This window comes from Nycticebus coucang, chromosome 17, assembly GCF_027406575.1.
Source record: "Nycticebus coucang isolate mNycCou1 chromosome 17, mNycCou1.pri, whole genome shotgun sequence".
In the NCBI taxonomy this organism is placed as follows: Eukaryota; Metazoa; Chordata; class Mammalia; order Primates; family Lorisidae; genus Nycticebus; species Nycticebus coucang.
Genome location: NC_069796.1, coordinates 83,879,277 through 84,162,244, shown reverse-complemented (window position 1 = coordinate 84,162,244; position 282,968 = coordinate 83,879,277). Strand labels below are relative to the sequence as shown.

The 282,968-nt window shown below is 47.0% G+C and overlaps 9 protein-coding genes, 1 non-coding gene and 2 pseudogenes across 15 annotated transcripts; 8 read left to right on the top strand and 4 right to left on the bottom strand.

Moving 5' to 3' along the window:
- The first annotated feature begins 13,077 nt into the window (after positions 1-13,077).
- LOC128569176 (60S ribosomal protein L15-like) lies at positions 13,078-13,706 on the top strand (annotated as a pseudogene).
- Positions 13,707-20,479: 6,773 nt separating this feature from the next.
- CANX (calnexin) lies at positions 20,480-54,712 on the top strand. Its single transcript, XM_053567302.1, has 15 exons — positions 20,480-20,667; positions 33,988-34,161; positions 34,582-34,655; positions 35,079-35,137; positions 35,976-36,117; positions 36,493-36,574; positions 37,099-37,291; positions 40,020-40,209; positions 41,774-41,887; positions 43,004-43,160; positions 46,174-46,389; positions 47,054-47,173; positions 48,344-48,470; positions 50,069-50,148; positions 52,447-54,712. The coding sequence occupies exons 2-15, from the start codon at positions 33,991-33,993 to the stop codon at positions 52,498-52,500; spliced, it is 1,779 nt and encodes a 592-aa protein (XP_053423277.1). The 5' UTR covers positions 20,480-20,667; positions 33,988-33,990; the 3' UTR covers positions 52,501-54,712.
- LOC128569175 (high mobility group protein B1-like) lies at positions 48,477-50,062 on the top strand. The gene has a single exon (XM_053567304.1). It carries the CDS (start codon positions 48,950-48,952, stop codon positions 49,400-49,402), a length of 453 nt encoding a protein of 150 aa, XP_053423279.1. The 5' UTR covers positions 48,477-48,949; the 3' UTR covers positions 49,403-50,062.
- Positions 54,713-56,682: 1,970 nt separating the features above from the next.
- MAML1 (mastermind like transcriptional coactivator 1) lies at positions 56,683-114,655 on the top strand. The gene is made up of 5 exons (XM_053567301.1): positions 56,683-57,414; positions 99,833-101,242; positions 104,435-104,665; positions 107,264-107,360; positions 111,318-114,655. The coding sequence occupies exons 1-5, from the start codon at positions 57,067-57,069 to the stop codon at positions 112,289-112,291; spliced, it is 3,060 nt and encodes a 1,019-aa protein (XP_053423276.1). The 5' UTR covers positions 56,683-57,066; the 3' UTR covers positions 112,292-114,655.
- Positions 65,652-65,759, top strand: LOC128569485 (U6 spliceosomal RNA). The gene has a single exon (XR_008375419.1). It is a non-coding gene; the product is annotated as a U6 spliceosomal RNA (small nuclear RNA).
- Positions 75,388-76,400, top strand: LOC128569219 (amine oxidase [flavin-containing] B-like; annotated as a pseudogene).
- Positions 114,656-139,371: 24,716 nt separating the features above from the next.
- Positions 139,372-143,568, top strand: LTC4S (leukotriene C4 synthase). The gene is made up of 5 exons (XM_053566996.1): positions 139,372-139,879; positions 141,152-141,251; positions 141,349-141,419; positions 141,501-141,582; positions 141,873-143,568. Exons 1-5 carry the CDS (start codon positions 139,822-139,824, stop codon positions 142,000-142,002), a joined length of 441 nt encoding a protein of 146 aa, XP_053422971.1. The 5' UTR covers positions 139,372-139,821; the 3' UTR covers positions 142,003-143,568.
- A 143-nt stretch (positions 143,569-143,711) lies between these two features.
- Positions 143,712-153,440, bottom strand: MGAT4B (alpha-1,3-mannosyl-glycoprotein 4-beta-N-acetylglucosaminyltransferase B). The gene is made up of 15 exons (XM_053566993.1): positions 153,048-153,440; positions 147,971-148,147; positions 147,749-147,889; positions 147,528-147,661; positions 147,106-147,152; positions 146,683-146,796; positions 146,380-146,455; positions 146,119-146,233; positions 145,658-145,788; positions 145,392-145,499; positions 145,105-145,298; positions 144,648-144,726; positions 144,483-144,570; positions 144,269-144,381; positions 143,712-144,178 (listed from the first exon to the last, which is right to left on the bottom strand). Exons 1-15 carry the CDS (start codon positions 153,142-153,144, stop codon positions 144,155-144,157), a joined length of 1,638 nt encoding a protein of 545 aa, XP_053422968.1. The 5' UTR covers positions 153,145-153,440; the 3' UTR covers positions 143,712-144,154.
- Positions 153,441-153,486: 46 nt separating this feature from the next.
- Positions 153,487-167,025, bottom strand: LOC128568971 (uncharacterized). 2 transcript variants are annotated; one of them, XM_053566994.1, is made up of 3 exons: positions 166,706-167,025; positions 162,101-162,218; positions 153,487-154,196 (listed from the first exon to the last, which is right to left on the bottom strand). In XM_053566994.1, the coding sequence occupies exons 2-3, from the start codon at positions 162,189-162,191 to the stop codon at positions 153,487-153,489; spliced, it is 801 nt and encodes a 266-aa protein (XP_053422969.1). In that variant the 5' UTR covers positions 162,192-162,218; positions 166,706-167,025. The 2 variants fall into 2 exon arrangements, with proteins under 2 accessions (XP_053422969.1, XP_053422970.1); XM_053566995.1 differs by lacking the exons at positions 162,101-162,218; positions 166,706-167,025 and adding an exon at positions 154,335-155,386.
- Positions 167,026-168,395: 1,370 nt separating this feature from the next.
- On the top strand, positions 168,396-184,455 carry SQSTM1 (sequestosome 1). The gene is made up of 8 exons (XM_053566990.1): positions 168,396-168,680; positions 171,440-171,535; positions 171,966-172,195; positions 172,289-172,430; positions 173,411-173,491; positions 181,870-182,084; positions 182,448-182,643; positions 184,223-184,455. The coding sequence occupies exons 1-8, from the start codon at positions 168,476-168,478 to the stop codon at positions 184,378-184,380; spliced, it is 1,323 nt and encodes a 440-aa protein (XP_053422965.1). The 5' UTR covers positions 168,396-168,475; the 3' UTR covers positions 184,381-184,455.
- Positions 184,456-184,768: 313 nt separating this feature from the next.
- On the bottom strand, positions 184,769-214,272 carry MRNIP (MRN complex interacting protein). Of its 2 annotated transcripts, XM_053566991.1 has the most exons (7): positions 213,422-214,272; positions 208,950-209,009; positions 200,819-200,907; positions 188,924-188,987; positions 187,180-187,331; positions 186,430-186,514; positions 184,769-185,761 (listed from the first exon to the last, which is right to left on the bottom strand). In XM_053566991.1, exons 1-7 carry the CDS (start codon positions 213,482-213,484, stop codon positions 185,270-185,272), a joined length of 1,005 nt encoding a protein of 334 aa, XP_053422966.1. In that variant the 5' UTR covers positions 213,485-214,272; the 3' UTR covers positions 184,769-185,269. The 2 variants fall into 2 exon arrangements, with proteins under 2 accessions (XP_053422966.1, XP_053422967.1); XM_053566992.1 differs by lacking the exons at positions 188,924-188,987; positions 200,819-200,907.
- A 13,660-nt stretch (positions 214,273-227,932) lies between these two features.
- Positions 227,933-272,509, bottom strand: TBC1D9B (TBC1 domain family member 9B). 4 transcript variants are annotated; one of them, XM_053566720.1, is made up of 22 exons: positions 272,316-272,509; positions 268,916-269,026; positions 263,423-263,541; positions 259,510-259,738; positions 258,238-258,496; positions 256,500-256,707; positions 253,880-254,092; positions 245,304-245,465; positions 244,743-244,893; positions 243,723-243,937; positions 241,299-241,416; positions 240,149-240,434; positions 238,667-238,796; positions 238,438-238,536; positions 237,573-237,641; positions 235,959-236,199; positions 235,465-235,530; positions 233,624-233,695; positions 233,294-233,344; positions 231,542-231,604; positions 230,895-231,001; positions 227,933-229,262 (listed from the first exon to the last, which is right to left on the bottom strand). In XM_053566720.1, exons 1-22 carry the CDS (start codon positions 272,431-272,433, stop codon positions 228,579-228,581), a joined length of 3,771 nt encoding a protein of 1,256 aa, XP_053422695.1. In that variant the 5' UTR covers positions 272,434-272,509; the 3' UTR covers positions 227,933-228,578. The 4 variants fall into 4 exon arrangements, with proteins under 4 accessions (XP_053422695.1, XP_053422697.1, XP_053422698.1 ...); XM_053566722.1 differs by lacking the exon at positions 233,294-233,344; XM_053566723.1 differs by lacking the exons at positions 263,423-263,541; positions 272,316-272,509.
- Between the last annotated feature and the right edge of the window lie 10,459 nt (positions 272,510-282,968).

The window sequence follows — 282,968 nt, the reverse complement described above, 5'->3', positions numbered from 1 at the left end:
AGCCGGGGTTCAAGCTTGTAAATAAACAACCTCTTGCTTTTGCATCGGACTTGGTCTCTGAGTGATTTATGTGGGGGATCCCGTGACTTGAGCACAACATCTGGGGTCTCGTCCGGGAGAACCCCCCAAAATCACCGAGTACCTGCTCCGGAGGTGAGTGTGTGTGTGCCGGCATTTGTCTTGTCCTGGTCCGTGTTGGTTCCGTTTGTTGAATCTGTAGTCGGGACGTGGAATCCCCGACACAGTAGAAGTGGGGACGTCCCGTGGAATCCTCAGTCCCTGGCCAAGAAGACCATGGAGCGGCGATCCTTCTGGTTGAGAGAAAAGGCCCGTCACAACCGCCAGACGGGGTTACTCTGTTGTCTCATTTTCAGTTTTGCCTGAGAACCCGCAAGGGCAGCCTTCTGTTTTCTGGAGGAATCTTGTGTGTTATTTGTTTTGTCTGTGTTTTATTATATTTGGAGGGCGACATAGGACAGATGCAGATGACCCCGTCCTCCCTAACTTTGACTCATTTCCAGGACTTCAAAGACAAAGCCCGAGAGTATGGCTTTAATGTGTCCAGAGGTAAACTTGTGATTTTTTGCAGGAATGAATGGCCGGCGTACCACCTCGGATGGCCACCAGAGGGCACTTTTCATCTCCCCATTATCTTTCAGGTCAAAGATATAGTCTATCAATCTAGGACAGGGCACCAGGACCAGATCCCATATATAATTGCTTGGCAGGACCTCGTGGAGGAATCGCCATCATGGTTAAAACCCCTCCTTCCTCCATCAGGCAAGGAAGTAGCTAAACTCCAAGCATTGAAGGAGAAAAAGGAGAAGTCCCCTGAACCCACTGTCCCTCCCCAGTCCTCCAAGGAGGAACGGATCCAGAAGTGCTCTTCCTCCCTCCCTATCAACCCTCACCTCGGGGGGCACCTGTTCCTCAGAGCCCGCCAGGCAGCGAGGCCACTCCAGCCCCAGGTCCAGAGGGTAGCCACCGGAGCCCACCTCACACTTACCGTAGAGCCCTGTGCGATCCGACGGAAGAATCCACAGTGCTGCCTCTTCGCACGGCAGGCCCCCCTGATGGAACAGACCCCCCAAATCAGCCGCATCACTACTGGCCCTGCACCACACGTGATCTCCATAACTGGAAAATGCAGAACCCTAAGTTCTCCAAAAAACCTACTGCCTTGATTGACCTCTTAGACTCAATTCTTTTTACCCACCAGCCTACCTGGGACGATTGTCACCAACTGTTACAGGTTCTCTTCACCACTGAGGAACAAAACTGCATCTTGGCTGAGGCCAGGAAGGCTGTCGAGGGCGCAGACGGAAGCCCCACCCTCAACCAGGCTCGCATTGATGCCGCCTTTCCTCTTACTCGCCCCGATTGGGACTTTAATACCGGAACAGGTCAGGTAAGACTCCAGGTCTACCGCCAGACTCTGATGAGGGCTCTCCGTAAAGCGGCTAGAAAGCCGACTAATTTGGCCAAGGTAGGTAATGTACAGCAGGAAAAGACAGAACCCCCAGCAGCTTTCTTAGAAACAATTATAGAGGCATTCCGCATGCACACACCCCTAGACCCTGAAGCTGAGGAGAATAGAGCAGCAGTTGTCATGTTCTTTGTTAATCAGTCAGCTCCAGACATTAAGCGCAAGCTGTAGAGAATAGATAGACTGGGGGAGAAGTCTTTGCTGAAGACTAGAAGTCCTCAAGTCCTTCAAGTCCTTCAAAGTCCTAGAAGTTGCTGAAAGAGTCTACAACAACCATGAGACCCCCGAAGAAAAGCAAATGAGGGCGGCTAAAAGACAGACCCAGGAATTAGCCAGGATCCTCCTGGCCTCCACGGCCGCGACCTCGGATGAAAGCAACAGGCGGCTGCGCCAACAGGCAGCAGGAGGTAAGGAGGGCTCCCCAGGCGGGGAAAGGCTCTGCCTCCAGAAGGACCGGTGCGCCTATTGTAAGGGACATGGACTCTGGGCCCATGAGTGCCCCAAGAAACCATCTCCCAGACCTTCATGCCCCCCCTCAGTGCCAGTCTTGGAACTGAGCGTGCTTGAAGGGTAGGGGGGGTCAGGGCTCGCCACCCCTCCCTGAGCCCCAGGTAACTCTCAGAGTGGAGGGGACCCCAATTAATTTCCTGGTAGATACCAGAGCCCAGCATTCAGTCCTGACACAGGACCACGGCCCTATGGATGCCCGGAAATCATGGGTCCAGGGGGCCACGGGCATCAAACAATATTCATGGACTACCCGAAGAACTGTGGACTTAGGCGTGGGCCAGTATCCCATGTGTTCATGGTCTTCTCAGACTGTCCCTACCCCCTCCTTGGGCGAGACCTCCTAACCAAGGTAGGGGCTCATATCATCTTCAAAGATGAAGGACCCCTTGTCACAGACCAGTATGGGAGTCCCATACAAATACTCACCCTACAACTTGAAGATGAGTACAGACTGCACCAGCAGCAGCCTGAGGGCCATCAGCCGACAGATGTCACTGTATGGCCAAAAACCTACCTACTTGCCTGGGCTGAGACTGGAGGAGTGGGGCTAGCTGCCCACCGACCACCAGTCATCGTAGAGCTCAAGCCGATGGCTGAACTCGTATGAGTACGGCAATATCCCATGTCTCAAGAGGCCCGGCGGGGCATCACACCTCACATCTGGAGGCTTTTTAAGAGTGGGATACTAGTGCCCTGTCAATCTGCATGGAACACTCCCCTGTTGCCTGTAAAAAAGCCACTGATTAATGACTATAGAACAGTCTAGGACCTAAGAGAGGTCAACAAGCGGGTACTAGACATCCACTCCACCGTCCCAAACCCTTATACACTATTAAGTGCTCTTACCCCGATCGAGTATGGTACACTGTTCTTGACTTAAAAGATGCCTTCGTCAGCCTCCCGCTAGCCCCCCAGAGCCAGGCAATGTTCGCCTTTGAGTGGAACGATGAAGAGCAACGGATCCATGGTCAACTTACCTGGACCCAGCTGCCACAAGGGTTTAAGAATTCCCCCCACCATCTTTGATGAAGCCCTACACGAGGACCTGAGTGAGTACCGGCAGCAGCACCCTTACCTGACTCTTTTACAGTATGTAGATGACATTCTGATCGCAGCCGAGACAGAAGCAGAATGCCACTAAGGCACCCAGGACTTGCTGACTGCACTAGGAGCTCTCGGGTACCGGGCCTCTGCCAAGAAGGCTCAGATTTGTCAACAAACTGTGAGTTATCTGGGGTACATCCTTAAGGATGGGCAGCGGTGGCTGTCTCAGGCAAAAAAAGAAACAGTTCTGAAAATCCCACCCACCCCACCCCACCCCCGATCACACAGCGAGGAGTGCAGGAGTTCCTTGGGTCAGCCAGGTTCTGCCGTCTGTGGACTCCAGAGTTCACGGAGATAGCAAAGCCCCTCTATGAAGCCACCCAGGACAGCCTGCCTTTCCAGTGAAGCACAGAACGAGAAAGAGCCTTCCAGGCCCTGAAACGAGCTTTGCTCTCGGCCCCAGCCCTAGGACTCCCAGATATTCCCAAGCCCTTTCATCTGTATGTAGATGAGCACAAAGGCGTAGCAAAAGGGGTGCTTGTTCAATCGCTTGGTCCCTGGACCTGACCGGTCACCTACCTGTCAAAGAAACTAGACCCTGTAGTGGCAGGCTGGCCCCCATGCCTACGCATCATTGCAGCTACTGCATTGCTGGTTAAAGACGCAGATAAATTAACTTAAGGGCAAGAACTGTTGATCATGACCCCTCACGCCATTGAGGGACGACTCGCCCACTACCAGGGCCTTCTGCTGAACCCCCCACAAATCCGGTTCCTACCAAAGACCTCTCTCAATCTGGCAATCCTACTGCCGAATCTGGACCTAGACGTCCCCCTCCATAACTGTGTTGACATACTAGCCCAGGTTCACAGCGTATGCCAGGACCTTACGGACCAGCCCCTCCCTGACGCAGAGGCCACCTGGTACGCAGATGGGAGCAGCTTCATACAAGGTGGCTGCAGGTACGCGGGAGCAGCAGTAGTGTCTGAGACTGAGACTGTTTGGGCAGAGCCCCTCCCGGCTGGGACGTCAGCTCATAGCTCTAACACAAGCCATGACGCTGGGGAAAGGCCTAAGACTTAACATCTATACCCATAGCTGATATGCCTTCGCCACTGCCCACATACACAGGGCAATTTACCAGGAGAGAGGACTCCTTACGGCAGAGGGAAAGACTATCAAAAATAAAAATGAAATACTCGACCTCCTAAAAGCCTTATGGCTTCCCCAGAAACTAGCCATCATTCATTGCCCTAGCCATCAGCGGGGCGACTCCCCTGTGGTCAGAGGCAACCGGCAGGCTGACCAGGTTGCCAGGACTGCAGCCACTTCAGCTATCCAAGAGCTTCCTGTTACTACATTGCCAGACCCTGGATCCCAAACCCTTCCAGCATTCCTGGAGTATACTCCGGAAGACCTAAAATGGATAAAGCAGATCCCACAGGCCCACTCCCCTGAGAAGTACAACGGATGGTACGTAACCTGTGATGGCAAAGCGCTTGTGCCAGCAAAACTGGGACAGGAAATCCTCCATAGGATCCATTCATCCATCCACGTAGGGTCACGCAAAATGAAAGACTTGCTGCACCACGCCAAAATCAAAATACAAAACCAGATTACTAAAATTAATGAAGTCGTAACTTCATGCAAAGTATGTATTGTGACTAACAGTGTATCTAGCTCCCACAATCCAGGGTCCAGAGCGCGTGGGACGAAGCCAGGTACGTACTGGGAAGTGGACTTTACTGAAATTAAGCCAGGTAAATATGGATACAAATATCTCCTTGTTTTCGTAGATACATTCTCAGGATGGGTAGAAGCATTTCCGACCAGAAAGGAGACTGCGCAGGTAGTAGCAAAGAAAATACTAGAAGATATAATGCCTAAATATGAAATTCCTAACTAGATAGGATCAGATAATGGCCCAGCTTTTACTTCTCAGGTAGTGCAGAGTCTAACGGAAGCCTTGGGGACTAATTGGAAATTGCATTGTGCCTATCGGCCCCAAAGTTCAGGGCAGGTAGAGCAGATGAACCGCACCCTAAAACAGACCCTGACTAAATTAATCATGGAGACTGGCGGTGACTGGGTGTCTCTCCTCCCCTTTGCCCTGTACAGGGTGCAAAACTCACCCTACCTTTTAGGAAAAACTCTCTTTATGAAATTCTCTTTGGAAGACAACCCCCCATAGTCCCTAAATTGCATTACAATGCCCTCACTTCAAAGGGCCCAGATTTTAAAGCTTGGAAAGATTATGCAGTAACTTTACATTTCTATCAAAAGACACAACGAGCTGATTGGGAGAAATTTATAGCCCTCTACAGTTCAGGACCTGTCCCTGAACCACACGCTTTCCAGCCTGGAGACTGGGTGTCCGTGAAACATCACCGACGAAAAGTGCTGGAGCCCTAGTTGAAGGGCCCATACACCGTGGTCCTCGTTACTCCCACCGCACTCAAGGTTGACGGCATCACCTCCTGGATACATTACACGCACGTTCGCCTAGCCGACCCGTTCGTCATCAAAGAAGACTCCACCCCCCAGTAGAAACTCCGATGGGACCCTGATAACTCACTGAAGCTCAAACTGCAGAAATGCCAGGATCCCTGATGCCACCGTATGTGTACCACTTACTGACTTACTCTGCCTTGCTGATTATATCCCTCACCGCTAACCCTCATTGCCTTGTTAAGGTAACATGGCTAGTTACAGATGCCAGCACAGGGACGGTGCTCAACTAGACCTCTGGAATTTACCCTAAGGGTACTTGGTTCCTGGAGCTCTTAGTCGACCTATATGATCCAGTAGGGATTAGACCCTGCCCCTCAGGGTGGCAGTCATATTGATCCAGCAATACTCTAACCAGGTACTTTTATGTCTGCCCCGGTCACCTTCCTAATAAGTGTGGGGGAGCAAGTTCATATTTCTCTAACTCATGGAACTGTGTTTCCACCAGGCAATTATGGTGGAACCCCCCAAGACAAGGAGACTTGATCCTAGTAAAGGAAGGGTGTTTGGAGAGGGCACACCTGTGCAGGAGGCCCCAAACATGACATAGTCAGTATCACCTTTACGGAGAAAGGAAAGCAAATGCTAGATTGGGAATTCAGCAAATGGTGGGGTGTGAGACTGTACAACGCACACGGCGCAGACCCAGGTAATGTTTTCCAACTCAAAATCTTATACACCCTTGTTAGTGATAAGCCTGCTGCAGTGGGCCCCAATATAGTGCTTCAGCCTCCCCCTGTAGTCACCCCCAGGCTCCATGGCTCCCCTGATTCCCCGGACCGAGCATTTAGTACCCAAAGTCTAATTCTAAACCCCACACCTATGCCTACCACAGATCCCGATCCACTTTGGAAATTAGTCATTGCTACATGCCAGGTCTTAAATACTTCCAGACCAGACCTTACTGAGTCCTGTTGGTTATGTGTAGAAGCCAGACCCCCATACTATGAGGGAATTGCCCTAATAAGCAAATCTAAGATCAGCTCCCAGGCTAGTGACTGCCGTTGGCAACAGTGTAAGCCCCAAGTCACCCTACAGTCCATTATAGGACAAGGAACCTGTATAGGTCACACACACCCCACCCCCCCCATACCAACATCTATGTAATCAAACTCTCACCTGGGATAGGACTGGATATATAATTCCCACCAACAATTCCTGGTGGGCTTGCTCAACAGGGCTCACCCCGTGTCTACATGGGGCAGTCCTTGATTTAACCTGGGGCTTTTGTGTCTTAGTGCAGCTCATCCCCAAGCTAATCTATCACTCAGAAGAAGACTTATATCAGGCATACGAATCAGCTGCAGACACACTTACAAGAACCAAGAGAACCAGTCACAGCAATAACTCTAGCTCATGGGACTAAGTATAGGAGGAGCAGGCACAGGAATCTCCTTAGTCCTACAAGACAAGAACTACGGAGCTCTGCACGCTGCAATAGACTTAGACATAGAAAGAATAGAAAACTCCATTTCCCACCTTCAAGAATCCCTAACTTCCCTCTCTGAAGTAGTACTCCAAAATAGGCGGGGACTAGACTTACTGTTCCTTTAGCAAGGTGGGTTATGCGCAGCCCTAGGAGAAGAATGCTGTTTTTATACTGACCACTCAGGAGTAGTCAGTCCATGGAGTTAGTGAGAAAAGGTCTCCGCAAAACAAAACTTGAGCGGGAACAGTCTCAGAGCTGGTATGAATCTTTGTTCAGCGAGTCACCCAGGCTCACAACTTTAATTTCAACCATAGTGGGCCGGCCCACTTGTAATCCTATTACTGCTATTAACTTTCGACCCCTGCATAATTAACAAATTACTGGCTTTCATCCGAGCTAGAAGTAATATTGTTCAATTAATGGTCTTACAGGCACAGTATACCCTCCTCAGCACTGAACACACCAGCAATGGCATAAGCTAGGGCTCGTAAAACGCACTGAAGACCCATGATTGGATCTTCTAGGTACAAGAAAAGGGGGGAAAATAAAAACCAAGTTAACAGGTGGTGCCTGTGGCTCAAAGGGGTAGGGCACCCGTCCCATATGCCAGAGGTGGCAGGTTCAAACCCAGCCCTGGCCCAAAACTGCAAAAAAAAGAAGAAAAAAAAACCAAGTTAACTCCATTTTGTTAAAACTAACTTTATCTTGTCCCTCAGCCTTCATTTTGTAGCTGCATACCAAAGGCATTAGGCAACCTGCTCCCTCCCACGACCCCCATCCTTGCCCCATGATCCGCACTCTTACACAATGTCTGCTCCAGCAATAACAGCACTCTCCAGACAGCCAAGGACAAATACTGCTCAGTCCCCCAAATCCCCATCAGCTCGTCTCAGTGGCTCACCTCACACCCCCTCCCTTTTTTTCCTTTCTGTATCCTTAAAACCTCCCTCCTTTTCGAGATCGAGATCGGGGCTTCTCTGCTCTCCTGTTGCACCAGGACCAGGAAGCCTGGGCTTGAGTTTGTAAATAAACAACCTCTTGCTTTTGCATCGGACTTGGTCTCTGGGTGATTTATGTGGGGGATCCCGCGACTCGGGCACAACAAGACCATGCTATACGATGGCATTTATGTGGAATATCTAAAAGGGGGGATCTATAAATGTGTGGGGGAGAAGCATTTCAGTGGTTATCTAGGGATGGCTAGAAGTTGACTGCAAATGGGCACAAAGAACTTTTTGGAGGTAGAGATAGTCTAAATCTGAATTATGGTAATGGTTGCACACCTCTACAAATTTACTAGGAAAATGAATCATTCATTTATAATGGGCAAATTATGGTATGTAAAAGATAATAAAGTTTTTACAAAACAATGTGACCACGTGACAGTAGAATAGACATTTTTAGATGTGTGAGATTTCAAGAAAATTTACTACACAGTTTTTCACAGGAAGTAAAAGGATAGGAAAATTGATCATTTAGGTAGTAAATCAAGAAAAAGGAAGATGTCAGGTTATTAAGAGAAAATTAAAACATATGTCTATTCAAAGAATTGTATACCATATATATAGCAGTTTTATATCATAAAAGCCAAAAACTAGAAACAGCCCAGGTGCCTAGTACCTGAAGAAGGGATAAGTAAACTGTGGTATATTCACACAATAGAATACTCAGCAGCTGAGCAAACTAGTGGTGATACAACATAGATGAGGATCTCAAAATAGGGGGCAGCGCCTGTGGCTCAAAGGAGTAGGGCGCCGGGCCCCATATGCCGGAGGGGGTGGGTTCGGACCTCTGCCCCCGCCAAAAACTGCAAAAAAAAAAAAATAGTACATTGATTGAAAGAAGGTAGTTACAAAACACTGTAAGATTTCACTTACTTTGGAACAAAATGAAGGCACAATAATGCAGACACAAATTATGAAAACCTATGGGATATTGCAAAGGCAGTCCTAAGAGGGAAATTTATAGCAATGGAAGCCATCGAGAAAACAGAAAGAGGCTCAGTGGCTGTAGGACACTGGTTACAGCGCCAGCCACGTACCCCAAGGGTGGCAGGTTCGAACTCCGCCTGGGCCAGCTAAACAACAATGACAACTGCGACAAAAAAAATAGCTGGGCATTGTAGTGGGCACCTGTAGTCCTAGCTACTTGGGAGGGTAAGGCAAGAGAATCGCTTGAGCCCAAGAGTTGGAGTTTGCTTTGAGCTGTGACACCACAGCACTCTACCCAGGGTGACATAGTGAGACTCTGTCTCAAAAAAAAGAAAGAAAGAAAGAAAGAAAGACAACAGAAAGAGAGGAAGCCAACAACTTAATGGATCATCTCAAGCAGCTAGAAAAGGAAGAACATTCCAACCCCAAACTCAGCGGAAGAAAAGAAATAACCAAAATTAGAGCAGAATTAAATGAAATTGAAAACAAAATAATCATTCAGAAGATCAACGAAACAAAAAGTTGGTTTTTTTAAAAGACTAACAAAATTGATAAACCTTTGGCCAACCTAACCAGAAACAGAAAAGTAAAATCTCTAATATCATCTGTCAGAAACGATAAAGAAGAAATAACAACAGAAACCCCAGAAATTATCAAAAAATCCTCAATGATTACTACAAAAATCTTCATTCCCAGAAATATGAAAATCTGAAGGAAATGGACTAATACCTGGAAGCACATCACCTTCCTAGACTCAACCAGAAAGAATTAGAAATCTTGAATAGACCTATATCAATCACCGAAGTAGCATCAACAATACGAAATCTCCCAAAAAAGAAAAGTCCGGAACCATATGGCTTCACATCCAAATTCTATCAAACCTTTCAAGAGGAACTAGTACCTATATTATACAATCTTTTCCAAAGCGTAGAAAAAGAATGAATACTGGGTGGCGCCTGTGGCTCAGTGAGTAGGGCATCAGCCCCATATACCGAGGGTGGCGGGTTCGAACCTGGCCCTGGCCAAACTGCAACAACAACAACAACAAAAATAGCTGGGTGTTGTGGCAGGCGTCTGTAGTCCCAGCTACTTGGGAGACTGAGGCAAGAGAATCGCCTAAGCCCAGAAAGATGCTCGGCAGCTGTAGTACAGGAGGTTGCTGTGAGCTGTGATGCCACGGCACTCTACCATGTGCAACAAAGTGAGACTCCATCTCTAAAAAAAAAAAAAAAAAGAAAGAAAAAGAAAAAGAAGAAATACTTACCAACACATTCTATGAAGCAAATATCACCCTGATCCCCAAACCAGGAAAGGATTCAACAAAGAAAGAAAATTATAGACCAATATCATTAATGAATATTGATGCAAAAATATTCAACAAGATCTTAGCAGGCTTGGCACCTGCAGCACAGTGGTTACAGTGCCAGCCACATACACGGAAGGTAGAGGGTTTGAGCCTGGCCCCGGGGCCAGCTAACCAACAATTACCACGGCAACAAAAAATAGCCGGGCATTGTGGCAGGCACCTATAGTCCCAGCTACTTGGGAGGCTGAGGCAAACTCTTGAGCCCAAGAGTTTGAGGTTGCTGTGAGCTGGGACACCATGGTACTCTACCAAGGGTGACATAGTGAAACTCTATCTCCAAGAAAAAAAAAAAGATCTTAGCAAACAGAATTCAACAATACATCAAAAAAATTATACACCATGATCAAGTTGATTTTATTCCAGGATTAAAGAGTTGGTTCCACATATGCAAATCTATAAATATAATACTTCACATCAATAAAATAAAAAACAAAGACCATATGATTCTCTCAATTGACACAGAAAAAGCCTTTGATAATATCCAGCATCCTTTCATGATCAGAATTCTTAAGAAAATAGGCATGGAAGGGACATTTTAAATTTTTTATTTTTTTTCATTTATGTATTTATTTATTTCAGATTAATTTGAGGGAAGAGACATTTTTTAAACTGACAGAGGTCGTCTATAGCAAACCCACAGCCAATATCATATTGAATGGTGTAAAATTAAAAACATTTCCACTCAGATCAGGAATGAGGTAAGGATGCCCACTGTCTCTGCGGCTATTCAACATAGTTATGGAAGTCTTAGCCATCACAATCAGGCAAGAGAAAGTGATCAAGGGTATCCAAATAGGGTCAGAGGAGATCAAGCTCTCACTCTTTGCTGATGATATGATCCTATACCTGGAAAATCCTAGGGACTCAACTTCAAAACTCTTAGAAATGATCAAGGAATACAGCAGCATCTCAGAATACAAAATTAATACTTATGTATAAGTAGCTTTTATATATGCCAAAAATTGTCAAGCTGAAAATATAGTCAAAGACTCTATTCCTTTTACAGTAGTGACAAAGAAGATGAAATATCTGGGAATTTACCTAACAAAGGACGTGAAAGATCTCTATAAAGAGAAGTATGAAACTCTGAGAAAAGAAATAGCTGAAGATGTTAACAAAAAGCATACCATGCTCATGGCTAGGAAGTATCAACATTGTTAAAATGTCCATACTACCCAAAGCAATCTACAGATTTAATGCAATCCATATTAAAGCATCATTGTCATACTTTAAAGAGCTTGAAAAAATAGTGTTTTGTTTTATATGGAATCAGAAAAAACCTCAAATAGCAAATACATTATTCAGAAATAAGAACAAATCAGGAGGTACCACGTTACCAGACTTCAGGCTATACTATAAATCTATAGTGATCGAAACAGCATTGTACTGGCACAGAAACAGGGAGGTAGATTTATGGAACAGAATAGAGAACCAAGAGTTGAACCCAGCTACATATTGTCATTTGATCTTCGACAAGCCTATTAAAATATTCAGTGGGGGAACGACTCCTTATTTAACAAATGATGCTGGGCGAACTGGCTGGCGACCTACAGAAGACTGAAACTGGACCCCCACCTTTCACCATTAACAAAAATTGATTCTCACTGGATAAAAGATTTAAACTTAAGACATGAAACTATAAAAATAGTAGAAGAGAGTGCAGGGAAAATGCTTGAAGAAATTGGACTGGGAGAATATTTTATGAGGAGAACCCCTTCCCCCCACCCTCCTCCCCACCCCCCGGGGCAATTGAAGCAACACCAAAAATCCTATACTGGGATTTAAAAAGCTTTTGCACAGCCAAGAGCACAGTAAGTAAAGGAAACACAACCTTCAGAATGGGAGAAGATTTTTGCAGGTTATGCTTCTGACAAAGGTCTGATAATTAGAATCTACAGAGAATTCAAACTAATCAATAAGAAAGGAACAAATAACCCCCATTTCTATGTGGGCAAGAGACTTGAACAGAAACTTCTCTGATGAAGACAGGCGCATGGCCTACAAACACATGAAGAAATGCTCATCATCCTTAATCATCAGAGAAATGCAAATCAAAACCACTTTAAGATATCATCTAACTCCAGTAAGATTAGCCCAAATCACAAAATTCCAAAACTACAGATGTTGGTGTGGATGCGGAGAGAAGGGAACACTTCTACACTGCTGGTGGGAATGCAAGCTAATACGACCTTTTTGGAAAGAAGTTTGGAGAACACTCAAGGAACTAAAGTAGATCTACCGTTCAATCCTGCAATTCCTCTACTAGGTATATACCCAGACGATCAAAAATTATTTTACAACAAAGACATTTACACCAGAATGTTTATTGCAGCCCAATTCATAAGAGCCAAGACATGGAAACAGCCCAAGTGCCCATCGACCCATGAACGGATTAACAAATTTGTAGTATGTATACTATGGAATACTATGCAGCCATAAAAAGAACGGAGACTTCACGTCTTTTATGTTTACCTGGATGGAGCTGGAACATACTCTTCTTAGTAAAGTATCTCAAGAATGGAATAAAAGTATCCAATGTACTCAATACTACCATGAAATCAATATATAATAACCTACACATTCATATGAATGGCAAAACTTAAGTATAGTCCAGAAAGTAGAAGGGAAGAGGAAAGAGAGGGGAGGGGAGGGGGGATAAAGGAGGAAGGAGGGCATTTGGGGAACCTCACCTACTGTGCAAGATGCAATGGTACATTTCAAAACTATTAAAAAACAAATGAGTATGATGGCCCAAAAGGGATTGTGGGAGAAAGGCCCGTTCCTTTCCGTCTGGCAGCAGCCATCAGGTGAGCCAAGATGGGTGCATACAAGTACATCCAGGAGCTGTGGAGGAAGAAGCAGTCTGATGTAATGCGCTTTCCTTCTGAGGGTCCGCTGCTGGCAGTACCGGCCCGCTCTCTGCGCTCCACAGGGCTTCCCGCCCCACCCGGCCGGATAAAGCACGCAGATTGGGATACGAGGCTAAGCAAGGTTATGTCATATACAGGATTCGTGTGCGCCTTGGTGGCTGCAAATGCCCAGTTCCTAAGGGTGGTTCCTATGGGAAGCCTGTGCATCATGGTGTTAACTGTCTAAAGTTTGCTGAAGCCTGCAGTCTGTTGCTGAGGAGCGCGCTGGACACCACTGCGGGGCTCTAAGAGTCCTGAATTCTTACTGGGTTGGTGAAGATTCAACCTACAAATTTTTTGAGGTTATCCTCATTGATCCATTCCATAAAGCTATGAGAAGAAATCCTGACACCCAGTGGATCACCAAACCAGTCCACAGCACAGGAAGATGCGTGGGCTAACATCTGCAGGCCGGAAGAGCCGTGGCCTTGGAAAGGGCCTTAAGTTCCACCGGACTATTGGTGGTTCCGGCCATGCAGCTTGGAGAAGACACATTACTCTCCAGCTCCACCGTTACCGCTAATATAAGTAATGTTTGTAAAATTCATAACCTAATAAACAATTTAGGACAAAAAAAGAGAAAGAAATGAGTATGATTGTGATGGATGTATTACCTAGTTCAATGTAAGCATTTCACGTTGTATATCAAAGCAGTACACTATAAATGCATCAATGTACAAATTTACGATTTATTAAAAAAAAGAGCAAGCAACAGTCAAGAGTCAACAGATACTAAAAAAGAAAATTTCATTTATATGAAGCTCTAGAAAAGACAAATCTTATCCTCAGAAAGCAGATACATTTTTGCCTGAGGCTGGTAGTGGGGATTGATCATTTGCTCCCTGTTGCTCGAACAGAGCTCTTAAAATCCTTGTAATTTCCTGAGTGACAAAAGAGTGTCTTGTTACTCATAATGAGCCCCTTTTAACCACACCTGAGTCCATCCCAATGCAGTGACTCTTGGTAAGCCCCTAGACAGCTTCAGGATGAGGACCGGTAGCCGAAGGAACAAACCATATGATCAGAGGGCTGGAATTTTTCATCCTCCATTTCCCACCTCCAGAGATAGGAGAGAGTCTAGAGATTGAGTTCAATCACCAAGGGCCAATGATTTAGTCCTAGCCATGGGGTTTGGAGAGGTGATCAACAATTGAGATGCCGGGAGGGTGGCCTATCAGAGAGGGCATGGATGCTTCCCACACCCTATCCCTTACTTCATGCAACTCTTCCATTTGGCTGTTCCTGAATTATATACTTTATAATAAACGGGTATAAATGTTAAGAAAAGTACTTTCCTGAATTCTGTGTTGAAGTCAAATAAAATATGAGACAAATCTCTATATTTAAAATATATTATTTGGGAATCAAGAATTGCAATTTGGGGTAAGTCTTTTACACTGTTGGTGGGACTGCTAACTCACACAGCCTCTTTGGAAAGAAATACAGAGAATTCTGGCGGTGCCTGTGGCTCAAAGGAGTAGGGCGCCAGCCCCGTATGCCGGAGGTGGTGGGTTCAAGCCCAGCCCCAGCCAAAAACTGTAAAAAACAAACAAACAAAAAATTAAAAAAAGAAATATGGAGAATTCTTTATTTATTTTTATTTTTTTATTATTAAATCATAGCTGTGTACATTAACGCGATCATGGGGCACCATACATTGGTTTTATAGACCGTTTGACACATTTTCATCACACTGGTTAACATAGCCTTCCTGGCATTTTCTTAGTTATTGTGTTAAGACATTTATATTCTACATTTACTAAGTTTCACATGTACCCTTGTAAGATGCACCACAGGTGTAATCCCACAGAAATATGGAGAATTCTGAAATATTTCAAATTTGATCTTCCATTTGACCCCACAATCCCACTACTAGGCATCTACCCAGAAGAAAAAAATCATTTTACCATGAGAACATTTGCACTAGATTGTTTATTGCAGCTCAGTTTACAATCGCCAGGATGTAGAAACAACGTAAATACCCATCAACTCGGGAATGGATTAACAAATTGTGCTACATACACACCGTGGAATACTATTCAGCAATCAAAAAGATGGCTTCACATCTATTGTAATATCCTGGATGGACTTGAAATATGTTCTTCCTAGTAAATTATCACAAGAATGGAAAAGCCAATATCCAATTTACACTAATATGAAGCCAGTAGATGATCCAATGCATGCCCAAATAGGAGAAAAACTCATTTCAATTCAAGTTTGGGGGGGTAACAAGGGAGGGGAAGGGGGTTTGGGTGCTCTTACTAGATGGGCACGGGGGCAGGAGGAGGTTGGTACACTTTCTGTGTGTTGGACGTAACCACAAGAAGAACTCTACCTAACAAAACCAAATATTTTGACCTGCTTGCTTGTACCCTCACATTAACCAGAAATTAAAAAAAAATTTGCAGGGCGGCGCCTGTGGCTCAAGGAGTAGGGCGCCAGTCCCATATGCCAGAGGTGGTGGGTTCAAACCTAGCCCCGGCCAAAAACCACAAAAACAAAACAAAAAAAAAAAAATTTGCAATTTGTGGCATACATACAGACTAGGTGCTCTTTGGTATGTAACCAGATAGTACTATTTTGCAAGAAAGTCCACTGGCCCTGGTAAAGTTTGGGGGAGTTGGCAGGCTCTGATTGGTGAGTGACAGAGCAGGGTAAAACTAGTTTGAATTGCAGCAGGTTGTGTCAGCAGCTATTAGATAAACTGGTTCCAGGTTAAAACAGGCAGTTTCAGCAGCCAGGCTTGCAGACTTACATGCCTGGAGCAATGTTTTGTGCTCTGAGGGCTTCCCCACCTCTAGAATCTAGCAAATTATGAAGCCTCACGGGGGGTTGTGGAACCCCCAAATTTGTAGTTGGCTGGACAGAAATATGGGTAACCTGGGGACCCCATTTGCAGCTGGTATCTAAAGTGAGACAGTCTGGGGGGCTGAACCCCTAAATCTGAGGAGTCTGTGGCTAATTTGGCTAGAGTGTCAGGATTCAGTCAAATTGACAAAAGTGGTATGTTTTAGCTTGTTTTCTGTTGCTATAACAGAATGCTACAGACTGAGTACTTCATAAAGAAAATAAGTTTCTTTTTCGTTTTATTTTCTTTCTTTTTTTTTGAGACAGAGTGTCACTTTGCCACACTCTTTGGAGTGCGGTAGCATCATAGCTCACAGCAACTTTAATCTCTTGGGCTCAACCGATCCTCTTGCCTCAGCCTCCCAAGCAGCTGGGACTACAGGTACCCGCCATCACGCCCAGCTAGTTTTAGAAATGGGATTTCACTCCTGCTCAGGCTGGTCTAGAACTTCTGAGCTCAAGCGATTCACCTGCCTTGGTCTCCCAAAGTGCTAGGGTTATAGGCATGAACCACTGCACCTGGCCTTCGCCCCCACCCCCCTTTTTTAAAAAGAATTCAGGCAGGCCAGGCTCAAACAGTATACATGTTACAGCGAAATCTTTCAGGAAAAGAGTCAATCAATGTAGCAAACCTCAGTGTTGTCTTATTTTAGGAAATTGCCATAGCCACCCCAACCTTCAGCAGCTACACACTGATCAGATAGCAGCCAAAGAATTGCTGGGTCAAAGGACATGTGCATTTTATTAATATAATGTCTATAACTAGTGTATTTTCAAAACCATCTTGCAGATGATATCATAAAATCAGAATACAACTAGGAACTATAAAATTAACATTTCTCTTAATAAAATACTTTAATACAATAAAGTACTTTTTTGGATTATCAGGAAAAGATGTCATTCTTCAAGGTTTTGTTCCCAGTAGCATACTGTCCTTTCAGTAACGTTATACTTTAGTCGAACAATCCCTATCTCCTTGGCTCGGCGCCTGTAGCTCAGTGAGTAGGGCGCCAGTCACATACACCGAGGCTGGCGGGTTCAAGCCTGGCCTGGGCCTGCTAAACAACAGCAAAAATTGCAATCAAAAAATAACCAAGTGTTGTGGTGGGCACCTGTAGTCCTAGTTACTTGGGAGGCTGAGGCAAGAGAATTGCTTAAGCCCAAGAGTTTGAGAGGTTGCTGTGAGCTGCGATACCATGGCTCTCTACTGAGGGCGACATAATCAGACTCTGTCTCAAAAAAAAAAAATCCTTATCTCCAGTCCTGCTTTATTTTGAGCCCAGACCCAGAATCAGCCAAGTCTGCTTTCTTTGGGGTCTCACTTCACCTCCAGTCACCCAAGCTCAAACCTTCAGTGTTGGCTTTGGTTCCTCTTTTACCCTATCCTCCTGCATCCAATGAACCATTCTGCAGCTCAACATTTAATGTTGTTTTTTCTGTTTGTTTGTTTGTTTTGGAGACAGAGTTTCACTATGTCACCCTCAGTAGAGAGCTGTGCGTCACAGCTCACAGCAACATCCAACTCTTGGGCTTAAGTGATTCTCTTGCCTCAGCCTCCCAAGTAGCTGGGACTATGGTTGCTGGGCACAACACCTGGCTATGTTTGCTGTTGTTGTTGTTGTTTTTTGAGACAGAGCCTCACTATGTCAGTAGAGTGCTGTGGTATGTCAGTAGAGTGCTGTCGCATCTCAGCTCACAGCAATCTCAAACTCTTGAGCTCAAGTGATTCTCTTGCCTCAGTCTCTCAAGTAGCTGGGACTACAGGTGCCTGCCTGCCACAAGGCACAGCTAATTTTCGTTGCAGTTGTCATTGTTGTTTTAGCTGGCCCGGGACAGGTTCGAACCCGCCAGCCTTGGTGTATGTGGCTAGCACCCTACCCACTGAGCTACGGGCGTTGCCAACCCAGCTGTTTTTAGAGATGAGGTCTTGCTCTGGCTCAGGCTGGTCTCCAACCTGTGATCCACCCGCCTGGGCCTCCCAGAGTGCTAGGATTACAGCAATGAGCCACCGCGTCCAGCCTAACATTTAACGGTTTTGTTTCTATATGCCCTGCCATTCTCTAATCCTGCCCTTTTAAATTTGTATTTTTTTTTTACAGAAGCCTTTTGTTTTTTACAACTCTTATGCCAGGAATTCAGAGGGGAATAGGTTCTGGCAGCTCAGGCTCCTTTCCATTGGTTCTCACAGAGTGGGCTTCTCTGGGTGGAGCAGGCTGGCACTTTAGTTGAACCCAGGTACCTTTCTCCTTTGGCTTCCTTCTCTGGCTGATCTTTTTCCTTCACATGTTTTAGGAAGCTGCCTTGGCAGTTAGTGCTTAATATTACTACAAACATTAATCCTCTTGGCAAGAATCTTGCCCCTTGATTTCTACTATATCACCTTTCTTATAGATTCGCATGTATGTGGCCAAAGGAACAACTCCTTATTTTCTAAAAGGCCTAGAGAACATGTAACAGGTGCCTCTCCTCTTTCCCTTGTGTTCACTGTTTTGGTGAATTACTGGAAAATGGGATCTCTGGCTGAAAGGAAGAGATCCTGCCCTTTTTATCAAGGGTGGCTTCCTAACTGGCCTCATAGCTACTACACTGTATCAAATCTCTTTGGAATAGTTTTAAAATAATTCTTCCCTAAATTATTACATATATCTAATTATTACATAATTATAATTATTATACATAAATTATGACCCAAATCTAAAATACTTCCCCACAAACTCCCTGGCTGTGGCTTCAAAGCCTCATCCCAACCCAAATCTGGAGCTGACTTCTCGTTACTTTCCTAACACTCTGCTCCAGCCTAAACACCCTTGTACACAGTGTCCCCAGTCCCCAAACATGATGCCTTTTTCCTGCCTTTGTACATGCTGTTTACACATCTAAAGAAGGCTTTTCCCAACTCCCTGCCTACAGAAATTCTTCATATCCTACCAAGCCCAGCTTAAATCTTACCTCTTTCCCCGTCCATTCTAGATAGCAGTTCCTCCCCTCTGGACTCCATTAAATTCTCTTCAGTACCATAATCTTTTTTTTAGACGGTGTCACTTTGTCGCCAGCCCTAGGTAGAGTGCCCTGGTGTCACAGCCCACAGCAACCTCAAACTCTTGCCTTAGCCTCCCAAGTAGCTGGGACTACAGGTGCCAGCCACAACGCCCACCTATTTTTGGAGGTCTCGCTTTGCTCAGGCTGGTCTCCAACTCATTAGCTCAGGCAATCCACCCGCCTCGGTTCTCCCAGAATGCTAGCATTCAGAATGCTAGGATTACGGGAGTAATCCACCACGCCCCCATAGAACCACATTTTAGCACTTAGTTTTGCTGTAGTAGCTCTTTTGCTCACATGGAAGAGTCCCTTAAGTACATTTTAAGCTCATTATTTGGAATGTATGGCACCCAGAATTTTATTCTGCTCTGAGTATCTACTTCCCCAGGTAAACTGGAAAGCAAAATTCTCCTACACTAATTTGGAGGCTGAGAGTTGGAAGATACTAAACTCAAGCAAACACCAAACCCTGCCTCCTTTCCTCTTCTTCCAGGTGGCCGGAGGGAATAAAGCCGGCTTCTCGGGTGATTCTAGCTTCTTCAAGCTAGAATCTATTCTAGCTTGAATCTTCTAGCTATTCAAGTCTTTGGGATCTCTAAACGAATGGGAGGACAGAGATCAGGACTTCTAAAGCTTTAAAAAAACCTTGGGACTCTTCCATTTTCTGAGGTTCTCAGCATATTAGATGTGCTAAGAGTGGGTTACTAACAGGGTGGTGTTACATTAAATCTTTCCATTGCACCACCCTTTTCTAGCAATCCTGTCGCTAGTGTTTATCTGTGCCCTTACATCTGATGTTTCTCAAGAAACAGCACAAATTGAAAGCCCAAAGAACCTCAGGCTGTGTTATTCTAGACCGTGTGTTATGTTATGTTAGGCACTGAAGCGACCGCTGGCTCCGGGGCCCAGGACCATGACGGTGCAGGAACAGTGGTTGCTGCCTACACAGTACGGCGCAGTGGACTCCAGGCCGGGCAAGGCACCCAGGGCCCGCACTCCCTGCAAATAGCCCTTTCTGATGGCCGACCAGACCTCCCACTCTTTCTGCGGGTTGCCACTTGCCCCTTCAGAGACCGGCACGGGATGCGAGACTCGGGTAGGGACCAAAGAGGTTGGTAAAAACGCCGACCAACAAGCCCCTAAAGCACCAGGGCAACAGGCCGCAGGAACGCCCGCCCCGCCCCGAGACGCGCGCGCCCGGGGTTCCTGATCCTCCGCGGGCCTCCCCCTCACCTCCCGCCAACCAACAGCCACTTCCTGCCTCACTCTAGGCCAATCATCATACTCCACGAAGAATAGCCCTAGGGGGCGTATGGGAAGGTGCACAGAGCGATGCTCGCCCCGACCAATTGAACGCTGGAGCTTTCGCGGGGGGGTGGGACTTGGCGTCGGCTGTAGCTACTCAGGAGCGAGGGGCGGACGCTGGGCCGTGCTTGGTGCGCTGGGGCTCGCTCGCGCGGCAGAGGTAGCCGAGGCTTCTTGGTTCTGCGGCACGTGACGGTTGGACGCCCTCCGCTGCGGTCTCCACTGCAGCGCGGAGCCAGTTGTGCGGGCGGGAGAAGGCTTGGCCACCGCTGGCGGTCCCTGGTAGGCTAGAGGTGAGACCGAAGGCCTGCGCGCGTCCTTGGGCCTGTGAGAACCCCGGGCGTCCTGGAGCGCGCTGTCGGGGCCGAGGGGTCGGGCGTGGCCGAGGGCCGAGTGTCGGACTGGCTTTAGATCACCCAGCCCTGGCAGACTTGCCGGCGGTGAGTGACGAGACCCGAACCCCGGCGCCTTCGGTTGGGGAGCCGGGCCCAGGCCGCGCCGCCGGGGTCGGGAGGCGTGGCAGGTGCCCCAGAGTTTTCCTTGACCTCTGGGAATGCTAACTTACTTGTGTAGCTTTGCTTCTAGGACTTTCTTAGACCTCTTGCTGGCTGCCTGGGCAGCCGCATAATGGGCTAATGTAACCAGGCAAAGGTCTGGCGTGGTATCAGGCCTAGTAGGTACCCTTATTAGTAGGGAAAGGTGAAGTTAGAGCAAGGAAATACTAAAGAGGAGTGTTGCAGTTGAGTATTTAAAACTAAAACCGTAAGGCGAAGACTGGATTCTAGCATCCTGAAGAATAAGGGGAATGTACTAGAACGAGAAAGCGCTGTGGTGGAGAAACTTTAGTCTTAATTATAGCACCATTTTCAGGAGAAGGGGAGTAATCCAGTCGGAGAATCATAGGACGTTAAAAGCGACAAAGCACTCGAAAGTTCGCCAAGGCCTAGAGGTATGAAATGACTGGCCCAAGGTCGTGCGATTAGTTTAATGATCACTGGGATTATAGTTGAGGACTGGGCAGTTTTGGTGTAGTAGTTAAAGTTAAGGCCCTGGTTCAAGCCCTTAATCAGCCATTTGTTTCTATGCGAACCTGGGCAGTTCTTACCCTGTGTGCCCCAGTTCTTGCCAGGTAATTGGTATAATACCTTATGGACTTGTGAGGATTAAGTTGTATATAAAATAAGATAGGGAAGTCTGATACATATTAATTGCTGCAGAAATAATTATTGCAATAAATTATTATAATCTGAATGCCTTTGGTCCACTACACTGAAATCCAGGTGTTTGAGTTAAGTCATGTTTCCCAGGACCTGAAGTCACGTTTATGGCAAGGGGGGAAAAACTGACTTTGTGAATTAACTGCTAGTGATTGCTAGTTTAGGGACGTTAAACTGAGCTGAATATTAAAAGCTTGAGAGAACAAAGGTGAACCACAGTTAAGTCTCTTCTAATTTAGGAATTGGAAGATTTCACTTAGTTTTTTAATAACAATAGGGGAATTTTTTGTTGTTTAAGGAAGAGAATTTCATTGATCTTTAAAATTGTTGTATCAGTCTTTTCTCAGCAGGGTTGAGGGTCGTGAATAGAATCAACCATCCCGTTGAGCAAATGTTATACATTATTTCTAGAGCAGAGGTACAGAACTGAATAACACTGTGGGAGTGTTCCTTTCTATAAGCCAGGGTGCACAAACCAAGTCCAAGTAACTGGATCGTGAGAAAGTGCCAAGTAACATATTGTTAGAGTAATTTTCTAACCTGTCTGAAAATGGATGCCAACATTCTCCACCCTCTGTCCCATCCCTCACCTCACTATCTTAACTCTACAGTTTATTTAGCACATTATCTTCCAAGGGCCACAAGGGGTAAATGTTTTGACAGAAGTCATTGCTGCAGTTTTGGCAATCATGCTATTGCATCCGTTTAGTAACAGAGTTCACTTTGACCTGCAAGAAAAGGATGAAGTGGCAGTTGGTAAGCATAAATGTAGGCTTATGAGACTTGAATTCTGGGCTTAGCATGATAACTAACTTATGTGCCACTTTTTTTCCCCATAACTTAAAATATGAACAAGAAGTCTCCTGGATGTCTTTCCTTAAGGGGACATTTGGGAGGGACAAATAAAATGTTGAGCATGAAACCACTTTGAGAAATGTAATGAACTGCACATAGGAGAATTAAAATGGCAGCTCATAATAATTTCTAGGAAATAATAAAAGTGCCTAAACATAGTTGTAACTTGTATAGCTTACTTGTCGGCAAAGTGCTAGTTGCATGCAACAGATGTACTTGTAAATTAAGCTTAACTGTGAGCTGTAAAAATTATTTGAGAATTTTTTTTTTTTTTTTTAGAGTCTCACTTTGTTGCCCTCCATAGAGTGCCGTGGCGTCACACAGCTCACAGCAACCTCCAACTCCTGGGCTTAGGCACCTCCCGAGTAGCTGGGACTACAGGCACCTGCCACAACGCCCAGCTTTTTTTTTTTGTTGCAGTTTGGCCAGGGCTGAGTTTGAACCCGCCACCCTCGGTATATGGGGCCAGTGCCCTACCCACTGAGCCACAGTCGCTGCCCAAGAATTTTGTTTTTTAATGAATTTAGAAGTTGGCTCGGCACCAGTGGCTCAAGCGACTAAGGCGCCAGCCACATACACCTGAGCTGGCAGGTTTGAATCCAGCCTGGCCTGCCAAAACAGTGATGACAGCTACAACCAAAAAATAGCTGGGCGTTGTGGCAGGCCCCTGTAGTCCCAGCTAGTTGGGAGGCGGAGGCAGGAGAATCGCTTGAGCCCAGAAGTTGGAGGTTGCTATGAGCTGTGATGCCATGGCACTCTACCCAGGGCAACAGCTTGAGGTTCTGTCTCAAAAAAAACAAAAATTTTAAAGAATTTAGAAATCTAAATACACTTGAGTATTAACATCTTAAACCTATTTTAAGTTTTATGGGGAAAAAGAAAGTGCTATGAAAAAATCAGTTCTACTGTTCCTGTCAATGAAAAAGGAAATCCAAAAATGTTGAGTAAGGCATTATAGTTTTAAAATAGATTTCATTTACAATAAAGACCACTGGATTTTATGTATTTTTCTCCTTTAAATGCCTTATTTATTGTTACTTTTTCTGAAAGGGGCTAATAAGACCTGGATACATGTTTTTATTTGTTAACTAGATGCATATAGTAGTAAAATCATGAGGTACAAAAAATACAGGTCTCAAGCCTTAACTAAAATGCTTGAGACCAGAAGTGTTTCAGATTTTGGATTTGGGGATATATGTATTATATTTACCAGTTGAGTTGTCCCAGATCAACTGAGCATTGCCTTTGAATGTCATGTCAGGGCTCACAAAGTTTTAGTTTTTGGGTTTGGGATGCTCATCCTATAGTAAAATGGTTTAGCTGAGACTGGAATCAAGTTCCTTTTACATGATTCTTTTCTAGTCTAAGACATACAGTATTTGCCTTAAAAGTGAGTTTTGAAACCACTAATTTTTTTCTTTAATGATTAACATTTAACAAAAGGTCCCTCAATGAATCCCCAACAATAAAAAAATAATAATAAAAAAATTTAACAAAAGGTGTTACTGAGCAACATCTGGTAATCAAAATCACTGCTAATGTTGAGTACATGCTGTAAACCAGGCACTATCATAAGCACTTTATATGCATTTTGTTTATAGAACAGTTCTAAGAGGTAGATAATGTTGTTGATTATAATTTTATTTATTTGTTTATTTTTGAAGACAGAGTCTTTGTCACCCTTAGTAGAGTGCTGTGGTATCATATAGCTCACAGCAACCTCAAACTCTTGGGCTCAAGTGATCCTCTTGCCTCCACCTCCCACATAGGTGGGATGGCAGGCGCCCACCACAATGCCTATTTTTAGAGACCTTGCTCTTGCTCAGGCTGGTCTCGAACTCCTCAGCTGAAGCAGTCCATCTGCCTCAGCCTCCCAGATTGCTAGGATTAGAGGCCTGAGCCACCGTCCTAGCCTGTTAATTATCATTTTAGAAATGAGGTAACCGAGGCCCAGAGGTTAGCAATTCAACAAAATGGCAAGTTATTAAGTAGGCAGCCAGGTTCTGTGGGCTGACTTGAGTTCCTGCTCATGAACACGTCTGTATTCCTATCTTTGACTTTGGACCCATATTAATTTCTTTTAGTTTTAGTTTCCTCACAGGTAGAATGGGGATAATAGATTCTCCTGGAGGTTCTTGTGAACATATTAGACTACCTAAAGTGTCTACAAACCATAAGACTTAACATTTTAGAAGTGTATATTAGATGGCTAGATAGCGTCCATGAAAAATGGCCTTATTTTTTCTTATACACTATTATTTTATTTATTTATTTTTGAGACAAGAGTCTCAGTTGTCACTCTGGGTAGAGTGCTGTGGCATCATAGCTCCCAGCAACCTCCAACACTTGGGCTCAAACAATCCTCTTGCCTCAGTTTTTCTATTTTTAATAAAGATGGGGATCTCGCTTTTTGCTCAGGCTGGTCTCGAACCTGTGAGCTCAAGCAATCCACCCACCTTGGCTTCCCAGAGTGCTAGGATTACAGGTGTGAGCTACACTATTTTATTTTATTTTATTTTATTTTTTTAGAGATAGAGTCTTACTTTGTCACCCTCAGTAGAGTGCTGTGGTGTCCCAGCTCACAGCAACCTCTAGCTCTTGGGCTTAGGCGATTCTCTTGCCTCAGCCTCTCAAGCAGCTGGGACTACAGGCACCTGCCACAACACCCGGCTATTTTTTTGTTGCAGTTTGGCTGGGGCTGGGTTCGAACCCACCACCCTTGGTAAATGGGCCTGCACCCTACTTACTGAGCCACAGGCGCTGCCTGTTTTATTATTATTATTATTATTTTTTTTTTTTTTTTTTTGAGACAGAACCTCAAGCTGTTGCCCTGGGTAGAGTGCCATAGCATCACAGCTTACAGCAACCTCCAACTCCTGGGCTCAAGTGATTCTCCGGCCTCTGCCTCCCAAATAGCTGGGACTACAGGCACCTACCACAATGTCCAGCTATTTTTTTGGTTGCAGCCATTTGGTGGGCCCAGGCTGGACTCGAACGCCAGCTCCTGTATGTGGCTGGCACCTTAGTCGCTTGAGCCACAGGCACTGAGCCATTTTATTATTATTTTTTGAGACAGTCTCACTATGTCATTCTCGGTAGAGTGCTATGGTGTCACAGCTCACAGCAACCTCCAACTCTTGGGCTTAAGCGATTTTCTTGCCTCAGCCTCCCAGGTAGCTGGGACTACAGGCGCCTTCCACAACACCCAGCTATTTTTTGGTTGGAGTTGGCCTGGGCTGGATTCAAACCCACCAGCACTGGTGTATGTGGCTGGCGCCCTAGCCACTGAGCTATAAGCTCTGAGCCAACACTGTCTATTTTAAAAGTCACTTAATATTTTTTAAAAACAACCAAGAAGGGTGGTACCTGTGGCTCAAAGGAGTAGGGCACCAGCCCCATATGCCTCAGCAGGAGCCTGCCACAATGCCAAGCTATTTTTTGGTTGCAGTTGTCATTGTTTAGCTGGCCTGAGCTGAGCTCGAACCTCGGTGTATGTGGCTGGTGCCCTACTCACTGAACTATGGGCTCTGAGCCAACTTTTTTTTTTTTTTTTTTTTTGCAGTTTTTGGCTGGGGCAGGGTTTGAACCCACCACCTCCAGTATATGGTGCCAGTGCCCAACTCCTTGAGCCACAGGCTCAAACTCTGGGGTTTAAGTGATCACCTTACCTCACTCTCTGGAATAGCTGGGATTACAGGTGCCTACTACTGTGCTCAGCCTATTTTTTGAATAGTTACAGATTTGTGGAAAAACCGTAAAGATAGTACAGAGAATTTCTGTGTATTTCACACCTAATTTTCTCTATTATTAATAACTTAGGAGGCTGAGGTGGGAGGATTATTTGATGTCAAGAGTTTGAGGCTTCAGTAAGCTATGTTCTTGCCACTGCACTTCAGCCTGGATGACATAGCAAGGCTATATAGTGTAAAAACAAAAAGGCTGGCTGTAGGTGCTCATGCCTGTAATCCTAGCACTTTGGGAGGCTAAGGCAGGAAGATTGCTTGAGGCCAGGAGTTTAAGGCCAGCCTTAGCAACATAGGGATATCCTGTCTCTGGGTTTGGTAGGCACCTGTAGTCCTTGCTACTTGGGAGGCTGAGGCAAGGAGTATCATTTTAACCTAGGAGTTTGAGGTTGCAGTGAGCTATGATGCCACTGGAGACCCTGTCTCAAAAACAAAGCAAAACAAAAAAAATTAGTATGGTACATTCGTTGTAATTAATAAACAAAAAAATTTTGTTTTGGTTTTTTGAGACAGTTTCACTTGGTCAACCTTTGGTAGAGTGCTGTGGAATCTTAGCTCACAGCAACCTCACACTCTTGAGCTTGAGTGATCCTCTTGCCTTAGCCTCCCAAGTGGCTTAGGACTATAGGCAACTGCCACAATGCCTGGCTATTTTAGAGATGGGGTCTAGCTCTGGCTCAGGCTGGTCTCAAACCTGTGAGCTCAGGCAATCCACCTGCCTCAGCCTCCCAGAGTGCTGGGATTACAGGTTTTAGCTACTGCATCCAGCCCTAAACATTGAGTTTTGATATATTGATACTGATAATATTTATTATCAGCTTCCTACGTCCTTTTAATTATTCTTTCTTTTTTGTTTTGAGACAGAGTCTCAGTCTGTTACCCTAGGCTGGAGTGCTGTAAGGTCATAATTCACAGCACCCTCAAACTCTTGGGCTCGAGATCCTTTTGCCTCACTCTCCCAGGTAGCTAGGACTGTAGGCGTGAGTTACCATACCTGGCTAATTTTTAATTATATTAACTTTGTTTTTAGAGACAGGGTCTTGCTCTATTGCTTGGGCGGGAGCACAGTGGTGGCATCACAGCTCATTGCAGCTTTGAACTCCTAGGTTTAAATGATCCTCGTTGCCTGTGTTGCCCGTTTGCCCAGTTAGACTTGAATTCCTGGGGTCAAGCCATCCTTGCACCTCAGCCTCCCACGCAGCTGGGAATCAGGCACATGCCCCCCCCACCCCTTCTTGCTGTACTTTTCCAGGATACATTATGGTTAGTTTCATGTCCCCTTAGATGATTGTTAGCTGTGATAGTTCTTCAGACTTTCCTTGTTTTTGGATAACCATGCATTTTGGGGGACTACTGATCAGGCATTTTGTAGGATGTCCCTCTACTGCTATTTGTCTGGGGTTACCCCCCCCTTTATGATTAGACTGGGGACATGGGTCTTTAGGAGGAAAACAACAGAGGTTAAATTACCATCTTTGTCACGTTTATAAAAGGTATATACTATTGACATGACCTATCGCTGTTGATGTTGACAATGATCGCCTGACTGAGGTAGTGTTTGCCACATTTTTCTACTGTAAACTTAGTCTGTGATTTCTTCCTCTTTTCACACTGTAGTCTTTGGAAGGATGTCACTATGTGCGGCTCTTGATCAGGAGTGGGGAGTTATGCTCTGTCTCTTTGATGACAGTATTTGCGTGAATTACTTGGAATTCTGCACAGGAAATTTGTCTCTACCCATTTATTTATTCAGTTATATATTTGGACAGGGGTGTTTTATGGGTTATAATCCAGTGCCACTTATTTTGTTGCTTGAACTGTGTCATTTCAGCTATTGAGAACTCTTTCAAGTAGGTTTTTTTCTTTTTTTTTTGAGACAGAGTGTCAACTGTCACCCTGGGTAGAGTACCGTGGCATCACAGCTCACAGCAACCTCAAACTCTTGGGCTTAAGTGATTCTCTTGCCTCAGCTTTCCAAGTAGCTGAGTCTACAGGCGCCTACCACAACACCCAGCTATTTTTTTGTTGCAGTTGTCATTGTTGCTTTAGCTGGCCCAGGCTGGGTTCGAATCTGCCAGCCTTAGCATGTGGCCAACACCCTACCCATTGAGCTATGGATGCTGCCTTAAGTAGGTTCTTGTAACATATCCCCATGTTTGTTTTTTCTTTTTTTCCTCTTTCTTTTTGATCCTCAATTTGAAGGGTTTTTTTGTTTTTTGTTTTTTTTTAGACAGGGTCTTACTTTGTCACTCTTGGTATAGTGCTGTGGCGTCATAGCTCACAGCAACCTCAAACTCTTGGGCTGAAGTGATTCTCTTGCCTCAGCCTCCCAAGTAGGTGGGACTACAGGCTCCTGCCACAGTGCCCGGCTGTTTATAGAGAAGAGTCTCACTCTGGCTTATGCTGGTCTCAAACCTGTGAGCTCAAGCAATCCACCTGCCGTAGCCTCCCAGTTGTTTCTTTGTTTTTTGAGTACTTTACTTTCTGGCAGTACAAGATGCTCCAGGCTTATCTTGTGTATTTCCTGCCTTGGTTCTAGAATTAGTCATTTCTCCTTTTTTGGAGAATGATATTAGACACTAAGATCTTTGTACTAGGTGTGTTCATTACTGCTGGAAGTTTCTTCTAGGCCCTACCAGCTGATAGCAAGGAAATACATATATGTATCCTATTTGGCATACATGCACGTATCTGCAAATACTTCTGTATGTAACCCTCTGAATATTAAGCTGAGCATGAGTTTGTACTGATGTTTCCAGGTCTCTTCCATTACCATAATTCCTCTAGCTCCCTCTCCTTGCTCATCTTTAAATCTCTACTTCAGCAGTGAAAAAGTGTCTCACCAGCCACCACCCATTTACTTCATTTTTCATTTACCATATACAAGTATAGCAGTGTCAGAATTGTTAACCTATATGCCAATGGGAAACAACTTTATTAACCAGAACAGTGCTCTCGTATAGTCTGATTTTTCAGGTTCTTTTTTTTTCTTTTTCTTTTCCTTTTTTTTTAATATAGAGACAGAGGTCTTATTATGTTGCCTAGACTAGTCTCAAACTCATAGGCTTTTCCTCAGCCTCCCAAAGTATTGGGATTACAGACAAGAGCCATCATGCTTGGCTTTCTACTCATTTCCAGAGTTTCTAAATGAACACTTTCACCTACCCTTCAGTAAGAATGTTTCATAGATTTGTAATAAAATTAGATTGTTTTCATACTTTGCATGCTATCTGTGGATCACTTGACCTTCTAGTTTTCTTTTTAATTTTCATTACGATTCACTCTTTGTGATATAAAGTTGTATGGGTTTTGACAAATGCAGTGTCCTGTATCCACAATCATAGTATTGTTACAAGTAGTTTCATTGCCAATAAAAATCTCCCCTGCTTTACCTATTCAACTTGATTCTTTCCCCCAAACAGCTGACAACTGATCTTTTTGCCATCTATTCTTTTGGCTTTTTAGAAGGTCATATAATTGGATGTATCCAGTATTTTTTGCTTTTTCAGCCTTATACTCAGCAACATACATTTAAGATTTATCTGTGTCTTTTTGTGCCTTGCTGGTTCATTTCTTTTTAATTGCTGAATAATATTCTATTGTGTGGATGTATACATATTGCAGTTTGTACATTTGCTTATTGAAGGACATTTTGGTGGCTTCTAGTTTGGGATGATTCTGAATAAAGCTGCCATAAACATTGGTGTGTAGGTTCTCATTTGTCTGTAAGTTCAAGTCAGTTTGGCACCCAGGAGCATGATTGCTAAATCATGTAGTAAGACTATGTTTAGTTTTTTAAGAATCTGTTAACCTTTGCCAAAGTGACTATACTATTTTGTATTTTCTATATATATATATATTTTTTTTTTTTGGTGGTTTTTGGCCGGGGCTGGGTTTGAACCCACCACCTCCGGCATATGGGACAAGCGCCCTACCCCTTTGAGCCACAGGCACCACCCAAACGAAAAACAATATTTTGTATTTTTTTTTTCATTTGCGGCTGAGTTTCTGTTGCCAGGCTAGAGTACAGTGGCATCATAGCCCACAGCAGCCTCAAACTGTTGAGCTCAAGTGATCCTCCTGCCCCAGCCTCCTGAGTAGCTGGGACTATAGGCATTCATCACAATACTCTGCTATTTTTTTCTATTTTTAGTAGAGGTGGGGTCTCACTCTTGCTAAGGCTGGTCTCGAACTCCTGAGCTCAAACAGTCCACCCACCTCAGCCTCCTAGAGTGCTAAGATTACATGCGTGAACCAAATCTCACCCAGCTTAGCCATGCTAGTTGAGTATCCCTCGTCTGAAATGCTTGGGACCAGAAGTGTTCCAAGTTTCAGATTTTGGATTTATTTATTTATTTGGTAATATTTGCATTACACGTAGGTTCAACATCCCTCATCCCAAAATTCAAAATTTTAAATACTCCAGTAAGCATTTTCTTTGAATGTTGTGTCAGTACTCGAAGTTTTCGATTTTGGAGCATTTTGATTTCAGTTACTTGTATTAGGGATATTCGATCTATACCATATTATTTATTTATTTATTTTATTTTATTTTATTTTTTTGAGACAGAGTCTGAAGCTGTCGCCCTGGTAGAATGCCTTGGCGTCACAGCTCACAGCAACCTCAAACTCTTGGGCTTAAGCAATTCTCTTGCCTCAGCCTCCCAAGTAGCTGGGACTACAGGCACCCGCCACAATGCCCAGCTATTTTTTGGTTGTAGTTGTCATTGTTTGGCACGCCTGGGCTGGATTCGAACCTGCCATCTCCAGTGTACGTAGCTGGCGCCCTAGCTCCTGAGCTACAGGTGCCGAGCCTATTTATCTATTTTAGAGACTGAGTTTCACTTTATCTCCCAGGCTGGAGTGTAGTGGCGCAATCACAGCTCAATGCAGCCTCCCAACTCTGAAGCTCAAGCAATCCTTCTGCCTTGGCCTCCCAAGTAGCTGGGTAGCACATGCTCTGCTGCTCTCTTTTTGTGGAAATAGGGTCTTGTTAGGTTACCCAGACTAATCTTGAACTCTTGACCTCAAGCAGTCCTCTTGCTTTGGCCTTTCAAAGTCTTGGGATTATAGATGTGAGCTGCTTTGCCTGGCAACTTTGGTGTTTTAATGATGTTGAACATCTTTTCCTATGCTTCTTTACCATCAGTTTATCTTATTTGGAAAAGTGTCTTTTCAGATCTTTTACTCACCTTCTAAGTAGACTGTGAGGTTTTTTTTTTTTTTTTTTTTTTTTTGTGGAGACAGAGTCTCACTTTATCACCCTCGGTAGAGTGCCATGGGGTCACACAGCTCACAGCAACCTCCAACTCCTGGGCTTAGGTGATTCTCTTGCCTCAGCCTCCCAAGTAGCTGGGACTACAGGTGCCTAGCACAACGCCCAGCTATTTTTTTGTTGCAGTTCTGCCAGGGCTGGGTTTGAACCCACCACCCTCAGTATATGGGGGCAGCGCCCTACCCACTGACCCACAGGCGCCGCCCTTATTTATTTATTTATTTATTTATTTTTTTTTTTTTGAGACAGTCTCACTATGTCACCCTCACTAGAGCACTGTGGCATCACAGCTCACAGCAACCTCAAATATCTCAAACTCTTGGGCTTAAGCGATTCTCTTGCCTCAGCCTCCCAAGTAGCTGGAACTACAGGCGTCCTCCACAATGCCCAGCTAATTTTTGGTTGTAGTTGTCATTGTTGTTTGGCAGGCCCAGGCTGAGTTTGAACCCACCAGCTCTGGTATATGTGGCTGGCATCCTAGCTGCGCTGAGCCTAGACTGTTTTTTGATTCTTGAGTTTGAGTTCTACTTTAGACCAAGTTCTTTATCAGATTAATGTTTCGTAAATATCTTCTCCCAAGTCTGTGACTTGCCTTTTAAGTCATTATAGTTCATGGCAACCTCAAAGTAATGGGCTCAGGTAATCATCCTGCTTCAGCTGCCTGAGTAGCTGGGACTATAAGTGTGTGCCATTGTGCTTGACTAATTTTTTTCTATTTTTAGTAGAGACAGATTCTTGGTGTTGTTCAGGTTGGTCACACTCTTGAACTCAAGTGATCCTCCTACCTGGACTTCCCAGAGTGCTAGGAGTTTATTTATTTTAATTAATTTATTTTTTTTCTCTTTTGAAATTGGATTTTTCTACCTACTTATGTTATTTTTTATTTCAGAATGTTATAGGGGGCGCCAGTGTTTTGATTACATGCATTACTTTTGTATATTTTGAGTGGTGGTTATAATTGTGTCCATCCCTTGGGTAGTTTGCATTGTGCCCCTTAGGTGTAAATTTACTCATTCCCTCCTTCTACCTGCTTGATTGCCATTGTTTTTACTACCATGTATACACACACGTGTTGATCGTTAAGTTCCATTCTTAAAAGTGACCACATGTGATGTTTGTTTTTCCATTCTTACTGGGAGGATGGTCTCTAGTTTCATCCAGGTTATTGCAAAGGGTATAAATTCACCAATTTTTTTTCTTTTTTTTTTTTTTTTTGTAGAGACAGAGTCTCACTTTATGGCCCTTGGAAGAGTGCCGTGGACTCACACAGCTCACAGCAACCTCCAACTCCTGGGCTTAAGCAATTCTCCTGCCTCAGCCTCCCGAGCAGCTGGGACTACAGGCGCCCGCCACAACACCCGGCTATTTTTTGGTTGCAGTTTTGGCCGGGGCCGGGTTTGAACCCACCACCCTCTGTATATGGGGCCGGCGCCCTACCGACTGAGCCACAGGCGCCGCCCCACCAATTTTTTTTTTCTTACAGCCAATACTCTATGGCAATGGTTCTCAGCCTTCCTAATGCTGCGGCCCTTTAATACAGTTCCTCTGGGTCGCAACCCACAGGTTGAGAACCGCTGTTCTGTGGTGTACATATACCATGTTTTATTAATCAACACATGTATTTATCTGTACTTGGGTTGTTTCCATATTTTATTTGAAGAGATGGGGTCTCACTCTTCTGCCCAAGAGTGCAGTGGCTAGTCACAGATATAATTGTAGAACACTGCAGCCTGAAACTCTTGGCCTCAAGTGATGCTCCCACCCCAGCTTCCTAAGTAACTGGGACTACAAGTGCCACCATGCCCAGCTAATTAAAAAAAAAAAAAATCTTTTTAGAGATGGGGTCTTGCTAGGTTGCCCAACATGGTCTTGAACTCTTGGTCTCAAGTGATTTTCCTGCCTCCCATAGTGCTGGGATTGTAGCCCACAGTGCCTGACCAATTTCCTTCCTTTTTAAGTTTGAATAATATTCCATTGTATGTGTGTATAACCTTTTGTTTTCCTTTCATCCATTGATGGACAATTTGGGTTGCTTCCACCTCTTGGTGGAAATTGAATTTCAACTGATTTTAGGAAAACCCCTTAATTTCTCTGGGCTCACTTTCCTTATCCATAATATTATATACTCCTAGTAAAGTTCCTTCTAGCTCTAATTTGAAAGCTTTAACTTGAAATAAGAGAGTGGTGGGCGGCGCCTGTGGCTAAGTGGGTAGGGCGCCGGCCCCATATACCGAGGGTGGCGGGTTCAAACCCGGCCCTGGCCAAACTGCAACCAAAAAATAGCCGGGCGTTGTGGCGGGCGCCTGTAGTCCCAGCTACTCGGGAGGCTGAGGCAAGAGAATCGCTTAAGCCCAGGAATTGGAGGTTGCTGTGAGCTGGGTGAGGCCACGGCACTCCACTGAGGGCCATAACGTGAGACTCTGTCTCTACAAAAAAAAAAAAAAAGAAATAAGAGAGGTTAGTGGTCATTATGAAGTTTAAGATAGGTGTACATTTCACATATTTTACTCTTTTTATATGTAGATCATGGAAGGGAAGTGGTTACTGTGTGTGTTGCTGGCCCTTGGAACTACTGTCCTTCAGGCTCATGATGGACATGATGATAATGTGATTGATATTGAGGATGACCTAGATGATGTCATTGAAGAGGTGGAAGACTCGAAGCCAGATACCAGCGCTCCTCCTCCATCTCCAAAGGTTTGAAGGGTTTGAATCTATTCCTTTTACATCTTGAGATAATAAAATTTTGAAGACTGAAATGCAGTGGGGGATACCTCTAGTCCCAGCTACTTGGGAGGCTAAGGCAAGAGAATTGCTTAAGCCCAGAGAGTTTGAGGTTGCTGTGAGCTGTGACTCCATAGCACTCTACTGAGGGCAACATAGTGAGACTCTGTCTCAAAAAAAAAAATTTAGGTCTTTCTCAAAGAGAAAGTAAAGTTTGCTAAAATGTGTACTGATCTCTCTGGGAGCCTTTGTTATATCTTGCCCAAAGCCAGTTATACAGATCAAATTTGAGGGCCAGCTATGAAAATATTGTGACAGTTGAAAGCAAACCAACAGAATAAATTCCAATAAAAGGCATGCTGCTTTTTAAATTCATTTATGTATTTAACACAGGTTACCTATAAAGCTCCAGTTCCAACAGGGGAAGTGTATTTTGCTGATTCCTTTGACAGAGGAACTCTGTCAGGGTAAGTGTTTCCTAGGAGAAAAAATTCTTAGGATTATGTAAATAAGGTGGAACAGTGGATACTTTTTGGATAGCATCTTACATAGTGATACGTCTAACTTTTATATATGCAGTGTTCACATCCATTTTGAAACTTGTGGTTCTTCCATTCTTTTCACTCTCCCACTCCACCCTATATTTTATTCTTTGAGAAAAACTTTTTTCTCTTGATTTCTTAAAAAAAGGAAATTATCTCATAGGTTGATACTTTTTCCTCATAGGTTTGTAGTTGAATATAGTGAATCATCACTACTTGTATGACATTTAAAAGTAGGCTAAGAAGACCAAAAAGAAGTCCTACTTTTATGAGCATTTACATTATTTTACTTCACAGGTGAACTCTCTTTTGGATTTTAATTTGGGGGTTTGTCTTAATTACATACAGGTGGATTTTATCCAAAGCCAAGAAAGATGACACTGATGAAGAAATTGCCAAATATGATGGTGAGAATTGAATTTTGTTTAGATATAGTAGCAGGTAGACGTTTGACATGTTGTCTCCATGGTGTCTCTTAAGACAAGTTTAAAAGGAGATATAAGCTTAAAGATTTTCCTTTGGAAGTTTTGCCATTTTTGTGTGTTGCTTTTGTATTTAATAGCATTAAACCTTTTTAGTTGGGCGGCGCCTGTGGCTCAAGGAGTAGGGTGCCGGTCCCATATGCCAGAGGTGGCAGGTTCAAACCCAGCCCTGGCCAAAAAAAACACACACACACACACAAAAAAAAAACCTTTTTAGTCATCTACACTGCTGAACGTAGGAAATAGGTCTTTTCTAAGTAGTATAATAAATATGCTGCAAGTAAAAAAACAAATCATAAAATTTGTCAAATATATTTAATATGTGTTTTGGTATTAATAGGCCAACTCCCAAACATAAATGGAATATGTTAAATATTTGTCAGTATGCTTGGCGCTTGTAGCTCAGTGGCTAGGGCACCAGCCAAAATACACTGGAGCTGGCGGGTTCAAACCCAGCCAGGGCCTGCCAAACAGTAATGACAACTACAACCAAAAAAAATAGCTGGACGTTGTGGCGGGTGCCTATAGTCCCAGCTAATTGGGAGGCTGAGGCAAGAAAATCACTTAAGCCCAAGAGTTTGAGGTTGCTGTGAACTATGATGCCACGGCACTCTGAGGGCCACATAGTGAGACTCTGTCTCAAAAAAAGAAAAAATTATCAGTATGATAGACTTATAGACTTATACAACTTGGGAGTTTAGTTTGTTTTGTTACCATTTAAAGAACCTTCAGAGGTGTGGAGCTTTTTTGTATTGTATTATAGGAAAGTGGGAAGTAGATGAGATGAAAGAATCAAAGCTTCCAGGTGATAAAGGACTTGTATTAATGTCTCGGGCCAAGCATCATGCCATCTCTGCTAAACTGAACAAGCCCTTCGTGTTTGATACCAAGCCTCTCATTGTTCAGTAAGTGAAATGCTTGTTTGATAAAAGCTTTCTAGAAAGAGTAATCTCAGAAGACATCTATTACAAGATTTTTACTATGTTTAAAAAATTAGGAGGTTATATGTTACAATAGGGATTTGGGGGCGAATTTAAGCATCTTAGAAATTAATTTTTTTTCCTGCCCAATAAATTATTTTGTAACAATGATTGTCAAAAAGTATTCACCTGGTAAAGTTTTAATGTAATTTATTTTTGTGGGATTAGGTAGCTATTCAAAAACAATAGAAGGTGGACCTGTGATAAAACATATGACCAAAATGGGGGAAAGGGGTAAAAATTAAGAGATTTGATCTTTCAAAATGCCGTATTATTTTCTGCTTTCTTCTCTGAAATTAGGTATGAGGTTAATTTCCAAAATGGAATAGAATGTGGTGGTGCCTATGTGAAACTGCTTTCTAAAACACCAGAACTCAACTTGGTAGGTAATTCCTATTTCTTGATGTAACTGGCCACCTATAATTATAAGTAACTTAAAGAAAAGTAAAGAAAATTTTGTAAGGCCTGTGAAACTAAAGGCTTCCTCCCCTGCTATTTAAATCTTTTAGAAGGTTGTGAATATTGACTTTAACACTAATGTGCTTGTTATTTGAAATATGAATTTCAAAGCTATTGCCAACAATTTGTGTCATATCTCTGGTTTCTGTTCTGTTGAATTTTTGGTTTTAGCAAGGTTATTTCTTTGTTCTATAAAGGAAATTATCTAGGTATATGTGTTACCTTTTTTTATTTTAAGCACTTAAATATGTTCTTATTCTAAATTTCCTGATAGATGGTTATTCCTTTTTACTAAACAAACCTTCAACATAAATAGCTTTTCCACTTTAACAATTACTAATTTATTTGGAATTTTATAAGAGAAAATACTGTATATATTTTTGAAAGGTGTTGCTCTTCAACTCTTTGACTAAAGATACTTGAAATAATTTATTTTTGTTTTTGAAGGATCAGTTCCACGACAAGACCCCTTACACAATTATGTTTGGTCCAGATAAATGTGGAGAAGATTATAAATTGCACTTCATCTTCCGCCACAAAAACCCTAAGACGGGTATTTATGAAGAAAAGCATGCTAAGAGACCAGATGCAGATCTGAAGACCTATTTTACTGACAAGAAAACTCATCTTTACACGTTAAGTAAGAAAAACCATTAGTTTGAGGGTTTTATGGCATTACATATATATCATTCATTTAAAGATTTCTCATACAGCTAGTTACTCAATCCTGTAAATAAGCTTTACTTGTTTTATTATCTTAGTAGGGAAATGAGCTTAATTTGTCAGCATTGAAAGAAACTTCTCTTTCACAGGTTGAACTGAGAAGTGAGGTTTGAGACAATTTCAGGAATAGGCTTTATGTCCCATACAGTTTGTCTGCTGATCTCCCTCATTTCTTCCTTTTTTATATTTTCTTGTTGATAAAATGTTGAATAATAGGATATACAGAAATACATTAGCAAGGCTTCAAAATTATCTTTTAGTTGAACTTTCTTTGAATGTTCCAGTACTACCTGGACAATTGAATTTAATCATTTGGACATTAGAAGGGTTTTTTTTGTTTGTTTCTAATGAAGCCCTTCTTGCTGGACATGCCTCTTCTTCTAAATGTACAGTAGAACTTCCATAGTTGACCACCTCCCTACATTGACCACTTCCTGAAGTTGCCCTAATTTTCATAGGCTGGACATGCACCACATGTATGTATCAGTACAGCAGGCTAGTTTCTTATGTTGACAGTTGTGTTGACCAATTTGTTACAGTCCCTCCCTAAATACAGAGGTTCTACTATGTTTTGAGGTGATAAATATTCCTGATTTGGTCATTACACGTTGTATACATCTATGAAAATATCACATGTACTCCCAAAATATGTACAACTATGATATGTCAATGAAAAAATACACACAAAAGATTAAAGTATCTGAAATATTAACGTAGTGATGTATATTTGTCCATGTATCTAACTTTCTTGACGGCACGAGTGAAAATTTTCCCTCAAAAGAACATATCTTCACTATCATTGATAACAGCAGCATAGTGTCCCATTGTCTGGGTATGCTGTAACTTGGTCAGCTACCTAAATTTAGACATTTTGGTGTAGGATCTAGGCTATAGTAAAAATTACACTTAAGATGATTTTATGGATTTAAAATTATGTTTTCATTTGCTATTGGATTTCAGAAGTACAACCATGAGTGAACAAACATGTGTTTTCATAAATGTTTGGGTAATTAGAAATTTTGGTAAACATACATGCTAGTAATACCAGCTCTATTAAAAATGAAGAAATGGGCATTTTCTACTGGGAGGTTATAATAGACGACTTGCCTGCTGACTGATGCATAACCATTTGTTTCAGACCAACAATTAGGTTAATTTTTGTAATTTTTTTTTTTTTTTTGTAAAGACAGAGTCTCACTTTACTGCCCTTGGTAGAGTGCTGTGGCGTCACATGGCTCACAGCAACCTCCAGCTCTTGGGCTTAAGCGATTCTCTTGCCTCAGCCTCCCGAGCAGCTGGGACTACAGGCACCCGCCACAACGCCCGGCTATTTTTTTGTTGTTGCAGTTTGGCCGGGGCTGGGTTTAAACCCACCACCCTCGGCATATGGGGCCGGCGCCCTACTCACTGAGCCACAGGCGCTGCCCCAATTTTTGTAAGTTTTTTGATGTTATTAGTGTCTATAAATGTGGTCTTTTGGTATTATAAAAATTTTTTTTTTCTAGCAGTTTTGGCTGGGGCTGGGCTCCAGCCCACTACCCCTGGTATATGGGTCCAGCGCCCTACTCCTTGAGCCACAGGTGCTGCCCGGTATTATAAATTTTTAACTGTCTTTTGTTGTAATTTCTAGAAACCTGAGAAGCTAGCACTTAATTTTTTTTTTTTTTTTTGTAAAGACAGAGTTTCACTTTGTTGCCCTTGGTAGAGTGCTGTGGCATCATTGCTCACAACAACCTCCCAACTCCTGGGCTTAGGCAATTCTCTTGCCTCAGCCTTCTGAGTAGCTAGGGCTACAGGCACTGGCTACAACGCCTTTTTTTGGTTGCAGTTTGGCTGGGGCTGAGTTTGAACCCACCACCCTTATTAAATGGGGCCAGCGCCCTACCCCCTGAGCCACAGGCACTGCCCCACTAATACTTAATTTTTCAGATAAGGAAAAGGGGTTCACACTCTACTGAGGGCAACAAAGTGAGACTCTGTCCTAAAAAAAAATAATAATAAAGTAAAGGGGTTCAAAGGTAGTTCTTTTTTTTGCAGTTTTGGCCAGGGCTGGGCCTGAACCCACCACCTCCGGCATATGGGGCCGGCGCCCCACTCCTTTAAGCCACAGGTGCCGCCCCAAAGGTAGTTCTTAAAAAAAAAAAGAAAAAGTAAAGGAGAAGGGGGAAGTTCAGTTGCCCAACACCACTAAAGCCTGGGTTGGTGAGGCTATTGTGACCCCAGTGCTTGTGGTCTGTGTTCTGTGTTTCTAAGTTGCTGCTTCCTATGAGAAGTCATGACCTTTTTTGTTATGGTAAGGAGAAAGTTGGGAGCAAGTGGTTAATTAACTATTTTTATTTTTTTGCATTTTTATTTATTTTATTTTTTTGAAACAGAGTCTCATTACATCGCCCTTGATAGAGTGCTGTGGCATCACAGCTCACAGCAACCTCAAACTCTTGGGCTTAAGCAATTCTCTTGCCTCAGCTTCCTAAGTAGCTGGGACTACAGGTGCCCGACACAATGCCCAGTTTTTTATTGTCGTTTAGCAGGCCCTGGCCAGGTTCTAATGCACCAGCCTCCGTGCATGGGGCCAGCACCCTAACCACAGAACTATGGTGCTAAGCCTAATTAACTATTTTTAATTGCATTTAATTTTTTTTCAGTTTTGAATCCAGATAATAGCTTTGAAATATTAGTTGACCAGTCTGTTGTGAACAGTGGAAATCTGCTGAATGACATGACTCCTGCTGTAAATCCTTCACGTGAAATTGAGGACCCAGAAGACCGGAAGCCTGAGGATTGGGATGAAAGACCAAAAATACCAGATCCGGATGCTGTCAAGCCAGATGACTGGTGAGTCTTGGAGGCCTGTCTTTGGGTATAGGAGGATTTTGTATATTCCACATGGTTTGAGCAACCAACTGTTGGTTGAGTAAGATCTGATAATTTCAGCAATCTATGATGCAGTCTAAACTGTAGGAAAAATGTAGATTGCTATAGCAGGAAAGGAGCATTTTACAAACCACAGAATACTGAAATTGGTTATGCAGCTTGCCTGTCATGAGACAGTTTGTGGCAGAACCTCAGGTCTCATAGTCTGGCCATTCTAGTGCTTCTTTGAATTCACATTTAAAGCTAAAGTCCTGAAATTTTAATTTGAAAAATAACCTTTTTCCTATTTAAAACAATACTCTGAGATCTCTGCTGTGTTAGGCAGTTGAATACAAGGACAGAGGACACTACCATCTGCTTACCCAGAGCTCAGAGTCCAGTTGTGAGGCAGATAAGTAAAATCACCATGTACTATGGTAAGGGTCTACAGGAAGGGCTGCCAGGGGACCAGAGCACCAGGTGTATCTTACCTGGGCATGGTTTCTTGAATCAGAGTACATTAAAGTGAAACTTAAAAGCAAAATGAGATTAATTAAGTGGTGAAGATGGCAGAGGATGTTCCTCCTTGAAGAACATAATATGTAGAAATAGAGGAGCAGGAATGAGCTTGACATGCATGAGGTTGGTTTTTTTTTTTTTTTCTTTTTGAGACAGAGTCTTTTGTCGCCCTGGAAGGAGTGCCATGGCATCATTATATTTCACAGCAACCTCAAACTTCTGGGCTCAAGCGATCCTTTTGCCTCAGCTTCCTTAGTTGCTGGGACTACAGGCATGTCTCACAACGCTTGTCTAGTTTTTTCTTTTTTTTTTTTTTTTTTTTTTTTTTTAGTAGAGCCAGGATCTCCCTCTTGCTCAAGTTGGTCTTGAACTCCTGAGCTCAGAGAATTTACCTGCCTTGGCCTCCCAGAGTGCTAGGGTTATAGGCATGAGCTACCGCACCTGGTCAGTAACATAGGTTTTAAACTAGCCATTAAATCTGCCGGTCATTAAATCTACCTTGTAAAACTCAGCCATGTTGATCTGGATGGATGTGTGGTTCTTGGTACCATTGATATGGTTGCTGGTTGCACATACAGGTCCACAACTTGCTGGCATCATTCTGTATGTCAAGGCCGCATCTGCTGCCACCATGACACACAAAGGCAGAGCATGACCTAAATCTTTTTTGAGACAGCATTCAGTTGTCTCCCAGGCTGGAGTATAGTATCCAGTGAGCTGGATCATAGCTCACTGCTGCCTGGAACTCTGGGGCTCAAGGGATCTTCCTGCCTCAACCTCTTAAGAAGCTAGGAGTATATGCATGTGCCAGGGTTTGTTTTTGGAGAGATGGCATCTCCTATGCTAATATTGCCCAAGCTGATCTCAAACTCCTGGCCTCGGGTGATCTTTCCTCCTGGACCTCCCAGATTGCTGGGATTATAAGGCCTTACATATTTTTAGAATGCTCTGTTTCAGATTCACAGAGTGGAAGTACTCTTTGATTCTCTGGTCAGTGTTATAGCTGGTTTTTTCTTTTGTGTCTAAGGGATGAAGATGCCCCTGCTAAGATTCCAGATGAAGAAGCCACAAAACCTGAAGGCTGGTTAGATGATGAGCCTGAATATATATCTGATCCAGATGCAGAGAAGCCAGACGATTGGTAAGAGCTTTGGATAACTTTTTAACTTACCTTTTTTTTTTGTAGAGACAAAGTCTCACTTTATCATCCTCAATAGAGTGCTGTGGCGTCACACAGCTCACAGCAACCTCCAACTCCTGGGCTTAGGTGATTGCCTTGCCTCAGCCTCCCAAGTAGCTGGGACTGTAGGTGCCCGCCACAACACCTGGCTATTTTTTTTTTTTTTTTTTGTAGAGACAGAGTCTCACTGTACCGCCCTCGGGTAGAGTGCCGTGGCGTCACACGGCTCACAGCAACCTCTAACTCTTGGGCTTACGCGATTCTCTTGCCTCAGCCTCCCGAGCAGCTGGGACTACAGGCACCCGCCACAACGCCCGGCTATTTTTTGGTTGCAGTTTGGCTGGGGCTGGGTTTGAACCCGCCACCCTCGGCATATGGGGCTGGCGCCCTACTCACTGAGCCACAGGCGCCGCCCAACACCTGGCTATTTTTTTGTTGCAGTTTGGCCACAGCCGGGTTTGAACCCACCACCCTCGGTATATGGGGCCCACTGAGCCACAGGCGCCGCCCATTATCTTCTTTTTTAATTGAAGTTAAATTTAATACTTTAATATGGCCAAGTGCCCAAATTTAAGGGAAGAGCTTGAAAAACTTAACTATAATTTCAATTTCTTTTTTTTGAGACAGTTTCATTATGTCGCCCTCGGTAGAGTGCTATGATATCACAGCTAACAGCAACCTCCAACTCCTGGGCTTAAACGATTCTCTTGTCTCAGCCTCCCAAGTAGCTGGGACTACAGGCGCCCACTACAACGCCCAGCTATTTTTTTGTTGCAGTTGTTTAGCTGGCCCGGACTGGGTTCGAACCCGCCAGCCTTGGTGCATGTGGCTGTCACCCTAACCACTGTGCTATGGGTGCCAAGCCTCATTCATTTTTTTTTTTTTTTTTTTTTTCATTTTTTCATTTGTTATGAAAAATTGTTGCAGGCAATACAGAAACAAGACCAGATAGTCATCCATAGTATGATACTGTGAAAACATTTTAACGGGAGCTTAGGTAACTTTTGGGCCAACAAGCTGTTCATAGTACTGTATTATAGAATCCATTTATAATTTGTTGCTTTTATATCTCCAAAGGGATGAAGACATGGATGGAGAATGGGAGGCTCCTCAGATTGCCAACCCGAAATGTGAGTCAGCCCCTGGGTGTGGTGTCTGGCAGCGACCTATGATTGACAACCCCAATTACAAGGGCAAATGGAAGGCTCCCATGATGGACAATCCTAACTACCAGGTTTGTGCCTCTTGATTATTGAGTTGCTTTCATTGATTTATTAGTATTTAGATAGAAGTTTTGTCTCAGTGATGCTGCCTGGATGATCATTGTATTGAAGCTATTGAATGAAAAGCAGAAAGTAAATTTCATAAATTGAGAGAAACCTTAATGAGTTAAGTGTTGGGAAGATAAACCTAGAAACGGAATTGAATAGTTCTCACAATTGCCTTCTAACTAGGTTTAGACTGTCTTGAAAAAAACAAAAATTGCCCTTTAGCTGTTTTCCTGTTAGTGGCCATTTATGTGGATTATCAGTGCTGTGGTAATCATCCTTGTCTGAATGTATGCAGGAAGTATTTGTCTAGGTAGTTAATCTAGACAGGAATTGCTGGATGAAGACCATGTGCATTTTATTTTAACTCACCTCTATTCCCACCAGCAATTTATAAGCATGGAGGCTTTTGGAATGGAAAAGGAAATGGAAAACTTATGATTTGGGCACCCGGCTGTCAGATGGCAGGGCTCTTTCAGCCACCGAATCCAAATCCCAGGCTTGGCAATCTGTGTGACATGATGGATAAGAGGACTGTGATAGGAGCTGGTATTTCCACCATAGCAGATAAGCTCACTTAGCCTCAGTGTCTTCAGATGTAAAAAGATTGAAGCTCAAGTGAGATGGTGAGAATATAGGTAGTGAATTCATAAAGTTTCAGGTCTACTATGGAAATGTAGCCCCTTGGATCCTTTCTCTATTATAAAATTATTTATAACCATTAATTTTCACTTAGTCAAACTTTATAAAGTGTTAAATCTGTATGCATATACTAGGTGTATGTTTTTCTGTTTTTTTTTTTTTTTTTGTAGAGACAGTCTCACTTTATGGCCCTTGGTAGAGTGCTGTGGCCTCACACAGCTCACAGCAACCTCCAACTCCCGGGCCTAAGCGATTCTCTTGCCTCGGCCTCCCAAGTAGCTGGGACTACAGGCGCCCGCCACAATGCCCGGCTATTTTTTGGTTGCAGTTTGGTCGGGGCCGGGTTTGAACCCGCCACCCTCGGTATATGGGGCCGGCGCCTTACCGACTGAGCCACAGGCTCCGCCCTGTTTTTCTGTTCTTTATTTTTGAAACAGAATCTCACTCTGTTGCCCCAGGTTAGGGTACCATGGCAATTGTGCAGTTAAACAATAAGATAAAAATTGCACTTTTAAAAATTGCCCTTTAGGGCAGCGCCTGTGGCTTAGTGAGTAGGGCGCCAGCTTCATATATCAAGGGTAGTGGATTCAAACCCGGCCCTGGCCAAACTGCAACAAAAAAATACCCGGGTGTGTGGCAGGCGCCTGTAGTCCCAGCTGCTCGGGAGGTTGAGGCAAGAGAATCGCGTAAGCCCAAGAGCTGGAGGTTGCTGTGAGCCATGTGATGTCATGGCACTCTACCGAGGGTGGTAAAGTGAGACTCTGTTTCTACCAAAAAAAAAAAAAAAAAAAAAAAAAACCTGCCCTTTAGGCTCAGTTCCCTGTAGCTCAGTGGTTAGGGTGCTGGCCACTTACACCCGGGTTGGTGTGTTTGAACCTGCCCCAGGCCTGCTAAACAACAATGACAGCTGGAACAAAAATTAGCCAGGTGTTGTGGCCGGCACCTTATAGTCTAGCTATTTGGGAGGCTGAGGCAAGAGAATCGCTTAAGCCCAAGAGTTGGAGGCTGTGAGCTGTGATGCTACAGCACTCTACTGAGGGCAACATAATGAGACTGTCTCAAAAAAAAAAAAAAAAAAAATGTGGCTTGGTGCCTGTAGCACAGTGGTTACGGTGCCAGTCATATACACTGAGGGTGGTGGGTTTGAACCCGGCCCAGGCCAGCTAAACAACTGCAACAAAAAAATAGCTGGGTGTTGTGGCAAGCGCCTGTAGTCCAGCTACGTGGGAGGCTGAGGCAAGAGAATCTCTTTAAGCCCAAGAGTTGGAGGTTGCTATGAGCTGTGATGCCGTAGCACTCTACAGAGGGTGACATAATGAGACTGTGCCTCAAACAACAACAACAACAACAAAACTGCTGTTTATGCTGGGCGAGGTGGCTTACGCCTCTGGGAAGCTGCAGTGGGTGGATAGCTTGAGCTTGAGCTCACAGGTTCGAGACCAGCCTGAGCAAAAAGGGAGACCCCCCCCATCTCTACTAAAAATAGAAAAACTGAGGCAAGAGGATCGCTTGACTCCCAAGAGTTGGAGGTTGCTGTGAGCTATGACGCTATGGCACTCTACCTAGGGTGACAGCTTGAGACTCTTGTCTCAAAAAAAAAAACTGCCCTTTAAGGCCAGGCATGGGGTAGCTCACACCTGTAATCCTAAGCACTCTGAGAGGCCAAGATGGGTGGATTGTTTGAGCTGAGCACAGGAGTTTGAGACCATCCTGAGCAAGAGCGAGACCCTGTCTCTAAAAATAGCTGGGCATGGTGGTGGGCGCCTATAGTCCCAGCTACATGGGAGGCTGAGGCAAGAGGATTACTTGAGCCCAAGAGTGTGAGGTTGCTGTGAGCTATGACACCATGCACTCTACGAAGGGCGACAAAGTGAGACTATCTTGAAAAAACAAAAATTGCCCTTTAGCTGTTTTCCTGTTAGTGGCCATTTATGTGGATTATCAGTGCTGTGGTAATCATCCTTGTCTGAATGTATGCAGGAAGTATTTGTCTAGGTAGTTAATCTAGACAGGAATTGCTGGATGAAGACCATGTGCATTTTATTTTAACTCACCTCTATGCCCATCAGCAATTGATAAGAGTAGAGGCTTTGGGAATGGGCCAGACACAGCAGGGTATTGGTTTGGACCACATCATGGATGATGTCAGAAATTGAAATCTTAGAGGTAGAGTGTGTAAAACATCAGTAGCACTTATTATCTTCTTCCTCTTGCTCATTTAAGTTTCACAAGGTCAGCATTTATCTCCATTGATTATGCAGAATTCATTTTAGAGTATGTTCTGCATACATGTTTGTAGATTCATTATTTGAAATAATTTTTAAAAATATTTTCTAGGGAATCTGGAAACCCAGGAAAATACCAAATCCAGATTTCTTTGAAGATCTTGAACCTTTCAAAATGACTCCTTTTACTGCTGTTGGTTTGGAGCTATGGTCTATGACCTCTGATATTTTTTTTGACAACTTTATTATCTCTTGTGATCGAGGAGTAGTTGATGATTGGGCCAATGATGGATGGGGCCTGAAGAAAGCTGCTGACGGGGCTGCTGAGGTTTGTGCTTGCTTGTTTCTTGTGTGTTTACATCTGTTATTGTAGGTAACTGTTACCATTGTTAAAGGTTAAGTTTGTGAGTTTATCTTTTCCCTTAATTGGGAATATTGGCATAAAAAGTATAACTAAATGCCTGCTAAGATAAATATTGGGTTGTTGGGCATGATTTCATTAGTCTAAGATAGTGGCTTTAGATTCATTATTTGTGTTTTGTGCAGAGTTTTTTTATTATTTCTGTCTATGTATGTATCTTAAATAAATCTGCCATATAGGTATATTTTAATGCAAACTTAGCTGTATCTTGACTTGCCCAACATATGGAATTTTCAAAGAACTGGTCCTATGGCCATGCTGGGAATCAGAGAGCCAGAAATAACTGAGATGAAGAAATTCTTCATTCACTGGTTTTTGAAGTTAAGGCATCCTTTGCAGGTGAATAAGATGCTAACTTTGGCACCAATGAAAGTGAAATCACCTTGATGATAAGGAGAGCAGGAAGATGGAAGCTCTAATTTCCATTTTATTTTATATGAACATCTTGGCCTAAATTCTTTGAGAATGGAGGACCTAAGTAGTGTCATGCCATAATTGAACTGTTGAACAAATTGTGCAACCTGTATTTGGTGTCAAAAGCTCGAACTTTCAATCTTGTCTTGTTTTTTAGCCAGGTGTAGTAGGGCAGATGATTGAGGCAGCTGAAGAGCGCCCGTGGCTCTGGGTGGTCTACATTTTGACTGTAGCTCTGCCTGTGTTCCTTGTTATCCTCTTCTGCTGTTCTGGAAAGGTAATTTTTTTGTTGGGGATGGGACATCACTTACAATTCTTACATTGAAAATGGATGACTTGGAGCACATAGTTCAGTGGTTAGGGCGCTGGCCACATACACTGAGACAGGTGGGTTCCAGCCCGGCCCAGACCTGCTAAACAACAATGATAACTACAACAAAAAAATAGCTGGGCATTGTGGCCAGTGGCCAGTGCCTATAGTCCCAGCTACTTGGGAGCCTGAGGCAAGAGAATCGCTTAAGCCCAAGAGTTAGAGGTTGCTGTGAGCTGTGATGCCATGGCACTCTACCAAGGGCGACATAGTGAGACTCTGTCTAAAAATAATAATAAATGAAAATAACTAAGATATGTTGCCTGAAGTTTTCTTTGTAATAGCTCAGTAATGACTGGGTCAGATTTGGTATTGACTTCTAAAACTTTATTCACTACTCCTAAGTGACCATTTATTGTGTCCATATGAGAGTAGAATTTATAGCTCCTCAGTGGCTAGTGTTATTTATCCTGCTTATTTCTGTCTGTAATATTTGTAGTCAGATGTTCTACCAGTGAGTTACACTCCCATCTCTCTGTAATATTTAAGAACAACTTTTTAAAAAAATGTAGATTTAAAAATGTGCCAGCCTCTCTGGCACAAACCAGCTTTTCTCTTGGTATAGATATTTCTATTCTTACACTTTGTAATTTGATCTTTGATTTCTTACTATCCGTTCCTCCCTCTCCAACCCTTCCCTCCCCAAAGAATACATATGGAACCATAGCCTTATTGTTAGTTTTTCTTGCTTAGCCCTTGTTCTGTGATATTTAGTCTCTCTATTCTTAAGTGAGGATTATGCTGTACCTCGCATTCAAGGCACTTTGTACCTGGATCCAAAGTTCTTTTTCCTCCTTTATTCTCCACCACTGTCTATGTGTCTGTGTTTCAAGTCAACTTGACTATTTAGACCTACACTTTTCCTGCCTGACCCTTTTGTTCTTACCGTTCCTTCTACCTTGAATCATCACATGCTCAAGGAAGAGAAAGCTATTCGGGTAGGAATTATCACCTTATTATTTCTGTATATGTACCCCTTTAAAGCCTAGAACAGAACTTAGCCTGTGCCTATAGGCATATAGTATGACAGGATATGACAATGTAAACAAAACTGTTGTACTTTGGGGAATTTTTCAGAAACAACCCAGTGCTATGGAGTACAAGAAGACTGATGCTCCTCAACCAGATGTGAAGGAAGAGGAAGAAGAGAAAGAGGAGGAAAAAGACAAGGGAGATGAGGAGGAAGAAGCAGAAGAGAAACTTGGTAAGAAGTAATCCTCAAAAACCTGCTTTAAGCTGAGACCTTAAGATGTTGTTTTCAGGGCGGCGCCTGTGGCTCAGTTGGTAAGGCACCGGCCCCATATACCGAGGGTGGCGGGTTCAAACCCGGCCCCGGCCAAACTGCAACCAAAAAATAGCCGGGCGTTGTGGCGGGCGCCTGTAGTCCCAGCTACTCGGGAGGCTGAGGCAAGAGAATCGCTTAAGCCCAGGAGTTGGAGGTTGCTGTGAGCTGTGTGACGCCACGGCACTGTACCGAGGGCCATAAGGTGAGACTCTGTCTCTACAAAAAAAAGATGTTGTTTTCAGGCTCATCTGGCTCCTGCTCTCACAGCCATTGCAGTACATTGAGCTCCATAGAGACTGCCAGGGCAAGTGAGAGCCAGACGGGCACTGGGTGACTGCCTCGCTGAGGAAAAATAACTGACCGTGGGCAAAGGAGATCCTAAGAAGCTGAGAGGCATAATGTCATCATACGCATTCTTCATGCAAACTTGTCGGGAGAAGCATAAGAAGCAGCACCCAGGTGCTTCAGTCAACTTCTCAGAGTTTTCTAAGAAGTGCTCAGAGAGGTGGAAGACCATGTCTGCTAAAGAGAAAGGAAAATCTGAAGATACGGCAGAGGCGGACAAGGCCCGTTATGAAGGAGAAATGAAAAGCTATATCCCTCCTAAAGGGGAAACAGAAAAGAAGCTCAAGGATCCCAATGCACCCAAGAGGCCTCCTTCGGCCTTTTTCTTGTTCTGTTCTGAGTATCGCCCCCAAATCAAAAGAAAACATTCCAGCCTATCCATTGGTGATGTTGCAAAGAAGCTGGGAGAGATGTGGGGTAACACTGCTGCGGATGACAAGCAGCCTGATAAAAAGAAGGCTGCAAAGCTGAAGGAAAAATACGAAAAGGATATTGCTGCAGATTGAGCTAAAGGAAAGCCTGATGCAGCGCAAAAGGGAGTTGTCAAGGCTGAAAACAGCAAGAAAAAGAAGGAAGTTGAGGAAGATGAATAAGATGATGATGAATAAGTTGGTTCTAGCACAGTTGTTTTTTTTTCTTGTTTATAAAGCATTTAACCCCCTGTACACAACTCACTCCTTTTAAAGAAAAAAATTGAAATGTAAGGCTATGTAAGATTTGTTTTTAAACTGTACAGTGTCTTTTTTTGTATAGTTAACACATTACCGAATGTGTCTTTAGATAGCCCTGTCCCGGTGGTATTTTCAGTAGCCACTAACCTTGCCTGGTACAGTCGGAGGTTGTAAATTGGCATGGAAATGTAAAGCAGGTTCTTGGTGCACAGCACAAATTAGTTATATGTGGGGATGGTAAGTTTTTTAATCTTCATTTGTCTCTGATGCAGCTTATATGAAATAATTGTTGTTCTGTTAACTGAATACCACTCTAATTGCAAAAAAAAGTTGCAGCTGTTTTGTTGACATTCTGAATGCTTCTAAGTAAATACAGTTTTTTTATTTAAAAAAAGTTTTCAAGTGCTTACAAATTACAGTAAAGATTTTTTTTAGATCTAGAGGTGTATGATCACTAAAAACAAGTGTAAGGTTTGCTCAGTTGTTTACCTTCTGTCTTAGAAGAGAAACAAAAAAGTGATGCTGAAGAAGATGGTGGTGCTGTCAGTCAAGAGGAAGAAGAGAGAAAACCTAAAGCAGAGGTAAAAGAAAGGAGTTCTACATTTTGTATTGCTAAAGCTAATCTGAAACTCAAAATATTTTTGAGGGGTGTGCTGAAAATGATTTTCTGGAATAAGCAGAAGATTATAGGGGATAAATCATAATAAAATGGCTTTCTAGGATGAGAACTTTAAGTTATTTAATAGTTCTGTCTCATCTGCCTCCTCTCACTGTTCCCTGGAAAGTATTTCTTGCACAAATCACTGCATTCTGAACATTTTGTCTCTGTTTTCTACGGATTCATTTCTTCCTGGATGCCCATTTTGTGCTCAGGATTGTCAGCAAATAATACAAAGATATCCTGCCTTTGGTGTGCTTAACTTCTAGTGGGGAGAAACCAGCAGTAAACAGTAGACATTATAAGGATGTAAATGGCACAGTATATTAGGAACTGTAGAACAGGAAAAGGTATTGGAAGTGCTGGCAGCAGAGTGGGTCACACCATGTTAACACCTCATTGAGAGGATAACATATGAGCCAAGACTGGAAAGAGATAAAGGAAATGGACAGCCATTGCAGGCTTTTGGGCCCAGATGTGATAGGTAGGATCTGACTACTGTGGCTGCTGTGTTTTCTGTAGACCATGGAGAATCAGGGAGATCAGTTAGGAGGCTCTTGTAATAATCTAGGCAAGATACATATGGTGGTCCTATGCAGTGTGCTTGGAAGAGGAGGGTATAAAAACCAGTTGGGGTTCTGGACTTAGATTTTGTAGTGGTAAGATACATGGGGTATGAGAAAGAGAGAGAACCTTTGCTTACCAAGGTCCCCTTTTTAGCACTTTCGTGTTGTGTCTAGTCCCTCCTTCAAAGCTCTGGTCAAGTTCCATTTCCAGCTACTACAACTCTGCCTTCCTATTGATAAAGTGAATGCTATTTATATCTTGATTATATTTTCAATGGATGTGTTCTTTCTTTTCTTTTTCTTTTTTTTTGAGACACAGTCTCGCTATGTCACCCTCAGTAGAGTGCTGTGGCATTACAGCTCACAGCAACCTCAAACTCTTGGGTTTAAGTGATTCTCTTCCCTCAGCCTCCCAAGTAGCTGGGACTACAGGCCCCCCGCTACAATGCCCAGCTATTTCGTTGTTCTCACTGTCATTGTTGTTTGGTAGGCCCAAGCTGGGTTCAAACCTGCCAGCTCTGGTGTATGTGGCTGGTGCCTTAGCCACTGAGCTGCAATGGATGTGTTCTGTCTCAACAAGAATGCATTTCTTCAGGATAGGGAATCATGGGCCGGGCACGGGTACCTCACGCCTATAATCTCAGCACTCTGGAGGCTGACGTAGGTGAATGCTTGAGTTCATAAATTCGAGACCAGCCTGACCAAAAGTGAGACTTCGTCTCTAGTAAAAATAGAAAATCTGAGGCAAGAGGATTGCTTGAGCCCGAGTTGGAGGTTGCTGTGAGGAGGATGCCACAGCACTCACAGCCCAGACACCTTGGAATTCTGTCTCAAAAAAAAGTAGGGAATCATGTCTCACATACTTTTTATATCCTCCAGACAGCCTCATATGGCAAGTTGCTGGTTACATTTAAGTAAAGGGAGTATTTTCACAAGGTAATTTACAATCTTAAGCACTGTGGTAGGGTAGAAAGAGAGCACCAGGTTTATAGTCTACTTGGATAGTCTTCAATCTTCATGAATCCTAGATTTCTTATCCTCGTAAGAGGGGTAATGGGCTCGGCGCCCGTAGCACAGTGGTTGTGGAAGCAGCCGCATGCGCGGAGGCAGGCGGGTTTGAGCCTGGCCCAGGCCTGCTAAACAACAATGAAACAGCAACCAAGAAAATAGCCAGGTGTTGTGGCAGGTGCCTGTGGTCCCAGCTACTTGGGAGGCTGAGGCAAGAGAATTGCTTAAGCTCAAGAGTTTGAGGTTGCTATGAGCTATGACGCCATGGCACTCTACCCAGGGCGACATAGTGAGACTCTGTCGCAAAAAAAAAATATATATATATATATAGGGCTAATGTACCTGTGGGCCAGTAGATTGGGATTAAGCAGGATAATGTGAAAGCCTAATGCCTGATCCTTTTTAAAGAAAATGTTTATGAGATAGATTGAGAAAAGTGTATATTATGGAACAAAAAGACTAAACTGAATTAGTCTGCTACTTTTGAGGCTGCCGTTGTTTTAGGTACATTTTCTTATAATAATTTTTCTTCATTTTTTTCCTCAAATGGGTTACTCTTAGCCTAGTTGATCTTGAAAATATGCCAAACTTTTATGTTTTATAAAATGTTCTAATTATAGTGAATTTCTTTTCTTTTCACCCAATAGGAGGATGAAATTTTGAATAGATCACCAAGAAACAGAAAGCCACGAAGAGAGTGAAACAATCTTAAGAACTTGATCTGTGATTTCCTTTCCCTCCCCTTCCCCTCCAAGTGTGGTCCTAGGAAAGGACCTGGCACACCTTAGGTTGAAACTCAGAAAACCTCAAGATGTCACCATCAACAGGTTCCAGTTGAACACTAGTCTGTGTAATTTTAAACATCTAGCAGTAAATAATTGCAGTTGTGACATAAAGGACCCTGTTTTTGTAGAAAGGAAAACATTTAACATAATGGTTGTGAAATGTAACATGAAACAACTAACTTGTATTTTTGTTTTTGTTTTTAAACATTTTTGTTTTTTAAAATAGAATGATAGAACTTTACCAAACTTTAAAATCTTGTCTTAATTTAATATATTAGTCCATGCAGAAATAACACCAACATTTAAAAATTCTAAGGGAATGAGTTGTAGTTTTTATAATAGATTTTTTTAAGTTTGGTATTACAAAATATTCAAATGTTTCTGTCCCTTAAAATTGATAATCATGTTTAAAGTATAGTTGTTTGTGGTTATAATCTTGTTTTGCTTGCTTCCATTTCTTGATTCCTCCTAAGGAAATTTAGGAGAGGGATTGGATGGAGCCCAAATTTATATAGAAATTCTGTTTAAGTTGTATTAAAAATAGACATACATTATGTTGGTTAGACCATGAAGTGTGTGTTCTGTTGTCTTTGGACCTGAGCAGACAGCAGTTAATGGAAGAGGTGGCTTCATGTAGCACTTGGGTAGTGATACTCCACACACAGGGAGCATCAGCTTTGGCCTTCTGGAGCAGGTGGCTTGTTGAGGAACTCACTAGCAGGGCATGGCGTGTGAGTTCTGGAGTAGGTATTTTCATTACTTCTTCCACTGTGTTGACACTGTTTTCCTGACCCATATTCCCAAATTCTGAGCTTTTTCCTCTGCTATGCATTTTCTTCAAAGCGCAGCTTGCAGTTCGTTGCTGAAAATGACTATAAACTCTGCATAGTGTTAAGCTTTATTGTGATTACATGTATGTTTCTTCTTTCTTTGAAGCAGACCCACACCTTTCCAGGGTCAGAGTACAAGATAGAATATATGATCTTTCACTTTTACCCATTTGACTCCCTGTAAAGACTTTAGAGGTCTAATTCAGAGGTGAACCAGTTCAGAATTGACTGTAATTGAACACAGGCTAAAAGTATTTATGGGAGGAGTGACACATAGCATGATTTTTGTAGCTGCTAAAGATTTTAAGCCTTCATTTGCAATTCATGTAATTCATTTGTGTCTTAAATTACACAATAAAGCAGTCCTGTTCAAATTTTTTTTTTAATGTGGCTTGTAGAATTTTTTAAAAAATGATCTTAAGTTTGCTTTTCATGTGGAATGCACATGGGTGCTATCAGAGCCTCTCCCATACCACTACAGTGTAATCATATTACACTGAAAGGTATTCAGAATTATATGTTATTTTAGCTTTATTCTTTCCTCAGAGGTGTTTTACATGTACTGTTCCTTGCACTGAATATATAAACACTCCACAGTGTTTATATTGGGGAGATGTTGGGGAGGAGGTATATTTGTAAAAGATGAAAGCTGTACCCATTTGTTTTACCTTTTTTTTTTTTTTTTAAACTGATCCACTTAAATTCTTTTGAGGGTTGGATGCATTTTTTTGCTCTTCAGTGCTTGTTTCATTTCATTTGTTTGTGGTCACAGTGACTTTAGCTATGTAGCAGACTTTTCCAAACATATTGAGTGCAAATAAACAGTTGTTACTTAGCAAAACCTAAAAATATGTCTGCAGGTTTCTCCGTGAAGCAAACGTAGAGGATCATTGCATTTCCAGAAATCTGCCTTCTAAAATTCTTTGTTGATGTTAAATTTCATGCCTCACTTTCTTCCAGCTGAGCTTAAATCATTAGTGTTCATTGCCTCTCCTTATTTAGTAAGGTTTGTCCAAAATAAAAACAATGGCTTTTCTTGTTTTTTTTTTTTCTCAGTTTTTGTTGAAGGTGCAGCATCCTGATTAAATGTCTGAAACGTTAATGAATGACCAGCAGTTTTCAGCTCTTAAAAAGGCGCTTATGATTTTACATGCTGGTTACCTGTCCCATTGTTGTAAAATGCCCACTGTCCATCAGATGTGTTCCTCAGTTTTTCTTATCTACAAAATACTCAGTTTTTTTTTTTCAAATTGTCACGTTACTAAATGGTGTTACATTAAAGCCCTGTGTTAAGTGTCTGCCTTTGACTGAACTTCTTTCTTCATAGTAACTTTCAATGTGTGTGTTTCATTGTTTCAATAGTGGGTTAATCTTCTTTCAGTTGGCCCCTATAGGAGAGTTTGCTTTTGCTAATAAGAAACTAATACAGATGGTGAAATAACTACTTTGTCTCACCACATGAGTTTGATTAGTATTTTATATTTAACTCTTGCCTCCTCTTGGCTGATTATGGTTCAGTAGTTTCTGTTGTATGCAAGGACAGCAGTTCAGAGAAGAAAGTGATGCTTCAAACCCATAATTTCAGAGACTTGGGAGGTCAAGGCAGGAGGATCACTTGAGGTTAGGAGTTCTAGACCACCCTGGGCAACATTTTGAGACCTTGTTTTAAATAAATGAAAAGACACTAGCTGGGCCCAGTGTCTTGGGCCTGTAGTCAGAGATGCTTGAGAGGCTAAGGCAAAGGAGCAGTGGAGCCCAGAAGGTGGAGGCTGCAGTGAGCTGTGATCATATTCATCTCTAAAAATTATTTTAAAGGAGGGGATGGTACTGGTAAATTTGTAGGTAATATTCTTAAAGACTTAGAGAAACCATTGAATGTTTAAATTTTTATTAGAAAAAAATTTTTTTTTCAGCTCGGCATCTGGCTCAAGCTGCTAAGGCACCAGCCACATACACCTGAGCTGGCGGGTTCGAATCCAGCCTGGGCCCGTCAAACAACAGTGACAGCTGCAACCGAAAATAGCCGAGCATTGTGGCAGGTGCTGTAGTCCCAGCTACTTGGGAGACGGAGGCAGGAGAACCGCTTGAGCCCAGGAGTTGGAGGTTGCTGTGAGCTGTGATGCAACAGCACTCTACCCAGGGCGGCAGCTGGAGGCTCTGTCTCAAAAAAAGAAAAAGAAAATCTTTTTTTCAGAATCAGACTTAATGTTTTGCATATACTTGAATATTTCAGGGATGTTTTTGAAAATTAGACCAAAAGTTTTTATGTACTATGAAGGTTTTAGATTGCTTGCTGAAGTGTATACACAAACGTAGTGGTTACTGTTTTTTTTCTACCGCATTTGTATAAAAGTATTTATCCAAATACTTTAAGGGTCCATTTTTTTCTCCTTATATTAAAATAAAATCATGAGTCCTAATAAAAAGTAAAAAAGAGTGTTTGAACTGCTGCTCATGGTCACAATGTGCAGCCACTGTCTGGCATCTCCTCTAACTTTTTAGCAATTAGGGGGTACAATGCCAGTTCCCAATATCCCTTGGTGCCTCCCCTCATCTAGTTTAGTACTGACATTGCTCCCTTTTTTCCTGTACAGTCCCTCCCACCCCCTCTATCGACTAGTCATAATACTGGAGCATAATTGTGTTTGGCTTTAAGGACTTAAATGTAGATTGCAGTCCAGGTTCCGTTTTTAATTGAAGCATCATCCCTTCCATTTCCAGTCTCCTTCCAGGGAGCTGGACGCCACTTCATGTCCTTTTCCTCACATCTGCCGAGCTTTTCTTTTTAAGTAGTAATTCTGCACTTCGGAAACTTGTTCAGACTTTTGTAGGTAAGTGGAAGTTAACGGCCCCAATGGAACGGTGCGAGAGGAAACTTCTGCCAGCTCACTTGTAGACCATTCTGTCCAATTATAGGGCTGCATGTAAAGAATGGGGTCAAAGGAAAACGGCTGACGTTGAAAGAGCGTGGCTCCTACTTTCAGGTTATCAAAGCCAAATCAAAAGGTTAGAAGAAAATGAATCGTTATGCTGCCAAGCGATGGTGGGTCTGGGCAGTTATGCCTCACGGACTCGTCGGACCCACTCCCTTTTCCTCAAAGGCCCGGAAGCGCTGCCTTCGGGAGGCGTTGTTTGTGAAACCTCATCGCCTCCTGGACGGGCTCCTGTCAGTCACGCTTAGCTCCGCCTCCACGGCCGAGCCCCGCCCAGGGGCTTCCCCCCACCCTTCACTGGAGAGTTCCTTTTAAATACGACTGAGTCCGAACGCGCGTCTTACGTGCTCGTCCCCACGCCCTCGGGCGGTCGGTTCTTCCTTTTCTGATTGGTAGAAATCCCCGTCCATCAGCGCTGATGAGCTAGGTCGCCCGTCGAGGGCCCGCCCTCTTCTGAGAGCCCTGAAAACAATTTTAAGATGGCGGCGGCGGCGGCGCGGAAAACAATGGGGCCGGGGCGGCGGGGACAGGCCGAGGCCTGAAGTGGGCAGCGAGCACCGGCTGGGGCTCGGGCCGAGCGGGGCAGGAGAAAGACCCGCCACCGCTCCACAACCTGCAGGGGCATGGCGCGGCCGTGAGGCGGACTAGGACCGCCGCGGGGAGCGGAGCCCGCAGTGCCAGCCGGCCCCGAGAGGCCCGGCCCGTGAAGCCCACGGCCCATGGTGCTGCCCACCTGCCCCATGGCGGAGTTCGCGCTGCCGCGGCACAGCGCGGTCATGGAGCGCCTCCGCCGGCGCATCGAGCTATGCCGGCGCCACCACAGCACCTGTGAGGCCCGCTATGAGGCCGTATCGCCCGAGCGCCTGGAGCTCGAGCGCCAGCACACCTTCGCCCTGCACCAGCGCTGCATCCAGGCCAAGGCCAAGCGCACCGGCAAGCACCGGCAGCCGCCCGCCGCGGCCCCGAACCCGGCCCCGGCGCCCGCCCCGGCCCCAGCGTCCGCCGCGCCCGCCCCTGCTTCGCGCCTGGACGCCGCCGACGGCTCGGAGCTCGGCCGCCCAGTCGCGGTGAGTAAGGCGCGGAGGCAGCCCCTTCGCCCGAAAACCGTCCCCGTAACGCGTCAGGCCCCTGGGCAACCTGCTTGTGTGCCAGCAACTCCCGGGTCTGGCTCGAGGGAGGGTAACATGGCAGGGAACTGAGGTGTTGTCATCTTCGGGAAATGGCACTGTGGCATTTCTATGGGAAGACATTACCGCGGGGACTTTGCTTGAGTTCCGGCGTGGGAAGGCTGGCGAACGCTAAACGAAAGGTTTTTCTCTCATGCTTGACTTTGAAAGTTTGAGAACTTTAATTCGGAACACACTAGGGTTCGAGTTGCTTCTGCTGCAGGGAGTTTTTGCACTGTAGGCCTGGCTTAATTCTGCAAATGTTTATTGGGTCTTTGTGCTGAACGCTGGGTCAGGGCTTTAATATGGAAGTTAGTCGGCTTTCAGTTGACCAAATGCAACTGTTCTGAATGAAAAAAAATTTTTTTAAGTCTTTGGAAAATTTATAAACGCACAGTACTTCTCAGTGAGCTGCATAAAAGTATTCCTTGTTTAGGCAGCCTGAAATTTGTGAACTTGAGATTGCTGCAATATTGTTGACAGTTCCAGTTGTAATATAAGGCCTGTTTAAAGTCTCTAATATTAGATTGTTGGTAAATTATTATGCCTCTTGGGTTCTCAGATATTTGTGAAGTTTATTGGTTAGGTTTTTCTCCCTAAAACTGCTACTTTAAAAGGGAGACAAGAGTTTTTGTGTGGTTTTCTTGGTAATTTTACTTTAAACAAATGCTACGATCTAATTTGTCGAGTGTATTTGTAATTCTTTCCTTTAGTGTCTGTTGTGACTAAGGAGTCTTTGGGCATTTATTCTCTCTTCTTATCTAACCCCTTCTGTTGCTTTGAAGAGAGAACATCTAACCTAACCCATCTTTTCATGCCACAGATCCTCTGCTCTGGTTGAGTTATTTTCCTCATTCTCTACTATCCTAGCCTGTGCTGTTGTACTAGAAGACAGAATCCTTGGGCTCAAACCCAGGTTTCATTGCTTATTGTATCAATTGGTAAAGTCATCACATCCTCACTTTTCTCACCTGTAAACTGGGAGTATGCTGGGCTTCTTATCCCCCAGGTTTCTTGTAGGATTCAAAAAGAATAAGTATGGATGTAAAAATACAGTCCGTATTCCTGAAAGACTTGCCTACAAGACCCTCCTCCTCAGCACCTTTCAGAATCTTGCCATCCCACCAGTCCCAGCTCATCTCCGCCTTCTTCTTTAAAGCTAGCTTCTGACTGTCCCTAGCCCACAGCAGTCAGAGTCACCTTTGTGAAAACATTTAGGAAACGCTTTGTGCTATTTACTTTTAGCACATAGTCACGTATTACTTTACATCTTTCCAACTAGACCAGTGGTTCTCAACCTTCCTAATGCTGTGGCCCTTTAATACAGTTCCTGTGGGTGGGGACCCACAGTATGAGAACCACTGAACTAGACTAAGCTCTTGGAAGTAGGGAGTACTTGGGCTCAGAGTCCTGCACATACTTACTTGTCTGAAGCCCTCAGTGCATGTTTGTTGAGTGTTTGATAAAAAGTTGGTAGTGGGGCGGCGCCTGTGGCTCAGTGAGTAGGGTGCCGGCCCCATATGCCGAGGGTGGCGGGTTCAAACCCAGCCCCGGCCAAACTGCAACAAAAAAATAGCCGGGCATTGTGGCGGGTGCCGGTAGTCCCAGCTGCTAGGGAGGCTGAGGCAAGAGAATCGCGTAAGTCTAGGAGTTAGAGGTTGCTGTGAGCCGTGTGACGCCATGGCACTCTACCCAAGGGCGGTACAGTGAGACTCTGTCTCTACAAAAAAAAAAATAACTTGGTAGTGCTTTACTCAGTAATCTGTCTTCCTGTACACTAACTTCAAAAAGGTAAATGGCTTAACTTCATCAACAGCCTTTACTAACAACTCCTGTTTTCAGGAAGGACTTCAAAGTAAATAATGAAAGCTCATAAAAGTCATGGTTTTACACACAAATAGCTGCCGTCAACACCCCTTAGAAAGTATTCAATTTCTGTTTAAAGTTATTTTAAGAGTTTAGACCCTACATGATTTTTTAAAAGTCCTGAATCACTAGAGAGAAATTAGGTGTGTTGTGTAAAGAGAAATTAATTCTGAGCGTATTATGAGAACTTGAATGTGGCTTTGTCAGTCATTACTTTGGTGTCCAAGTCTGATCAAATGTACCATGTTACGATGATAGACATCACATTAAACTTTGACCCATCTGTTTCCTGATTTTAAACTTTACAGTGGAAGTGCTCTTCTGTTGTCTGCTAGGAAAAGGAACCCTTTTCACTTCAGGCTTCAAGTGATTTTTAGTCGAGCTCTTTGGTCATAGGAACAGAAAATAAGCATCACTGTAAAAATAGTGGTATTTTCTGTTTTAGTGGCTCCTTCTGTTTTGAGGGGGAGATAGTAAGATTTTGGCTTAAAGCACAGCTTTGCATGCAAGAGGACAAGGTGCCTTGTAGTTCTTATTTTTGGCAACTCTGTATATGTATTTGATCTCTTTAATATTCCTTACATAAAGAATATTATTTTTTTCCAAAGTGTGCAGTTAGGTGCAGTTAGGTGGTCATTTCATAGCCAACATTATTTAATGAGCAAGCCACTTAACACAACTGAAAAGGAGTCAGATTTACTAACAGAGTTTAGCTTAATTTCAGGTTATTGTTCTTTTCTTCTTAGGATATTCCACCACAGCAAAGTCTTCACCATTATCTGTGTAGTCTGTTATAGTTGAATCAGGAACAGTGTTTCAGGCTTTTTTTCTATTCTGGTTTTCAAAGAATGAGCCTATTAGGTTTTCTTTATATTTTCTCTGCTCTTCAAAAGTAAATAGTAGTATTAATTTCTTTTTTTTTTTTGGCCAGGGCTGGGTTTGAACCCACCACCTCTGGCATATGGGACTGGCTCCCTACTCCTTGAGCCACAGGCGCCGCCCATTAGGAATTCTGGGTTAAGGAGAACTATCCACTGACTTTACACAAACATTCCTTCTGTAAGTGAAAATGCTGTAGTCTTTCACAGTAGGTTGAACATTTTCTTCCTGTAATAAAATGGTATAAAGGTTTATTCCCAGTCCTTTAAAAAAAATATGACACAGGTAATGTGGATAGAAAGCAAAAGTAATCTATGCAAGTTTCAAGGTAACAAATTTTATTTAAGAACAAAGAGAAAGTTTAGAGCATTTTCAAAGAGAGTTTGAAGTGGGTCCCTCTCATGGAGGAGAAAAGGTGAGAGACCTATTCCTTTTATCAACTGTGAGGAATTTATTCCTCAGCGGTTGGTTGTGATAGTTGACAAAGAGATTTAACAGACGGGTACAAGCCATTCATATTCATCATGGAGGTTTGTTTTCCTACTTGATTTTAGGTGTGTGAAATTTCTCTCTCTCTCTTTTAAACTTTTATTTGTAAATAACTTAGACTATAGAGGAAAGCTACATAAATAGTACAAAGAACATCTGCATACTCTATCTAGCTCTAACCATTATCACTGTTGTGCCCATTTGTTTTATCTCTGATTAGCACACACAAACTCCTGCCTTTGTTTTCCCTCAGGCTTGTTCTTTGAACCTCCTGAGGATATGTTGCACATTTCACGGCTTTCCATCCATAAACACCCCATGTGTACATTTTAAGAGTTGGGTGTATAGTATTTTAGTCATTTTGTAGACAAAACTCATTTAAGAATTATACAAATGACAGATTATTTCCTGTGAGTAGATACTTCTGCTGAGTGTAAAACAGGTATTGTACTGTAATCATGGGGCAGTTTTGTTGATTCTTTTTTTTTTTTTTGAGATAGAGTCTCACTATGTCACCCTGGGTAGCGGCTGTGTCATCATAGCTCACAGGAACCTCAAACATGAGTTTAAGGGTTTAAGCAATTCTCTTGCCTCAGCCCCCCAAGTAGCTGGGACTATAGGCGCCCACCTATTTTTTTTTTGTAGTTGTCATTTAGGCCCAGGCTGGGTTCGAACCCGCCAGCCTCAGTGTATGTGGCCAGCATCCTAGCCGCTTAGCTACAGGCGCTGAGCCTATTGGTTTGTTTGGGGTTTTTTTTTTTTTCTTTTTTTCTTTGTTTGTTTGTTTGAGACAAGAACTCACACAGTTGCCCTGGGTAGAGTGCTGTGGCATTGTAACTCACAGCAATCTCAAACTCTTGGGTTCAAGCGGTCCTCTGGGCTCAGCCTCCTGAGTAGCTGTGACCATAGGTGGCCCCCACAATGCTGGGCTAGTTTTTCTATTTTTATTAGAGATGGGGTCTTGCTGTTGCTTAGGTTGGTCTGGAACTCCTGAGCTCAGGCCATCCACCACCTTTGGCCTTCCAGAATGCTTGGATTACAGGTGTGAGCCACTGCTCTGGGCTTGGGGTAGTTTTTTTTTTAAAATACAACTGATGTGGCTTTAGGGTCTCAATTCTTCCTCTAACATCTGGCAGTTTATCTAGCATCCTTTTTCCTTTTATATCTTTAGCATCTCCTTTCTCACTGAGTCTTTCCCTTCAGCTTGAAAACATAAGCAAGTAGAGTCCTTTCTTTTGTGTTTTCTCACTCTCAAAATGGTATTCCATAGTCTACCTCCCTTTGCCTTTTCCACTTGAACTTCCCACTTACTATAATATGCCTTCCACCTTTTGTAAAGAGGCACACCAAGGATGGAATGCCAAATCCATTGGTTTCTTTGTCATTCTTCTTGACTTCTTCCTTCATAAGACTCTTCTTGCAGCTTTTCTGTTCTGATTTTCTTTAAATTTTTTAATTTTTTTCCTCAGTCTCCTTTCTAGCTTCCCTTATCTATGCAGCAAATATTTGAGTGGATTCAACCAACTGTGGACTGAAAATATTAGGGAAACAATACAAAATAATAATACAACAATAAAAATAATATAGATTTTAAAGTATATAGGAGGATGTGGATGTCCAAAGTAGACACAAGTACTAGCCATTTTATACAAGGGACTGGAGAATCCATAGATTTTGGTATCCCTGGGGGGAGTCCTAGAACCAATCACCCATGGATAGCAAGGGACAATAGTGTTTTGGGCACTGGGGATATAGCAGTAAACAGGACAAATTAAAACTCTGCTCATGGCTCTGCGCCTGTAGCTCAAGTGGGTAAGGTGCCAGCCACATACCCTAGAGCTGACAGGTTCGAATCCAGCCTGGGCCACCAAACAACAATGACGGCTGCAACCAAAAAGTAGCCAGGTGTTGTGGCGAGTGCCTGTAGTCCCAGCTACTTGGAAGGCGGAGGCAGGAGAATCGCTTGAGCCCAGGAGTTGGAGGTTGCTGTGAGCTGTGATGCCATGGCACTCTACCCAGCGCGACAGCTTGAGGCTCTGTCTCCAAAAAATAAATAAATAAAGCTCTGCTCATGCCTGTAATTCTAGCACTCTGGGAGGCTGAGGCAGGTAAATTGCCCAAGCTCAGGAGTTCGAGACCAGCCTGACCAAAAGTGAGTCCCCAAGGTTTGGCATGGGTCGTGCCTTTAATTCTAGCACTCTGGGAGGCGGAGGTGGGCAGATTGCCTGAGCTCAGGAGTTGGAGACAGTCTGAGCTAGCTATCTCTAAAAATAATTGGGCTGCTGGGCTATTGTAATGCTAGCATTCTGGCAGAGATGGGTAGATGGCCTGAGCTCAGTAGTTCGAGACCAGCCTCAGCAAGAGCAAGACCCTGTCTCTAACAAATAGCTGGGTGTTGTGGTGGGCACCTGTAGTCCGAGCTACTTGGGAGGCTGAGGCAAGAGACGTGTTTGAGCCCAAGAGGTCAAGATTGCTGTGAGCTATGACGCTAGGGCACTCTACTGAGGGTGACAAAGTGAGACTGTCTCAAAAAAATTAAAAAAGCTGGGCATTGTGGCAGGCACCTATATTCCCAGCTACTAGGGAGGCTGAGGCAAGAGGATCCTTTGAGCCTAAGAGTTTTGAGGTTGCCGTGAGCTATGACACCATGGCACTTTACCAAGTGTGACAAAGTGAGACTATCTCAAGAAACAAAAAACTCTGCTCTCATGGGGAAAGTATCTATAATTTTAAACATTAATTTTAAAGTCTGATAAATGTTAAGCAAAAATTAAAAGAAGTGCTACCAAGTGACTGACAGCAACTTAAGATGAGACTTGTCTTGGGCAGCGCCTGTGGCCCAGTGAGTAGGATGCCTGCTGCATATACCAAGGGTGGCGGGTTCAAGCCCCGCCCCGACCAAACTGCAACAAAAAAATAGTCGGGCGTTGTGGCGGGTGCCTGTAGTCCCAGCTACTCGGGAGGCTGAGGCAAGAGAATCGCATAAGCCCAGGAGTTGGAGGTTGCTGTGAGCTGTGTGACACCACGGTACTGTACCCAAGGGCAATAAAGTGAGACTCTGTCTCTACAAAAAAAAAGATTTGTCTTGATTTGGGCCTGAAAGATTGGAGGCTGAAAGTTTCAGGAAAGGACATTCCAGTTAGAGCCACCAGCACAAAGTCTCTGAGGCAGGAACATTCTGAGCCTGCATGAAGAATGGAAAGGTGCATGTATGGAGCAGCCTGGTGGGTAGGTGGCTGGTATGGGTGGTGGGTAAGCAAGGAGCAGATCAACTGCAGTGGGAAGCAGTATCAGGATTTGAAGTAGAAACATCACGATCTAACTTACGTTTTATAAACGTCATTCTGGTGCTAGGCAGAGGAGATTTGGGGTTGGTGTGGTAAGAGTGGATACATTTGAGGCTTTTCTAATTGTCCAGGCTCATTGGAGATGCCAAGGCAGGAACTAGTGGTGATAGTGGAGACAGGGAGGAGGTGGTGGGTTTTGGACAGCTCCTGTAGAAAGAAGTGACAGGACCTCAGGTTGCTGGACTAGATGGCTGGGTTGTGGGAACAGAAGAGAGGGGAGTAGTCAAGGGGAACTGCTAGATTTTGGGCTCGCAGAACTGTACTTCTTAAATACTATGTGTTCATGTTCCTTGCTAGGCACAGTGTCTCATGCCTATAACCCTAGCACTTTGGGAGGAGGGCGGATCAGTCAAGGCCAGGAGCAGTGAAACCTGGTCTCTACAAAAAAAAAAATAATAATAAAATGAAAAATTAACCAGGCGGGGCGGCGCCTGTGGCTCAGTTGGTAAGGCACCGGCCCCATATACCGAGGGTGGCGGGTTCAAACCTGGCCCCGGCTGAACTGCAACCAAAAAATAGCCGGGCGTTGTGGCGGGCGCCTGGGTCCCAGCTACTTGGGAGGCTGAGGCAAGAAGAATTGCTTAAACCCAGGAGTTGGAGGTTGCTGTGAGCTGTGTGATGCCATGGCACTCTACCGAGGGCCATAAGGTGAGACTCTGTCTCTACAAAAAAAAAAAAAGAAAAGAAAAAGAAAAATTAACCAGGCATGGTGTCTTGAACCTATAGCTCCAGCTACTTGGGAGGCTAAGGTAGGATCACTTGGGCCCAGGAATTTAAGGTTGCAGTAAAGTATGATCATGCCATGCATAGTGAGACTGTCTACATAAAATGTTTCCTGGGCAATGTCTACTTTTTTTACTCTTTATTTCCTGGGTAATGTCATCGATTCTTTCATGCCTTCATCTGTCACTTGTATTAGAAGGCATCTCTATCTTCCACATTCAAATCAGTATTTTCAACTGTCTACTGGACATTGCCATTTTGATTTCACATGTATCCAAAGTGAACTCTACCTTTTTCCTACCAAATTTTATGTTCCCTGTGTTTTCCCTAGCCCAGTCATCCAAAGTAGAAACCTGAGAATTAACCATTCCTTCATTTTCAGCTTTCAGTTGATGGATCTTTCAACTTTGAACTGTTGCTGGGAGCTAGGAATTGTGATAGATGCTGGACCTATATGGTATTACAGGGTCTAATAGGGAGCAGACAGTAGATGAGTCATTGAAAAGCCTGTGGGAATTTCAGGGAGGGGATGCCTTTTTGGTGAAGTTTGTAAGGCTTTTAAAAAGTAACTTTTGGGCGGTGCGTGTGACTTGGTGGGTAGGGCACCAGCCCTATATACCAAGGGTAGCGGGTTCAAACCTGGCCCCGGCCAAACTGCAACAAAAAATAGCCAGGCATTGTGGCAGGCACCTGTAGTCCCAGCTACTCAGGAGGCTGAGACAAGAGAATCGTGTAAGCCCAGGAGCTGGAGGTTGCTGTGAGCTATGATGCCACTGCACTCTACCAAGGGTGATTAAAAAAAAAAAAATTGACTTTTAAGAAGAGTCTTAAGTTGTGCTCGCTTTGGCAGCACATATACTAAAAATTGGAACGATACAGAGAAGATTAGCATGGCCCCTGCGCAAGGATGACACGCAAATTCGTGAAGCGTTCCATATTTTAAAAAAGAGTCATAAGTTTTAGTCAGATGCTTTCCCCAGAGAGTGTGTTCCACGAAACCCTAATTTCAAAGAGTTATAGAATGGAACGAATTTGGGAGACAGTGAACTAAACAGGTTTTTTTGGTTCTCTTGAGCATTTGCTCATATAAACCAAACAAATTTAAATAATTTCTTCTATTTAGGACATTTCCAAACCTTTAATATACTAGTATGCATGCCAACTTGAGCTCTTACCTACAGGCATCTAATGGGATGTTGATCCTTTCAGGAAACTAAGCAAAAACACAAAATTATGATAGTAGTTTTTGAATTCGGGGCTTAAAGTGCCAGAGGTCAGGAAGAGCATATTTGAAAATGGGTGTTTGGACTAAATAATTTTGAAACACTGTGAACCCTCACATATTTTTAGGTTGACATCTAAAACTTTTCATCCTGGCTCAGTGCCTGGAGCTCAGTGGCTAGAGCACCACATACACAGGGGCTAGTGGGTTCGAACCCGGCCCAGGCCTGCTGAACAACAATGACAAGTACAACAACAAAAAAATAGCCAGGCATTGTGGTGGGCGCCTGTAGTCCAGTTACTTGGGAGGCTGAGGCAAGAGAATTGCTTAAGCCCAAGAGTTTGAGGTTGCTATGAGGTGTGACACTACGGCACTCTACCGAGAGTGACATAGTGAGACACTATCTCAAAAAATAAATAAATAAAACTTTTCATCATTTTGCCTTATCAAAAATGATAATGGGCGGCGCCTGTGGCTCAGTGAGTAGGGTGCCGGCCCCATATGTCGAGGGTGGCGGGTTCAAACCTAGCCCCGGCCAAACTGCAACAAAAAAATAGCCGGGCATTGTGGCGGGCGCCTGTAGTTCCAGCTGCTTGGGAGGCTGAGGCAAGAGAATCGCGTAAGCCCAAGAGTTAGAGGTTGCTGTGAGCCGTGTGACGCCACGGCACTCTACCCGAGGGCGGTACAGTGAGACTCTTGTCTCTACAAAAAAAAAAAAAAAAAATGATAATGGCCTGGGTGTGATGGCTCATGTCTCTAATCTTAGCACTCTGGGAGGCCAAGGATGGAGAGTTTGAGCTCAGGTGTTTGAGACCAGCCTGAGCAAGAGTGAGACCCTGTCTCTACTAAAACTAGAAAAATTAGCCAGCGTCATGGTGAGTGCCTCTAATCTCAGCTATTGGATGGGGGTGCTGAGGCAGGAGGATCACTTGAGCCCAGGAGTTTGAGGTTGCTATGAGCTGGCTGACACCAAGGCACTTTAGCCTGGAGCAACAGTCAGACTGTCTTGTGGAAAAAAAAAAAAAATCTAGTGTATTTATTGTGTCAACCAATTGTCTACTGAATTACTGTAATTCAGTTTATTAAGTAAAAAATGTAAAATAAGAAATTTATAAATTCTGCATATATTCAATATGAATCAACTATTTTAAAAGAAGAGAACAAAAATTTTATAGTTGCCAGGGGATATAAGTTACAGAGAATTATAAATTTTTTTTAAAAAGATTATATCACTTTTTAAAATGTAGCCAGTAGATTAGAATCTGAATATCTTAGCAATATGCTGTTTTTTATCAACCATTTAAAGAATGCCTAGAATGCCTTTAACAGAGGTGTTGTAAATCATTCTTTTTTACAATTACTTCATATGATATATGTTTTATTTTAACATAATACTTGTTTGAAAATCTTTTTATTTCTCTGCAACAAAAGAAGATATAAAAATTGAAATTAAAATTTTTAAATTTCCTTTGACCATAAAGCTCTGTGCATTTAAGAATGTTATGTAGCATTTATAAGGTTCTGTGTTATGTCTATGTCTTGTTTCAATAAGTTACATTATAGCAATTTAGTATACAACAAATAACAAATGCATTATAATTTTTATTAGTAATAAGTAAAAAAAATAATTTTTTTTTTTTTTTTTTTTTTTGTAGAGACAGAGTCTCACTGTACCACCCACAGGTAGAGTGCCATGGCGTCAAACGGCTCACAGCAACCTCTAACTCTTGGGCTTACGCGATTCTCTTGCCTCAGCCTCCAGAGCAGCTGGGACTACAGGCGCCCGCCACAACGCCCGGCTATTTTTTTGTTGCATTTGTCCCGGGTTGGGTTTGAACCCGCCACCTGAGCCACAGGCGCCGCTCCCAAAATAAAATTTTTATTGGAAATGTCTCCCAGGCTTAATAAGATAGATTAGGCTCCCTTCTCCCCTTTATTTATTCATGTATCCATCAATACATACTACTTGTTGCCAAAGACAGAATTCTCAATTCAGTTCTTATTTTTTGTTCTTGTAAATTTAAGCCCCAGAAATCCTTGTTTACATAAATAACCGTAAGGAAAGGAAAGATGTTTAGTTATAGCAATGTTACTCAATACAGTAGAACCTTTGTAAGTTGACCACTCAAGGGACTGTAATGAGGTTGTCAACATAAGGAACTAGGCCCACTGTACTGATAGGTACATGTGGTGTATGTCCAGTCTGTAAAAATTAGGTCAACTTGAGGTGGTTTCAGTATAGGCGGTTGTTCACTTATGGAGGTTCTACTGTATTTTGAAACCTCAGTTGTATGTCAAAAAATCACATAATGATGTTATCATTAAAAATTAGTTTAAGGCTGGCCATAGTGGCTCACGCTTGTAATCCTAGCACTCTGGGAGGCCGAGGCGGGTGGATTGCTTTGAGCTTACAGGTTCGAGACCAGCCTGAGTGAGAGTGAGACCTTGTCTCTAAAAATAGCTGGGCATTGTGATGGGCGCCTATAGTCCCTGCTACTCGGGAGGCTAAAGCAAGAGAATCACTTGAGCCCAAGAGCTTGAGGTTGTGGTAAGGTATGACATCATAGCACTCTACCCAGGGCAACAAAGTGAGACTGTCTCAAAAAAAAAAAAATCAGTTTACTGAATAACTGACAACTTGGTTATGTAGTCTTTCAGTTTTATGGAAAACAATAAGAAACCATCTCACTTGCAAAAGGATTTATCTAGTCACTAGTCATTTACTTTTTCAGTTACTGAGAAATATAACAAAAAGCCTTTACCAAGTCTTACCAGTTGGTTATTGATTGTACCTATTATTCTTTCACTTACGGGTACTTGTTTAACCTAATATACACAAAATTTACTGGGAAAATAAAAACATTGTTTATTTCAATACATTTTTGCCAATACAGTATTTTTTGATTAAATACTTTGATCTGCTTTAGGTAAATTCCTTTTTTTTTTATTTGAGACAGAGTCTCTCCATGTCACCCTTGGTAGAGTGCCATGGTGTTAACAGCTCACAGCAACCTCTAACTCTTGGGCTCAAGCAATTCTCTTGCCTCAACCTCCCAAGTAGCTGAGACTACAGGCACCCACCACAACGCCCGGCTCTTTTTTGTTGCAGTTGTCATTGTTGGTTAGCTGGCCCAGGCCCAGCTCAAACCCACCAGCTTCAGTGTATGTGGCTGCCACCGAAACCACTGTGCTATGGGTGCTGAGCCTACTTTAGGTAAATTTGTATCAAAACCTTAGAGCTGTAACTGTATTTTGTTTAATATATGAAAAATGTCCACTGTGTAACCTAATGAACAAAACCAGTTCTCATTGTCAAATAGTCACACCATACTCAACTTTTGTCAGAAAGTTTGACTTTGGCTCGGCACCTGTAGCTCAACAGCTAGGGTGCCAACCACATACATTGAGGCTGGCGGGTTTGAACCCAGCCCGGGCCTGCCAAACAACAGTGCAACTACAACAACAAAAAAAAGAAAGTTTGACTTCATCTTTCAAATATAAATAATAATGTACATTCCCATGACTACCATTTTACTTCTGAATTCTAAGAGAGATGATTAAGGAGCATGGAGCCTTGTCATGAGTTTTGTTGCCTGCATCAAATAAGGTGTTTTAACTATATATTGCCCATATTCTCTTTGCTTTCTCCTGGAACTTCTCTGAAGAGCCATACATTGTTCAGTTAGTTGAGGATGGAAGTGTGATGTCTTTAAATAAAAAATAGCACCACTTCTACTGCCTACTTTATGGTATCTATGAATTCAAAGCATTCCCAACCCACAGGCCAATTATTGGCAACTGGAAGGCCCCACTCCCTGACAGAGCCCAGTAGCAGGAGAGACTGCAGCACATAGCTGAGCATTTGGAGCAGTGTTAGTGCTGCCAGGCCCATAGGAACAGCATGCCATGGGTGACATATACCAAGGGAATGAAGCTTTTGTGAGCCTTACCTCAAGATCCCAGAAATACTTTGAAAGTAATTCTTTGAAAATGGCCTAATTTCAGCTCAGCACCTGTAGCTCAAGTGGCTAAGGTGCCAGTCACATACACCAGAGCTGGCGGGTTCAAATCCAGCCTGGGCCTGCCAAACAACAATGACAACTACAACCAAAAAACAGCCGGGCATTGTGGCAGGCGCCTGTAGTCCCAGCTACTTGGGAAGCTGAGGCAAGAGAATCACTTAAGCCCAGAAGTTGGAGGTTGGTTGAGCTGTGATGCCACGGCACTCTACCTAGGGCTTGAGGCTCTGTCTCCAAAAAAAGAAAATGGCCTAATTTCTCTTGGTACCTTCCTGTGTATGCCATTCCCCCAGTCTCATAATATTGGACATGTCACCATTCAGAACTCTGCTCATAATCCATCTCCTCTAGATTACCCTCATAAGTCAGCTCCTCAAGTTGAGATGGCCTTTGTCAGAACATCTGAGTTTTAATTTGTGTGTTTTTGCTGCTCTCCATTAGACTGAACAACTTGAGAGTGAGACCAGAGTGAGACCAAGAGTCTAGCACTATACCTGCCAAATGAATGTTAATGGTATTATGAAAGGTACTCTGAATTGGAAGTCAGAAATTGGATGTCTATACACTAGGACTATTTCAGAAGTAGAGTTAGTAGAGGTTAAGACAGTAGACCCTGATTGTACATCCATGTTTTTTTTTCTTTTTTATTACAACACAGAAGATGTAGGAATACGTCTGTGTTATTATAGCATTGTTCCTACTAAGAGGAAGCAACCTGAATGTCTATCACCAGATGAATGGATAAAGAAAGTGTGGTATATACATACACTGGAATATTATCCTTAAAAAGGAAGGTTAGATTAATAAAAAGCATCTTGCCACATGCTTTAGCATGGATGAACCTTGAAGACATTATGCTAATAGAAATAAGCTGCTCACAGAAAAAACAAAAACTTATGATTTTACTTATATGAGAAATCTGAAATAGTCAAGCTCTTAGAAAGTAGAATGGTGGTTGTCAGTCGCTGGAGAACCGGAAAAGGGAAGTTGTTCAATGGATATAGCAGTTTCAGTTTTGCAAAATGTAAAAGTTCTGTTGATTTGTTGCACAACAATGTGCATTTGTTGCACAACAGTGCACAGTATACTATGCTGTATACTTCAAAAGGTTAAGATGGGCTGAGCATGGTGGCTAAGGCCTATAATCCTAGCACTCTGGAGGCTGAGGCAGGTGGATTGCTTAAGCTTATGAGTTCGAGACCAGCCTGAGCAAGAGCTAGACCCCACCGCTACTAAAAATAGAAAAACTGAGGCAAGAGAATAGCTTTAGCCAGAGTTGGAGGTTGAGCTATGATGACGCCATGGCACTCTACCCAGGACGACAGCTTGAAACTCAATGCCCCCCCCCAAAAAAAAAATAATAAATAAAAGGTTAAGATGGTAAATTCTATGTGTTTGTGACCACAATTTAAAAAAAAAATTAGAAGACAGAAACTATGATTTTATAAACCACATGTCCTGAAAAATTTCTTTTTTTTTTTTTTTTTTTTCTTTTTTTTTTTTATTGTTGGGGATTCATTGAGGGTACAATAAGCCAGTTACACTGATTGCAATTGCTAGGTAAAGTCCCTCTTGCAATCATGTCCTGCCCCCATAAAGTGTGACACACACTAAGGCCCCACCCCACTCCCTCCCTCTCTCTTTCTGCTTCCCCCCCCCATAACCTTAATTGTCATTAATTGTCCTCATATCAAGATTGAGTACATAGGATTCATGCTTCTCCATTCTTGTGATGCTTTACTAAGAATAATGTCTTCCACTTCCATCCAGGTTAATACGAAGGATGTAAAGTCTCCATTTTTTTTTAATGGCTGAATAGTATTCCATGGTATACATATACCACAGCTTGTTAATCCATTCCTGGGTTGGTGGGCATTTAGGCTGTTTCCACATTTTGGCGATTGTAAATTGAGCTGCAATAAACAGTCTAGTACAAGTGTCCTTATGATAAAAGGATTTTTTTCCTTCTGGGTAGATGCCCAGTAATGGGATTGCAGGATCGAATGGGAGGTCTAGGTTGAGTGCTTTGAGGTTTCTCCATACTTCCTTCCAGAAAGGTTGTACTAGTTTGCAGTCCCACCAGCAGTGTAAAAGTGTTCCCTTCTCTCCACATCCACGCCAGCATCTGCAGTTTTGAGATTTTGTGATGTGGGCCATTCTCTCTGGGGTTAGATGATATCTCAGGGATGTTTTGATTTGCATTTCTCTAATATATAGAGATGATGAACATTTTTTCATGTGTTTGTTAGCCATTCGTCTGTCGTCTTTAGAGAAAGTTCTATTCATGTCTCTTGCCCATTGATATAAGGGATTGTTGGCTTTTTTCATGTGGATTAATTTGAGTTCTCTATAGATCCTGGTTATCAAGCTTTTGTCTGATTGAAAATATGCAAATATCCTTTCCCATTGTGTGGGTTGTCTCTTTGCTTTGGTTATCGTCACCTTTCTATTAAGAAGTAAAGGCTTCTGGGTGGCGCCTGTGGCTCAAGGAGTAGGGCGCCAGTCCCACATGCCGGAGGTGGTGGGTTCAAACCCAGCCCCCGCCAAAAAACCACAAAAAAAAAAAAAAAAGAAGTAAAGGCTTCTTAATAAAGGCATATCAATGAAATTAGAGAGACTAGAGTAATTTTTTTTTCTTTGGAGACAGAGCCTCAAGCTGTTGCTCTGGGTAGAGAGCAGTGGCAAGCTCACAGCAACCTCCAACTTCTGGGCTCAAGCGGTTCTCCTGCCTCTGCCTCCCAAGTAGCTGGGACTACCGATGCCCGCCACAATGCCTGGCTATTTTTGGTTGCAGCCATCATTGTTGTGGCAGGCTCAGGCTGGGTTCGAACCCACCAGCTCAGATGTATGTGGCCGGCGCCTTAGCCGCTTGAGCCACAAGCGCTGAGCCAGAGACTAGAGTGATTTTAAAGTCAACAAAAGAAAGATGTCTTAGTGTATAGTTCTTTGCCTAAAATATGCAAGAAGGAAAAAATTGTATATTTTTTTATCTCTTTTGCTATATAGGTCTTTATTACCCATATAGTTAAGAATAAAATCTGTTAATAAAAACGAAAACAAAGCAAGACAGTAGGCTCTGCGTCTCAGGGAAGGATGGTGCAGCTAATGAGCAGAAGGGAGATAATGCATTTGTGTGTAATCACGATAAAATAAATTACAGGGCAGGAGTCCAAAAATCTGAATGCATGACAGTTTTATCCCAAAGCAGTGGTTCTCAACCTTTCTAATGCCATGACCCTTTGATACAGTTCCTCATGTTGTGGTGACCCCCAACCATAAAATTATTTCTGTTGCTACTTCATAACTGTAATTTTGCTACTGTTATGAATTGTAATGTAAATATCTGATCTGCAGGATGTATTTAGGTGACCCCTGTGAAAAGGTCGTTTGACCCCCAAAGGGGTCATGACCCACAGGTTGAGAAGCGCTGTCCTAAAGTAATTGTATGACTTTAGTGTGAAACTTACTCTCTGCTCTAGTTTTCTCATTTTTAAAAGGCACTAAGTAGGGGAGGGGGGAACGTTCTAAGAAACCAGAGATTCAAAACTAAGTGAAAATATTTTATCTTCAAGCAGGGAAACTATTATAGTCTAGGCTCTGAGGGATATGGCTCAGGGAAGGAAAAATAGGATAAGTCTTTTATACACAGAGGACCACAAACTGTCTCTTTCCTTATTGGGAAAGCAAAGTCTCTGAGTGTTGCTTATTGGACAATGAAGTCAAGACTTTTGCATTAAGGAAGACGTGGGTTGGCTGGAGGTCATCTGCTGTGTATAAGGGGCAGCCTTCTTAGAACTTTGACTTCATCTGCCTCTGTTATTTATAGGTGATGTGCTGAGATTATGGCATCTGATTGGGTCTGTGTTGATATAAGTAGGCTAGCTAGTCAGGTCAAAAGAAATAGATATTTTTTTTTTTCTTCAGAAAGAGTCTTTACTCTATTACCCTGGCTAGAGTGCAGTGGCATCATCATAGATCACTGCATCCTCCAACTCCCAGACTCAAGCAGTCCTTCTGAGTAACTCTGACTCCAGGCAAGCACCAATACACCAGGATAATTTTTCTATTTTTGGGTAGAGATGGGGTCTCAGTCTTGTTCACGCTGGTCTCGAACTCCTGACCTCAAGCAGTTCTCTTGCCTCAGCCTGTGAGTGTTAGGGTTGCAGGCATAAGCCATCATGTCCAGCCAAAAGAAAGTTTAGTAAGGACTGGACTCTTTACATATGTTGCCATTTAATCCTCACAGCAGTCTCACGTGGTAGGTATTATGCCCAATTTTGCTTGAAAAGAAATTGAGACTCATCGATTGATGTGCTAAGGTTGCCAACTAAATGTAGAAGCAAAATTCAAACCAAAGTCTGATACTATAGTTCTTTGTCTTTCCGCTGTGCCATTTAGCCCCTGCTGATGAGATGCATATATATGGGAAAGAACTTAATAAAAACTGGAATTTTTTTAAAGAAATAAATCGCTGCTACTGTGTTATTTAGTATAAACCAGTGATTTTTTAATCAAAGACCTTCTCTGTGGCAGAGGGGCATATATATGTGAGAATTAAGCCTAGGTGCAGTGGTTCATGCCTGTAATCCTAGCATTCTGGGAGGCCAAGGCCAGTGGATTGTCCAAGCTCAGGAGTTCAAGATCAGCAAAAGCAAGACCCCCGTCTCTAAAAATTGCCAGGTGTTGTGGCAGGTGCCTGTAGTTCCAGCTACTTGGGAGGCTGTGGCAAGAGAATCACTTGAGCCCAAGAGTTTGAGTTTGCTGTACGCTCTGATGCAGCGGCACTGTATTGAGGGTGACAAAGACTGTCTCCAAAAAAAAAAAAAAAAAAAATTAGCACTTTTTAACTATATATATACACATATATATGTATATATACCTACTGATACCCTTCCACCTCCACCTCTCCCTTAACTTTCATCTTTATTGCTGCTCAAATAAGTTGCTATTATTGGTGGGAATGGCATAGCCTTTAGTTGTGTGAGGGTATATTAAATGGGCTTAGTTCTTCATTCAAGGTCATATTACGTATATTTTACTTTTGTCATGACTTCATAGTGGGCAGAGAACACTTCCCATCCTTTGATTTAGGATCTGACTTGCTCAGCAAATGAGATGTTAATGAGAGAGATAGGAGAATATATTGTATCTATAAAATAAGGACTTTTTAAATTCAGGAAGCAAAACCTGAGGAAAAAACTTAAGTATGAAATATGTGTGAAACATTCATGTGGAAAATGAGTAATTCTTCCAAAAAGTAAAGAAAAAGACAAAACAAACGAAAAACAAAAATCTAGAGGACCAACATAAAAGATTCAACAGTTGAATAATAGAAATTACAGAAAGAGGTGGTGGATTTCTTTCGGGTCAGGAATCTCACCCCACCTGCACTCTAGGCGGAATAAAGGAGAGGAAATTTGTGGGTGGATCTGGTCAAGAGAGCAAGTGGATAATGGACCTTCTTGGGGACAGAGTGAAGCTGGAGAGGCCTGTGATCTGCATTGACCAGACAGGAGAAAATGTCCTTGCAAAGACCCTAAACCATGAGACGTATGAGGCTAAATATGTGATTTGCGCTGTTCCTCCTACTCTGGGAATGAAGATTCACTTCAGACCTCTGCCAATGATGAGGAACCAGCTGATCACTCGTGTGCCTCTGGGTTCTGTTATCAAGTGTATAGTTTGCTACAATGAGCCTTTCTGCAGGAAAGAGGATTACTGTGGGAGAATGGTTATCGAAGGGGAGGAAGCTCCAATTTCCTACACATTGGATGATACCAAATCTGATGGCAGTTATGCTGCAATAATGGGATTTATCCTTGCCGAGAAAGCCAGAAAGCTGGCATGTCTTACCAAAGAAAAAAGGATGAAGAAACTTTGTGAGCTTTATGCAAAAGTTCTAGGATCCCAAGAAGCTCTGAAACCATCACATTATGAAGAAAAGAACTGGTGTGAGGAGCAGTACTCTGGGGGCTGCTACACCACCTAATTTCCCTCTGGGATCATGACTCAGTACGCCAACCAGGGGGCAGAATTTATTTTGCAGGCACTGAGACTGCCACACACTGGAGTGGCTACATGGAGGGGGCTGTGGAGGCTGGGGAGAGAGCAGCCCGAGAGATCCTGCATGTTGTGGGGAAGATTCCAGAGGATGAAATCTGGCAGCCAGAACCAGAATCGGTGGAATGTCCCTGCGCAACCCATCACTACAACCTTCTTGGAGAGACATCTGCCCTCTGTGCCAGGCCTGCTGAAGCTGATTGGACTGACCAGCATCTTTTCAGCAGTGGCTCTGGGCTTCCTGGCACACAAAAAGGGGCTGCTTGTGCGAGCCTAAAGAGAAAGTGTCTTAACTACACCCTCTTCTTACTGTATTTGAGGTGTGGGTTTGGGGAAGAGGTTGTACTAAAGTTCCCTGAAAACATAAAGAATAGAGTGAGGTGGGAGCATGAAGAGAAGTCCGGCTCTGACTGCTTTATTTCTTTTTCCATTGAGGCCCCAGGTTAGGGTCCCTTACCTGGCTTAGCACTGTGTTTCACCAATTTCTAAGGTTATTGTCCTCAGAACCTTTAGAATAGTTAAACAGGCTTGTGTGCTGCCCCACATTACATCTTGTCCATGCACAAACAACTAGTTTTTTCCTCCCTCTGTGGCTTTGTGTTTGTCCTTTCTCTTTACTGTAATATCCTCACCTTCCCTGGTTTTTTGCATTTGTTTTTAGACTCATGTTTTGTTATAATTGGATGACCTTAGAGACCATCGAGTCCTCTCCTTCTGTTTTAGAGTTGAGCAAACTGAAGTTGATAGAGGTGGAGCTCAATTGTCCAAGGGCCACAAGAAGCCACTGGTATCTGGGGAATGAGAACACATGTCCAATTCTTATCCACCTTCCAGGATGTATCCCCTAATTGCTCTCCTTAACTCCCCATCATAGTCGCTGATGGTGTCCCCTTGTGTGGGTTTGCTCTGTTCTGTGCTGTCTTGCACTACTCAAATGCTACCCAGTAAATATCTCTAAGTCTTTAAAAAAAAAAAAAAAAGAAAGAAATTACAGAAAGAAAATAGAGTAAGAAATGACTAATAGCTTGAGAACTAAAGGCATGAGTTACCAGATTAAAAAGGTATGAGTGTGCCCAGCAGTAGGGAAGAAAAGAGACCCTCACCAATCATGAAATTTCTGAACATTTGGTTTAAAGAAAAGATTTATAAGCTTCTGGATAGGAGTGCACCAGGTTATGTATTAAGTATCAGAATATTTTTGGACTTTATGGTAGCAGTGTAGGAAACAAGATAGCTGCAAGAGCACCTTCAAAATTCTGAAGGAAAGTAATTATCAACCTAGAATTCTATACCTGACCAAACGATAAAACAAGATTGAGTGTAGAATAACATCATTTTACCATGTCAAAAGTTTTAACTGTTATCTGCCCCTTCTCAAGAAGGTATTGGAAGATAAGCTCCAATGGCAAATTGAAATACTAAAGTGTAAGACACAAGATTCAGGAAATAGACTCAATTCAGAAAACACAACAAGGGAATTCCAGGGAGGATGGTGAAACCCAATCTCAGGATTACAGCTCTGCACCAGGTCTGGAGGGCAACTGAACTCTACTTCAGCAATGCAACACATAACCAAGACCCTTACTTCTGTCCATCGGGCCATCTTTTTGTTGTTGGTGAGACACAGTCCCACTGTGTAGCTAGTGGCATGATAATAGCTCACTGCAACCTCAAACTCCTGGGTAAAGGTGATCCTCTTGCCTTATTCCAAGTAGCCGGGACTACACGCGTGTGCCACCACACCCAGCTAATTTTTCTTTTTTTTGTAGAGGCAGAGTCTTGGTATGTTGCTCAGGTACACAACTATGCTGAGACTCCCTTGTGACCTTGGTCACCTCCTCCTGGAGCCTCTATTCTGGAAGAAGGGGCAGTGCCACTTTCTCCTTACAGCTAGCGTGTGCTTACCCTCTGCCTTCAAAATTAGGCAGTACACTTGACCTTTTTAACAATGTAAAGGTTAGTGGTGCCAACTCCCCTTTTCCTCTACTCCACATAGTCAAAAATCCAAGTACATGTGGAAATACTTAAGGGAGGAGTCATATATTGATGTACTTACATTACTGGTAATAATGATTTTATAAGTTTAAAAATAATATTCAATTATTAATTGTTAGTAGATTAAAAATATTAGAAATAGGAAACAAAGTCTACACAAAGGGAGACAGTTATGGAGAATCTGTTCAGACCCATTTTCCTGGCTTTGAGCACAAAGTGCAAGATCCTGTCACTTTAATATTTATAAAACCTGGCATATTATATACCCCCCTGCCCTCACAGCTTTGGTGCAGCAGCTGGCTTGATGGAGGCCTTGAAGCTGCTTTCTGCCAGGACAAGGCTATGTGCTCTGAGAGAGTGGTTTTTGAGAGTTAAACATGTACATTCTTTAAACTTTTCTAACTCAGAAAGACGTACTCTGGACCAGATAAAGAGAAAAAAAATCTCTTCTTCTGTCACCTTGATTGGGCCAGAAGAGTCTATCTCAGCAGTTCTCAACCTATGGGTTGAGACCCCTTTGGGGGTCGAACGACCCTTTCACAAGGGTCACCTAAATATATCCTGCATATCAGATATTTACATTACGATTCATAACAGTAGCAAAATTACAGTTATGAAGTAGCAACGAAAATAATTTTATGGTTGGGGGTTACATGAGGAACTGTATGAAAGGGTCACAGCATTAGGAAGGTTGAGACCACTGGTCTATCTGTTTAAACACAAGACTGTCAAAATATTAAAACATCACATCTGTGGTGTATGACTGTAGGTCAACTAAAATTTGATCCTTAAGTCGGCCTCTGATTGACTTCCTTATCAAGAATTTGTTTACATTGGCTTGGCGCCTATAGCTCAGTTGGCTAAGGGCACCAGAGGTAGCAGGTTTGAATCCAGCCCTGGCCTGCCAAACAACAATGACAACTACAACCGAAAAAAAAATAGCTGGGCATTGTGGCAGGGACCTGTAGTCCCAGCTATTTCGGAGGCTGAGGCAGGAGAATCGCTTAAGCCCAGTAGTTGGAGGTTGCTATGAGCTGTGACGCCACGGCACTCTACCCAGGGCGACAGCTTGAGGCTCTGTCTCAAAAAAAAAAAAAAAAAAAAAGACTTTGTTTACATTAAGACCATAATACTTTGAAACACTAAAAAATAACAAGTAAATCCATACAATTAACATAATCAATTGTAGAGTTAATCTAGTTAATAAAAATACAAGTGCAACAATAACCATGATGGGATTATTTGCCTTACTTTCATGAGATTTATTACTATAACACTGGTATATGAAATAAATACAGAACTAGCCTGAAACTTGGGGCGGCATTCTGGAAGCCTCACGAGGGAGTATGTGCCTCCTCCCAAGCCCCACTGCTCTTAAAACTATCTCTTTGTCTGTGTCTATTATTTCTCTATATTAATATTCTATAACTCCTACTAATGATTTTCTGGTCTCTTCACACCACCAGGTCACTAAAAAATAAACCCACTGTGTGTCGAGGCTGGTCCCTGACAAATCCACATGTAACTTTTGACTCCCAAAATCTTAACTCCTAGAGGCCAGGCGTGGTGGCTTATGCTTGTAATCCTAGCACTCTGGGAGGCTGAAGTGGGAGGATCCTTTGAGCTAAGGAGTTTAGGAGTTCAGCAAGAATGGGACTCTCATCTCTGTGAAAAATTGGCTAGGCATTATGGAAGGTGCCAGCTATTTCAGGGGCTGAAGCAGGATTGCTTGAATCCAGGAGTTCAAGGTTGCAGTGAGAAGGCTGACATTACAGCACTCTAGCCTGGGCAACAGAGTGAGACTCTTTTTTTTTTTTGGTAGAGACAGAGTCTCACTTTATTACCCTCGGTAGAGTGCCATGACGTAACAGGACTCACAGCAACCTCCAGCTCTTGGGCTTCCGCAATTCTCCTGCCTCAGCCTCCCAAGTAGCTGGGACTACAGGCGCCCGCCACAACACCCGGCTATTTTTTTGTTGCTGTTTGGCCCGGTCTGGGTTTGAACCCGCCACCCTCGGTATATGGGGCCAGCGCCCTACTCACCGAGTCACAGGCGCCGCCCCAGAGGGAGACTCTTATCTCAAAAAAAAAAAAAAAAAAAAAGCTCTTACAGCCTATTGCTGACTGAAAGTCTTACTGATAAATAGTTGATAAATACTTATTTTTTTTTTCTTTTTTTTTTTATTGTTGGGGATTCATTGAGGGTACAATAAGCCAGTTACACTGATTGCAATTGCTAGGTAAAGTCCCTCTTGCAATCATGTCCTGCCCCCATAAATACTTATTTTGTATGTTATATGTGTTATATACTGTATTCTTACAATAAAGTAAGCTAGAGAAAAAATGTTAAGAAAATCATAAAGAGAAAATACTACTCATTAAGTGGAAGTGGATCATCATAAAGGTCTTCATCCTCATTGTCTTCATTTTGAGGAGACTAGCAGTTGGTCTTGCTGTCTCTGGTGGCAGAGGCAGAAGAAAATTCACATGTAAGTGGACCCATGTTGCTCAAAGGTCACCTGTTTGGGGATAACAGGAGGATGGTAGAACTGTAAAAAAAAATAATTAACATAAAATCAAGATAGATTGTCTCTGGGAAAGGTAAAGAGAGGGAATGCAGGGGCTTTGATATAAAGTCTTGCTCTGCTGCTGGGGCTAGAGTACAGTGACCTGATTGTAGCTCACAGCAACCTCAAACTCCTGGGCCAAGTGATCCTGACTTCAGCCTCCTGTATAGCTGGGACTACAAACATCTGCCACCCAGCTTGTTGGTTTTTCTGTTCTGTTTTGTTTTTAAGGGATGGAGTCTCACTGTTGTTGCTCAGGCTGGTCCTGAACTCCTGGCTCAAATGATCTTCTGCCCCAGCCTCCCAAAATGCTGGGTTTACAGGCGTGAGTCACCATGCCCGACCAGAATACAGGGGCTTCTAAGAAGCTTTTCTCAGACTTCCCTTAGCAACACAGTCTCTAGTCTAGAAGATCTTGTTAAAGCAAATTCTAGGCTGGCTGCAGTGCCTCACTCTTATAATCCCAGCACTTTGGGAGGTCAAAGCAGGAGGATCACTTTGAGGCCAGGAGTTCAAGAGCATCCTGAGCAACATAGTGAGACCCTGTCTTTAAAAAAAAATTGTTTTAATTATCTGTGCACAATAGTAAGTGCCTGTAGTCCCAGCTACTCAGTGGGCTGAGGCAGGTGTATCACTTGAGCTCAGGAATTTGAGATTACGGTGAGTTATGATCACACCATTGGACTCCCAACTGTGGTGATACAATAAGACCTTGTCTCAAAAAACAAAGAAAAGAAAAAATGTGAATTCTGAGACAGAGGTGGGGGAGGCCGAGATTTAGCATTCTTTAACTTTCCAAGTGATGCCAATTCTGCTGGTCCTGGAACCATATTTTGAGTACGGTGTTCTAAAGTTCTGCAGTTGTTGTTTCTCTTCTCTCTCTCTCTTTTTTTTTTTAATGACAGGGTCTCATGCTGTCACCCAGCCTGGAGTTGAGTGGCACAGTCATAGTTCTCAAGCAATCCTCCTGTCTCGGCCTCCTGAATAAGTGAGCCTATATTCTCGTGCCACCACTCCCACCTAATTTTTTTTTTCTTTTCTTTCTTTCTTTCTTTTTTTTTTAGAGACAGAGTCTCACTTTGTCGCCCTTGGTAGAATGCTGTGGCATCACAGTTCACAGCAACCTCCAGCTCTTGGGCTTAGGCGATTCTCTTGCCTCAGCCTCCCAAGTAGCTGGGACAACAGGCGCCTGCCACAATGACCAGCTATTTTTTTTGTTGCAGTTTGGCCAGGGCCGGGTTCAAACCCGCCACCCTCATTATATCGGGTTGGTGCCCTACTCACTGAGCCACAGGTGCCCCCCCTAATTTTTTTTTTTTCTATAGAAACTAGGTCTCACTATATTGCCCTGGTTGGTCTCAAACTCCTAGGCTCAAGTAATGCATCTACCTCAGCCTGGGTTTATAGGCATGAGCCACCATGACTAGGCAGGGATTTCTTTTTCTTTCTTTCTTTCTTTTCTTTTTTTGAGACGGAGTCTTACTTTGTCACTCTTGGTAGAGTGCTATGACATCATAGCTCACAGGGATTTTTTTTTTTAATGTTTATTTTGTTGTTTTTAATCTCCGCTGATCATGTCTGTTAATCAGGTATAAGCTTTTGCCACATGACCTGGCTGACCAGAGTTCCTTTTGGTTTGGCAAACTGGCAAGTCCCAACCAAGAGATAGAATTTGGAGTCTCCTTATTGAACAACAATGATGAGTCAGGTTCCATCATGGACGCTGGAAAGACAGAGATGAATGGGAAAGAACCCCTGTGCTCGGAGCTAGTGGAGACAGATGGAGAGGCTGGCCACTACACCACACTGGAGGGTGACCCAAAAAGTGTCGGGCTCTTAGAAGAGCAGCCACCCTAGAAATTGAGGAAGACTTCAAGGTGGACACAGCATGTCTTTGCCATCAAGTCCTGGGAGTGCCTCCCAAACCCCCTGTGGGATTGCCCACAGAACCAACCCTCGGTGTTCCTGGAAAAACCACTTCTCCACCCACCTCCATCCTTAACCCCACAGCCTTGTCAGGACAACACAGATGAACCTGACTTCCCTGCTGCCACCTCTCCCTGCACTAGTCACACATGAGCCTGCCAGGAGCTTTCTTCTCCAGATATCCTAGGCCAATTCCAAGCCAAGTCATCAGCTCTACTTTTAACACCCAGAGTTTGGCTACTTCTCCCCACCTTGGCCACTGCCACCCTGATCTGAGCCATCATTTATTTTACCTGCATTATTGCCTCCTAATTTGCCTCTCTATTTGTGGTAGCCTCCTGCTGTCTGCTTTTCCCCAAAATGTTCTTGTTCCTCTACTCAGATCTCTCCACCAGTGTTCCATTACCCAAGGGAAAAGCCAACCTTTAGTCACGGCTACATGGTACTGTGCAGTTTGGGGCACCAGTCCCTCATTCCCACCCCCATCACTCTTTGCTGTTCACTTAGTGTCAGCCATGCCGGTCTCCTTACTGATTTGCAAACATCAGGCACCTCTACCACCTCTACCTGTGCACTGCTTATCTCAGCCTGGATCTTCTTTCGTAGGTGTTGGCATGGTTCATTCTCTCATCTGCAGAGTCTTGCTTATACTTCACATGCTATACTATGAGGTCTTCCTGAGCACTTTAGAATGGTAAGCCCCATAAACTCCCTCTCTTTTTTTTTTTTTTTTTTAATTTTTTTCATTTCTTTTTTTTTTTTTTTTTGTAGAGACAGAGTCTCACTGTACTGCCCTCAGTAGAGTGCCGTGGCGTCACACGGCTCACAGCAACCTCTAACTCTTGGGCTTACGCGATTCTCTTGCCTCAGCCTCCCGAGCAGCTGGGACTACAGGCGCCCGCCACAACACCCGGCTATTTTTTTGTTGCCGTTTGGCCGGGGCTGGGTTTGAACCCGCCACCCTCGGCATATGGGGCCGGTGCCCTACTCACTGAGCTACAGGCGCCGCCCTAAACTCCCTCTCTTAATGTGCTTTATTTTCTGGGGAATACTCCCCAACTAGAATGTTGGTTTCTGGAAAACAAGAGGTTTCGTCTGTTTTGTTGTCTGCTGGATCCCCAGGTTCCAGATAGTGGCTGGCTCAGTCAGTTCTCAGTAGATTCTTACTGAATAAATTGAGTGAGATAATGAGGAGTTTGCTAGAAAAAGAAAGGAAGGGCAAAGTTGAATATTTCCACTGGCACAAAGGTGCCTGGTATATTGAGCCCTGTGTGCAGTAGAAAGTCTGCTGCCAAAACCAGGCAGCAAGTTCCCAGGTACTTCCATTTGTCTTCATTGCCTTTGTGGAAATTGACACCCAAGACCAGTCTCTAGAGCCACACTGTTCATTAAGATAGTCATCAGCCCGATAGGGCTCTTAAGCACATGAAATGTGCCCACTCCAAATTAAGTTGTGCTACAAGTGTGAGAATACAGACTGGACTTTGAAAAATAAGTGCCAAAAAAAATCTCAATTTAAGATATTACATGTTAAAATAATAATTTAGGGCGGCGCCTGTGGCTCAAGGGCACTGGCCCCATATGCCAGAGGTGGTGGGTTCAAACCCAGGCCCAGGCTAAAAACTGCAAAATAATAATAATACTAATAACTTAGAGGCCAAGCGAGGTGGCTCACGTCTGTAATCCTAGCACTCCAGGAGGCTGAGGCAGATGGTTTGCCTGAGCTCGCGAGTTCGAGACCAGCCTGAAAATAGCTGGGTGTTGTGGCAGGCACCTGTAGTCTCAGCTACTTGGGAGGCAGAGGCAAGAGAATTACTTGAGCCCAAGTGTTTCCGTTGCTGTGAGCTATGATGCCATGGCACTCTACGAAGGATGACAAAGTGAGACTGTCTCAAAAAAAAAAAAAAAAAAATACAGTAGAACCTGTGTAAGTTGAGCACTCAAGGGACTGTAACAAACTGCTCAACAAACAGAAGTGGTCAACATAAGGAACTAGGCCTATTATACTGATACCTACATGAGGTGCATGTTCAGTTTATTAAACTCAGAGTCCAGTCAACTTAAGGGGGTGCTCAATGTAGGGAGGTGGTCAACTATGTAGTTTCTACTATATATTGAGTTAAATAAGATATAAAAATCAGGTTCCTGGGTTTTTTTGTTTGTTTGTTTTTTGAGTCTCACTCTGTCACCCTTGGTAGAGTGCCGTGGCATCACAGCTGACAGCAACCTCCAATTCTTGGGCTTAAGCGATTCTCTTGCCTCAGCCTCCCGAGTAGCTGGGACTACAGGCACCCCTGCCACAACACCCGGCTGTTTTTTTGGTGGACTGGACTGGACTTTGGCAGGCCTGGGGTCGGGTTCAAACCTACCACCTTTGGTGTGTGTGGCTGGCGCCCTAGCCACTGAGCTACAAGCGCTGAGCCTTGTTTGGTTTTTTTTGAGACAGTCTCAAGTTATTGCCCTTGGTAGAGTGCTGTGGCATCACAGCTCATAGCAACCTCAAACTCCTTGGGCTTAAGCAATTCTCTTGCCTCACCCTCCCAATTAGCTGGGACTAAAGGTGCCCACCACAACGCCTGGCTATTTTATTTTGTTGTTATTGTTGCTGCAGTTGTCATTGTTGTTTTAGCTGGCCCAGGCCGGGTTTAAACCTGGCAGCCTCAGTGTATGTGGCCAGCACCCTACCCACTGAGCCACGGGCGCCGCCCCCTGTTTATTTTCAGTGTGACAACTAAAGCTGAATATTTTGCTCACGTTTGTTGCTGACATTTCTATTGGATAGTGCTGTTCAGTAACAAGCAGACTTTTGCAATATTGAGTTTAACACTTTATTAGACACTTTTTTTTTTTTTTTTTTGTAGAGACAGAGTTTCACTTTATTGCCCTCGGTAGAGTGCTGGGGTGTCACACGACTCACAGCAACTCCTGGGCTTAGGATTCTTCTGCCTCAGCCTCCCGAGTAGCTGGGACTACAGGCACCCGCCACAACGCCCGGCCATTTTTTTGTTGCAGTTTGGCTGGGGCTGGGCTTGAACCCGCCACCCTCGGTGTATGGGGCCGGCGCCCTGCTCACTGAGCCACAGGCGCCGCCCCAAGACACTCTTTAATACCACATTTTATCCATGGAACTCTTTTTTTATTAAATCATAGCTGTGTACATTAATGCAATCATGGGGCACCATACATCATCCATGGAACTCTTATCTCACTGTTGCTTCATGATCACACAAACAGAAAAGACCAATAATAATTGCAAATTTTGGCCAGTCTTGGGTGATTCACACTTGTAATCTTAGCACTCTAGGAGGCCAAGGTGGTAAGATTGCTTGAGCTCAGGAGTTCCAGACCAGCCTGAACAATAATGAGACTCCATTTCTACTCAAAATAGAAAAATTAGCTGGTGTCCTGGTAGCTGCCTGTAGTTTCAGTTATACTGAATGCTAAGACAGTAGGATCACTTACGCCCACAAGTTTGAGGTTGCTGTGAACGAGGCTGATATCATGGCACTTTAGCCTGGGCAATATAGTGAGACTCAAAAAAAAAAAAAAAGAAAGAAGGAAAGAAAGGACTGGCTGGGCGCAGTGGCTCATGCCTGTAATCCCAGCACTCTGGGAGGCCAAAGTGGGAGGATCACCTGAGCTCATGAGTTGGAGACCAGCCTGAGCTAGAACAAGATACTGTCTCTAAAAATAGCCAGGCATTGTGGTAGGTACCTGTAGTCTCAGCTAGTTGCGAGGCTAAGGCAAGAGAATCGCTGAAGCTCAAGAGTTTGAGGTTGTGGTGAGCTATGACGCCTACCTGTCTACCCAGGGCAACAAAGTGAGACTCTGTAAATAAATAAATAAAATAAAAAGAAAGTCCAGGAACAGTGGCTCACATCTGTAATCCTAGACCTCTAGGAGGCAGAAACCAGTGGATTGTTTGAGCTCAGAAGTTCAAGACCAACCTGAGCAATAGTGAGACTCCGTCTCTACTGAAAAAAAAATAGGAGAAACTAGCCAGGTGTCATGGAGGGTGCCCTATAGTCCCAGCTACTTGGGAGGCTGAGGCAAGAGGATAGGATAACTTGAGCCCAAGACTTTGCAGTTACTGTGAGCTGTGACCCCCCACACACACACTCCACCCAGGGCAACAGAGTGAGACTCTGTCTCAAAAAAAGGGCGACACCTGTGGCTCAGTGGGTGGAGTGCTGGCCCCATGTGCCAAGAGTGGCAGGGTGGCGGGTTCAAACCCAGCCCCAGCCAAACTGCAACAACAACAAAAATAGCTGGGCATTGTGGCAGGCGCTTGTAGTCCCAGCTACTCAGTAGCTGAGGCAAGAGAATCGCCTAAGCCCAGGAGTTGGAGGTTGCTGTGAGCTGTATGACACCACGGCACTCTACCAAGGGCGATAAAGTGAGACTCTGTCTCCACAAAAAAAAAAAAAAAAAAAAAATTGCAATTTGCTCACCTAAATCCTACATGCGTTTTTTTTTTTTTTTCCCCCAATTGCTGGGAGTGTGCGTGTGTGTGTGTGTATGTGTGTGTGTTGGGGTGTGGGAGTCCTGACTTCACTCTGTCTGGTCTCTGGCAGTTTTCTGTATTCACTAGTCTATAAAAACCAGTCTATCTTGACATCGTTAATACATTGTTATTTCTATTATACTCCATGCTGCATTAATGTTTGAAATATTTTTCCTTATGGATAGAAGAACTGCTAGACTTCACTCCCAGATTCATTTGGATAAGAATTTAAACCCTCAGAGTTTCAGTTATCTTATTTGTAAAGATGCCCAGCTGATCAGAAGGGTTCAAGGGTTCAAAAGTACTGAGTGATTGATGATTTTAAGAAAGCTACTAGCAAGGAGGGTGAGACCCCAGCAACTGAAATGGGTCATGGGATTGAGCATTTTGCGGTTGTTCTAGAATGTGAAAAGGAACTTAAGTTTTGAAGAGGAAGCCACTGCAGCAGCCGTTCTCAAATTTAATATCCATCGAAACCATCTGGAGGGCTTTTTAAACTGGTTTCGTGGGCCCCACCCCCAAAATTTCTGACTCTTGGGTCTGGGCAGTGCCTGAGAATTTGCACTTCTAATAGATTCTCTGGCAATGCTGATGCTACTGGTGTGGGACCACACATTGATAACCCCTGCTCTAGAACAAAACGGATCAGAGTTTATTTTTGAGGTGAGGAGGGTAAGAAAATGTTGAGCATGAGGCACGGTCCAAAGGAAAGGTGCAGCTGGAGGGAGTTAATGTTTGTAAGGAGTGATGTTTTCATCTCAGAGAAGAGGGAAAGAGTTTTAAGATACTAGGAAGTTACCAGGGGGGTGGCTCACGCCTGTAATCGTAGCACTCTGAGAGGTCGAGGCAGATGGATCCCCTGAGCTCATGAGTTCAAGACCAGCCTGAGCCAGAGCAAGACCTTGTCTCTAAAAATAGCCAGACCTGGACGTTGTGGCGCCACCTGTAGTCCCAGCTACTTGGGAGGCTGAGGCAGGAGAATTGCTTGAGCCCAGGAGTTTGAGGTTGCTGTGACACCGGGGCACTCTACTGAGGGGGACAAAGTGAAACTCTGTCTGGAAAAAAAAAAAAGATACTACTAGGAAGTTTTGAAATAAAGAGAAGCACATTTAGAGGAGTCAAATATATATGAGATTAAATCCTGAAAAAAAAAAGGAGTCACGTAAGTTGGACTTTAAGAAGCAGCTTTAGGGGGCGGCACCTGTGGCTCAGTCGGTAAGGCGCCGGCCCCATATACCGAGGGTGGCGGGTTCAAACCCGGCCCCTGCTGAACTGCAACCAAAAAATAGCTGGGTGTTGTGGCGGGCACCTGTACTCCCAGCTACTCGGGAGGCTGAGGCAAGAGAATCGCTTAAGCCCAGGAGTTGGAGGTTGCTGTAAGCTGTGTGATGCCACGGCACTCTACCGAGGGCCATAAAGTGAGACTCTGTCTCTACAAAAAAAAAAGCAGCTTTAGGGTGGTGCCTGTGGCTCAAGGAGTAGGGCGCCGGTCCCATATGCCGGAGGTGACAGGTTCAAACCTAGCCCCGGCCAAAAACCAAAAAAAAAGAAAAAAGCAGCTTTAAATCAAATAGATCTGTGTTCAAATTCTGGTTCTGCTCTCATGGTCCAAGTTGTTTAACTTCTGTAAGACTTAGTGCCTTTATCTTGAAATTGGGGAATAATAGTACAGTACTGGCCCTGAAGGTTGTTGTAAAGATTAAGGGAGCTGTTTGGGTAGGGAGAGGGAGCCTGTGAGACAGAGCAGCCCTGAAGGGAGCAATAGGAAAGGTGGGAAGGTTAATTTGGTGAACTTTTACTGGACACTCCTAACTTACTGGGCATTGGGCCTGGTCCTGGGGATGAAAAGGGCAAGGCTCTTATCCTCCGGGGGTGCAGGGGAGAACAGTGAACAGTCACAATATGACATGGATTCTTTCCATGAATGTGGAACATAAGTACAAAGTATTGTTAGAGAACTGGGGATAGAATAAGGAATTTGACCAGCTTTGGGATAAATGGTCATGAAAAAAATATTACAGAGTTGATGTTTGAGCTAAATCTGAAAAGATTAGCAGGAAGTCACCAGGCTAGAAGTATGTTTTCAGTCCCCAGAAGGTTCATTTTAAGTTGGGGCCTCAAGGGGATGGCAGGGGATTAAATAGAGAAGTTAATTGGGATCAGTTTAAACAGTCCCTGTGTGCCAGGCTAAGGTGTGAAACTTAGGTGATGGTGAAATAAGAAGGGTTTAAAATGGTACCGATAGTGTTTTTATAGAAATCACACTTACAACATCTTAAAGGGTATGTTAGAAGTCAGCATGAATTTATTTTAGTAATCTAGGTTATAAAACATGAGGAATTGAACTAAGATTGGGTGGTATGAAGATGTCTCACTGGAGAGAGGCTTAGAAGGGAGAATAAGCAACCTCAGTGCCATCTGAAGAAAAGGATTGAGCCATGAGGAGAGCAGGGGGCAGATTTGAGGAAGAGGCAAAGAACCCAGCTTGGAGTTTATCCTGTTTTTCTCTACACGGAGATCGGTCTTTTACAGTTGAGTATGTAAGTCTAGAGCAGAGGATTGCCAAACTCTGTAAAATTACTTAAAGAGATTTATTCTGAGCTGAATGTGTGTGACCATGGTCAGAGAGCCATGCCCAAGAATCCTTGAGCAACTGGTCTTGTCACAGTTGGGTTATAGTTTGGTTTTAGACATTTCAGGGAGATAGGAATTACACTTAAAAGTCATAAATCAATGCATGGGAGGTGTACACTGGCTGGGCCTAAAAAGGCAGGACGTCTCCAAGTGCAGGGTGGATGTTACAGCAAGTTGTAGGTGGGCTTAAGTTTCTTTGATTTGTGATTGGTTAAAGAAATGAAGCTTTGTCTAAAGGCTTGGAATGTTGTTTTTGTTGTTTCTTTGTTTTTTTTTTTTTTTTTGAGACAGAGTCTCACTTTGTCACCCTTGCTAGAGTGCTATAGCATCATAGCTCACAGCAATCTCAAACTCTGGGGCTTAGGTGATCCTCTTGCCTCAGCCTCCCAAGTAGCTGAGACTACAGGCACCAGCCACAATGCCTGGCCAATCTTGGAATTTTTTTTTTTTTTTTTTTGAGACAGCGTCTCACTGTGTTGCTTTTGCTAGACACAGCTCACAACAACCTCAAACTCTTGGGCTTAAGCAATTCTTTTGCCTCCGCCTCCCAAGTAGCTGGGACTATGGGTGCCTGCCATAACACCCTGCTATTTTTTGGTTGTAGTTGGCCCAGGCTGGATTCAAACCCTCCAGCTGCAGTGTATGTGGCTGATGCCCCAGCCGCTGAGCTACAGACACCAAGCCTTGGAATGTTTTAAAGTAAGGAACTCAGTTAATTAGATACAAGCCACCTGACTTATACCCAGACTCAAGTGGTCTGTTGGGTATGGTATGGTTTAAGCTTTGTCTTATACAGCCTTGGTCCTGTTAATGACTTACATGAGTTAGGAAGGAAGGGGGCAGGGTGACAGAAGGCAAAGGGGCATCTTAGGCAAGTCTGAGTTCCCCTATGGTCAGCTGGGAAGTTTAAGATTTTATTTCACTTCATGGGCTAGAGGGTGGGGCAGGAAAGGGGAAGATCAGGAAATGTCAGTGTCTTCTGTGGGTCAGGTTGTCAAGCTGTAGTTGAAACTGACTGTGACCAGGGTTGCCTGGGAAGATGAAATCATGAAAAGGAATGAAGGACCTGCGGGCATGAGAAGGGGCAGGCTGCAAAGCATAGCCTTGGAGACAGAGGAGAAGGGAGGAATGGTCCTCAGTGCCCAGTGCCTCAAAGAGGTCAAAGAGATACGCTGTGAAAGGGAGTTTTGGATTTAAGAATCTGGAGGTCATCTTAGTATGACAAAGTGAAGACAAGATTTTGGAGAAGCTGTGAAAGGAAGGAGGATGATTAGCTTGACAGGAGAAGTGTTACAGGTACTAAGTAAGTAGTAGTGAGAAGTCTCACAGCCCCAGGAAGTTCCAGGACTCTTCTCCTCTCCACCCTCCATCTTTTTATGCTAAGGAACCAGGTCTCTCCCTCACCTTTTCTCCTTCATGAGAGTGACCACTTCCAATTCTTTTTGGAAGTGCTCTAAACTTCCTCTTTGTTCCTCCTAAATAAAATCTCTTGGTTCAGCGCCTGTAGCTCAGTGGCTAGGGTACTGGCCACTGGCTGGTAGGTTTGAACCCAGCCCGGGGTCTGCTGAACAACAATGACAACTACAACAACAACAACTCTGTCTCAAAAACAAACAAACAAACAAAATCTCTTTGTTACCCCGAAACTTGTGTAGATTACTTTTGCTTTCTATCCACCTGCCTGGGCCACTCCAGTTTTAATTTCAGTTTCCATTCACTTTTGCTTTTTTATTTTTGAGACAGAGTCTCACTGTGTCGCCCTTGGTAGAGTGCCTTGGTGTCACAGCTCACAGCAACCTCAAACTCTTGGGCTTGAGCGATTCTCTTCACCAGCCTCCCAAGTAGCTGGGACTACAGGCGCCCACCACAACGCCCAGCTATTTTTTGTTGTTATTGTTGTAATTGTCATTGTTGTTTGTCAGGCCTGGGCTGGGTTCAAACCTGCCAGCCCTGGTGTGCCCTAGCTGCTGCGCTACAGGCGCAGAGCCCACTTTTGCTTTTGATTACTATTATGCCTTGGTTGAACTTTCTAGCTCACATAAATAATTGAACCAGGCCAACTGGGTTCAAGGAACTAGGATCCCCAACCCACAACATCTTTTCTGGTGCTGAAAAACTCAGGAAGAAGTCAGCCTTTTTCCTGGCGCAGAAGTTTCAGGAATAAGATCCCCAGAGGACCCCTGCATTTCCCAGGCTCCAGCAGTTCCATGTTAAGATGATGGTGATGCAGAGATTCCAGCAAATACTGATGAAAGCTTTTGACAAAGTGGCTGGAACCCACCCCTGAAACCTCTTTAGAGTAAGGAACTGAGCAGAGTCCCTGATAGGTAGGCCAGTACCCCTATTTGACAGCAGGAAATAGCTAAGAGTTAGTCCATTTTTCTTTCAGGACCATGGGGGGATGAGAAGAGACACTGAGAAAGGGGCTTCAAGGTGGATGGGAAGTTGGGGGAGGAAAACCTGGCTTGATGAACCAGGAAGAGTATGGAGGGCCCATAAGAATGTGAGTATGAAGTAACCTGGTAACCAATGACCAATAGAAAGATACAATCAGGGCGGCGCCTGTGGCTCAAGGAGTAGGGCACTGGTCCCATATGCCGGAGGTGGTGGGTTCAAACCCAGCCCTGGCCAAAAACCACAAAAGAAAAAAAAAAAGATACAATCAATGACCAGTAGAAAAGGGCAATAATAGAGAAGCCAATGAAAGACTTGTAGCCAATTTCAAATGGATAGAGTATTTATACCCCTGTAGGCCTTTGAGTCTCCATGTCTCTCTCTTTTTCTCTTTCATTAGAGGGACCCACTTCCAACTCTCTTTGGAAGTACTTTGAACTTTCTCTTTGTTCTTCCTAACTAAAACTCTTTGTTACCCTGAAGAAAAAAAAATAAGGAACCAAAGCTTCTTATGATATTAAGTAATTTGCCTGGAAGCACTGAGAGATTAGCATCTTAAAACAATTAAAAGCTGCCCCCTTAACACCATGCAAAATAGTCCATAGAATAGGATCAGGTTAAAATGAGCATTGGTCAGTGATTGGGGGAGAAAAGAACCAGTAAAGAGGAAGACGAATGGAAAACAGAGGAAAGCAGGTGACTAAATGAAGGAAAGCCAGGAAGAGGCTGGCTGGAGATGGCAGAGAGCCCAGCAGGGAATTTGGCTTTGGAAAGGAAGGACATCACTCTTACATGCACAGAGAGCCCCTTACTTAATCATAATTTCCCCATAAATGGGAAGATCTTGCTGTTTATACTTTCAGGAGTTGCCATGATAAATTTTTTTAGTATGAAAGAGCCTGATTCCATTCATAGAATAACAACAGTGTTCTTGAGGATTTTAGAGAGGTCTAGTCTAATCAGCAAGTAATTATCTGCTGTTCTTCAAGTGAGCTCAATTCTGTTACTCCAGAATAACCTTCCTTTGACCTTCTCTGGCTACCAACCAGTCTAACCCCTTTCTCCCCCACATTTTTTTTTTTTTTTTTTTTAATTTTTAAAGAGACAGGGTCTCTCCTCTGTCACCCAGGCTGGAGTACAGTGGTGTGATCATACATAATTCACTGTAACTTCAAACCCCTGGACTCAGGCGATGCTCCTGCCTCAGCCTCACAAAGTGCTGAGATTACAGGTGTAAGCAAAAATGCCCAGCCCCCAACTATTTTTAAAAATTACAACTTTATTGAGATATAAAGTCACTTGCCATACAGTTCACCCATTTGACGTGTACACTTTGATAGTGTATTTACAGAGTCGCGCACCCATCAGTTCCCCCACTGCCCTCCAGTGCTAGGCAACCACTAATCTATTTTTGTCCTTATCTCCCTTTTATTTTATTTTATTTTATTTTATTTGTTTGTTTTTGAGACAGAGTCTCAAGCTGTCGCCCTGGGTAGAGTGCCATGGCGTCATAGCTTACAGCAACCTCAAACTCTTGGGCTTAAGCGGTTCTCTTTCCTCAGCCTCCCAAGGAGCTGGGACTACAGGCACCCACCACAACTATTTTTTGGTTGTGGTTGTCATTGTTGTTTGGCAGACCTGGGCTGGATTCGAACCCACCAACTCCATGGTACATGGCTAGCGCCATACCTGCTGAGCTACAGGCACTGAGCTTTATCTCCCTTTTAAAACAAAACTTAGGGAAGAACGGTTCATACTGTTTCTACTTTTCTCCTAGTTACTTCTCAAGTTAAAGGTTTTTATTCTTTCACCCTTCCGAACTGCTCAGGGTAGCATCATTAGTGACCCTTTTACTGCCAGACCCAAAGGGCGTGTTTGGTGTTGACTTTTCCATACCTTTCTGATGCATTAACCTGTCTCTCTCCCTTCTACTCTGTCTCCTTGTGGGCTCTGCACCTGCCCTTTGGTTGGCTTCTCACTCTTCCTGGATTGGATTTGCTCATGGTTTCAGCTGTATGCCCTGCTGATGACTGTCTTTCCACAGAACTCAGTGTCATTCGCTGCGCCTTGGATATCACCTAGATGTCAATTCTTCATGAATGAAGTGGAACTCAATTCTTCCCGCTAAAGAAAGCCTTGCTTTTCCTTTGTTCTCTTTCTTATCCATGCACACAAATTGGATAGAAACATCTTTCTCCTTTAAACTCCTGTTGTCTGCTGAATTTTCTTCTATCTTTATTCTAAAAATTGTATTTTTCCTTTTTTTGAGACAGTGTCTCACTTTTCCCCTCAGTAGAGTGCTATGGCATCATAGCTCACAGCAACTTCAAACTCTTGGGCTCAAGTGATCTTCTTGCCTCAGCCTCCCAAGTAGCTGGGACTACAGGCACCTACTACAATGCCTGGCTCTGTTTGGAGATGGGGGTCTCACTCTTACTCAGGCTGGTTTTGAACTCCTGAGCTCAGGCCTTGGCCTCCCAGATTGCTAGGATTACAGGCATGAGCCCCCACGCCTGGCCTTAAAAATTGTCTTCTTGGCTCAGAGCCCGTAGCACAGTGGTTACAGCACCAGCCACATACACTGAAGGTGGCTGGTTTGAACCTGGCCTAGTCCAGCTAACCAACGACAGTTACAACAAAAAATAGCTGGACATTGTGGCGGGCGCCTGTAGTCCCAACTACTTGGGAGGCTGAGACAAGAGAATCGCTTAAGCCCAAGAGTTTGAGATTGCTGTGAGCTGTGATGCCATGGCGCTCTACCAATTTTTCTGAAATTCTGTTTCAGAAAAAAAGAAATACTCACTGAATGCAGTTGCTGTCCTAGGTGTTGGGGTCTCATTCAGCTAAGTGCCACAATGGGGGAACCAACGAGGAAGTCCTGTGGGGAGGAGTATATGATCGTAAATGGCTGAGGAGATAAACCACCTGAGTTATGAGATGCATTGTTATCCAAGAAGGATCAGAGCAAAGAAGCATCTGGGTAAAGAGGAGCACAGGAATGAGCAGGCACATCCAAGATCCTCTAAAGGAGGCCAAGACCCAGCATGGGACACAATAGGGAGGGCCATGAAAGGAGCTTGGGCAAGGGCTGTGTGGGGATCAGTGGTTGGTCCTAGGGCAGCTGAGTTTATTCTGAGCATGATATTTAGTCATAGGCATTTGAAGACATAAGAATGGGTGGAAGCAGAATGTTTATTGCAGCCTAATTCATAAGAGCCAAGACATTGAAACAGCTCAAGTGCCCATCAACCCATGAATGGATTAACAAATTGTGGTATATATACATTGTGGACTACTATGCAGCCATAAAAAAGGATGGAAACTTCACATCTTTTATGTTTACCTGGATGGAGCTGGAGCATATTCTTCTTAATAAAGTATCTTTAAAAATGCGGGGGGGAAGTATCCAATATATTCAATACTACTATGAAATCAATATATATACAATCACCTACACATTCATATGAATGGCAAAACAACTATAGTTCAGAAAGTAGAAGGGAAAAGGAGAGAGAGGGGAGGGGAGGGGGGATAAGGGGGGAGGGGGAGGGAATTAGGGGGACTTCGCCTAATGTGCATGATGCAGTGGTACAAACTATTAAGAAATGAGTATAGGGCGGCGCCTGTGGCTCAGTGAGTAGGGCGCCGGCCCCATATACCGAGGGTGGCGGGTTCAAACCCAGCCCCGGCCAAACTGCAACCAAAAAACAGCCGGGCGTTGTGGTGGGCGCCTGTAGTCCCAGCTGCTCGGGAAGCTGAGGCAAGAGAATCGCGTAAGCCCAAGACTTAGAGGTTGCTGTGAGCCGTGTGACGCCACGGCACTCTACCAAGGGCGGTACAGTGAGACTCTGTCTCTACAAAAAAATAAAAAAAATAAAAAAATAAAAAATAAAAAAAGAAATGAGTATAATGGGGGGGGGGAGTAAATCCTAAATATATCACCTGCTGAAAATAAGAAAAAAAAGAATGGATGGAAAATCTCAGGGAGAGTGTGTAGAGTGAAAGGACTTCAATATTTAATTGAGGGGCAGGAGAAGAGGGGACATCTCAAAGGAGACTGAAAAGAAACAACCAGAAAAATGACGAGAAGGCAAGAGAATGTTGTAAAAAAAAAAGAAGTGAGGAAAGAAAACTTTAAAGATGTAAAGAATTATTCGGTGGCAGATGGTGGAGGAAGGGGAGAGTAGGAAAGGGAGGACTGAAAAAACAGCCTGCGTGTGACCTTCAGAGAAGCAGCCCTTCTCAGCTCTTCCCTCCCTCAGATTGGTGTGGGATGTGACCAGCACTGCAGTAGACCAAGGTCCTGGCTCACAGGGTAGGGGTGGGTGGTGCTTGGCTGATAGGAGGATGACAGAAGCAGCCAAGAAGAGGGAGAAGCAAGTTTCCCAGTGAGGAAGGACATGAAGCAGCGGTGGCTATCCCAGGTGGCTACCTGTGCATAAGAAGCACTGATGAGAATGCCACACCTGTCTCTGACAACCACATCTGCTAACTCAAAGTGGAAGAGTTTAAGTGCTGTCATTTTTAGGTGAGTTTGACCACAGAGCACCCTGAGATTGCAGCAGTGGGTGGTTGAAGAAGGAGGAAGTGAAAACTGGGCCAGGGACCGTCCTGTCAGGCTAGTGTATGTGTGTATTTGGGGCGGGAGGGCAGGTAACAGGATGCTGCTTAGTGGTCCACAAGGTGTGGCTAGCTCCAGTTTGATACAGAGCATTGTCGATATCCTAGAACCTCTCCCAGAGTGGAAGATGGATAGGGGTGGCACCTGGAGGCACAGTCCTTCCAGGAGGGGGCTAGAACTGGCCAGTGGGAGTCAGGCCTGCGTGGGCCTTGATGGAAGGCTAATTTAGTGAGCACATGCCGTTCTCCAGCAGACACAAGCATCTGATTCATTCTCTCCCAGGACTGGGTCCTCTGGGAACCCTGTGCACAGACACCATTCTATGGGCAGGAGCCATGTATTGTTTTTGTTTTTTTATTTTTTTTTTGTATTGATATAATGGAAGTCTGCATCTTCTGTGTTTGTTCTTATATAACTTTTAATCTGTTCAGGCTGTTTTCCCACCTCTATTGAAAATTCCTGGAGTTTAGGCTTGAAGGCTTACTCTCATCCTTGCCTTCTTCTGCAGTGTCCTGCACATATCAGGCACTCTGTGAAAGCTCAAGGCCAAAAATTCTGTCAGGACTACCACATTCCACACTGCCCATTCCTGCAGTGAATTCCCATTAAATTTTGTGAATAGTTGAGAAAATGGCCCAGCGTTTCCTTTGGCTGAAATAGCAATTGGTATTGCAAAAGTGAGTCCTTATTTTAGAACTTGTCTGCAGCTGTTTGCATGTGGATATTGAAGGAGGGAATGGTAGCTTTTATAAATGTCAGGGCAAAGAAGGATTCTGTTTCTAATCTGAGATGATGATGAAATACCTTGACCCCTTAGGTTTCTATCTTTCCCCTTAGGAAAATGGAAAACTGAGCTTCCAGGTTTGCAGACAGCTCAGACCTGGCACTGTATGTGGAGCAAAAGGAAATAATAGAAAAAGAATCCAAGAAATTTCAGCAACTCATTTTTATATTCTCTGACTAATTAAATTGGTATGAATTTTCCTTCGCCAAAGGAGAACTTTTTAAACAATAGATTTTATTATATAAAGGTCCCGTTCAGGAGGATGGTTTCTGTCCCCTTCCCCCCTCTAGGTGGCAGTAAGAAGCAGAAAAGCCTACGTGAAAGTAAAACAAGGGTCTTCAGCAGTCTTGATTCTTGTTCTTGAATTGGGTCCTAGTGACTTACCTTTGCCCTATAGTTCCACTTGTCAAGAATTCCTGGGTTGTTTTTTTTTCCCCCAGACCAACTTAGGTACCCATATATGGAATTAAAGAAATACTGACTAGGGCTCGGCACCTGTAGCTCAAGTGGCTAGGGCGCAAGCCACATACACCAGAGCTGGCAGGTTCGAATCCAGCCTGGACCTGCCAAACAACAATGACAACTACAACCAAAAAATAGCCAGGCGTTGAGGCAGGCGCCTCTAGTCCCAGCTACTTCAGAGGCTGAGGCAGGAGAATCGCTTAAGCCCAAGAGTTTGAGGTTGCTGTGAGCTGTGATGCCATAGCTCTCTACCCAGGGCGACAGCTTGAGACTCTGTCTCAAAAAAGAAATACTGACTAGGATTTGTGGAGCACTGCAGTCAGCTTTAATAGTTGAGAACATCTCAATGTGGGGGGAAAAGGGGAAAGGAAGCATAAGAATTAGAACTTAGAGGTTGAGAAAATGGTCCTTCCTGTCGTTCAGTGGGTAGTGTGCTACTGAGAGCTGGTGCCCACAGAGTTACCTTGGGCAGGACACCCAGGTTGGTATATTTTTGCACTTTGCTCCTAGGTTGGGTGTCATGGTCAGGGTGGCCCTTCTCTCCAAAGCCCAGGGAGTCAATACTCTGTGCTGCTCCTCTGAAATCTCTTAAAGGTAATAATTAGAGCTGTTTTTTGGAACATATTTTAATAACATACTGGGCACACTTACTGTAAGTGGGCGGAGGGATGATATTGGGGATGGGAGATGAAATGCAGAATTATAATACAAGTAAACATGGGAAAGGAGCAGCACATGTTTAGAGGCTAAGCAAAAGCACCTCCTCTGGGCAGTAGAAGAGTCAGGTCCTGGCAGCTGAATGTGAGACTGGGAAAATAATGGAAAGATACCATCTTCTCTTCTCCCCCTTCTGCCTCTATTACAAAATCTCTGCCCCAGAACTCTCAGGATAGTCATTAATACACTGTTCTTATTCATGTAGCCATGTTCTGTGTCCTAGAAGTCTGGAAGCCCATGAAGCAGGAACTACCTTATTCGTCTTTATATTCCCCATAACACTTGTCTCTGAGACAAGATAGACTCTTAATAAGGTTAGCTGAAGGAATCTAGTTGAGGAGAAAATGGAAAGCAAATAATAATAGTGCTGGATCAAACATGATTGTGTTCAAATGCATGGTCTCGGTATGAAGTGGCAGGTCTATGAGGGTGGTGGTTAGAAGCAGGGGAGTGAGCTGGTAGGACAGAAGCTGAAAGGCAGATGCCCATATGGCATATGAGGGAGCGGCCCAGCCTAGAGAAAAGAGGTGGCCGAGGAGGGCATGAAGACTGACCTGTACAGCTAGGTGGAGGCATGATGCTATGGTCAGCACTCACCAAGACCTGAGAGAGAAACCTTACTCATCAGGGCTCCTTCAGTTGACAGCAATAGAAATTCGAGTTAAACCGGCTTAACATAAGAAGGAATTTATTGGTTCATATAAGGAGAAAGTCTAGGTGGGTGGCTGGTAGGTCCAGGGCACCACTGACAAAGATGTATGCATATCCTTTGACTCTTTGGTTGACTCCATTTCTTGGACAAATGAGAAGGCTGTGGGCAGTATCAGGGCTAGTATCCTGTGAAAAGAAGACTGCAGAAGTCCAGGGACTGACACATCCCTTTTTCTAAGGCTGAGCTAGACATTGATTCTGATGTGCTGGGTACAGAACTGGTGAGAGGCAGCATTGTCAAGGGAGACAGATGTGTTCCCAGAAGAGGGGAGTGAGACTGGACAAGAGACGTCCAGGAGCATTGCAGGGCACAGGCCCCTAGCTTCAGTTGCTGCTGTAAGAAGGGAGGCCTCATGCTTGGTGATGTGCACCTAAGTCTCTCTTTTTCAATGTTTTCAGCATCTTCATGATACAGTGAAGAGGAATCTTGACAGCGCCTCCTCCCCTCAGAATGGTGATCAACAGAATGGCTATGGAGACCTCTTTCCTGGGCATAAGAAGACCCGCCGGGAAGTCCCTCTGGGTGTAGCCATCTCTTCCAATGGACTGCCTCCAGCCTCCCCACGCGGGAAGCCTGACAAGCCTCCTGGGGGAGATGCCTTGCAGTCCAGTGGGAAGCACTCTTTGGGGCTAGACTCTATTAACAAAAAATGTCTGGCAGACTCAAGTCTCCACCTGAATGGAGGCAGTAACCCGGGTGAGTCATTTCCTCTGAGCCTGAGTAAAGAACTGAAGCAGGAGCCTGTCGATGACCTGCCTTGCATGATTGCTGGGGCTGGAGGCTCCATATCGCAAAGCAACCTCATGCCTGACCTCAACCTGAACGAACAGGAATGGAAGGAGCTCATCGAGGAGCTGAACAGGTCAGTGCCCGATGAAGACATGAAGGACCTGTTTACTGAGGACTTTGAGGAAAAGAAGGACCCAGAATCTTCTGGTTCTACCACACAACCCCCCTTGGCACAGGACATTAATATTAAGACGGAATTTTCTCCAGCAGCCTTTGAGCAAGAACAGTTAGGCTCTCCACAAGTGAGGGCTGGGTCTGCAGGACAGACCTTTCTGGGGCCTTCATCTGCCCCTGTGAGCACAGATTCTCCTAGCCTAGGGGGCTCTCAGACCCTGTTCCACACCTCTGGTCAGCCTGGAGCAGATAATACCAGTCCAAGCCTGATGCCGGCATCAGCCCAAGCCCAGAATACACAAAGAGCCCTCCCAAATGTAGTGTTGCCTACCCAGGGTCCAGGAGGGACCTCAGAGCTGTCCTCTGCCCACCAACTCCAACAGATCGCTGCCAAGCAGAAGCGTGACCAGATGCTCCAAAACCCACAGCAGACTGCTCCACCCCCCAGCCAGATGTCCACATGGCAACAGACGGGGCCCTCCCACAGTCCCTTAGGTGTCCCTTACCCCCTGGAGAAGCCTGCCAGCCCTCCTAGCTATAAGCAAGACTTCACTAACTCCAAACTGCTCATGATGCCTAGTGTAAACAAGAGTTCCCCTCGGCCTGGAGGTCCCTACCTCCAGTCCAGCCGTGTGAACCTATTGAGTCACCAGCCACCAAGTAACTTGAATCAGAACTCTGTGAATAACCCAGGGTCAGTGCTGGACTATGGCAATACAAAACCCCTTTCTCATTTCAAAGCAGACTGTGGGCAAGGCAGCCCTGGGTCTAGCCAGAGTAAGCCAACCCTGATGGCTTATCTTCCCCAGCAGCTGCCTCATATGAGCAATGAGCAAAACCCCTTGTTTCTGATGAAACCAAAACCAGGAAATATGCCCTTCCGATCGCTAGTTCCACCTGGCCGGGTAAGTATTTGGCTTCCTTTTCTGTCGCTGCTATAGATATTTATACTTCAGTGAGGTTACTTGCTAAGTTGGATGTGAATTGGGTCCAAGGTAGTCATGGGAACAAAGGAGAAGCAACTATGTCCTTTGACTCCCTTGGGAGTAAAAAGTTATAAAATAAACCAGAGTTGATTCTGAATTAACTAAAATAGTGTAAAATTACCTAGTATAATTTGATTTTAACTAAACTATAATTTGTTTTTACATAAATATTTAAGAAATTGCTTACATTGGGCGGCACCTGTGGCTCAGTCGGTAAGGCGCCGGCCCCATATATCGAGGGTGGCGGGTTCAAACCTGGCCCCGGCCAAACTGCAACCAAAAAAAAAAAATAGCCGGGCGTTGTGGCAGGCGCCTGTAGTCCCAGCTACTCGGGAGGCTGAGGCAAGAGAATCGCTTGGGCCCAGGAGTTGGAGGTTGCTGTGAGCTGTGTGAGGCCACGGCACTGTACCGAGGGCCATAAAGTGAGACTCTGTCTCTACAAAAAAAAAAAAAAAAAGAAATTGCTTACATTTAGACCAATGTCTGTTTCGTACCATAGTATTTAAATTAAGACATTTGTGGCTGTGCTTTTGCAGGTAAAGATCATATTCAGTGTGCTTCTTAGAGCTTTTGCTTTTTTATACCTATCAGATCTCTATGTTCAAAATCTCTTAGTTTTTTCTAAGTGTGTAACATCATGGCGGCGCCTGTGGCTCAAAGGAGTAGGGCGCCAGCCCCATTTGCCGGAGGTGACGGGTTCAAGCCCAGCCCCGGCCAAAAACTGAAAAAAAAAAAAAAAAACATTTTAGGTGTATGCCTTCCCAGCACACCCAAAGCCTAGCAGAATCAAATGGCTACATAGGGTAGAAATAGCTCTTGACATTGCCTCTGCTTCTCACTACTATAAGCCTGCAGTGAACACCTTTGTGTATTTATAGTACATTCTAAAATTTTAAAAATCAAAAATTTAAAAATCTAAAGCTGGGAATATCTTGAGGAAATTGACATATTTCTGTATTGGTGAGGGTGCATAAATGGCATGCTGCTTTTGGGAAGTAATTGGCATTATGTCTTTTTCATAAGCCATAAAAATGTTCATAAACATGGGCAGCACCTGTGTTCAGTGGGTAAGGCACCAGCCACATACACTGAGGCTGGTGGCTCGAATCCAGCCCAGGCCAGCTAAAACAACAATGACAACTACTACAACAACAACAACAAAAAATTAGCTGGGTATCGTGGCGGACACCTGTAGTCCCAGCTACTTGGGAGGCAAAGGCAAAAGAATTACTTAAGCCCAAGAGTTTGAGGTTGCTGTGAGCAACGATGCCCTACCCAGGGTGAGAGCTTGAGACTCTGTCTCAAAAAAAAAAAAAAAAGTTCATAAACATTGACATATTCTGTACCCTCTTGCTAGTTAGTATCAAGAAATAATCCAGGCTCTGCGCCTGTAGCTCAGCCATTAGGGCGCTGGCCACATAAACCGGGGCTGGCGGGTTCAAACCCAGCCCAAGCATGCTAAACAACAATGACAACTATAAAAAAAAAAAAAAGCCAGGTATTATGGCAGGCGCCTGTAGATTCCCAGCTACTTGGGAGGCTGAGGCAAGAGAATCTCTAAAGCCCAAGAATTTGAGGTTGCTGTGAGCTGTGTTGCCCCGGCACTCTACCGAGGGTGACATAGCAAGACTCTGTCTCAAAAAAAAAGAAAAGAAGAAAGAATCCAGAGTAAAAAAGTTACATACAAGAGATATTCATTGAATCATTATTTCTTTTTTTTTTTTCCTTTATATTTTAAAATGTCAGTCCCTACCCTTCCACTCCTGACTCCTGTTTTTATTGGGGGAGGCAGCTACATGATTATTTCTAATACCCAAAACCCGGAGGCCATTGAAGCATCTCCGAACAGGAGAATCCATGTGTAAATGTTCATACTTGACTTATTTCAGCCATTAAAATGTTACACAGCCATTAAACCACCTTAGAAGAGGCAAAGCAGCACAGTGATGATGTTACCATTTAAGTAGTAGCACTTTGCACCTTACTCTCAGTAAAGCTGATGTCTGGGGTTGAAGAAATCACAGCACAGAATTTAAAGTTAGAATCTTGAGCGGATTAAATATACAAGTGAATAAGAACTGTAAAGGAGCTCAAAAGGTTGAACTTGTTTAAATAATAATTGCTTTTTGCCTTCTTCCTGTGCTTAGTTTTCCCCTTTCTTCTGAATGTAAGTTATGGTGTTAAGATAATACCGTGGTAGCCTTTGCTATGACTCTCACTTCCGGTTTATGTGTTAACAGAAAATATCTATTAAAGTTCTCATTGAGGCTCGGCGCCTGTGACTCAAGCAGCTAAGGCACCAGCCACATACACCAGAGCTGGTGGGTTCGAATCCTGCCAAACAACCATGACAACTACAACCAAAAAATAGCTGGGCATTGTGGCAGGCACCTGTAGTCCCAGCTACTTGGGAGGCTGAGGCAAGAGAATCTCTTGAGTCCAGGAGTTGGAGGTTGCTGTGAGCTGTGATGCCACAGCACTTTACTCAGGGCAACAGCTTGAGGCTCTGTCTTAAAAAAAAAATAAACAATAAAAAATAAACAATAAAAAAATAAACAATAAAGTTCTCATTGAGACTCTGCATTTTTTGAGCGTGGGTATCTGACAAAGCTAAGCACTCTCTTGCCAGTAAAATGCTTGTACGCAAGTAGATAGACATACATTTCCAAGCAGTACAGGAACAGTGCCAAACCCCAGGTTCATGCACATGGGACATTGTGTGTCTGTCAACCAAAGCTCTCCTCAGAATGTTCTATGGGTCCCCTCCGCATTTGGATATTCTGATGATTGAGTGTTTATAAGCCTTGATTGCTTACTGGAACTACTATGTGTAAATATGAGAGCTTAAATGTACTTAATGTAGAACCCCATTTTTGCCATAGTGAATCATAGCAGGCTAACCAGTGGACAGTAGTTGTTCATTCTTAAGTGCCTGCATGCTCAGATGTTGTCACTCTGGGCTGTGCCCCAGCCCTGTGGATGTTGTGGTTATTGGAGTCATCAGGGAAGCAGAGGCTCAGCTTCAAGAGAGTGACCCTTAAATGAGGCTCTCGCTGGGCCTATCTGGTCTGATCAGAGCTTGGAGACTTCACCAGCTCTTTTTGTTGACAGGACCAGAACCCATCCAGCGTCCCTGTGCCAGCCCAGGCCTCCAGTGTTGGGACCCAGCCTCCTACTGTGTCTGTGTCCAGCTCTCACAACAGCTCCCCCTATCTCAGTAGCCAGCAGCAGGCAGCTGTAATGAAGCAGCATCAGTTGCTTTTGGACCAACAGAGGGAGCAGCAGCAAAAGCATTTGCAACAGCAGTTCCTTCAAAGGCAACAGCACCTTCTGGCAGAACAGGTAAAAAGAAAGGTAGAAGAAAATCACCCTGGGCGGCGCCTGTGGCTCAGTGAGTAGGGCGCCGGCCCCATATGCCGAGGGTGGTGGGTTCAGACCCAGCCCTGGCCAAACTGCAACAAAAAAATAGCCGGGCATTGTGGCGGGTGCCTGTAGTCCCAGCTGATCAGGAAGCAGAGGCAAGAAAATCGCGTAAGCCCAAGAGCTGGAGGTTGCTGTGAGTCCTGTGATGTCATGGCACTCTACTGAGGTCGGTAAAGTGAGACTCTGTCTCTACAAAAAAAAAAAAAAAGAAAGAAAGAAAATCACCCTATTCCCTACCTTTGCCTGCTTCCTGAGTCTGCAGTGGTCACAAGCTCCACTTGTTCATGTAGATTTGCACTGATTTTGCAGGCCTGGGTACGATGGCTCACTCCTGTAATCCTAGCACTCTTGGGAGGTAGAGGAGGGAGGATCACTTGAACCCAGGAATTTGAGGTTGCTGTGAGCTAGGCTGATAGCCATTGCACACTAGCCTGGACAACAGAGTGAGACTGTCTCAAAAAAAAAAAAAAAAAAAAAAGTCAGGAATATGGCATTTGTCAGACAGCAATAGTCTGTCAGAGGCTGATTTATGTCACTTAAGAGGGATTTAATAAAGATAGAATCTATAGATAAAAACTGTTCATGTAAGGGACATTTTTCCATATCACTAGTTGGCAGCTTCCAAACCACTGAATTCAATTGTCTGTCCATCAGCTGTAGAGCCTGGGTTTTGCTATAAATCAGCAGTTCTCAACCTGTGGGTCACAACCCCTTTGGGGGTTGAACGACCCTTTCACAGGGGTCACCTAAATACACCCTGTATATCAGATATGTACATTACGATTCATAACAGTAGCAAAATTTACAGTTATGAAGTAGCAACGAAAATAATTTTATGGTTGGGGGTTTCCACAACATGAGAAACTATATTAAAGGGTCCCAGCATTAGGAAGGTTGAGAACACACTGCTATAAACACAGTGTATGACAGGTCAGAGCATAAAGAGTGATGATGTGCTTGAGGTTCTAAAATCAGGACAACACAGTTCACTCACTTGGTCACTAAAGGTTACAAGTGAGAGTTTCCAAGGTTTTAAATTACATCTTCAGACACAAAAACTAGCTCCAGATTGAAGATGATCACTACCTCAATTTTACCATTCAGAAAAATAACAGCGGCACCTGTGGCTCAGTGAGTAGAGCACCCGTCCCCTATACCAAGGGTAGTGGTTCGAATCCGGCCCTGGCCAAACTGCAACAAAAAATAGCTGGGCGTTGTGGTGGGCGCCTGTAGCAAGAGAATCGCCTAAGCCCAAGAACTGGAGGTTGCTATGAGCTGTGACTTCACGGCACTCTACCAAGGGCGACAAAGTGAAACTCTGTCTCTAAAAAAAAAAAAACAAAAAAACAGCCTGTTGGGATATAAGTCACATAACATTTAAAGTGAACAACTCAACAGTTTTTAGTACATTCATTGTGCACCCATCATCATACTCGATTTTAGAATATTTCCATCACAAACAAACTTCATATACCTGTGAGCACCCATTCTCCCACCCCCTAGACTCCCCAGACCTAGGCAACCACCAGCCTACTTTGTGTCTACAGACTTGCCTGCCTACTCTGGACATTCATATGAATGTTTGCAAGATTCAACCACGTACTATGTATCAGTAATTGATTCCTTTTGTAACTGAATAAGATTCCATCGTGTGGATATACTACGTTTTATTCACTCATCTGTTGACAAAGATTTGGGTTGTATCTACTTTTCGGCTGTTATGAATAATGCTGTGAACGTTCATGTATAAGTTTTCATGTGGACATGTTTTAATTTCTCTTGGATATATACCTATGAGTGAAATTGCTAGATCATGTGCTAATTCTTACGTTTAACCTGTGGAGGAACTGGCAGACTGTTTTCCATAATGGCTGTACCATTTTACATTCTCACCAGCATTGCTTGTTAACATCTGATTCTTTGAATCTTGCCATCCTAGTAGGTGTGAAGTGGGATCTTGTCATGGCTTTGATTTGCATTTTCCTAGTCTGTCCTCCAATTTTTTAAATTTTTTTAAAAACCTACCTGTTTTTTATTCTTTGCTCCATAGGTTCGTTTGATATTATTTATCAAAAACCCCCAAATTGAGGTTCGGCGCCTGTGGCTCAAGCAGCTAAGGCACCAGCCACGTACACCTGAGCTGGTGGGTTTGAATTCAGCCCGGGCCAGCTAAACAGCAATGACGGCTGCAACCAAAAAATAGCCGGGTGTTGTAGCGGACGCCTGTAGTCCCAGCTACTTGGGAGGCAGAGGCAAGAGAATCGCTTGAGCCCAGGAATTGGAGGTTGCTATGAGCTGTGATGCCACGGCACTCTACCTAGGGTGACAGCTTGAGGCTCTGTCTCAAAACAAAACAAAAAAAACAAACAAAAAACCCAAATTAAAATCATTAGCACCATTTCAACAGGAGCCCATTTGTGGATAACACACTTGAACGATTTACTTTTCTCTGACCTAACTCAAATTTGTTTTTGTTTTCTGTGGTTTTGTTGTTTCATTGTTCCTGGCATTTTCTAGGAGAAGCAGCAGTTTCAACGCCATCTGACCCGGCCACCACCCCAGTACCAAGACCCAACACAAAGCACCTTCCCACAACAGGTCGGACAGTTCCCAGGTAAGGGGATGTCTAAGGGAATGTAAGCAGAGAGGCAGGCACCAGGTGGAGCGTGCAAATGGGGCATCGCAACTCATACTGGTCACTGTCCAGTGCTGGTTGGTTAAGTTCCTGCATTCTGCCTAGCTTTATACTAAGAACTAAGGCCTTTCCTTCATCATCCAAACCTCAGTCTATCTAAGGAGCCTGGCTTTCTAGTTAACCCAAGCTCCAGGAGAAGAGGGCATAGAGGCAGATCACTGGAAAAACTTTTTCTAAGTCCCTGACCATAGAGGATTTAAGACAAAATCTCACTCTGTTGCCCAGGCTAGAATGCTGTGGTGTCAGCCTAGCTCACAGTAACCTCAGACTCCTAGGAGTAACCTCAGACTCCTGGGTTCAAGTGATCCTCCTGCCTCAGTCTCCTGAGTAGCTAAGACTTACAAGCACCCACTAATTTTTCTATTTTTAGTAGAAACGGGGTCTCTCTCTTGCTCAGGCTGGTCTTGAACGCATGAGCTCAAGCAGTCCAACTACCTGCCTTGACCTCCCAATTTTATTTTTTTTTTTTTGAGAGAGAGAGTCTCACTATGCCACCCTCAGTAGAGTGCCGTGGCGTCACAGCTCACAGAAATCTCAAACTCTTGGGCTTAATCAATTCTCTTGCCTCAGCCTCACAAGTAACTGGGACTACAGGCACCTGCCACAATGCCTGGCTATTTTTTTTATTGCAGTTGGCATCATTGTTTAGCTGGCCCGGGCCAGGTTTGAACCCACCAGCCTTGGTATTTGTGGTGAACACTGTAAGCACTGTACTGTGGGCACTGAGCCAGCTTCTGTAATTCTTAAGAAAGTTCTTTGGAGGCTGGGCAGGGTGGCTCACACCTGTAATCCTAGCACTGGGAGGCTGAGCTGGACTGCCTAAGCTCAAGAGTTCAAAACCAGCCTGAGCCAGAGTGAGACCCCATCTCTAAAAAAATAGCTGGGTGTTCTGACAGGCACCTGTAATCTCAGCTACTTGGGAATCTGAGGCAAGAGAATCACTTGAGCCCAAGAGTTTGAGATTTTTGTGACCTACAACACCACGGCACTCTGCAGAAGGTGACAAAGTGAGACTGTCTCAAAAAAGAAAAAAGAAGGCTCAGTGCCAATAGCTCAGTGAGTAAGGCGCCAGCCACATACACCAAGGCTAGTGGGTTTGAGCCTGGCCCTGGCCTACTAAACAGCGATGAAAACTGCAACCAAAAAATAGCCAGGTGTTGTGGCGGGTGCCTGTAGTCCCAGTTACTTGGGAGGCTGAGGCAAGAGAAATGGTTAAGCCTAAGAGTTTGAGGTTGCTGTGAGCTGTAATGCCAGTGCACTCTACCAAAGGTGACACAGTGGTACTCTGTCTCAAACAGAAAGAAAGTTTTTTGGGCTGGGCACAGTGACTCATGCCTATAATTCCAGCACTCTAGGGGGCCAAGGCGGGTGGATAGTTTGAGCTCACAAGTTCGAGACCAGCCTGAGCAAAAGCAAGACCCCATCTCTACTAAAAATAGAAAAACTGAGGTAAGAGAATCGCTTGAGCCAAGAGTTGGAAGTTGCTATGAGCTATGATGCTACAGCACTCTACCCAGAGCAACAGCTTGAGACTCTGTCTCAAAAAAAGAAAGAAAGAAAGAAAGTGCTTTGCTTCTGCCTTTAAGTGTCTTCAAAAAATGACTGGAAAGGGCGGCGCCTATGGCTCAGTGAGTAGGGCGCTGGCCCCATATACTGAGGGTGGTGGGTTCAAACCCAGCTCTGGCCAAACTGCAACAAAAAAATAGCCGGGCCTTGTGGCAGGCGCCTGGAGTCCCAGCTACTCAGGAGGCTGAGGCAAGAAAATCATCTAAACCCAATGAGTTGGAGGTTGCTGTGAGTTGTGACGTCATAGCACTCTACCGAGGGTGATGAAGTGAGACTCTGTCTCAAAAAAAAAAAAGCTAGAAAATATTTTTCAGGTAAAGGGAGACTTGATACACTCATGTGGCCTTTTGCTTATTTTCTCTCCTCCTGCCTAGTTACTTTGGTGTCATAGATCACAGTGTCAGCAGTGGACGTTTAGCCGGAAAAGGGCAGGAAGCACACTGGTCTCAGTTGTCAACCTCTGGGATGTGCCAGGGGAGCATGCTTAGATTGCCTCTCGAGAAATGCATAAAAATGTCACTGGATAAATATAGTAAGATTTGGCCTGCGCCTGCCTTACTGTCCCTTTTCGGAGTGTCTCAGAAACCTCTCTTCATCCCTTAGTCAGTACCCTCACTATAAAGTGTCCCATAAAGACTGACTACAACCATGTTTCTTGGAGGAGAATAGAGGGGATTATATGTGTGTGCTAACTGGGAACGTGGAGTTAAAATCTGCAAGCATCTCAGAAGCCTGAGCCTGGCCCCTGTCTCCTGCCCTCAGTTCCCTCTAACGTGTTGTGGACTGTTAAATGGGAGTGATACAGAATATTTTATCTCTCCTGTTCTCCTCAACCCAATTTTTGAGTACTAGCAGAGGAAGAAGAAAAACAAAGTACTAAATTAGGGCCAATCCTTGAATAATGACTCTACCCACAAAACCCTGTCTTGGATAACAGGTTGCCATGTGTCAGAAGCGCTGGACGGCAGATTCCCATTGACAGGGGCCTCTCTGTCCTTTTGTGCGCTTACCCCAGCACAGCATCTACCAGAGCAGGTGCTCAGAAATTATCTGGAAATCTCATGCTAGCCTTCTTCCTCCCTTGACCATCTTGTCATTTTGGGATAGACAGTAGGCCCTGGTAAAATGTCTCCACACGTCTCACTCCTCCATCCCCACCTGGCCACGCTGTTCACGCCCTCATTTATGTCAGAGCAGAATGGCCTCTCCCTAGCAGAGTCTAAACCACAGTCCCAGGTCCATGAGTGTGGGCTTTACAACCCTCTACATGACGTCCACAGTTCTTCCCTGTCTTGCCTGGACTAGCTCTTCTGTTTTATCTCTAACCAGCTGGCCCTGTCTTCACACCCCAGCCAGGGCCAGCCTCTTACAGCTCTCTACACAGACTGCCTTATATAATTCTGTCTTGGCACACATTTCTTTTCTCTGCCTAAAATACACTTTTTCTCTAAACTGTTTAATTGCTAAACCTCTATGCTTTTAAAACCCATTGTATCTCCCTGAAGCCCTCTCCAGATGTTTTCCCAGACACAGAGGCTTCAGGCTCCTGTGTTCCCACAGCCTGTTGACCAGGCTGGGACCCTGTCATACCATGTGGTGACGTTGCCTCTTCAGGGCAGAGTTGGATCCATCTTGAAGTCCCAGGTGCCTACACAGAGCAGAAATTTTGTAGGTATTTGAAAATTGAATGAACAGTCCTCTGGCTTTTCCTCCACTGTGCCTTTCTAAACCCTGTCATTGTTCCAGACCTGGTCTCCATTCTACCTTGGGGGAGATTTTCTACCCCTCCACCCCCAGTTTCTCGTCTTTGCAGTGCACCACTGATCATGAGATGTCTGGTGTTAGGATTTTGCCTGTAGGATAGGGGCTGCAACTTGGGTCTCAGAGGTGTCTCCACGGTGGAGGCCAAGAAATGCCAGTTTGGTGGGCATGGTACCTCACCCCTGTAATTTTAGCACTTTGGGAGGCCGAGGTGGGAGGATCACTTAAGGACAGGAGTTTGAGGCCAACCTGGACAACATAGCAAGACCCTATCTCACAAATAAAAATGTTTTTTGGTTTTTGGTTTGGTTTGATTTTTTTTGTAGAGACAGAGTCTCATGTTATTGCCCTCAGTAGAGTGCCGTGGCATCACACAGCTCACAGCAACCTCCAACTCTTAAGAGAATCGCCTAAGCCCAAGAGCTGGAGGTTGCTGTGAGCTGCTACCAAGGGCAAGAAAATGCAACTCTGAAATAAATTTTAAAAAGTAAAATATGTAACAAGAACAACAAAAGCCAGCTTGATTAATAGAATCGTCTTGTCTTCTAGGGTCCTCTGTTTCCATGCCTGGTATGAACAACTTGGCTCCTTCCAACTCCAGCTGTCCTCGAGTATTCCCTCAGACTGGGAATCTGATGCCAGTGGGCCCTGGACACACTTCGGTTTCCTCTCTCCCCTCAAACTCAAGCCAGCAGGACCGGGGTGTGGCTCAGTTCACCAATTCTCAAAGCATGCCTCAGACCAGCCTCTATGGCATGGCCTCTGGCATAACCCAGATAGTTGCCCCTCCACAGGCCACCAATGGACATGCCCACATTCCACGGCAGACCAGCGTGGGCCAGAACACCTCAGTTTCAGTTGCCTATGGGCAGAACTCTCTAGGAAGCTCTGGCCTCTCCCAGCAACACAATAAGGGGATCCTTAACTCTGGTTTAACTAAACCACAGGTCCCAAGAGTGTCAGCAGCCATTGGAGGCCAGAATCCCTCATGGCAACATCAGGGAATGCCAAACCTGAGTGGCCAAGCCCCAGGGAGCAGCAGCGTGAGCCCCTTTACTGCAGCTTCCAGTTTCCACATGCCACAGGCCCATCTGAAAATGTCCAGCCCGCAATTCTCCCAGGCAATGCCCAGCAGGCCCATGGCCCCTATGAGCTCAGCAGCTGTGGCAGGGTCCTTGCTGCCCCCAGTAAGTGCGCAGCAGAGGACCAGTGCTCCTGCCTCAGCACCTCCTCAGGCACCCCCGCAGCAGGGCTTGCCCAGCTTGAGCCCAGCAGGGCCTGAGCTGGGGGCTTTCAGCCAGAGTTCAGCTTCACAGTTGGGCGGCCGAGCCGGGCTGCACTGTGCCCAGGCCTACCCTGTGCGGACCGCGGGCCAGGAACTGTCCTTTGCCTACAGTGGGCAGCCAGGCAGCAGTGGGCTGTCCAGTGTGGCTGGGCACACCGACTTGATTGACTCCCTGTTGAAGAACAGGACTTCAGAGGAGTGGATGAATGATTTGGATGACCTTTTAGGGTCTCAGTAGTGGAGGTTTATGGTGGTTTTAGTATTCATATATTCTATATTTTGTTCTTGGATTTAAGAAAACAACTACTTTGGACCAAAAGCCTGTGGCCCGGAGAGCTGAGCAGGCAAAGCCTGAGCCCTGGCTGAGGTGTGGCCTGGTCAGGGTCTGTGGGTGTGTGGCTCCCAGGCCAGCAGTTGTGGTCTGTCGGGCTGGCCCCAGCCCATCTGCTGGCATCACCTAGTGTTGGGACAGCAGGATAGGATTCTAATGGTGGTATTCCATCCAAATGACCAAAAACCCAACAGTAACAACAGTGAAACCCCAGCATTGGGCTTACAAAACCTGTGCCATGGTGTTGACTTTATCCAAGATTTCTCCACTTGCCCCAGGGTTGGGGACAAGTTTTTGTTGAAACTTTATATAGCAGAATTATTTGCAATTTGTAGCATAGAAAAGATCTTTTAAATTTTTTTAAAAGTTTTTAAACAGATTAGGGTAGGTGGTGGTTTAAATCGATCAAGTGGCATTGGAAACCCCTGGGTTTCCTTTTGATTAAGAGCCTTTTCTGTTTCTGCTCTTTGTCAGCTTTCAAGGGAGAAGGAGGGCCATTGGAAAATTACTTCCATAAAATGCAGGCTGTGACTGTGTATGCCAAAAAGGAACAGGATGCCTTGGGATAGCAGATCTGCTAAGGTAGATAGGGTCTTCATAGCAGCTCCTCCTCCTTCCTGGGCCCCCAGGAATCCCTTCCTGCCATGCTCTGGCAGCAGAAGCCCAGGTAAATGCTGCAGGTAGAGTTTTGGGGTTCCTGTGTCCTCTGCCATGCCACCGCACCTTCTGAAGTTCCTCCAAATGCTTTTGTTGAATGCAGTGGGGGCGTGGTTACTGTGTGGTTGTGCATAGGTATCTTTCTTTCACCCGTCTTCAGTTCCCGTGACCTTTCTGCCTCTTCTCTCTCTCCAGCCAAAGTAAAAAACAATGATTTACTACATTGGGGGGATGAAAGAGTCCCTGGAATCCCTGGGGGAACCCTAGCATTGCAGAGGTTTTGGGGAAGGAGGCTACAGGCTGGCCCAGAGGAAGGAGCTTCACTTTCCTTGATGACTTCTGCCACTCACATGTTGGACGACTTGCACTTTTTAAAGAGATTGCTTTATAACACTAAAATATCCTTTCTAAAGATTCAGGTGGACTTGACTAAACTTGAGAGTCCACAAGATAGAATTTGGCATGTGGACTGTTTGTGAAAAAGGAGGATGGGGAGCGCAGTTCCCCATAGTGGAAGCACGGCGGTGAGCACCGGCGAGACCCTGCGCAGGGCAGTGGAGAGGGAAGTGCACTGAAGAGTGGCTTGTCTGTGAGAATCCACAGCCCTATTTTTATTTTCCTGGAGTCTCAAAATGGATCATTCAAGGAGCATAATACCTGAAGAATTGAGCCAAGGAAAGTATTCACACAACCAGCCCAAGTCGCTTCAGGGTGCTGAGAGGGTTGTACACACATTAGTAATTATTTTGCACCAGCAGTGCCTTTCTCACTGAGGTTACTTAGACCTTCAGATGTTCTTGTCTAATAGCCATTTGCCACCCTGGGTGGTGTATGGATGGGCCATTTCCCCTTAAAACGCCCTCCCTTCCTTCCCCTGTTTAGTTTAGCTCTCAAAGATGAATCATAAAGCCAGTGAAGACTCCACCCTCTGAGTTCCCCAATCTGAAGGGGAAGAGGGTGACTTCAGCGGGTTTTCTGCCAAAAATAGGGCTGACAGCTGGTTATGGATCCTTTTCCTCTCCTGTCTCCGGCTGCTCACAGCCTCCTGCCTCTGTACCCAGGGCACTCTCTGGCCCCTGCACTCTGCCTTAGTCCTGGGCTGGCCACACTGCCTGGGGCTCCTCACTTGCTGCAATGTCATAGCAATAAAATGTGATTCTTGGGGTCCCCCCGGGAGCTTCCCATGGCTTTATTTATAAATCTGGCTTTGGGAGTCAGGGGAGGATATTACTGCTTCTGTGCACAGCCCCATCTTCCAGGAGCCACGACTCAGAAGAAAAGGGTGCTCGGACTTTTATTATACACATTTGCTTTGTGTAAATAAATGTTTACAATTTTATATTAAAGACGGAATAAGCGTTAGAGCTTCCAACTGTATATTTTTTACTTTTATAGATTTTAAAACTATGATCGTTTATATATGTGTTTTGGGGGAGCTATGATAAGTTTTTTGGCAAACAGTTGGCGTTGTTAACTTTTTATTGTCATCAAAAGTGCATAGAAATCCTATTAATCCCCTTATTCTTCTACTGCCCTTAACTCTGGTATATACCAAAAAAACTTTCCTTATCCTGTCATTATAAAAATAATAAAAGTATTTTGCTAGTATGGAAACTGCCTGTGTATTTGACTTCACCTAGGGTCTGCTGGCAGTGGGAGTTGGGTAGTTGATTTCCTTTTGTGTTTTAGCCGCTTACTGTGCATTATTGGGAGAGGGGATTGGTTTGATTGAAGCCTCAGAGTAACTTCTGTTACATGATGATAGATACTAAATAGAGCTAATATCATCAGAGAAACAGTCTCTCTCCTGTCTGGGGCTCACCCATGTCATTGTGTCTAATTTGAGGGAAGTTGAACTAGATAACTCAGTGGTATCTTAGGTCCTTGGTGGTTCTGATGTTTGTTTAAAACTCTTAGGTGGGCTTGGTACCTGTAGCTCAAAGGCTAGGGCACCAGCCACATACGCCAGAGCTGGGCCTGGGCCTGCCAAACAACAACTACAAGCCAAAAATAGCCGAGTGTTGTGGCGGACACCTGTAGTCCGAGCTACTTGGGAGACTGAGGCAAGAGAATCGCTTAAGCCCAAGAGTTGGAGGTTGCTGTGAGCTGTGATTCCATAGCACTCTACCGAGGGCAACAAAATAAAACAATAAATAAACTCCGTCTCAAAAAAATAAATAAACTCTTAGGTTGGCCGGTCATGGTGGCTCATACCTATAATCCTAACACTCTAGGAACCGAAGTGGGTAGATTGCCTGAGCTCACAGGTTCGAGATCAGCCTGAGCAAGAGCAAGACCTCATCTCTAAAAAAAGAAAAAAAAAACAGGCGGGTGTTGTGGTGGGCACCTGTAGTCCTAGCTACTTGGGAGGCTGAGACAAGAGAATCTCTTGGGTGGCACCTGTAGGTCAACGGGTAGGGTGCCAGCCACATACACCCAGGCTGGTGGGTTCGAACCCAGCCCAGGCCAGCTAAACAGTAATGACAACTGCAACAACAAAATGGGCATTGTGGCGGGCACCTGTAATCCCCTACTTGGGAGGCTGAGGCAAGAGAATCGCTTAGGCCCAGTTTGAGGTTGCTGTATGCTGTGATACCATGGCACTCTATTGAGGGCGACAGAGTGAGACTTTCAAAAAAAAAAATAAAACTGTTAGGTTTACCCTCAAAGCATTTCTTCTCCAGGTCCTATTTAGTTTTTCTTCAGGGTAGGGTTTGTTTTTAAACTTTCATAGTGTAAGACTGACACTCATCACACTGCAAAAAGGTCTCAGATAGGGCGGCGCCTGTGGCTCAGTGAGCAGGGCGCCGGCCCCATATACCAAGGGTGGCGGGTTCAGACCCAGCCCAGGCCAAACTGCAACAAAAAAATAGCCGGGCGTTGTGGCGGGCGCCTGTAGTCCCGGCTACTCGGGAGGCTGAGGCGGGAGAATCGCCTAAGCCTAGGAGTTGGAGGTTGCTGTGAGTCGTGTGACACCACGGCACTCTACCAACGGCCATAAAGTGAGACTCTGTCTCTACAAAAAAAAAAAAGGTCTCAGATAATGGAGGGTGGAGTGCAAGGATGAAGGGGGCCCTCACCTCAAGAGCTCTTCCCTGCTCTGGGCCCCTCTGAGCTGGAAGCAGATGAGCCTATGGAAGGCCAGAATTCCTAAAAGGGTAGAGAAAGAGTGAGAAAACGGGGCAGCGCCTATGGCTCAGTTGGTAAGGCGCCAGCCCCATATACCGAGGGTGGTGGGTTCAAACCCGGCCCTGGCCAAACTGCAACCAAAAAAATGGCGTTGTGGAAATAGCCGGGCGTTGTGGCAGGCGCCTGTAGTCCCAGCTACTCGGGAGACTGAGGCAAGAGAATCACTTAAGCCCAGGAGTTGGAGGTTGCTGTGAGCTGTGTGAGGCCACCGCACTCTACCAAGGGCCCTAAAGTGAGACTCTGTCTCTACAAAAAAAAAAAAAAGTGAGAAAACGTCCCATGACAGAAAAATGAGATTGCACTAGGTAGATCACTATGACAGTTTTGAGACAGACTCTGTCATGGTCCATTATTTCACTTCCAAGGAACATGGCTGGCAGAGTCCTTTCTGATTCACTTGAGCAAGTTCCAACTTGCTCAGCTTAGTATTGCCGGGGGAGGTCATTGTTTTCTGTCCATGCAGATTTTGTTTCTTAATTTCTTTTTTTTTTTTTTTTTGTAGAGACAGAGTCTTACTTTATGGCCCTCGGTAGAGTGCCGTGGCCTCACACAGCTCACAGCAACCTCCAACTCCTGGGCTTAAGCGATTCTCTTGCCTCAGCCTCCCGAGTAGCTGGGACTACAGGCGCCCGCCACAACGCCCGGCTATTTTTTGGTTGCAGTTTGGCCGGGGCTGGGTTTGAACCCGCCACCCTCGGCATATGGGGCCGGCGCCTTACTGACTGTGCCACAGGCGCCGCCCTGTTTCTTAATTTCTATGTATCTCAAAACTTCTGTAATGACTCATAATAAAAAGGGGGGAAATCTGTGACAAATATGAAATGATCGCAGCCTTGCCATATAAGGCACAGTAAAGAAAACTCCCTATGAAGCCTTGGCTGAAAATGCACGGCATATGTAGTAACTGAAGAATGCAAACTTCAGAACAAAAGTGAGTGAATTCTGCTTGTCAGAGGCACACACATGAGTAATACTCAGGGCCCACTATGATGTGGTGAAGCAGGCCTACAAGCCATCAGCACAGGCCTGTGCTGTTCTGGAACCTCTGTCAGCCAATGGGAGGCTTACCAGGCTTGTCCAATTCTAGGAGATGCCCAAGGTAAGTCAAGGGCAAGCTCAGGGGTTTTATGTTCAACCCTGAGGTTGGACTGCCAGGCTATGTTAGCAGTAGTGTCAATAAGGCTGCCTATGGCCACCCAGCTGATGTGGCCTGGAACTGGCAATGTGGCTATAACACTGCTGAAAGGTGCAAAATGGTAGCTGCCTCCAAACTTGGAAAGACAAGTGACTGAAGGAAAGTGGGCACTTCCCTGGCCAGGATAAGAAATGATAGGTGGGACGGTGCCTGTGGCTCAGTGAGTAGGGCACCTGCCCCATATACTGAATATGGTGGGTTCAAACCCAGCCCCAGCCAAACTGTAACAAAAAATAGCCGAGCATTGTGGCGGGCGCCTATAGTCCCAGCTCGGGACTTGGGAGTCTGAGGCAAAAGAATCGCCTAAGCCCAAGAGCTGGAGGTTGCTGTGAGCTGTGACGCCACGGCACTCTCCCAAGGGTGACAAAGTGAGACTCTGTCTCAAAAAAAAATGGTGGGTGATGACCAATTTGCCTTACTGGAAGTTTTCCTTTTGCCTGTGAGCTGTTAATGCACTGGCCTTTCCTCACATTGGCTGTGCTTAGGCTTCAAGGATAATTTGCTCTTTGAGTGGTTGCAGTAAGCTGAGCTGCAGTTCGGTCAGTGTGTGAAGACCATTTCATGAAAGTTGAGAATGAGGCCAGGCGTGGTGGCTCACGCCTGTAGTCCCAGCACCGTGGGAGGCCGAGGTGGGTGGATTGCCTGAGCTCAGAGGTTCGAGACCTGTATGTAACAGCAGTGAGCCAGAGTAAGACCCCGTCTCTACTAACATCAAAACTAGCCAGACGTTGTGGTGGGCGTCTGTAATCCCCACTACTGGGGAGGCAAGGGGACAGAGCATCGCCAGAGAAAGAACATCTAAAAAAAAAAAAAGAAGAAAGAAAATGAACAACAACAAAAAAAAGTACTTCAAATGAAGAATGAATAAGCAAGCCAAAATTAAAAATAAAAATAAAAAAAAATTTAAAAAAAAAAGAAAGTTGAGAATGAGAACTTCAGACTCCCTTACCCAAAGCAGAAACGATTGCAAGGATAGAATTCATGGATCTGCCACTATGTCACTTTGCTGGAATGCCATCGTATTGGAAAAATAAGATGCTGTGCCCTGCAAAAACAAATAGCACAAACACAGCAGCTGCCAGCAGGGGACAGGGCTGCAAAAGGCGACCAAATGTGAGGATTTTAGCTTCGCAGGCAACAGAACCAAGCCCTGATCACACAGGCTGCCCACAAAGCAGAAGCAGGCTCAGGCGGGGTGTGAGGACTGCTGGGTGCTACGTGGAGTCCGTGCACAGGGCTCTGTGTTTCTTTGTACCTGAAAAGCAGAACTTTTGCAACAGGAAAGAAAAACTAGAATTTTACATTCTTTCTAAATTATGAGACAATGTAATTACATTTCATGTAGCAGAGAGAAATACTTGCTGACTACCTTAGATTTACTGATATTACTACTGATACCATCACTGTTGCTTATTATGAATTTTAAGGTTCTAGGATGGCTCTATGCTCTAATAAGTAACCCGATTCTTCTATATAATACATGGTAGAGCCCAGCCACATGCAGAATCTTCAAGTTCCAGAGCTCTAGGTATCACCATCCTACTATATTGTGGTCTCCTTAAAGCTGGAGGCCTAAGGAACTCTTAGCCTTCAAATAATAGAAAACTTAAATCTTGCCAGATGTAATGGTGTACACCTGTAGTCCCAGCTACTGGGGAGGCTGAGGCAGGAGAAATCTCTTGAGCCCAGGAATTCTAGGCTACAGTGAGCTATGATCATGCCATTGCACTCCAGCCTGGACGACAGAGCAAAACCCTCTGTCCTAAAAAAAAGATCCAGACCTCTTTGCTTCAACTTAGGACATTAATAAAGGGTCACCCCAGCTCTACTGCATCCGAGGGATCGGCTGAGACTCCTGTTGCAATCGTATCTCAGTTCGACCTCTGCCTGCCTAAGCCAGCTGTCCTTGCTCCCTTATGGGGGTGTCATTACTCATTGAAATATGCATCAGGGCAGCTCTACTCAAGACTATAAAGAGAGCTCAGAAGCTAACTCTAAACTGGGTGTTGGGAGCTGGCTTTCTGATAACCACTGTCATCACTGGTGGCAGATGGGCTGGTGAACTGTAAAGGCCATGGGTTGAGACTTTCATCATGGTGATATCAAGTTAGGACACTGGGAAAAAGAATGCAATAATCACAGGCTTCCAGGAAGTTTAGGGGAAGGAGTAGCCATAAGAATGGTGGCCTTGAGAGCTGTTGCTGGGGCTATTGGTGATGCTTTGTGGAAAGCAACGAATGATCAATCACCAGTTAAAGGCAAAGCATGAGATCAGAAGCCTCCTTGATGCCAGTCAGGAGGATGGACAAAGCTGAAAGGATCAGGTTCTGGATTATTATTAAGAACATCATGGGCGGCGCCTGTGGCTCAGTGGGTAGGGTGCCGGCCCCATATACCAAGGGTGGCAGGTTCAAACCCTGCCCTGGCCAAACTGCAACAAAAAAATAGCTCGGCCTTGTGACAGGCGCCTGTAGTCCCAGCTACTTGGGAGGCTGAGGCAAAAGAATCACCTAAGCCCAAGAACTGGAGGTTGCTGTGAGCTGTGATGCTACAGCACTCTACCGAGGGTGATGAAATAAATCTCTTTAAAAAAAAAAAACAAAAAAACAGAGTTCCAAGAAAATTGAACTTACAGCCCTGCCAAGTCTGCCACACCAAGGTCATTGCCTTAATTAGAAAGGTAGGTACCTGACGCTGGGATAGGGACATCTGGATAAATGTTATAGAAAACCTGGACATCTCAGGCTCCCCTGAAGCTTCTGAGCCTGCTCCTCTTTGTTAGGGGCCAATGCTTCACTCTTGCTTGGAGGTTGTGCACAGACTTTTGTCTCCTCCCGTTAGGGTCTGCTCTCTACCTCCCCTCCTGGCTCCTGGATCATGAATGTAGGTTAGCTGGGGAAGGGGGTTGTTGGGACTGCCAGAGAGGAAAGAGACAAGGAGCTAGGCCAGGAATGGACCTGGGCCTGGGCCTTTGCCATGTGGGAGCACTCTGGTATGACCCAGGACTGGCCACCCTGGCACAGCCCCCAGGAGCAGAGCTGATTCACTGCCAGCTTGACTCTAGGAAGCCGCAGCCCATGCAGAGGGGAGTAACTGAGCAACTGAGGCAGGCAGTAGAGAGAGGAAGGAACCCAAGTGCTCAGAGAGGAGGGCATGCTGGAGTGACTGTGCAGCTGGCCCTTAAACAACACGTTTGAACCAGATGGGTCCGTTAAGCCTACCTCCTTTCTTTTCTTTTTTTTTTTTTTGAGACAGAGTCTCACTCTGTGGCCCTGGATATAGTGCCATAACATCATAGCTCACAGCAACCTCAAACTCTAGGCAGGGCTTAAGAGATCCTCTTACCTCAGCTTCCCAAGCAGCTGGGACCACAGGGGCCCACAACAATAGCCCGGTAATTTTTCTAGTATTATTATTATTCTTAGAGGCAGAGTCTCACTTTGTCACCCTCAGTAGAGTGCTGTGGCATCACAGCTCACAGCAACTTTCAGTTCTTGGGCTTAGGTGATTCTCTTGCCTCAGCCTCCCAAGTAGCTGGGACTACAGGTGCCCGCCACAACGCCTGGCTATTTTTTGTTGCAGTTTGGCTGGGGCTGGGTTTGAACCCACCACCCTCGGTATATGGCGCCGGCACCCTACTCACTGAGCCACAGGTGCCGCCCTAATTTTTCTATTTTTAGTATAGATGGGGTCTTGCTCTTGTCTCCAACTCTTGAGCTCAAGCAATCTACCTGCCTCAGTCTCTCAGAGTGCTAGGATTTACAGGCATGAGCCACCCACTGCACCCGGTCTGGACTATTTTCAGTATTGAAAATATTTTGGAGATTTGTGACAATTTTTAAAAACTTGCAGATGAATTGCATTGTCTAGAAATATTGACATACTTGGTAGGCACAGTGGCAGGGTGATCACACCTATAATCCTAGTACTCAGTAAAGCTCAGGCAGGAGGATCACTTGAGTTCAGAAGTTCAAGACCAGCCTAAGCAAAGCAAGACCCTATCTCAACTAAAAATAGAAAAATCAAACAGCTGCCTGTAGTCCCAGCTACTCAGGACACCGAGGCCAGCAGATCATCAGAGCCCAGGAATTGGAGGTTGCTGTGAACTATGATCACACCACTGCACTCCACCCAGGGTGAGAGAGTGAAACTGTCTCAACAAACAAACATAAAGATGCAGTATTAAATCATAAATGCAACAGCCTGAGCAACATACTGAGCCTCCTATCTCTACTAAAAATTCAAAAATTATCAGTACATGATGGAATGCACACATAGTCCCTAGCTATCAGGAGGCTGAGGCAAAAGGATCGCTTGAGCCCAGGAGTTGGAAGTTCCTGTGAACTATGATCACACCACTGTACTCCAGCTTAAGTGACAGAGCAAGACTCAGTCTCAAAATAAATATATATATATATATTTTTGAGACAGAGCCTCAAGCTGTCGCCCTGGGTAGAGTGCCATGGCTTCACAGCTCACAGCAACCTCCAACTCTTGGGCTCAAGAGGTTCTCCTGCCTCCGCCTCCCAAGTAGCTGGGACTATAGGTGCCTGCCACAACACCCGGCTATTTTTTGGTTGCAGCCGTCATTGTTGTTTGGCGGGCCCGGGCTGGATTCGAACCCGCCAGCTCAGGTGTATGTGGCTGGCGCCTTAGCCGCTTGAGCCACAGGTGCCGAGCCTCAAAATAAATATTAATAAAGAAATAACTGCATAAAATTAACTATAGTCCATAGTGCTCCTGTTCTATTGAAGTGAGTTCAAGTAAAGTATGTGCTTAAAATGTTGTGTGACAACTGGTCGAGGTGGCTCACACCTGTAATCCTAACACTCTGGGAGGCCGAGGCAGATGGATTGCCTGAGCTCATGGGTTTGAGACCAGCCTGAGCCAGAGTGAGACCCTGTCTCTAAAAGTAGCTGGGCATTGTGGAAGGCACCTGTAGTCCCAGCTACTTGGGAGGCTAAGGTAAGAGAATCGCTTGAGCCCAAGAATTTGAGGTTACGGGGGAGGATGGATGGAGGCAGGGTAATTGGTGAGACTATACCTATGGTGCATCTTACAAGGGTACATGTGAAATTTACTAAATGTAGATTACAAATGTCTTGACACAATAACTAGGAAAATGCCATGAAGGCTATATTAACCAGTTTGATGAAAATATTTCAAATTGTATATAAAACCAGCACATTGTATCCCACGATTGCATTAATGTACACAGCTATGATTTAATAAAAAAAAAAATATTGAGGCTGCTGTGAGCTGTAATGCCATGGCACTCTGCCCAGGGCGACAAAATGAGCCTGTCTCAAAAAAAAAATAATAATAATAATTAAAATAAAATTCCATGTGATGTTGATCATTTCCATAGGAGCAGTTCATCTCTCCAGTAAATTGCATATCATAGTGAAAAGTGATCTCTCAGGGTTCTTGTATTTTTCATCCTATTTGGTGCCAACCCCGACTAATAACATGGGACCCATATGAAATGCCAATAGTTATGCTGGAAGTGCTCCCAAAAAGCAAAGAAAAGTCATGACACTACAAGAAAAAGTCGAATTGCCTAATATGTACCATAGCGTGAGGTCAGCAGCTGCGGGTCACTGCTCTTTCAGACTATTCATCTTATAAACACGACATACGCTTACGGTATCAATAAGTACAGTACAGAATGGTCAATGTATTTTCTCTTCCTTATGATTTTCTTTTCTTACCTTATTATAAGACTACAGTCCATCTCACACACACAGCATACTAAATATCTGTGAATCAGCTGTTTATGTTATCGGTAAGGGCCGGGTGCAGGGGCTCACACCTGTAATCAATCCTAGTACTCTGGGAGCCCAGGTGGATTGCTTGAGCTCATGGCTTCGAGACCAGCCTGAGCTAGAGCAAGACTCCACCTCTAAAAATAGCCAGGTGTTGCGGCAGGTGCCTGTAGTCCCAGCTACTTGGGATGCTGAGCCAAGAGAATCACTTGAGCCCAAGAAATTGAAGTAGCTGTGAGCTGTGACACCACGGTACTCTACCAAGGGTGACAAAGTGAAACTCTGTCTCAAAAAAAAAAGTTAAGTTTGGAGGAGACAGAAGTTATACATGGATTTTCAACTGTCAGTGCTTCTAACCCCCAAGTTGTTCAAAGGTCAGCGGGAGGACTCAGAGGACATTCCATTTACCAAAAGAGCATTCACTGCAGAAGGTCATTGGAATTCCAGAGAAACTGTGTAGCTGTTCCTTCTAGGCCTAGGCCCTGGACAGGAGAGATTGCCAAGGACCATGCTCCCTGATAGCAGTGGGGATGATAGGACCACAGGGGACTAGAGCCAGGTGGCAGCATGGACCTTCCAGAAGGCAGGTGGGAGGGGAGGCTGGCAGGTCCCGGAACAAGAGATGGGGAGATGTCAGTGGAGTGAGAGCGCTGAGCAAGCATGCGGTAGGGGCCGCCCAGGGGCTGGCTTTACCTACACGCCAGCAGGAATCAATGACGGGGCCTCGAGTGGCTCAGGGAAGATGCCCCAAGAGAAAGCACAAAACCTTGCCAGGTTTCAGACAGGCAGTTCTCAGACCCAGACCCACAGGCCACAGGGAGATCAGGTCCCCTGAGGGAGGCCTCCCAACACTGACAGGAATGTGCAGTGGTGTGGGATGTGGCCAGGATGCCTCGTGAGAAAACCATACTCTGGGGAAGAGGAGGACCTCGATTGCTTTTAGGGTTTTTGGACACAAGGTCTGTGTTGACAATGATACCTGGAGCTGTCAGGGCCATCAAGCACCCCTAGTTAGGATGGGGGAGGAGGGAGGGACACATAACAGAATGCTGGCCCAGGCCCAGCTCCTGAGACCACTGGGTCCACAGCCCTACCTGGTCAACTTTTCGTAAAAAAGAGAACACAATTTGTTAAGTATCAAAAACTGCTGATCCAAGAGTGCTGACATGTAAAAGTGGTACAGACAGCTGGGTAAGGATCTAATAACAAAAGTCACAAACGGTGAAATCGCGACTCGCCCACAAACATGCAACGAAACCACAGTGGGGTCAGTCCCTGACACCCTACCTTGGTATGCGGCATTACAGAAACTGGTGTTTATATTTTTATTTTTGAATCAAGTGATTTCATTAGCTATTCAGAAAATTAAATTTTATGAAATAAGTATATTCCAAAAATACTACCCAAGTCTTCATTGAAGCCTTTTTGGTAATTGCAAAATATTGGAATAACCTGGAGTTATTCCAGTACTTTGCAGAATCACTGAGCTGGGGTCCAGCCCCACCGTGGGCTGTAAGGAAGGAGGAACTTCCATCCAGCAGGTGCCTGGTGTGATGGCCAGGACATCTTGTTAAGGCAAAGAAAGCAAATTACAAAAGAGCATCCCTAGTATGCTACCTTTTGTGTAAGAAAGAAGGTGAAATAAGATAAGCTACCTGTGTCTGTTCACTTGTGCAAAAAAGCAGTGCAGGAAAGATGAGCCACAAACTGAAAAGATGGATTACTTGAGGTGTGAGTGGGACTCAGGGGGGAAGGACGGAGGCATGGCTAACGCACTTCTTTGGCCCTTTGGAGCTGTGTTAGTGCTACATTCTCAAAGAAACGCACTTCTTTGGCCCTTTGGAGCTGTGTTAGTGCTACATTCTCAAAGAAAATCAACAAAATCAAGACGGATTAGAAGGGGGTAAACCTGAAATTGATTACAAACAGAAACAGATGAACCAAACAGTATTTCACATAAATAACAGGTGGACTGCATGGCTGTGGGTGGAAGATAAAGGAATTCTAAACAAATGGTCAGCTCTTGTTTGAGGGTTTCTGCAGGCTGGGCTAGCAGTTCTGAAACTCCTACCGATATCAATAAGAAAATCACACTGTGGGTAACAAAAACCAGACTTTTTCACTGTTGGAGAAAGAAAAACGAGAAAGAATACAAGGAACCCTGCAGTTTCAGATTTACAACTAAAATTATCTGTGTAAACCCAGTTTTTAACACACATAGAGATATATAAGTGTTACGAATATATCCGTTCTTCTCACCCACTCTCTGTGTATACAGAGGGTTCCGAAAACGTATACACATATTAATAAAGGAAAAAACTGTGTTAAAATTGTAATACCCAACATATACTAATAACAAAAGATGCAGACAAGTCATGTTGAACACCTTGTAATTGCTGGAGTCAAACATGACTTGATTCTTACAACTTTATGAATTTTTTTGAGACACAGTCTCACTATGTCACCCTCAGTGGAGTGCTATGGCGTCACAGCTCACAGCAACCTCCAACTCTTGGGCTTAAGTGATTCTCTTGCCTCAGCCTCCCAAGTAGCTGGGACTACAGGTGCCTGCCACAACGCCTGGCTATTTTTTTGTTGTAGTTGTCAGTGTTGTTTGGAGGGCCCAGGACAGGTTCGAACCCACCAGCCTCAAGTGTGTGTGGCTGGTACCCTAACCACTGAGCTGTGGGCACCAAGCCATACTCTTACAACTTTAATGCTGTTTTTTCCTTTCTTACGATGCGTATATGTTTCTGGCAGCCTCTGTCTTTATCTCTCCACACACATAAACATGTATGTGTGTGTGTATATGTACATCTGTTTCCTTTTACTGAGGTGGTATAGAAACTATGACACTTCAGTAATAATGAGCACATACAGGGCCCAGACCTTCATTTCCTTGTTTATTATTATTTTTATTATTTTAGAGACAAGGTCTTGCTCTGTCACCCAAGCTGGAGTGCAGTGGCATCTTCAGAGCTCACTGCAACCTCAAACTCCTGGCTCACGTGATCCTCCTGCCACAGCATCCTATGCAGCTCATGCCAACATACCTGGCTTTTTTGTTTGTTTGTTTGTAGAGAGAGTCGCACTTTATCGCCCTCAGTAGAGTGCTGCAGCGTCACACAGCTCACAGCAACCTCCAACTCCTGGGCCTAGGCGATTCTCTTGCCCCAGCCTCCCAAGTAGCTGGGACTACAGATGCCTGCTACAATGCCCAGCTACTGGCTAATTTTTTTTTTTTTTTAAACAATCTTTAATTTTTTTTTTTTTTTTTGGCCGGGGCTGGGCTTGAACCCGCCACCTCTGGCATATGGGACCAGCACCCTACCCGCTGAGCCACAGGCGCCACCCTACTGGCTAATTTTTTTAAAAGAGAGATAGGGCCTCAATACGTTGTCCAGGCTGGTCTCAAACTCCTGGCCTCAAGAGATTCTCCTGCCTTGGGTTCCCAAAAGGCTGAGATTACAGGAGTGAGCCACCATGCCTGGCCTACACCAATGGTTTCTAAGTACCATGGTCTACTGCTATGGTTTGAACGTGTCCTCCAAAAGTTGGTGTGTTGGAAATTCAATACCCAATGCAACAGTGTTGGGAGGCAGGGCTAATAGGAACTGATTGGGTCATGAGGTAGAAAGGGTTAATGTCATCTGAGCAGGCGATTATCATGAAAGTGGGTTCTTATAAAGCAAAGGTCAGCCCCTGGTGTCCTTCTTGTGTGCTCACTTCCACCTTCTGTGCTTTAGCCATGGAGTGACCCTCTCCAGATGCCAGCATCGTATTTTTGGACTCCACAACCTCTAGAATTGTAAGTCAAATAAATCTTTTTTCTTTATAAATTTTCCAGTGGTATTCTGTTATAGCAACAGAAGACTCGACATTCACTAAAAAAGAACAAGTCTCCTGTCTGTGGAGGAATGTCTGATTCCAGGGCAGGGATAAGGAAAGTACTAGAGAATCTTGAGACTCTTGTGATAGAAAACAAGGAAATGCTCAAAGAAAGATGGGCTCATGTCAAAAGGACATGAGACCCAATTTGAAGTGGTGCACATGGGCCAAATCTGGGATGATTTGAACATCAAAATAAATAATGGTAACAAAGAATTATAACCGATTGAATAAAATAAGAATTTATTTTTAATTTAAGAATTTTGGGGGCCAGGCATGGTTGCTCATGCCTATAACCCTAATAGGGAGGCCGAGTTGGGTGCCTGAGCTCATGGGTTTGAGACCAGCCTGAGCCAGAGCAAGACCGCCTCTAAAAATAGCTGGGCCTGTAGTCCCAGCTACTTGGGAGGCTGGAGCAAGAGAATCGCTTGAACCCAAGAGTTTGAGGTTGCTGTGAGCTATGATGCCAGAGCACTCTACCAAGGGTGACAAAATGAGACTGTCTCAAAAAAAGAAAAAAAATTATGAATCTATAAGTATTCAAATGAGTAAATAAGTGAGAGAGAAAGGAAAGCTCTTTCTTACTAATACATTTACAAAGACTTATGGAATCAGAAAATCACCACTGGGCAATGATTGATAATAATTGATTCTGATTGGTCTGTGGCTCTTGCCTGCCTGTAAGTCCCAGCTGCTGCAGAGGCTGTCTTTGCACTCAGGAGTTCAAGACCAGCCTGGGCAACATAGTGAGACCCTGTTTCTGTTTTTAAAATTAAAAATTAAAATAAAGGGTGGTGCTTGTGACTCGGTGAGTACGGTGCCAGCCCCATAAACTGAGGGTTAGCAGGTTCAAATCCTGCCCCGGCAAAACCGCACAAAAAAATAGCCGGACATTGTGGTGGGCGTCTGTAGTCCCAGCTGCTCGGGAGGCTGAGGCAAGAGAATCACCTAAGCCCAAGAGCTGGAGGTTGCTGTGAGCTGTGATGCCATGGCACTTTACTGAGGGCGGTAAAGTGAGACTCTGTCTCTACAAAAAAAAAAAAAAAAAAAAAATTAAAGTAAAAGATAATTGATTCCAGTAAGAATCACCAATAGTAGTTAAAATTAGTAGATGAAAGTTTGAAGAATAACAGGATTTTTTTTCACATAAATTCAAAATACAGCCCTACAATGATACTTACTGTCTTAATGGTGAAAAGAGTTACTTGATCAAAGATAAAGCTGGACCTTAGCTAAAGGCAGTGAAAACAGATTTTGTTCAGTGAAGGCTACGGTAGAGGGAGGAGCTGAGCTCCAATCTGTTGCGTAAAGGGGCAAGCAGGGCATTCAAGACGTCCAACCTTACCTGGTGCAGGTGGCTCACGCCTGTAATCCTAGCACTCTGGGAGGCTGAGGTGGATGGATCGCTTGAGCTCCAGACCAGCCTGAGCAGGAGCAAGACCCAGACTCTACTAAAAATGGAAAAAACTAGCCAGGTGATGTGCCTGGCACTTGTAGTCCCAGCTAGTTGGGGGACTGAGGCAAGGGGATCTTTTGAGCCCGAGAGTTTGAGGTTGCAGTGGGCTGTGATGATGCTATAGCACTCTACCCAAGATGACAGAGTAAGACTCTGTCTCAAAAAAAAAAAGAGTCAGCACCAGCCCCATATGCCGGAGGTGGCGGGTTCAAACCCAGCCCTGGCCAAAAACTGCAAAAAAAAAAAAAGAAAGAAAGAAAGAAATTATCTATCCAAATTACAAATATCTTTACACCATGGTCAAGCAATCTCACTTCTGGGCGGCGCCTGTGGCTCAGTGAGTAGGGCGCTGGCCCCATATACCGAGGGCGGTGGGTTCGAACCCGGCCCTGGCCACACTGCAATAAAAAAAAAAAGAGTGAATAAATGGATTAAAATCAGCAGAAACCTCAGGCAACCCGCATCGGTGGGCCACTGTGACATAGCCGGCCTATATGCATGAAAGACAAGAAAGATCCATGACTTTGAAGTTTTCCAGACTAAGGAAGCTTGACAGCTGAACACAAGGCACATGAGGGCTATAAGTATTGGGACAATTGGCAATACTTTATTAAGGTCTGTTGTTTGGATAGTTATATTTATTGTCTTACTATTAATTTGCTGATTTTTTTTTTTAGAGACAGAGTCTCACTTTGTCGCCCTTGGTAGAGTACCGTGGTGTCACAACTCACAGCAACCTCCAGCTCTTGGGCTTAGGTGATTCTCCTGCCTCAGCCTCCTGAGCAGCTGGGACTACAGGCGCCCGCCACAACGCAGGGCTATTTTTTTGCAGTTCGGCCGGGGCCAGGTTGAACCCACCATCTTTGGTATATGGGGCCGGCGCCCTACCCACTAAACCACAGGCGCCGCCCTTAATTTGCTGATATTGATAGTTGCAGTGTAGCTATAAAATAGAATGTCCGCTTGTTTTTTAGGAAATATACACCACAGTGGATTATAGACCTGGATATGAAAGGCAGTTACCAAGCTTTATAAAATAGTATAGGAGAATATCCTAATGACCTCAGAGTTGGCAAGAATTTCCTAGGCAAGACACAAAAAGAGCTAAACAGAAAGTAAAATGAACAGCCTTACAAACTTAGTCTTGTTACAGTCAACTTAAGGGCTTCTGTACATCAAAACACACCAGCAGGAGCCGGCAAAACACAAGGCTTTGGTTAATGGGAATCCCTCCCCCAGGGGCTGATTATGGCCAATATCAAGAAAAGGTGCTGTTGCCACAGCCACAGGCGATGGCTACTCATGTGCTCCACCAAGCTCCAGCCAGAGTATCATTTCCCCCACTGAGTGACAGACCGCAACCAGGCAGGCCCCACTCCGTGACTTCTTGAATCTGATGGAACCAACTCATGTGGCAGTGTGCTCTGGCCACTTAATCAACTTAAGACAGTTGGTGCCCACTGTCCTGAGACTGAGTTTTGTTGGTTGTGTTTTGTTTTTTGGAATGACATACATTCCCTGCAGGGACCACAGCCTTGCTCCAGCACCCTACGCTCATGCACTGTGACGCTCTTACAGGGGCTTTTGCTACAAATATCACATCACTTGGCCCTTTCTAGCAACAGGGGATCTGCTTGTTTTTTTGAGACAGAACCTTACCTTTTTGTCCCCTGGTAAAATGCCGTGGCATCACAGCTCACAGCAACCTGAAACTCTTGGGCTCAAGAGATTCTCTTGCCTCAGCCTCCCAAGTATCTGGGACTACAGTCACCCACAACACACCTGGCTACTTTTTAGAGATGGGGGTCTCGCTCTGGCTCAGGCTGGTCTCAAACCCGTGAGCTCAGGCAATCCACCCACCTTGGCCTCCCAAGTGCTAAGATTACAGGCGAGAGCCACAACACCCATCCTAATCTGCTTTTCAGATGAGGCTGAAAAGGGACAGCTGATGCTTGCATGAGTCTGTTCAAGTACTATGCACAGCAGGTGCAGTGAGGACTCTACTGAGTGGGTTTGCAGAACTCTGCTGCCCCCTGCTAGGACCACCTACTTTTTTGCAGACTGGTGAATGAATTGGAGATGTGGCAGGAACCACCATACTGTGTCCTTTCAGGATAGCACTAACAATCTCTGTCTTTCCTCTGGTTGTGATACTGTTTTTGAATACACTCTCTTGGTGAGGGGGTGACAGACTCAGGAAATGTCACTTGGCTTTTCCTACTCCGATACCTATTAACATATAGATGAAGGAACCAATTTGTGATTCTGCCTGTCGGGGGTCCCCAAGACCACCCCAGAGGTGATGGATGAGTCACTGGGAGAACTCCTGGGACTAAGCAGCAGTCATACTCATGGCCATGATTAATTATGGTGAAGTGGCAGTGCCCATAGCTCAGTGGTTAGGGCGCCGGCCACATACACCAAGGGTGGTGGGTTTGAACCTGACCCCGGCCACCTAAACGACGACAACTGCAACAACAACAAAATAGCCGGGCATTGTGGCAGGCGCTTGTAATCCCAGCTACTTGGGAGGCTAAGGCAAGAGAATTGCGTAAGCCCAAGAATGTGAGGTTGCTGTGAGCTGTGACACCACAGTACTCTACCTAGGGTGACAAGACTCTGTCTCAAAAATAATAATAATGATAATTATTCTTATTATGGTGAGGGATACAGAGCAAAGTCAGCAAAAGCAGTCAGGAAACCAGGCTCAAGCTTCTAAGAGCCCCTGCCCTGTGCAGTCAAGATGCCCTGTGTTTCCCCCAGCAATGAGCTGTGACATCACATGTGTTACTGGGGGCTGCTCCCATGGACACCCTCTGCCTATACCAGCTGTGCATGGTGGCACTTATCTTATGAGGTCCAGGTTGGAGGATCACTTTAGCTCAGGAGTTCAAGGCTACAGTGAGCTATCATTACACCCCCTTCCCTCCAGCCTGAGCAACAGAGTAGGACCCTGTCTCTAAAAATTAAGCAAATCAGCTCGGCACTCCCTAGCACAGTGGTTACGGTGTCAGCCACATACTCTGAGGCTGGCGGGTTCCAACCCAGCCCGGGCCAGCGAAATAACGATGACAACTGCAACAAAAAACATCCGGGTGTTGTGGCAGGTGCCTGTAGTCCCAGCTATTTGGGGAGGCTGAGGCAAGAGAATCACTTAAGCCCAGGAGTTTGAGGTTGCTGTAAGCTGTGAAGCTACAGCACTCTACTGAGGGTGACACAGTGAGATTCTATCTCAAAATAAATAAATAAACAAATAAAAATTAAACAAACAACAAAAAGTCCAACACCTTTTGTGACTAAAAAAACAATGAACTAGGACTATAAAGAACTTCCTTTACAAAAGGACTTTTTGTAAATAAAAGACATCTAAAGAAACCTACAGCAAACGTCGTACTAAATAGTGAAAACCTAAATGCTTCCCCCCAAGAGCAGGAATGAGATAAAACTGCCAGTGCGGCAGCCTCAGGAGGGCCCAGCTATGGATGCAGGCAAGAAAATGAAACAGATGTGAAAGGAAGAGGTAAAACTATTAGCTTTGTATATTGTCTTATATATAGATAATACTAAGACAACCACTGAAAAATTATCAGAACTAAAGTCAGCTTAAAGGATACATAATCAACTCACAAAAATCGATTATATTCTTACACATTGTAAATGAATAATCTAATTTAATGAGAATTAAATTAAGAAAATCATTCTGGGCAGCACCTGTGGCTCAAGGAGTAGGGCACTGGTCCCATATACCAGAGGTGGCAGGTTCAAACCCAGCCCCGGCCAAAAAAAAAAAACAAACAAAAAAATGGTTCTAAAAAAAAAAAAAGAAAATCATTCTATTTACAACAGATTAACAAGAATAGAAAATTTAGAGGCCAGGGTCAGTGCCTCACATCTGTAAGGAGTTAAACATAAGCACTCTGGGAGGCCAAGGATGGAGGATTACTTCACCCGAGGAGTTTGATGTTGCTGTAAGCCAGGGCACGCTACTGAGGGTGACAAGGTGAGACTGTCTCAAAAAAAAAAAAAAAAAAAAAATTAAAAAAAAATATATATGCACACACACAAAGAACTTTTTTAATCTAGAGATAGTCTCACTCTGTTACCCTGGGTAGAGTGCTGTGGAGTCATCTTAGCTCAAAGCAACCTCAGTCTCTTGGACTCAAGAGATCCTCCCAAGCAGCTGGGACTACAGGCATCTGCCATGACACCTGGCTAGTTTTTCTTTTTTTTTTTTTTTTTTTTTGTGATTTTTGGCCGGGGCTGGGCTCGAACCCACCACCTCCGGCACATGGGACCAGCGCCCCACGCCTTGAGCCACAGGCACCACCCTAGTTTTTCTATTTTTAGTAGAGATTCTCTCTTGCTTAATCTGGTCTCAAACTCCTGAGCTCAAGCGATCTCCCACCTTGGCCTCCCAGAGTGTCAGGAGTACAGGTGTGAGCCACTGTGCCCAGCCAGCAAAGAACTTTTAAAAGTAGCCGGGCACAGTGGCTCATGTCTACAATCCCAGCTCTTGGGAGGCTGAGGTGGGTGGATTGCCCGAGTTCATGAGTTCGAGACCAGCCTGAGCAAGAGTGAGACCCCATCCCTAAAAATATCCAGTCATTGTGGTGGGCACCTGTAGTCCCAGCTACTTGGGAGGCTGAGGCAAGAGAATTGCTTAAGCCTAGGAGTTTCAGGTTGCTGTGAGCTGTGATACCATGACACTCTACCAAGGGCAACAAAGCGAGACACAGTTGAAAAAAAAAAAAGAAAAAAAATTCAACAGTGAGAAAATAATCTGATTTTAAAATGAGCAATAAACCTGAAACACATTTCAGCAAAGAGGATATTGAGATGGCAAATAAGCTCATGAAAAGATGTTCCACATCATATGTCATCAGGGAAGTGAAAATTAAAATAATAATGAGCCACCACTGCACACAAAACAGAACGGCCAAATCTGGAACATTGATAACACCAGGGGATGTGGAGCAGCAAGGACTCACTTCACTGCTGGTGAGAAAGCAAAGTGGGACAGCCACCTGGAAGACAGTTTGGCAGTTTCTTACAAAATTAATTATACCTTTAGCATAGGATCCAGTAACCTTGCTCTTTGGTATTTATTCAGATATGTTGAAAACATATGTCTACACAAAGATGTCTGTAACAGCTTTTATTCATAATGACCCAAACTTGGATGCAACCACAATGTCCCTCAGTAGGTGACTGGATGAATTGTGATATATCCAGACAATGGAATATTATTCACTGCTGAAAAGAAGTGAGCAACTAAGCTATGAAAAGACCTGGGGGGAAAGGCAGAGCACGGTGGCTCACATCTGTAATCCTAGCACTCTGGGAGGCCGAGGCAGGTGGATTGCTTAAACTCAGGAGTTTGAGACCAGCCTGAGCAAGAGCGAGGCCCATCTCTACTAAAGATAGAAAAACTAGCTAAGCATTGTGGTGGGCACCTGTAGTCCCAGCTACTCAGGAGGCTGAGGCCAGGGAATCTCTTTAGCCCAAGAGTATGAGGTTCCTGTGAGCTATGAGGCCAGAACACTCTACTGATGGAAACAAAGTGAGACTCTGCCTCAAAAAAAAAAAAAAAAAAAAGACAAAAACATAGAGGAAACAAACACAAAACTACTAAGTGAAAGAAGCCGATCTCAAAAGGCTACAATGCTGTATGATTCCAACCAGATGACATTCTGGAAAAGACAAAACCATGGAGACAGTAAAAAATTCAATGAGTTCTAGGGGAAGGGAAAAGGAAAGAATGAGTCGATGGAGCACAGAGGGTTTCCTGGGCGGTGAAACTATCCCGTACGAGACTGCAGTAGTAGGGACCCCTCACCATGAACTTGTGCGAACCCATAGAAAGTACAATGCCAAGAATGACCCCTGATGTGAACTATGGGATTCTGGTGATGACCTGTGAGTCAGGTTCATCAATGGTACCAAATGCTCCACAGCGGTGTGGAGTGTTAATAGGGGAGGCCCTGGGTGTGTGGCGACAGAGAACGTATGAGAACTTTCGCGGTGCTTTCTGCTCAATTTTGCTGTGAACCTAAAACTATGCTAAAAACAGTCTATTTAAAAGCAAAGTAAATAACAAAAACATTGTCAAGTTTGTAAAACAAAGAACAGAAGCCACACTGAGCAAGATAGTGTGATATGACATAGGATAGATATATAGATCAATGGAATAGAATTTAAAGTTCAGAAATGAACCCTCGCATCAATGGTGAATTGATTTCTGACAAGGGTACCAACCCTGCTCACCGGGAGGAAAATAGAATTTTCAACAAATGGTATTAAAATAAATGGATGCTCACATGCAAACTAATGAGTTTGGACCCCTCCACTTCATACACAAATGTTAATTCAGGTGGACATCAGCGTCCCTTCTTAGGTGGAGCACTGGGACGGGCATGACATCACTTCTGTGACATGCCTGCCAAACATGAATCACCAATTACGTGAAAATATCAGACAAGACCAAATTGAAGGCTGTTCTGCAAATAAGCAGAAGATCACAGAAGATCACGCTGAAGATCACTACAGAAGACAGACAGAGGAACTGTGGGATTCTCCTAGATGGCAACTAAATGCAATGTGGGCTCCTGGACCAGAAAAGAGGCTCTACTATAGGATAGCGTTAAAATGTGGGCTTGGCGCCTGTGACTCAAGTGCCTAAGGTGCCAGCCACATACACCTGAGCTAGTGGTTCCAATCCAGCTGGGTCCCGCCAAACAACAATGACGGCTGCAACCAAAAACATAGCCGGGCATTGTGGCAGGCACCTGTGGTTCCACCTACTTGGGAGGCGGAGGCATGAGACTCACTTGAGCCCAGGAATTGGAGGTTGCTGTGACCTGTGACGCCACAGCACTCTAACCCAGGGGGACAGCTTGAGGCTCTGCCTCAAAAAAAAAAAAAAACAAAAAACTGTGAATAAGGTCTGTAGATTAGTTAATGTATGTTAATTTTAATAATTGCACTGTTATCTGAACCCTCGAGGAAGTTGGGTAAAAGATACACACGGATTTTTTGTGCTAATTCACCAATTTTTTGGGACATGGTCTCTCTCTGTAGCCCCAGATAAAGTGCAGTGGTGTCATCATAGCTCACAGTAACCTCAAACTCTCAGGCTTGAGCAAATCCTCTTGCCTCAGCCTCCCCAGTAGCTAAGACGACAGCTACACCTGGCTAATTTTTTTGTTTTTGGTAGAGAGCCAGCCTTTCTCTTGCTCAGGCTGGTCTTGAACTCCCAAGCTCAAGTGTTCCTCCTGCCTCTGCCTCCCAGAGGGCTGGAATTACAGGGTGAGCCACCATATCCAGCCCCTTCGTGCTATTTTTAAAAATACCTTTATTGACTGGGGTGGCGCCTGTGGCTCAAGGAGTAGGGTGCCGGTCCCATATGCCGGAGGTGGCAGGTTCAAACCCAGCCCCGGCCAAAAACCACAAAAACAAACAAACAAAAAAAAACCTTTATTGAGGTATAATTTATATGCCACAAAATTTGCCCATTTCAAGCATGTAATTCAAAATTTTTAGTAAATTTATCAAGTTGGACAAACAGCACCACAAGCCAGTTTTAGAACATTTCCATCTCCATCATAAGATCCCTCATGCTCCCAGCCCCAGGTGACCACTGATTTCTTTTCTCTATATATAGATTTGCCTTTTTTAGCCCATTTCAAATAAATAAAATTATACAATATGTGGTCTTTTGTGTTGAGCACAGCATGTTTATGAAGACTTTGTACTATTTCAGTGGTTCGATCGGTGAAACCTGAATAAGATGTGTAAAATGGCTTAATAGGACGTATCAGTTTCACCCTCTTATACAACTGAATTATCATTACATAAGGGTTTTTGTTTTATTTGTTTGAGATAGAGTCTCACTATGTCACTCTCAGTAGAGTGCTGTGCTGTCACAGCTCACAGCAACCTCCAGCTCTTGGGCTTAGATGATTTTCTTGCCTCAGTCTCCCAAGGAGCTAGGACTACAGGCACCCACCACCAACATTATGTAAGGTTGTTTTTTTTTTAATGACTTTTTTTTTTTTTTGTAGAGACAGAGTCTCACTTTATGGCCTTGGTAGAGTGCCATGGCATCACACAGCTCACAGCAACCTCCAACTCCGGGGCTTAAGCGATTCTCTTGCCTCAGCCTCCCGAGTAGCTGGGACTACAGGCGCCCGCCACAACACCCGGCTATTTTTTGGTTGCAGTTCAGCCAGGACCGGGTTTGAACCCGCCACCCTCAGTATATGGGGCTGGCACCTTACCAACTGAGCCACAGGCGCCGCCCTCATTATGTAAGGTTTTAACATTGGAGGGAGCTGGTGAGTGTGTACTGGTTTTGCAACTTTTTTGTAAGTCTAAAACTTTTTTTTTTTTTTTTTTGTAGAGACAGAGTCTCACTGTACTGCCCTCGGGTAGAGTGCCGTGGCGTCACACGGCTCACAGCAACCTCTAACTCTTGGGCTTACGCGATTCTCTTGCCTCAGCCTCCAGAGCAGCTGGGACTACAGGCGCCCGCCACAACACCTGGCTATTTTTTTGTTGCAGTTTGGCCGGGGCTGGGTTTGAACCCGCCACCCTCGGCATATGGGGCCGGCGCCCTACTCACTGAGCCACAGGCGCCGCCCCTAAAACGTTTTTTTGTTTCAAGCTTAGGGTCTGAGGTGTGCACTGCTTATGACGGTGCAATGTTCAGAAGTTCGGACCTTTTTTTCTGTGTGATGGCTCTGCTGGTCCTTCCACCTTTCAGAGGTCCTTTGTGAGCTTGGGGTCCAGTGGCTCTGCAGGGGGCACCTGCAGGGGCTTAGTGAAGAGCTTTCACTTCCTGAGTTTTGGTGTCTCCAAGACACCAAAGGAGGATGGAGGCTGGATGGCTTGAGCCTGGAGGACCTTAGCTGGCTTTTCTGTTCACTGGAGCTGGCTCAAGCTCAAGCAGGGCCTTGAGAAGCCCAGTAAGCTCAGGGGGCGGGAGGTGGGGACCCACGGACCTGGAGAGGCTGCAGGGGCCAAGATCCATGCCCCTACCTTGGACATCTGCCCAGGGACTTCCTCAGAAGCTGCTGAGTTAGTCCTCAGCTTCCTGTTACCAGGGCTGAGAGGATGAACTTGGACAGGAGGATGTCCAGGCCTCAGAGGAAATGAGAACTCAGCAGAGAGGAGGGCCTGGACTCGTGCAAAAATACATAGACACACAGCCCATGGACCAGCTCGATGCACTCAAATACAGAGAAACACACATGAGTGTGTGAGAGTGAACTGATGGGTATGCAGGGCACACAGATGCCCATTGTGCACATTGGCACCAATGTCAAACCAGTGCCAGGGCAGCCTGTGTCCCACCCTTCAGGCAGGCCTGGCAGGGAGACCAGAACAGGGGCCTCACTTGAGGCTGGTTTGTGGGTTAAAGATAACTCTATGGGCAAGGACAGGCAGGAGGATGTGAATGGCTTTGCTCCTGTCACTGTCTCTGCATCCTGGCTTCTAGGAGGCATTCACTACTTCAAATCTAAGGCTGAAGTGGAGGCCAGACATGGGCACCACTCCTGCCCACAAGAAGCGTGCAGATCTCCTGGTGGGAGCATTTGGTTTCCTGGGGATGGGGGCAAGATGACGAGAGGGAAAGGAGGTCAGGGACCCTCGCATGTACCACACCCTAAGGTTGGAACCAAGGCTTGGGCAGCAAAGAGGGTGGCTGGGTGGCAAGGACCTTGGGCCTGTCCCTGTCCTCCACAGCAAATGCCTGCATGTAGCCTCACCTGGCTATTGCCTATGGATCTCTGTCAGTCTGGACTCCGCCACCACTAACCAAAACCTACCTCTGACCACCACTGACCAAACCAGCTCAAGCCAGAAGGAGAAGTGGCTGTCTCACAAACCAGGTAGGCTGAGCTGCCCAGAGGAACATTCGGGCCAGGGGGCCCAGGGCTCCAAGACATGAATCCTCAGCTGCCTCTCTCCTCACCTTGAAGACTGGCCATGTGTGGCTCAACATTCCTCAGGGTGGCCAGGGGCCAGCAGCCCTCATTGTCTCCCTTCTTACACTGAGTCCCATAGTTTCCAGAACTCTATCACACTGTTTTGAGTCAGCCTTGGCTCACTTGTCAGCCCTGCAGGCCTAGGAGGGGCAAGAGTCAGCTCTGTCCAGACCACAGGCCTGAGTGTAGGAGGGTTGGGGGTATTACCCTGAACCAAGAGGGATGCCAGGCAGGCACAAATGGCCAGTGACTGTTCTGGTGTCAGAGGCTGGTTAGAGAGATAGGTTCACCCATCCCAAATGGGCTGACCCACTCTGCCAGCTAGGGGGCCTTGGGACAGGTGCTGTAGCCATTGCCCAAGGGCAGGATGGGCCTTGTGCCTAGAACCTGTGTGAATGTAAGGCTGGTGGGCATCAGGTTTCTTGAAAAGAGCAAGAATTGGAAAGGCCCAGTGTGGCTGGGGAGTGACTCCATTCTGAGGCCATGAGAAGTTTTGGGCGGGGGAGGGGGAGTATGGTTAGAATTGCAGGTTACAGAACAGCCCTGATTGGCGGCAGGAATGTAGGTATGTCTGGGCACAATGGTGGGAGAGAGGTAGGGCTAGAGCCTGGAACTGGCCCCAGGATGAAGAAGGGGTCTGAAGATGGGCGGCACCTGTGGCTCAGTCGGTAAGGCGCTGGCCCCATATACTGAGGGCAGCAGGTTCAAACCTGGCCCTGGCTGAACTGCAACCAAAAAATAGCTGGGCATTGTGGCGGGCACCTGTAGTCCCAGCTACTCGGGAGGCTGAGGCAAGAGAATCGCTTAAGCCCAGGAGTTGGAGGTTGCTGTGAGCTGTGTGATGCCACTGCACTCTACTGAGGGCCATAAAGTGAGACTCTGTCTCTACAAAAAGAAAAAGAAGGGGTCTGAAGAGTCATCTGGGACCTGCTGAGGATGCAGAGCCTGGGAGACACCGGGCAATGTTGCAGCTGGACACAGGGTGGATGACTTGGGCTCTGCCAGCACAGGGCTAGGCATGGAAGAGGCAAAGACAATTGGGGGGAAGTGGCCAGGCTGTCCCCAGCTGGCTGGTCTCCCATGCCTAGGTTTAATTTCCACCCTGCCAGCCAGGCCAGCTCCCTAGCTATGTGTGGGCATAATCACACCCCCTCCTCCCTCCCCCAGGGAGATGGAGACAGGGCGGGGAGAGTGCTGGGGCCACTCTTCCTCTCTTGGGCCGATTTCTGAGCAGCAGGAGATAAGGGCTCTCCAGCTAGCCCTTCCACACGCCAACTCCAGCCACCACAGCCACCAGCACCATGAAGGACGATGTGGCTCTTCTGGCTACTGTCACCCTTTTGGGAGTCCTGTTGCAAGGTGGGCTGGCTCCTGTCTGGGAGGTGGGTGGGCTTCAGACCCTTGTACCCTGCCTTTCCCCACCACCTCAGGCCTTGGGGAACTGCTGACCACCCCAGGCGCAGGCAGAGGTGGAGCCTCTAGTCCAGCCTCCAGTGTCAAGGCCCATACCCCTGGAGCTTGGCCAGCAGGAAGCCTGGAGGGTAGGGCTTTTAGGGATCCAAGGGGGCATCCAACCATCCAAGCTATAGGACTGAGAGGCAGGAAGTGCCAGGACCAATGGTCAGCTATGGGCTTCAGCTATCCCCCCTCTGGGTGTCCCAGCAAGCATCCCCCATCCTTGGCACCCTCCATACTGGGACAACATGGAGCTGGGCAGGGTTGGTATCAGCTCTCCTAGTGCCCCCCAAAGGTGCCAGCTTAATGCCTTTCCCAGACTGGCCCTAGAGGATGTATTCCTGGATCAGATATCTCTGCTGCTCGGGGACACCAATGCCCCACAGTGAGTGGGCCAGGATAAGGCACAGCCTAGGGTGGAGCCCTGTAGAGGCAGAACAGACAGGTCAACATGACCTTGAGCTGCACAGCACTGTGCCGACATGGCCACCGCTTGGCACTTGCAATGGGATGTGTCTGTAGAGGGCCTGCCACTAAAGGCACCAGGGCCCCACACAGGGAGATAGGTGGCCACCTAGCATGGCTTTGTGTGTGTGGCCCAGGGCCAAGAGAAGGGCCCTTGCTTGCAGAGAACCTTCAGGGCAAGCCTACCCTCTGCACCTACCCATGTTGAAGTGGAGGGTGGCAGAACTCTAGGATCCTGGAGAATCCCAGATGCAACCACCTGGGAGCAGGAGAGAGACTCAGATTTAGGCCTGCGTCCAGAAGCCTGAACAGAGAAACCAAGGCAAGACCTCCCCACCCCCGTGCCACAGTTTGTAGGTACAAGAACCCAAGCTGGAGTGATTTTGTTCTGAGACAGGGTCAGGAAGCCCCTCGTGGTGGGCTCTGTAAGGGGGTGAACAAGGACTGCTAACCACTGGGTATGTGTCTCCTTGCATCTTGAGAGATGCAGCCAGTTATGTCCTCAGGCCAGAGAGTTCAAAGCTTAGGCCTAGCCGAGAGAGCAGGAACTGGGCATTTGCCTGTGTTTTGCAAGGCAAATGATTTAGGAGCAAAGCTTCACGTGGCCCTTCCGCAGCAGGTGTCTCTGTGCCTCTATTACCCTCCCCCCCACACTCACAGGGTGGGACAGCCTTGGAGGCCACCAGATCTGACTCGCCCCTCCGTCCGCAGCCTACTTCTCCCTGCAGGTGATCTCGGCGCGCAGGGCCTTCCGCGTGTCGCCGCCGCTCACCACCGGCCCCCCCGAGTTCGAGCGCGTCTACCGAGCCCAGTGAGGCGCGGCGAGGTGGTCTGTGGCGGGGAGCGATCGGGTCAGGGTCCAGGGACCGGCCCGGTAGGCACGCTCATCCCGCCCCGCCCCACCGCAGGGTGAACTGCAGCGAGTACTTCCCGTTGTTCCTCGCCACGCTCTGGGTCGCCGGCATCTTCTTTCACGAAGGTCTGAAGGGGAGCGAGGCAGGGGCGGACGCCCGGGGCCCCCGAGGCCCGGCGCAGCGAGCTCACCCCGTACCCCCTGCAGGCGCGGCGGCGCTGTGCGGCCTGGTCTACCTGTTCGCGCGCCTCCGCTACTTCCAGGGCTATGCGCGCTCGGCGCAGCTCAGGTGAGAGCCCGGCGGGCTCCCGGGGTGCTAAGCGGGCGGGGAGGCGGCTCCGGCCGCCGTCTGGGAGCCGGTGGACGGGCCTGGTCTCGTGGGGGGGGCGGGGGTCCCGGCCGAGCCCCGCCACCGCCCGCCTACTGACGCCGCCTGCTGGTTGGGACAGCTGTACGCGAGCGCGCGCGCGCTCTGGCTGCTGACGGCGCTGTCCGCAGCCGGTGGGCGGGCCAGGTCTCGTGGGGGGCGGGGCAGTGGGTGGGTCCCGGCCACCGCCCGCCCGCTGACGCCCCCCGCAGGCTGGGACCGCTGTACGCGAGCGCGCGCGCGTTCTGGCTGCTGACGGTGCTGGCGGGGCTCGGCCTGCTCCTCCACTTCCTCCCCGCCGCGCTCCTGGGACGGCTGCGGGCGCTGCTGCCAACGGCCTGAGGAGGAGGCCGCCGAGTCGGCGGAGCTGGGAAGAAGAGCCAGAGCCTCCGGGAGCACTGGGGAGGGCGGCTCGCCTCCGCATCCCGGTCTCTAAATAAAGTTGCCGTGCCTGGTCCCTGGCTGCATTCAGTGGGCCGGAGGAGGGGGACGTGCGCGGAGGATTGGGGAGCCTGAAGAGGCCGCGAAGGCCACGGCAGCCCCTGCGACGAGGCTTCATCTGGTCTCCCGCCCGACACTCGGCCTCTGAGGCCACACTCCTGCCCGGCCCCAGAGGCTGCTACTGCTTAGGAAGCCTCTTTCCTGCCCGGGGTCACTCCATGGCTGCTCCCCGCTCTCAGTGCTCTCCTGACCTGTCCCCATCCTCTTTGGCCTTTCTCCAGGTGAGGGCAGGGGCCTTTTTTGTCCGCACTGGTCTCCAGTGTCTGGACAGTACAGGTGTTCAGTGTAGCCCTCTGAGGCCGCAGAGCAAGCACAACAGTGAACATAGTGAAGGCCCCCCCTACCCCCCGAGAATATGGCCAGGTGCCTCGAGGGACCAGACACTGCGAAGACCCAACCAAAGCGTCTCTAAAGTGACTTTTAGGCAGGTGCGGTGGCTCACGCCTGTAATTCTAGCACTCTGGGAGGCCGAGGTGGGTGGGCTGCCTGAGCTCACAGGTTGGAGACCAGCCTGTGGCAAAGCAAGACCTACTCTCTAAAAATAGCCCGACCTTGTGGAAGGTGCCTGTGGTCCCAGCTACTTGGGAGGCTGAGGCAAGAGAATAGCTTTAGCCCAAGAGTTTGAGGTTGCTGTGAGCTGTGACGCCAGGATACTCTCCCAAGGGCAACAAAGTGAGACTGTGTCTCAAAAAAAAAGTGACTTTTAGGTTGGGCACCTACAATCCTAGCACTTTGGGAGGCCTAGGAGGATTGCTTCAGGTCAGGAATTTAAGAACAACCTGAGCAAGAACAAGACTTCTCTATATAAAACATAAAAAATTAGCCAGGCATGTGGTACATGCCTGTAGTCCCAGCTACAGGGGAGGCTAAGGCAGGACAGTCGCTTGAGCCAAGGTCTTTGAAGGTGCAGTGAGCTATGATGATGCCACTCTACTCCAGCCCAGGCCACAGAGTGACGCTATCTCAATCAGTGTAAAGAAGTGACTTTCAACCAAGCCTTCCAAGGAAAGAACAGCTTTCAAAGCAGGGGCAAAAGTGTGTGCCAAGACCTAAGGTGGGCAGGAGACCCTAAATGTGTCAGGGACCCTGGAAAGAAGGAGGAGCAGAGTCTTGGGGACCCTGGATGAAGACAGAACTGAGACCCATGAAGGAGGGGAACCAAGAGGTTGGGCAATGCTTTCAGCTTGAGGGCCCAAGGGTAGGCCTTGTCCCTGGCAGCTGGTACCAGCTGGAGTCAGACGCTGGGAGCATCCACCATGATGTGAGAGAGAAGGCTGTGGGGTTCCCATCAGAGCAAGGGTAGCTTCAGGCACCTGGACACAGATTCTGGGTGGGTGGTTCAGACTCTTCTGTGAAATGGAGGTGACATCAACAGAGTTGTTGCTGGGAGCACTGGCACAAGCTCCCAGAAGTTACAGCTGGTGCAGGTGAGGTGGCCTAGTGCTGGGTTTAGCAGGCACTGGGGCTAGGCTGGGCACAGGCCAGACAGCTGAAGTCAAGCACAGACACAGAGGTAGAGTTGTCTGGAGAACTCGAGTGTGAGGCACACCCTTCATTAATCCTTTATTACAAGTCACGCTCTTATAGAAGTATATGTGGACTTACGTGAAAAAATCAAATGTATCCAAGAATAAAAAACACAGCACATAAAGTAGTATATGCATTCCAGTGTTCGCGCCGGGGACAGTGGGCGCCCAAGAAAAAGCTCTTCTAAAATGGCCTGGCGGGAGCCAGCCGAGTGCGAACGGTTCTGGGCGGCATGGGCCGGCCCTCAGGCACAGTGTGGGGGCCGCCTGCCTTCCGCGGCCTGGCGGGCTGGGCAGCACCAGCTCCTGGGGCCTCCGGGCCAGCGGGACCCCAGGCCGGCCCGAGCCCACTCCAGGCACAATCCTGCGGCCGGGGCGGTGAGCCTGGCCCTCCAGGGGCAGCAGCAATGACATCCCTGGAAACGTGGGCTTCAGGCCAGTCACAGCACACCATCAGAAGCCCTCCCTTAGTCAGCCTTTTTCAGGAAGATCTAGAAGAGCCAGACTCAAGGTCAGCCGAGGCCTCAGAGCTCTGCCAGAGGTTTGGGGTTGTTCCCTGGGTATGCCCGGCCCCAACTCACCTCACTCAGAATGACCCACACAGGAGAGTCCGTCTGGATGGAGAGGCGCAGGGCTTCCAGGGGGCCAAAGGCTGGGTCCACCTCGCCCTCTGCCACACCCTTGTAGAAGGAGCCTGGGGAAAGGCAGTGCTGGGAGGGTGTCTGCCAAACACAGCCTAAACAGGGACTGCCTGCTCACCCCCGCACATACTCTCCCCCACTCCAGCCCACTCACCAATCTGGAGGTAGCCATCGGAGCTCCGTGGGTACCGGAGAGTGGCTGAGCGGCCCTCCTGCAGGGCCTCCTTGTCCGACTGGGGGTTCTAGGGACAAAAGGGGCTGAAGCAGGTGGCCATGGGAGGGCCAGGTCTCCATTATACCCACAGCCTTCCACACTCACATCAAAGGGCAGCACCTCCACAGAAGTGTTGAAGAGCTTATCCTCTGGATGCTCAATGTTCCCGCTGCGGAAGAAGAACCTACGGCCAGGCAGGCATGTGAGCTGCTGCAGGCACTCCAGGCATTGCCCAGACCTCATCCAGGCAAGGCCAGGCCTGGGCTAGGCGCACACTTGGTGAGACCTAGACCAGCTGTCAGGCTGTGCAAGGCAACCAGAGCTTTTCTCTGGGACAATGGTGACAGGTAACACCACTGAGCTCCTAGGGCACTGTCTCACTTGTTACTTACAAGGTAGCTACCCATACAAGCCCATTTTCAGATAGGGAAACTGAGGCACGGTAAGGATAAGTAATTGTCTAGAGATCTAGGCTAAAGGCCTAGAAATCTGTGGTGAGGACTGTATCCTGGTGGCTACCTAGCCCCCTTCCCAAACAAGGACCTCTGGTGCTGGCACTGACCGCTCCAGGCGCAGGGGCTGGAAGAAGCGGAAGCGGATGAAGTCCCCCGCGGCAGGGGTGAAGGCCCAGAAGAAGTCCTCACGCAGGTAGGCTTTCTCCAGGGTGAAGTGCTGGTATGTTTTGAGGCTCGTGCTCACCTCTGCCGGTGGGTTCACATGCTCCTTCCGCAGCGCCTGCTTCCCAAAGTCCTTGTCCTGCAGCGTTGGAGGGAAAGCGGTGCTGGCACAGCCCTCCCCCCCACCCTGCCCCAGCCTGCTCTGCCTCCAGTGAGCACAGGCCTGGACCACCTTCAGTTTCTGGATCTTGCCAGCCAGTGAGGAGTGAGTGCCCACGTGCTGGAAAAGGGATGGCTTGAAACGGATCCGCAAGTTGGCCTTCTGTCTGTCACAGTGCTTCTGCAGAGGGAGGGTGACACCCCAGGGCTCAACTCACCCAAAGACAACCAGGGCCCTCCCACAGCCTGTGGGCACCATCTCCTTGTATCAGACGCTGGGAACAGTCCATGCCGGGGGCTGCCTCCCGCCACCCTGTCCTGTGGCCCCAGCCTGCTCACCGCGTCCTTCTCGGGGTTACAGACTTTCACCCACAGAATGTGATCCAGGAGCCAGTCGATGGGCTTGTCCCGGTAGAACATAAGGATGAATTCCACAATCAGGCTCAGGTCCAGTGACTTGAACATCTTCCCTGGGGTGGGGGCAGGGACAGGGTGCTTAGTGGGCTGCCCTATACAGCCCTACATCCTCTTAAATCCCTGTGGGGGCTATTTGGGGGTGGGGGGAGGTCCCACTCTCACACACCAAACTCTGGGTGGGCTTCAGACAGGAGTGGGCACAAGGGGACAGGCAGGGACAGGGAAGCTAGATAGCCTTCATGTAGAGAGCAGATGGGAACAGGCTCAACTGGGCCCAATCTGGGCAAAGGCTGTCACAGCATGATGAAGCATAGCACTGGGACTGGGAGGTTGGCAGAGGCACAGGAGCCACACTGATGGGCGTGGTCAGGTCAGGGGCACACCAATGAAGCCCAGCTGGGAGAACTCCAGAATCATCCAGTCTTCCGAGGGCTGCTGGAGCGCAAAGTTCTTCATGGTGCTTAGGTAGTGGGGCTTGGCCACAATGTCGTCCTCTAGCTGCACGGGCAGGCAGAGGGGAACAGGACTCAGGATGGACATGGGAACATAGAAGGGCTTGTCACCTAGATCAAACCAGAGCCAGGGCATGCCAGGTGTGGTACAAGACAGGGCTCAGTGTGGGCCCAGCCAGGGACAGGGCTGACCTGCACGTAGTAGATGCCCTTGGACTGCGCGTACATCATGAGGAAGCAGTAATCAAGGTTCTGTTTGGTCCTCCACCTGCGGGCCAGGGGCAGGGGCCTCAGTAGCTCAGACCCTCCACCTCCAGTGTAGCTATTACAGAGAAGCCACTGAGCTGGCAGGCCTGTTCTTTCACCCCCATGCAGGGGCCCTCTCAGGGAGAATCAGGAGCATTGTGGGCAAGTGCCCTAGACTCAGATGCCAACACATGCATGGGTTCTCATCGCAGGTGGGCAGCTTGCTGGGGGTAGGGGGAGTGCTAATACCTGACTCTCTCCTTGGGATCCCCAAAGGACTCGCGGAGCCGGGAGAAGTCAGGGTAGAAGTGGGGGGAAGGGGAGATGACTTCCAGGAGTCCAGAATGGATCTCCGTGGGGAACCTGAGGGATAGGAAGGCCCAGTGGGTATGCAGCCTCTAGGGGCTAATGAGAACAGTGAGCCAACCAGACCCTTTCCTTTTATTGAGGCTCACCAGGCAGATACCCCCACATTCCACCCCCAGCCTACTGAGGCAGTGGGCTCCTGAGGGGCTGGGCCACCTCTTTAGTCTCACCCCTTTTCAGCCATGAAGGGAAGCTCCCTCTCCCACAGAGACAAGGCACTAGTTTGTAGGAGAAGCAGCACCTGCCTGCTGAACATTCCACAAAGACCCCTCCTGGGATCAGCTCCCTGGAGCAGCCAGTACTCACAAGGCCTTGATGTTGTCTGTCACTGCTGAAGTGTACTGTGGGTCAGTCTGTGGAGAGACCAAACAGCTCCCTTGGCCCAGCTGCCACACAAATGGCCAGGAGGAAGGGGGAGGAGCACAGGCTTCGGATGTCCCCACTAGTGCAGTGGGCGAGTGCCAGTGCTGAGGGCTAGAGGAGGGCTCAGAAAAAGCCCTTTGGGTCTGGGGCACATAGGGCCATGGATGGGGCCAACCCGGTAACCAGCATCACACGAAGGGGCGCTAAAGTGTTTCTTTCGTTTTCGATAAAACCGTGAATGAAACTGACAATTGAACTTCTGACAGTTTTTCCTCCGCAATGTTCTGTTTTTATTTCTCCTTATTATTTTGCACCATAGGTCTTCCTCCGAATGTCCCCCCGACCCTGTGGCCTGGCACACTCGCCTCGGCGATCAGCACCACGATGACCGAGTCCTCCTTCTCCTGTGGACTCAGCTCGGAGATGAGCGAGCGCAGAGTGTCTGTCAGGTACGAGTGCACCTCACGCCTCACGCTCGGGATGCCCATCACCACAGACACTGCGTGGAGTCAGAGGGTTGACAATGGGCAGAGCACAGGGGACCACCCCCGGCCCACCTCTTGCCCCTCCCTAGCCATGCCCCTACCTCCAGTGCGGCCCTGGCCCAGGCGCACCGCAGGCTGCAGACTGCTCTCCTTGGCCAGCAGGTGTGGCAGGTGGTGGAAGACAGTGGGCAGGTGCAGCACGTGCCTGTGCGAGACGTTCCACGGCTTCAGTCGGGGGTCCTCTGGATGAGTCGAAAAGGGACAAGTTAGCTTAAGACAAGTGAGACTACAACCAGCCCCTCCCCTTCCAGACACGAGCTCACCTGTTAGGCGGCCCCAGGTGCGATTGTCTCGCAGCGCCTGCCTCTCTGACACCGCCCTCTTGATCTCGTCCAGCACCAGGTTGAGCTCCTTGGAACGCCTGAGGCTCTCCTGCTCAGCTGCGTGCAAACGCTCCCGCAGTGCCAGGAACTCCCGCTGGTAAATGTCTACCACATCGTCTGCAGGGGGCACACACACTGTCATCAGGGGGCGGCCTAGGTCTGACCCACAGCCCCTTGAGTTGAGTGCCCAGCTGTGCAATAGCCCATCTACATCTGTTCTAGGGCCTGCAAGACGAGAACGCCTGGACTTACAAGGGCCACTCTAAAGTCATAACAACACAAGCTTGGGGGACAAAAGCCTCCACCAGGGGGATCAGCCTTCTTCCAGTACTCCCACCACCCCCCAGTTATTTTCTTCTTTGAGGAACACTGCAGGACCACTTTTAGCCCTGGGTAGGGCAATCCTAAGCAGGGGCGATAACAGTGCAAACTGAACCCTCTTTGTCTTCTAAATTCCCCCTCTTGCTCTTTGGAGCACATTCTCCTTCCTGGAGTAGGGGGAAGGAGTACCCAAGGTCCCACCCAAGGCACAAGGATCTACCCCTTCCTTAAGGCCTCAGCCTTCCCCTTCCCTCCTTTCACCCCATTTTCACAGGTGAAGTCACAGCCCTATCCCTAAGGCTCACTGGAGCCTCCTCCTCCCACCCTCCAAATAGGATGGAGTCTGGGCACAGGGTCACTGTCCTCATGGTTGTCACTACTTACTCACTTTGCACTGGATTCTCAGCCTCACCCCAGCCCCCAGGATAGCTGCTGCAGTTACAGGAGCCCACTCCATCGCTTTACTCTGATGAGCAAACCAAACTGAGAAACTAACCCAGGAGGAGCTCAAAGAAGTCAATAGCAGCTAAGGAAGAAGCTCCGAATGCTCTGGTGCCTGTGTCTCTGGAGACCTGTGATAGGCCTGGGCCACCTCAGCAAAGGGTCTGCATGCCTAACCATGTCCCCATGTCAGAGCCTCCAGTTGGGCCCCAGCTGGCAGCAGCTGGGCCTGGATACTGGGGTGTCGGTGGACAGGGAGGAGCAGCCAGTGGGGGCTGCCTGACAGTAGGGAGGAATCCCCAGGGTGCCAAGCACCTGGCCCCACTGGTCTGGCAGGGACCAGTGAGCAAGAATGAGATAAACAACATCCCTGGGGCTCGGTACCAGTAGCTCCTGCCCTTGCCAGCCTAGCCGTTGCCCTCTATTTGCCATTACATCCACCTCTTTTCCACATCTATGTCTATGCCTTTGTATGCGTGGGCTCTTCTGCCTGGAATCACCTTTTGTCCTTTGTGCCTAATGAAAACCTATGTAGCCTCTGAGGCCTTGTTTCTAAGTTGTGAAATCTAGGAAGCCTTCCAGAAGTCCCCCTATCCCCAGGAAGCTCTTGTGTTCCTTGACTTCTGGTAGGTTCACACCTCGCAGTGTTGTCCTGTGCACCAAAAGTCACTTTAGGACACATCTCTTTCTACAGCTGGCACAGAGGTCAATGTGCTCAGTCCCAGGGGAAGAGAAAGCAGCAGCCTGGAGAAAGGTGAGGCTGGAGGAAGAGGGGTGCCAGTCAGACTTTCCCTTAGGTATCTTGTGTTCCCCAACCTCCTCATCCACACCCTGCCTAAATGTCAAGGCCTTACAAAGCTTGGGGCAGCCCCTGGGGGATAGAGGGGGAAGTTAGGTTACCTGATCTGTGATCTGTGAGGCTGGAGCTGGGCTCTAGGCTGGGTTACCCTGGAAACCTGACCCATGGAGGGGGAGGGGCACTGCTCAGGGAGCAAGGAGAGTCATCCTCTCTCAGCAATAGTCCACAGGGACACTGCTGACAGAGGCAGGCGTATTGGAGGTGCTGAGGCTTTGGAACCCTCAGGAGGGAGCTAAGAACCCTGAAGCAACCTACCTACTTACATCCCCCCTGCAGTGGAGTCCCTGATTCTTCTCATGTGCCACAGGCCCATCCAGAGCAGCCCCTGCAGGCCGTCGGAGGGGCACAGGCAGGTGTGAGGCCCAGCCAGAGTTAGCCTACAGGTGGGTGGCAGATGTTTACCCCTCTTCAGGCCCTGTACTCTCCTACTCCTCCTGGTGGGTGAGGGCCAGGGCCACACCCTGTTCTTCTCTCTGTCTCATGCAGGACAAGTTTGTCCAACATTAGCTGGATCCAGTGGACAGGCTGGTGGGCGATGCTGCTGAGAATCACCATGGCTGCCTAGGCCCCCCGCTCCTACCATGGCCTCCCTTCCTGCCCAGGTCCTTTGTCTACCAGGGGGGACAGGCCCCTGGGCTCTTGTCCCCACCAGCCCTTCTGTCATTTCCCCCGAACACTGCAAGCCCTGTCCCTGCAAAGCCCTGGTGTGACCTTGATCTTGGCTTCTGTGATTGTGGGTCCATTCTGTCCTTGTTTTTTTATTTTTTTTATTGTTGCAGTTTGGCCGGGGTTGGGTTTGAACTCACCACCCTCAGTATATGGGGCCAGCACCCTACTCACTGAGCCACAGGCACCACCCCACTCTGTCCTTTTCTGTCAAAGCCAGAAACTCAAGGTCTGTGACTGCTTCCCCATTGGCTGGGTTGGCCATGAGAAGGGATGCCATTGTAGCCAGTTATTGAGAGATACCCGGTAGCAGTAAGGACTAGGCCCGAGAAATCTCACCCTCCTGCCCATGGCAAACCACAATGTTTCCCCTGGTTCCCTCTTGGTTGAAGAAAGATAAAAGACCAAGCTGGGGCATAACACTGGCACCCTGTTCTGGGGAAGAGGAATAAACTCAGAGGGGCACAGGCAGGTGCTAGGCCCAGCCAGTTGTCTGCCATTAGCCTGCAGGTGGGTGGCAGATGTTTACCTCCTCTCCGGGCCTTGCACTCTCCTGGGAGTCAAGGGGGATGTCCATCATTGCTGAGATGCATGCCCAGGGTGGAGGACAGCCTGGACACTGGAGGGTGGGCTGTATGGATGTCCCCAAAAGGTCTGGCTCCCTAGGAGGGATCCTCAACAGATGCTTGGACCAGGGGTACAGTTTGAGCACTGGCAGAGCTGCTTCCCAAACTTAGTCAAGCAAGGCAGGATATGAAATTGAGCCCAAACCCTCTAAGAGGGCCCATCATACCAAGGTCTAAGAGTCCTTCCTGGGCTTGACTCTAGGCTTCCAGGATGGCACCTGCTCCTGTGTCCTCTCTGGCTCCTCCCTTCCCTCCTAGTTCCTTTGCCCTTCCACTAAGTACTGGGCCTACTCAAGACCCCCACCCACTGCAAACAGGAGGCCAGGATCCAATCAGCCTCAGACCAGCTTAGTCTGGCTCCATCAGGGACATAATACAGTTATTTACACATACGAATGAGGCAGCCTCACATAATAGCCCAGGTTTCTAGCTTCTCTTGAGGTCTCCAAAGACCTGGCCCTCCTGGGCCCTCATAGAAAGAATGGCAGTCTTTCAACAAAACGGGCCCAAATCATCCCCTTCTTCATATCTCCCTGGCTCCTGCGCTTCCACCCCTCAGGGGCAGGACCCTTGCATCTAAGCCTCTATCCTTCTGTGGCTGGGGGTGCCCTCCTGCCCCCCAGGCCCTCAGATTGCCAGCCCCTTGATGCCTAAATACAGAGGGCCCTAGATGGAGCCACTTCTGACCCCTTACTCTCTGCTGCTCTTGGAGACTGGCTCCCTGTGGCTACCTGGACTTCCAGAGATGTCCTGATGGGGCTCCTGACACAAATCTGAGGGCATATGGCTGCTGTGGGAGGCACAGGAGCTGTGGAACTGGGGTGGAAAGGCTCATCACCCACCTACATGAACAAATGTGCCCCAGCCTTCAGATATGGCCCATGCCAGTATGCTTTCATGGCCACTCCCAAGTGCTGAAATGCCCTCCCCCAGGTAACACACCCTACCTTCAGAGAACTCTGCCTTAGCCATGCCCTGTGCCATACCCTAGCAATTTCCCCTCAGAGTCTCCGGGCTATGATTCTAGCCTTGGAGGCCCAAGGCCAGCCCAGGATTCTGCCCAAAGGTCAAATGCAATAGGTTGGGCTGAGCTGGCAGGAGCCCAGTGGGGGTAGCTGGGCCTTGGAGGGTCAGGAAGGCTCCAGGTCCTCCCTCAGGCACCTTTAGTGTGGTGTTGGGGAGCAGGGCAGAGGGGCAGCTGGCCAGCCTGATCAACAGGAAGGCTGTGAGGGAGGAAGGAAGGAAACAGCTCTTCCAGGCAGCTCCTGTGCTTCAGGCTGGGTAGACAAGATCCTCAGGCCCCACTGGCCCAAACCATCCCTGCCACCACCAACTGACTCCAGCCAGTGCTGGGGTCTGCTGAAGTGTGCTGACCAGCCCCAGAGGCCCCAGTATGGGGTTGGGAAGCCTGAGCAAGCTTCAGGGCTGCAGAAGGGTAGAAGGGGTATGTGGGAAGGGGAGGGGTGGCCTAGGAAGCCACACTAAGTTATCTTATGCAGTGGCAGGGGCTGGGCTGGCTGGTCTGGAGGCGCTTCACTCACACACACAGGCGCAGAGGCTTCCTGGGCACCCAGGCACCTGCTGAGGAATCCTGGGGCCATTATCATGCAGGGAGCTGCAGGAGGCTCTGGAGAGCACCACAGGCAGGAGCAGCATCACGGTGGGCTGGATGGGCGGAGGGTAGTGCCTAGAAGTCTGGCTGTCCCCTCACACCTGCGTCAGTAACCGTATCTTCCCCTGCCCAGGTGCTTGGAGCTAGCGCCCTGGGACCACCTGGTCACAGCAGCTCCCTCTGTGACCTTGTGTCTTGCTTCTCTCAGAGAACTCCATGAGTCCCTAGTTCGCCAGTGGCAGCGCCACCCCAGCATCGGAATAACCGTGCCCAGGGAGGACAGTCCCGAGCCCCCAGGGGGGCCCTGCCGCCGCTTGGCGGGTTGGCCCAGCAAGGCCGGAGGAGAATTTCGTTACACCGGCAGCAAACAAGTAGGGGCGAGGATGGGAGGGGCGAGCTCCCCGCCGCCCGGCTGGGAGGGGGCGCCTCGTCGGCTTCCGGCCGCCGCCCAGGTGCACCCAGGTGCGGGCGCGGGCGCGGACCGGGGCTTACCTTTCTGGCCGCTGAGAGCCGCGTACCAGGAGAGCGAGAGGAAGGCGCACAGGCAGAAGAGCAGCAGCGTCAGGAAGGTGCCATTGCGGAGCCTCATCTCGGGTGCGCGGCGGACGCCGGCGGGGCCGAGGCCTCATGGCCCGGGGGACCGGGGCCCGGGCGCAGGGGCCAGGAGGCGACGGGGACCCCGGCCCCGGGGCGCGGAGGGGCTGGGGGCCCGGGGCCGGGCGGGGATGCGGCCGGGCCGAGATGGGAACCGGGCCGGGGACCGCGCAGGCTGCTCCTCCGAGGTGCCGGACACTGGCGGCCTCGCCTCGGCGGCTGGGCCGGGCCGGGCTGGGTTGGGCTGGGCTGGGCTGGGCTGGGCGGTGGGAGCCGGGGCCCGGCCTGGATCTGGGGCCGCCGTGGAGTCGACAGCGAAGGGCGGGGCGGCCCGGATTTAAAGGGGCCGCAACACCCGCGGCCGCCGCCACCAACGCCGCGAGGGGGCGGGGCGGGACCCGGGCCCGCGATCCCTGCTCGGGCTCAGCCTGGGCTTCGAGCCGACCCGGGCTCCAGCCTCAGGTAGGTCTAAGCTGCGGCTGAGGCGAGTGCGGGTCGCTTGCGGTGCAGGAGGCGTACCCCGGGCCCCCACGCCCCTTCCCAGTAACATCCCCATTGGGAACTCTCCATCTCCCGTTCTCCTGGGGACCTCGGGCCCTTCCCCAGGTTCGCCGGGGTCTAGGAGGCGGGACGGGACAGGTATAGCTGGAGCTGGTGGTGGCTCCAGCTGGGAGACTCCTCTGTTGGTGGCGGCTGCCTTCTCCGACGCCCACAGGCACTTTCCTTTCCAGGACCTTTGTCTGGTCTGCGTATCGCGGCGTGCTGGGGCCCCGGGGAGGCGCTCCTGCTCTGTGTAATGGGAACAATGGGCCGTTTTCAGGAGGAAAAGCCAGCGTAGGTCGGTGTGGAGCAGGGACCAGCCCAGAACGGGGCTTTCTTCCTGGGTGCAGGGCTCGGAGGCTGGCCGAGCCCGCAGCTTGGTGGACAGGCCGGGTCCGCGGGGGTGTCTGCCGGCCTCTAACGGTGCAGCGGCCGCGGCGCCGCGCTCTTTATTCACGGCCGCTGACATCTTCATTCTGGTACTAATTGCAGGCTTTCCCCAATCCTCTGTGGAAACGGAAGGTAATAAAGGGATTGGTCCAACTTCACTTCTGGGCAACAAATTTAATCAGCGCCGTTTGGGGGGGGTGGGGGGGCCTCACCATAGCTCCTTAAGAGTTAGGGCTCCTGCAGCCCAGTCCTTACCTGGAGGGCGGGGGAGAAGCCCGGGCTCAGGCTCCCAGGGACTGAGGGGTCTGTGGACATTTTGCCCCTGAAGAGAGAAATTTTCCAGGAGCAGGGTGGCCTAGGCAGCAGTGAGGCAGGCTTGACTCTGGGGGTCTATTAAAAGACAGAGTTCCATTTTTCCGTGCTCTTGTAAAAACTGCTCTGTGTACTTCCTAAACCTTCTGGGTTAGAGACCCAGCCTTGTTGGAGCCTTCTGGAGGAAACTGTCCTATTTTGCGTTCCTGTGTTTTCACAAGTATCTCCTATTTGTGGCAAAGGATAATGATTCTCATTTGGGTTGTGTTATGACGCATCTTTTAAACAACTTTTTTAAAAAGTGTATCTAACTTTAAAAGTGAATTGATTTAAGGAAAAATATTAAAATTATTAAACCAGTAAAAATGAAAACATGTTCTATTAGTGACCAAGTTCTGGAAGCTCTTCTGAGTCCCCCACCTCTCCAGGAGGAGCTGGGTGGGAGTGGTGGGCCATCTATCCTGACCCTCACTCTGGCCTCTTTACTCACAACTTTCTCCCTTTGAAATAGACAGCAGTTGTCTGGCTCCCCTCCTGTTTTCCACTGCAGTAATTAATTCTCCTGGGCCTGCTTGCAACCTAAACTCCCTGCACTTTTAGGCAGGTGACCTGTGCTGTCACCCGTGCACACCCTTGCCTGATGACAGCATCTCCTGCCTGGAGCCAAATGAGCACACCAAAATCCTGCTTTCTCTCCAAACCCCAGCCTGTGGGCCTTTCCTTTTTGCCTTTCTTGCTTCCCACGCAGTGAAAATGCCCTTTTGTGTTGGGATTACCTGCCAACCTTCAGCCCACTTTGTCTTCCTGGAGATTTACAGAGACACTCTTTGGAGGGGGCTGCTCTTTTTATCCTGCTTAACCTTGTGGTCCAGGGACCCAGAATTGGGGAGGTGCAGGAGCCGAGAGAGAAAAAAACAAAAAACAAAACAAAAATCCTTATTTTCACCAACCTAATTGGAACTTGATATGTCCTTCAATTATGAATGGAAGCAGCCAAGTCCAGCAGAATTAACAGTACTCATGGGTGGTGCCTGTGGCTCAAGGTGTAGGGCGCCGGTCCCATATGCCGGAGGTGGTGGGTTCAAACCCAGCCCCAGCCAAAAATCACAAAAAAAAAAAAAAAAAAAAAAAAAAAAAGAATTAACAGTACTCATGACTGGGTGGTGCCTGTGGCTCAAAGGGGTAGGGCACTGGCCCCATATGCCAGAGGTGGCAGGTTCAAACCCAGTCCCAGCCAAAAATTGCAAAAAAAAACAGTACTCATGACTATTGTGACAAGAATCACAGGGATTTTCATATATTACATGATAGGTGATGCAGACACTTTTCAAAATAGTGGTTACACTCACAGTAGTAACCTTATATTTCTGGTACTTATTAGTCCTGCCCTCTAGATCTTCTTTTTTTTTTAGACAGAGTCTCACTATGTCTCCCTCGATAGAGTGCTGTGATGTCACAGCTCACAGCAACTTCAAACCCTTGGGCTTAAGCGATTCTCTTGCCTCAGTCTCCCAAGTAGCTGGGACTACAGGTGCCTGCCACAACGCTGGGCTATGCATTTGTCATTGTTGTTTAGCAGGCCCAGGCTGGGCTTGAACCTGCCAGCTTCGGTGTATGTGGCTGGTGCCCTACTCAATGAGCTACAGCGCCCAGCCCTGCCTCCAGATCTTATGATTTCCTAAGTTAATAAAGAATCTCAGGTATTTATATATCACAAATGTTTTTGTATTTTGACACTTGCATTTCAATTCAATATTTTCTTTTATTTTTTTGTAGAGACAGAGTCTCACTGTACCGCCCTCAGGTAGAGTGTCATGACTTCACACGGCTCAGAGCAACCTCCAACTCTTGGGCTTACGCGATTCTCTTGCCTCAGCCTCCCTAGCAGCTGGGACTACAGGCACCCGCCACAACATCTGGCTATTTTTTTGTTGCAGTTTGGCCGGGGCTGGGTTTGAACCCGCCACCCTTGGCATATGGGGCCAGCGCCCTACTCACTGAGCCACAGGCACCACCCTCAATTCAATATTTTCTTGTGTGTAGGGCAATACATTTCAAAACATGGCTCTAGGGCGGCGCCTGTGGCTCAAAGGAGTAGGGCGCCAGCCCCATATGCCGGAGGTGGGGGGTTCAAACCCAGCCTTGGCCAAAAACTGCAAAAAGAAAAAAAAAAAAAGACAAAACAAAGAAAAAAGAACAACAACAAAAAAAAAACATGGCTCTAAGTAGGAGTCCTTTATCTTCTGCAGGTGGCACAGTAAACGTTTGGCAGCCCTGCCCGAAAGCCTCACATCTCCAGCTGATAGCCCTTTCCTTAGATGCCTCAGCCCCTCATTCATTCATAATTTTGAGACAGAGTCTCAGTATGTCACCCTGGGTAGAGTGCTGTGGTGTCACAGCTCACAGCAACCTCAAACTCTTGGGCTTAAGTGATTCTCTTGCCTCAGCCTCCCAAGTAGTTGGGACTACAGGCGCCTGCCACAATGCCCGGCTATGTTGTTGTTGTTGTTGTTGTTGTCATTGTGGTTTGGCAGGCCTGGACTGGATTCAACCTGATAGCTCTGCAGTATATGGCCAGTACCCTAGCCACTGAGCCACTGAGCTACAGGTGCCGATCATAACAAATATTTGTTCCATTGTGTTCCAAACATGCTTTGGTCACTATCGATATAGACAATACAGATACACATGCGCTAACATGGACCTCTTCACCTTGGTCACTGCCTTGGCATAGCCCTGCCCACAGCCACTTAACTCAATGCTAGAAAGGCAAGGTCCGTGGGGTTCAGAAAGCTAGTCATGAGGGACCATGCCTGGACTGACCTCCCAGGGGAGAATAAGGTTAGCAGTAAAATAGGAGGAGGAGCTTTGGTATTGTATATGCAAATAGCTTGTGGGTAGTGTGCGGGAGAGAGGGGCCCTGGGGCAGACTAGGTCTGGGCAAAGCACTGTCCCCTGGGCTGTGCACACCTTATCAAAGATTTGGGTTTGATGGGCTGCGCCTGTGGCTCAGTGAGCAGGGCGTCGGCCCCATATACCGAGGGTGGCGGGTTCAAACCCAGCCCCTGCCAAACTGCAAAAAAAAAAAAAAAAGGTTTGGGTTTTGACTCTTGAAGCTGTGCATAAGGTCTAAGGCAGGAAGGGGAGTGGTGGATGTTCTACTTGCATTTTGAAATTATCTTTTGTAAGCATGGAAAGGGGCTGTCAAGAATAAAAGAGGAGGGTGGCGCCTGTGGCTCAAGGAGTAGGGCGCTGGTCCCATATGCCGGAGGTGGTGGGTTCAAACCCAGCCCCGGCCAAAAAAAAAAAAAAAAAAGAATAAAAGAGTAAACAAGGCCAGGGAGGAGCTGTTGTAGATAAATGGTCCAAAATACTCCACTTTGGCATAGAAATTTTGTTTGTTTTTTTTTTTTGTAGAGACAGAGTCTCACTTTATGGCCCTCGGTAGAGTGCCGTGGCCTCACACAGCTGACAGCAACCTCCAACTCCTGGGCTTAAGCGATTCTCCTGCTCAGCCTCCCGAGTAGCTGGGACTACAGGCACCCGCCACAACACCCAGCTATTTTTTGGTTGCAGTTTGGCCGGGGCCAGGTTTGAACCTGCCACCCTTGGTATATGGGGCCAGCACCCTACCGACTGAGCCACAGGCGCCACCCGGCATAGAAATTTTTTTAAAGTTGGCTCAGCGCCCGTAGTATAGTGGTTATGGCGCTGGTCACATGCACGGAGGGTAGCTGGTTCGAACCCAGCCTGGGCCAGCTAAACAACAATGACAACTGCAACAAAAAATAGCTGGGCTTTGTGGCAGGCGCCTGTCGTCCCAGCTACTTGGGAGGCTGAGGCAAGGGAATCGCTTAAGCCCAAGAGTTTGAGGTTGCTGGGAGCTGTGATGCCATAGCACTCTACCGAGGGTGACACAGTGAGACTCTGTCTCAAAAAAAAATTATTTTGAGGTGAAAACAACTGAGAATAGACACTTTTTACCTAAACAACTTTATCTTCTTAAAGCAAGGTCTCCCAAAAGAATCTCCTTCCTGGGAGCAACTAAGGTAAGATTGACTCTTATCTCTATAGACGTCCCTTACCAACACCCAAAAAGACTGTTGCAAAACTGTGATGTTACCTTTCCTAAAAGTTATGTGCCCTTCTTTCCCTTCTCTGTCTCCTATTAAGTTGGAATATGAGCCCCCAAATTCTAACCACCTAGTATATGAATAAAAATCCTATCTTTCCTCTTGATGGTCTGTGTCTGTCTTTTGTCTGTTTAATTCACAGGCCCATGCACTGATTCTGAATGGGCAGAAGAAAAGTTTGTCCTCCCTGACATAAGCATATAGGACAGCGGTTCTCAACCTGTGGGGCACGATCCCTTTGTAACAATGAAAATGCATTCTGCATATCAGATATTTACATTATGATTCATAACAGTAGCAAAATTACAGTTATGAAGTAGCAACGAAAATAATTTTATGGTTGGGGGGTCACCACAACATGAGGAACTATATTAAAGGGTCACGGCATTAGGAAGGTTGAGAACCACTGATCTAGGAGAAAGATGGTCTGGAGTGGTGGTGAGGGAGGACCGGAGTTGATGGATTCACAACAGTGTTTGGAGAATGTGCATCACTGAAGTCAGGAATATGGACAGCCCACTCGGGTTCATAATTCTGTCTCCACCACTTAATAGTTTGTGACTTTAATTCTTCGTGTGCCTATTTCCCTGGGAGTAAAATGGGGATAATAATGAGACAGGATAGGCTTGATTATGCTGCCGTAACAACCCTGAATTTCTGTGCTTTAAAAAAAAATTTTTTTTAAGAGACACCCAGCCTGGAGTGCAGTAGTGTGATCTTAGTTCACTGCAGCCTTGAACTCCTAGGTTCAAATAATGCTTTTGCCTCAGTACTTGGAGTGGTACAGCTACAGGCACGTGTACCAGCATAGCCTGCTAATTTTTCTTATTTTTTGTATGGAGAGATGGGGGTCTCCTTTTGTTGCCCAGGCTGGTCTTGAACTCCTGGCCTCAAGTGATCCTCCTACCTTGGCCTCCCAAAGTTCTATGACAATAGGCATGAGCCACTACCTCTGCTACTGTGATTTAATAAAGATAAACTTAAGCACTGTTATCCTAGGTATTTGGGAGGTAGCCATGGGATAGTCACTTGAGTCCAGGAATTTGAGACTCAGTCCAGAAATTCGAACCTGAGCAATATAGCAAAAATTTAAAAAATGACAAAAGAAAAAGGTGCTTCTCAGGTACAGGCGAAACTTACTGAATGCAGAATACAAATACCTACACACAATAACTAAGAAAATGCCATAGGGCGGCGCCTGTGGCTCACTTGGTAAGGCGCTGGCCCCATATACCGAGGGTGGCGGGTTCAAACCTGGCCCCGGCTGAACTGCAGCCAAAAAATAGCTGGGCGTTGTGGCGGGCGCCTGTAGTCCCAGCTACTCGGGAGGCTGAGGCAAGAGAATCGCTTGAGCCCAAGGCTTGGAGGTTGCTGTGAGCTGTGTGATGCCATGGCACTCTACCGAGGGCCATAAAGTGAGACTCTGTCTCTACAAAAAAAAAAAAAAAAAAAAAGAAAATGCCATGAAGGCTACATTGAACAGTTTGATGAGAATATTTCAGATTGTATATGAAACCAGCACATTGTACCCCTTGATTGCACTAATGTACACAGCTATGATTTAACAATAAAATAAATAAATAAATAAATAAAAAGAAAAAGGTGCTTCTCAAAACTGTATATCCTTTAAGGGGCTCTGCTCATTGTAGTTCCTGTCCAGTCTACAAGAATAACCAAGTGAACATTTCAGGCTTCCCTGGCAAAGAGAAAGAGAGCTTTAGAAGCTTTGGAAATAAATAAATGCTCTGGCCTATAGGTGGTATGTGGCTGTGCTGTCACAGGTCCTTGGCCAGACTCACCACATGGTCAGTCTCAGTACAAGGAAGAAGGTGAGTTTATATACATATAAAATACTCAGAATGTTTCCTGGCATGAAAGATGTGCCAGGTTGTGTTGTTACCATTAAGAAGTATATTCAACAGGATCTGCTGGTGGTTTGAGGGCGAAAGAACAGCCATAACTGGGCAGTGCTTGTGGCTCAAAGGAGTAGGGCGCTGACCCCATATGCTGGAGGTGGCTGGTTCAAACCCAGCCCCAGCCAAAAAGAAACTGCAAAAAAAAAAAAAAAAAAAAGAATGGCCATAACTGACTCCTGAGTTTCTGGCCTGTGGTGTGGTAAGCATCACTGCCCCACTGCCCCTGGGAACTCTGGAGCAGGCATGAGGTGTGAGGAGGTACAAAGTCTTTACTCTTGAATGCAACTTAGCAACACCAAAATCAACCGGCTTAAGCCATTTTATGATTCAGCGTCAGGCCTATAGGGTTTCCAGTTTGGATGCTGACTTCAAGCTTTGATCTCTTGCTCGGGGTTGGGGCTTTCAGGCACGCTTTAGCTTCCAGTTGGTCTGAGTGGCCTTCATCAGCCAGCCTGGGTCACAAATCCTTCCTGATCCAGGGAGATGTGTACTTCTTTTTTTTTGAGACAGAGTCTCAAGCTGTCACCCTGGGTGGAGTGCTGTGGTGTCATAGCTCACAGCAACCTCCAACTCTTGGGCTTAAGCGATTCTCTTGCCTTCAGCCTCCCAGTAGCTGGGACCACAGGTGCCTGCCACAACGCCCGGCTAGAGATGTGTACTTCTGCTGACGGAACTTGCGTCATGTGCCTGCCTTACCCTACTTACCCCCGCAATGGCAGGTTGTGGCCCAGCATAGGAAGGTATTCTGTTTTTACTACTTTTATCCAAAGTTCACCCCAACCAGACCTGCTCCAGAGCTCAGGTTACATGCTATGTAGCATACATTATGTTTAACCCTCACACAGGATAGCCACATATCCCACAAATGCCTCCTGAGCCCTAACAGGCCAGAGACACCCCTAGAGGAGCAAAGAGGGTGCTCACAACAGGCATGCGGGGAGAGGATGAGGCAGAGGGGAAGTGGCGGGAGAAGTGCCGGGTGTGCAGAGCCCAGAGCCCAGGTGGGGGACCATGGTAAGTGCCCACAGCAGGAGTGGCAGTGATAGAGCCCCAGGGAGCAGGCCATGCATAGAGACTTTAGGTTAGGTGTCCTCAAACTGCGGCCCGCAGTTTTTGTTGAATTGTATTTGTTCCCGTTTTTTTTTACTTCAAAATAAGATATGTGCAATGTGCATAGGAATTTGTTCATAGTTTGGTTTTTTTTTTTTTTTTACAAAAGGTTTTTATTGGCAAGGGAGGGATGTTGCAGAGCAGCACCAAGGAGGAGAGAAACAGAGAGAGGAGAAGAGAGAGAGGAAAAGGAGAGGGGGTGAGAGGAGAGACTGAGAGAGACAGGAAGAGAGAGGAGGGGAGAGGTATAGTTTGTTTTTTTTAACTATAGTCCAGCCCTCCAGTGGTTTGAGGGACAGTGAATTGGCCCCCTGTTTAAAAAGTTTGAGGACGCTTGCTTTAGGTCCTCAAAGTCATATTACTTTTCTAGAAGGTTTTCAAAGGGGGTAGGTTGGGGAGCAAGAGGGCCAATGCTTTTGCTGCAAGGGCATTCCTGACCTGACCCATAGGGCTGCCTCTCCATCAGACGCCAGACTCCTGACCTGCTTTGGATAGGACTGAACCACTGACCTCTCCCTTCCTCACCCTGGAACTAAGAGTCTGCACCCACCTCCTGGGTTTGGTCTTTCCCTCTCTTGAACTGCGTTTCCATTTGGATTTCTGTGTGGCCTCCTCCTTTGTCTTTCCAGAACCTCCAGCATAGCTTATGGGGTTAGGTCTCTGGGCACCTGGTGGCAGAAGAAGGGAGTGGCTGGTGAGAGGCCAGCCAACAGATCTTGGTTGCCACCCTCTTCTGAGTCCCCTCCTTGCAGCTAAGGGTGCATCCCAGGCGACCCTCCCAGAAAACCAGAGAGAAACAAGTCGCACACGGTAGCCTGGACCATTTCTGATGCAGATCCTTGGAGTACCACCTGTTGGGCTGCCTGGTCGCTTTGTGGTGATTGAAGAAGTCCCTCCCAGCACCCAGACCCGCTGACAGGCCTGGCCAGCAGACTTGCTTGGCCCAGGTTGCCCAGACACCCTTCAAGTGACCGCCCAGGTGTGAGCCACCTCGGCCCCAATTGGACTGAGCCTTTGACCTTGGGCCCCTGCTAGGGAGGGCTGCCAGTGCCACCCCGGGTGGGACTTGCAAGTTCCTGCTGTGCTTCCTATTTCTAGACAGGGCCCAGTGTTAGGCCTCGCTTGCCTCCCTTTTCCCCACCCAGTGTTGGCGAGAGAGCCCCATGGCAGGGACAAGCAGGGGCAATGTTCCACGCAGTGGGCACCCCAGTGACCGGAGGGTGGGGCGGGGGAGGTCTCGCCCTACCCCCCAACCCCTCGCCTACACGACAGCAGAGTGAGAATTTATTTGGAGAAATATCCGCAGCACAGCCCTCTTCCTTCTGTTGCCAGCAGCCAAACCCCAGAACTGAACGGTCCTCTGGCCTTCTAGCAGCTGGGCTGGAGGGTTTCTGGTGCCCCCAGGCCCTGACACCTTGGTATCAATGAATTTCCTTCTTTTCTTTTCTTTTTGTGTTTTGAGACTCTCTTTTTTTTTTTTTTTGTAGAGACAGAGTCTCACTTTACTGCCTTCAGTAGAGTGCCATGATGTCACAGGACTCACAGCAACCTCCAGCTCTTGGGCTTCCGAGATTCTCCTGCCTCAGCCTCCCGAGCAGCTGGGACTACAGGCGCCTGCCCTGCCACAATGCCCCGCTATTCTTTTTTTTTTTTTTTGGTTGCAGTTCAGTCGGGGCTGGGTTTGAACCTGCCACCCATGGTATATGGGGCTGGCGCCCTACTCACTAAGCCACAGGCGCCACCCTCTCTTTCTTTTTTTTTTGAGAGTCTCACTTTGTCACCCTTGGTAAAGTGCCATGGTGTCACAGCTGATAGCAACCTTGAACTCTTGAGCTCAAGTGATTCTCTTGCCTCACCCTCCCAAGTAGTTAGGACTATAGGCCTCAGACTGGTCTCAAATTCGTGATTGGTGAGTTCAGGCAATCCACCCGCCTCTGCCTCCCAGAGTGCTAAGATTATAGGCATCAGCCACTGCCAGCCACACATCAACGAATTTTCTAACCGTGGTTATGACCTGAGTGCCTTTAATTTAGAAAGTTATTTCCAACCCCACCATGGGCATACTCCCCCACCTCCTTCGAAAGCACAGGTAGTGAGAACAAGATGGAGTCTGTCAGGCTGGGGTAGACAGGACACAGCTGGTCTGGTCGTTTTAGATCCTAAGTGACCTTGACCTCTTATCTCTCGTTCTCACTGTTATATAAATTTAGCTCCCACCCTAAAGTTGCCCATCTTGAATAGATTGTCATTGAATTGTACCTATTATTATTTAAAATAAAGGCAGGACCTGGCTTATTGTACCCTCAATGAATCCCCAACAATAAAAGAAAAATAAATAAATAAATAAATAAAGGCAGGGCAGGCGGAGCCTGCTGGCCCCATATGCCAGAAGTGGCGGATTCAAACCCAGCCCCGGCCAAAAACTGCAAAAAAAAAGGCAGAGCCTGAGGTGGCTCACACCTGTAATCCTAACACTCTGGGAGGCAAAGGAAGGCGGATTGGCTAAACTAACTGTTTCTAGACCAGCCTGAGCCAGAGCAAGACCTTCTCTTTAAAAATAGCCAGGTGTTGTGGTGGTTGCCTGTAGTCCCAGCTACTTGGGAGGCTGAGGCAAGAGAATCGCTTGAGCCGAGTTTGAGGTTGCTGTGAACTGTGATGCCATGGGGTTTTACCCAGGGCGACATAGTGAGACAATGTCTCAAAAAAAAAAAAAAAAAAAGGGCCAGGCTTGGTAGCTCACACCTGTAATCCCAGCACTTGGGAGGCTGAAGGGGGTGGACTGCCTGAGCTCAGGAGTTTGAGACCAGCCTGAGCCAGAGCGAGACCCGTCTCTAAAAAATAGCCAGGCATTGTGGTGGGTGCCTGTAGTCCCAGCTACTTGAGAGGCTGAGGCAAGAGAATCGCTTAAGCCCAAGAGTTTGAGGTTGCTGTGAGCTGTAATGCAACAGCACTCTACTGAGGGTGACAAAGTAAGACTCTGTTGGGCAGTGGCTGTGGCTCAAAAGAGTAGGGCGCTGGCCCCATATGCCAGAGGTGGCGGGTTCAAACCCAGCCCTGGCCAAAACTGCAAAATAAAAAGTAAGACTCTGTCTTAAAAAAAAAAAAAAAAGCATTATTGTAGTCTTTGTTTTAGGAGATTTAAGAAATTACCTTTTGGCTGGACACCTGTGGCTCAAGAGGCTAAGGCTCCAGCCACATACACCTGAGCTGGCCGGTTTGAATCCAGCCCAGGCCCCCCAAACAACCATGATGGCTGCAACCAAAAAAATAGCCAGGCACCTGTAATCCCAGCTACTTGGGAGGCAGAGACAGGAAAATGGCTTGAGGCCAGGAGTTGGAGGTTGCTGTGACCTATGGTGCCACGGCTCTCTACCCAGGGTGACAGCTTGAGGCACTGTCTCAAAAAAAAAAAAAGAATTTACCTTTTTTCTTTTGGGGGGGCAGCACCTGTGGCTCAGTGAGTAGGGTGCCAGCCCCATATACCAAGGGTAGTAGGTTTGAACCTGACCCCGGCCAAACTGCAACAAAAAAATAGTTGGGCGTTGTGGTGGGCACCTTTAGTCCCACCTACTCCTGAGGCTGAGGCAAGAGAATTGCCTAAGCCCAAGAGCTGGAGGTTGCTGTGAGCTGTGGTGTCACAGCACTCTACCGAGGGTGACAAAATAAGACTGTCTCTAAAGAAAAAAAATAGGGCAGTGCCTGTGGCTCAGTGAGTAGGGCGCCGGCCCCATATGCCGAGGGTGGCGGGTTCAAACCCAGCCCCGGCCAAACTGCAACAAAAAAATAGCCGGGCGTTGTGGCAGGCGCCTGTAGTCCCAGCTGCTTGGGAGGCTGAGGCAGGAGAATCGCGTAAGCCCAAGAGTTAGAGGTTGCTGTGAGCCGTGTGACGCCACGGCACTCTACCGAGGGCGGTACAGTGAGACTCTGTTTCTACAAAAAAAAAAAAAAAGAAAGAAAAAAAATAATGGGCAGTGAATGTGGCTCAAGGAGTAGGGTGCTGGCCCCACATACCGGAGGTGGTGGGTTCAAACTTGGCCTGGCCAAAATCTAAAAAAAAAAAAATAAGTCCCAGCTACTAGGGAGGCTGAGGCAAGAGAATCGCCTAAGCCCAGGAGTTGGAGGTTGCTGTGAGCTGTGTGTGATGCCACAGCACTCTACCAAGGGCGACAAAGTGAGACTTTGTCTCAAAAAAATAAAAAGAAATTACCTTTTTTTTTTTTTTTTTTGGAGACAGAGTCTCAAGCTGTTGCCCTGGGTAGAGTGCTGTGACATTCCAGCTTAGAGCAACCTCAAACTCCTGGGCTTAAGGTATTTTCTTGCCTCAGCCTTCGAAATAGCTGGGACTACAGGCACCCACCACAATGCCTGGCTATTTTTTAGAGACGGGTCTTGCTCTGGCTCAGGCTGGTCTCAAACTCCTGAGCTCAGGCAATCCACCCCCTTCAGCCCAAGTGCTGGGATTACAGGTGTGAGCCACCAAGCCTGGCCCTTTTTTTTTTTTTTTGAGACATTGTCTCACTATGTCGCCCTGGATAAAACCCCATGGCATCGCAGTTCACAGCAACCTCAAACTCGGCTCAAGCGATTCTCTTGCCTCAGCCTCCCAAATAGCTGGAACTACAGGCGCCTACCACAATGCCCGGCTATTTTTTGTTGTTGCAATTGTCATTGTTGTTTTAGCTGGCCTGGGGCCAGGTTCAAACCCGCCAGCCTCCAAGTATGTGGCTTGAGCCCTACCCACTGTGCTATGGGTACCGCCCAAGAAATTAACTTTTAAATTAAAAATGTTATAATTGTCACTGAGTTGTACTGACTATTATTTAAAACCAGGGTTACTGTGGTCTTATATGGTCCAGCTTAGCCTGAATCCTGTGGTGGCCTTGTCTCTGGCAGTCCTGGGACACTTGACTGCACACCCCCCAAAAAATGAAGAACTCCCGGACGCGGTGGCTCACGCCTGTACCAGCACTTGCGAGGCCAAGGACGCTTCTGCCACTCCTTCTGCCAAATAAGAGCTCACTGAGCTGAGTGGCAGCAGAGGCCGGGGATCCCGCGTTATGACAGCAGTCATGGGACGCTGACTCACTGCGGGCCAGACCGCCTGACCGCGAGGAAAGGGCCCTGCCAGGGGGTTCCCCGCCGGGTCCCTGTTTACCTCCCGCAGCCCTGGGTGGGGGCAGGGCGGGGCGCGCGGCCGCACGGTCTGCCGGGAAGGGGCGGGCTGCCTCGGGGCCGGGGTCTCCTGTAGCGTCCCGGGGACCCACTTCTGGCGGCTTCTTTTGATTCCCTCCACGCCTCCTCGACACCCACCACGGTCTCAAACGGGGCAGAATGAGGAAAAAGCAAAGGAGTTCTGGCATCAGCTAGCCGCTTAGGGGCAGGCGGGCGGCGCCTTTCTGCCCTTCCTCAATCAGCGCTCCCTGGCCCTGGCCACCCCGCCCACTCGGACAGCGGCCTGGGACTGGGGTAGGGGGTTGGGCCCTGGACGGCCTGTGTGGCCCACAAGCTCCTGGGCTGCTGAGTCACGCTGGGCCAGCAACCTGTTCGCAAGTCTGTGCCTAGCGCACCCATCCTGGGCATCTGGTTCTTCCTACAGGGCAGTGGGTCCAGGAGAATGAGAGTCACTTTCTGGCTCACAGCTGGATACAGGGGCCGTCGTGGGTGGGGACTGTCCTCTCTACTGGCCTTGCCCACTCTGGAGCGTTTGGGGAAACTCAGTCACACCTGTGGACAAGCCCTGCTATGCCCCTACAGGCAGAGTCCCTTTGCACCTGACTAGGCACAAGCCACTCAACAAGCCCTTGGTTTCCCACCCCCGGAGATTTTTTCTCTCCTTTCACCAGGCCCAGCTTGAAAGGACATAATTTAGATCTAGCAGGTTACGTACCTCCTACCCACAGAACTCTGCCTGGGAGGCTCCATAGGTGACATGCCCTTCCTACCCAACTTCTTGCGCAGGCATTGAGAACAGGTCACTTTTGTCACCTAATAGCAGCGTCTCTTGGTTTCCTAGCTGGAGGACTTTGGTTTGTCCCCTTGGCTTCCTGCGAGCCCAACAGACCTGAGCCCCCACAGGCCCTTTGCCACCATCTACTGAATTGAACCCTGTGCTGACAGGTGGTATCTGGCACCCATGACTCTTGGGCTACAGTGAACCCTTGGTGACCACTGCGCTCCCGAAAGGCTTAGGTGGCTCTTAGGCCTGATGGACATGGAAGCGCTCACCAGCCTCTGGCCCTATGTTCTTCCAGTACCTCTCAGCTGCACCCCTATTAAACAGGTAACTTCCTGGTGCTCAGGCCAGACTCAGGGTCTGTCCTTCAACCCAGTTACGGGCCCATCATGGAGATGCTGTAGGCAATGGAGTAGGCTGCCACCTGGGATGCTGACCATGGCAGGGTGGTGACAGCGCCCTAACAGCCAGCCTGTTCTGGCCAGCGGTGTCGACTGGACGGCTTAGGAGCCTCTTGGTATCGAGCCTCTCTGTGTCCCCTTTCCGCCCTGCCTTAGGCATCCTTGGAGGCCTGGTGACCATACTGCTGAGTCACAGCCAGGCCCCAGTCTGGGAGGGGCCTGGGGCGGGACCCCCGCGGATCCTCTCCCCCCTACCAGGTGCAGAGGCTGGAGCTCAAGCCCAGACAAATGCCGGGACTGGTCTCCTGGGGTCCCCAGTGCACTGGAGGCAGTGAAGTGAGGGGTCTGCAATGAGAGTACCGGGGACACCCGGAGGGGGCTGCAGTGGGCGGGGGGCAGAGGGCGCAGGGCCCAGACAGGGCAACTCGCGCGCAGCTGCGGGGGTGGGGACCGCAGGAACAGGGCACGCCCCTTAGGGGGCTGGCAGGGGCGGGGCTTCCGCCTTCTCCACAAAAGTCGCGCGCCGCGGACCGCGGGCGACGCGGGTGGTACTGCTCCCTAACCGGCGGCTATGGCGTCGTTCACCGTGAAGGCCTACCTTCTGGGCAAGGAGGACGCGGCGCGCGAGATCCGCCGCTTCAGCTTCTGCTTCAGCCCAGAGCCTGAGGCGGAAGCGGAGGCCGCAGCTGGCCCCAGGCCCTGCGAGCGTCTACTGAGCCGGGTGGCTGCCCTGTTCCCCGCGCTGCGGCCCGGCGGCTTTCAGGCGCATTACCGCGGTGAGAGGGCCCGGGAGCGCGCGGGGGTGCGGACACGCAGGATCGACCCGGCCTTCTGCGGCCGGCCCTGCAGGGCGGGGGTGATCGCCCCCTTCTTTCTCGGCGATCTGGTGGACCGTGAAGGGGGCTTCTGCTCTGGCTGGCATAGGCTTCCAGTTCTGCCTGGCGTACCAGCTTGGTGACCAAGAGTGGTGACTGAGGGGGCCCTGACCTCTCTGCTCAGCGCTGGCCCTCTGGGGCCTGGGGGCGTAGGTGCCACCCCTCCCCCTTCCATGATGGTGCCGATCTTGGCGAGGACGCGCCGGGGCGTCCTCTCTGGCTCTCCGCGGGAACAGAGCGGTGAGGCGGGCACTCGGGTTACATCTTGCTGCCAGTGGTAGGTTCGGATAATGCCCCAGAAGATCCCAGGAAAAGCTGGCAGAGGAGAGGGAGTGACGCAGATAAACCAACGCGGGGTGGGGGGTGGGTGCTCGGGGCAGTGCGGCCTGGACGCTTGGGCAGAAGAGGTGGGGAACTGAGCGCCAGGAGAACGCCGGAGGTCAGGCTGAGTACAAACTACATTGGCAATGGGGAGACGGACAGGATCAGAACGTTCTTCAGAGGTGTTAGTGTAGGGATGGAAGCCCAGGAGCTAGTTCGGTTTCCGGCTGCGCCAGTGTGACCAATGGCTGCTGGGGGTGGGGTTAGGAGACGGTTGTGGCCTGGAGGGAGGCTGGTGGCCAAGGCCCGCCCCTGGGAGGGGACAGTGCTGGTACCTCCCTCTGGAGTGCTGCCACCCTTCCTGCTAGTTTTGTAATTTTATTGAGCTATAACGCACATACTATACAATTCACCAATTCAGAGAAAACAGTTCAGTGGTTTTTAGCATAGTGATAGGTTTGTGGACCATCATCACAATAGATTTTAGAATCTTTTCATCACTTTATAAACCCCACACCCTTTCTGTCATCCCTCCATCCTCCTATCCCCGCAGCAACCACTCATCTGCTTTCAGTACATTTTTTTCCCCTAACAGGACATTTCTTTTTATTTATTTATTTATTTATTTATTGCAGTTTTTGGCCAGGGCTGGGTTTGAACCCACCATTTCTGGTATATGGGCCGGCACCCTACTCCTTTGAGCCAAAGGCACCGCTTATTTATTTATTTATTTATTGAGGCAAAGTCTCACTATGTCGCCCTCAGTAGAGTGCCGTAGCATCACAGCTCACAGCAACCTCAAACTCTTGGGTTTAAGCAATTCTCTTGCCTTGGTCTCCAAAGTAGCTGGGACTACAGGAACCTGCCACAACGCCCAGCTATGTTGTTGTTGTTGTCATTATTGTTTAGCAGGCCCGGTGTATGTGATCCGAGCTGTAACCACTGATTACGGGCACCAAGCCCTGACTGGACATTTCCTATAGATGGAATCATACAATGTAGTCTTTTTTTTTTTTGTAGAGACAGTTTCACTTTATGGCCCTTGGTAGAGTGCCATGGCATCACACAGCTCACAGCAACCTCCAACTCCTGGGCTTAAGCGATTCTCCTGCCTCAGCCTCCTGAGTAGCTGGGACTACAGGTGCCCGCCACAACACCCGGCTATTTTTTTTGTTGTTGCAGTTCGGCTGGAGCCGGGTTTGAACCTGCCACCCTCGGTATATGGGGCCAGCGCCTTACCGACTGAGCCACAGGTGCCCCACACAATGTAGTCTTACAAGTGGTTCCTTGCAGTTAGCATAATGTGCTCAAGGTTCACCTAAGTCGTGGCCCATATTACTGCATTTCTTTTTGTGGCTGAATATTCGTTATAGGGACAGGCCACATTTTATATGGTCATTAGTTGAGGGACATTTGGGTTGTTCCCTCCTTGGTACCACTCTTTTTTTTTGAAACATAGCCTCAAGCTGTCACCCTGGGTAGAGTGCTGTGGCATCACAGCTCCCAGCAACCTCTAACTCTTGGGCTTAAGCGATTTTCTTGCCTCAGCCTCCCAAGCAGCTGGGACCACAGGCGCCTGCCACAACACCCGGCTATTTTTTTTTGTTGCAGCCATCATTGTTGTTTGGCGGGCCGGGCTGGATGCGAACAGGCCAGCTCAGGTGTAGCTACTCGAGCCACAGGCACCGAGCCCTTGGTGCCACTCTTATGATAGGTGATTTTGCTTTGGTGTCCCAAAAGCCTGCAGCTGTGTGGTGCAGTTTGGCCTGCATGATGGTGCTTTACAGCCTTGTCAGCTAACGTGTAAAAACTGGAGACTACATACAAATACAGTTTTTATTAGCTTTGTTGGGGGAGGAAGCAGGCAGATAAGCTATCTCCTTTACTCCTAAAGTAAAGTAAAGTACACCAGAAGCCCAGGTATTGTGGGGAAGGCTGGGCCCCTTGAGAACAGGGCATAGGAGGGGTCGCCCATGCTCATCTCCACAGCTCAAGATGAATCTGGGCCAGGTCAGATGTGGCCTGAGGAGGCCCCTTTCTGAAGGGGCTGCTGGCCCAGAGGCCAAGCAGCAGGCAGCCAGACATTGCTGCTGCCCATGTATACATGCCCTCTGCCTCCTGCATGCAGCTGTGGTCCAGGGCCTAGGTTGGGGCACTTGCCATCCAGCAGTGCCAGAGTGAAGGTGCATCTTGCCTTACCCCTGCTTCTGTTGGCTCAGGCAGGTGGGCTTCAGTTTATAGCCCCACAGGAACCCCTTCAGTACTGACCTCAGCCACTTAAGTGGCAGGTGTCCAACTGAGTCCCTGGGTGCTTATGTGCTGTCTTTTAAACAATCTAGATGAGGACGGGGACTTGGTTGCCTTTTCCAGTGATGAGGAACTGACAATGGCCATGTCCTACGTGAAGGATGACATCTTTCGAATCTATATTAAAGGTAAGGTGTGTTGCCTGAAATCAGACGCTCCCTGCTGAGAAAAAATAGGAATTGAGTTTTTTCCAAAGAAGGAGCCAGGAGTCTAAGGGCTGCATAAGACAGAGATATAACAACTGCAGTGCTAGCGTGAGAAAGAGTGATCTGTGTTTACCCTAGGGCTGGGGGCACCTTTGGGGCCCTTAGTGAGGAGTAAGGCCCAAGGTGTGCAGACCTAGCACCCTGCTGTGTTGCTGCTGCCTGGGCCATAGGAGCCTGTTAACAGGTGCTGGAACTGGGATCCTCCTCACAGGCTCTTGGTTGCTCTGTTGATTTAGTGGCGGGAAGGAGTGAGGTGGTGGTGGTGGGACTGCTGTGACAGTCTCATAGTGACAAGGGAGAGGGAGGAATTCAAGAGACTATGCCCTAATGGTTCTGTCTTCCCTCCCTGCAGAGAAGAAGGAGTGCCGGCGGGACCATCGCCCCCCATGTGCTCAGGAGGCACCCCGCAACATGGTGCACCCCAATGTAATCTGCGATGGTTGCAACGGGCCGGTGGTGGGAACACGCTACAAGTGCAGTGTCTGCCCCAACTATGACCTGTGTGGTGTCTGTGAGGGGAAGGGCCTGCACAGGGGGCACAGCAAGCTTGTGTTTCCCAGTCCCTCTGGGTACCTCTCCGAGGTGAGCAGGTCCTCCATGCGGCCCTCAGGTGTGACACGGGGTGGCAGAAGCCCCTGCTCCTTACTGCCCTGCTGTCTGCTTGATCCCCCCCAGGCCTTCTCTCATAGCCGCTGGCTCCGGAAGCTGAAACATGGGCACTTTGGGTGGCCAGGCTGGGAGATGGGCCCACCAGGGAACTGGAGTCCGCGTCCTCCTCGAGCAGGGGATGCCCACTCCAGCCCCACAGCAGAATCAGGTGAGGCTTGCATTTGAAGTGGATTTTGAATGGTGAGAATTGCCAGGTGTCCCCTGTGTGCAGGTCTCTTAGCCAGCCTTCCGTGTGTCCTGAATCCCTGCCATGCCCATGGTGGGCTCAACACCTCAAAGTCTTCCCTTCCCTTTAATCCTCACAAGAACCCTGTAAAGTGGGGATCATTATCTCCATTTCAAATATGGGGAAACCAAGGTGTACCTAAGTGCCTGAGACCATTAATTTACTGCTTGGCTCTTTGACCTCACCAGGCTGCCCTTGAGGTGCCCCCAAGTAGACGAAGGAGGCCCTTGCAGCCTCTGGCTCTCTGTGATACACTCTTCTCTTTTGTGATCATTGTTAGGAAAATCAGAGCCAAAGTTGCTCAACTCTAAGCATGATGCTGTCAGCCTAGCTCAATGTAACCTCAAACTCATGGGCTCAAGTGATCCTCTTGCCTCAGCCTCCCAAGTAGCTGGGACTACAAGCGCCTGCCACTACACCCAGATAAATTTTCTATTTTTAGTAGACATGGGTCTTGCTCTTAGTTAGGTTCGTCTTGAACCCCTCAGCCTTCTGAAGTGCAATGATTGCAGGCGTGAGCCACCATGCCCAGCTTGCATTCTACATTTTTAGGTTCTGATTTTATTAATCTTACTGTGTCTTTTGATTCACTTCATCCTTTCGAACAAAGGTGAGGATGTTTGTTTAACTTTGAATAAATAACATATCTAGGATGTGGTCAATATTTACCTACTGTGCGTAGTAAGCCCCATGAGGTAACCAAGCACCAGGGGTCACAGAAGAAGGTAGAGAGGCCCACGTCGGGGAGGGTGCAGAGTGAGATGGAGGGGGAGGAAGCCAGGAGGTGACTGGGGTGGAGGTCACCTGGGATGACAGGGACCTTGGCAAGAATGTGAATAGGACTGTAACGAGTATCAAAAGCACTGAATTAAAGGTATCTTTTTGTTTGTAAAAAATCAAAGCTTCCGGTCCATCAGAGGATCCCAGTGTGAATTTCCTGAAGAATGTGGGGGAGAGCGTGGCAGCTGCCCTCAGCCCTCTGGGTGAGTGAGCCATCCTTGTCCATCCTTGTCCATCAGTTGAGGGCTTCAATAACTCACTAGGTACCTTCTGTAACTTTTACCTGGGATCCTTCAGAGGAATGGGTAATTGACATGTCCTTACCACTGGTGAGGTTTTCTTGCCTCAGATCAACCTTTGCCAAGCGATGGGTTAACTCAAGTTAAATTCCTTGACAAATTTTCAAGCTTTCTACAATGGAGTGAAGTAGCATCAACCACCATTTGGCTGGGATCATCCCCGTAGGGAGGATGACCAGCTATGGTTTCAAGGCCAGCCTATCACCCCAATTGTCCTTCATTGAGAGAACAATAGTCCACGTTTCCCCCTAAACTGAGCCTTGAGGTTTGGACTTGAGGACTTGGGTAGTCATTAGTGGAGATGCCATTTATTGTTTTCTCCTTGTTTGCAAACCTCAAAGCTTCCATGGGTGTTTCTGAGTGCTGGGCCTATGACAGAGCTTGGGGGAAGGGAGCAGTGGAGGCAGGTGCTTGGTGTGACATGGTGCCATCTGACCTCCAGTGTAGGCTCTGAGATACCTCCTGTGGCTGCATTCATACATCCAAGGGTGTGAAAGTGGCTGCTGCAGGGTTAAGCTTGTGGCAGTGAGAATCAGCAAATAAAGGTGACTTCCAGTTCAAGGTTATGAGGCATCGTGATTACAGACTAGAAGAGAGAGCTCATCTTTGTACTGCAGTGGCAGGCAGTGTCCACCCAGCAAGTTCAAAGGTTGTCTTTAATGTCTAAAGGAATGCTGATGGGAGGGGTGCCCAGACACTGCCTACCACCCCTTCCTGTGGCTACAGGGTGTGATCGCCATCTGCTTCAACCCCACTCATTTTGCTTTGAGACAGTAACATTTTGGTATTGCTGCTACTGAATTAAACAGCTCAGACTACCCATGGGTTCTGTACTAGTACTAGTGTTAGAGGCTCTTGAGAGAATGAAGAAAAGAAGTTGATATTCTTTTGATACTCTTTTTTCTTTTTCATTTTTCCACTTTTTTTTGGAGACAGAGTCTCATTATGTCACCCTTGGTAGAGTGCTGTGGCATCACAGTTCACAGCAACCTCCAGCTCTTGGGCTTAAGTGATTCTCTTGCCTCAGCCGCCCAAGGAGCTGGGACTACAGGCGCCTGCCACAACGCCCAGCTATTTTTTGGAGACAGAGCCTTAAGCTGTTGCCGTCGGTAGAGTGCAGTGGCATCACAGCTCACAGCAACCTCCAACTCGTAGGCTCAATCAAGCGATTCTCCTGCCTCTGCCTCCCAAGTAGCTGGGACTACAGGCACCCGCCACAATGCCCAGTTATTTTTTTAGTTGTAGTTGTCACTGTTGTTTAGCAAGCCCTGGCTAGGCTGGAACCCGTTAGCTTCAGTGTATGTGACTGGTGCCCTACTCACTGAGCTACAGGCGCCAAGCCTGCCTAGCTATTTTTTGATAGCGTCTCACTCTGGCTCAGGCTGGTCTTGAACCTGTGAACTTAGGCGAGCCACCTGCCTCAGCCTCCCAAGTGCTGGAACTACAGGCGTGAGCTACCACACCCGGCCTAAAATTGCTATTCTTTATGCTTCCCAAGGAGGGTGGAGCAGTGATCAGAGTCTCATCAAAAGGAAGAGTATGCCTAAACCCTGTCTGGCTATAGTAAAGGGCTCAAAGATTGCAGTTAAATTTTGAGGTATATTCCTCCAATTAATGGGCTATAAGGGACCATGGGAAGTTTATCTGGAGGACACAGAAATGAACAGCGGTTCTCAAGCGTGGCTGAGCGTCAGGATTGGTATATATTTTGTTATGTGGAAACTTCATTAAAAAGTTGAGTTTTTAGCCGGGCGTTGTGGCGGGCGCCTGTAGTCCCAGCTACTCGGGAGGCTGAGGCAGGAGAATCGCCTAAGCCCAGGAGTTGGAGGTTGCTGTGAGCTGTGTGACGCCACGGCACTCTACCGAGGGCAATAAAGTGAAACTCTGTCTCTCCAAAAAAAAAAAAAAAAAAAAAGTTGAGTTTCAGGCAGCACCCATAACTCAGTGGGTAGGGTGCCAGCCACATACCCTGAGGCTGGAGCCAGCTAAAACAACAATGACAGCTGCAACAAAAAAATATAGCTAGGTATTTGTTGGAGCGGTCGCCAATAGTCCTAGCTACTTGGGAGGCTGAGGCAAGAGAATCGCTTAAGCCCAAGAGTTTGAGGTTGCTGTGAGCTGTAACGCCACAGCACTCTACCCTGGGTGACAGCTTGAGACTCCATCTCAAAAAAAAAGTTGAGTTTCAGGTAATTTTTTTTTTTTTTTTTTTGCAGTTTCTGGCCAGGGCTGGGTTTGAACCTACCACCTCTGGCATATGGGGCCAGCGCCCTAGCCCTTTGAGCCACAGGTGCCGCCCGAGTTTCAGGTAATTTTATAACAGCACAGCTGTCTAGGCCCTGCCTTGCTTGGTCTTGTAAGTAGGTCCTGAGGGGCCTGGCCTCTTGTTTTGAAACTTCCTGGTGGCTCTGGGTTTGGCATCTGTGCTGGTGAGCTGGTCAGAAATGACCTGGATTCCCCACTCAAGACATACAGGAATGATTTTGGAAGTGCCAGAGGCCTTTGGGAGGAGGCTAGAGGCTTCTGAGTGGACAGAGTTGCTTTATCCTAACTAGGGAGGAACCTGGAGCTCTATAAAACAAGGACTGTTTCAGTAAAACAGCCGAGGAGAAGCTTTGTGGCTGAAACTATTGTTGAACTTACGGATATTTTTCCTTTATGATGAACTAAAGCAGTCAGACTCACATATGAACTGCTTAGAAGGGACTGTTCCCAGAGGAGGGGCCCAAGGGGAATGAGTCAGCAGCCAGCTCCCAGTGGCAGTGTGTGTGGAGTGAGCAGTGTCTTCTAAGTGCAGAGCCCAGGCCTTTTTTTCATAGGTGCAGCAAGAAGCAGCTGAGTGAGTCCCCCACTGAGACCCAGGCCTGTTCTTAGCTTGGAGGTTGCAGTCACTGACATTTAGAATGTAAAGTAGCACGGGCCTTCCTGGTCATAGTATCTTTGATAAGCACACCCGAACATAGAGGCTCTGGGGACAGCAGGTCACAGGCCACTGCACGGTGTTGTAAGCTCTATAAACCATCCGGGTGTTTTCAAATTGGAGAAACCTATAATCTATAACCTTTCTCCTCTGTTTACAGAAGAGTCAAATCACTCACCCATTTTAAAATATGTACATTTCTTTTTTTTTTTTTTTTCTTTTTTATTTATTTATTTATTTTTTTTGTAGAGACAGAGTCTCACTGTACCACCCTTGGCAGAGTGCTGTGGCCTCACACAGCTCACAGCAACCTCCAACTCTTGGGCTTAAGCGATTCTCTTGCCTCAGCCTCCCGAGTAGCTGGCACTACAGGCGCCCGCCACAACGCCCGGCTATTTTTTGGTTGCAGTTTGGCCGGGGCCGGGTTTGAACACGCCACCCTCGGTATATGGGGCCGGTGCCTTACCGACTGAGCCACAGGCGCCGCCCCAAAATATGTACATTTCTTTCAACTTTTCTGTTTGCTTCAACCTTGTAAAGAAAGGTTAGAAAAAAGATAAACAATTTATTTTATTTGTTATTTATTTATTTATTTATTTTTGGAGTCTTACTTTGTTGCCCTCAGTAGAGTGCCGTGGAGTTATAGCTCACAGCAACCTCAAACACTTGGGCTCAAGTGATTCTCTTGCCTTATCTTCCGCAGTAGCTGGGACTACAGGCGCCTGCCACAACATCCAAATATTTATTTATTTTTTTTTTTTGTAGAGACAGAGTTTCACTTTATTGCTCTCGGTAGAGTGCCGTGGCGTCCCACAGCTCACAGCAACCTCCAACTCCTGGGCTTAAGTGATTCTCTTGCCTCAGCCTCCTGAGTAGCTGGGACTACAGGCACCCGCCACATTGCCTGGCTATTTTTTGCCGATCCGTAGGGTTTGAACCCGCCACCCTTGGTATATGGGGCTGGCGCCCTACCCACTGAGCCATAGGTGCCGCCTCCAGCTATTTTTTAGAGATAAGGTCTCGCTCTGGCTCAGGCTGGTCTTGAACCTATAAGCTCAGGCAATCTACTTGCGTTGGGCTCCCAGACTGCTAGGAGTACAGGCCTGAGTCACCACGCCCAACCTAAAGAGAAACAATTTAAATACTGCAGACAGAGGTAGCTGTAGTTAAGTCTGCTCTTAGCTTTGCCCCCTCCAACTCTATTAAAATCCCAGTAAAGACTTAAGGAAAGGGGTATAAAGCAACGTGGACAAGAAGAAAAGGGAAAGAAAGCTGTCGAGATAAAAGATGTCAGATTTTGGAAGACAGAAAATGAATGGGTGTGGTAGGCACCTGCAGAGGCGTCAGAGACCTACGTGCCTGCATGGGGCTCCTATGGAAGCATGACTCTTTGCTCAGGTGCCAGGAATCGGAGACAGGTGTGAGTAACACGCCAGGGAATAAGGGGACAGGTTGAAAGCCTCTAGTAAAGGTCACTAAGACTCCAGGTCTCCACTCAGCCAGGTGATGGCCCTTGCCAACCCTTGCAGGAGACCTGATGTTTGACTCCAGTGGCACCTGACCCAGGGAAGCTTCAGCTATGGGATACCAGGGACACAGAGCAGGGTAGGGCACCAGCCAGACACTGGGCATCATGAGTGAGCAGTGGGCCCAGCAGCTGTTTCCTTGGCCAGGCAGGAAATGGGAGTCCCTATTGAGGGAGGCTGAGCCTCAGAAGAGTCCTAGCTCCTGCCAACTGGGCCCTAGTCACTGTGCAGAGGGGAAGCAAATGATGGCCCTGGCCTGACAAGAGAGGGCTTCCTGTTGGCCGTTTTTTAGTGCCTCACTAGTGTCAGACAGCCAGGCTTACCAAGACATCTACGGAAAGCCTCTGCACAGGGAAAAGTCTTCACCGAGAAGACAGTGACAACATTCTCAGTGAGAGACAAAAGATTTTATCCGTATAAAGGAGTGGGATGCTACAAAAGGGATAGCAAAGGGAACAGAATAACAAAGGTTTTGAAAATTAAAAAAATAATAGAAAAGAAAAACTTTTTTTTTTTTTTTTTTTTGTAGAGACAGAGTCTCACTTTATGGCCCTCGGTGGAGTGCCGTGGCCTCACACAGCTCACAGCAACCTCCAACTCCTGGGCTTAAGGCGATTCTCTTGCCTCAGCCTCCCGAGTAGCTGGGACTACAGGCGCCCGCCACAACGCCCGGCTATTTTTTGGTTGCAGTTTGGCCGGGGCTGGGTTTGAACCCGCCACCCTCGGTATATAGGGCTGGCGCTCTACTGACTGAGCCACAGGCACCGCCCGAAAAACTTTTTTTTTTTTTTTTTTTTTTTTTGAGACAGAGTCTCACTGTGTCATCCTGGATGGAATGCCATGGCGTTGGAGCTCATAGTAACCTCAAACTCTTGGGCTTAAGCAATTCTCTAGCCTCACCCTCCCAAGTAGCTGGGACTATAGGTCCCCACCAAAACGCCTAGCTATTTTGTTGTTGTTCTTGCAGTTGTCATTGTTTGGCAGCCTGGGCTGGGTTCAAACTCGGCAGCCCCAGTGTATGTGGCTGGGACCCTAATCACTGAGTTACAGTTGCCGAGCCAGAAAAGAAAAACTTCTAAAGAAGGCTTAGATTCGGGCCGTGCCTATGGCTCAGTGAGTAGGGCGCCTAAGGCGCTGGCCCCATCTACTGAGGGTGGTGGGTCAAACTCGGCCCCCGCCAAACTGCAACAAAAAAATAGCTGGGCGTTATGGCGGGCGCCCGTAGTCCCACCTACTCAGGAGGCTGAGGCAAGAGAATCACCTAAGCCCAGGAGTTGGAGGTTGCTGTGAGCTGTGACACTATGGCACTCTACAAAGGGTGATAAAGTGAGGTTCTGTCTCTACAAAAAAAAAAAAAAAAAAAAAGAAGAAGGCTTAGATTCTTTTTTTTTTTTTGTAGAGACAGAGTCTCACTTTATGGCCCTCGGTAGAGTGTCATGGCCTCACACAGCTCACAGCAACCTCCAACTCCTGGGCTTAAGCGATTCTCTTGCCTCAGCCTCCCGAGTAGCTGGGACTACAGGCTCCCGCCACAACACCCGGCTATTTTTTGGTTGCAGTTTGGCCGGGGCCGGGTTTGAACCCATCACCCTCGGTATATGGGGCCGGTGCCTTACCGACTGAGCCACAGGCACCACCCTGAAGGCTTAGATTCTAAGATTGTGTCAAGGAAATATTCCAAATGCAAAAAAAAAAAATAGAGGAGAGGCTTGGCGCCTGTGGCTCAAGCGGCTAAGGCACCAGCCACATACATCTGAGCTGGCGGGTTCAAATCCAGCCTGGGCCCACCAAACAGCAATGACAGCTATAACAAAAAAAATAGCCAAGCATTGTGGCGAGTGCCTGTAGTCCCAGCTACTTGGGAGGTGGAGGCAAGAGAATCGCTTCAGCCCAGGAGTTGGAGGTTGCTGTGAGCTGTGATGCCAGGGCACTCTACCCAGGACGACAGCTTGAGGCTCTGTCTCAAAAAAAAAAAAAAATAGAGGAGAGAAAAGATGAGAAAATTATTATAGAAGATCAATCTTAGAAGCCCAATATAGGATGAAAAGGAATTCCAGCAAGAGAACAGAAAACCAAAAGGAAGATGTGAACACAGAATACGAGGCAGTTTGGGCACGAAGGACGTTAATCTGTAAATTGAAAGGGGCCCTAGGACAATGACTGAGAAAGACCCCACAGCAAAGCTTGTGCTTGTCAAATGTCAGAGCCTTGCATATGAGGAAGGGGCTCCTATAGCTCTTCAGGGCACTTACATGCTTGGGAATAATGAAGAGCAAACATGGGAAGCTAGGAGACTGAACAACTAATGACTTCAGAAGTCAGTTAAAAGGTTTTTCAACGTAAAATTCTGTACTCACCTAAAATGTGTATGAAAGCAGGATGTTAACTGTGGTATGAACTAAATGAACAAACCCAGAATTGAGAACAAAGGTGTTAGGAAACAGGGGACCTAACAGGAGAGAGGAAAAAGGAGTCTGCCGAGTAAAGGCTGTCCCCGCCGCGCAGCCAGGCCCCTGCCCAGAGTGCTGGCAGCCCTGGCTGGAGCAGGAGGCTTGGGGCTGTGGGGCACTCTTCAGGGAAAATACCGAACTCATAGGGCCTCTGATCTGCTTCACTCTATACAAAACCATAGAGACGTTGCTGGAGAAACGGGGAAAGTTAGCAAATGAGAAAAGAGGGCATTGTTAGTAGAGGAAAACAAAAATCTATACAAGGACATAGTCATGTCCACTGCTTGGCCCAGCAAAGAATAATATTTATGAAATGCTACTAACCTAAACACCGAATGGGGAAGGATGGTAGATACTGGTCTAGAGAAACAAACAAACGTGAACTGGAGCCTCGGGCAAGAGCAGGCTCACCACAGGCATGAGGAGGCCGGGGATGTGCGCTAAGCTTCCACTGGGAACTGCTGGCTCTAAGCTGTGGGTGTCAGTCCTTGGATAAATTTAAATTAAAAAAAAAAAAAATGGTGCAGGTGATTCTACCCGCTATCCCTGGTGTGTATGAGCCTAGAGGTGCACGGGCCACCCTGTCCTGCCATCCTTGGGGCCTCATGCTTCGCTGGCAGGGCCCGCCCACCTCCCTGCGGAGAACCCTAGTGTATAGGGCATGGTGTACACTCTTTGGGTGATGGGTACACTAAAAGCCTAGACTTCACTGTGCAGTTCATCTCTGTAACTGAAAACCACTGGTATCCTTAAATCTATTGAACTAAAAAATAAATGTGTACTGGGCATAGCACAAAGGTCCTATGCTGGCGTGGTGAGGCACTCGGTCTTCACTGTGGCTGGGGCATCTGGCCACACGTAGTCTCACCGTGTTCTTAGGGCCTGGCACAGCCAGCTGAGACTATGCAGCCTGTGGTCCTGCATGGTTTAGGGAAAACAAGGTCTCTGTGGACTTTGTGGCTTAGAAACTGACCTTGGATATTAGCTGAGGTGAATGTTTTACTAAATTAGAGGAAGAGAAAGGCCCAACACGGTGGATGTACTGGGAGAGCATTTAGAAGGTAAGGAGATAATGGGGCCAGAATTTTGGGAGAAGCAGTTCAAAAGGAATTTGAAGATCTCAAAGGACTTCACGCTTTGTGTGAAGCTTCTGCTTCACAGCTTTGTGTCGTGGGGGTCCCCTGCAGGCTGCCTGACTCGAGGCCAAGTTCCATGGTACAGTCCAGGGTCTGTCCACGTGCTGAGTACCACCTTCCTAGTCCTTACAGGCTTGCGGGGACCAGACAGGAGACCTTCATGAGCCTGCAGTCCCCACATGCCGAGACCCTACCTGCAGGCGCATCCTCTGGGGACATCATAGCTTTCCGTTTCCTCCCTGGCCTCTAGGCATCGAAGTTGATATTGATGTGGAACATGGAGGGAAAAGAAGCCGCCTGATGCCTGTTTCTACTGAGAGTTCCAGCACAGAAGAGAAGAGTAGCTCTCAGCCAAGCAGCTGCTCTTCTGACCCCAGCAAGCCAGAAGGGAACGTTGAAGGCCCCGAGCAGTCTCTGACAGAGCAAATGAAAAAGATCGCCCTGGAGTCCGTGGGGCAGCCTGAGGCAAGCTCACACCCGCCTGCCTCTGCCCCTAGAGCTTTCCGCCCCACACTGCTGCCTTATCCCTATCACCTATGCAGCCCACAGGACCCTGGTCCTGTTGCAGAGTCATGTTATGGCATTTAAGTCACTGAACTTTCTGCCAGAACTTTGTAAAGAAAACTACGCCATGTATACTTGGTTTTTGTGAGTGGCTCACTGTTGCCTGTGGCTCCTTGCCAGCCCTGCCTACAGGCACAAGTACACACACACACACACCCCACCCCACCCTCGCTCACACATGTGGACCCTTCTGGGAACTGGTACTGTGGCCAGGCTGGCCTGTTGCTCATGTCCCTTGTATGTTCATGGTGAGTTTTGTTTCAGGAACAGATGGAATCTGATAACTGTTCCGGAGGAGATGATGACTGGACCCATTTGTCTTCAAAAGAAGTGGACCCATCAACAGGTGAACTCCAGTCTTTACAGATGCCAGACTCAGAAGGGCCAAGCTCTTTGGACCCTTCTCAGGAAGGACCCACAGGGCTGAAGGAAGCTGCCCTGTACCCACATCTTCCACCAGGCAAGTGAATGCAGGAGATTTTGTATTCCTTCCTTTCTCTTTCTGAGCTTCCTGTCACCTTCTGATTTTAGCAACATAAACCAAAAGACACAGTGTTCTCTGTGTGGAGCTTGTCTGTAGACGCAGAGATGATCAGGGTGCGCTTTGTCCTTTATACTGAGTGATAGTAAGTGAGCCCAGTTACTTTCAGTAATTTCCAAGACGTAACACTGGACCAAGAATGGAGAAGGCAGGTGTGGCTAGAAGGCAAGGCATTGGCTTGTGGTACTGGAACAAGGGACGCAGACCATCTTCACTTTCTGCATGTAGAGGGCTGCCCTTAGAGCAGGGTTCATGGCTAAGATCCCTGTAGGAGCCAGGCAGGAAGCCACCATATGAATGGAGCAGTTTGGAAAGCAACAGAGTGGGGTGGGGACTGTGGCAGCCAGAGCATCATCCTGAATAAAAGAGATAGCCGATACCAGTTTGGGTTCCTATTATCATGTGGCAGTGACACATAAAACAAACCAGGCGTGGTGGCTCACACCTGTTGAGAGGCTGAGGCAGGCGGATCACCTGAGCTAGCAAGTTCAAAACCACCCTGAGCTACAGTGAGACCCGTCTCTAAAAAATAGCCAGGCGCTGTGATGGGAGCCTATAGTCCCAGCTACTTGGGAGGCTGAGGCAAAAAGAATTGCTTTAGCCCAAGACTTTGAGGTTGCTGTGAGCTATGATGCCATAGCACTCTACCAAGGGTGACATAGTCAGACTCTTGTCTCAAAAAAAAAAAAAAAAAAAAAGTGGGCTCAGCACCTGTGGCTCAAGCAGCTAGGGCGCCAGCCATATACACCTGAGCTGGCGAGTTTGAATCCAGCCTGGGTTTGCCAAACAACGACAGCTGCAAAAAATAGCTGGGTGTTGTGGCGGGCGCCTGTGGTCCCAGCTCCTTGGGAGGTGGAGGCAGGAGACTCACTTGAGCCCAGGAGTTGGAGGTTGCTGTGAGCTGTGATGCCAGCGCACTCTACCCAGAGTGACAGCAAAGTGTGGAATAACCTGTGAGTCAGCCTTTGGGCTGCCAGTAGTGTGTTATCTTCTGTACCTCAGAGCAATGGGCATGCTGTAGCCTATGGGCTAAGAATGATTCAACAGTTAGATGAAATTCAGATTTCAGGCGTCTGTGAATCAGTGAGTAGGGCACCGGCCCCATATACCGAGGGTGGTGGGTTTAAACCCAGCCCCGGCCAAACTGTGTTAAAACAAAAAAGGAAAAGAAAAGAAATTCAGATTTTAGTGCCCATGAATAAAGTTTTATTGGAACACAGCCACACGCATTTGTTCCATGCAATCTGACCACTTTGGTGCGACAGTGGCAGAGCTGAGTAGTTGTGGCACAGCCAGCTAGAAGCAGTTATAGGCTGGCCTTTTTTTTACAGAAAATGCTTGTCAGCCACTGCTTCTTGAGGATTCCTGGAAGGGCTTGAGATCCCCCAGTGGGCAACAGGTACTTCCTGGCTAAAGCTGGGATGCCACTGTCTGTCCTTGGGTTGTTGCACATGGGGCTCAGTGATCCTTGCTCATGGCTTCTTACTGTTTCTGGCAGAGGCTGACCCAAGGCTGATCGAGTCCCTGTCCCAGATGCTGTCAATGGGGTTCTCTGATGAAGGCGGCTGGCTCACCAGGCTTCTCCAGACCAAGAATTATGACATTGGGGCTGCTCTGGACACCATCCAGTATTCAAAGCACCCACCACCATTGTGACCACCTCTGCCCATCTCTGTGTCCTCCTTGTTTGTCTCGTAGTTGTGTTGAGCTAGTGTAGGATGCAGGCCTGTGCACAAGCCAGTTTCTCTGCCTTTTTCTTGTAGAATCGGGGGGGTGGGGTGCATGAAGCCATTCCAACAGCAGAACAAGTGACATGAGGGGAGAGTGCGTGCTGATGTCTGAGAAACTAGCTCGGTCTCCCTAGGGGCCCTGGCTCCTTGCAGCTTCCCAGGGCAGCGTGGGCCCTGCCCTCATCCTTGCAAGAGGCTGCTGAGGCTCACTACAGTGTGTTCTGGCCTCTCCCCTACCAGGGTCACACCAGCAGCCAAGAATAAGTCTTGCTTAATGGCTTTCTGATTTTTTTTTTTTTTTAATAAAATAGTACACTAATAGTACACTGACAGTTGATTTTCTGCTAGAAACCTGAAATATTCTGATTTTAGATAAGGTACAGCTAAGGAGCTGTCAGGGAGCCTGGAGAACTGGGACAATGGGGCAGCCAGCGCTATGGGCTCCTCACTGGGGAACCAGGAAGGGCTCACGAAGGAAGGGTGGCAGTGTGACATTTACCCAGGGCTGTCCCTTCTCTCCTAATCACCATAGTTCAATTTTCTCATTTCTAAACAAGTCAGCAGCTTTTAAAGTAAGAAGATGCCTTTGTAGCCATCCTGTTATATTTGTAAACAATCTATAATTAAATGTATCAGCACTTTAATCAACAATATTGTCCTTACTGTCAAATTGCCACCAGAGAAATGATTTGTTTCACAGTAATGTTTATTGTTGGTCCTTCTCATACATTACACTCCTTATAAAGCACCTAGAGTCCAGTGGAAAGGGGCTGGTGTACAGAGTGTACCTAAATTAGTAACATGCTAGTCTTGGTTCAAAGATCAAAGTCCTCCCCCGTTGTAAAAAGTTCACACAGTCGCATGGGTGGGGGCTTTGGTGCCCCTTTGGCCAAGGACCTGCTCTCTGCCCAAGGAGTCCCCATGTCCCACAATTGCCCAGAAGCCTTCCAGCAGGGTCTCTTAGATCCAGATGTAGTGAGTGTGGACTCAGGAAGCTGGACCGTGGTGGTAGGCCTGCTGAGGTGGCCTTCCCTTGGGGTCTGGGCCCTGCGGGTCCCTTGGTCAGCCTGTGCTGAACGAGCTGACCTGGTGCCCCTCTGCAGTGGCCTCTGTTGCTCTATGTCCACATGGGAGCTGTCTCCAGTTGACAGGAGAAATTGTGCCCATTTAGAAGTTGTGGATTTGAGCTGCTGAGCAGGACTCTGTAGTTCCTGCAGGGGAGCACCAAGTTCCCTGGAGCTGAAGTCCGCAGAGTTTTGGAGGCAGTGGCTGTCTTGTCTCACATCCCGGATCAGGCTTCTGGATCCCTGAAATAGCAATGGAGAAGATGGCTATCCTGCCATTAATAAGAAATTAAGTGCCAGGGCCCAGCAGGCCTGCTGCCCTGGGGCTATCTTGCCCTATGCTTGAAGCTCACTACTTGCTGGTCCACAGGTTAGCAGGTGGGGATAGGCTACTTGGGAGGCTGAGGGCAGAGGATCACTGGAACCCAAGAGTTGGAGGGTTGCTATGAGCTGTCACGCCATGGCACTTTACCCAGACTGACAGAATGAGACTCTGTCTCAAAGAAAAAAACATCCCAAGTGATGATGAAGGGTCTCACATGAGTTCACAACTGGAGATTGCAGATGCAGAGGGAAGCACTTGCCCAGAAATCCAGGGCAGGCCCTCTGACCACCACTGGACAAAGGTGTCCCACTCCTGATTCAAAGAATCCCTGTCGGCCAACCTCTGTTGGACTCCCAGGGTCAGAGCACCCTCTGGTCCTGAGTTCATCACTGAGAGGAGGGAAATGGGGTACAGAATAGAGAGGGAAGGTGGCTTCAGAAAAAAAAGATAACCTCAGGCAGGAGGTTGGGCTTTGGGGCAGTAGAATTCTTACACTTCAAATGTTAAAAAAATTAAGACAATAAAAAATCCCATGGATGCTCAGTGGTCACTGGACCACAGAATAACACTGTCCTCCATCACTGACCTGGGGTTCCAAGGTGACCTCAGCGTCTCCTGAGTCCTGGGCATCAAAGCTGCATGGAAGTTGAACTGTGCTCTGGCTCCATTTCCTGGCAGAGGGACAGTGCTGTCAATAGTCCAATCCTGTCATCAAATGGTGTCCCCAGGGACTGTTTCCATGGTCACCCGGTCCAACAGCCCAGGCGCAGCCTTCTCATCCCTCCAGCTTCCCAGATGGCAGCTCTTACTGTCCAACTGCATCCCTGGCCGTTTCTGGGCTCTATAGCACATAGTTGTTACAAAGTTCTTAGTTGAAATCAGAATCTGCTCCCCAAAGCATCTGCCCCTTTGAAGAACATGGATGCTCAGCCTAAGGCAATCTTTCCAGAAAACTGACAGAAATGCACAGAGGAAGCCTGGAGCAGAACTTTCCACAAAGTGAGGTCTTTGGTTCTCTAGGCTAAAAGTTCTCAGCTGCACTGGCTACTCTGGTCATGCTTCATTTTTCAGCCCTGCCCTTAAAATAAATTCTTCCCTCAGGACACTGCAGTCTGAGACAGTTGGGATCATGAGAACCATAAAGGGTGCCTACGCCGGCATCCTGCCCACCCTGGCCAAGGGCTGGCAGTGATGGCAGTTGTCCTGGTTATACTGCCTACTGATGCTTGCCACCAAGCTTCCCCCACTTGGCTGATGGCTGCAGTGGCTCATCAGTCCCCACTGCAGGGGCAGCATGGGTGCTGGCCTAGGGATGGACGGGAGACATGCTTAGCACCTTTTTCTAGGCAGGTCTTGACTGGAGGGCCGAGCTGCCCCCCCTATTCTGGACGAGAGCTGCTTGTCAAAGTACACTCCTTCCAGCTCTGGTTCTTGGGAGTCCTTTTCCAGATACTTCACCCAGCGGCTCCCTGAGGGCTGTGCTTTTTCCTATAGGATTGGGAGAGTTGGAAAGAGGCAGTTTTATTGAAAATCCCCAGCCCAACTCTTAGGTCTGAGGCTCTTGGGTCCCAGGTCTACCGTGACTCCAGGAAAGGCATCTGCCTGGAAGGTGTGGGAACACAATCCTAGGATGCCAGTGGGTATGGGGCTTATTGGCACAGGCCTTGGGAAGGTAGGAGGGCACAACTTGTCGGGAACTCCATGAAAGTCTGCTCTCTGACTCAGTGACTCTACACACAGAAAAGGCACGGAGAGGCTAGTCTCAGGGCCATTAATAGCAAACATTATTTGTAAGAGCAAAAGCATGGAAACAATCTAAATGCCCCATACTAAGGAATCAATATGGGCACATCCACTATATTTTGTAAATGCTTTTAAAGAATAAAAATCCTGGGCGGTGCCTGTGGCTCAGTGAGTAGGGTGCCGTCCCTATATACCGAGGGTGGTGGGTTTGAACCCAACCCTGGCCAAACTGCAACAACAAAAAAAATAGCTGGGCGTTGTGGTGGGCACCTGTGGTCCCATCTACTTGGGAGGCTGAGGCAAGAGAATCACCTAAGCCCAAGAGCTGGAGGTTGCTGTGAGCTGTGACGCCACAGCACTCTACCCAGTGCAACACAGTGAGACTCCGTCTCTAAAAATAAATAAATACACAAATAAAAAATGAAAATCTCAGCCTGATGCAGAGCAAGATCCTGTCTGTAAAAAATAGCTAGGTATTGTGATAGGTGCTTGTAGTCCCAGCTATCAAGGAGGCTGAGGCAAGAAAATCTCTTTGAGCCCAAAAGTTTGAAGTTGCCATGAGCTGTGATGCCATGACCCTCTACCAAACGCAAGAAAATGAAACTGTCTCAAAAAAAAAAAACAAAAAGAAAAAAAATTGAAAACTAGATAGCAACAAAGAATGAATGAATGATATAGGTGAAAATGTCAGGGTACAAAGAAGTATTTTTTATAATAAAAATGTTGTAAAATTAAGTCTATAAATGGACCAAATTGGAAGCACAGACACAATGATGCCAGAAGAGCTCTTTCCTCTGTTTAGAATAAAAATATGAAGACCAGGTGGTGAGGGGACCAGTATGGGTGTGATGACTGCCCTCAGGTAGGCGGTTGTCCCCACAGCCTGGAGCCTGGCAGGACACAGTGCTCCACGTCCCCATAGCAGTTTGACTGTTCAAATGGCATCACCTCAGCAGTCACTGAAACTCTTACACACATAGGCCCCATCGCTGCCTGAGTGCCTACTCTGCCAGTCTTCTTACTAGTCGCTGGAGACAGGGAACAACTGGATGTGATCATCCCTCTCAAGAAGTTTGCAGTCCAGAGCAAGGGGAAACGGAAACCCAGGTGTGTTCTACACCAGTACCCTTTCCCCACAGAGAACTGGAATAGTTCATACCCCAAATTTCCACCCTTATAATGGGGACAGTTTTAGTCATTGGTGTGTTCCCTATAGCTTTAAGCCAAGCACCTGTCCTTTGGTGGCAACCGTAGGCATTTGCTGCACAAAGGCCTAATGGCTACCTAAGTGGAAGCCTGACCATCTCCCAGCGCCACCAGGTGTGCTATGGACTCACGTTCTCAGCTTGCCGGTGACCCGCTGATTCTTCCTCACTGGCACCTCCATGTCCTTCCAGAGACCTTAGAGAAAGATTGTACATGTGTCCTTATGTGATTCAGTTCTCTTCTGGCATTCAGAAGGCCTGGGCAGAGGGGCCATTTGTTTCCTCTGGTTTGGGCTGGTAATAAGAAATATGACACGGGCAGAGGGGGCAGGCTCCTGACTTAAGAGAGACAGGACTTTGCTTCCTGGCTTGGCTGTGTGTGAGGGGGGTACATCACTGTGTCAGTTTCCTCTTCCACAAATGGGGACAATACTGAACAAGTGACAGCAAAGATACATGAGGCAACATATAGACATGAGCCCTGCTTGGGGCTGGAACAGGGACGATAATGTCTCAGCCATTACAAGACAGGTTTCCTGAGCTTGACCTGTCAGTGACTCCATCTAGCCTCCAAGAGCCCAAGCCTCTGCAGTTCCAAGTGGGGATGGATGGCCAGTGAAGACGTTTGACACAGGAGGCTGGAGGTAAGTCCTGAGGCCAGGTCCTCCCAGGTCAGACAAGGTTGTTATATCACGTTAGATGGGAACACTCTCCAGTGAAACCCATGCTCTACCATATAGGGACACCTCTACCTCTGTTCTTTTGTCTATAAAAAGTCGGTAATCCTTACAGAGCTATTATGAAGACAAAATGAGATCATGCATGTGGAAACACCCACCCTGGCATATGGCCACAACAGAGAAGGTCAGGTGAGCAGTGTGGCTAGAACTCCGCTCCTCTTGCCCTGATAAGAACTCAATCCCCAAGGGTGACAAAGTGAGACTCTGTCTCTAAAAAGAAAAAAAAAGAACTCAATCCCACTAACGGGCATCTTTCAGCATTCCGAAGACAGCCCTTCTCATTTCTAATGTCAGCCCTGAGCAACTGGTGTCTGTTTTCCTTTGTAGGTGAGCTCTTTTCTCTCTGGAGCCTTCTTAGTTCTTGCCTTTGTTTTCTGTCTTTTGCAAGTTCATTATGTTGTTGTTTAGGGGGAGATTTTGTTCCCTTAAAATTAACTTATAGAGTTATAATTAACATATACTAAGATGTACCAATCTCTACATCAAAACAAAATTTTAAAAAACAGTCCCAATTTAAGTGTGTAGTTAGATAGGCTTTGATAAATGAGATTTCTTTACCACCTCAAGACATTGAAAATTTTTATCATTCCAAATGGTTTCCTCATGTGCCTTTGCAGGCAACTTGCCCTGCTTCCCAGAGAACTACCCATCTATGCAATATGTACTCTTTTGTGTCTGGCTTCTTCTACTCAGCAGTATTTTTTGAGATTTTCCCATGTCATCTTTATTGCTGAGTAGTAATCCATTGTATGACTACACCACACTTGGTTTATCCATTCACTTGCTGATGTCATTTATATGTCTAGTCTTTCATCAATATCATAGTCTTGAGTAGCACAGCTTTATACTTAACAGTAAATCTTGAAACCAAATTAAAGAAATCCTCCAGGCTCGGCACATACACCTGAGCTGGAGGGTTCAAATCCAGCCCAGGCCTGCCAAACAATGACGGCTGCAACCAAAAAATAGCTGGGCATTGTGGCGGGCACCTGTAGTCCCAGCTGTTTCGGAGGCTGAGTCAGGAGAATCGCTTGAGCACAGGAGGAGTTTGAGGTTGCTGTGAGCTGTGATGCCATAGCACTCCACCCAGGGTGACAGCTTGAGGCTCTGTCTCAAAAAAAAAAAAAAAAAAAAAAAAAAGTCCTCCAACTTTTTTTTTTTTTTTGCAGTTTTTGGCTGGGGCTGGGTTTGAACCCATCACCTCCAGCATATGGGGCTGGCGCCCTATTCCTTTGAGCCACAGGCACCACCCCAACTTTGTTCTTTATCAAAATTATTCAACATATCAATTTACTTTTTAAAAACCTACTAGAGGGGCGGCGCCTGTGGCTCAGTCGGTAGGGTGCCGGCCCCATATACCGAGGGTGGCCGGTTCAAGCCCGGCCCCAGCCAAACTGCAACCAAAAAATAGCCGGGTGTTGTGGCGGGCGCCTGTAGTCCCAGCTGCTCAGGAGGCTGAGGCAAGAGAATCGCTTAAGCCCAGGAGTTGGAGGTTGCTGTGAGCTGTGTGAGTCCACGGCACTCTACTGAGGGCCATAAAGTGAAACTCTGTCTCTACAAAAAAAAAAATAAAAACCTACTAGAATTTTGATTGTTATTAGGTTGATTCTACAAATCAGCATGAATTGACATCTTAACAATGCTGACTTTTCTAATCCATAATCATGCTATTATATATCTATTAAAATCTTAATTACTCTGAACAATATTTTGTAGTTTTTAGTGAACAGATCTTATGCTTTTTGTTACTTTTATCGCTATTTCATTAAAAAATATATATAATATATATATATATATATATATATATTTTTTTTTTTTTTTTACCTATCTCTTCAGTTCCCTGGAAGACCTATTTTGCTATTTCAGTTCCCTGGAAGACCTTTTATTCCTATTTCATTAAAAAAAAAACCTATCTCTTACCTATCTGTTCAGTGCCCTGGAAGACCTATTTCATTTTTTGGTGCTACTATAAATGGTATTTTTTTTTTTGCATTTTATTATTTTTTTGGGAGACAAGAGTCACACCATGTTGCCCTTGGTGGAGTGCCATGGCGTCACAGCTCACAGCAACCTCAAACTTTTGAGCTTAAGTGATTCTCTTGCCTCTGCCTCCCAAGTACTGGGACTATAGGCGCCTGCCACAGCACCAGGCTATTTTTAGAGACAGGGTCTCACTCTTGCTCTGGCTGGTCTTGAACTCCTGAGCTCAGGTAATCCACCCACCTCAGCCTCTCACAGTGCTAGGATTACAGGCATGCGCCACTGCACCTGGCCCCAGTAACGTTTTTGTAGATTAATTAGGATTTCCTATATACATTTACTCTGTTTCCTGAATCTAAGAATGTTAAGTTTTTTGATTGATTCTGGAATATGCTTTACTCTTATCCCTTCAAATGTTGCCTTGGCTTTATTGTTGTAATTCTTCCTTGCTGGAACTCTTCTCTGTATTCTCCATCTCTCTCAACGTTTCCTCATATTTTAATCTTTTTTTTTTTTTTGAGACAGAGTTCCACCATGTCACCCTGGGTAGAGTACCGTGGCCTCACAGCTCACAGCAACCTGAAACTCTTGGGCCCAAGCGATTCTCTTGCCTTAGCCTTCCAAGCAGCTGGGACTACAGGTGCTCACCACAATGCTTGGCTACTTTCTGGTTGCAGTTGTTTAGCTAGCCCTGGTGGGGTTCGAACCTGCCACCCTCCGTGTATGTGGCCAGCGCCGTAACCACTGTGCTACGGGCACTGAGCCCATTTTTTTCTTTTCTTTTTCTCTGTAGTTTTTGGCGGGGGCCAGGTTTGAACCTGCCACCTCTGGCATATGGGGCCGGCACCCCACTCCTTTGAGACACAGGCACCATCCACCAAGCCCATTCTTTAATATTTCTATACTGCATTATAATTTCTTCAGGTTTATCTTCTATTTCATGAATTCTCTACTCAGAATTTATTTTTAATCTATTTAGGCCACGCAAGGTGGGCTACACCTGTAATCCTAGCCACACTCTGAGAGGCCGAGGTAGGTGGACTGCTTGAGCTCAGGAGTTCAAGACCAGCCTGAACAAACGTAAGATTCTGTCTGTACTAAAAAATTAGAAAAATTAGCTGGGCATTGTGGCGGACAGCTGTAGTCCCAACTACTCAGAAGTCTGAGACAGGAGGATCACTTGAGCCCAGGAGTTTGAGGTTGCTGTGAGTTATGATGTCACCCTCAGTACAGTGTTGTGGTGTCACAGCTCACTTTTTTTTTTTTAATTTAAATTTAATTTTTTTTTTCTATTATTGTTGGGGATTCACTGAGGGCACAATAAGCCAGGTTACACTGATTGCAATTGTTAGGTAAAGTCCCTCTTGCAATCATGTCTTGCCCTCATAAAGTGTGACACACACCAAGGCCCCACCCACCTCCCTCCATCCCTCTTTCTGCTCCCCCCCCATAACCTTAATTGTCATTAATTGTCCTCATATCAAAATTGAGTACATAGGATTCATGCTTCTCCATTCTTGTGATGCTTTACTAAGAATAATGTCTTCCACGTCCATCCAGGTTAATACGAAGGATGTAAAGTCTCCATTTTTTTTAATGGCTGAATAGTATTCCATGGTATACATATACCACAGCTTGTTAATCCATTCCTGGGTTGGTGGGCATTTAGGCCATTTCCACATTTTGGCGATTGTAAATTGGGCTGCAATAAACAGTCTAGTACAAGTGTCCTTATGATAAAAGGATTTTTTTCCTTCTGGGTAGATGCCCAGTAATGGGATTGCAGGATCAAATGGGAGGTCTAGCTTGAGTGCTTTGAGGTTTCTCCATACTTCCTTCCAGAAAGGTTGTACTAGTTTGCAGTCCCACCAGCAGTGTAAAAGTGTTCCCTTCTCTCCACATCCACACCAGCATCTGCAGTTTTGAGATTTTGTGATGTGGGCCATTCTCACTGGGGTTAGATGATATCTCAGGGTTGTTTTGATTTGCGTTTCTCTAATATATAGAGATGATGAACATTTTTTCATGTGTTTGTTAGCCATTCGTCTGTCGTCTTTAGAGAAAGTTCTATTCATGTCTCTTGCCCATTGATATATGGGATTGTTGGCTTTTTTCATGTGGATTAATTTGAGTTCTCCATAGATCCTAGTTATCAAGCTTTTGTCTGATTCAAAATATGCAAATATCCTTTCCCACTGTGTAGGTTGTCTCTTTGCTTTGGTTATTGTCTCCTTAGCTGTACAGAAGCTTTTCAGTTTAATGAAGTCCCATTTGTTTATTTTTGTTGTTGTTGCAATTGCCATGGCAGTCTTCTTCATGAAGTTTTTCCCCAGGCCAGTATCTTCCAGTATTTTTCCTATGCTTTCTTTGAGGGTTTTTATTGTTTCATGCCTCAAATTTAAGTCCTTTATCCATCTTGAATCAATTTTTGTGAGTGGGGAAAGGTGTGGGTCCAGTTTCAGTCTTTTACATGTAGACATCCAGTTCTCCCAACACCATTTATTGAATTGGGAGTCTTTCCCCCAAGGTATGTTCTTGTTTGGTTTATCGATGATTAGGTGGTTGTAAGATGTTAGTTTCATTTCTTGGTTTTCAATGTCTATGTCTCTGTTTTTCTGCCAGTACCATGCTGTCTTGACCACTATGGCTTTGTGGTACAGACTAAAATCTGGTATGCTGATGCCCCCAGCTTTATTTTTATTACTAAGAACTGCCTTAGCTATATAGGATTTTTTCCAGTTCCATACAAAACACAGAATCATTTTTTCCAAATCTTGAAAGTACGATGTTGGTATTTTGATAGGAATGGCATTGAATACGTAAATTGCTTTGGGAAGTATAGACATTTTAACAATGTTGATTCTTCCTGTCCATGAGCATGGTATGTTCTTCCATTTGTTAATATCCTCTGCTATTTCCTTTCTGAGGATTTCATAGTTTTCTTTATAGAGGTCCTTCACCTCCTTTGTTAGGTATATTCCTAGGTATTTCATTTTCTTTGAAACTATGGTGAAGGGAGTTGTGTCCTTAATTAGCTTCTCATCTTGACTGTTATTGGTGTATACAAAGGCTACTGACTTGTGGACATTGATTTTATATCCTGAAACATGACTGTATTTTTTGATGACTTCTAGGAGTCTTGTGCTTGAGTCTTTGGGATTCTCTAACTATAAGATCATGTCATCAGCAAAGAGGGAGAGTTTGACCTCCTCTGCTCCCATTTTGATTCCCTTTATTTCCTTGTCTTGCCTAATTGTATTGGCTAGAACTTCCAGCACTATGTTGAATAGTAAAGGTGACAGAGGACAACCTTGTCTGGTTCCAGTTCAAAGAGGAAAAGCTTTCAGTTTTACTCCATTCAATAAAATATTGGCTGTGGGTTTGTCATAGATAGCTTCAATCAGTTTTAGAAATGTGCCACCTATGCCTATACTCTTCAGTGTTCTAATTAGACAAGGATGCTGGATTTTATCAAATGCTTTTTCTGCATCTATTGAGAGCATCACGTGATCTTTATTTTTGCCTCTGTTAATATGGTGGATAACATTTATGGACTTGCGTATGTTAAACCAGCCTTGCATCCCGGGGATGAAGCCTACTTGATCATGCTGAATGACTTTTTTAATGATAGGCTGTAATCTATTGGCTAGGATCTTGTTGAGAATTTTTGCATCTGTATTCATGAGTGAGATTGGTCTGAAATTCTCCTTTTTGTTTGGGTCTTTTCCTGGTTTTGGTATCAGGTTGATGTTTGCTTCATAGCATGTGTTGGGGCCAAGATTCCTTCTTCCTTACTTTTTTGTAATAATTTCTCCAGTACAGGAATAAGCTCTTCCTTGAAGGTTTAATAGAATTCTAGAGTGAAGTCATCTGGACCAGGGCATTTTTTGGTTGGAAGATTTTTTATTGTTTCTTTGATCTCAGTGCTTGAAATTGGTCTGTTCAGGAGCTCTATTTCTTCCTGGCTGAGTCTAGGGAGAGGGTGTGATTCCAAATATTTATCCATTTCCTTCACATTGTCAAATTTCTGGGCATAGAGTTTCTGGTAGTATTCAGAGATGATCTCTTGTATCTCTGTGGGATCAGTTGTTATTTCCCCTTTATCATTTCTGATTGAGGTTACTAGAGATTTTACTTTTCTATTCCTCGTTAGTCTGGCCAATGGTTTATCTATTTTATTTATTTTTTCAAAAAACCAACTCCTTGTTTTATTAATTTTCTGAATGATTCTTTTGTTTTCAATTTCATTGATCTCTGATTTGATTTTGGATATTTCTTTTCTTCTACTGAGTTTAGGCTTAGATTGCTCTTCTTTTTCCAATTCCGTAAGATTGCTTGTGAGATTATTCATGCGCTTTCTGTTTTTCGAATGTAGGCATCTAAAGCGATGAATTTTCCTCTCAAAACTGCTTTTGCAGTATCCCACAGGTTTTGGTAGCTTTTGTCTTCATTGTTGTTATGCTCAAGGAAGTTAATGATTTCCTGTTTTATTTCTTCCTGCACCCATCTGTTATTCAACAGAAGATTGTTTAATTTCCATGCCTTTGGGTGGGGTCGAGCATTTTTGTTAGAGTTGAGTTCCACCTTTAGCGCCTTATGGTCTGAGAAGATACAAGGTAAAATTTCAATTCTTTTGATTCTGTTGATATTTGTTTTGTGTCCCAGGATATGATCAATTTTGGAGAATGTTCCATGGGGTGATGAGAAGAATGTATATGCTTTATCTTTGGGGTGGAGTGTTCTATATGCGTCTATCAAGCACAGTTGTTCTAGGGTCTCATTTAAACCTCTTATATCTTTGTTTTTTTTTTTTTTTTTTTTTGTAGAGACAGAGTCTCACTTTATCGCCCTTGGTAGAGTGCCGTGGCATCACACAGCTCACAGCAACCTCCAACTCCTAGGCTTAGGCGATTCTCTTGCCTCAGCCTCCCAAGTAGCTGGGATTACAGGCGCCCGCCACAACGCCCGGCTATTTTTTTGTTGCAGTTTGGCTGGGGCTGGGTTTGAACCCGCCACCCTCAGCATGTGGGGCCAGCGCCCTACCCGCTGAGCCACAGGCGCCGCCCGTCTTATATCTTTGTTTAATTTCTGTTTAGAGGATCTGTCCAGCTCTGTAAGAGGAATGTTAAAGTCCCCTGTTATTATGGTATTATCAGATATCATATTGCTCAGACTGAGTAAGGTCTGTTTCAAGAATCTGGGAGCATTTAAATTGGGTGCATAAATATTTAGAATTGAAATGTCTTCTTGTTGTATTTTTCCCTTGACCAATATAAAGTGACCATCTTTGTCTTTTTTGACTTCAGTTGCTTTAAATCCACATGTATCTGAAAATAAGATTGCAACTCCTCTTTTCTTCTGAATTCCATTTGCCTGAAAAATTGTCTTCCAACCCTTGACTCGGAGCTTTGTCTTTTGAAGCCAGGTGTGTTTCTTGCAGACAGCAAATGCATGGCTTGTGTTTTTTAATCCAGTCAGCCAGTCTATGTCTCTTCAGTGGGGAATTCAAGCCATTAACATTTATTGAGATAATTGATAAGTGTGGTAGTATTCTATTCGTCTTATTTGGTGAGAGTCCATTGCTTAGTTTTATCTTTTGCATCAGTGTGGAGGTTAGTTTCTGTCCTTTAATTTCTGAGTTCTTACTTTGCTGCTGATCCATTGTGGTGGTCAGTGTGCAGAACAGGTTGAAGTATTTCCTGTAGAGCTGGTCTTGTTGTGGCGAATTTCCTCAATGTTTGTATATCCATAAATGATTTGATTTCTCCATCAATTTTGAAGCTTAGCTTAGCAGGGTACAGAATTCTGGGCTGGAAATTGTTCTGTTTAAGTAGATTAAAGGTAGATGACCATTGTCTTCTTGCTTGGAAAGTTTCATTAGAGAAGTCTGCGGTCACTCTGATGGATTTGCCCCTGTAGGTCAACTGGCGCTTACTCCTGGCAGTTTGCAGAATCTTTTCTTTTGCCTTGACTTTGGACAGGTTCATCACAATGTGTCTTGGAGTAGCTCGGTTAGAGTTGAGGCGACCTGGGGTCCAATAGCCCTCTGAAAGCAGTGTGTCAGAATCTTTGGTGATATTTGGGAAATTTTCTTTTATAGTATTCTCTAGTATGGCTTCCATTCCTCTGGGGCATTCTTCTTCCCCTTCTGGAATTCCTATAACTTGTATGTTGGAACGCTTCATAAAGTCCCATAATTCTGACAGTGAAAGTTCTGCTTTCTCTCTTCTTTTCTGCCTCTTTTACTATCTGAGTTATCTCAAGAACTTTGTCTTCGACCTCTGAAATTCTTTCTTCTGCATGGTCTAACCTGTTGCTGATACTTTCCATTGCATCTTTAAGTTTCCTAATTGACTGTTTCAGTTCCTTCAGCTCTGCTATATGCTTTTTATATTCTTCATATCGTTCATCTCTTATTTGATTCTGTTTTTGTATTTCCTTTTGGTTATTTTCCACTTTATTAGCAGTTTCCTTCATTGTTTCCATCATTTCTTTGTTTTCAACATGTGTATTCTAAATTCCCTTTCTGTCATTCCTAACATTTCTTTATAGATGGAATCATCTGCAGTAGCTACCTCATGGTCCCTTGGCAGGGTTGTTCTGGACTGGTTCTTCATGTTGCCTGGAGTTTTCTGCTGATTCTTCCTCATGAGTGATTTCTTTTATCTGTTTCCTTGCCCTAATTTTCCTTTCACTTCCTCTTGCTCTTTAAGTTCTCGTGCCTGTGGAAGTTGCGAGCGGGTTTAGACGGATTGAACACACGCGACCACTTGCCGTTTTTCCACTGTTTTAGTCCTCGTCTTGGGGTCCAGAAGTCTCTCGCTGACTCCCTGTATCCTCCCAGCGGTGATGATAGGCAGATCCCACCAGCCAGAGATGCCTGGAGTCCTTCCTATCTCCCCAGACTCACGGTGCCCAGATGCAAGGAAGCTGTTACTCGGCTGCCATCTTGCTCCCCACTGTCAATGTGTTGTGGCATCATAGCTCATAGCAGCCTCAAACTCTTGGGCTTACGTGATTCTCTTGCCTCAGCTTCCCAAGTAGCTGCGACTACAGGTGCCTGCCACAACGCCTGGCTATTTTTTGTTGCAATTGTCATTGTTGTTTAGCTGGCCTGTGCTGGATTTGAACCCGTCAGCCTCAGTGTATGTGGCTGGCACCGTAACCACTGTGCTACGGGCCCTGAGCCTATTCTTTTAATTTCTACAAACTCTTTTTAGTTCTTTTGCAAATATACTTAGCTATTAGTTAAAGTCCTTCATACTACAACTCCCCCTGCCTCTTTTTTTTTTTTTGAGACAGAGTTTTACTTTGTCACCCTCAGTACAGTGTTGTGGTGTCACAGCTCACAGTAACTTCAAACTCTTGGGCTCAAGCAATTCTCTTGTCTCAGCCTCTGGAGTAGCTGGGACTACATGCACCCACTACAATGCCTGGCTACTTTTAGAGATGAGGTCCAGCTCTGGCTCAGGCTGGTCTTGAATCTATGAGCTCAGGCAATCCACCTGCCTCAGCCTCCCAGAGTGCTAGGATTACAGGTGTGCAAACCCCACTCCCCCTTTTTCTTGAGACAGGGTCTCAGATAGTGCAAAGTCGTCATTGTAACTCATTGGCACCTCAAACTCCTAGGCTCAAGCAATTCACCTGCCTTAGTTTCCTGAGTAGATGGGTCCAGAGGTACATGCCGCTGTATAAGGCTAATTTTTCTATTTTTTGTAGAGACAAGATGTTACTTTTGTCAGGCTGGTCTCAAACTCCTAGCCTCAAGTAATCCTTCTACTTAGTGTCCCGAAGTACTAGGATTACAGGTGTGGTCCACCAAACCTGGCCTATAAATAACCCCACTTTTATTAAATATATTAAACTTGTACTATTATATATTTGGCAATCTTCATGCGTCTTAACTTTTTTTTTTGAGACAGTGTCTCACTCTGTTGTCTGGGCTAAAGTGCTGTGGTGCCAATTTAGCTCACAGCAACCTCAAATAGGCACCTACCACAAGGCCCGGCTAATTTTTCCTTTTTGTTTTTTGGTGATTTTTGGCTGGGGCTGGGTTTGAACCTGCCACCTCCGGCATATGGGACCGGCGCCCTACTCCTTGAGCCACAGACACCGCCCTTCCTTTTTTTTTTTTCTTTTATTAGAGACAGAGAGTCTCACTTTGTCACCCTCGGTAGAGTGCCATGGCGTCACAGCTCACAGCAACCTCCAGCTCTTGGGCTTAGGTGATTCTCCTGTCTCAGCCTCCTGAGTAGCTGGGACTACAGCCACCTGCCACAATGCCTGGCTATTTTTTTGTTGCAGTTTGGCTGGGACCAGGTTTGAACCCACCACCCTCAGTATATGGGGCCAGTACCCTACTCCCTGAGCCATAGGCGCTGCCCTAATTTTTCCATTTTATTTTATTTTTTAAATTTTTCCATTTTTAATAGAGATGGGGGTCTTGTTTCTGGTGTTGCTCAAGCTGGTCTCAAATTTCTGACCTTAAGAAATCCTCCCACCTTGTCTTCCCTGAGTGGTAGGATTATAGGCATGGGCCACTATGCCCAGCCTGCATCCAACTTTTCTGACTGTTGTTTCTGTGGTCTTTTTGCCCATGGTGACATGTTTCCTCAAGTGTTTAAGGATTTTTAACACTTCAGTACATGTGACTTGGAACCTTATCTGTGGGAATTCTTTAAGGCCTGGGTAGAAGACATGTTGCTTCAAAGAGGAGTTGCATTTATCTTTGCTTTCTGAGACAAATGAAAAATTCTCAGCCCTAGTATAAAAGGATAAAAATCCATGCAGCAGCTTCTTCATGCTTCCAAAATTTTGGAGAGGTTATTTCTCCCTCTTCAGCCATTGTGAAACAGAGAACCTACCTGTCACAGAGTGGGTGTGTTTGTATACTGAGGGTGGAGTCCTTTGGGGACTTGGATTTGAATGGATGTCTCCTAGGACCTTCCACACTGACCAGGCCCTAGTCTTTGTCTCCTGTCTCTCGTATCCCTCCCCAGTCTACATGGAGGGTGCAGAGCATCAGGCTTCAATCACCCCAGTGGCTCAGGTGCTTCCTCTCTGGATTTTGGCTTTTATTTCATTTTTTACCTCTGAGGGTTACTTACTTTCCTGTCAGTTTATTAGTGCTTTTAGAATATTACAGCCAGCATGTTTTAGTTATTTTCAGAGGGGGGACTGCTCAGAGTATTCAACTGCTATATGGTAAGACGTGGAAGTCTAAGCAACCTTTTCACTGTATACATCCACTATTCAGGAAATATGAAAGCAGGAGGACAAAAACTGTGCTCCTCTCCAATAACCGTACCTGAGTGACAGTTCTGAAATCTGTCCCTGAAGTAGATTTAACTTTTGAACATGACGTCTACAGTCAGCACCGGAGCCCTCACCGTAAGCCTGAGAAACAAAAAGTATATTAAGTTTAAAAAGTGTTGGCAGAATGCTGAGAAACACATCTATTTGAGATGCATCTCAGGGAAGACAAAGCTGCAAGGCCCAAAGACACCTAAAGCAGCATGAAGGGAATCCTAGATTGACCGCTATGTCTAGAATGACTTAAAACCTAACAGGCTCTGGAACTAATAGCTTAGGTCTGTCTGGCTGTCTCATTGGTGCCTTTAACTTCACCTATAAAATCCAAACTCAACTCAAAGCCTTACACAAAATGGTTAATGAATGTGAACGAAAAGTTCTCAAGAAAGTAACACATTATTTCCAAAAAACATATGAACTGATACTTACCCTCACTGATAATAAAAGGAATACAACATAAAATAAGATGCTTTTAATTTCTACAAACCTTTTTTATTTTTGAGACAAGAGCCTCACTATGTTGCCCTAGGTAGAGTTCTGCAGTGTCACAACTCACAGCAACCTCAAACTATTGGGTTTAAACGATTCTCTTGCCTTAGCCTCCCAAGTAGCTGGGACTACAGGCACCCACCACAACGCCCGGCTTTTTTTTTTGTTGCAGTTGTCCTTGTTGCTTTGCTGGCTTGGGCTGCGTTCCAAACCCTCCAGCCTCAGTGTATGCGGCCAGCACCATACCACTATGTTACGGGTGCCGAGCATAATTTCTACAAACTCTTTCTGGCTCTTTTTCAAATATACTTAGGGCTGGGTGCGGTGGCTCGCGCCTATGATCCTAGAACTCTGGGAGGCCCAGGTGGGTGGACTGCCTGAGCTCACAGGCTCCAGACCAGCCCAAGCAAGAGCAACATCCCCTCTCTAAAAATAGCCAGACATTATGGCAGGCACCTATAGTCCCAGGTACTTGGGAGGCTGAGGCAAGAGAATTGCTTGAACCCAAGAGTTTGAGGTTGCTGTGAGCTATGACGCCCTAGCACTCTACAAAGGGTGACAAAGTGAGACTCTGTCTTAAAAAAAAAGAACCAAAAATGGGCGGCGCCTGTGGCTCATGAGTAGGGCGCCGGCCCCATATGCCGAGGGTGGCGGGTTCAAACCCAGCCCGGCCAAACTGCAACAACAACAAAAAAAACAAACCAAAAAAGGCCCAGTGTCCATAGCACAGTGGTTACGGCATAGGCCACATACATCGAGGCTGGCGTGTTCAAACAATGGCAACTGCAACAAAAAAAATAGTCTGGTGTTATGGTGGGTGCCTGTAGTCCCAGCTACTTGGGAGGCTGAAGCAAGAGAATCACTTAAGCCAAAGAGTTTGAGGTTGCTGTGAGCTGTGACGCCACAGCACTCTACCTAGGGCGGCATAGGGAGACTCTGTCTCAAAAAGAAAAAATAAAATAAAACCAAACAAAAAATATATATAGCTATTTTTCAAAGTCATTAATTCAGCCAATAAGTATTTTATCGAGCACCTATTATATGCCAGGCCCTGATTTAGGTGTGAACAATACAACAGCGGACAAAACTCCCTGCCATGAGGAGCTCACATCTCAGTGGGAGGAGACAGGCAATAATCAATTGAGTGAAATCTATGAAATCTATCAGATGGCAGTTAAGTACTCCTGAGAAAAAAGGCAATGAAAGCGGCTTGGCTAGAAAAGGACAATTTTCCATGGGCTGTTCAAAGTGGTTAAGGCACGCATAACTGAGATGGTGACACGTGAGCACACATAGGAAGCTATGAGGGAGCAACCTCCATTAGATGTCTGGAGAACATTTCAGTAGAAGTGCTGACATGGAAAGGAGTGCAAAGACCTCTGAGCTGACACTCTGAGGAACAGCGAGTGCCAGCTGGAGCTGGGTGTTTTAGGAGATGGCGAGGGCTGAAATTTGGGAATGTGGGCCCACTCACAGGCAGAATCAGCGTCACAGGCCTGAGACCTGCTCTATTGTTGCCATCTTTAAATTCCTAGTAATTTTGTTTTGGGATTCACTGAGGGTACAAAGAAATTAGGTTACACTGATTGCATCTATTAGGTTAAGTCCTCTTATAATTGTGTCCCACTCTCAAGAAGTGTGCCCTACACCGTGACCCCCAGAAATTCCTAATTTGATCTTTGGGTCAGACGCTGTAATTATAGCACTGTGGGAGGCCGAGGTGGGAGGACCACTTGAGCTCAGGAGTTCCAGACCAGCCGTTGTGAAGCAAGACTTCATCTCCACCAAAAACAGAAAAATTAGGTGGGTGTTGTACTACTTGCCTATAGTTCCAGCTACTCCAGAGGCTGAGACAGATGATTACTGGAGCCCAGGGGTTTGAAGTTGCTGTGAGCTTTGATGCCACAGCACTCTACATAAGGAGACAAGAGTGAGACTCTGTCTCAAAAAAAAAAAAAAAAAAAAAAGTTAGGTGGGCCATGGTGACTCATGCTTGTAATCCTAGCACTCTGGGAGGGCGAGGCAGGAGGATCTTGGGAACTTAGGAGTTTAAGACTAGCCTGAGCAACAGCAAGACCCCATTTCTACTAAAAATAGAAAAATTACCCAAACATGGTGGCAAGCACCTGTAATCCCAGCTACTCCAGAGACTGAGGCAGGAGAATCACCTGAACCCAGGAGTCTGATAATGCCTTGGCACTCTATCAGGGCAACAGAGTGAGACTCTGTCTCAAAACAAACAAACAAAAAAAAAAAGTTATTTTAGGTTTGGCCAGGCATGGTGGCTCACAGCTGTAATCCTAGCACTCTGGGAGGCCGAGGCAGGTAGACTGCATGAGCTCAGGAATTTGAGACCAGCCTGAGCATAAGTGAGACCCAGTTGATACTAAATAAATTGAAAAATTAGCCAGGCATGGTGGTGCATGCCTATGGTCCCAGCTACCGGGATGGCTGAGGCAAGCAGATTGCTTGAGCCCAGGAGTTTGAGGTTGCTGTGAGCTATAATGGTGCCACTGAGCTTTACTACTCTGGCAGACAGAGTAAGACTCTGTCATAAAAGAAAATTTTTTTTTAGGCAGTGCCTGTGGCTCAGTGGGTCGGGTGCTGGCCCCATACACTGAGGGTGGTGGGTTCAAATCCAGCCCTGGCCAAACTGCAACAAAAAATAGCTGGGCGTTGTGGCAGGCGCTTGTAGTCCCAGCTACCGGGAGGCTGAGGCAAGAGAATCTAAGCCCAGGAGTTTGAGGTCACTGTGAGCTGTGACTCCACAGCCCTCTACCAAAGGCAGTAAAGTGAGACTCTGTCTCAAAAAAAAATTTTTTTCTTTTTTGATCTTTAAAACTATGTTTTATAGGTTTAAGAGTAATGGGACAGGCCGGGCGGGGTAGCTCACACCTGTAATCCTAGCACTCTGGGAGGCTGACGGGGTGGATAGCTTGAGCTCAGGAATTTGAAACCAGCCTGAGCAACAGTGAGATCCCATCTCTACGAGAAACAGAAAAAATTAGCCAGGCATTGTGGCAGGTTCCTGTCATCCTCCAGCTACTCGGGAGGCTGAGGCAAGAGGATTGATCACTTACATCCACGGAGTTTGAGGTTGCTGTGAGGTATGACCTCATAGCACTCTACCCAGGGTACCAACAGTAGACTTTGTCTCAAAAAAACAGTAGCTTGGGGCGGCGCCCGTGGCTCAATGAGTAGGGCGCCGGCCCCATATACTGAGGGTGGTGGGTTCAAACCTGGCCTCGGTCAAACTGCAACAACAGAATAGAAGCAATGACATGGAAAGGAGTGCAAAGACCTCTGAGCTGGCACTTTGAGAACAGCGAGGAGGCCAGTGTAGCTGGAGCTGGGTGTTTTAGGAGAAGATGGTGAGGGCTGAAATTTGAGAGTGTGGGCCCACCCACGGGCAGAATCAGCGTCACAGGCCTGAGACCTGCTCTGTTGTTGCCATCTTTAAATTCCTAGTAATTTTGTTTTGGGACTCACTGAGGATACAAAGAATTAGGTTACACTGATTGCATCTATTAGGTATAAAGTCCCTCTTATAATTATGTCCCATTCCCTCAACAAAAAAGTAGCTGGGCATTGTGGCAGGCATCTGCAGTCCCAGCTACTCGGGAGGCAGAGGCAAGAGAATCACCTAAGCCGAAGAGCTAGAGGTTGCTGTGAGCTGTGACACTACAGTACTCTATTAAGGGTGACAAAGCGAGACTCTGTCTCTTAAAAAAAAACAAAAAACAGTGGCTTGGCACCCGTAGCTCAGCAGCTAGGGTGCCAGCCCCATATACCAGACCTGGTGGGTCTGCCAAACAATGACAACTACAACCAAAAAATAGCCAGGCCTTGTGGTGGGCGCCTGTTGTCCCAGCTGCTAGGGAGGCTGGGGCAAGAGAATCGCTTAAGTCCAAGAGTCTGAGGTTGCTGTGAGCTGTGACACCACAGCACTCTACCCAGGGCAACACAGTGAGACTCTGTCTCAAAAAAAAAAAAAAAAAAGTAATGAGACAAAGAACCCATCTTTGAGTAGTTACACCCACTACACATGTCTGCTGCTCCTCACCACCTACTCTGTGGTTTTTTATTTTTGGAGACAAGCGTCTCACTTAGTTGCCCTGGGGTTGAGTGCCATGGTGTCATAGGTCACAGCAACCTCAATCTCTTGGACTCAAGTGATTCTCTTGTCTCAGTCTCCTGAGTAGCTAGGTCTACAGGTACCCACCACAATGCCCAGCTATTTTTCAGAGACAGGGTCTTGGTCTTGCTCAGGCTGGTCTTGAACTTTTTTTTTTTTTTTTGTGGAGACAGAGTCTCCCTTTATGGCCCTCAGTAGAGTGGCCTCACACAGCTCACAGCAACCTCCAACTCCTGGGCTTAAGCAATTCTCTTGCCTCAGCCTCCCAAGTAGCTGGGACTACAGGCGCCCGCCACAACGCCCGGCTATTTTTTGGTTGCAGTTCAGCCGGGGCCGGGTTTGAACCCACCACCCTCGGTATATGGGGCCGGCGCCTTACGGACTGAGCCACAGGCGCCGCCCTGGTCTTGAACTCTTGAGCTCAAGCAATCCATCTACCTCGACCGAGAGAATTCTTTATTTTTCAGAAAAAATGTCTTGCTCTATTGGTCAAGCTGTAGTGCAGTTCACCGTAACCTCGAACTTCTGGGCTCAAACAATCCTCTTGCCTCAGCTTCCCCAGGAGCTGGATCTCCAGATATGTGACACCACACCCAGCTAATTTCATAGTGTTCTTGATGCCTCGTAAGCAGATAATTTCTGTGGACTAATGGTGCCTAGGAGCTAGTATGTCAGGTGTAAACTGAGAACCAATCATTGTTTCAGCAACAAGGAGATCATTGCTGACTTTGACTTGAGCAATTTTAGTGGATGGGTGGGGAGCTGGGTGGGAAGCAGTCCTGTTCAGAACACATTCAGGTGAATGGAGAAGAAATGGAGCAGGAAATGGCAAAGTTGAAAAAGACTGATAACCCAGTTCTGGCATGATAGTAGGGATGTGCTCTCCAAGAGGGCAGAAGTGCTGGCTGAATACTAAAATGCATTCTCTCCTACATGAGCACAAAACCAGATAGACTTCATTCTTTAGTCTGCCTGTGGTCAGGGGTGTTGATGAAACCAGGCTCTTTCCAGTGGATTGTCAACTTCTTCCAGGCCTTGTCCTAAAAGCCTCCCAGTTAGCTCCTCCATGCTCTTACCCCTTTTAGTGGCTGGAGGCAGCTGCAGGTAAGTCTTATGGAACAAAAGAGCCTTATAATGACAGAAGACCCCTCCCCGCCCCCCCCCCCCAAAAAAAAGAATGACAGAAGCCTGGATCCCTGAGCAACCACACCAACAGTGCCCTGTGGACCTTAATGTCTTCCCAGGACTGTTATAAGAGAAAGAGAAACACATTCTATTGTGTCAAGCCACTACGGTTTTGGTGTGTGTTTGTCACTGCAGCCAAGTCAGCCTTAAGTCATGCAGCATGGCACAGGCATAGAGTAATGAGAGAAAGGTGAAGCCTTCTTCCAGGAGAATTCAATGTGTATGACATCTAAGACAAGCAGCAGTCACTACGCGGGGTGTCTGCCTCACTAATGAGCCAGTCCTGTCTTCTCAGACCCAACCTCAGTTCACAGGATCATAGGGGGACATCTGAGTCAGCCTGGGCCAATTGGAGGGCTTCTCCCACGAGTTTGTAACTGGGACTCTGCTATTGCAGGTGGCTTGAAATGAGATTCTGTGGACTCTGAGCAGAAAATGTTACTGTGAACTGTCTAGGGAGAAACAGGAAGGGATGGAGAAGACAGAGGGGAGGAAAAATATAGAAAAAAGCTAGGTGAAGGCAGAAGGGAAGGAAAAACTGATGCCTGACTTGATGGAAGCTGTTTTTTTTTTTTTAAACGGAGTCTCACTTTGTGGCCCTGGTAGAGTATTATGGAGTCATCCTAGCTCACAGCAACCTCAAACTCTTGGGCTCAAGTGATCCTCTGGCTTGAGCCGCTTGAGTAGTTGTGACTACATGACACTTCCATGACACCCAGCAAGTTTTTCTATTTTTAGTAGAGATGGGGTCTTGTTCTTGCTCAGGTTGGTCTCAAACTCCTGAGCTCAAGCAATCCACCTATCTTGACCTCCCAGAATGCTAGGATTACAGGTGTGAGCCACCGCACCCAGCAGCTATTGAGTTCTTGGGGTCAGTTCTCTAAGAGACCAGGGATATAGTTCTGCCCTGGTACTCCCTAAGATACTTTGTTTCTCTGCCAGCACATTTTCTTTTCCTTTGCTAAAGCCATTGTGAAGTGGTTTTGTGTATGACTTGCAAGTAAAAGAAATTTGGAAGATATCCACTAAAACAGCAACTTATAAAACTTTGCCTTACTGAAATAGTAAATATAATAGTTGGTCAAGTGAACTAAAAAGTTTTATAACAGAGTTGTACATAACAGTGAAAGGGAAAATTAGGCTAAATGTCATCATTGTGGGAGGGATTACTTATTCATTTATTCCATGGAACACTGGCAGGTGCCAGCATTGCACTGGGTGCTGAGGATACATCAGTAAATAAAATACAAAATGCCTCTGCTTTCATGGAGCATAGTCTGATGGGCAATATCTGCATAAACACATTGATAAATAATTTCCCGTAGGATACTGAGAAGAGGGAAGCACAACAATAAGCACAAAGACCCCAAGAGCAAGAAAGTGTGGACTGTCTCAAGATCAGAAATAAAGCTACTCTGTTTTTTTTTTTTTTTTTAGAGACAGTGTCTTACTTTGCCACTCTTGGTAGAGTGCCGAGATGTCACAGTTCACAGCAACCTCCGGCTCTTGGGCTTAGGCGATTCACTTGCCTCAGCCTCCCAAGTAGATGGGACTACAGGCGCCTGCCACAATGCCTGGCTATGTTTTTGTTGCAGTTTGGCCAGGGCCACCCTTGGTATATGGGGCCAGCGCCCTACTCACTGAGCCACAGGCGCTGCCCAAGAAAGCCACTCTGGTTATAGAAGGTAGGTCTAATAAAGTAGGGTGCGGGTTAGCCTGTGGTACTAAAGAGTTTAGCAGGACACAAGGGATGGGCTTGAAAAGATGTGCTGAGTGTCAAGTGAGAAAAGCATGCTAGATGAGAGGATTTACACCATGGTCCCTCCTGTCCAGTGCTCCCTGACTGCCTCCACTTCCCCAGCCCACTCTCTCCTATACCCCTGGCTCCACCAACAGCCCCTGTCTACTCCTGCTGGGTCTGATTCCCGTGTTATCTCCGACAGGCCTAACCTTCCCTTTCACTGTGCTCAGTTTGGTTTAAATTATGTATGTGTGTGCTCGTGTGGGGTTTCTTTTCCCCTTCCACAAGAGAGCTCTGCGAGAGCAAGAATGACAACGGTCGCAATTTCCACGGTTTACCTCTGTGCCTGGCACACAGAAGGTACTCAACTTGCTGAATCAAGAAACAAATGACAGTACCCTTCAAGGTACCACTCCATCCATTTTGCTTCCTGAAGAACAGGAACCTGGGGAGCAGGGGCTCTGTATCTGGTGAACTTGGTGCACGAGAAAATGGCACCAGCTGTGGCCTGCTGGGGCTCCATTTAGAAACCCCTCCGCAGGCAGGGTCCCACCTGTGCCGTTTCTCAGGACTTACCCGCACAAAGGACTGCTTCTCACCACAAGCTTTGCATGTCCACTTGATACTCTTTTTCACCTACAATGAAATTTTAGAAATAACTCAGATAATTATTTTGTTTTTTATTTTTTGGGACAGAGCCTCACTTTGTTGCCCCTTGGTAGAGTGCCATGGCGTCAGCTCACAATGTCAAACTCTTGGACTCAAGTGATTCTCTTGTATCAGCCTCCCATCTAGCTGGACTATAGGCACCCACGACAACACCTAGCTATTTTTTTTTTTTTTTTTTCAGAGATGGGGCTTGCTCTTGCTCAGGCTGGTCTTGAACTCCTGATACAGGCAATCCACCCACCTTGGCCTCCCAGAGTGCTGGGATTACAGGCATGACCCATTATGCCTGGCCTTCAGATAATTATTTAAAACTAAATATAACTGCATCAGAAATAATTTTAAGGGTGGCGCCTGTGGCTCAGTGAGTAGGGCGCCAGTCCCATATACCAAGGGTGGTGGGTTCCAACCCAACCCTAGCCAAACTGCAACAACAAAAAATAGCCGGGCGCTGTGGCACGCGCCTGTAGTCCCAGCTATTCGGGAGGCTTAGGCAAGAGAATCGCCTAAACCCAGGAGTTGGAGGTTGCTGAGAGCTGTGTGACACCATGGCACTCTATTGAGGGTGATAAAGTGAGACTTAGTCTCTAAAAAAAAAAAAAAAAAAAAGAAATAATTTTAAAAGACTAGTGGAAAAAAAGAGTTCAGAAATAAACCAACACACATGTGTGAAAATTCAGTATATTATAAAGGTGGCATTGCTGGGAAAACTGGCTATCCATATGAAACAAAATCAAGTTGGGCTGGGCACACTGGTGTGAGCCTGTAATCCCAGCTATTTGGGAGGCTGAAGTGGGAGGACTGCTTGAGCCCAGTAGTTCAATGTTATAGTGAGCTATGATTGTATCATGTACTAAAGCCTGAGTGACAGAGTTAGACCTTATCTTTGAAAAAAAAATTTAAAAAATAATAGCTTTTATAAAAGCAAATATTTAGACAATTGATGAAGATTCATTTGTAACAGCCACAAAGAAAATATTACCAAGGGACATCAAAATTGCTTGAAGAAATGTAATAAAATATCATGCCTATCATTACAAAGATGTCTAGATTTATTCATAAAAACTATTGTGGGGAACCAGAGGGCAGTGACATCATCATAGTTCACTGCAGTGTCAAACTCCTGGCCTCAAGGATCCTCCTGCTTCAGTGTCCCCAGTAGCTAATTTTTCTATTTTTTATTTTATTTTATTTTTTTGAGACAGTCTTACTATGTTGCCCCAGGTAGAGTGCCATAGCATCACAGCTCACAGCAACCTCAAACTCTTAGGCTTAAGCGATTCTCTTGCCTCAGTCTCCCAAGTAGCTGGGACTACAGACGCCCGCCACAATGCTCGGCTATTTTTTTGCTGCAGTTGTCATTGTTGTTTAGCTGGCCCAGGCCAGGTTCAAACCCGCCAGTCTTGGTGTATGTGGCTATTGCCATAACCACTGTGCTAGGGGCACTGAGCCACATTTTTCTTTTTTTTTTTTTTTTGTAGAGACAGAGTCTCACTTTACCGCCCTCGGTGGAGTGCCATGATGTCACAGGACTCACAGCAACCTCCAGCTCTTGGGCTTACGCAATTCTCCTGCCTCAGCCTCCGGAGCAGCTGGGACTACAGGCACCCGCCACAACGCCCGGCTATTTTTTTTGTTGCAGTTTGGCTGGGGCTGGGTTTGAACCCGCCACCCTCGGTATATGGGGCTGGTGCCCTACTCACTGAGCCACAGTGGGTCTCGCTCTTGCTCAGGCTGGTCTTCAACTCCTGGCCTCAAGAGATACTCCTGGCATTGGCTTCCCTGAGTGCTAGGATTACAGGCATGAACCACTGTGCCCGGCCCTTTCCTGACTTTTTAACCATTGCATTTATTATTATTTTTTTTGAGACAAGAGTCTATGTCATCCTCAGTAGAGTGCCATAACATCACAGCTGACAGCAACCTCAGACTCTTGGGCTTAAGCGATTCTCTTGCCTCAGCCTCCCAGGTAGCTGGGACTATAAGAGCCCACCACAACGCCCGGCTATTTTCTTTTTTTTTGTAGAGACAGAGTCTCACTTTATGGCCCTCGGTAGAGTGCCGTGGCCTCACACAGCTCACAGCAACCTCCAACTCCTGGGCTTAAGCGATTCTCTTGCCTCAGCCTCCGGAGTAGCTGGGACTACAGGCGCCCGCCACAATGCCCGGCTATTTTTTGTTTGCAGTTTGGCCGGGGCCAGGTTTGAACCCTCCACCCTTGGTATATGGGGCCGCCGCCCCCGGCTATTTTCTTGTTGCAGTTGTCATTATTGTTTAGCTGGCCTGGGCCAAGTTCGAACCTGCCAGCCTCCGTGTATGTGGCTGGTGCCATAACCACTGTGCTACAGGCGCTGAGCCCCATTGCATTTTTAGAATTAATTTATTTAGTTTTTATTTTTGAGACAGTCTCACTCTGTTGTCCTGGGTAGAGTGCTGGGGTATCAGAGCTCACAGCAACCTCAAAAACTATTGGGCACAAGTGACTCTCTTGCCTCAGCATCCTAAGTAGTTGGAACTACAGGCACCTGCCACAATGCCCCAATACTTTTTCTATTTTTTTAGAGACAGTCTCATCATCCTTAGTAGAGTGCCTGGCGTCACAGCTCACAGCAACCTCCAACTCCTGGGCTTAGACATTCTCTTGCCTCAGCCTCCCGAGTAGCTGGGACTACAGGCACCTGCCACAATGCCCAGCTATTTTTTGTTGCAGTTTCGCTGGAACAGGGTTCGGACTCGCACCCTCGGCGTATGGGGCCGGCACCCTACCCACTAGCCACAGGCGCCGCCGGAATTTTTCTATTTTTACTAGAGATGAAGTCTTGCTCTTGCTCAGGCGGGTGGAACTCCTGAGCTCAGGCAGTCCACCCACCTCAGCCTCCCAGAGTGCTAGGATTACAGGCGTTAGTCACCACGCCCAGCCTTTAACAAACATTTTAAAGAAGTCTGATGCTATCTTTTCTCGAGGCATATCAGATTAGCAGGTAACTAGGAGGAGGAACTATCAGAATAAACTGACAGCATTAAGTGACATCAAGCAGGAAGACGGAGAATGACCCAGAAAAGATTAGGTTAACTGATATCCTGTCTTGAAAAGGTGCTGAAAATCAGGGAACTAAATACATTTTAGAAACTACTCTGTTTAAAAATACTCCAGGCAAGCAAGGCTGTGTTAACCAGGGTGATGAAAATATGTCAAATGGTCTATAAAACCAGTGTATGGTGCCCCATGATCGCATCAATGTACACCAGCTATGATTTAATAATAAAAAAAATACTCCGGGCTGGGGCGGCGTCTGTGGCTCAGTGAGTAGGGCGCCGGCCCCATATGCCGAGGGTGGCGGGTTCAAGCCCAGCCCCGGCCAAACTGCATCCAAAAAATAGTCAGGCGTTGTGGCGGGTGCCTGTAGTCCCAGCTGCTTGGGAGGCTGAGGCAAGAGAATCGCGTAAGCCCAAGAGTTAGAGGTTGCTGTGAGCCGTGTGACGCCACGGCACTGTACCCGAGGGCGGTACAGTGAGACTCTGTCTCTACAAAAAAAAAAAAAAAAAATACTCCGGGCATGGCTCACACCTATAGTCCCAGCTACCCGACAGTCTGAGAAGATCGCTGGAGCCCAGAGTCCGAGGCTGCTGTGAGCTATGATTGCGCTACTGCACTCCAGCCTGGGCGACAGAGGGACACCCAGTCTTAAAAATAATAAAAATAAACAGCCCTGCGCCCTAAAGAAAACTCCTGGTGTCCAGTGGTTTATGCTTTGGCCAGCAGCCATCAAATCCGTCACCTCAGGAGAATAAAGACCGGGGCAAAGCCACGGAGGGCCACCAGAGGGCGCCCAGCGGCCCACAAGCAACGCTCCGATGGTACATCCATAGTTTCCCCTCTGGTCTGTTTTTTTGTTTGTTTTGCAGTTTCCGGTCGGCGCTGGGTTTGAACCCGCCACCTCCGGCATATGGGGCCAGCGCCCTACTCCTTTGAGCCACAGGCGCCGCTCCTCTAGTCTCAGTTTTAAAAACTATCACCCCTTTGTGTTTAAAGTGAGAGTCACTCTGTGGGCTGTTCTGCCTAAGAGATGCCATCCTCAACCCGGCTTCCCCAGCTCTCTGGTATCATTCTCGAGAGGTCGCCTCTGCAGAAACCATTACCTCTGGTTCCTACGAGAACCAAGCAAAAAACGAAAACGAAATGTCCAGAAACACGTTATGGGATAAGAGACATCCACGAGACGCTGTCCTCACTGGGTACTAGGGACTATCCCCTAACAATCACTGCCACTTATTCCGGTCCCAGGTATATCCCGCTGCCCCACGAGAAAACGCCCGCGGCCCAGTCACAACCCATTCGCCATCTCTGCGCTGGAGGAGGGAGTGGCCGGCGCCCGCCCGACCTGGTGCGTCTGGAAGAGGCGGCAGCTACAGCACCGCAAGACCCGAGCCCGCTGAGACGCCATCGCAAACTCCTTCGCCACCAACTCCGTAGCCGCCTGGGCTTGCGCTCGCGCCGGACGCTCCGGCCCCGCCTCCCGCGCACTTAAGGCCTCTCCCGCTTCCCTGACGCGCGCCTGCGCTCTACGCTCCGGCCCGCTCTGGCTCCTTGTCTAGGCGCCCTCGCCTGACGCGCGCCTGCGCCCTACGCTCCGGCCCACTCTGGCTCCTGGTCTACTCGCCCTCGCCCGACGTGCGCGTGCGCTATAGCTCTCTGGCCTGCCCCTGCAGAGTTCCCTCTTGGCTGTATCTTGTGGGCGGGCTAGTTCTGAGCTTGGAAGGGCTCTGACATTTTTTTTTTTTTGCAGTTTTCGCGGGGGCCGGGCCTGAACCTGCCACCCCCGGTATATGGGGCTGGCGCCCTACTTCTTGAGCCACGGGCGCCTCCGGGGCTCTGACATTTTTACTGCTGCGTAGTTGGCTGTCCCGGTGGGCTTGGGTCAGCCAGCTCGCCGACTCAGTGTGGGACCCTGGGTCGGTTCCCGTATCTTTCTGAGCCGGAGTCTCCTCCTGGGCTCGCCGGGAAGAGTGAAGCTGCACCGGCAGGGCCTCCGCAGCCTTGGCTAGTTGGAGTGCATGGGTCGGGGGAGGGGCTCCTGCTCCGCCCACCCCCTGGGGATTTGCGGGTAGTAGCGGGCAGAGCGGGCAGTTAGTCCTGGAGCCGAATCTCGTAGAACTCCGGGGAAAACGGAGGCAGCTTACCAGCCCCACGCTTTCCAGAGAGGGAGACGGGGACGGGAGGCGTTTGACAGGAAAAGCGAGGCCACCGGCGGCCGAAGGAAGCCCCCTCGAACCCTGCTCCGCGACGTGTCCGAGCGAGGCCAGCTCTGGGCAGAGGGAGTATCGCGGTTCTGCCTCAGTAGCTCCAGGACCCTAACCCTACGTTACAAGAAAAAAACATATGTACATGAATTCTTAAAGGATTGCAGGTTTGTTGCAGAAACGAGGGAAAAAATACAGAGGAGTAGAAAAGCAGTTTTTCCTAGTACTACCATTATTTTTGGTGTTTAGTTTTTTTCTAGGCCAAGGCCTTCACGCGTGCCTGACAAATCATTTTGTTAGATAAAATTATAACACCTGATGCTGACAAGGATGTGCACTTAGAGGACGCTGGTAGAACTGGAAGACTGAAAAACCATGAAAAGCAATCTGCCAGTTTCCACTCCACTGAGAAAAACAACCGCGTCACCCAGACAGGTCGATTACTTATGCACTGATGTTCACTGAATTGTAACAGAAATGAATGTTCTAAAGAATAGCTGAAACTACAGACACCCACCACAATGCCTGGCTAATTTTTATACAGAGTTTTGACTTTGAAGTGAAAATGCTGGCACGTGTGTTGTTGAGAAGCAAGGTTGTACATGGTTTTAATTAGGAGACACTGGGCACTGTTTTCAGGGGTGCGGGTATGTGTGTGGTTAGGGTTGGTGGTAGGTCATTTTAATTGTTTTAATAATTTTCCAAATTTTGTACAATAGACATGTCAGAAAAAATAATTAAAAAAATTGTGTTTTGAGAGATTGAATACACAACCGACAATGACCAATGTATGACTATAGAACACTGACCAGTACATCTTTGCAGTTACCAGGCCCAAGAGCTCAACCACAGGCCCTACAGCAGTTGACTGAGATGGTGAGGACTTGGTCAAGGACCTCCTGCTTCTCTACCTTTGGTACCCTGCCTCCCAACCTGAGAACCAACCCTAGAAAGGCAAATACGCTCCCCAAACCACTCACACAAAACATCCTGCCTCTTGTTACCTCACCCTGGCTTCCAGTAGCCTGTAATCAGAACATATCAGAAGCCTTCCCACTGCTCTGCCTTAGAATCTGCCACATACAAGTGATGGTGGCTGCCTCCCTTGCAATATAGCAAGCTCTGAGTTTCTCATTTGGGTGGTCTTCGTTTCCAAGTTTGAATTATTGTGGCTGAGAAAAGAGGGCATCTGTAAAGAACGTTTTATGATTATTGAAAAGAGCAGGGTAAAAATTCATGTATGGTATCAGTTTAACTCTGAAAAAACATATAGAAAAAACTGAAACTCTGTTCATGTATATATGTTTCTTCCTGGAAATTATAAAAATGACTTGATGAATGATTTGGTACAACTTCAAGATGACAGGGTCTTGCTCAGTCACCCAGGCTGGTGATCCTCCCACTTCAACCTCCTAAGTAGCAAGGACTATCAGTACAAGCCCCGACACCTGGTAAATTGTTTTATTTTTTGTGGATATGAGGGTCTTGATACATTGACCAGACTGTCTTCAACTCTTGGCCTCAAGTAATCCTCCCAGCTTGGCCTCCTAAAGTGTTTGAGATTATAGGTGTGAGCCATTGTGTTCAACCAGTAAGCAGTTTACAAATACACATTCATGTATGTTTATATATAAAAATATATTTAAATTTTTTATCTGTATTACTATTTAATGTCGTTCTGTTTGTTAAACATTTTGAATTATTTTCCCCCATTGAACAATTAATGTTACAATAAACTGTTGTAATTACTATTGTATATTTATTGTGTGAATAGGCTAGATTCCTCTTTTTTTTTTTTGTGGAGACAGAGTCTCACTGTACCACCTTCGGGTAGAGTGCCGTGGCGTCACACGGCTCACAGCAACCTCTAACTCTTGGGCTTATGCGATTCTCTTGCCTCAACCTCCCGAGCAGCTGGGACTACAGGCGCCCGCCACAATGCCCGGCTATTTTTTTGTTGCGGTTTGGCTGGGGCTGGGTTTGAACCCACCACCCTCGGCATGTGGGGCCGGCGCTCTACTCACTGAGCCACAGGCGCCGCCCTAGATTCTTCTTTTATATTTTTCCCTTCAATGTTTTTGGTGTTCACAAGGGTGGGTTTTTTTTGTTTTGTTTTGTTTTCTGTTTTTGTTTTTATTTTGAGACAGAATATTACTCTGTAACCTAGGTTAAAGTGCTGTAGTGCCAGCTAGCTCACAGTAACCTCAAACTTTTGGGTCCAGGTGACCCTCCTGCCTCAGCCTCCTGAATAGCTGGAACTACAGACACCACCACAATGCCTGGCTAATTTTTCTATTTTTAATAGAGACAGGATCTTGCTGTTGTGCAGGTTAGTTTCGAATTCTGGCCTCAGTTGATTCTCCTGCCTTGACCTAGCAGAGTCTAGGATTACAGGTGTAAGCCACTGCACCTGGCCTAGTGTCCCTAAATTTATGGTATTTAAAACATTTATCCATGGCTTAGTGCCTACTAACCCAGCCAGGGCCTACTAAACAACAATGACAACTGCAACAAAAAAATAGCCGGGCATTGTGGCGGGCGCCTGTAGTCCCAGCAACTTGAAAGGCCGAGGCAAGAGAATCGCTTAAGTTGGGTGGCGCCTGTGGCTCCGTGGGTAAGGCACCGGCCCCATATACTGAGGGTGGCAGGTTCAAACCTGGCCCTGGCCAAACCGTAACAACAACAACAACAAAAATAGCCAGGCGTTGTGGCAGGTGCCTATAGTCCCAGCTACTTGGGAGGCTGAGGCAAATCGCCTAAGCCCAGGGTTTGGAAGTTGCTGTGAGCTGCGATGCCACAGCACACTACCAAGGCAATAAAGTGAGACTCTGTCTCTAAAAAAAGGAGAGAATCGCCTAAGCCCAAGACTTGGAGGTTGCTGTGAGCCGTGATGTCACAGCATCTACCGAGGGCGACATAGTGAGACTCCGTCTCAAAAAAGAAAAGGATTCTGGATTCTGAGAAGATGACTGACTGGTAGCAACCCTCAGAAGAGGCTCCTGACCAGAGGGAGAAAAACTGGATGGAATTGGACTTTATGAAGCCAAAGGTGAGGAGCTGAGCAAAGAAAGAAGTTTGGCAAGCTGTAACTCCAAAGAAGAGCATTTAAGAAAACAAATTATAGGTACAAAGCCCATCGACTAGAGGACGGGAGACCCCTCCCCCAAGTAGAAGGCCCACCGTAGGTTCTCTGTGAGCAAGCAGGGAACAAAAGACCTCTCATTTTACCTCTCTGGAGAGAGCCGCTAAACACCAGTTCTCTTTCTCCAGAGAGGTCCCACTTACAATCCTAGACACCACCCTGTCAGGCATTACATTGAACAGATGTTTTCCCCCACAAGTCCAAACTCACAGTCCACCCCTCCCCCCTCACATGGTGGTCTGAAGTTCTGCCCCGGGCAGAATGCAGAGTGTTTGGTCTTTTCCTGAGAGATCTGGGCATAGTGTGGACCACCAACCATCGGGACAGAATCTATAACTAACAAGGAAGAAAGAGGGTGTGGGGAGAAAGGGACCCTCGGCGGGAGAAGTAGTAGTCCCTGGTTATGACTATGCCCGGCCAGTGGTGGTGTTGACCCTTGGTTGGGTCTGTGTCTGGTGGGATGGGGTGCAGAACCCCTGGCTCTAATGGTGCCCACAGGGGGAGAGTGGTTACCCTGTGTGGACTGAGTTCAGTGGGAAGGGCTGGTCCCCAGCCCCTGTTGGGCCTGTGAACAGAGGCTTACCAGGCATGGACTGAGACCTGAAGGCAAAAGCATGTTCCCCTGACTCTGACAGAACCCTCAGGCAGAGGCTTGCTGGGTGTGAACTGAGTCCTGAAGGCAAGGGTGTAGTCCCCTGTCTCTAGCAGGGCCGGTGAGCAGAGGCTTACTGGGTGAGGACTGAGACCAGTGGGCAGGGTGTGGTGCCTTGACTCCAACAGAACCTGCAAACAGAGGCTTGCCATGCAGTGGACTGAGACTGGCAGGTGAGGGAATGTTCCCCTGACTCCAACTGGTCTGGCAAGCAGAGGCTAACTGGGTGTGGACTGAGACCAGTGGGTGGGGGGCATGGCCCCTGGCTCTAACTGGGTCCGTGAGCAAAGAAGCGGACAACAGTGTGGACTGAGTCGGGTGGGTGGGGGTGTGGATCCCTGTCTCCAATTGTGCTGTTGGAGACCCTTAAATCCATCTCCATTGAGCAGGGTCTGCACTGCCTGAGACAATTTAATTGGAACTTGTGTCTGGGGCTGTCCACTCAAGGACAATCTGAGGTTGACCTTCGAAGTTCTGTAGTGGAAAAGAACTGATGGGTGGCAGCTGGGCGCTTGTATCTCTTGTTTGTATCTCTTTGAATAGATTAGGTTGAGACTTAAACCTAATACTGTGGTTTGTTAGGATAGGGTAGAGGTTGGCTGATATCAAAATAGAGCTAGCTTGCGCTATCTCACCAAGTAGGTCCTTAGAGTCTCTAGCCAAAACTCTGAAAGGGGTCTTTGTAAGGTTGTAGGAGATAAGCCACAATTACAAAGCCCAGTGCTTCAGTAAGGGGCTATCTCTACTACCTGGAAACCCCAATTCAATCTCACCCTACCATTTCTAATAACCAAACGGTGGAAAATAAACATGGTGCAGACCCAACAGAAGAACTCTGGCAACGTGAATAACCAGAGTAGATCAACCTCCTCCACCAACAACAAAAAAAATAGCTGGGCGTCGTGGTAGGTGCCTGTAGTCCCAGCTACTCAGGAGGCTGAGGCAAGAGAATCGCCTAAGTCCAGGAGTTGGAAGTTGCTGTGAGCTGTGTGATGCCATGCACTTTACCGAGGGTGATAAAGTGAGACTCTGTCTCAAAAAAAAGATAGAAATCAAATTCCAAAGAGTAGTTCTAAAGTTGTCTCATGAAATTAATGAATTCAAAGTCCAAGTCACCAAAGATATGGACATAATGAGAAAGGAGACAGCAGACTGGCTCAAGGAAATGAAAAAGTTAGTAGAGGACCTCTGAAATACAGTAGAATCCCTTAGTAATAGAGTTGATCAGGCAGAAGAAAGGATCTCTGAAATCGAAGACAAAGCTTTTGAAGGTTCCCAAACACTAAAAGAAGCAGACAAATGGAGAGCAAAAACTGATGGTTCCCTGAGAGAGTTGTAGGATCAATCCAAACCATCAAACATTCATCTTATAGGAATTCCAGAAGGAGAAGAGGATGGTCCTAAAGATACAGATGCTCTACTCCAAGAGATCTAGGAGGAGAATTTCCCAATCATTGAAAGAGGTACAGAACTTCAGATAGTTGACAGCTTCAGAACTCCAATAAGACTTAATCCAAATAAAGCATCTCCTAGACACATTGTGATTAACTTTGCCAAATTAAGATGAAGGAGAAAATTCTGCAAGCAGCCAGACAAAAGAAAAGCATCACCTACAAAGGGAGAAATATCAGAATGATGGCAGATCTCTCAGCTGAAATGTTTCAAGCCAGAAGAGGATGGTCATCAACCTCCAATCTCCTGAAACAAAACAACTTCCAGCCCAGGATCCTGTATCCAGCTAAACTGAGTTTCATTTGTGATGGAGAAATCAAATACTTTAATGACATACATATGTTGAAGAAATTTGCCATAACTAAAGCAGCTCTCCAGGATATTCTCAGACCTATCCTCCACAATGACCAGTGCAATGCTCTACCTCCAAGTAAACTCACCCAAAAAGTTTTGAACAAAACTCAACTCCCACAGTAGTGAAAGAATTAAAAATGTCTACTGGACTTCCGAAAATCATGACACCCAAAACACAACCAGGCTTATCAATTCTCTCAATTAATGTGAATGGCTTAAATTGTCCTCTAAAGAGGCACAGTTTGGCTGACTAGATACATAAACTCAGACCAGATATCTGCTGTATACAAGAATCTCACATTAAAGGATAAAAATAAACTCAGGGTGAAGGGATGGACTTCTATAATACAGGTAAATGGAAACCAGAAAAAAGCAGGGGTTGCAATTTTAGTTGCAGATACAATTGGCTTTAAACCAACAAAGATAAAGGGAAACACCCAACATAAAGAGATTTCAATACTTAACATTTATGCACCCTACCAGAATGCCCCTCAATTTATAAAGCAAACCCTAATGGATATGAACAACTCAATATCTTCCTGCACTATAATAGTTGGAGATTTTAACACTCCTTTGACAGTTTTGGACAGATCCTCCAAGAAGAAACTAAACAAAGAAATATTAGACTTCAACCTGACCCTAGAACAAATGGACTTTACAGACCTCTACAGAACATTTCATCCTAATAAAACTGAATATACATCCTTGTCATCAGCCCACAGATCATCCTCTAAAATAGATCATATCCTAGGACACAAATCTAACCTCCAAAAATTTAAAAGAATAGAAATTATTCCTTGTATCTTTTGGGACCACTATGGAATAAAAGTTGAACTCAAAAGCAACAAGAATCTTCACAGTCAAACAAAATCACAGTAACTAAATAATCTTAGACTGAATGATAGCTGGGTCAAAGATGAGATTAAGAAGGAAATTGCCAAATTTTTGGAACAAAATGATAATAAAGACACTAATTATCAAAACGTGGGATACTGCAAAGGCAGAGGGAAATTTATAGCATTGGAAGCCTTCATCAAGAAAACAGAAAGAGAGGAAGTCAACAACTTAATGGATCATCTCAAGCAACTGGAAAAGGAAGAACATTCCAATCCCCAACCAAGCAGAAGAAAAGAGATAACCAAAATTAGGGCAGAATTAAATGAAATTGAGAACAAAAGAATCATTCAGAAGATCAATAAAACAAAAAGATTTTTTTTCAAGATTAATAAAATTGATAAACCTTTGGCCAACCTAACCAGAAACAGAAAAGTAAAATCGCTAATATTGTTTATCGGAAATGATAAAGGAGAAATAATGACACCTCAGAAATTTGAAAAATTCTCAATGATTACTACAAAAATCTCTATTCCTAGAAATATGAAAATCTGAAGTAAATGGACCAATACCTGGAAGCTCGCCACCTTCTGACTCAACCAGAAAGAATTAGAAATCTTGAATAGACCTATATCAATCACTGAAATAGCATCAACAATACGAAATCTCCCAAAAAAGAAAAGTCTGGGACCAGAAGGCTTCACATCCAAGCTAGTACCTATAGGGCGGCGCCTGTGGCTCAAAGGAGTAGGGCGCTGGCCCCATATACTGGAGGTGATGGGTTCAAAACTGGCCCTGGCCAAAAACAAACAAACAACAACAACAAAAAAAAAAAACATTGCAAACTAGTTATACAACCTTTCCCAAAGCATAGAAAAAGACAGAATACTTCCCAACACATTCTATGAAGCAAATATCACCCTGATCCCCAAACCAGGAAAGGATCCAACAAAGAAAGAAAATTATAGACCAATATCATTAATGAATATCCATGCAAAAATATTCAATAAGACCTTAGCAAACAGAATTCAACAACTCATCAAAAAAATGATAAAAAAACACCATGATCGAATTGGTTTTATTCCAGGGTTACAGGGTTGGTTCAACATATGCAAATCTATAAATATAATACATCACATAACAAAACAAAAAACAAAGACCATATGCTTCTCTCAATTGATGCAGAAAAAGCATTTGATAATATCCAGCATCCTTTCATGATCAGAACACTTAAGAAGTCACCTGTGGCTCAAGCGGCCAAAGTGCCAGCCACATACACCTGAGCTGGCGGGTTTGAATCCAGTCTGGCCCAACAAACAACAATGATGGCTGCAACCCAAAAATAGCTGGTGTTGTGGTGGGCGCCTGTAGTCCCAGCTATCTTAGAGGCAGAGGCAGGAGAATCGCTTGAGCCCAGGAGTTGGAGGTTGCTGTGAGCTATGATGTCACAGCACTCTACCCAGGGTGACAGCTTGAGGCTCTGTCTCAAAAGAAAAAAAAAAGAACACTTAAGAAAATAGGCAGAGAAGGGACATTTTTTAAACTGATAGAGGCCATCTACAGCAAATCCTCAGCCAATATAATTTTGAATGGAGTAAAATTGAAAACATTTCCACTCAGATCAGGAACAAGGCAAGGATGCCCACTGTCTCCATTGCTATTCAACATAGTAATGGATGTCTTAGCCATAGCAATCAGGCACGAGAAGACAATCAAGGGTATCCAAATAGGGTAGAGGAGATCACATTCTCACTCTTCGCTGATGATATGATCCTATACCTGGAAAATCGCAGGGACTCAACTTCAAAACTCTTAGAAGTGATCAAGGAATACAGCAGTGTCTCTGGATACAAAATAAATACTTACAAATCAGTAGCTTTTATATATGCTAACAATAGTCAAGCTAAAAATATAGTCAAGGACTCTATTCCGTTTACAGTAGTGCCAAAGAAGATGAAATATCTGGGAATTTACCTAACAAAGGAAGTGAAAGATCTCTATAAAGAGAACTATGAAACTCAGAGAAAAGAAATAGCTGAAGATGTTAACAAATGGAAAAACATACTATGCTCATGGCTGGGAAGAATCAACATTGTTAAAACGTCCATACTACCTAAAGCAATCTACAGATTTAATGCAATCCCTATTAAAGTACTATTGCTATACTTTAAAGAACTTGAAAAAATAGTACTTAGTTTTATATGGACTCAGAAAAAAACTCAAACAGAAAACACATTACTCAGAAATAAGAACAAATCAGGAGGTCTAAACCAGACTTTAGACTATACTATAAATCTATAGTGATCAAAACAGCATGGTACTGGCACAAAAACAGGGAGGTAGATTTATGGAACAGGATAGAGAACCAAGAGATGAATCCAGCCACTTATCATCATTTGATCTTCGATAAGCCTATCAAAAATATTCAGTGGGGGAAAGACTCCAAATTTAACAAATGGTGCTGGGTGAACTGGCTGGTGACCTGCAGAAGACTGAAACTGGACCGCTACCTTTCACTATTAACAAAAATTCTCACTGGATAAAAGATTTAAACTTAAGACATGAAAGTATAAAAATAGTAGAAGAGAATGCAGGGAAAACACTTGACGAAATTGCCCTGGGAGAATATTTTATGAGGAGGACCCCCCCCCCCCCCAGCAATTGAAGCAACACCAAAAATACATTACAGGGATCTGATCAAATTAAAAAGCTTTTGCACAGCCAAGAGCACAGTAAGTAAAGCAAATAGACAACCTTCAGAATGGGTGAAGATTTTTGCAAGTTATGCTTCTGACAAAGGTCTGATAAGTAGAATCTACAGAGAACAAACTAATCAATAAGAAAAGAACAAATAAACCCATTTCTTGTGGGCAAGAGACTTGAACAGAAACTTCTCTGATGAAGACAGGCGCATGGCCTATAAACACATGAAAAAAAATGCTCATCATCCTTAATCATCAGAGAAATGCAAATCAAAACCACTTTGAGATATCATCTAACTCCAGTAAGATCAGCCCACATCACAAAATCCCAAAACTACAGGTGTTGGTGTGGATGCAGAGGGAACGGAACACTTCTACACTGCTGGTGGGAATGCAAGCTAATACGACCTTTTTGGAAAGAAGTTTAGAGAACACTCAAGGAACTAAAAGTAGACCTACCATTCGATCCTGCAATTCCTCTAAGATATATACTCAGATGATCAAAAATTATTTTACAACAAAGACATTTGCACTGGAATGTTTATTGCAGTCCAGTTCATAATAGCCAAGACATGGAAACAGCCCAAGTGCCCATCGAGCCATGAATGGATTAACAAATTGTGGTATATGTACACCATGGAATACTATGCAGCCATAAAAAGATGGAGACTTCATATCTTTTATGTTTACCTGGATGGAGCTGGAACATATTCTTCTTAGTAAAGTGTCCTGAGAATGGAAAAACAAGTATGCAATGTACACAATACTTCTATGAAATCAATATATAATCACCTGCACATTTATATGAATGGCAAAACATAACTATAGTCCAGAAAGTAGAAGGGAAAAGGAGAGATGGCAGAAGAGGAGGGATAGGGGAGGAGGGAGGGCATTCAGAGGGACCTCACCTAATGTGCATGATGCAATGGTACATTTCAAAACTATTAAGAAATGAGTATAATTGTGATGGATGTGTTACTTAGTTCAATGTAAGCATTTCGCATTGTATATCAAAGCAGTACACTGAACCCCATAAATGCATCAATGTACAAAGTTATGACTTAATAAAAAAAAATTATCCAAATTCCAAGTTATTTAAATCTAATTAAATATAATCAATTTAAGGCTTTACAGTGACAAACAAATGTGTGGGATTCTTTTTTTTTTTTCCTTGAGACAGAGTCTCACTATGTTGCCCTCGGTAGAGTGCTGTGGCATCACAGCTCACAGCAACATCAAACTCTTGGGCTTAAGTGATTCTCTTGCCTCAGCCTCCTGAGTAGCTGGTACTACAGGTATCTGACACAACGCCCGGCTATTTTTTTGTTGCAGTTGCCGTTGTTTTAGCTGGCCTAGGCCCAGTTTGAACTAGCCAACTTTGTGTATGTGGCTGGTGCCCTACCCACTGAGCTATGGGCACCACTCGATGTGGGATTCTTACATATTTAAGAATGACATTACCGGCCAAGAACTGTCTTTTTGACGAAGAGCTTCTTTGTCAATGAATCCTTTTAAATTACTTTATGCCAGAAAGGAAATTATATTACCCAATCATTATTTTTTTCTTTTACTTTTTTTTTTTTTTGAGACAGAGTCTCACTTTGTTGCCCTCAGTACAGTGCTGTGGCATCATAGCTCACAGCAACCTCAAACTCTTTTGCCTCAGCCTCCCAAATAGCATCACGATTTTTCTTAAGAAACAAACCTTAGTTGTTCCAGTTCCTGGTTGTTGTTTTGCTACATTAAGAATGTGACATAGGGGTGGCACCTGTGGCTCAGTGAGTAGGGCGCCAGCCCCATATACTGAGGGTGGTGGGTTCAAACCCGGCCCTGGCCAAACTGCAACAAAAAATAGCCAGGCGTTGTGGTGGGCGCCTATAGTCCCAGATACTCAGGAGGCTGAGGTAAGAGAATCTCCTAAGCCCAAGAGCTGGAGGTTGCTGTGAGCTGTGACACCACAGTACTCTACCAAGGGCGACAGAGTAAGACTCTGTCTCTAAAAAAAAAAAAAAAATGGGGCATAGCAGTTATGGATAAATTATGATAAAATCATGGAAAGCATTTTTTTTTTTTTTTTGTAGAGACAGAGTGTCACTCTATGGCTCTCAGTAGAGTGCCGTGGTGTCACACTGCTCAGAGCAACCTCCAACTCCTGGGCTTAGGCGAGTCTCTTGCCCCGGCCTCCCAAGTACCTGGGACTACAGGTGCCCGCCACAACGCCCAGCTATTTTTTTGTTGTAGTTCCCCTGGGGCCGGGTTTGAACCCACCACCCTCAGTATATGGGGCTGGCATCCTACCCACTGAGCCACAGGCACCACCCATCTTTTTTTTTTTTTTTTTGTAGAGACAGTCTTACTCTTTTGTCCCAGGCTAGAATGCTATGGCATCATCCTACCTCACAGCAACCTCAAACTCCTAGGCTCAAGAGAGCCTCCTGCCTTATACTCCCACGCAACTACAGACTCCTGACAAAATATGAAACTAGTATTTCTTTTTCTTTCATTCTCTCTCTTTTTTTTTTTTGAGACAGAGTCTCAAGCTGTCACCCTGGGTAGAGTGCTGTGGCATCGTAGCTCCCAGCAACCTCCAACTCTTGGGCTCAAGTGATCCTTTTGCCTCTGGCTCAGGCTGATCTCAAATCTGTGAGCTTAAGCAATCCACCCGTCTCGGCCTCTTAGAGTGCTAGGATAACAAGCCACCGGGCCCAGCCCACTATCTTTCTTTCTTTCTTTTTTTAGTAGAGGCAGGGTCTCTCTCGGTCTTGCTCAGCCTGGTCTTGAACCCTTGAGCTCAGAGATCCTCCTAGGCCTAGGCCTTCCAGAGTGTTAATATTACAGGCATGAGCCCCCACACCTGGACAAAGCATAGTTTTTTTTTTGTAGAGACAGAGTCTCACTTTATGGCCCTCGGTAGAGTGCCATGGCATCACACAGCTCACAGCAACCTCCAACTCCTGGGCTTAAGCGATTCGCTTGCCTCAGCCTCCCGAGTAGCTGGGACTACAGGCACCCGCCACAACGCCCGGCTATTTTTTTTTTTTTGGTTGCAGTTCAGCCAGTGTCGGGTTTGAACACCGGTATATGGGGCTGGCGCCCTACCGACAGAGCCACAGGCGCCGCCCCAAAGCATAGTTTTTAAAACCAGCCATAAAATCTTTAGAGACTAGGGATGGGAAAAGGGATTGGCTAAAATGGGCCTAAGGGGTCTTTTCTGGGGTAATGGAAAAGTTCCAAACTTATATTTGTGAAGATAGTTGTGCAACTCTGTACATTTACTACAAATCACTGAATTGTAAATTAAAATGAACAAATTTTATGGTATATAAATTATACCTCATTAAAGCTACTGAAGGGCAGGCTCAGGGCCCATAGCACAGTGGTTACAGTGCCAGCCACATACACCAAAGCTGGAAGGTTGGAACTTGGCCTGGGCCAGCTAGACAACAATGACAACTGCAACAAAAGAATAGCCGGGTGTTGTGGCAGGCACCTGTAGTCCCAGCTACTTGGGAGGCTGAGGCAAGAGAATCGCTTAAGCTCAAGAGTTTGAGGTTGCTGTGAGCTGTGATGCTACGGCACTCTACCCAGGGTGACATAGTGAGACTCTGTTTCAAAACAAAAAACAAAAAAGCTACTAAACTGCAAAAAGCCAAAAGCCAGCAGCCACAGATATACAGTATGTATGTGTGTGTATACACATACATGCATACATATATATACACATATATATATATGTACAGTGTATACAGTAGACCCCCCTACCCCAGGTTTTACTTTCTGTGGCATCAGTTACCCTGTCAACCACTCTTTAGAAAATAGGTGAGTGCTATACAATGAGATTTTGTGAGAGGAATACCACATTCACATACCTTTTATTACAGTATCTTCTCATATTTTTGTTTTATTATTGTTGTTGTCAATCTCCTACTGTGCCTAATTCATACATTAAACTTTTTCATAGGTATGCATGTATAGGAAAAACATAGTACATATAGGGCTCAGGACTATCTGAAGTTTCAGGCCCCCACCCAGAGGACTTGGAACATATTTCCTGGGCATAAAGGGGAGACTGCTGCATCTTTTATTAGGAGCAGGAGCAGCCCTGTGTGTGGGCAAAACACTGGACACTAATGACCAGCTTTAGCTTTTGCTGCAAAGCGAGGGCTTCTTGTGACTCAGCCCTACTCTGGCTCAGCCTGTGGCCCCACAGTCTGATTCCTAAACCTCAGGGTCAATGACTATAGCCCAGGCCCAAGGACTCAACTTCCTGCATAGCTTCCCACCCAAAGAGATGGGATCAGGGTGGTCCTCATCACAGGTCAACACAGGCCCTGCCCAGCCTGCACCAGCACCTGCTATTGCCACATCCAACCTGGCAAGCCTTGCACTCCCCACCCCATCTGAGGGACTGTCTTCAACTTCCTGAACACAGCCCGGTATCTGTACCAGGCCCTGGGAGAAGCCAAGAGGTCTAAAAGCAGAGTGCAAGGGCCACAGTAAGGCACTGTACACAGTGTGGATTTTATTTCTTTCAGGGATTTATTAAGGCATTGAGCAGTGTAATTTTTAGCCAACTGAAATGAATCCAAGGAAAGATATTAGGACCTGAGGGATATGCTTTTAAAGTTAACAGTAAGATAATGAGCTGAGAGCACATAATGTCATGCCTGTTTGCAGTGGCCACCCTGTGATGATTTTTGCCTGTGTTCCTCAGTCAGTAGGCTTAGGCTCAAGGGCTCCCAGAGAGTACCCTAAAGGTTCTGTCACTTTGGTGCCCAAACAAGCACAGGACCCTGGACCACACAGCTGCAAGAGTATCCTGTGGGTGGGGGACTCTGTGTGGCCAGGCCACAAATGGGGCATGGCAGCAGGAGGCAAGTAGAGCGGATCTGAGAGTCTCTAACCTAGGCAGGCGTGGCTGGGTGCCAGGCAGGCTCCCACTGGGCAAAGAGGAAGGTGGGGGCACCACCCTTTTCCTGGGCCCTGCCAGCAGCTGGTGCCAGGAGATGCAACCTCGAGGAATCTAAGGCGTCTGTGCCACCATCAGCTGTCTTTCCACTCACATTGCTTGGCTCTGGGGAGAAAAGGAAGGGTATGCCTTGAGAGAAAAAATGGAAAGGGAGGAGCGGATGGGCCTTGGCTGGCCTGTGCAGCTGCAGAGGTCAGCCTGAAACTCCAGGCTGCTCATGGTCACTGGAGGTGCTAAACTGTCGCTCCACCTTCTTTTGGTCCTTGATCTTAAGTCCAATGTCCACCCTCTTCTCAAAGAAGTTCACCAGCACAGACTCCGTCAGGATGGAGGCAAGGATCTGCTCGAAGGAGATGCACCAGTCCGTGTCGACAGTGCCCCCGCTACGTGCTGTGGGGCTGCGGGCCTCACCCCCCACCAGCACCGTGTCGTCAGTGAGGTCCTCACACTGCAGGGAGCCCGTGCTGACCACTGAGTAGGAGGACATGGACATGTCATCTTTGGTCTCATCATCGGATAGCAGCTGAGAGGGTGCCTCACCACTGCCCCCCTCAACCACCACCTGGCTCTCCTGTGGTGCTTTTCCCAGGTGGGTGTCACCACCAGCTTTGGCCTGGGGGTCCCCTGCAGCTGGTGGCTGGGCCTCCCGGGATGCATCCTGATGGGGCTCAGGTGCTGATGGCTCATCTTCTGTGGCAACATCGTGGTCCCCACTGTGGGCACCGTCTCTGGGCTTCCTGCCCGAGAACTTCTTTCCCACTTCACCAATACGAAGGAGGAGGCTGGCCACTGTGGCAATGGCATGGTACAAGTCTTGCTCCATAGGGTCTTCACTGAACATGTTGTAAAGGGTCTTGCAAAGTTCGATAAACTGCTCCTTTTAAAGAAAAACACAAAAAGATCAAGAAGATGTAAGAGTTGGTCAGACTGCCCCAGTATTGGCCAGACTGGCAAGGCTAGCCATTCTAACAGGTGCTGGCTGTGGTCTTATGAATCATCTCCACTTCACAGATCAGGACATAGGCTCAGAGAGAGTGACTTGACCAATGCCACAGAGATCTTTGCAGGACTTTCTTTTCCAGCTGCCCTTCTCTCAGCACAACGAGAATGTGGTTCTGACCTGGAGTCTCTCCCCATGTCTAAGTCTCTTCTGTTAACAGAGACCGATGTATTTCTATCATGACTCTCTTTTTTAAAATTATTTTTTAATTTATTTTAGGTCAAGTGAAGCAGGACCTAAAAGGAGTGGAGAAGGAGCAAAGAAATCTGTAACTGGTTGTGATCAATTAGTTGCAAACACTACTGACTTGGACCAGCTTCTACCATGACTTTCTAAACTGTTACTATAAGGACTTCTTCATTGTGTCTTGGAATTACTTTTGGCTTTGTGTGTGTGTGTTGAGACAGAGTGTCACTCTGTCACCCTAGGTAGAGTGTATGGTATCATCGTAGCTCACAGCTATCTCAAACTCTTGGGCTCAAGTGATCCTCCTGCCTCAGCCTCTGAAGTAGCTGGGAGTACAGGTACCTAACACAACTCCTGGCTAATTTTTTTTTTAATTCACATAAATTTTAGGGAAATACTTTTTCTATTTTTAGTAGAGGCAGAGTCTCGCTGTTGTTTAGGCTGGTCTTTTTTTTGTTTGTTTGTTTAGGCTGGTCTTGAACTCCTGAGCTCAAGCAGTCCACCTGGAATACAGGCATGAGTCACCACACCTAGCTGGCTTTTTATATTTTTAATTAGAAGCAACTTCAACTCTGTCCTTTCCGGAAGCTCTTTGGAGGGTGATGGCAAGGTGAGTACAGCCTGGGTCAGCTAAGGGGGCAGGTTAGGGAGGATAGATTCTAGGGGCCACACACTCAGAACTCTGTGTCCGAAAAGAGGAGGAAGCCCCAATTTCAGGTTTCAGGTGCCCCATTCTTCAAGTTGCAGGTGGCAGGCAGGGTCCCATTGTGGGCACACCTAGGGTGGGTCTGGCCTGAGGGCCATGGTCAGGCTGTAGCTCAAAATTGCCTTGGTTGGATGTCTGCAGCTTGAATCCTGGGGCTACCATTTCCTGGCTGTGAGACCCTTGGCAAGATGCTAAGTTCCTGAGAGGAGAGACCAGAGTGAAGAGCGGGCCATGGAGGGGATGCTCAGGCCTGTGTGTGCTACACTGGGCACGGCCTAAGAGGGGCAGGAGTGCATGAACACTTTCCTGTCAGAGGTGGTGTCTGAGTCTCTGGCCATTGGAGGCTAACCTCCAGCACTTCTCTGGTTCATGGACCTTGATTCAACCTGAGTGAGCTGTCACCATGGAAACACCCCCTGTACAAGTCCTGGAGTCACTGACTTCATGTCCTTCTGGAATCATCACTGAATGCTACCTAAGACTAATGGGCTCTAGAGGAAGGGAGGGGAATTCCCACCCCCCAGGAGATGGCCAGAGTGTGGGTGGTATGATCTGCACTGTCAAGTCTTGGCCAGAATTCTCCAGAAATATCTGTTGCCAGGTCCAACTGAGCCTACCTGGTTCATCTTGGGAAGATCCTTGATCGTCTCCTTCTGAGCCTCCTTCTCCTTGGCCCACATTCGAAGGTAGTGCCGATAGTCTGGGGGGCTGGTTGCCTTCTCCTCTGTGAGTTAGAAGAAGAGATTAGTCTTCATCTGTCAAATGAGAGATGAGGGCTGGGAGCTGGCAGCAGGGAGCAGTGGGGTTGGATGTTCTCTGGCATGGAGTTACCTGGGTCCTATTACAAAATGCCCTGGCAGTTGGGAAGGCAGTGATGAGGAAATACTCCAGAACACCCACAGGGATCCTCTCATCAGCCAAAGTAGTAGGACTATAGCTAATGATGATGGCCCCAAATCTGTCTTCCCTAAGATAGTAATAGAACTACGTGGAGGCTGGAGAGAGGCTGGCATGTGAGGGAGTGTGCTGGCTGGGTACACAGCAGGGGACAAGCCTGGGGCTAGTGGAGGGTGGAGCTCCCCCATGGCAGCTGGTGGGCTGGCCATTCACCTGGAGGTTTAACTCCTTTGTCAGCACACACGTTTGCCACCTGCCTGGGTAGGGGGTCTCTCTGGCAGTGACTGGGGACAGACACTAAGTAAGAGGTACGCAAACTCTACTGACTCTGGGATCACTCACACCACCAGTGGAGAATGGTTCATACCTCCTCTTTTTTCTCGGACATCTTCATTTCCACTCCCTTCTCGCTCTTCTGGTTGTAGTGCTTCTAGACAACCAGAAAAATAAAAGGAACAACATTCTTCTGTTACGACTGCAAACCGTGGGGTCCTTGAGAGGTCCAGTCTATGGTTCTGCAGAACCAGCTCCCTTGCTGGCCCCCTGACTGGCTGGCCCTGACCTCCAGCAAGGGAGGGCCTGGTCATTTGTTCACTTGGGGACATTAAAATGAAAAGCCACTGAGCCTCCACTTCCTCTTTATCAAAGGAATGTAAGTCTCACCACACTGTTTTTTTTTTTTTGTAGAGACAGAGTCTCACTGTACCGCCCTCAGGTAGAGTGCCGTGGCGTCACACGGCTCACAGCAACCTCTAACTCTTGGGCTTACGCGATTCTCCTGCCTCAGCCTCCCGAGCAGCTGGGACTACAGGCGCCCGCCACAACGCCCGGCTATATTTTTGTTGCAGTTTGGCCGGGGCTGGGCCTGAACCCGCCACCCTCGGTATATGGGGCCGGCGCCCTACTCACTGAGCCACAGGCGCCGCCCATCACCACACTGTTTTTAAGAAAATAATAGTGTAAGTTATGGACAAATTCGAGAATACATTCTACAGTTTTTGCTGAAAAAGGTCAAACTCAGGGGAGTCCTAATTCCCAATCCCATCTGTGCCTGCCATGCCATTTGATGAAGAGTTTTATGGATACAGATCCTATGCCCTGCGCTGTATGCTGTACTTCCCAGAAGCCCATGTGTGCTGGAGCTGGCATGCACCACACTGCTAGTGTGCCCACGCACCTGAGGGCAGGCCGGCCAGCTTGGGGACCTCAGGTGCAGACACCAGCAGCCCAGCTCTGAGCTGCCCTCATGTCTATGTGGATAGCTGTGAAGGGCACAACTTTTTGGATTCAGATGTCTCACACCAGAATGGAGACCTGCCTAGGGGCTGAGTGGGGTCTGAGGACAGGGCTCTGCACCATCAGCCTCCCCAGAGTGTACAGGACAAGCCTGATGCATCCTGAATCTGCCCCAGGTGCCGAGTATAACACAAGTATACCGCTTCTGTAGTTTTTATACTTGAAATCAAGGTCCTCAAGATTCACATTCTAATTCCTGTCAACAGGACCACCATGGGCATCTTGATACACGATGCATTTTATTTTCCCTTCTGTGCCTGTTCCTTGGTGTGTATTATCTACCATGTGAAGATATAGGGTGAAGTTATGGTCAACTGCCAAATCTCAGGGCTCAGAATGCCCATTCACCTTGGATTGGATGCTCCCAACAGGCATTAAATACAGCACCGGGATGAGTTCTAATAGGCGCTTGACAGACATCTTTTTCTTGAGTAAGAAAATGATATGGAACATGTTTTCTCAGGAAAGATTCCCTCCAGCCCTCACCCCTGTGCTGTCTGTTTCACAGGGCTGCAAGGACAGCATTTATGTATCTTTCTTATGAAAGTAACGACAGGACACTTTCTGTGTACGTCTGCAAAGGTGATCTGCCTGCTCAAGGTCCAGTGTGCTGTGTGCCCACATTTGCTAGACGCCCACAGCAAATGTGGAAGGCCGTGCCTTCCTTCATCAGTGCAGAAGGGGTGCTGCTGGGTTCTGGACCCTTCTCAGGTCATGGAGGGGTCCCTTGGACAAAAGGCATCCAGGCTTCCTGATCATGCAGGAGTGTGTTAGAAATACGAAGCCCAGAGGCAAAGGTAGCCCCTGCCTTCCAGGGACTGACCTTGAGCCTCCCAGGGCAGGAAAAGATCCGGATCTGAGGCCAGAGGAGATGCTGGAAGGGACAGCAGAGGAGGAGCAGAGGGCAGAGGGAGGAGGAGCAAGGTCCAGGGAGACAGACACACAAAAGAAACAGGAGTGAGAACATTCACGGGGACAGCTCAGTCCCCAGTGTGGCAGGGCCCAGCCCGCATGGTACCACCCCCTTTGGGGAGCATCCCAATGTGGTGCATATGGAGCCCAGGTAGGGCTGCTGGCCATCACCCAGCCCCTTGGGAAGGCTGTGGTGGCTAAAGGGTCACGGCCAGGCTTTTGGGTGTCTCAGCCTGCTCACCTTCCGAGGAGCTGTCCTCTGTGAAATAGTGGGCTGCCTCCAGGGCTGACTCAGCCTCCTCAGGGCTCAGAGCTGTGCTCAGAGAGAAGGAAGAAGGGAGGGGAGGAGGAAATGGTGGGACTCACTCCAAGCAGAGCTCCCTAGCCTGGGGCACAGGCCTCACTCCACCAGGTGCCCAACCACTCCCAGCACCTCAGCACTATAGCCCTTGCCAGCAGTTTTGATGAAGATGATTCGTTCTAGTTACTTGTTACTTTCTCCTGAGTTTAACATTGTTTGAAAACAAAAAACATATCCTATAAAAAAATAAGTACAATCATGAGCTCAGGGAATGGCAGCCACCCTTCCATCCCATTGACCTTCTACCAGGTGGATACTTCCAGGGAGTTTTGAGTGTTGTGCTCTTACAGGCAGGTGGGAGAGACCAGCCATGCTCAAGCAATTTGCTGTTGTCACCTTCGACATCTTGGGGGTTCCTCATGGGCACTCGCTGGCCTATCTGATTTTCTGCACAGCTTTTGCTGATGATGACTAAGCAAGTGCCTGGGGTTGCAGACCCATATGTATGGGAGCTCACCTGCCTGTTGTACAGAGCAGGCCACAATGAGGGGGGTGCCACAGAACAAGGTGTGGGCCATAGTCCACCAGAGCCCAAGCACCCTGTGCCTGGACAGGGTAGGGCAGGCCAAGGTGGCCCAGGAGTGTTGGGGCAGCCCTCCCTATGGCACCCAGGCCTGGAAGGGTCTGTCCAGCCAAGGCCTCTCCAGCGGCAGTGACAGCCTTCCCCAGAAGTATTTTTTTTTTTTTTTTTGAGACAGAGTCTCAGCATGTCGCCCTTGGTAGAGTGCCATGGCGTCACAACACACAGCAACCTCAAACTCTTGGGTTTAAGCAATTCTCTTGCCTCAGCCTCCCAAGTAGCTGGGACCACAGGTGCCGGCCATGACGCCTATTTTTTTGTTGTTGTTGTCATTGTTATTTAGCAGTCCCTGGCTGGGTTCGAACCACTGAGTTTCGGGCGCTGAGCCCCCAGAGGTGTTTAAAGGGGAAGCAAAGCACAGATGTTCTCAGCTCTGGAGGATCAGAGGGATGCCTGGGAGCTTTACAAATGACAGGTCTGGGACCAGCACAGATTAAGTCAAAACCTGTGAGGGTGAAGCTCAGCCTGGTATTCTCAATTATCACTCTGAGGGCAATTATGAGGGCAACTGCCAGAGCAGAGTGCCCTGGGCTAGTTTTCATCTGCCCAACTCTTAGCTTCCTGAAATGTGGATGAGCCTTCAGAGAACTCTCCCCGCGGCTGTCCTGCAAAGCCAGGTGAGCTCTCTCACCTCAGTAGCAGCCCCTCATCCCTGTGGGCTCTGGCCTGGCTTTCTCCCACCCTTCCCCTGCTCACCCAACCCTGTAAATGTGCTCCATGAGGCTTCCACAGGCTTAGGGCCAGAGAGGTGTAGGCCCTCCTCACCGTAGGACAGGGTTTTTCAGGCTGATCCCCTTGAGAAACTTAACATACGCAGTCTTGGTTTCAAACTTGAATCCTGTTCATGAACCCCCATCATGGTTTTTGGGTTAAGCTGCCCATTCAATGGGTGGAGTTCTGTTTTTAGAGATGCCTGGGTGCCTCTGGGATTCTCTTTCTCATCCCTTCCCAGGCCATGGCCTGGCTCTTAGGCCATGTCCAGGCTAGGCCCTAGCCTCAGAGCCTCAGAGCCCTAGCTCCCCCCACCCCCTCTTCTGCCCTGTGCCACCTTGAAGCCCCACATGCCCATGGAGGCCTGTGTCTTGGGGATGCAGCATCCTAAACTTGGGACAAGGAGTGTGCAGGCAGGTGAGGCTCTCACCTGGGGGAAGGTGCAGCTTGTAGAGCACCTTCAGTTTCTCTGTCAGGTCTCCATGGTACATCCCACCTGTGGGAAAGGCCAGGGAGAGGGTGCGCTGGCAAGATGGCTCTGAAGCCCCTTCCAGGGGGTTATAGTGGGGATCCTCCTCACAGCCTGAGCTGCCTGACTCCCTCCTGCAGAAGTCACTGGAGCCAGCCCCAGTCCTCTGCTCTCCCTGCAGCTTTGTCAGGAAAGCTCAGCCCTTCCCTGGGGCTGGTAGACCCAGCCTCTAGATGCCTTGCCCTGTGTGAGGAAGGGAAGGAGGAAGGGCTGAGCTCTTCCTGGACCCTACCATGTCTCCAGCAGGTAACCTGCTCTTCCCTTATCAAGGGTCAAGGGCTCAAGGCTGCTTTCTGCTTGCTGCAGCAGAGACAGATAGGCTAGGGCTGGCATTTGGAAAGCTTGGGAAAGAGGGGGGCTGAGCTAGGCCCCTGGTAGGCCCTGGGGACACTCACTCATCCCTGTCACAAACTCCTTGAAGTTGATCAGTAAATCCTTATTTTTGTCCAGAAGCCGGAACATGCGCCCCGCCAGCACAGGGGTGTGGGAGCCGCAAGCCCAGGGTGTCAGGCTGGCAAAGAGTTCCTGGAACTGGCTTGCATCAATCCGGTACTGCTCCAGGTACGGAAGGCTGGGGTCCCGACGGATGGCGGCCATGCGGCTGCTCCCCCAATACTGGCTTGTCAGGTGTTTGGCCTGCAGGGACAGTCTGGTGAGAAGGCCTGGCTGCTAAGCCCTGGGGCTGTTAGGATTGCTGGACTGGCAGGTGTGTCCACTCTCTTCCTCTGTCCAAGCCTGCAGAGGCCTGGTGAGGTGAGCACCTCACAGAACTCTCATGCCCATTGGTAACAGTCTGGGGGTGGGGGGGGAGGATTGCTGGGAGACAGAGCCTTCAGCAACCTGTGAGGGACAGAGGGCATGGTGTAGTGGCCACCGTGGGAACTAGACCAGAGGCAGCTAGAAGAGGGGATGGAGAACCAGCAACAAGAGCAGAAAGGTGCTGGGCGTGGTGGCTCTCGCCTGTAGTCCCAGGGCTGTGGGAGGCTGAGGCAGATGGATTGCCTGAGCTCGGAGGTTCGAGACCAGTATGAGCAGGAGTAAGCCACAGTGAAACCCCGTCTCTACCAACACCAAAAAAAGCCGGGCGTTGTGGTGGGCATTTGTAATCCCAGCTACTGGGGAGGCAAAGGGAAAGAGAATTGCCAAAGGAAGAACAGTAAAAAAAAAAAAAAAAGAAAAGAAACAAACAAAAAAACTTCAAACGAAGAAAAATGAACAAGCAAGCTGAAATTGAAAGCAAAAAAAAAAAAAAAGCAGAAAGGCAGTGTGGGCTCCGTTGTTTCTGTCTCTTCTTCAGGACTCTTTCTCCCTCCCTCTGTTGATAGAACCTGAAATCTTGGAGAACCCCCTCCTGTCTCACCCTCAGGTGATCAGCCCCATTTCCAGGGATGGTGGGGGTGGGTGCTTGACCCATGTTTGGCCCAGCAGCTGACTCGAGTCATCTGGGTCTTTTGCTAAAACCACTTGTAAAGAAAAATTCTTTCTAAGAATTTGGAAGACAGCATAGGGGCGGCGCCTGTGGCTCAAGGAGTAGGGCACTGGTCCCATATGCCGGAGGTGGCGGGTTCAAACCCTGCCCCGGCCAAAAAAAGAAAAAAAAAAAAAAAAAAAACCTCTGGAAGACAGCATAGCCCTGAAACTGCTGACTGCCTCCTGCCACTCTGCAGGAAGAGCAGTCCAGAGGACATCAGAGGTGGGGAGCATGACAGCATGTTTGGATGTTTGGACACCTGGGTCCAGCTATACCTAAAGTTGTTCATTCCTAAACTTTTCAGTTACATGAGCCAATGTACTCCCTTTTTGGAGTGAGCTTATAAGAGTGGATTTTCTGCCATTTTAAAAAGTGTCCTGCCTAAACTCCAAGGATTAAATTCTACACGAGCTTCATGGCAACTTCATCTGAGTACACTTTTAAATCTATTTCTCTTCTGGCAGGAAGCTGACATGCTGAGGATGCACTTAGGGGACTAGGATGGGGGTACAGTTCTGCCCCAGCTCCTGGCTGTCACCTTAAACACCATGTAGAGGTCCTCCAGCTCTTCAATTGAGAAACCAATGTCCACAGGTATAGCTCGGACCTAAAAGGAAGAAGAAACTGGATGTGCTGGTGGATTCTCAAGCTCCTTCAACAGTAGAAATAAGATGGTCTTTGAGAGGATCTTCATGTGTATGAGGGCAAAAGGCATGAGCTGCCCTCTTGGTGTCACCAACAGGCCTGGCACACAAGGATAGTCCTTTTAGGAAAGAGGGTACTACCCACATACCCTCCATCAGCTCACATTTCTGAGCTCCTCCCGGGGTGGACACTGGGCCAGCTGTTTTCTCCTGAACACACAGTTGAGGGCTATAGAGCAGGGCCAGTCACTGAGCTTCCATTGCCTGGATCTCTGCAAAGGCCCTGGTATTGGCTCTTTGGGAGGGGTTCTAGAACTTGCCAGACAATTCTCTTTTTACTTTAATTAGCTGGAGTCAGTCAGATTCTGTTGTTTGTAAATAAGGTGCCCTCATAGTGATCTACATGCCTGAAGAGCAAGGTGTGGGCAGAGGGCATGAACGAGTCTTGCAGCCTGGGGTGGGAGGGATGACCTAGCCCTTCCAGAGATAAAGAGGACAAAGGGCTGCAGTACAGACATGGGGTATGTGGAGGGTGGCCAAGGAGTTGGGTCAGCGAAGCTTCCCACTGCCTCACCCATGAACAGAAAAAAAATGACCAGGACATCTCTCTACATCCCCAGATTTGCACTTTGCCCCTGCATTCTAGTCCCACACAGCATCCTAACATGATGTACATACCAAGGTAGCGTGAGGGGTGAGGTGCAAGTGGAGAGACTGCCAGGTGCTGCAGCCCCAGACTGGCCCCTGCTGGCAACTTACCACGCTTCTCTTGGCTGTGTCCTCCAAGGACTGGATCACTTTCAGCCTCTGTTTAAACCGCATCTGTTCAATGTCATTGGCTCTCAGGGTGCTGAATTTCTACAGGCCAGATGTGACTCAGTGAGATTAAGCTAACTGCAGAGCAGAGGACCACCCCCCAGCCACAGCCGCCGGAACCCACATGGCTGGCTGGAGAGGCCTGGCCAAACTAGCCCTGTTGAGTGCTGACCTCATAAGATACTTTCAGAAGCTCAAATATGTCCACCTCTTCAGGGGGGTCATCCCCGCTGGTCAGCAAGGCATGGAGGTGTGGGATAGGAGGAGAAACACTCTGCTTATTGACCACATTATCCAGGTACCTGCAGAGATTGGAGTACAAAAGTCTGGACCACACATATGTGACAGGAACATCTTTCCCATAACTAAGCGATGCAGAGGGACCAAATGTACATATAGACGATCAATTAAGAGCATGCGGAGAGCAGAGAACCTCCAGGAGGGCAGAGGTGAGCCCTGGCAGGCCAGGAAGTGCAGTTCAATGCCCTATCCCCATGAGGCCTGACCACTGAGGACACTAGGCTGTCTTCTAGAGGACCCATGGCAGGAACCCTTCATAAACCTGGACCTTGCCCAGCTGGGGGAACAACATCCTCCCTCTCCCTGGTGGATCATTAGAGATGTGGGGACTCCCTACCATGGCCAAGAAGAATCAGGGACCAAAGGGCCTACTGTGACAGTATCTGTTATGGCTGAGGAAATTGGCTCCTCCAGGGACACATCCTAGAGGACAAGACCCTCTTCTGGCTAGCTGATGTGGCCCAGCTAGGGCTCCAGGCTCAGCCTGACACTCAGATAGGAGAGTGTGGCTGGTCCCCTATACCCATCAGCCCTGGTCGGACCCCACCTCCTGAGCAGAGGCCTGAGCAGTCTATGGTAGAATGTGAGCACACAAGCCAGCCATACACTCCAGGACTGCAGAGCTGCAGACCGGGAGGGGGCTTAGGCTTGAAGGCCAGGTTGGAGGACTCAGCTCCTTTTGCCAGAGGATCAGCTGTAGGTAAGGGAGTTCCCACGTCCAGAGGGAGGACAAGGTCAGGTCTGATTGGAAAGAGTCTTGTGGGATGCTGACAGGTGAGAGAGTGGGAGACTGCGATGAATAGGCACAATCCAAGGAAAGGGTACCGTGGGCCGGGCTGAGGGAAGGGGATGGATCCCAGAGAGAATCTGTGAGGGGTGGGATATGAGATGGGGGGAGGAGGGGCCAGCATGATCTTATTCAGCTGTTACTGCTAGCTCAAAGCAGATCTGCTCCTCCTAGGGCATGGGAGACAGAGATGTTGCTGAGCCTTGGGGATATGAGGGATACCCAGCCTCTGTTAGAGGCCAGGCCCCGCTATGCCAGCCATCTCCTGACCACCAACAAGAATCCTAGTCATTGGAGCTTGGGTATCCTTGTGGGAAGTGTCCTAACCCCACATCTGAGTCCCCCAACCAGGGTGCTATGCCTGCTGCCTCCCCTTATTTCTCCTGGCATTCATCATTCATCACTACCCAGGCACTGTTTTGTCTCTCACTGGAAAGGAAGTTTGCTCCTGACCTTGGACAGCCCTAGGTCTAGCTGAGGCCTGGTGTGTGGTTGGCACAGTGCTCGAATGCTGGCTGGGCAGCACTTGGAGCTGGAGAGGGGTATGGGGAGGAGCCCAGCACACACCTGCCCAGCACAGTCATGGCCTCGCCTTCGTCACTGCAGTCTAGCAGCTGCTCCATGTTGGCATCCAGGACGGCCAGGGCCACCTGCAGGATCACCTTGATGCCCTCGTAGAAGAAGCAATCAACAACGACTACGGCGCTCTCAAAGGGCATGGCACTGAGGAAGAGGGTCAGGAACCAGGACAGTGAGATGCTGGAGATCACCCCCAGGTCCTGCATCTTCTCTGAGAGCTGGGGCAGGAAGTCCCTCGTGAGCTCTTCGAAGATGCCCTGATCCACCAGGGCTCCTGCAGAGAGGATGGGAGAGGAGGAGGGAGGCTGCGGTTAGCAGTCCCTGACACCTGACCCTGCCAGCTCCACACTGTGAGGGCTGAAGGGAGCAAGGAAGGAGAGAGCCTCAGACCACTGTGTGGAAGCACTGTTTCTTTCACTCTACCTGAAGGTTCTTTTAGGGAAATACTAATTTCTCTCTGGAAGTGTCAGAAGCAAGCAGTGTCCTGGGTGGCTTCTGTGTCCTGTCTTGATTCCTGTGAACAGGTGCAACTCTGAAGAACCCCAAGAAGGGTAACTACAAGCACCCAACAGTAGGAGGGGCAATCTTAGAGTAACAGACTTAAATATGTAGGTAATGAAGTACACTTGTAAGCCCATTTCCAGCCTTTGTATAACACAGTCTTTATTGGGTGTGTTTGCATAGTTGAAGTTGACCCAAAGGTACATGGGGCTATACTATACTTTTTTTTTTTTTGATGTTTGAAATTTTTCATAACAAGACAAGTTTAAGAAAAGTGAGAGAGATAGGAATTTAGGCTCTAGGAGGACTTTCAAAAACCACCAGATGTGTAATAGCCTCTACTCTCATTGCCACTAACTCCTAAGGACCCACATGAAGTCTGGACAGGCGTCATGTCTGTGGGGGAAGACGACTGGGGTGTCTGTGCCAGCTTTTCACTCCCTGGTTGTGTAGTCACAGCTCTCCACTCTATAAGGGGGGAACCATGCCTTTGCGCAGCCTCAGGATGGCTGTGAGGTCTACAGAAGCTAGCTTGTGGGGAGGGCTTACCATGGAACCTGGCCTGGGAAGAGCTGCTACCCTACAGGAGCCACTGAGCAACTGGAGACTGGGCAAGGGAGTGCTGAGGGACACTCACCCACCACCCTGGTGTTGTAGTAGTCGGGCAGCATGCGCTCGCAAAGGGCCACCAGGAGCCAGAAGGCCTCCTCCTCACTGCCATACAGCAGGAGCACTGAGGTCACGATGTTCATCGCCTGCCGAGCACACAGACAACTAGGGTAGGCTTATACTGCTGGCCCCCAAATAAAACTGTCCCCTCCCCAACAAAAGTCCTGCACCAGCCTCGTTCTTCAAGCAAGTCTGCCCCTTCAGGAGGGCCTGGCATCTGGCAGTGAGCAACCATCCCTGCCCGACTCTGGGAAATTTGCCAAACTTTGCAGGAAATCAATTTGACAGAGACAGCCAACTCCTTCAAACTGGGTCAGAAGGCACTGGGTGAACAGAGAAGGCGACATCTGCACATCACACTTCGGTGCAGTGGTGTCTGGTGTCAGAGCCGTGACACAGGGCCCAGGGGATGAGTGAGTGAGCTGCGCGGCCAGAGCCCCGCATAAGCAGGAGATGATGGCTGCCCACTAGGCTGCGAGAGGCTGTGGCAGAACCTGGATGGCACACACAGCCATACTGTTAACAAGTTTTCCCTTTTTCTTTTTTTTTTTTTTTTTTTTGTGAGATTTGTTGCCCTCGGTAGAGTACTGTGGCATCACAGCTCACAGCAACTACCAGCTCTTGGGCTTAGGTGATTCTCTTGCCTCAGCCTCCCGAGTAGCTGGGACCACAGGCACCTGCCACAATGCCCGGCTAATTTTTTTTGTTGTTGCAATTTGGCTGGGGCTGGGTTTGAATTTGCCACCCTCGGTATATGGGGCTGGCGCCCTACTCACTGAGCCACAGGTACCGCCCTGTTAACAAGGTTTTTTTTTTTTTTTTTTTTGTAGAGACAGAGTTTCACTTTATGGACCTAGGTAGAGTGCCATGGCATCACATAGCTCACAGCAACCTCCAACTCTTGGGCTTAAGCAATTCTCTTGCCTCAGCCTCCCAAGTAGCTGGGACTACAGGTGCCCGCCACAACACTCGGCTATTTTTTTTGTTGTTGTTGCAGTTCGGCCGGGGCCGGGTTTGAACCCGCCACCCTCGGTATATGGGGCCAGCACCTTACCAACTGAGCCACAGGTGCCGCCCTGTTAACAAGGTTTTTAAGGCAAACAGAAAGCTATGTGACCTGGCCGGGAAAATGCCCACGATTTAAAATTAAAAGCTGCCAGAAATGCAAATCAAAAGCACATTGGATACCTCTTCACAGCCATTACTTAAAAAAAAGGTTACCGTGCCCCTTGGCAGTGGTTACGGACCAGCCACATACATTGACTGAGGCTGGTGGGTTTGAACCTGGCCTGGGCCAGCTAAACAACAATGACAGCTGCCACAAAAAATAGCTGGGTGTTTTAGCCGGCACCTGTAGTCCCAGCTCCTTGGGAGGCTGAGGGAAGAGAATCACTTAAGCCCAAGAGTTTGAACTTGCTGTGAGCTGTGACGCTACAGCAATCTACAGGGGTGACAAAGTGAGACTCTGTCTCAAAACAAACAAACAAGCAAACAACCTGATACCATAATATAACAAGTGTTAGAGGGGATATGGAGAAATTGGAATGCTTGTGAATTACAGGTGGGAATATAAAATAGTACAGCTGCTGCACTGTGGAAGGCACTTAAAAAATTAAAAATAGAACTTTTATACAATCCAGCAATTCCACTTCTGGCTATACACCCCCCCCCAAACTGAAAGCAGAGATTCAGACAGACATTTGTGTACCCATGTTCACAGCAGCATTACTCACAATAGCCATGAGGTAGGAGCAATCCCACTGTTCATCAATGGAAGAGTTTATAAACAAAACATGATATATTCATACCACGGAATATTATTCATCTTTAAAAGGGAAGGAAATCCTGTCACATGCTACAATGTGGATGAACCTTGAGGACATTATGCTACGTGAGATAAGCCAGACACAAAGTGGTCAAATTCATAGAAACAGAAAGTGAAATGGTGGCTGGGGGTTGGGGAATGTCTAATGGGGCCTGAGTTTCATTTCTGTAACACAGTAAGAGCTCTGGTGATGAACAGTGATGATGGTTACACAACAGTTGTGACTATATTAATGCCAATTGAACTGAACGCTTAAAAATGGTTTAGATGATACATTTTATGGTATGTACATTTATTTTACCACACACACAAAATAATCAAATGCTTCCAGGACCCAGACCAGAAGCACACAAAAGATTAATTTAATACAGGGTGGACATAAAGTTCGTGTTCAATTTAAATAATAAACTAATTGCTTTTAAATTACATCTTTTCTTCAGTCAGGCTCCTTCCTGTGGGCACAGGGCAGGACTGAGGCCATCACACAGGTCCAGGCCCATGAGGGCCTGTTCCTACAAGCCTCTGGTGGGGAGATGCTGTCTCTGGGACCCTGCTAATCCCCTTTACCTGGCAGTAGCCAATGGTGGGGTTTCGGAAAGCATAGGCAGTCAGCACCCGCCGGAGTGCAGCAATCCCAAGTTCATTCTGGAAGGCGGGGTGCTCGGGCATTGAGCGGTGGAGGTCCCTCTCGATCTCCTCCGTGGCCAGGCTATACTTCCCCATGGACTTCTCCACCAGCTCGGTGTAGTAGCCAGGGTGAGTTACCATCTCATTCCAAGCCCCTGGGGAGACACAAGGGACAGCTGTTTCTTCCTTCCTTTTGGTACTTCGGAGACAGCAGCAGGACAGGCTGGAGACAGCAATACCCCAGAGAGGTATGAAGAGCTCTGGTGTCAATTGGGAGGTATGATGCAAGGTTCTTCCTAAGACTGCTCCTGGGGAGAGGTGTCCCAACCAATAAGTTTTTTTTTTTTTGTAGAGACAGAGTCTTACTTTATGGCCCTAGGTAGAGTGCCGTGGCCTCACACAGCTCATAGCAACCTCCAACTCCTGGGCTTAAGCGATTCTCTTGCCTCAGCCTCCTGAGTAGCTGGGACTACAGGCGCCCGCCACAACACCCGGCTATTTTTTGGTTGCAGTTTGGCCGGGGCCGGGTTTGAACCCACCACCCTCGGTATACGGGGCCGGCGCCTTACCGACTGAGCCACAGGCGCTGCCCCCAACCAATAAGTTTGAATAGCTGACCTGCCCTCCTCATGAGATGCTCCTTTGGGTAACCAAGGGTTGAATGCTGTCAAGACCTCGTCCCAAGGAAAGGAGGCTTCAAGGGGGCCAGTTTGCCTCCCGCTGTGGGCAGGAAGGCACCACCTAGCCAGCAGAGTACCTGGGCCCTGGCCTCTGCCCCTCGGGCTACTTCTCTGGCTTGGGCCCTGCACATAACCCAGACCCTGGCTGCCAGCTCTGTAAAAGGCTTGGAGCTTCTGCCCCACCCACCTCAGGAGGTTGCTCAGGGCCAAACTCACATGAGCAGAGCCTTAGGGGCCCTGGCTGGCTGAGCCAAGGCTAGGGTGGCTGGACCCCACGCACCAGAGAAGAGGAGCCAGAGCTCCCCCCGGAGGCTCTCGGGGATGCCCTTCAGGACTAGCTCCCGCGTCCTGGCCGTGCGGTACATGCCCATGCCTCGCCCGTACTCAAAGAAGTGGATGTTCCATGACTCTTCTTTCATCTTCTCCTTGGCCTGAGGGAAAAGCAAACCAGGAAAATTGGGGGCTGAGGTGTGTCTTGAAGCTTGGAGGCCCGCATGACAAAGCCCTCCTCCCCCTTATCCTCTGAGCCACGAGAAAGCCTACTATGTAAAAATCTAGAAAGGTGCCAACCGGAAAGCCCAGGCTGCAAAGTGATTACTGGTAAAGCTGAGGCAGGGCTGGACCACATCACCCTTCCAGTGCCAGGAGACAGCCCAGCAGCAGGTGGCCTCTTCCCTCTAGAGGCCTGGAGGCCCCGGTGAATAGCACCTGCCAGGCCGGGCAGTGGGGGCCTCCCTCCCCAGGGACAGTCTGGTTCCTCTCGAGTGCAGCCCAGGGAGGGCACTGCCCTCCAGTTACTCCAAGGAGCCCTGAGGCTGCAGCACTCGTGCACAAGGCTCACCCCTTTGGCTCCGAGGTCCTCCATGGGTGAGTTTCCCTGAAAGAGCTTGAGCAGGCCCTGGGAAGCGGTCGGTGCCTCCTGTGCACAGAAGCTCTGGTAGCTGCTGAGGGGAGAGGCCGGGCTGGTGGGCTGCTCTGATCCCTCCTGAGGAGCTGAGGAAGACTAGAAAATAAAACAGGGAAGGAGAAATCCTAACAATGGAGCTTCCTGGGGGCCTCTGATGTGCAACACCCACCTAGAATTGGACGAGGACACCTGTGAAGGATGGCTTGTGGGGGTGGACAGTGTTCTAAGAGTCTGGTCTGGCCAGGCACATGGCCATGGCTGTGGCCCAGACCTCAGCTCCTCTCCAGTGGGCTGGATACCTATACCTGTCTTTCTGCAAGCAAACCTACTCATGCTGGAGGATTAAGAGTCTCGGAAGGGGCGGCGCCTGTGGCTCAAGGGGTAGGGCGCCGGTCCCATATGCCGGAGGTGGCAGGTTCAAACCCAGCCCCGGCCAAAAAAATAAAAAAAACAAAAAAGAGTCTCGGAGGGAGGCAGGTTCTGGGCTCATCCTGTCAGGGCCTTCTCTCGGTGAGGTTGGCAGAAAGGGGAGAAGAAACCCCATTTTTATCTTGGGTCCCAAGTTTGATGAGTTCCACTGAGGCCTGGGTGATGGACCCTGTGATGTTTGTCTGGGATCAGGGCTGGGTTTGGGGTGACTGTGTCACCCTGTTGCCAACAAGGAAATGCAGCAGGGTCTCTGCAAGGAGTGTTGGGGATGGCCCAGGCAGGATACAGGTCTGCTGCCACCATCCTGGTGTCACCTCGGCCTGAGAGTGACACTGTCCTAGCAGAAAACAAAGTCCAGTGGGAATATGACAGCTAGTTTCTGCTGTGGGGCAGGCTTTCCACTCCTACACTCTCCTGTTGGTTTTGGTCTTGTGGCCATGGTCTCGCTCCACCCAGGGCCAGGGGTCCTGAAACACTTCACGTTCTCTGTGGCCCTTAAGAGAATCCTGACCCTGATTGTAGCGACAGATTCACAGAGTGATACCTGTTAAAACTTAACAAATTAGGGTGATGCCTGTGGCTCAGTGAGTAGGGCACTGGCCCCATATACCGAGGGTGGCAGGTTTGAACCTAGCCCCAGACAAACTGCAACAACAACAACAACAAATAGCCGGGCATTGTGACAGGCGCCTATAGTCCCAGCTACTCTGGAGGCTGAGGCAAGAGAATTGCCTAAGTCCAAGAGCTAGAGGTTGCTGTGAGCTGTGACGCCATGGTACTCTATCGAGGGTGACAAAGTGAGACTCTGTCTGTAAAACAAAACAAATGAACAAACAAAAAACTTAGCAAATTATCTTCTTAAATACATATCGAGCATTACAATTTTTTTTGCAGTTTTTGGCCAGGGCTGGGTTTGAAACTGTCACCTCCGGTATATGGGGCCAGTGCCCTACTCCTTTGAGCCACAGGCGCCGCCCATTACAAGTCAATTTTATCTCAAGCTCTTTTATTGGAAAAGGAAAAAAGAAAAAAAGAGAACTCTGCCATAGTCAATAGTCCACTCCTCTACACTTAGTTGGTATTGTAGAAGTAGATTGTGGGTCCATTAAATCATTTTTTTTTTAATTGAGACAGTCTTAACTTTTGTCACCCTCAGTAGAGTGCCTTACCGTCATAGCTCACAGTAACTTCAAACTCTTGGGCTCAAGAGATTCTCTTGCCTCAGCTTCCCTAGTAGCTGGACTACGGCACCAGTCACAATGCCTGGCTATTTTTTTTTTGTTTGTTTCTTTAGCAGGCCGTGGCTAGGTTTGAAGCCACCAGCCCCAGAGCATGTGGCTGGCACCCTAACCACTGAGCCATGGGCATCCAACCCCATTTAAATTTTTATAACAAGCTGCCTGAACCCAGTGGGCAGACCCCCAAGCAGGCCAACTGTGCCTTGACTGTGGAGATTCTGCTTCCCACTTGAACTCCAAGAGGGATTAAGACATAGATAGGCTCATAGGCCATAGAGCACCTCAAAGAACCACAAACTCAGTGCCAGGAAAGGAATCCAGGAAAGGAATACCTGATCCTGGTGAGATGGCCAGCACAGCCCTGAGCTGGTGGGCTGGGCTGCTTCCTGCTGAGGCTCAGGCAAGGTCACACCTCAAGCTGGGCACTGAGTGCTTCCTGTAACCCTAACCCTAGGTAAAGATCTCACATGTTTGTCGAGGTCAAATCTCCAAAACCACCTACCATCCTTGCCTGTTACTGAACCACACTTCCCATTTCCTGTCTAAGTGAACAGGATCAAGTAGACACAATCTGAGCCCCTCCAGGGGCACCTTCCCACCTTCCCATCTCTGTGGCAGGACTCTTCTCTAGCAACGACTCCCACCCTCAGCATCACCTTCCCTCTCCAGGATTTACCCTCATCAGCACAGTCCTGCTATTGCCCCCAGTCTCCTCTTCTGCAGCAGGGTGCTGCTCACACGTGCTCCCTTTGATAAAATTCATCAAGGCATACACTATGGTACGTGAACTTCAGGGGGTGTATGCTATACTTCAATTAAAAAGGTAGTTCCTGGCTAGGCACTGTGGCTCACACCTGTAATCCTAGCACTCTGGGAGGCGAAGGCAGGTGGATTGCTTAAGCTAAAGAGTTTAAGACCGGCCTGGGCAAGAAAGAGAGTCTCCATCTCTACTAAATAGAAAACCTAGCCAGGCATTGAGGTGGGCAGCATAGTCCCAGCTACTTGGGAGGCTGAGGCAAGAGGATCGCTTGAGCCCAGGAGTTTGAGGTTGCTGTGAGCTACGACTCCATGGGGGTACCAGAGTGAGACTGTCTCAAAAAAAAAAAAAAAAAAAAAAAAAAAACAACCTGGGTAGGACCTATGGCTCAGTGGTTAGGGCGCTGGCCCCACATACTGAGGGTGGCAGGTTTGAACCCAGCCTTGGCCAAACTGCAACAAAAAAATAGCCGGGCGTTGTGGCGAGTGCCTGTAGTCCCAGCTACTTGGGAAGCTGAGGCAAGAGAATCACTTAAGTCCAGGAGTTGGAGGCTGCTGTGAGCTGTGACACCACAGCACTCTACCGAGGGTGATAAAGTGACTCTGTCTCTAAAAAAAAAAAAAAACCTAGCCCCCCCCCAAGTGACCCGTTATTCTCTGCTGAACTTTATACACAATTTCTTGAAAGAGTTACCCAGCCTCAGCATATCCTTTCCCCCCAACTGTTTTTCTTTGTCAGAAAGTGTATATTTGTGCTGCTAATTGTTACCTCTGCTAATATCTTCATTCAGTTCCCTTAGTACCCTCTCTTTTTAAGATAATGTCAATTACATACTATGGATAGGCAATACTGAAATCCTCCTTCTCTCTGCCAACATGGAACTTGAAGGAGATACTTTCACTCTGAATTAATAAACTTAGTCTACATTCCATATAGCTTTTTCTCTCATGCTTTCTCTACTATATCCATTGTCAGAGAATAAAAAAAATCTATATACTGTCTCCTCTACTGCCATCATCTATTTCTTTTCTTTTTTTGAGACAGAGCCTCAAGCTGTTGCCCTGGGTAGAGTGCTGTGGCATCACAGCTCTCAGCAACCTCTAACTCCTGGGCTCAAGCGATTCTCCTACCTCTACCTCCCAAGTAGCTGGGACTACAGGCACCTGCCACAGCGCCCAGCTATTTTTTGGTTATAGCCATCATTGTTGTTTGGCGGGCCCAGGCTGGATTCGAACCGGCCAGCTCAGGTGTATGTGGCTTACGCCTTCACCACTTGAGCCACGGGTGCTGAGCCGCCACCATCTATTTCTATAGTAAATACACTCAGTGCTCCCACTGGTTCTTATGCTGAAGCTTCCTCAACCCTTTATTGGTGTCTGGAGTATGTTCTCTAGGACATTCTTCAGATACTGGCGCAGTCGCTCAATTCCTCAGCATGGTCTTGACAGCTGTGGGCTCTACAGATGAAGGTCAGTTTGGGTATTAAAACCTTAGGTCACAGCTTCTTGTACTATATATCAAAAAAAAAATGTTACTTTTCATATAAAATGTTACTACTGTACCAAAAAGTCTGAAGCCTCTTCCATCCTTTCCTTCCTACATAACTTGGTCTTTTGACTGCTTGCCCAAAAGAATTTTTTAATTCTTGGATGGAATTAATCCACTGGATGGATGGGTAGACAGGTGAGTGGATTTTATTTATTTACTTACTTGTATGTACATTACCTACACACAAGGTCACACTCTGTCGCCCAGGCTGCAGTATAGTCGTGTGATCACAGCTCACTGCAACCTCCAACTCCTGGGCTCAAGCAATGCTCCTGCCTCAGCCTCTTGAGTAGCTGGACAACAAGTGTGCACCACCACACCTGGCTAATTTTTTCTTTTATTTCAGGTTAATGGGAGGGTACAAACCACCAAATCACAATATTTTCTTTCTTTTTTTGTAGAGACAGTTTCACTATATCACCCTCAGTAGAGTGCTATGATGTCACAGCTCACAGCAACTTCCAACTCCTGGGCTTAGGCGATTCTCTTGTCTCAGCCTCCCGAGGAGCTGGGACTACAGGTGCCCGCCATAACACCAGGCTATTTTTTTTGTTGCAGTTTGGCCGGGGCCGGGTTTGAACCTGCCACCCTTGGTATATGGGGCTGGAACCCTACCCACTGAGCCACAGGAGCCACCCATATTTTAATTTGTTAGGTAGAGTCCCTCTTTTAGCTATGTCCTGCACCAAAAAGGTGTGCCGGGCTTGGTGCCTGTGGCTCAAGTGGCTAAGGCGCCAGCCACACCTGAGCTGGTGGGTTCAAATCTAGCCTGGGCCCACCAAACAACAATGACGTCTGCAACCAAAAAATAGCTAGGTGTTGTGGTAGGCGCCTGTAGTCACAGCTACTTGGGAGGCCGAGGCAGGAGAATCATTTGAGCCCAGGAGTTGGAGGTTGCTGTAAGCTGTGATGCCACGGCATTCTACCCAGGGTGACAGCTTGAGGCTCTGTCTCAAAAAAAAAAAAGATATGCTGTACACCACTACATTGTACCAATTCAGTGAGAGCACCCCAAACCCTTCCTCCCCTCAACTTGAATTGAAATGAATTTTTCTCTTATGTGGGTGTGAATTAGATTGTCTATTGGCTTCATATTAGTATTGAGTACATTGGATGTTTGCTTTTCCATTCTAGTAATACTTTACTGAGAAGAATGTGTTTCAGCTCCATCCAGGTTAATCCAAAACACCACCTAGTAAAGTCTTTTTATTTTAAATAAAAAATCTTTTTATTATTTATTTATTTATTTATTTATTTTTGAGACAGAGCCTCAAGCTGTCACCCTGGGTAGAGTGCTGTGGCATCACAACTCACAGCAACCTCCAACTCCTGGGCTCAAGCAATTCTTGTGCCTCCACCTCCCAAGTAGCTGGGACTATAGGCGCCCGCCACAACGCCCAGCTATTTTTTTGGTTGAAGCCGTTATTGTTTGGTGGGCGCGGGCTGGATTTGAACCTGCCAACTCAGGTGTATGTGGGTGGCGCCTTAGCCGCTTGAGCCACAGGCGCAGAGCCAATCACCATCTTTTTAATGGCTGAATAGTAAGTATTCCACGGTATACATACACCAGTTCGTTAATCCATTCCTGAGTTGATGGGCATTTAGTTTGTTTTCACATCTTGGTGATCGGAATTGAGGTGCAATAAACAATCTAGTGCATGTGCCCTTATGATAAAAGGATTTTTTTTCTTCTGGGTAGATGCCTAGTAGTGGGATTATGGGGTCAAATGGGAGCTCTAATTTGAGTTCTTTGAAGATTCTCTATACTTCTTTCCAAAGAGGCTGTATTAGTTTGCAGTCCCACCAACAGTGTAAAAGTATTTCCTTCTCTCCACATCCACACCAGCATATGCAGCTTTAGGACTTTGTGATGTGGAAAAATCTTACTAGGGTTAAGTGATATCTCAGGGTGGTTTTGACTTGCATTGCTCTGCTGATTAGGGAGAATGAGCATTTTTTCATGTGTCTGTTAGACCTTCATCTGTCTTCCTCAGAGAAGGTTCTGCTCATATCTCTTGCTCAGTGATAGATGGAATTGTTAGCTCTTTTTTTGTTGATTAATTTGAGTTCTCTATAGATTCTAGTTATCAAGCCTTTGTCAGATTCATAATATGCAAATCTTTTCCCATTCTGAAGGTTGTCTATTTGCTTTGATTGTTGTGGTCTTAGCTGTGCCAAAGCTTTTCAGTTTAATTAAGTCTCATTAGTTAATTTTTGTTCTTGCTGCAATTGCCACCAAAGTCTTATTCATAAAATCTTTCCCCAGGATGACATCTTCGAGAGTTTTCCCCACCTGGTTAACTTTTTTAAACACTTTTTTGTAGACAGAGTTTTGTTGTTCAGCAGGCTTAGCTCCAACTCATAGCCTCAAGCAATCCCATAGCCTCAGCCTCTCAAAGTGCTAGGATTACAAGCATGTACCAGGCCTAATTATTTATTTGTTTTTGAGACAGGGTCTTGCTCTGCTGTTCAGGCTGGAGTGCAGTGGTGTCATCATAGCTCACTGAAACCTCAAACTCCTGGCCTCAAGTGATCCTGCTGTCTCAGTCTCTCAAAGTGCTAGGATTACAGCCAGGAGCCACCGCATCCCTGGTCCTTGCAAGTTTCTATTCCAATGGCTCCTGATCAGAGAGACTGCCCAGAAACAAAAACTGAAACGGAGCCCCTCCTTTCTCCTGGTACTCCTGCTTTGTTTTTATCCGTACCCTCATCACTGCCTGACACATACATTCATTTGCTGCTGTCTACTTCACTAGAACACAAGCTCTAAGAGCATGTGTTGTGTCTACTTTGTTCCCTGCTCTATTCCTAGTGGGTGGAATAGTGGCTGGTACCTAATGGGAATGCAATAGGGATATGCAGGATGAGCGAGTGGCCAGTGCCCAGGAAGGACACTGGGTTGGTACTTACTCCCTGTATGGACATTTGTTCAAGGTGTGGGGCCTCGGGAAGGTGGAGGTAGTGCTCCCACCCTGCTCATGATCTCTCCTCCCAATCCAACTTCCTCATTTCTTAAAATCCCAGGTAAAGTCTAACCTCCTGTACACCCCCCCGCCCTTTTTTTTGAGACACAGTCTTATTGTGTCACCCTCGGTAGAGTGCTGTAGCATCACAGCTCACAGCAACCTCAAACTCCTAGGCTTAAGCGATTCTCTTGTCTCAGCCTCCCAAGTAGCTGGGACTACAGACGTCTGCCACAACGCCCGGCTATTTTTTAGTTGTAGTTATCATTGTTGTTTGGCAGGCCTGGTCTGGATTTGAACCTGCCAGCTCTGGTGTATGTGGCTGGTGCCCTAACTGCTGAACTATAGGTGCTGAGCCTATATGCCCTTTTTAATGTTGCCAACCCACACTGATATTGCATCCACCCCTTCTTTATCTACACAATCATGTATTCAGCATCCAGGGGCAGATGATTTAAAGGCTTGCTGAACCGGACCTGTGGGGGTCTAGGGCACTGAGGCTCTCACAGTGCCAATGCTGGCCACTCTGGGGATAGGACCCGGCAGGGCTGGACTGATGATTTTACCAAAGTAGGCAGATCCGTGGACTTTCATAGGGACTCTTCTAATGGTTAAGTGTTTTATAAATGTGGAATGAACAAGAACAGCTCACACTTCTTATCACACCAGGAAGCAAGGAAACCACCAGATGACAGGGGTGTGTCCAAAGATTGCTCAGGAGCCCGTCTGGATGTGCCCCCCAACCCCCATCAAAGATGGAAAGAGAACGTGACTATCATGGTACACACATTAAGTTATTTAAATACACAAGTTCATAGTTATAGTTAAAAGGTAAACACAAAAAACTCCTTGGTTATATTTGGAGGATACTAGAAAACCAACTCATCATCATTTTGACAAATGGTGAATAAAAGAAAGGAGAAAAAGATTTATTCTGCCTTTTCTATATATAAAGGTGCCTTGAGGTTGCCAAATGAGAGGTGATTTCTCCTTGTGGGAGCATTCCAGATACCAGACAGAAGGGGTGACAGTGTGAGATTGCTGCCACCTTGCAATTCCCAGTGCATAGCTGGGTCAGACAATGTTCTCAATGCCTGACAGCTACACACAGAGTTGCCTGGACCTCCTGTTGGCAGGACAGAGCACGTCAACCTACCTACAGGTGGATCTGCCAAAACCAAAATCGACTGAGCCTGAGTCTGATAGAGGTTCTGGATCTCACTGCTCAATCAATTTACAGGAAATAAGGGACAAAGGAACTTGTTAACATGACTACAGGGGATGCAATCAACAAAAACCAGACTGAGAGAGACTATACCACAAATGATCCAATTCCTTCAACAAAATACTGCAAGAGAAAAAAATGAGAGATGGAACAGACACCTATGGATTAAAAGGGATTTAAGAGGCATAGCAATCAATAGTCCATTTAGCACATGGGGTGGTCTTTCCAGCTCCCATAAATACCCTCCCAGCCTGAGGCCCACAGCAAGCACCATGGGGGCCTGGTGGTGGCCACCCTGGCTCTTCCCTGGCTCTGACCCTACCCTACTGCTCTTAGGGGGCTTCTCTTACCTCTGGGCCAGGGTCTGCAATGCTGGCTTTCCTCCCTCCAAAGCTGCTGCCTGGCTGCTTGGATGGCGTTTTCTGGAGGAAGTCAGAGATCCTCTGAACCAAGAAATCCCGGTCTTTCAGGTTGGCAAACAAGAAGGTCATTTTACTTTTGGTGCTAATGGACAGAGGGCTGGGCAGGACACTGGAGCTGTCAGCTTTTTCGACAATGGTCACCTGAGAAGGCAAAAGCACTCTCTTGGGTATATATATCTTAGGACCTGAAGCAGTGTGCTCTGTAAATGTGAGACAACCATAGCAATCCTGAGGTGCTCTCCTGGGTATAATGCAGTGAGTGGCCCAGCTGGATCCACATCCTGACTCTGCCACTTACTGTGCGTAGCCTGAGCAAGTTGCTTGCATATCTAAGTCCTGTGTTTTCCCCTGTAATGGGGTGAGCAAGTTGGTCTTGCAGGACCTTTCTGAGGATGATGTTCAAAATGGAAAGTGCTTGGCCTAGCTGCTGGTCCTTAAAGGATTCTTAAGAGACTGCTAGGCACTACTCTACTCTAACACAGGACAAACAGTAGTCCCTTGCTCGCACAGCTGTCCCAAGCACTTGTTCCCAGCAAACACTTGTTGATAGCATGGGTCATGGGGCTTAGCTCTGACACCTGCTGAGTATGGCTGATGGGCTTTCAGTGGGCACCTCTGCAGGCCTGAGACCTGCGGGGAGATGGACAAGGGAGCTGCAGGCCAGGCTGGCAGTGAAGTGAGTGGGGAGCCCAGGCTGAGGACGCCACTGGGGAGGTGGTGATGGATGAAGCTGGCACAGCTGGGTTAGGTACTGGGGAAGAGATGGGCACCAGCTCAAGGTGTGAGTGAAACCGGCTTGAAGGAAGCAGAGCCCAAAGAAGCTGGCCAGAATGAGCAGGGATGGGGTATGGGGTGTATGTGTGGGTATATAGGGAGTATGGGAGATGGTACAGGCTCACCTACAACCTCATAGGTTACAGGAGGCAGGTGGGGCTTCTTTTGATCACCAGAAGATGCTGGAGGATTCTTAGCAGGACACTAACACTCTCTGACATTTTAAATTTTGTTGGCTACTATGGAAGGATGTGTCATAATGGGGCTATGTGGGGTTAGGAGCTTCCTGGGGCAATCCAAGCAGACATCAGTGTCTTGGGTGGTGGTTGCAGAGAGAAAGGGCCAAGCCCCAGGGCAAGCCAGTGGGAGGTGCCATGGAGGAGGCTGATCACCTGAGCAAAGGGTGGGAAAGGCCCCATGGGAGGGGCCCCTTCCTGAGGGGAGCATGGGAAGGGCATGGTTGGGATTGAAATTCAAGAGTATATCAGACACGCAATGGAGCTAGTAACAGGTGCAAGAACCCCTAGGGACCCCGTTGGCCAGGACATTGAGGGCAGATGTGTTCAGGACGGTCAGTGCTGGGTGAGGCAGCTGTCCTCCATCCCGTCTAGTTGCTGAGCTCTGTCACAAGAGCATGGCTCAGCCCTCCACCGTGAGCCAACTCTGCTCCCCAAACTTGGCCAGTGGTCTCTGCCTTCACAGACATCAAGGGCCTGGCAGGAAAAATGCAACTGGGGCCTCAGGTGTCAAGATAATCCCTTGGCCCATCACAGGCCCCAGAGCTGAGTCAGTACAGCATCCAGGACAAACTCACAGGGCCATGATGCTAAGAGAACACAGGGGCGGGACCACATCTGAACCTCTCAACCTAGAGATCTGAGCTACGGCTCTTTTGAGTCTTTTGCCTCTGACTTCCCTTGGGGAAACAGGAGCATCTATTCACAGCTATACCTACTTGAAGGCTCTGTGTAAATTCCAAGGAGGTCTCAATGCTCTGGGTTTTTAATATAATCAAAATACTGTGAATTAAGTTTTAACTTAAGACTTTCACTGTGCTTCATATAATTGAAAACAGCCAGTGCTCCATTGGGCCATAAGGCAAAGGAGGCCCAGGGACCTGGCCAGTGCCTTCTGCCCAAGCACTTGCTGTCTACACCCCTTCACTTGCAGCATGGGACAGATAGCCTTGTTTCCATCAGGATCACTTTGGAAGCCCAAGAAACCCAAGGAGCATCCCTGGCAGGTGAGAGCTGACCTCCAGGGCTCTGCTGGAGCCTGAGCCGCAGCCAAGGTATGTGTGTGGGAGGAGTTGGTGCTGTGTCCTTGAGTGATGTGGCAGGACTAGCTCAGGGACAGGGTCCTCTTAGCCTGGTCAAGTAGTAGGTAGGTGGTGCAAAAATTCAACTGCAAGGCCTGGAAGGCAGGACAAATGGATGCTCAACCACAGGAGGCCCTGGGCTCTGACCAGAGAAGCATGGATCCCTCTTGAAGTTCCTCATGTCCCAGCAGAAACTCTCCTGGAACACTGCTACCCTGCCTCTCCACTAGGCAAGAGATCCCTTGGGGGCAACAGGACATCCCCACTTGCCCTGCTAATAGCTCCAGCCTCCAGCAGAAGGCAAGTGCCTGGGGAGGGGCTCACTTGACTATCAACTCTCCACATGTCCCATCACTGGGTGCCATAAGCCCACCGTCCAGTGATCCAGGGCAGAGCTGGATAGGGGCTGGTCCCTAAACCTACTGACCCCATAGGTCTCAACCAGAGGCTGCTCACCTCCCTCAGGGGTATGATGAGGTGGCATGCATCTTCCTCCTTGCTGGCAAAGCAGATGTAGTTGTTGGAAATGAACATCTGGCCAGGGATGTGCAGTTTGTTGAATGGCGTCCACAGGGTACAGCTTGTATGGCCATCTAGCCGCTCATCCCTGGGCAGCCGGAATGTGGCCCGGTAGCACTCGTTCTTGGCTCGGGCATCCAGGTCTCTGGGGAAACAGGTGGGGGGATGGAAGGCAAGAGCCAAAGCCAGAACATGCTCAAGGGGGGGCTGCAGAGCCTCCCCAGTTTCCACATTAGATTCGGGATACTTAGGCTCTCCCATGAGCAAGCCATGCTCAGGGATCTTAGAGTTGAATAAAAGACACAAATGACCAAGTAGAACGTGGGATGTTCACATAACTAGCAGAAAAGGGACTAGCAAATAGCATGCCTTAGAGACCCGACTGCTCTGGAAGGACCTGGAGGCTGACCTGGGCAGTGTGTGACCCATCCCTAGGGGTACTGAAGGGTGGGCAGTGTCCAGAGCCCCTGCATCTGCCCACTGGGATGGAGTATGTTGTAAGCACAGGTGGCTTCTTCTAAGTGGGGGAAGCCCAATGTTACCTTGAAGACTGGACAAGGTACTTTCAATAGGGAAGTGTAGAGCTACAGCTAAAACACCATGATTGGTGCTAACAAAAATGTGCACGTGGATGTTTGATGGCTATGAAGGTGGCCTGGCACCCAGCCCTCACCCCTTTGGTGGCTCTGTCCCATAAACCTCTCCCAGCCCCCAAGGGAGTATCTCACCCACCCTGGGCTACTGGCAGTCTGAACAGGGCCTGATCACTCACCCTGACCAACAGTGCCAGACATCATTGAGTTCTAGTCCTGCCTGTCTCTTTCTGAAAGGTGACAAGCCACCCTATCACCAGGATCACAAGGATGAGTCTTTGGACATTGTTCTGGTCCTGAAGGTGCACCTCAGAGTGAGCCCTAGACTATGGTCTGTGGGTACAACTTAGGAAAAGGCCTGGTAGAGGTGAGGTCTCTGAATGGGTATGAGTTTGGCGGTACCCACCCTGGCTATGTGACCCAAGAGTCCCGGGAATCTCACAGACCTCAGCCAGCCTTGCAGGATTCCCATGAAACCATAATCTAGGAGCTCAAACAGGAGTAATCTGGAGGGGCCACCCACCATGATCCATTCTGTCTACCAATCCCTAGGGACAGGGCAGTGGTGATCTCAGACCTATACCTGGCCTGTCTTCCCTGTTGGCTTTCAGGCCCCTGAGGTCAATGAGGGCTCTCTAGCAAGGGATCCTGAGGAGAGCTGTCGATCACAGTGGGATATAGGCCATGCACTCCAGGCACAGAGCACTCTGAGTATGCCTGGCTGGGCAGTTACATCCAGCTGTACCGCTTGCCCACTAAGGGAACTCAGGCAAGTTACTTCAGCTCTCTGTGTCTCACCTTCCTTGTCTGAGACCCATGGAGGGTACAAGTACCTTTCCATCAAAGGGCTGCGAGACAAAAGGTATAAAGAACGTCCTCCATGATGGTGGCATGTTTATTATGAATGTCTCTTGTTGCCTCCCCACACAATGCTGCAGAGACCTGTCAACTGGGCCTTCTTCCTGAATGGAAAGCCTATGCGGCCTGAGTGTGACCCTCCCCACCCCAGTCTACACACTGGCCATGGGCTGGGTCCTGGACAGGGCAAGTGAATCTGCTTCCACCCCCAGAGGGCAAGGTACCGTTTCAGAGCTGAGATGTTCCTGTGTGGCCGGATGGGCCTGGGCAGGGCCTTGTCCTCCAGGAAACCCTCACTGTCCAGTAGCTGCCGCATGGCCAAGTTGGCCAGCTGCTCCATGAGCTTGAAGGTCTCACCAATGTTGAGGAACATGGAGAAGAAAAGCTCCTGGTCACGGGTGTCCACTCGGATGCTCTCGGGGAAAAGCAGGGTGGCATTCTTCTCCAGCCTTGTGACATCCACCCACTGCACCACAAGGCTCACTGAGCACCCACAGAAACAGACATGTAGCTGATTAGAACTGGGCAAGGCAAGGTTCTTGGGCCCCATCCACACCCAGGACCACCCCAAGGCAGCATTTCCTGCATGCCTAGAGTGGCTGTACTGAGGGGAGCACACGAATGTGTGAACAGAGTCACAGCAAAGGGTGACTCACACAGAAGACAAGATGACAACAGCCTCTGCTAGTGAGGAGAGAACTGGCCATCCAGTTTTGACAGGTTTATGGCAAGGGTGGAAAGGGGTACCAGGAGGCTGTGCACTGAGGGAAGGCAGTGGGGAGTGGGCTTACTGGTTTGGGCTCATGGCGCTGGGGACCCTTTCTGAGGTGAGACTGTGGTGAAGGCCTGGCTCACACCCCAAGGCTGCAAGTCGCATAGGGAGTAACCTACTGCAGGTCATGGGTGCAGCATGTGCCCAAGGCCCCACATGAACTGAATCACTCAAGGTAGAAGTGCCCTGAATATACTTTTATTTTTATTTTATTTATTTATTTTCACTTTTTATTTTTACTTATGTTTTTTTGAGACATTATGTCGCCCTCGGTAGAAAGCTTTGCGTTATAGCTCACAGCAACCTCAAACTCTTGGACTTAAGCGATTCTCTTGCCTCAGCCTCCCAAGTAGCTGGGACTACAGGCGCCTGCCACAATGCCTGGCTATGTTTGTTGTTGCATGTTGTCATTGTTGATTTTAGCTGGCCCAGGCCAGGTTCAAATCCACCAGCCTCAGTGTATGTGGCCAGCGCCCTACCCACTGAGCTGCGGGTGATGCCTGAATATACTGGTTTAGAAGAAGGCAGGCCTGCAAAGGTCACCATGTGAAGATTCCTGGCAGTGAGTAGTGAACACAGTAAGAGCCCACCAAGAGCAGGTATATGCTGGGCCATCCCTTCTGGGTTTCGGTGAGACCCCTCTGGAGACCATGTGGGGACCAAGTGCCTAGGAGTCAATTAGGAACGGAGGGGCCCAGGGTGACAGAGGCTGGGCAGCGCTCACCTTCCTTCCCCAGCAGGAAGGAGTAGAAACACAGGTGGTTGACCGTCAGGTAGAGCCAGCCCTGCCGGGGCACTCGGCCCTTCCAGAAGCTGCAGGAATAGTAGTTGACCAGCTTCTCGCCCTCAGGCATCCCAAACTGCTTTCGCATCTTCAGCTCAGCCTCCTTGAACTTCCCAGGGTCCTCGTCTCCCTGGGGCTGTAGGTTTTTGTTCTCTTCTGCGATGATGCCCTGGAGGAAGACACAAAGTGGGGCTTGCTCAGCATACTCCTGAGCAGGCCAAAGGGTGGAGCACAGAAGCCCAGAGACTCCGGGACTCGGGCCTTGGCTGAGGACTCTGGGTAGTTTACAGTCAAGGTACATGGACAACAGACATTGCTTGTGTCACTCTGGGCAAGTTCCCAAAACTCCCTGAATTACTGTCATCACTGGCTCTGGACAATGAATTTTTAAATCAACATTTTATTTATTTTATTTATTTATTTATTTATTTATTTATTTATTTTTGTAGAGACAGAGTCTCACTTTATGGCCCTTGGTAGAGTGCCATGGCCTCACACAGCTCACAGCAACCTCCAACTCCTGGGCTTAAGCGATTCTCTTGCCTCAGCCTCCTGAGTAGCTGGGACTACAGGCGCCCGCCACAACGCCCGGCTATTTTTTGGTTGCAGTTTGGCCGGGCCGGGTCTGAACCCCCCACCCTCAGTATATGGGGCCGGCGCCCTACCGACTGAGCCACAGGCGTCGCCCAACACTTTATTTATTTTTATGCAAAATTGTTGAAACATACCATCCATAAATATGGTAAAAAATGCAAACAGTAGAAAAGTATATTCAGTGGAAAGTATATTCCCCCTTCAGCCACCTTCCTATCTCTCCCAAGATATGCAGACTCCAGAAGCATCTATAAGCAAATCCATGCATTGCTTTTTTTTTTTTTTGAGACAGAGTCTCAAGCTTTTACCCCCCTGGGTAGAGTATGGTGGTGTCACAGCTCACAGAAATCTCAGACTCTTGGGCTTAAGAAATTCTCTTGCCTCAGCCTCCCAAGTAGCTGGGATTACACCAAGTAGCTGGGATTACAGGCACCAGCCACAACACCTAGCTGTTTTTTTTTTTTTTTGGTTGCAGTTATCATTGTTGTTTAGCTGGCCTGGGTCAGGTTTGAACCCGCCACCCTCGGTGCACGTGGCTGGCACCATAACCATTGTGCTATGGGCGCTGAGCCCCATGCATTATTCTTACTCCCCTTTTCTTTGCCCAGATGAGATCACCCCATGGTCCTGTTCTGTAAAGTGCTTTTCTCACCATTTTCCTGAAGGATATTCTGCACTTGGCCCCCTGTATACCCAGGACTCCTGCCTCTTACCCTGAGCACACACCAGCATGGCCCACCCAGTTCAGGGTCCCACACTCCCTTGTGCTGACAGCAGCTCTGCTGATCTCAGGGTGCCCAGAGATGCCCCTGGAACCCCAGAGCCAGCCCCAAACCTCCCAGGGTAAAATAGGTCTTCAGTGTACTCAGCTCAAAATGTTCCTGCTGATTTTCTAGGATAATTACTGGATAAACTCTTCAAGGCCAGTGCTTGTTCTGGCAGGTGGTTCAGCCTGCTGCTTCTGCTGGGCTGTTCGGCGGCCTCACGCCCCTCTATCTGTGGGTAGGGAGGACAGCCACGAGCCCAGGTGAGGACCCATATGTGGGGTCTGCTCTGATTCCTTCTACTTCCTTCTAGCTCACAGCAACCTCAAACTCCTGGGCTCAACCAACCCCAGTGTCATGTTGTAAGCTTTTACACATCAAGCGATCCTCCTGCCTCAGCCTCCTAAGTAGCTGGGACTACAGATGCCTGCCACAGCATCCATCTTGTATTTCTGTTTTTCTGCTTCTGTAGAGCTAGGAGCACTACTGGGGACTGTCCAGCCTGGTTCACGGGGTTGGGATTTTGTTTGTTGGTGGACAGAACCTACCTGTAAAAGATTTCTGGCTAGATTTTATTTATTTGTTTGTTTATTTATTTATTTGAGACAGGGTCTCACTGTGTTGACCCAGGTTAGAGTGCCATGGCATCTTAGCTCACAGCAACCTCAAACTCCTGGGCTCAACCAACCTCAGTGTCATGTTGTAAACTTTTACACATCAAGCGATTCTCCTGCCTCAGCCTCCTAAGTAGCTAGGACTACAGATGCCTGTCACAGTGTCCATCTGGTTTTTCTGTTTTTAGTAGAGACAGGATTTCACTCTTGGTCAGGCTGTTCTGGAACTCATGAGCTAAGCAATCCATCCACCTTGGCCTCTCAGAGTGTTGGGATTACAGATGTGAGCCACTGCATCCAGACCTCTGGGCAGATTTTAAACTACAGATTCAATTTCTTTAATAGTTTTAGGCATTTTCACATTTCCTATTTCTTCCTGAGACTCTGTTTATGTAAGTTATATGATATGGCAGGCCAAACAATGCCCCCCACAAAGATGTCTACATCTTAATTCCCAGAATGTAGGAATATGTTTCCTTATTTACCAAAAGGGGTTTTGTAGATGTGATTAGGGACTCTGCAGATGTGACTGAGGATTTTGGGAGGGGAAGATGATTCTGGATCATTTGCATGAACCCGATATAATCATAAGGGTCCTTATAAAGAGGGATATAAGAGTAAGAGCTCTCCCAGGAATCTAATCTAAGGCAATAATCTAACAGAAAGAAACACACACCCCTCATGTGTGTTTATGCTCATACAGTGTTAATTACCCCTCACGGAGGAACCAACCTCAATGTCACGTTGTAAGCTTTACACATCACTATACTTCTCATAATCATTATTTTGATCATTGTGAAATATGCCATTAAGTATACCATATATGACTTAACAAATCCCCTGAGTACAGAGCCCTTGGTGCAGAAAACATACAGAAAGTACTCAATAAATGTGAACAAGTATTATTACTCTCATTTTGCAAGGGGGAGAACAGCTGCCTTTCCCCTCTTACCATGGGACCAGGAGACGCTGTCTAGTCTTTTTGCTAATAGCTTTGCAGGAAAGATCTTGCTACAAGTGTCATTTTGCATATGTGAATACACTGGAGGGTAAACTCTAAGGCAGGCGTCCTCAAACTGTGGCCCGCGGGCCACATGAAGCGGTGTGAATTGTATTTGTTCCCATTTTGTTTTTTACTTCAAAATAAGATATGTGCAGTGTGCATAGGAATTTGTTCAGAGTTTTTTTTTTAAACTATAGTCTGGCCCTCCAACGGTCTAAGGGACAGTGAATTGGCCCCATGTTTAAAAAGTTTGAGGACGCCTGCTCTAAGGAATAGAACTGCTGGGTAAAGTGTAAGTACCTTTTTTTTTTGAGACACAGTCTCACTATCTTGCCCTGGGTAGAGTGCTGTGGCGTCACAGCTCGCAGCAACCTCAAGCTCTTGGGTTTAAGTGATTCTTTTGCCTCAGCCCCTCAAGTACCTGGGACTACAGGTGCCCATCACAATGCTCAACTATTTTTTGGTTGGAGTTGTCATTGTTGTTTGGCAGACCCGGGCTGGGTTTGAACCCGCCAGCTCTGGTGTATGTGGCTGGCACCCTAGCTAAGCTACAGGCACCGAGCCTAGCTTCTTTTTCTGTTAGCCAAAGGAACTAGCAAATAGAGTTCTATGTCTGCATGTGTGTTCCAAGGCACTTTATAAGAAAGAGAAACTCTAAGCTAAGCTTCAGTCAGGCACCAGCAGCCAGCCTGGGTAGAAAGAAGCCTTTACTACAATGCATTCAACTGTTAAGAGACAGCTGAATGAGAATGAGAGCTGACACTTGAGTCTCTATCTCCAATCTACGCTGTGTTGCTGAAGATTAAATAAGATAATGCATGTAAATACTGCTAGCCAGAGAAGGGGAATGAGAACTGTTAGGGGAACATAAACCTTACGTGTACTTTGCCCTTGACAAAAGTGGTGATATCTTCTTCATTGTCAAAGATGGACAGTGTTTGGAGCAAGTTATTTTCCAGCCATTCCCAGTGTTTTGTGATCTCTTTGCGGGAAGAACCTAGGAGAGGTTTGGTGAAGAAAAGAAAAATCATAAAATCACCATCCCTTAAATACAAATTCAAAGAAGAAATATTAAGATGTATGACCTAAGGCTGGACACGGTGGCTCACGCCTGTAATCCTAGCACTCTGGGGAGGCCAAGGCGGGTGGAAAACTTGAGCTCATGAGTTTGAGACCAGCCTGAGCAAAAGCAAGACCCCATGTCTACTAAAATAGACAAACTGAGGCCAGACGATCACTTGAGACCAAGAGTTGGACGTTGCTGTGAGCTATGATGCCATGGCACTCTACCCAGGGCAACAGCTTGAGACTCTGTCTCAAAAAAAAAAAAAAAAAAAAAATGCATGACCTAGGCTGGGTGTGGCAACCCATGCCTGTAATCCTAACACTCTAGGAGACCGAGACAGGTGTATTGCTTGAGCTCAGGAGTCAAGACCAGCCCGAGCAAGAGCAAGACTCCTGTCTCTATTAAAAAAAAAAAAAAAAAAAAACTAGCTGGGTGATGTAGCTGGAGCCTATAGTCTTAGCTACTCAGGAGGCTGAGGCAAAAGGATGGCTTGAGCCCAGGAGTTTGAGGTTGTTATGGGCTATGACACCACAACACTCTAGCCTAGGGCAACACAGTGAGATGCTGCTCCGCCCCCACCCACCCGAAAAATAAACGAATGCAAGACCTAATTTATTATATTCAAATGACCAGAATCTTCAAGGTACTCTTTTCCTTCTTAAACTTTATATACATGTATATAAAAAAGTAATACATGGTCCTGATAAAAAAGAAGTTGAAGGCTCAATGTCTGAAGCCCAGCGGCTGGGGCGCCAGCCACATACACCAGAGCTGGCAGGTTCGAACCCACCCCAGGTGGTTGACAACTACAACCAAAAAAATTGCTGGGCATTGTGGTAGGTGCCTGTAGTCCCAGCTACTTGAGAGGCTGAGGCAAGAGAATCGCTTACACCCAAGAGTTTGAGGTTGCTGTGAGCTGTGATGCCACTGCACCCTAACAAGGGCAACATAGTAAGACTCTGTCTAAAAAAAAAAAAAAAAAGTTGAAAAATTCAAAATGGCAGTTCCATGAGGGATGAAACCTCCTTCTGTCCCTGATGTCAAGAGTGAGAGTCACTACTAGTTTCCTGTGTGCCCTCCTAGAAATAGTCTATGCATCTACAAGTTTGCTAACTTATGATGACTTTTCCTTACATTGAAAAAAACTTACTGTGGCCTTTATATATGTGTAATTAGTTAGACACAGTCATACTGTATATGATTGAGTCCAGCTCTTTACTGAACACTCAAGTGTCCAGAAAGCCTGCTGGGGCTTTCTACAGGACTCTAGGCCCCAGGCCAGCTGGGTTCCAGCTGGGCAGGTGAGTGGCTGCTCTGCTGAGGAGGGGGCCCTTATCCTCTGCAGACACAGTGGAAATGGAAAAGTTTTGAGAAGGCAGTACAATGCCATTCCCAAAGTGTGAGAGAACTATTTGCTCCCATAGGGAATCAGGGAAGTGGCCCTAGGGGAAGAGTAAGGGATGAGAGATTTCTGCCTGGCCTGGATCCGCCTACCCGTTACCCCACTTTCTGGGGTTCTACATATACTTGGCAGGGAGTTTTTACTCAAGAACTGTTTTCTGAATCAATGAACACAAGGATAAGAAGAGGAGTGAATAGTCTACATGTTCTCAGATGTCCTGGAGTGGGACAGTCTATGGACCATGAGCCTCCAGAAGGCCAAGTCAGTCAGGGCACTTGTTCTGCACGTAGGGAGCCCCAGCCAAGAAACAAATGCAGTCTTGACTGTGAACCAGGCAGCTTTGCTGGGAGTTCTGGCCCCTGGCTGTCCGTCTTTCCCTGACAACACTCTTCTGTAGCTAATGACTCAGCTCTGACCCCATCTGGCCAGGCTGAGCTGGCCTACCACCTGCTCCAGACCATGGCACCTTCTCATTGCTCTGTCGTGGCCTTGCTAGTCCTGGTTAGGGTTGATTTGTTTCTTTACATGACCTAAGTGGCTCACTGAAAAGAATTCCACAGGAAAGATTCTCCTCTGATGGGTCTGGGGGAGGGCGAAAATGCCTTATGGATAATTACACAACCCAGAGGTTGAATCACCTGGAGGCCCTTTAATCATCCATAAGTTACCTTTAACTTTTTTTTTCATTTTTCTTGGCAGTTCTATTATGGCCTCCCTCCTTGTTATACAGAGGCCAATGTCTAGTTGGTAGATGGAAGGGATTTGTTTCTCTTCTGCCATGAATCCTAGTTGAATTTGGAAGTTAAATTTACAAGTAATGCAATTCCACTGTATCATACACATTCCTGGCAAACTAAAATAGAAGAAATCTTCTCTACACTACCTGTGTAGATCTGGCTGTAATTTAATTATAAATGTTCACATATATGCACTTAAAAGAATTACAGTTAAAGTAACTCAATCTTCATATAATAATAAGGAAACTATGCCATCTCTATGCTAGGTACTGGGGAAAAGAATATAATAGCTGGCTCGGCGCTCATAGCATAGTGGTTACAGTGCTAGCCACATACACCCAGGCTGGTGGGTTTGAACCTGGCCTGGGACGGCTAAACCACAATGACAACTGCAACTAAAAAATAGCTGAGCTTTTGTGGTGGGTGCCTGTAGTCCCAGCTACTTGGGAGACTGAGGCAAGACAATTGCTTAAGCTCAAGAGTCTGAGGTTGCTGTGCGCAGTGACACCACAGTACTCAGAAAAAAAAAAAAAAGGAACATAATACCTAACTAGAATAAGTGCAATTTCTGTTTTCAGTTCCATGGATTAGCTTGCTTTATTCTTAGAACACTTTGGAGACAGGTGCTATTAATTTCATTTACAGGATGAAGCTGAGGCACAGAGAGGTGAAGTTAGTTACCCAAGGCCACACAGTTGGGAGGAGACCAAACCAGAGTCCTAACCCAGGCTGCCTGGCTGTAGAGCCTGCTCTGGCCCTCGGAAGCTCCTGTGTGGAGACATGTCAATTCCAGAAGAGTAAGACGGAAGGATGGGAACACAGCTCTGGGAAGTTTGGGAAGGTATTCCTAGGAGGTAATGTCCAAGCAGGTTCTCAAAAAAGTGGGAGCAAAGGTTAGGAGGACACGGGGTGGGGGGTGGGGGACACCGTGCATGGAGGCAGGAGGGGTATGGTCTGACTGAGGGCCTAGGTATGAAGCAAAGGAGACCAGAAATGGAAGCAGGCAGACTCCTTCAGTCTTTAGACACCAAGCTCAAGGGTTAGGATTCATGGGGCAGCTGCGGGTAGGGCCAATCTGATTTTGGTGAGTTGCTTCTGGGGCCCAGCCTGATGGCAGGGAAAGGACACCAGGGCAGGGCCTGGGGCCTGGCAGGGGTAGGGGAGGTCAGGTGTGTGGCCTGGTGCTCTCCAGTGTGGCAGCGGCCAGGTCTCCTCCTGGTGCCAGGCCCCCTGTGACCAAAAAGATTCCCACTCTGCACCACGCGCTCGTCCCCAGGGAGGGGCCGCTCTTGCTGCCATCCTCCCCTGCCCCCCACCCAGGAACCACAGAACACTGCTGAGACACAGATGCAAATCTCTAGGCATACACAGTCCTCCTCAGCCTGTCAGGGATGGCCCCCACCCCAAAGGAATCCCCTCCTACTGGGCAAATCCTTGCTGCTTCAGGGCCCACTGAGGCTCTGGAACCAGGAGATAAGGGGGGGTCCTACTAAGTTTCACCATTAGGCCTTGGGCAAACTCTCCTTTCTAACCCTTCTTAAGCTCACTGGATCCAAGAGTGAGAGAAAGCACACTGCTGCTGAGGGCCTAGGCAGAGCGCCCACCAGGCTGGTCCTGGGGTTTTATACCCTTGGCCCCTGTTTGTCTGAAGGCTGGGGTCCAGCTCTGAGATCTACAGACTCTGAGTCTTGTCCTCTTTTCCCAGGCCTTCAAGGACAGCCATTATTGGCTTGGCACCTATAGCTCAGTGGCTAGGGCGCCATCCATGTACACTGGAGCTGGCAGGTTCAAACCTGGCCCAGGACTGCTAAACAACAATGATGACAACAACAATAAAATAGCTGGGTGTTCTGGTGGGTGCCTGTAGTTCCAGCTAATTGGGAGGCTGAGGCAAGAGCACTTTACTGAGGGCGACATACTGAGACTCTGTCTCAAAAAAAAAAAAGGAAAGCCATTATCGTGGAGGACAGGACACTGTGGCTTCTAGCCCAGAGAAATATTCAGCAACATGGCTGTGAACAAGGTGCTCTGGGTCTAAATTGCAACTCTGTGTGACTTTGAGCAGGTTACTTAATTCTTCTGGGCCAGGGTTTCCTGATCTTCAGAATAAAGACAACCAAAGTATATATGCCCTCAGGAGTTGCCAGGGGGTGCAGGGAGGCTCCTGGCACACAGCAAGTGCTGAGACTGTCATTTTATTGAGCAACCTCAGTTCAATAGGAACCTCTAAAAAGGGACTCTCAGGTGGGTGTGCGTCCTCTGAGAAGGACTATAGGGAGTTTCGTTATTCACGTACTTAACATTTTACAAAGTTCCTTGAACACTGAATTAGTGAATATTGAACCATTACACCAAGGGAAATACAGGGTTAGGTTTCTCTGAGACCTGGTCACAACATTTTTGTTAACTGATCAATACTCATAACTGTGAAGAGACTGTTTAAAGACACCTTATTTAATATATATTATTGACTCATTAGCATTGAATTCACGGTCAGGCCTGAATGCAGTTTATCTAACATGTATTTTCTCTGTGAGGCATAACACAGCCTTCTTGCATTTAGAAACAGTAAGCAGCACTTCAGCAGTATGTTGGGGGCCATTTTAAATCGCAAAATCACCAAGAAAAAGCACAAAAACGTAAAAAATGTTGCATTAAATAGACCATGAAAGGACATTTGCTTACAGCCTGAGAGCTCAGACAAGAAGGCACAGCGTAGCCTCCTCCCATCTCTGCTGGGGATGTGCATGTTGGGTGATTCAATTTTCCACTGCTTTGTGCATGCACATGTCCATAAATGTCCCCAAATGACCACAAAAGTACCACCAGAGCACTGATTTGGGGGTTACAAATATATTTTAGTCAACAGGTGAGTTTGAAATGTGGAATCCCTGAACAGTGAGGCCTGACTGTATCTATCATCTTTGCATGAAATGTGAACTCTGACCTGAGCCCTCAGAGGCACATGCAGCTGCCTTTGCCTGCCCTGTCCCTGTGACCAGCAGAGCATCTTTCCTAAGCCATGGCTCCTCTCCTCTGAGTTGGGGGCAGTGCCCACCGGGCACGTAGCAGGCAACACTCCCTAGGAACAGGCTGCACATCGCTCCCTCCTGGTGGTGGCCTCTCCAGCCAAGCCATGCCCAAGGCCCTTACTCAAGACACCTACCACATGCCACCGTCCAGTAGACCTGTGAATCCTGGGTCTGGTGCAGGATGCGGTAAGGGGCCACGCGAGCGCTTGAATCCAACACCACGTCCAGGGTGCCCACAAGAAGACCTGGGAACAAGGCAGAGACAGGCAGAGGGTGAAGGGAGGGTGATGCTGAGGGAGGGCTCAACCCCAAGGGGCTGAGCCTGGCCTGAGGCAAGGGGGATGGTGACCGGCCCAGGAAGGGAAACACTAGAATCACCCCATGGCCACAGACCTTCAGCCAGTGTCTGATGCCGATCAAAAAATTTCCCTGCTGAGGGCGGTGCTTGTGGCCAAAGGAGTAGGGCACTGGCCCCATATACGGCAGGTAGCGGGTTCAAACCCAGCCCCAGCCAAAAACAAACAAACAAATAAATTCCCTGCTGGCGGCACCCTAGCTCAGTTGGTAGGGTGCTGGCCACATACACAGAGGCAGGCGGATTCTAAGCCGGCCAGGGCCAGCTAAAACAACAATGACAACTGCAAAGAAAAAACAAATTAGCTGGGAGATGTGGTGGGCAGCTGGAGTCTCAGCTACTTGGGAGTCTAAGGCAAGGTAATAGCTTAAGCCCAAAAGTTTGAGGTCGCCACAGCACTCTACCCATGGTGACAGCCTGAGACTGTCTCAGAAAAAAAAAAAGAAAAAGGGTGGCGCCTGTGGCTCAAAGGGGTAGGGCACCGCCCCGGTTAACAACCCAGCCCTGGCCAAAAACCACAAACAAACAAACAAGCAAACTTCCTGGCTACTTCATTCTGGAGGTACTTGCTTCTACTCTTGGCTCAGAAATATTTGTATGTATGAGCAGATGCAGGTTTATATGGGGACAAAGCTTAAATGATTTCTGAGGATTTCTTTAAAAACAATTCAAAATTAGGTTTAAAAATTAGTATTTCTTTTAGAATGAGAAAATACGACAGTTACAAATTAAAACAAAAAAGGATCAGTACCACAAATATCACAAAATTCAGAAAAAATAACACGGTATGTTTTATTAACCACCAAACTCATCTCCTAAAATATGTTTTCCCTTGAGATTTTTGGCTGGGTATCCTGATTTTTAGTTTATGGGACAATGATTATGTCGCATAATTTTCAACATCGAGAACAGAAAGATAATGTAGTCCTTCCTCTGCCAAGGGATTGCAAGTTTTTATTATTGAAAATTTAAGGTTAATTTATTTCAGCCCCAAAAGTCATGACTCAAAGGACATAAACTTTTAGAACTGTCAAATTTGGGATTCAGGGTTTTTTTTATTTCTGAACTGAAGCATTTTAGAGCATTTCAAGTTTTTCTTCTCATCACATACACTCTGGACTATGACACATTACTTAGCTTGTGGTTTGCTATGTTTGTCAGTATATCCTAACAAATCACCAGGAAACAAATTTCTTTTAGCATTGTTTGATTCATTTTTCTGCATTAATTGAATTATCAAGCAATCTAAAAACCTGTTCATTCCAGTTCTTTGAATTATTTTCTTCCTTTTAATGAGTTGACACTGGAACAATTTCAATTCATTTTAATGCTCAATTTTAACACTTTTGTTTCATAGTTCAATAATTTGTAATCTGATCTTTATCCAGCATTTAAGAAATAAAATGATCATTTAAAAAGGTATTCTTTACAGACATCCAAATCAGAAGATAGTGATTTCTCACTTGTTTTACCGAAATGTTCTAAAATATCTAAGTTGTAGTTAAAAGTGCATAGTTGGGCTTTATCAGTGTTTGGAATAGATCTTTTTTTATTGTTCATGTTGGAGTTTCCTTCGGGTCTTGAAAATTTCATTGCAGTCTTTAAACTGTTGGCGAAACCCTGTCCTAAGACTGAAAAGCTTCTGAATGGGCCAACCATCTCCTCACACTCAGACTCTTTAATGAAAAGTCCAGGTTGGCATGTTTTTAAAAGCTGGCTTGAATAAAAAAGCTACATCATTGACTATTCCTCTCCTAGGACCCCTGAGAAGCCACAATATGATGGCACAAGGAAGGCCATGGCAGAGGCCACAGCAGGATATACCAAAACCCAGGTAGGGGTCAGGGATTTTCAAGGAATGGATCCCTGGGGTACCCTGGAAGCTCAGTCTTGGGGGGCAGAAATATGAGTGAGAGGGAAAGGAGAAGAGCCTGCAGGAGGTCCTTCACGCTCAAGAGGGAGGTGAAAAGCAGTCAGGTGCACCTGCGGCCACCTACCCACCAGCATACCAGCCAGATCTGACACACTGGAACAATGGTGTAACTAGATGTGCTGGTCACCCTGTGCCTGGTGTTTCTCAGTGGGTTATAGTAACTCTGACGTTGACCATGCAACTCCCCAAAGGGGCTGCTAACTCCAACTGAACAACTTGATCAGGAAGGCAGGTCCAGCAAGGTCTCACAAGGCCCACTGGGAGGAGCCTGAATCACTGAAGGGAACACTGCCTTTTCTTGGAAATGGTACAGTCTCTTCCACATTAAGAGGTGTGGCCCAGGAAGCTGGTGGCAGAAGTCACCCATGGAAAGCCTCTGCCTGTATCTGGCAAGACTATATTAGCTTTAATATTGGAAATCAGGACACATCAGAGCAAATTATCTCGATAAATTGGAAGATGTGGCAACACTGGGCATGCATTCCTGTAGAGAACAAGTCATTTCCTCCGGGAGCATATGCACTGTTGTCCCCTGAGACCTGGGCCAGGCCCTGGGTCTGGGGCAGGCGACCACACCTGTGGCAGAGGGTCCAGTGGCCACACAGCTCCAGGGGTGCCTGCCTAGGCTCACCCTGTGTGAGAGGTGGAGCCCTGACGCACAAAGCGGTACCTTGGCTAGGTCTCCATCTCCAGAACACCCTATGTTGGTGCCCAAAGCCTGGGGTGGCAGCTCTGAGAACACCAGGGGCAGGAACAGTGGAGGAGGAGAGGCTGGAGGAATGGGGCCTTGGGGTCCTCAGATCTGGCTACAAGGGCAATTCTTTGGTGATTTGGGAATGGAGGGGGAAAAGAAAACGTGTGGGTGTGTCACATGACCCCTGAGAAGGGAAACTGAGGTGGTGGAAGAGGCCGGGAGAGCGGGCTACCTGCAGCTGTGGGATCCCACTCCAGGGCTGCACACGCCTCGGCAGAGGCCACCCTGAGCCGACCCACGGGGGCTGACAAGCGCGCATTTCCCTCCCAGACCCTCTTCAGCCCGCGACCCCGGAGCGTGTTCACTCCCGCCCGCCGCGCCGTCACCTCCCACGTCCCCGCCTCCGGCCCCCGCGGCGCGAGCTGACGAGCGTGTCCGTGGCGACGCACCGAGGCCGGGCCCGTTCCAGCCGGTCCGCCCCGGCCGCCGCGCCCTCCCCGCCTGACCCGGCCCGCCGTGGCGCCCGCAGGCCGGGCCGCCCGCGCCTCTCACCCGTGAGGCCGCCGCCCTTGCCGTGGCCCCGGCGCCGCTGCAGCACGAAGAAGGGGTTGGCCCGCTCCGTCACCCACAGCGCGTTGGCCACCAGCACCTCCTCCGGGCTCAGCCACATCGCGGGGCCGCTCGCACCCGGCCGGGACCCGCGAGGCGGAAGCGCCGCCGCCGTCGCCTAGCCGGAGCCGAGCGGGCGGCGGGCGGGGCGGGGCCGAGCGGGCGGGCCGCGCCCCCTGGCGGGCCGGGGCGCTCGCTGCAGTCGGCCCCGGCTGCCCCGGCTGCCCCGGCTCACGCAGGCCCGTCCCGGCCCGCCTCGCCGCGCCGCCTGGCCCCGACCTCCCCGTCCGCGGCCTCAGCGCTACGGCTTCGTCTCCAGCCCGAGTACACAGGCCTCCGTCCGGAATGGCACGGTCCAGGCTGCAGAGCAGGGCCTCTGGCGTCTGCGAAAACCTGCGCAGAGTGGGGGAGTAAAGAAGTAACGTTACTTTTGGCTGATTACAGTGCAACCCAGTGCACATTAACATTGCAAAAGTCTTCTCAAGAAAGATTGGGATTTCGGGAGAACTCTGAATTCTGGGTCTAACAAGGCTAGAAGAATCTTCCAGAGCCCACAACGGGTTGTCAGGAAGCCTTGAAGCGAGCTGCGTCCTGGGCCTTACTGGGATCCCGGGGGAGGTTTCTGCCTGGGCTTGGGGCAGACAGCGCGGATGCGGGTCCCTGGCCTCCTGCTGGGTGCAAAGCCTGACAGTCAAGACACTGACTTTCCGGGTGAGGGGGTCTTTTAACTCCTGGGCTATCAGGCCTGCATCCCTATTTCTCCTGGGCCAGTTGGCTTGTGGGGTCACCTTGTTGGCCCGAGCCCCCACAGCATATGGCAGGAGGGCAGAAGGCCGCATATTCCAATCATCCTTTGAGGCTGGAGCCAGTTTCCAGCTGGATTTCTGTGTGGCTGACAGTCTTCTAAGATGCGGCTTGAGACTCTGAATCAACCTTCAAGATGCAGGTTTTCTTTTGAACTCAGGAAGCTTAAATTGATCTTGTCATTGAGCTCTGTAGAGAGAAATCTGCCCTCAAGAATTTGGAAGTATTGTGCTTGTTAAGATCCTGAGAGGAGGAAAAGGACTATCTTGGTCTTCATCCAGCGATTCTAAAACTTGGACGTACATTAGGATTACCTAGAGCGCTGATTAAAACACATGTTAAACTTTACCTCTTTCATGTTTACATGGATGGAGCTGGAACATATTCTTCTTAGTAAAGTATCTCAAGAATGGAAGAAAAAGTATCCAATGTACTCAGCCCTACAATGAAACTAATTTATGGCTTTCACCTGAAAGCTATAACCCAGTTACAACCTAAGAATAGGGGGAAGAGGGAAAGGGAGGGGAGGGAGGGGGGAGGTGGGCAGAGGGAGGGGATTGGTGGGATTACACCTGCGGTGCATCTTACAAGGGTATATGTGAAACTTAGTAAATGTGGAATGTAAATGTCTTAGCACAATAACTAAGAAAATGCCAGGAAGGCTATGTTAACCAGTGAGATGAAAATGTGTCAAATGGTCTATGAAACCAGGGTATGGTGCCCCATGATCACATTAATGTACACAGTATGATTTAATAAAATTATTAAAAAACAAAACAAAACACATGTTAAGGAACCCCTTTACCCATTAGACTAACTCTCCATTCCCCCGCCCCTTCATTGCCTGGCAACCACCAGTCTAATTCCGGCTGTATAGATTTTGCTCATTCTGGACATTTCATACAGATGGAATTGGGCACTATGAAGCCATTTGTGCGTAGTTGTCTTTCATTTACTGTAAATGTGTTCTAGATTTATCTACATTGTAGCATGTATGTAGTATCAGCACTTCATTCCTTTTTAAGGCTGAATATTATTTCACGGTATGGATATGCAACATTTTGTTGATTCATTCACCAGTTAATGAACATTTGGTTCATTTCTCCTTTTTGGCTGCCATGGATATTGCGTAGATTTTTTTAATTCTCCTGGGCATATCCTTAGCAGTAGTCATTGTTGGGTCATAGAGTAAACCTACATTTAACTTCTCAGGCAACCATGAAACTTCTCCATACCAGCTATACCACTTCACATTCCCACCAGCAATGTATGAAAGCTCCAGTTTCTCCATATTTTCCCTGTTTTTTAATAATAGCCATTTCTTTTTTTTTTTTTTGAGACAGAGTCGCATTTTGATGACTTCAGTAAAGGGCAGTGACATCATAGCTCACAGCAACCTCAAACTCCTGGGCTTAAACTATCCTCTTGCCACTGCCTCTTGAGTAGCTGGGACTACAGGCACCCACCACAACACCTCACTAGTTTTTCTACTCTACTTTTAGTAGAGATAGGGTCTTGCTCTTGCTCAGGCTGGTCTCAAACTCCTGAGCTCAAGCAATCTGCTTGCCTCAGCCTCCCAGAGTGCTAGAATTACAGGCATGAGTCACTGCACCCTATAATAGTCATTTCTTGAAGGCATGAAGTGGTACCTCACTGTGGTTTGGATTTATATTTCTCTAGTGACAACAAAGTACAGTATCTTTTCATGTGCTTATTGGTCATTTCCATATTTTCTTTGAAGAAATATCTATTCATATCCTTGGCCCATTTTAAAATTGAGTTGCCTTTTTTATTTTTTTGAGACAGAGTCTTGTTATGTTGCCCTTGGTACAGTGCTGTGGCGTCACAGCAATCTCAGACTCTTGGGCTTAAGTGATTCTCTTACCTCAGCCTCCCAAGTAGCTGGGACTACAGGCGCCTGCCAGATGCCTGGCTATTATTTTGTTGTTGTTGTCGTCGTCATTGTTTTAGCAGCCCTGGGCGAGTTTGAACCCACCACCCTCAGTGCATGTGGCCGGCGCCCAAACCACTGTGCTATGGATGCTGAGCCAGGGTTGTCTGCTATTGATGAGTTATAAGAGTTCTTTGTATGTTCAGATACTAGATATACAGTGTTAAGCTATTTCTAACATTTTAAATCTAATCCCCACACATCAATCCTACAAGGTAGGTGTTTTATGATCCCTACTTCAGAGATAAAACTAAAATCCAGGCAGATGAAATGATTTGCCAAGTTCATATTAGTATGTGGAAAAGGTGGGACTAATGTTCAGATTGCTGTGGCCCTAGGTTTTTCCTATATATTTGGGACATTTACTGTATTCACCCTCCCCACGCACTTCCCTTCCGTGCACTGTCATCCTTTTGCTGTGGGAACCATGTGTTAGAACTCTTAGCTCCTGTCATTCAGGTGAAGTCAAATGCACTCCTGGGCTGCAGAAGTGGAGCTCATGCTGGCTGAAGGAGTTGGTGCCTCTGTCATCACAGTGGCTGGTCTGGTGATGGCCATATACCTCCAAATGAGCCAGTCAGGCCCAAGAAGATGTCTTTCTGGGGCCTCTCCTGGGAAAGTGGAACAGCTGTTCTCCCTGAGACTGAGAATGCAGTTTACTAAGAGGAAGTTGGCAAATGTGTCCCGTGTCAATCTTTGAGGGTGAAATCACATCCTACCTGACACAGGCACATCCTTGGGCATTTTGGCTTTGGGGAGCCACTACAGGGTTTAGTCAGTTTTGGTGAGGCTTTCTGTCATTTGTAACTGAAAGAGTCCTTATGTTACCACCAAAAGTACCACCAAATCAACTTTTTCAATAGATTTTTATTGAAATGGTTATATTAGCAAATTTTGCACATACAGGTATACACTATTGGCATATAGAGATATACCTTAAAATTTCACAACTTAATTATACTTACAGCAACCATGTGGAGGACCCAGGAGTTGTGCTGTCCAGAACATTTCAAAGGCTTGATGAGATCTGATTGTCAAAAATCAGTTCACATTCTCCTTGCAGGTGTTTTGTGTTCTAGACAAGGTAACTCTCCCTACAGTCAGCCCCAAAATTGAGCTAATAATCAATTTTGCTTTTTAATAATTTCAATTTCGAACATTTGATGTGTATTCTTTCTGGCACAAACTATCCAGTGGTGAATTAAAATTCAAGTGCATAGTTTCCCTTTCATCCATCAGGGTGGAAGATAAGTAATCTGCCACATTTGGGTATATCCAAAACTTCCCCTGCCCCAAATTACCTGTGCTATAGTTATAAAAATAGTTTTGTATGCCATCTTCTGAGATGTTGTGCATAGTTAGCAGGAACCCAGAGTAAGAGGGGCTCTTCAAATGACCTAAATATGAAAGGGGTAACTTTAATATTTATATGAGTATAAAAGCTACTGAAGGTGAAAACAATTGTGACACATGTGGCTTAGGATTTGGACCAACTCCTCCTCTTGTACAGTGACAGGATATCTATCAGGTGATGGTGTCCTCCATACCCCCAAATGTCATTTCCTAGCTTGGAATCTTTTCGTGTTTTTGTAGTGACACTTGTCAAGCTATCAGAGCTACTGCCACTCTGGAGTAGGTCCTGTTTCTCATTCTCAGGTTAGGACACCAGATTCCAGCCCCAACACCAGCCCAGGGAGCCCCTGCTTTAGCTGTCAGCAAGCCAGCCTACCCTGCCTTGGAGAATGGAACAGAACGGAGCACTCTCTCCACGTCTGTCAGGATGGCAGGTGTCATCTCAGGCTGAGTGTCCAGCAGGGTGCCAGGACCCGGAACTGCGCTATATCAAGTGGCCTGGTCTGTACAGCACAGCCGGCAGTCAGCAGCCTTGCTGTAGTAGGACCAGCTTACTCAGCTGAAGGAAAAGAAATGGATGTTATATGTGACCTAACCACTCCCCTCCATTTAAAAAAAAAATCTTGGCTCAGCACCTCCCAGTCATTAGGAAAGTCCTGTAATATCACATAGTGTAAATACATTTGGACTTAATTATGGATGAAGGATAATTCCAAAAGCAAATCAGAATTCACTTTATGTTGGGTTAAATTTGTAAACAATAATTCAGAACAATCATCTGTAATTCTCGATTATAATAGCCAGGAGCTAGTAAAGAAAGGTGGATAGAAAAGGTGAGGGTAAGGGATTACGGCCAACTCAGGATGGCTGGGCATTAACAAGACTTCCCTGCAAGGCCTGCCCACAGTGATGAGTGACTAGTGAGAGAGGAGGGTTTCAACCAAGCATGTGATGGGCCAGGAACCCAGGAGGCTGCACTGTGGCAGAGAAAAGTGTGGAATGATGTCCTCCAACCTTGGCTCTTCCACAGGACCATGTGTGGCTTACAAAGGCGCTTCCTGCTGAGCAAGGCACCACCTGGGCTCCAGCTGCCCCTGGGCCATCGCAATGCTGTCTCAGGCCTTGCTGTTTCAGGAGGCCCAACTGCGCCTGTGTCTCCTGAAGCCTGTCTTTGCATCATGTGCACATGGGGGAGTTGACAGGAGGAAGGAGGAAGGCCCAGGCAGTGGCCCAAGCCACTTCAGCAGCGTGGCATTCTTCTGAAAGTTTAAAACTCAAGTTGCATGAAGTTCAAAGGTTTGTTTCCTTTTTCCTGTAAAGTATTTTCCTTCTTCCTCAAGTGAGAGTGAAGAAAACAGAAAAAATGGCTTGAGCCTAGGGTGAAATGCAGGAGGAAACCCTAGGTAAGTCCGTCCCAAGGTGAGTCCCAAGTGATGGGCTGGGTAGCTCCACAGGGTCTTTGTGGAACCGTCAAACCCAAATGTTGGGCATGAAAGTGTCATCCTTTTAGCAGCTGAGGCTGATGGAACCTTCCCCTCCAAGGTCACTGAAGTGGGTGGTTAGAAGCTGAGAAGAATGCAGGTGACTGCTTTTATCCCATGTGTCCTGGAGCCCCCCCGCCCCCACCAGCTTCTCTTCTTCAAAGCTTGGTTTTTTGGGATCTTCCAGGATACCCATAAGAAAGATGGCCAACGTCCTACTCCACCACCACCCTGGAGGAAGCTCAATGGCTACACAGAGCCTCCTGTCACTCAATCTGAGCCACCCTCGAGCAGGCCTCAGGAGGCTGGTGGGACCTGGGCACACAGAGTCCCGCTAGTCAGGACATGGCCTCTGCTAGAGAAACCCTCCCTGAGGCCCAGGGTCAGGGGTTCTACACTTTGCTCTTCCTGCTGTTTCACAGGACAGTAGGAAAGAACAGTTCCATGCAGCAAACATGGGTTTGACTTTATCCTCTGTCAACTTCTTTCTCTACTTTCTCTGATGTTATAATACTTAAAACATACAAGGCATTTTCCCAGTCCTTCTGCAAGGACCTTCATCACATCCAAGGGTGTTGTGTGAATATGTACACTCAACATGCATCCTTTTCCTAATGTGTCAAAGGATCAAAAGAGGATGTGTCAAAGCTTTGGAATGATTTCCCAACAAGGCTACAATGAAAGACAAAACTCCATACACCTCTTTTTTAACAGCCCTTAACAGGATCTGGCAAGGGAAGGCACTTGGTTTAAACTGTGGATATCTTATCAGTCAGCTCTGCAATGAGGGCCCTTACTGTTATGTCCCCACACCCCTTTGGCATGGAAGCCAATGCTGAATTTCATCACATTAAACCGTTTCTGGGTGATACTGAGTATAGGAGAGGAAGTGAGAGCCAGTCGACTGCCTTTCTTGAAGAAGGAAATTACACTTCATAATCATTCTCCAAATTGGCTGCCTTTAGTAGCTCCTTCTGTCCATATCTTAAAATGTTGGTGTCCCCAGGGCTTTATCACAACCCCTGCTCTCACATCAAGCAATTCCAGCTCCACTCTTTCTCCCACCTTCATCTGAAGGGAACACCACACCTGCCTGGACTCCCCCTGTGGGAGACCCTGCCTCCAGCAAGTGTGCAAGTATGTGCCTTGTGTATGCACATACCTGTGTGGGGCAGTGGAGAGAGAGAGAACATAGGGCTGCTGAGGGGCTGTGAGTACGTGGAGACTACATCAGTAGGGCTAAGTGGCATTCACATTAAAACACAGCCCCCAGGATCTCTGATGCAGGAGAGGCCATGCCCTGACCACTTTCCTCACCAAACCTCCACTTGAGACCCAGAGCTACATCCCCCTCCAGAGAACCTGCTGGCCCCGGATCTCATACGTCCCCACAAAAGCTCTCTCTCCCTGGGTCCCTCCAGCACCCACTGGGCACTGAGGCTGGACACTGGGCTTCTGCTCCCTCATACCTCCCTCTTCTCCACAACCAGCCAGACTTGGTCTCCCCTGCCTTGGCCCTACGTGGGCCTTAGCACTCAGACCCCCATACTCTTGGTGCTTTTTCTTTCCAGACAGAGGCTGGGGCCTGGCCCTTCCCACAGTGAGCCCTCCTTGCTTAGGGAGTGAGGTTCCAGGCACTTGGCCCACCCGTCTGGGCCCTTCTCCTATGCTTCTCTGTGGCTGCCATGCTGCTCCCTCCCCCAACATTATGCCCTGGTAAATCCTCCTCTTCCAGACTCATCCTCATTCCATTCAGTCTCACGTCCCACTTGGTTGTTAACGTGCCAGTTTGCTAGAATAGTCAAAGTCCTAATGGTCACTGGACTCACCTCAACTTCAAGTATATGTTTTTGGCACAAGGTGAGAATGTAATAAAGGTTTGCTGACAAAATTAACTTATAATCCTCCCTTTTTTCTTTCTAAATTCTACTTCCTAAACTCAGTGTTTTCATTTCATGACATTTATGAGCAGCAACCACTTGTCAAGCACCATGTTGTTGCCTGTCAGTGGTTAATGTCAACCACTGACATTAATGTCACCTCCTTGTTTTCCTATAGCAGAGCCATTGCCTAAATCACAAAGGTTAATAGCAGGAGAACACTCTAATAGTTAATTAAAACCAGTTTCAGCTGCTCAAGAGGCTAAGGGTGCAGTGTGCCAGGATCATACCTGTGGACAGTCACCATGCTTTAACACACAACATAGTGAGACTCTGTCTCTAAAAGAAAGACAACAACAACAACAACAAAAAAATAACAAGAAGGACTTTACCTAACAGCCACCATCAGTGTAGCCTAATTCTTTGTACCCTCAATGAATCCCAAATAATAAAAAAAAATTTTTCAAAGTAAAAAAAAAAAAAATAACAGTTTCACTTAGAATGTAGCTCAATGAAAGTACTAGATATGAGGGTAATAAAATTATGAGAAGACATAATAAAGCCCATAGGAAATGTCAAGTTAGTAAAATTCCGTAATCTCCTTTTGTTTGATACCTTTCCAACTCACTGGCATTTGGGGCTGTGCTGCAGGTGGGCAGCTGGCGGGAGCAGTCCACACCCATGCTCAGGGCCAGGCCTGAGGCCCAGCAGAGGAGCTAGGAGATAGAGCCAGAACCTGGAACATACCTATAAAGCAAGGCTTATCAGACTTTGAGAGGAGTTGTTAACTATCTAAGGATGGAGCTTGGTACCCGAGTGGAGGGCAGAGGCACGGGGCCCAGGGCAGACCTGCTTGCCACCATCATTGGTGATCCCAAGCCCGGCCCTCCTCAGTGGAAGCCCTTGGCTGTTTTCTGGCCAGTGCCCCTCCCCTCCCTCTGAAATAACAGGGAAAGAGGGCTATGCTAGGGGCAGCTCCTCCCTCAGGATATTAAAAATGACTAAAGTGGCTCTGTGCCTGTAACACAGTGGTTACAGCGCCAGCCATATACGCCACGGGGTTCAAGCCCGGCCTGGGCCAGCTGAACAATGACAACAGCAACAACAACAACAACAACAAAATAGCTGGGTGTTGTGGCAGGTGCCTGTAGTTCTAGTTACTTGGGAGGCTGAGGCAAGAGAATTGCTTAAGCCTAAGAGTTGGAGGTTGCTGTGAACTGTGATGCCACATGACTCTACAGAGGGCAACAGTGAGACTCCGTCTCAAAAAACAACAAAAACTAATGACCAAAGTTTAAGCATTTGTATTTTAACTGTCACAACCCAATTCCCAGCTGATGCTCCTGGCTATTCCGGACCCCACCCCCTGCAAGCGGAGGCAAGGTAAAGGCGGTGCAGGAGGAGGCAGCACAGAGGGCCTGTGGTGTAAGCAGCTCATTCCTCAGCTTCTTCCTTTCTTCAGTCTCCCACCCCGACCCCAGGAAAATGATCAGAGGTTATATACATCTCCTGACTAACAATAGTGCTGGTGGTAAGACCTGCAACAACTGAGATATTCTCTGCGGAAGAAACACCTCCCTGTACCCACCTCACTTGGAATGGTCAATGCCCTCTGCTCCCCAAGCTCCTCAGAGACAGGAGTGCCCATGTTGAGAAGGGTGTTCTCACAAAACTCGTGCCACAGCAGCCCTGGCCATCTGCTCCCTGCCTGAGTCCCCCTCTGCATAGTAAAGAGGCTGTTACTTGAGTTAAAAAAAAATGCCATCCTCTCTACACCTGCACGTGACCTTGATGGTGAAGTTAGTGTCCCTCAGTCTACAGCTGAGCTGGAAAGTGGCCCCGATTCTCAGGAAAAGGGTGTCAAACTAGGATCTGGAGCACTATTCTGAGCAAATTCTCCTGTAAGAAATGCCTCCATGTTTATTCTACAGTGAATGTGTGCCCCAGATTTCCCAGAAATTCAACTATTATATTAATAGATTTTAAGGGCCTGAGTCTTATTTCTTCTCAAGTAATTTCATTCCTTTTCAGTTAAGAAACTGTCTCATGTGGAATTTAATGTGTATTCCTTTCTAAGATTGCACAAATCAGAAGAAAATGCTGTGCTGGGGTCTGGTTTTTGGTGAGTTCTAATCTCCTAGGGACACATTCTCTCACTGAGAACCCAACGCGGCAAGCCTGGTTTTCTGAACAACGCTCTCTTGAAACTGCTTATCAAAAATATTTTTTATAATACAAAGACTATTAAAAAAGGAAGAACAAACAAAAGCTACTAAGACCTTAAAAATCTGCACCCTTCCAGCCTCGAATTATTAAAAACAAAATGCTGCTGTTCACTCTGCAGCACACTGCTGAAGGCTGTCACCATCCCAGTTCTCTGTAAGTTTTTGTTTTGGGTACACCTGTGTCTGAGGCATTTTTGTGACATGCTACAAGAAAAGATGCTGTTAAAGAGGAGCAGCTGCACATGGAAAAATGACAAGTGTTCATTTCAAACTTACGTTCTACAGTCAATAAAAACAGCAGGGTGGGGGATTCACGTGTCTGCTTGGTTTGCTGTCAAATCTAAGCCTGGGCATATGGAGACAGAAGTTTTTGTTCTCACAACAAGCCTGTGCACGCCTTTACACCTCTATATAGCTCATACTAATAAGGAGAAGCAGACTCAACCATGTGTCCTTTTCTCAAAAAGACGAATAGATTTGTTTTATAAATTTGCTCATCATGGTTCCATGCTGAGATTACTCATAACATACAAGTTTCTTATCATGTTAACTTGATATCATCCCAGGTGGGTGGAAAGAGCCCACATGTCCCTGATGTCCACCTTTTGTGGCAGACAATGCTCTTGTGCCTTCTTCGTGCCAAGGCTGAGGCCAGTGAGGGGACTGGAGTGGATGATGAACCTGGCAGGGGGAAGTGTATCTGGTGTCCACAGTATGAAGGCGGCTTGGTGTTCTCAATGAAACATTCAAGATCGTTCTTCTTTTGATAACTGCTAGCCATGCCCCCGAGATCAGTGTGCTGGGCATGTTCCTGGGTGCCACCTCCCTATACACACACCTCCTCAGTGGTCACCAAGTAGACAAGTCCGCAGGCTTCAGGGACGGAGGGGCCTTCACTGTTC

Excerpts from the sequence above, each read along its gene's own strand:
- CANX (XM_053567302.1), top strand. The coding sequence starts at position 33,991 with ATGGAAGGGAAGTGGTTACTGTGTGTGTTGCTGGCCCTTGGAACTACT. Across the intron at positions 43,161-46,173 it reads TGGACAATCCTAACTACCAG|GGAATCTGGAAACCCAGGAA; the intron begins GTTTGTGCCTCT and ends AATATTTTCTAG. Across the intron at positions 46,390-47,053 it reads CTGCTGACGGGGCTGCTGAG|CCAGGTGTAGTAGGGCAGAT; the intron begins GTTTGTGCTTGC and ends CTTGTTTTTTAG.
- LOC128569175 (XM_053567304.1), top strand. The coding sequence starts at position 48,950 with ATGTCATCATACGCATTCTTCATGCAAACTTGTCGGGAGAAGCATAAG.
- MAML1 (XM_053567301.1), top strand. The coding sequence starts at position 57,067 with ATGGTGCTGCCCACCTGCCCCATGGCGGAGTTCGCGCTGCCGCGGCAC. Across the intron at positions 57,415-99,832 it reads AGCTCGGCCGCCCAGTCGCG|CATCTTCATGATACAGTGAA; the intron begins GTGAGTAAGGCG and ends CAATGTTTTCAG. Across the intron at positions 104,666-107,263 it reads AGCACCTTCTGGCAGAACAG|GAGAAGCAGCAGTTTCAACG; the intron begins GTAAAAAGAAAG and ends GGCATTTTCTAG.
- LTC4S (XM_053566996.1), top strand. The coding sequence starts at position 139,822 with ATGAAGGACGATGTGGCTCTTCTGGCTACTGTCACCCTTTTGGGAGTC. Across the intron at positions 139,880-141,151 it reads TTTGGGAGTCCTGTTGCAAG|CCTACTTCTCCCTGCAGGTG; the intron begins GTGGGCTGGCTC and ends CTCCGTCCGCAG. Across the intron at positions 141,583-141,872 it reads GCGCGCTCGGCGCAGCTCAG|GCTGGGACCGCTGTACGCGA; the intron begins GTGAGAGCCCGG and ends CGCCCCCCGCAG.
- MGAT4B (XM_053566993.1), bottom strand. The coding sequence starts at position 153,144 with ATGAGGCTCCGCAATGGCACCTTCCTGACGCTGCTGCTCTTCTGCCTG. Across the intron at positions 144,571-144,647 it reads TGGAGGTGCTGCCCTTTGAT|AACCCCCAGTCGGACAAGGA; the intron begins GTGAGTGTGGAA and ends TTTTGTCCCTAG. Across the intron at positions 144,179-144,268 it reads TGTGGGTCATTCTGAGTGAG|ATCTTCCTGAAAAAGGCTGA; the intron begins GTGAGTTGGGGC and ends TGGCTCTTCTAG.
- LOC128568971 (XM_053566994.1), bottom strand. The coding sequence starts at position 162,191 with ATGCTGGAGGTTCTGGAAAGACAAAGGAGGAGGCCACACAGAAATCCA. Across the intron at positions 154,197-162,100 it reads GGAAAGACCAAACCCAGGAG|AGGATTGGGGAAAGCCTGCA; the intron begins GTGGGTGCAGAC and ends CCGTTTCCACAG.
- SQSTM1 (XM_053566990.1), top strand. The coding sequence starts at position 168,476 with ATGGCGTCGTTCACCGTGAAGGCCTACCTTCTGGGCAAGGAGGACGCG. Across the intron at positions 171,536-171,965 it reads CTTTCGAATCTATATTAAAG|AGAAGAAGGAGTGCCGGCGG; the intron begins GTAAGGTGTGTT and ends CCCTCCCTGCAG. Across the intron at positions 172,196-172,288 it reads CCTCTGGGTACCTCTCCGAG|GCCTTCTCTCATAGCCGCTG; the intron begins GTGAGCAGGTCC and ends GATCCCCCCCAG.
- MRNIP (XM_053566991.1), bottom strand. The coding sequence starts at position 213,484 with ATGGCGTCTCAGCGGGCTCGGGTCTTGCGGTGCTGTAGCTGCCGCCTC. Across the intron at positions 188,988-200,818 it reads ATTTCAGAACTGTCACTCAG|GTCTCTGGAAGGACATGGAG; the intron begins GTACGGTTATTG and ends TCTTTCTCTAAG. Across the intron at positions 186,515-187,179 it reads CAAGACCTGCCTAGAAAAAG|GAAATGGAGCCAGAGCACAG; the intron begins GTGCTAAGCATG and ends TCCCTCTGCCAG.
- TBC1D9B (XM_053566720.1), bottom strand. The coding sequence starts at position 272,433 with ATGTGGCTGAGCCCGGAGGAGGTGCTGGTGGCCAACGCGCTGTGGGTG. Across the intron at positions 263,542-268,915 it reads CTACTGGACGGTGGCATGTG|GTTCTTCCCGCAAAGAGATC; the intron begins GTAGGTGTCTTG and ends AACCTCTCCTAG. Across the intron at positions 235,531-235,958 it reads GGAGTTTGTGACAGGGATGA|GTGGGATGTACCATGGAGAC; the intron begins GTGAGTGTCCCC and ends CCTTTCCCACAG.